Raw genomic sequence first — 237,099 nt, 5'->3', positions numbered from 1 at the left:
TTCAAGCACAAACTGAACGTAGTTCATCGTTGTCCAGTTGCGTTGATGATGCTTGGTGGCCACGCTAGAAGTGTGCCTGTACTTTCGTTAGGCCTGATGAAACGGTGTTTGAATTTATAGATTATGTTAAAGACTCGCGGATTTCACAATCACGGTGAAAGAAAGCCTGATTCAAGCAAGTGCCCTGATTTTATCTAAAGAATGCCCTGGTAAGCGATACGTTTTCAAAGCGGCAGGTTAGGTAGCGCATTAGTATGCGATCTATGGTTGTTAAAGCGTATTCGAACGACGGTTCAATTTGGCCAATATACTGTTTTTGGAAGACGGCGCACTCGAGCATGTATATAACGTTAGAGCTATCGCAATCAAAGGAGCCGCGCACTTTACGGAAGTTTTAAGACGTAATAAGACTTCCTGGGTGTTTGCTATGTACTGATACACCTTGCAACGTGGTTGTGCAAGTGCACAACCAGAATTTGTGGGCATTTATTTTGACGATGTTAACGTGTCGCGGAGATTCTGTCGCACCGCCGGTAAACCACGCGAGGTGGTTCAGGAAAGATATTTTCCAAATGTTCACTTTGGGTAAGCATGTTGCGGTGGCGTTTCAGTGTAGAAAGAGCCTTTGACTGATGCCGATAAGTCAATACGAGATTAGTATCATACGTCGTTCAGGTAAAACGGTTTCCGCTAAGAATGTCGGCTCTATTCCATTGGTCTGTCTGCCTCGGTCTATACCGTCCTTTATGAGAGCGCTTTAGTGGCTCGCAAGTAGACAGTAGTCTTGCGGTCGGAACACAATGGCTTAAATGGATGAGCCTGACTGTAAGTTATAACCGTCTTGCAATGTCGCGCAGGCTGCTCTGAAATGTAGAAGCTGGTTTCTGTCAGTAGCTTGCGGTATAGTTTTGTGACAAATTCTTCTTCGGAAATTCAGAAATACCGACACAACTTGACAACAAGGAAAAAAGCGCGCTTCAACAGCTATCCAATAATCCTGACATTGTTATTAAACCTGCGCGATACGGGAAGCAATCATTGTCCTTATACGAAGGATACATAGCGGAGCTACTCGACAACTCTCGGATGACAGTTCTTTTATAGAGCCCTCTCGACCGACCCAACAGATAACTTTAAGTCCTTTTGCAAGATAAGCTCATGACACTATCAAGGAGAAAAAACTAGAGGAAAAAACTGTCCGGTCACTTATACCGCTCAGTCCTGTGGCCGGCAGATTGTCATGCTCCCGAAGATTCACAAGCAAGGTAATCTGGGCCGAACGATTCATCTCCGGGGGTGCGGAAGAAATTTTTCTCGGTTTTCGGTTTTAGTTTCGTTCCGCGCAAAAAGATCCGTTCCGTTTCTGTTCCGGAACGGAAAAAAAAAATGTTTCCGCAACGGTTCGTGAGCGTTTTTTTTTTTGTATGCAAAGATTGAAGTTACGTAATAATAACATTTGATTTGTGATGGTTACTTGCCTTCCTCTTTAAGAAAGTGGGAACAGAGGTAAAACACTTCTTCAGAGGTGTGGAAGAAACTGTACCACGAATTCCTACCAACTAGCACAGACTAGTACACCCTTCAAAGGCGTAGTATTTATTTTCTCGCGAAGTCAGTATGATTTTTTTAGCGGGATGAATGCTTTGTGTCAAGGAAGTGAGCACGATCTCAGAAGCAGCACGTCATTAAGTGTACTCTCGACGTGTGAGACACGCTGTTCTAATAAAAAAATTCGGCAGATCCCACGCACTGTGGGAATCGATTGTAATGCGAAGCAGCCAGCAAAGAGCTGCATACTCGCCAAAGAAATCATTCATGCCATGGCATCTAGTCCACCATATATCGCATGTTGCCATGCACGCATGCATGCACAATCTAGTGTACACCATGCCAATGAAACGCAATATCTGGTATTTGTCAGCAGACAATGAATTCCTGTTGTCTGCTGTCTCCGTCTGCCCTTCAAGCCCAATGAGGCTTGGGAGGCCAATTTCGTATACATTGTTACTGTGCCAAATCTTAATAAAGTATTATTTTACAAAATGCGTGACCTGTCGTTTATGTTCATCACGCACTCGTGTCATGCCATACCATTTGGTATATATCACGTTAACAAAATGGCCGGAAGCGCACCATGACAGTGGCAGCAAATCATACCATACATGACATGCATAACATGATTCGCATGTTTAAGACCTCTCATTTATGTTCGTCATACAGTCCACATCGCGCAATACCAATTTGGTATTGCGCGATTTGGTATTGCGCGATGAATTTTGGTAGCGCGAAATGGCCGCGAGTGCACCATGAGTAGAGCATGTAAATCATGCCATACATGACAATCATATTATGGTTTTCTCATGTTACCACCTGTCACTAAACGTTTCATCATAGTCACATCGCACAATACCAGTTTTGGTGTATATCAAGCTATCGAAACGGCCGCAAATGCACCATGAGCGTGGCATGTAGTCATGACATACATGGAATGCATGTCATAGTTTTCATGTTACCACCTGTTATTCATGTTCTTCATACAGTCCATTGCGCAATCCCAATTTTGGTGCATATCAATCTAGCGAAGCGGCCACGAGTGCGCCATGATCATGGCATGTAAATCATGTCGTACACTTTCATGCATATCATGATTATCATGTTACCACCGTTCATTACGTCGTCATACGTGGCGTCGCGCAATACCAATTTTTGGTGTATACCAAGCTAGCGAAACGCCGGGAATGCACCATGAGCGCGGCATGTAAATCATGACATCACAACCTGCATGTCATGATTCCATGTTACCACCTCTCATTTACGTTCGTCATGCAGTCGCGTCGCGCAATACCAATTTTGGTGTGTCAAGCAAGCGAACGGCACGAGTGCGTCATGAGCATGACATGTAAGTCATGTCGTGCATGTCATGCATGTCATGATTTTTTATTTACCACGTCTCATTGTTCGTCATACAGTCGCTTCGCGCCAATACCAATTTTTGGTGTACGTCAAGCTAGCGAAGCGGCCGCGAATGCATCATGAGCGTGGCAATTAAACATGACATACAGACATGCATGTCATGGTTGTCATCTTACCAACTGTTATTCATGTTCTTCATAGTCAGATCACGCAATACCATATTGGTGTATGTCAATCTACTAAAACGGCCGCTAGCGGATCATGAGCATGGCATGTAAATCAGGTCGTACATGACTTGCATGTCATGATTTTCATGTTACCACGTCTCACTTACTTGTCCATACAGTCGTGTCCGCGCAATACCAATTTTTGGTGTATATCATGCAAGCGAAACGGACGCGAATGCACCACAGCGTGGCATGTAAATCATGACATACATGTCATGGATGTCATGGTTTTCATGCTACCACCTGTTTTCATGTTCTTCATGAGTCACCTCGCACATACCAATTTTAGTGTATATCAATCTAGCGAAACCGCCGCGAGTGCGCCATGAGCGGGCATGTAAATCACGTCATACCATCATGACATATCATGATTTTTCATGTTACACGTGTCAGTTATGTTCGACATACAGAAATGTCACGTTTATACCAGTTTTCGTATGTATCCCTTCATTTAACGCCCCGCGACCCCCCCGAGACCACGTCATGTAAATCATGCTGCACATGACATGCGCGTCATGATTTGCATGTTAGGACCTGTCATTATGTTCGTCATGAACTCTTGTCACGCCGTATTAATTTTGTATATTGAAATAACGGAACGGCCGCAAGGCCCAAAGGCCGTGGAATGTAAATCATGCTGTTCATGACATGGTGTCACGATTTTCATGATATGACCGGTCATTTATGTTCGTGATAAGGCCATGTTATGACATACCAATTTTGGTATACATCCGATTAACGAAACGGCCAGGGAGCCCAAAGGCCGTGGAATGTAAATCATGCTATTCATGACATGCGTGTCATGATTTTCATTATATGACCTGTCATTTATGTTCGTAATAAGGCTATGTTATGACACACCAATTTTGGTATACATCCGATTAACGAAACGGCCAGGAGAGCACAAGTCGTAGGCGGATAGATAGATAGATAGATAATAGATAGATAGAATAGATAGAATAGATGAGAGATAGATAGATAGATAGATAGATAGATAGATAGATAGATAGATACGCTCAAAGTCGCAGAAGCTCGCTAAGAAATGCTTCGCATTTAAAATCGCTAGGCCTGCGCGGAAGCCGCAGCACAGTCATAGCGAAGGCTGGAAGAGCAGCCTTTCTAGAGCCCGTTGTATAACTCCTCTCTTGGGCAACTAATACAAGTACATATGCAAGTACCCGCTACGCAATAAATCGCCGTAATTTTTCTGAAGCAGCGAAGCAGTCCACTATGGCATTTTTCGTGATTCTTCGGGAAGCGTGGCAGCCGCTACACATCTAAGGCGTTAAGTGCGCTTTTGTGTTGTGGCTGATGACGATGAAGAATTATGGCTGAGCCTTTTGTAGCGGTTTGGAAGCATTCAGCGACCGACTCATTGGGCAATCGCATTGTGTGATGCCAGGTTGTTATTTTACACTTCTGCCACGCTATATTACATATGTTAACGCGATACCTTGCCCGACATGACGCCTGTATAATAGTTTTGCGAAGGAGTTACAAGCCTAGCGTGGCACTGTGGTGGAATACTCGACTGCCACGCAGAGGGCGCGTGTTAAAATCCCATCCGATCACAGAAATTTGTTTCTCATTTCATTTTAAATTCGGAGCATTTCTCAGCGAACCCAAGGCAGTTTGAGCGTTTCTATCTATCTACTCTATCTATCTATCTATCATCTAATCTATCTATCATCTATCTATCTATCTATCTATCTATCTATCTATCTATCTATCTATCTATCTATCTATCTATCCGCCGCCTACGTCTGGCTGTTCTCGATCGTGATCGACTCCTTAGCTTGTTGTAGACCAAAATTGGCATGGGAGAGTAGGAGGGTTTGGCGAATATGACTGTCCGTCATGACATGAGTAAGGTGAAAATCCTGTCGCGTACGTCGTCAAACTCCTCCCTCCAGACACGTTTGTCACATACCCGTATACCACGGGCAACGGTAAGCGGGTATGCGCCCAAGGTGACTGACAGTTTATTATATCTTCCAGGAACGAAGAAAAAAGTGGTACGCGCTAATACTGTACCCTGATATATGCATAATTGCTCACGTTGCATGACCTCAGTTGTTCCGGATTGCCAAGTTTTCCTCGCGAACCGAACAACGATTAAAAAAATTTCAGTTTCACTCCGGAACGAAATAATACAAACGTTTCGGTTACGTTTTCGTTCTGGTCAAGAATATCGTTTATTTCGTTTTTTCGTTTTTGGTTTTCGTTCCGATCCGACACACTGATCTCCGTATAAACACTATAACCGAAAACTTGTCTGTTACGTTGACTCCGTTATTGAACATATTCCCGAGGCATTCCCATCATTTGTCAAGGACACTAATATAATGTTCTGCAAACTTAACATAACCGCAACAGCAGAGCGACAAAGACAAAGTAAAGAGACCGTGAATGCGTCCAGGTGAACAGTGGTACGCGCTAATACTGCACCCTGAGATATGCATAATTGCTCACGTTGCATGACCTCAGTCGTTTCGGATTGCCAAGTTTTCTCGCGAACCGAACAACGATTAAAAAATTTCCAAACCGCTACAAAGGGCTCAGCCATAATTCTTCATCGTTATCAGCCACAACACAAAGCGCACTTAACGCCTTGTGCAGCGGCTGCCGTGATTCCCCGAAGAATGACGAAAAATGTCATAGTGACTGCTTCGCTACTTCAGAAAATTCGGCAGATCCCACGCACCGTGGGAATCTATGTTATGCGAAGCATGCGCGGGATGGTGACTGTGGCAAACGCTACGGAATGGCGCTAGAGAAATGTGGAAGTGGCATACGCACACTCATATGTTGAAGAGTCGCATATGAATTATATAACCAGTTGTTTACAGTTGCGTAACGATGCCAACAGCAACATGGGTGTTACCATCACCAGACGCGGTAAGCTGATATGTAGTGCTTATATTCTTCAATACTTGATAGCGCGAATCCGAACAGCACAAAGAAGAAACACAAATCCACAGGACAGGCGTTTCTCGCAACTAAGCTTCAGTCAGCAAAGTTCCCCTGGATACACACAGCCGAGAGGCACACGCAGGCGCACTGCACGTACGTTACAGTCACAGTTGCATTTGTTACAGTTGCGTTACAGTTGTTATGCTTATACTTATCTGTTTGACGGGAACGCATGCACGTTTCACGAACCCATGTGTATGTGTACATGGGTTCTTGATAGTTCTTGAACAAGGTCCTCATCACCGTGATGAGTGAGCACCAGCAGCTGGACCGGACTTGTTGATCGGATACGTTCGTGATCGCGGCTACGAGGGCTCCAAGTGTAGTGAAGTGCGAGGTATAGCACAGCTGGTGGAAATCCTGGATGCCTCTTACGATGAAATGATCTATGACGCCTCCCGTCTTGCACGTGGCAGCGAGGTCTTTGATGCCCGTCCACATTCATGCGTCGTTTCACGCAGTATAAAGACCAGGCGTTGTTGGGTCTTGATAAATCAATGTTCAGTCGCCGGTTAATGTGAGAGGCCTGGTTCTCTCGGCAGAAATATTGTAGGAAGCATTGACCCCGTTTTTGCGTAATCCCGTGGTCCAAGTGCGGACCACTTGAACGAGTGCATGGTAGTGAGCGTCTGTAGGGATGTTCTGTCTTAGCTTCCTCACTTTTCTTAGGTCCGCCACGGTAGTGTAGCGGTTACGGTTGCTCGGCTGCTGACCCGAGGTCGCGGGGTTCGATCCCGGCCGCGGCGGTCGATATTGATGGATGCAAAATGCTAGATGCCGTGTACTGTGCGATCTCGATGCACGTTAAAGAAACCAGATAGTCAAAATTCAAGCCCCAACAATTATTATTAAAACGCGAAGCATTCTTAGCGAACCTCTGGCACTTTGAGCGTTTCTATCTACGTATCTATCTACTATCTATCTATCTATCTATCTAGCCGCCAGGGGCGTAGCCAGGGGGGGGGGGGGGGCTTATGGGGCTTCAGCCCCCCCGAAATTTTTCGTGCTCTCATACACCACCAACCAGCGGCGTCACCCGGGTGGTGGGATTTATTGGGCTTCAGCTGATTATATTATTTAATTATTTATCTTTTTATGACCTCCCAAATGTTAGCAGAAGCAAGTTTGATATCGGGCTCTACACAGATGGCTCAAAAGTGGATGATGACACAAAAACATCAACTGCTAGCTTCTCCTTGGATTCCTCCGCCATGCTATATGTTTAAGTCTATGAACGATTTTAAGCAGAAACGAATGTTTACGTGGCTTGGCTGGACAGGTACCGATGGCTTAGCTTCTCAGCGCTTCAAGAGGTGCGTTTTGCCGAGTGTGTGTCCTTTTGCAGAAGTGAGATTGGCAAGGGCCAACATGCGCGCACTAAGGCCCTCGTATCCAATCCATTTCAAAAGTGGAAGCACGCCCTCGAAGTCTTCGGTGCACATGAAGTCACTAAATATCACACTGACGCTCATCTGGTAGCCGATAGTTTTCTTCAAACCTTCTCAGGATGTGTGCCCAGTGTTGTTGATCAGCTGGACCATGGCAGGCAAATTCAAATAAAGAGATCCGAAGAAGTTACAGCCTATTGTGAGACAGTTCTCTTTTGCGGGTGGCAAGGTGTGGCTCTCCGTGGACATAGAGACAGTGGTCCCATGGATTCAAGCAAGCCCTCCTCTACAAATACAGGCAACTTCAAAGAGCTGCTTCGCATGCGCGCGGATTGTGGCGACACAGATAAAAAAAGCATTTGGAAGTTGCCCAAATAAGGCCTCATATTTTAGTTTATATGTACAAACCACATTATAGAACTCTGCTGCAATCATCAAGGAAAGCCTAGTCGCAAAAGTAAACGCTGCAGGCTGCTTCTCCGTACTTGCTGATGAAACGACGGATGTTGCGGGTATCGAGCAGCTTACTGTTTGTGCAAGGTACCTTAATAAGGATGCGAACGGAATCGAAGAAGTGTTCTTAGGCTTTGTGCCAATTCACGACCAAATGCCGGGCCCTGGCCGACACCATCATAAGGCTCCTTATAGAAATGGGAATTAACATGCAGCATCTCCGTGGTCAAGGCTACGGTGGTGCAAGTTCGATGGCCGACAAAACGAATGGTGTTCAAGCTGCTGTCCGTGAGAAATATCCAGCCGCACTCTATGTATTCACTGCGCGTGTCACTCCCTTTATCTATTGTGTGTGCAGCATGCTCCATCACAGACATTCGAAACTGTTTTGGGACTCTGAAGGCGACGTCAGCCTTTTTCCGTAAATCTTCTAGCCGCTCACACGTTTTGCGAAAAGTGATAAGTTTGAGCTGTCCTGAGCCTACAAGGCAGCGCCTTTTGGGACTATGCGAAACGCGCTGGGCCGAGAAGCACGATGCAGTGCTTTCATTTGTGAGCCTCTTTGAGCCGTTGATCGCAGCACTAGAGGAGACTAAGTTTAACGGAAATGGCGAAAGTCCAGTGCAGGCAAACAGTCTAATGTTGGCACTCTTTTCACCAGCGTTCCTTGTAAGCCTGCATGTGACGGAACACGTGTTAGCACTGACTTTGCCTGTCAAATAAGCTGCAGACGAGGAGTATCGACATGAGCGCTGCCATTGACGACATAGAAGTGATACAGCAGACAATTGAAAGTGACCGCAAGAACACGAATGTTTCTTTCTCAAAAATATTTGCACAAATGCAGGCATTGGCAGAAAAACTGAATGTGGAGATCACCAGCCGTCGAGCCGGTGTCCGGAAGCAAAACCTTGGGAGCAATGCATTCGAAAGTGCGGAAGAATATTTTCGCAGAACCCTGTTCATTCCGTTCATGAACCACGTACTAGCCCAGTTAAACCAACGGTTCGAACAGCACAGGACACTTCTAAAGGACTTTTCATTAATTGTATCATCCGCAATACCACCAATGCAAGATGATCGGGAGAAAGGAGCAGAAAATCTCCTGACCGTTTTTGCGCATGACGTCGAAACGAGGGCTGGTTTTGGAGAACTGCGACTATGGTGGACAAAGTGGGCGAACAAAGCAGCAAACCAGAGCCCCGGTACAGGAACCGATGCCCTCTCTCATTGCGACAGCAGGTTCTGTGCGAATGTGTACAAGCTACTCCGGATTCTAGTCACCCTTCCAGTGACCACTGCCAGCGCAGAGGGAACGTTTTCAAGCATGAGGTTACTTAAGAACTACTTACGCTCCACGATGTCTGAGGAACGCATGGTTGGCCAGGCACTTCTGTACGCCCACAGAAATGTCGACATCAGCGTGTCGGAAGTCATTGACCGCTTCGCTAAGCTTCCTCGCCGGGTCAACGTTGTCCTTTGATACCGAGCAGGACAAAAATCAGCGCAAACGAAAGGAAAAGACACTACTGTTCAGAGTTCAGGTCAATGAGCCCGTAATTCTGACGCAATATTATTGTTCACCACCTTTTAAAGCCGTGAGGATTTTGTACCTTTTAGCAGTTAACACTGTGACCTAATATAAACATAAGAATACGGGCATCAGGTGGACATTACCAGCCAATCGACAGCTTCACCTTGTTCACTGAGAGGTCGGCATACGCGGCGTTACCAAACAAATTCAACTATTGAGAAGCCGTACTAACAGCATTGTTTGTTACTTTCATTTGTCGTTTTTGTTCTTCATTGCTTTTTGAACTAGAAGCGGCAACCTTCCTTTAAATTGAGTGCACAATAGTGGTTCGCACTTTTAAAACAGTTTTGAAGTAGTTTCTTTCGTTATTTCTGCGCTCTTCCTTTATAGTTCTGTTTACATGGTGCGTCCGAGACAGCAGCTTGGCCCAAGGACATATCAGTTGGCCATTATGTATAGTGATCATTGCTTAGTTCCGTTTATTGATTGCATATTTAAATGTACATTTGTGAAGTTTTGCGTAAGCATACTGCGCACTGTTTCCGGTGACTTATATTTTGCCCGTATTCGAGGTGTACTTTCCCATTCTTGCTTTTCCCTGGCCGCATCATTTGTGCAAAAAGATTAACATTTTGCGTAAACAATCTGCATTAAAATCCTGGTTATTTCGTGGACTTCATTTTTTTGTTATCGGCACCTCTTCAGTTCAAAGCTGATGCAGTTCCGAAGTTTACGTGATATTTGCCGTACCTGTTACACACACACACAAACACAAATATTGAAAAGATTGAAGACAGTTATTCCTGGAAAGATTTTGCGGGCATGCCAACATAATATTTTTACGAAAAGCACATTTCTTACTCGTTCTTAACAGAGGGCAGCATTCAAGAAGTGATTTGCAGCATCTAATACAAATTGTCACTGGTAATACATATTAATGGTAGTACCAGTGACAATGTATGTACATGGTAATACATGTACATACCCACGCCGCTTTTGGAAAATTATGAAACCGGACGACAAAACCACAGTCTCTCTTTGTGACACTTCTGGATCCCCCGTTGCCGACTGCGACGTTCCATCCGTCAACTCTGCATTTTGTTCAGTCTTTACTAACGAACCTAACAACGAACTTCCTGATTTTCCGCATTTTGCTTTTCCGCCAATGCCAAAGATTACATTCAATTCAGAGGGAATTGTAAAAGTTATTAACCAATTAAAGAACTCTTCGTCATGCGGTATAGATGGCATAAACGCCAAAATTCTGAAAATACTAAACATGTATGTAGTTCCATATTGTCAATCATTTTTCAGCAGTCACCCGACACAGGTGAAGTCCCATTAGACTGGAGAGTTGGGAAGGTCTTTCCGTTCTTCAAGAAAGGTGACCGCTCATTTGCACGTTACTACCGACCAATCTCGCTCACTAGTGTTTGTTCAAAGATCATGGAACACGTCATCTTTTCTCATGTTGCTACATTTTTATCATCCGTAAACTTCTTTCACCCAAACCAACATGGCTTTCGTAAAGATCACTCATGCGAGACCCAACTAACATTATTCCTGCACGACATTCACCTTCATATGGACCGTAACATCCCAATTGACACACTGTTCTTAGATTTTGAAAAAGCCTTCGATATACCCCACTCCCGTCTCCTTCAAAAAACCTCGCGTCTAAACCTTCATCGGCATGTTTTTAACTGGATTAAAGCATTCCTAACAAACCGTAAACAATTCGTGCATGTTAATGATCACTCCTCCGACCTCTCGCATGTCTTGTCCAGCGTGCCCCAGGGTATCGTCCTAGGGCCTCTTTTATTCCTAATATACATTAACGATATTCCGCTTTCCGTTGAATCTAACATCCGTCTTTTTGCTGATGATTGTGTCCTCTACCGCCCTATAAATAACCCCACCGATGTCTCCTCTATATACAGCATGACCTCTCACGCATTCAGCAGTGGTGTACCACCTGGTTGATGTCCCTTAATGCGAAAAAAACATTACTAATTTCTTTCCATCGTCGCCGAAACCACACGCCGGCTACTTACACAATCAACAACTGTCATATAGCTGCTACTGACTCGATTAAATACCTGCGTGTCCATCTTTCGAGTAACCTATCTTGGGGCGACCATATAAATCACATAATTCACTCCGATAACCGCGCTCTCGGGTACACACGCCGTAACATTTCCATGACACCACCTTCCGTTAAACTACTCGCTTATAACACCATTGTCAGACCAAAACTTGAGTATGCAGCTGCTGTCTTTGACCCCCACCAAACTAATCATATCGAAATACTTGAGTCAGTACAGAACCGAGCAACCAGATTCATTGTTTCAGATTATTCCCGCTACTCGAGCGTCTCCGCCCTCAAATCCCAGTTAAATCTTTCTACCCTCGCTCTTCGTCGTCGTATTGCACGTCTCTGCCTTTTTCACAGATTCTTTTATTCAACCCCGCGTGACAACCACCTCATCCAGCCGGTCCATCGAGGTCATCGCACAAGTCATCCAAATGCTGTGATTCCGCCATGTGCCCACACCACCTCATTTCAGCAGCCCTTCTTTTTGCGCACCACCCGAGACTGGAATGACCTTCCGAACGAAGCAGCAGTCATCCGCGATTTTGCGCGCTTCAAAAATGCCATCCAGGAAGCAGACTCAACCACATCCTAACATACACCTTCATCGATACCGCCATTTTATGACGCCCACCCCTCATGTAAAGTCCCATATGGGACCTTTGAGGATATAATAAATAAATAATAATAAATAAATAAATAAATAAATAAATAAATAAAGAACAAATAAATAAATAAATAAATAAATAAATAAATGAATGTTATTCATATACTTAGTCGTTCTAAAAATTCAATGAGGAGGTCGCGCTGCAACGTGAGCCCCCCCCGAACAAAATTCCTGGCTACGCCACTGCTAGCCGCCTACGTCTGGGTGTTCTCGTGATCGCCTCCTTAACTTGGTGTAGACCAAAATTAGCATGGGAGGGTAAGAGGACTTGACGAATATGACTGTGTGGTCATGATATGAATAACGTGAAAATCCTGTCGCGTGCGTTGTCAAACCCTTTCCTCCAGACACGTGTGGCACATACCCGTTTACCACGGGCCGCGGTGTACAGGTATGCGCCACATGTGATTGACAGTTTATATCTACTCAGGAACGGCGACAACAGACACTGGTAATTTAAATGCGAAGGCGATAAGAAAAAGCGACATCGGCAGCGTTTACGAATGGAAAGAATAAAAATCAGGATCCAAGCAGGAATCGAACCCAAGTATTCTGCGTGGCGATCAGGTATTCTACTACAAAGCCACGCCAGGTCTACAAACTGGTTTGGAAAAACAGCCTATGCAGGCGTAATGTCGGTGCAACGTCAGTTGTGGTTGTGGTGCTGGGTATCTAATTTTACAAGAAAGCAATAAACACTACATATGTTGTCTATACAATAGAGGCGTCATATCAGATTAACGTCCGTAATTCCAGTGTTGGCTCCGCTTTTATAGCAGTCTAATAGGCATTACATTTGTATTCCTATCATTCAGCAAGCTATATTGAAGCATTGTTCGATCCCGGAGGAATACATCAACGATAGTTAGGTATGATATTCCCATCATCGCAGCGTAGAGTGCGCTTAGTCCGCCAGAACGACGCAGTGTCCTGTTCGTTTCTTACGAGGCTGGGCGATGGCATCATGCTGACCGAGGATGATGACAGATTGATTGACATCCGCTTTGTAGACTACACTACGTAGGTCACATACGTACAGGTAGTCTACGAATACGACAAGCGCCATCCACTGATGTTGGTCTACGTAGCCCTATCCAGGCCTACCAGTCTCAACGGCCTAAACCTCACCAATGCGGTGGGTGACTTCAGATTCCGACATGTCGCCGGCTCTATAGCCAGACAATTTGTGGACGAAATGACCGAAGCATCCACGATTTCTAACAGCTGTACCATAACTCATACTTCACTACACATGGACCCCTTGCCACTGCGATCGCAACCGGATCCGATAACCGATAACAAGTCATGACCAGCGTCTAGTGCTCACTGATCACTGTGATGATGACCTTGTTCAAGAACTGTTAGGAACCCCTTCCACACATGCACACGGGTTCGTGAAACGTGCGTGCTTTCTCCACGATAACGGACAAGTATAAGCACTACATATCAGCTTACCGCTTCTGGTGTTGCTAATACCCACGTTGCCGTTGACAGCGTTACCCAACTGTAAACAACTGGTTTATAACACATATGCGGCTCTTCAACATATGTGCGTGCGTATAAAATTTATACAAATCTCTGGCATCATTTCGTAACGTTTCGTTCAGTAAAAAATTACGCCACAGTCATCTTCCCGCCGCATGCTTCGCATACCATTGACTCCGACGGTACGTGGGATCTGCCGAATTTTTATTATCACTTTGCTTGCGTGTAAATGTGTGTGTTCGCGTTCACTGTGCTGGTTGAGACTATGCATCACCTGTGGCACATACCCGCATAACATAAACTCTGGTATGCGGGTATGTGCCACGCGTGACTGAGAGAAAGGGTTTCATGACGTACGCGAGAGGTAGTTTGCGTTATTCATGTCATGACCAGTGAATTGTGTTCCCCATACACTGATCCCCTGTTATGCCAATTTTGGTATATTAGATGTTGTGGAGACGACCAGGACAGCGCTCAGACGTAGGTGGCTAGATAGATAGATAGATAGATAGATAGATAGATAGATAGATAGATAGATAGATAGATAGATAGATAGATAGATAGATAGATAGATAGATAGATAGATAGATAGATAGAAAACGCCCAAAGTGCCTGAGGTTCGCTAAGAAATGCTTCGCATTTAAAAAATTGCGGTGATTTATTGCGTAGTGGGTACCTTGTATATGTACTTGTATTAGTTGCCCCAAGAGATACAGCGGGCTCTAGAAAATCTGCTCTTCCAGCTTTCGCTATGACTGTGCTGCGTCTTCCGCGCAGGCCTAGTCATTTTTTTTATCAGAACAGCGGTCTCACACGTAATTTTTTACAGCATATTTTAAGCGCACTGTACGCAAAGCAAAAGATGACTATGATATTAACAAATTTAATTACCTTTTTAAGTCAAAAATCAACAAGGCGCTTTTTAGATTTTTACGCTCTAGAAAAATGATACCACCATCAGCAAATATTGATTCTAAAATTCTCTCTCCTCGCGAACTCTCTGAATTATTAGAAAATATCGCTAAAGGATTAGAAGATAGGTTCATGTCCATTATACTTATGCACTTTGTGAATCCAATGGCAGGTGAGGAATTCAGTGAGGTTACATTAGCAGAACTGGCGGATGTAGTGAGGCATTTACCTCCTGCAGCACTAGGGCCGGATGGGGTGTCCGCTACAATAATAAAAGTGTTGTACGAAATTTCCCCTCATGAAATCCGTAACATGGTTAATTATTCGTTGAAAAATTCTTGGATACCTGCAGACTGGAAGCTTTCCAAAATAATTCCGATACTGAAAAACAGGGAGTTGGGTTTGAGCGTGACAATATAAGGCCAATTTCTCTCACGTCTAACCTGACCAAATTGATAGAAAGAGTTTTGAATGCATGAATAATAAAATATATTGATGAGAACTCAATTCTAAACCCGAGTCAAATTGGCTTGCGATCTGGGTGCTCCATATGGTGTGCGCACATGGACTTGGAGAGTCGCATACAGCTGGCTCGGCGCCGACGAGAATATTGTGCGCTAATGACCGTAGATTTAGCGAAGGCGTACGATAAGGTGGAGCATAAAATTCTAATACAACAGATGATACATTACCAATTTCCAACCTACATAACGGCATGAGTTGCAGAGTTTTTAAGCGAAAGAAAATTTTATTGCTTCCAAGGGGGTTGTTCTAACAGATATAAGCAGAAACGCGGTGTTCCACAAGGGGCAGTGCTATCGCCTGTTTTGTTCAATATTTTCATGAGCTCCATTCCAACCCATCGCGATATTCAGTTATATATGTATGCGGACGACATTGCATGCTTCGCAACCAATAGTGATCTGCACTCTCTTTACCAGACGTTACAAAATTATATAAATATGTTAGAAGCATGGCTTCAAGATATTCTTATGTCGTTAAACGTCAACAAAACGCACTTCTCGCGTTTTCGTTTAGGGACCCGGTCAACATCTCACTAATGTATGGTCAAGAAATCATTCCCCAAGTTGATTCCCTTAAATACTTAGGCATCATATAACGGAACATTAAATTGGAGGAATCACATTGAACAAGTTGGCTCTAAGGCAACACGCGCCATGGGGTGGCTGCGTAAGCTTGCAAACAGGAAAATAGGGTTGCGAAGAAATACATTGATAATGATTTATAAAATGTATGTGCGGCCTATTATGGAATTCGGGTGTGTATTATTTTCTGGAAGCGCTAATTATAAAATGAGACCCTTAATACTACTAGAAAGGGAAGCTTTGCGCTTGTGCCTTGGCCTTCCCAAGTTGTGGCAAATAATGTGTTGTATATTGAAGCGCGAATACCATCTTTGATGAACAGATTCAAAGTCCTTACAGTTCAAACATTTTTAAACATATATAATTCGCCTCAGAATCAGTTATTTTACGTTTTTATGAAAGATCCAAGCCTATTTTTTTGAAAAACAGTGGTCGCGCTTACACACCCCAAAATTATATTCGTTCAGGCGCTGCTAGAACCATTGAAAGTTCAAATTAAACATATTGGCTCAACACGTACAAGTCACTCAAAACTTGACGTAGATTTTGATAATATTTTTCCTCCGAATGCGAAAGATATGCTATTACGGTATTTAAATGATCAGTTGCAAGATTACACTGCGCACCTGACAATTAACAATATAATTGCGACTGATGCATCCGTATCAAACGAAAAGCCTGGCGTAGGCAACTTCTCTACTTCGCTTGACTGGTCTTTCTCTGTTCGACTTCCAGATTACACACCTGTCTTCATTGCAGAATTATTTGATATTGTTCTGGCTCTACGAAAGCTTCCTTCAAACGAATCAGAAACAGTTATAGTTCCAGATGCTCTTTCAGTATGTTCGGCGCTCTCTTCGGCGACAAACTTACCGCTCATTAACATGTTTCATCATTTAGTACCGGCAAACTTGCTAAAACTTCAGCTGGTATAGGTACCAGGCCACTGCGGAATATTTAAATGAGATGGCGGACACATTAGCCGCAATATCTGTAAGGGGACCCCTTACACCGATTATACCCGATACTACTTACGCGACAGCAATAAGATTGCGAAATGCGTGTCTGCTTAATGAAATAGGCAAATTTTCATGGGATCAATTCAGCGACTTCGCACATCTAAGATTTTGCTGGAATAAGCAGTGGTGTGTATCACGGCAAGTAGAAGTTATTTTCACCAGACTACGCTGCAGGATTCCGAAGTTGAATTATTGCTTACACAAAGCTGGCTCAGCGCGTCTCCGTTATATCAGTTTTGCGGTGAAATAGAGACAATAGAGCATTTATTTTTATTCTGTCACCGGTATTCTAATCAGCGAAAAAGATGCCTCGTCGCTCCCCTTCAAAAGTTAGGATTACAAATCAATGTTCCGCAAATTTTATCATTTGGTGGAGCCACAGGGAGGTCCACTCTGCAGTGTTTGATTACATACAGGAAACAAAAAGATTAACATGCTAGTTTATTGGCTTATTTTCAGTACTAATTCTAACCGTTGTTACATCCGTCAAACATCACACCTGATAGTCTGACTGTGTGCTCTGCAGAATTTTCAAGTACTAGCTATGTTTTTCTGTTATCTCTTTTAGTCTAAAATTACAACGTTTATATGTAGCCTCGTATTTATTTACCTCAAAATCCTGCCGCCCGGTTCTTGGCCCATGGTGGGTAAGCGCCACTAGTAAGAGGCCATCATCATCAGGAGACATACTTGAGTGAACTTGAAAATTGGCTAGATTTTTTACAATTGAGTCTGAATTCTAAAGTGTGCTATTCGTATTTTCCCTGTTAATGACCCTGTGCACATATCTATTAATTACAAGCTGCAGGATATTCCACAAGTGGATTCATTAAAATACCTTGGAGTTATATCACGAACATCTAAATTGGCACCCTCATATTGAATGTGTCGCGACAAAAGGAGCACGTGCAATGGGGCTTTTGCGCAGGTTGAGCAGCCGTAGATCTGGTAGGAGAAGGAACGCACTCTTGATGGTATACAAAATATACGTCCGACCGGTTTTAGAATTCGGCTGTGTTCTTTTCTCCGGTGCGCCAGCATACAAGCTTCGGCTACTAGTTTTATTAGAGCGAGAGGCTTTACGGCTGTGCTTAGGCCTTCCAAAATACGTTGCAACTGCTGTTTTATATCTGGAAGCGCGAACGCCTCCCCTTTTATGCCGTTTTAACCTTCTTACGGTACAAACTTTCTTAAGGTTGTACGATTCCCCTTCTCACCACACACAAATAGTTTTCATATCCGATCCCGACTTATTTTTCTCCGAGCATTGGCGCAGATTCCGCAAACCGCGAATTATATTTGTTCAGACGCTACTTAATTCAATAAATGTGCAAATTAGTGATGGGCTTCCTATGACTATGCAACATAACTCTCCAGTAATTGTCTACCACGATATTTTTCCGAACCACGCGAAATTACTACCTTATGGTATTTTAAATGGGCTGTTACAAGAGCACCTAAGTACTCTACCAACGAATGTTGTTATTGCAACGGACGCATCGCAACCAGAGGAAAGAGCTGGCATAGGGATATTTTGCCCCGAAGTCGACTGGTCTTTTTCATTACGGTTGCCTGATTTTCTTCCTGTTTTTCTAGGCGAATTTATGGCAATAATATTAGCTTTACGCAAGTTAAGTATTTCAGTTAGAGTAGTTGCAATTCTCATCGACTCTTTATCTGTATGCTCTTCTCTTTCCGCATCTGGTGAAACGCCCATACTAAAGCTCTTTGAGGTACTAGTTCCCGCTCATCTTCAATATTCATTTAATATGGGTTCCGGGACAGAAAGGTTTGTTCTTAAATGAAATGGCTGATTCTTTAGCAAATGCGTCGCTTTTGGCACCGATTATTCGTGTTTTCCCGCTAACAGCTTACATCACGATGGCAAGATTTCGCTCACTAACGTACAGAAAAAGTTTCTCAGACTCAGCATTGACTGCTTCTGCACAGTATAAGCACCTCTCATTTTCCTGGCGCAGCGATTTATCCACGTCAAAAATAATGGAAGTAGTCATGACGAAATTTCGTTGCCGCGTTAGGTTCCTCAATTTTTACTTACATACAGCAGGTTTAGCGATTTCCCCACTGTGCCTCTTCTGCAATCAGGAGGAAACAATCGGCCATTTCTTTTATACTGTCGCCGGTTCACGACATTGAGAAAAAGAATCATAGAACCACCTCTTAGAAAGTGGGGCCTGGAAGTATCAGAGCCGGTTATACTTTCTTTTGGGGCCACCACTCTGGGATACAGCCAGAGGGATGTTTTCTTCGCCATTGAGGAATTCATTCGACAGTATAAAAGAATTTCTATCTAAATTCTGCCTGAGTTAAATATTTCATTACCAATTATTGAAACATCAATTCATTATATTAGTTAATAGTACCTTCTACGAACGGCACCCTCAAGATAATATTAGCAAAATTCACTCTCTACTCGGCCAATCCCCTGCATTGGGTATGAGCCATGCACAGAGGACAACAACATCATAGCATCAATAAACTACCGAAGGCGCACTGCTTTCGTGGACGTTTACATTTGGCGCAGCCGAGTAAAGAACAAGATGTGGGTGACGTTCAACGTGGTACAGCGAGACGGCCAGCCTATCGTGACGGGCTACAAGCTCGACGCAGAAGACTTCGTGTCTGCACCAGAGGAGGCAACAACTCCGGCTCTACTGCGGACTATCGCTCCCAAGGCCAATGTGGCACTGGGCGACATCATCGCTAAAGGTACCACGACTATTAACATGGATCTCGAGGAGCTAATCACCTGACTAAGCAAGATCTCCGTAATACCCTATGCCTCAACGCAAATGCATTTTTCTTCAACACAGACATTGTCAGACGCGATGTTGCAACTTTTCGAATTGCAAAGTCAGCAAGCCCAGCGCCAAGAAGCTCTTTTAAGTACACTCGCAGCATGCTGTAAAGTCGCAGCCCAAGTTAGAGCATGTTGTAGAGCATGTTGTTGCAAGTTACATTAACACATTTTTATCAGAAAATAATTTTGTCGCCTAATCAACATGGTTTCCGAAAAATTGTCTACGGTAACACAGCTTGTGTCTACAGTGCATGAATTCGCACGGGTTCTAGATATATCTGGGCAGACTGATGTGTTCTTTTTAGATTTTAGCAAAGCCTTTGATAAGATGCCTCATGGAAACTTTTGTTTAAACTCGAAAATATTGGGCTACCTTCGGGTATCGTTAAATGGATTCATATGTACTTAAATAACAGAACTCATTTTTGAGATCAGGGGTTGTTCTTTTCCTTCGCTAAATGTTTTCTTCTGGTGTGCCACAAGGTAGTGTGTTAGGCCCCTTGTTATTCTTAATTTTTGTTAATGATTTAGTTGATGTCGTACATAAGGACATATCCGTCCAATTATTCGCGGATGATTGTGTTGTTTTTAAAGAAATATGTTGTGTAAATGACCACATATTACTTCAACAGTCTCTTACAAGTATAGACGAGTGGCGTCAAAACTGGGGCATGGAACTTAATAGTGACAAAACAGTTCTCTTGAGAATAACAAGAAAACGAACTCCAGCCTTTATACTTATTTTCTCCGCAATAACCCACTCAAAGACGTAGAAAAATACAAATATCTAGGAGTCACTTTGACAAAGTCACTTACGTGGTCAGACCACAGTACAAGCATATGCACGGCTGCACATAGGAAACTGTGGTTTCTTAAGAGGAAACTTAAATCCTCCACGAAGGAGACCAGATTATTGGCATATAACACCTGCATTCGATCAAACTTGAATATGCCTCGGTTGTTTGGGACCCTCAATGTAAAAAAGATATTGCCTTGATTGAAAAAGTTCAACGGAAGGCTGTCAGATTTATTTAGCAAATATAAAAGATATGATTCACCAACACAACTTATGCAACTGAACGACATCCAAACACTGGAAACTCGCAGGAAAATTAATCGGTTAACGTTCCTACACAAAATTCTTTCCGGTAAAGTTACAACAATCTGCCCAACTGTGTGAAACCTCTATCTTCTAGAAAAACAAGACATAAGCATAAATATTCATTGGCGCCAGTTTTTGCCCGTACCACTGCTTTTAAAAATAGTTTTTTCCCTAGGACTATGCTGACTGGAACACTTTGCCAATAAGTGCTTTTCAGTCCGAAGATATTGAAAAACATCTTGAAACTTTTTTGTTTAGTTCTGAATGATGTATCCATATGGTGTGTATTCGAAGTGCCCGAGTAATGTAGTTAGTTGACTTCTGCTGCGCGTGAGTGTTCTGATCACTGTTTATGTGCCGTAACACTGTTGTGCAAGGGCACTATAAGTTGTCTAATTAAGTGCTGTGACATTGTACTTTTTTGTTGTTGTTGCCCCTCCTGCTTGGGCCTAAGTATAGGCCTGCAGAACTGTAAATAAATAAATAAATAAATAAATAAATAAAGTAGAGCCAGAAGTATTTGACGGCATCTCTTCTAGTGTTCACACATGGCTTGACCACTACGAATCGCGTGCGAAAAAAATTCTTGGTGCTCGGACTTGGACCGCGTGTTCCATTTGTCGAAATATTTAGCTGGGAATCCAAGGAAATTGTTCGATATCCGTATCGTAAAGCACAAAGAACAACCCTGGTGTGCATGGAAAGACAGCTTTCGTTCTGCTTTTCAAGGCAATGCGCTCGAGTTGTGGGATGACTCGCTTACATATAGACAGAAAGAAGGGAAATTTTCTGAACATGTCTTTGAAAAGTGTCGCCTACTTCAACTCGCCGAGCCTAAACTTCCGGAGTCGGCCAATATACCGCTTGTAATGCTTAGAATGACGAGAGAATGCCGACAGCAGACACAAATCATGTCACCGCGCGCTCTAGAAGACCTTCTTTGTATGATAAAGAATGTTATTGTCACAGGTACCTGTGTAAAAACGAGGGTCACATCGCGCGAAGCAGCCGAACTTAAGGGTACACGGCTACAGGACAAAGCATGCTGCGAATTTATACGCACTAATTGTTTTAGCGCCCTACCTTCAAGAACCGCGAGACACTTCAGGGACTGCGACAGCAGGGAGGCCAAAGAACTCAAACCCAACCGAGTAATGAAATAGAGACTGTATTTATTACAAAGACACACATTCTGTATGCTACTATGCTTGTCAATAATCAAGAAGTGCCAGTATTATTGATACTGGAGCATCTGTAAGTATGATAAATGAAATAATTGTGTGTCACCATGATATCATCACGGGAAAGTCCATTCAGGTGCACGGATACGACGGCACACGCAGGGATTTCTCCAGATGGACAAATGCTAAACTTCAGTTCAGCAGCCAGGAGGTCACAGTCAAATGTTTGGTGCTATCCGGAGTTGACTTTGACTTTGTCCTCTCTCGGCCATATGAAGCGCCTAAAGATGAACATACTGTGGGACAATGTAATAACAACGGATGAAGGCAAAGGACGAACTATGCGATAAAACCCATGAATAATGTTGTCACCAAGACAAGTAGAATAGCCATGTGCCCTGATGACATTGCAGCAGCTCCAGTCAGACTAATATGCGTTGGAACATATCCACCACCGACAACAGCAATTGAGGTACCATTTGAGCTGAACGATGCAACATAGTCCGGAGAAAGCCTTACGCCTTGAGTCATGAAAAAAAAGTTTGGCTGAAACAAGAACTCCAAGGTATGCTCGACTCCGGCATCATCAGGCCGTCTACATCCGCATTCGCGTCATCAATTACTACTGTACCCAGGGAAGATGGTTCCCTTCGACTACGCACGGATTATCGACTGATCAACAGACAGACTGAATTGTTCCCTTTCCCAATGCCCCGTATAGATGAAATCATCGATATAACTGGCGGATGTCAATGGTTTTCCAGAACTGATTTGTGCAAGGGATACTGCCAAGTACCACTAAAAGAAGAAAAAAAATTACAGCATTTGTCAAACCATTTGATATCTACGAGTATAACCGTCTCCCGTTCGGATGGAAGAACTCAGGGGCATGGTTTGAAAAGCTGATAAATAATGTCCTGAAAGATTACATAGGCACGTTCTGCAACGTGTATGTCGATGACATTATTGTTTACTCGAGGACGAAGGAGGCCCACAGTCAGCACTTATCTGATGTACTGGAGGCCTTGAGCCGAGCAAGACTCAAGATAAACGTGAAGAAAAGTGAATTTTTTTGTGAAACTGTGGTGTTCCTCGGTAGAGTTTTCAATGGGAAAACGAAAAGCACAAAAGAAGAAGTGTGCAGAGAATTTCAAGCCTCGTCAAGCCATATGATCTGCATTCCTTGCGAGTTTTCCTGGGTCTGGCGGGTCATTTCAGGATATTTATCAAGAATTACGCAACGAAAACGAGGTGCTTAACCGCACTGATACAAAAAGAAGTTCCGTTTATATGGACCGAAGAGTGTGAACGGTGCTACTTGGAACTTGTGAAGATTATTTCGTCTGACCCTGTGCTGACATTACCGGATTTTTCACTACCCTTCGAACTATGTACGGATGCTTCTCACTACGGAACTGGAGCCGTACTCTATCAACACGACGTGCAGAAGCCCACTGGAAGGCAACAGCAAGTAATTGGATTTTTTACTCACACATTTTCAAAGACAGAAGTTAACTATACAACTACTGAAAAGGAGGCACTTGCTGTTGTGATGGCCTTAAGATACTTCAAGAGTTACCTAGAAGGCCGGAATTTCACGCTTTTCACTGATAATCAAGTTCTTACGCACCTCCTTAAGCTGGCGCAGCCTAAAGGAAGGCTGGCTCGGTGGATAAGTGAAATCCAGCAGTATAGTTTCGAAGTTTCGCATCGCCCAGGACTCAAACATCGAGAAGCTGATGCGCTTTCCACATTGCACATGCCAAGGGAAGCCAACTGCGAGAGCGTAAACATGGCAATGCTTTGGGAAGGCACACAGGATTTACCATTTAAGAGTGGTCGCATACACGTACCTGAAACAAGTGTGCCGTTAATTCTTAGACTGTACCATAATAGCCCGGAATCAGGTGGTCATGATGGTTTTTCGAGGACATACCGGAAGCTTACGCAAAGATTCACGTGGAAAAACATGAAAGCGGATGTTGCACGCTACATCAAAATATGCCACGAATGTCAGGTGCACAAAGCCAAGTTCAAGCAAAGAGGGAATCAAATGGCCATGCAAACATACGCAGACGTTCCATTCAAAGTGTTGCCCCTCGACTTCGCCGAGATAAAAAAGAAGGACGAGGGCATCATAAAAACGCAATCTTTCTTATAGCAGTGGATGGATGTATTGAGCTTCTTGAAAGAGGCATCTTCAAAAACGTGAAGGTTGTAGTGGCTGACAACGGACCAGCTTTCCGAAGTGACAAGCTCCGAGTTTGGGCACAAAAAAAAGGTGTTGAGCTTCGTTTCCCTGCTCCTTATCACCCCGAAGCCATTTCTCTTGCTGAAAGGGTAATTTGTGACCTGAAGACATTCATCGCACTCTATCCACAATTTAAGAGAGGTTCGAAATGCTCACTCGAGGCAGCAGTCTCACTTCATAATCGCTCTTACACAGCTGGAATAGGATGCAGTCCACATTTTGCGGCTTTGGGAACAAGCGCATGGCTTGCGGCTGATAAAGAACTGGACATCGTTGGTAAAGTGTCACTCCGAGAAAGACCATTGTCAGCACAACATCGAAAGAAGTACCGGTGTAACATGAAGAAAAACATGGCAAAGATGCCGAATATTACTCCTGGAGACAATTCTGGTGCCAGGCCTGCATGCAAAATTTCCGTTCATCGCCCTTTCAGTTGTGCTCAAACGCAAAACAACAGAAATATTGAAGACTGGTACTACCAAGGCTTGAGAGGAAAACGGAAGAGGCTTCGACAGGAAATGTTTTCCCGTACCATCCCGGAGGATGAAGACAGACGTTGGGAGGATATAATGTTCTGCAAACGTAACATAACCGCAACAGCAGAGCGACAATGACAATGTGAAGAGACCGTGAATGCGCCAGGAGAAGAGAAGAGATGGCGATGATGTAGCATCAATAAACTACTGAAGGCGCACTGCTTTCGTGGACTTTTACAACTAATGATTTCCTTCAACATATTAATTCTCACCATTCCGCAAAGTGTAATATTTGTAAAACAGGACGTCGCCTCACTTTATACTAACATACCTGATGCCGACGGAATTGCCGCAGTGCTTAAGGCGTATGGGGTCCGCCGCGGTGGTATAGCGGTTAGGGTGCTCGGCTGCTGACCCAAGGTCGCGGGTTCGATCCCGGCCGCGACGGTCGCATTTCGATGGGGCGAAATGGTAGAGGCCCGTGTGCTTAGATTTAGGTGCACGTTAAAGACACAGACGGTCGAAATTTCCGGAGCCCTCCACTACGGCGTCTCTCATAATCATATCGTGTTTTGGGACGTTAAACCCCAGATATTATTAAGGCGTATGGGTATTCTTGTTACAAGAGACCTATCGATAAAGAAGCCCTGCAATCGCTATTAAAGCTTATCGTTGAACTCAATAACTTTGAATTTAGTAATGGTCATTACGTTCGGATCAGCGGCACGTTAATGGGAACTCGAATAGGCCCTACTTATGCCAACGTTTTCATGGCATTCTAGAGAATGATTTTCTGTCTAGCACTGACTTGCAGCCTTTGTTTGATAGACGGTTTATACATGATATTTCTTGATTTCGACGTATGGAGAGCAGACCCTTTTAGAGTTTATAGAAGATTTAATCATTTTCATCCCTCAGTGAAGTTTTCGCACAGTTTTCGACTATTCGGTTAACTTTCTGGATGTCACTGCCATGCTTTCCGAAGAAAAATTGGTCACAAAACTATACCACAAGCCTACTGACAGAAACCAGCTTCTACATTTCCAGAGCAGCCATGTGCGACATTACAAGACGGTTATAACTTACAGTCAGGCTCATCCATTTAAGCCATTGTGTTCCGACCGCAAAGACTACGTGTCTACTTGCGAGCCACTTAAAAGCGCTCTCATAAAAGGACGGTATAGACCGAGCAGACAGACCAATGGATAGAGCCGACATTCTTAGCGGAAACCGTTTACCTGAACGACGTACTGATACTAATCTCGTATTGACTTACTCGGCATCAGTGTCAAAGGCTCTTTCTACACTGAACGCCACCGCAACATGCTTACCCAAAGTGAACATTTGGAAAATATCTTTCCTGAACCACCTCGCGTGGTTTACCGGCGGTGCAAGAATCTCCGCGACACGTTAACATCGTCAAATTAAATGAGCCCACAATATCTGGTTGTGCACCTTGCAACAAACCACGTTGCAAGGTGTGTCTACATATGCAAACCACCCAGGAAGTCATTATTACGTCTTAAAACTTCACCCGTAAAGTGCGCGGCTCCTTTGATTGCGATAGCTCTAACGTTATATACTGCTCGAGTGCGCCGTCTGCCAAAACAGTATATTGGCCAAATTGAACCGTCGTTCCGAATACGCTTTAACAACCATAGATCGCATACTAATGCGCTACCTAACCTGCCGCTTTGAAAACGTATTCGCTTACCAGGGCATTCTTTAGACAAATCAGGGCCACTATGCTTGAATCAGGCTTCATTCTCACCGTGATCGTGAAATCCGCGAGTCTTAACTAATCTATAAATTCAACACCGTTTCATCAGGTCTAAACGAAAGTACAGGCACACTTGCTAGCGTGGCCACCAGCATCATCAACTTAATTGGGACAATCCAGAACTACGTTCAGTTTTGTGCTTGAACCCACAGCCCGTTGCGTCATCGGTTAAGCTTGTTGGATACTGCCTCTAATGCCTCTTTGATTGTGTGTAATGATGTATCGTTGTGTTACAGTTAGTTGCGCTGATTAATCACCCCTGTTACCGTAGGTATGGATGCAAGATTGTATTTCACTGCGCATGCGCCAATAAAAAGCCTAGACTACTCATCTTATTCCCAATAACTGAGCGTACAATCTGGCTGCACCGTCACGCGGCGCTGTGATACTGTCATGTTAGCATTGGAATTGTCGACATCGTGTTCGTACATAGTTATTGTGTGCGCGAAAAAGTGATTTCTGTACTTTTTTCTTTTTTCCACATGATATCTAACTGTACCGTCATGAGCACTGCACGCATGAATTGTGTAATCGATGATATACGTCGTCATGCTATACTATCGCATGTATATCTTATTCATAGTCCTTAGACTCATTGACATGTATTTGTTACTTTGACAAAGGCTGGTCCACCAGCCGAAGCGTCAGTTATATACCGCAAAAAAAAATCAACGTGCGTCGTACTCTCTTGTTCCTTATTATACCGGGCCCAGCGTGACCCCCTTGCTGCAATGGTTATACATATATATCTCTATATATACATCTCTATGAATGTCTGAAATATATCCATTGTGGGAAATTTGAGCACACGGCGCGAAGACACAAGGAATGAAGTTCACGAGGACCAGCGCAGACTAACAGCAAACCCGCTCTTACCTCGCTCCCTCTCCCTCCCCTTCACCCGCACTTCCCTTTATCACCCCCTTCGTATACTTACTATACAAGGCTTCGTTATGCCCTGCTTGCGCGCCTGGGTAGCCTTGAGTGGTTAGGATGCTCGCCTTGGGATCGTGAGTACGCGGGTTCGAATCCCGCCTCGTGAAGAAATTTTTCTCCCTGACTTTCTCTCTTTCTTTCTGTCTGTGCTCTTTCTTTCACCCATGAGAGTTATTTCAGCCCACGCTGGACAATCAGCGCACGTGTTCTGGAGCGAAGGAGAATATGTCGAAGAGATAATGAAGAGTTCACGACGATGGCCATTTCTGTTCACCCGTCACGGAACAATGCTTGGCTGAAATAGCTCCGCTGTTACAAACAATTTTATTGCTAGTATTGTTACTACATGCAAGTATGCGGGCAAAATTGAACTCAATCAATTCTTTTTGGCGAGCTGGTTCATTTTGGAATAAGGAAGCACCAGCACAAACACCAGTGCAATCTGCAGCTCCTACTTGCATTTGCAGGGTCTGGCGTTATTTGAAAGCGTGTTCTTTTGAAATCTCCTCCCTCTCGTGTTGCAGAGAGATTGAAAAAAAAAAAACTTTCTTGTGGCAACGTGTGGCTATCTCTTCCGCACTTTCTAAACAAGTCTATTTGCCAAGGAAAAAAGACAGGTGTGAGTTACTGTTGTGCGGTGAAAGTTTTTCAAAGGGAAGCGGGAAAGACGAAAAGTGCGTGTTTAAAGCACAGAGGAATGGCTTAATTTGTGTATTAAGGCTAAACTGACCTTAGGCATCCTGGCAAAGCTCGCATGGCCTTAAGAGGCTGAGCTCACGTTGATAGCAATAATTTAGCCTCGCTGCCATGTGTGTGTGTGAAGAAAAGTGCGGTGTCAAACCGTTCCAGTTCGTAGCCGAGGCACTATTACTCAACACCAATAAATTCATGAAGATTAAATATAATACTTGCGACATTTTTTACGTACAAGCAAAAACATGCCGAAACGCCGTTATCACCAAGTATAACGCTGAAATTTTGTCTCACTTTGTCCTTTTGTCAATTTTGTTTAGGAGAGCTAGATACTGCTTTTTGGGTAAACACTATTAAGATCCGAGTAGGAAAACTAAAACTTGAGTGCATGACCGAGGTAATGGTTTCAGAAAATTCGGAAATGCCCAAGAAAGCGAGGAGCCCGAAGACAGGGAAAGAGACTGCATGAAAAGTGCATGACAGGGTGGCTAAAGCATCACACACAAATCACGATTTCAGGACGCTTCAGTTTCGCACGACTGATCGGGTCTGCGGGCTTTGCTTCTCGCTGGACACCTCATCCGTGCCGCGGAAACGTCTTTAAACTCCTCCAGGGCGGCGGCACACTACACAATATTTCACGCACACTACGCGTCTGTAAGGCAGTACGCGCAGCTTCTTGCTTTCTTGATGCTCATTAAGTATGCCTCAAGGTTTTGCAATGGCCGGGCCAACTACTCGTTGCGCAGTTCACATTCAGCCACGCAATTTTACATGTGTTAAACTTGTACTACATCACGCCTTTCGAAGTAGCTTGATCTACTCGCGTGGCTTTGTGGTACAACACGCAGAAGCCCTGCGTTCCATTGCATTATTTATGTATTTCTTTGCATCGATCTCGATTTTTCGCTCACAACCAACGCCGCCGACAGCGGAATTTCTGTGACACAAGCTCAGCTCATTAACGCTATCGCGTTTTAGGGTCCCAACAACACAAGCCATCTGCGACAACGAACAGCACCAAAGTGCATTTTAGCCGTCTTGCTTTAAGGCGCAATCTTGCAATTATTCAAGACATTATAGTGACGCGAGAGCCGGGGTGGTGTTATAGGCCATGCTTTTAGGACCACACATTTTTAAAACATTTTACGCAGAAATAATGGGGTTCAGCATGGCTTTTATATGTGTGATGTCCCTAGGGTTTCGTCGGGAAATCAAGCCCATTTTCGCGACTCAATACGTAAAGCGGTTAAAAATTGAGCCCCCTTCAAGCTCCTCCTGCAGAGCCAAGTGCGCCCTACGCACCAGCCCTAGATCCACCCCTGCTCGAGTGAATGGGACATAGGCAAGGAATCGATGAGCACAAGCGTCATTTCTCGAATGGGCCTCGAAATCGACCAAGTGGCGCTGGCTTCTGCGGACACAGTATTCAGTTTCTGCTGCAAGCTCTCTAATAGGAATCGGAAGTCGTCATTTGCGACCACTGGATTTAATGAGTGGAGACACATGCAGTCGATTTTTACAAGAATGAAAGTCAACAAATCATGCCATGTCACATAAAGCTTGTACAGAGGCAGATCTCAGAGCGAGGCATAGCGAGTGCATTAGCAAAGAACACAACTGACCACGAAGTAAAGATGGGGGTCGACGAATCACGGTGACATGGAATAAAAGAGGCGGGTAGAAAGAGTAAGAAGACTTGAAGTGCATTCTTGTTTCAGCATTACTCCTTAGGAGATGGGGGCCCCGGATAGGTCGCAGCCTTTTGTTTCACCGACCAGCCATCCCAACACGCTACCCCAGAAAGAAACACTAATACTTGGCCGGTCCGCGCGATGACCATCCCGTCCGTACACGCTGATTATTTGCTGCTTACACGAGCGTTTCTCGGCACTACATTAATGTCACCGCTGTCGCGGAAGACAGATCCAGCAGGGTCACGGCCGCCTATTCTGAGATGAGCTAAGCGTCTTTCATTCCTTGTCGCAGAAGAGCGGGGTCGAATCACGGGATGCAATCATGGTAAGCCTTTTCTATACGTGCCAGCACCACCATATGATACGCCGTAGCGGAGGGCTCTGGCTTAATTTGGACCAGCTGAGGTTTTTTTAGCGTGCACCTATATCGAAGCGCACAGCCCTCTAGCATTCTCACCTCCATGGAAAATTCGACCTTCGGGTCAGCAACCGAGCACCGTAACCATCGAGGCGGCGGCGAGACAGAACGAAATTCACGACTGCAGCATAGGCACGCGTACCACGAGTAGGCGAAACTACTGTTTGTGGCAGCCCCATTCCTAGCTGCACAATCGAAAGAAGCAATCCCTGCGGTCCTTCGAAGAGCGAGCGGCAGAGAGAGTGGGCCGCAGTCAAAGGTCCCGCGCTGAGCTGGCTTCGCTGAAGCGAAAGGTGGCGCCACGGTGCCACGACGCGGTCGCAGCCGAGCCGCGCGTGCCTTTCTTCCTCCCGTGGAGAACGGCCCTTTTCGTACGCCCATTCCCGAGGCTGCCCTTCCTTCGCAGTGAATGCGCTCCTCAAACCGTTTGGACCCCGACGCGAGGAGAGCCTCCGACGAAGCCTCTTCGTGCGAGCGACTCGCGTTCCTCATTTCCACTGGATCCATCGTCGCACCGTCGAGAAATGGTAAGCTGCGGCAACGTTGCTTTTGTAGTGCAACACTTTCTCGTGACGTCATGAGTATTTTCCCACTTTTGCTACCCTACTGCTTTCTCATTTTCTTGCTCTCATGTCTCTGACGAGCTAATGTAACGGTTTATTCAATATATATGTATATTTTTTTTTGTTTCGCGCAAAGGTAACTACAGTAAGAGGTGTTTGGGATTCTTTTCCTGGCTTTCGGGAAAGCGTGGTATTGAATGCACAAGTTGCACAATGGGGAAGCGGCGTATGATTCTTTCTTGGCGAAAACGGCCGTAAATAGCGATCATATTACACCGGTGCCATTCGTCGTGTAAGCCACCAATCCCGACAGTTCATGCGGCTTACCTGCACGAATGCAATCAGTGGAAGTAAGCCGAATGGTGATGAAATTCTGTCTTTTTCAGTGTGTGGAAATGATGCAAACTAACCGGTCGATTCAGGCACGTACTTTTTAAGAAATGTTATTACCGAGGGCGAACGTTCCATGCCAGCGGGCTGTCGGCCACTTTCAACTCCGTGCAGTTCAAACTTATAAAAGAGCAGTGAACAGTTTTTTATGGCGCGAACTAATTTGCATTGCTCCACCAGCGTGGCTTTATATCCCATTGAGCTCTCTCTTTCCTCACACACTGGCGCCCTCACGACGACAAAAATCCTCATCATCTGGGACAACGATTGTGGTGAGCATAATTGAATGGGTGGACAGACAGGGCTTAAGCATGTCACTGCTGTCGCATCATGTGACACAATTGGAGATATCGGCTTAATTTAACACCCAGGGTTTCTTTGACGTCTATCATGTGCCACGATGACGTACTTAACCGAGCATAGTTACTTCATTTCTAACAAACATGTTTCCAGCGTGGCCGTTCGTATGGTACACAATTATACGATTTAGGTCCCGACCTCCATCATGCTGTTCATGCATCCACAGTAATTGATGCTGTACTCATCGATTTGCTAAAAGATTTGATAGGGTCCTCCACAGTCGTCTATCAATAAAGCTAGACTGCCTTAGCATAGCCCGAAATGTTACGAACTGGATAACTAATTTTGTGTAAGCACTATCAATTTGTTACTGCAAATGATTGTTCATCTTCATTAATTGAAGTTAAATTCGGGGGTACCACAAGCATAGGCATGCGCAGGGGGGCGGCCGCCCTACCTAGTTACCTTATAGGAGGAGGGGGGGGGGCAAGGTCTGCCGCATTCATTGACTTAATAGGGAGGGTGGGCGCTGCGATGAGCCTTCGCACCCCACTGAAGGGGAACCCTGCGCACGCCTATGAGCACAAGGGTCAGTAATCGGAGGTATACTGTCTCTCATCTACATAAAAGACATTACTGACAACCTCACATCTACTACTCGCTTATTTGCCGACGACTGTATGATTTATGGTCATATTACTAACCGCAACGACAGCGCGGCTTTACAAAAAGACCTTAACAGCATTTCCACTTGTTCAATATCGATGGCATATGAAGACTAACGCTTCTAAAACAATAACTTTTACGACTCTACCAAAAGCCCGCAGAATTGTGAGGCGATTAACGCAGTGCCAATTGAACACGTTTTTTCACTAAGTACTTAGGGGTGCCCCTTTCTGCCGCCCTGACATGGAATGCCCACATTGACGCAGTAACATATAAGTACCTTAAACACTTGTGTTCATCAGACAGCGCTTACACAAGCTAATAGGAAGACAAAACTTACAGCATACGCCTGTCTGGCTCGCTCTAAATAGCATATGCCTCATTCATTTGGAACACACATCAAATATACTTAATTAATAAACTGGAGTCCATCCATAATAAAGCGGCCCTATTTATAACAGGAAATCGCTTACGTCAATCTAGCATCACTACTATCAAAGCATCAGTAAACGAGTCAATTACTAGGAAAAAAAGAAGACTGGGGGCACAATTATCTTACTTTCACAAGCTTTATCATAATCGTCAGTCGTTTGCTACATCTTACATTCAGCCTGCCCATCGCATTTTCTCATGCCTAGATCACCCCTTCAAAGTGTAGTTCTGTAACTCGCCACTGTTTTGTGCCATCCGTCATTGGAATAATCTACCACACGAGCTGTGTCCGTAATAAAGCGCGAAGCGTTTGTAGAAATGTTAAATCGTTCACTCAATATCGCTGTGTTTTAATCCGTATGTCTGCATTTTTGTAATACCATACGCGAGTGTTAATTTATTATCTGCTTCAACAACTGTACCACTGTAACCACCCCTATGTAATGCCCGTCAAGGGTCTTTAGGGTACGTGAATACATTAAACAGGTGGTCTTAATATTCGGCGCCTATGTAAGTGCTGCCGCTAATCGAGCCCGCGCCGTCGTGTTTAGCAGCACAGCGTATAACAGCAAACTCAGCACGATTGTTTGCACAAGGAAAGACATCAGATTTACCTCTGGGAGTTTAGTTAAAGGAATGGTTCGACCGAGACCACATGTTCGAAGTGAAACTTGGTGGTTGAGAAATAACTTATTAGTTAGTACCACGAAAACGTGATTATGTCTAGTCGGGTGCTGCACCGTTCTCCACACTCAGCATTTCTGTCAGCTTATTTTCGGCAAGTGAGTTGCTCTGGCGACGATACAAAAAAAAGAAAAACGATAGTTGAGTCACTGTCCGTGTAGCCACTAGACAAACTTCTCAACTCCCATAGCTTATCGGCAGGGAAGAACGTTTTTTCTTTAGGGCCTGCTGTAACACACCGTATCAATCCTTCCTCCTCAGAGAGATTTGTTCGCATTTCCTTCACATGCCAACCAGACTTTTGGGCTTGCTTGCACGGCACGTCCAATGAGGCGCTGAAAAGACAAAAAAAGACGCACGTCCTGTCATCTTCCTTTGTCCCTGTCTTTTCAGTGCCTGACTGGATGGACCAACCAGACGCTTTTCGTGCTTGTACAAACTATTTGGGGATAGGTTTTCGTGCCGCCATATTGGGCTGTTAACCTTGCCGTTTTGTATCTTTAAAAACTAAACGCGCAGTCCTAGACGCATACGCACAAAAAGGTTGAGTTGGTGCATTCGACGTTTCGTGACCTTATTAATTCACGCCTCGGCATACAAAAATAAGAAAACATTCGTTTAACAGCCCAAGATGGCGCCGCCCTCTGCCTTATGAAAAATCGTCTACACCCGCGCTCTCCCTTCCTTGGCCAATCCTTCGTAATGTGTATTGTGACATAAATGATATGCCTAATCGGTAAAGGGGGTGCCATACGTCTTTTGTTTCTTTTTAAGAAAAGACTGATTTGACCGACTGCCTGATTTTCCATTTCTGCATGTAATCTTATACATGAGCTTATTTTTGTAGCCTGTCTGACAATCGCATTTCTTCGCAAGAGCTCACAATAATGACAAGTCATGCCACCTTCATCTAAGACTGAGCTCGATGTAAGGTACGCGCTCGCAGCATGGACAGTTTTTCGCTTTGTTGGTCAACTTGTTAACGCTTCGAAGATTTCACAAATCACCATCTTGTCCACAGCACAACACTAGAACGCTGATTCGTTAACACAAAGCTACGAAGGACCAGCGCTTGGGAAGGTTAGACTTCGTACGCAAAGAGCGAGTTCCAATTGCGTCTGGGTGAATGAGACCTTCCTGAGTATTGTTGATGGAAGGGAGGAAAGCCGATAGGTCAAGGAAGGGGAGGCCACTCCGACGAGTTCGGCGCATCAGCGTCTCGTCCTGTGCACCCACAGAGACATCGCACGGCTGATGGTTGGCGCCTTGATTGAGAAAGCCGTTGGGAACGAATGAGACCCTCTAGACTTCTCTGCGAACACACGGCACGGCCAAAGAGTGGAGGTGAACGCTCCAACTTGGAATCGCTGACTTCGGCTCCGATCTGCCGCCGTAATGACGGAGGAGCACTCTGTCCCCGGACTGTGGCACGAGGGAATGCGACGAGATGTGCGTTTAACTTAGTATCTGGTCCATGCGTTAGAGACACCATTAGGCTCAGGTGGTTCCTGCTATATTTTGTGTTCCAGGGAATTCAGCGCTGTTCTGTTGAAACCTACCACTATATCATGCCCATGTTCAATCCTATCGACAAGAACAGACGGAAATCTGTGTGCGCATACATTCACTATGGTCATCAACATCCTATTCTATATCCCTGCAGGAGAAGGCTTCTCCTGAACATTTCCAACTTCATGTGAAAAGTACTACATTTTATGGCTGCGAACTTGATAATTGTATCACCAAACCCCTAGGCTGCGTTTGCCATCCCTTCATACCTACAATATGCGTCTAATGTAGCGTGGAGAATGCGGTGGAAGGCATTGGGCAAAAAAGGCGGACGTCTAACGTTTGCAAAAGGGTGTAACAGTGGCCTAGTTCATTAGGTTTCATATTTAAAGCAGCGCAAAAGACGGAAGCACAAGACAAAGAAAGCCACAGGCCTGTTTGTCTTCCGTCTTTGCGCTGGTTTAAACATGTGCATTGTTTGTACGTTCGATTGGATTATGTAGGCTTTAAAGATGCCCATAACATTTGACATAAATTGGTAAAGCGGGATTCTTCATATATTTAAAAAGTCAACGTGATGATTTAGAGCGCTTATCGGTAGAACTATCTCTAGTTCGGTAGTGGCTCAACTATCGATAGGATCGATAGTACTGTCGATAGTTCTGCATCACTAGACTGTTAGACGCCATGCGCTGACGCGTTGTAACGCGTACGTGGTTAGGGCTTAATCGGCGACAGAGAGGGATTGCCATGGCTAGACCAGCGCGCCGCCTCGTCTGTTTTGGGCAGTCCAGTGTTCGGTGTTCACACTGTGGTTGTCTCTGCGCACGCTCACCTTCTCGCATGGTTTTCGTGCAGTGAGGGTGCAAGGTTAGACGTGTCACGTGACTGTCGCTCCGGCGCAGCCTGCCGTTAGTTTGCCATGAACCTTGGCAGGCCCGTAGCCCGGGGGGGGGGGGGGGGGGGGGCTAGGGGCCCGCCCCCTTCCCCGAAATTATCTTACCAAAAATAAATAAGAAAAATATGTGTTTTTCTCAAAAAGTCAAGGTTTTCTGCACGTGGGTCCCCCGAAAAAATTCCTGGCTAGGCCTGCACCTTGGACATATTTCGCGCTGTCGACGCAGGACGCAGGGTTGCCGTTAGCGTGGCCGGGTGATAGCGTTCACTAGCGGCGTTGGTCCTGTGTTGGATATCGGACCAGGGCGAATTTTTCGGCAACTAAGAGGTTTTCTTTCTGACAAATTCTTATGGATTTCCTTGCGGCTTCGTGCTAAAAACGGCGGGTTGTCAATATTCCTTTCCTAACCCTTCCGCCACCTTGCGGGATCCCGCAGAACTGACTTGCAATGATGTGTCCATGTGTCGAGTTGTCGATGACTTCGCCCTCGCGCTGCCAGTTACTGGTTTCCTGGTTAGCTCAATTAGTAGACTGACCGCCCCGGAAAAGCGTTCGTCCCGGGTTTGATCCCCGGACCAGGAGGAATTTTTCGGCAACTTAGAGGCTTTCTCTTTGAGAAATCCCAATCGATTTCCTTGTGGATTAGTGCTACAAACCGCTGGTTGTCAATATTCCTTTCTTAGCTTTCACTGTAGACAAATGCACAACTGCAATGCCCGGGCGCCTTGTGGCTTCATCGTGGAAGTACTGTACGCAGCCCCTCGCGCCAGACTCGAAGACGTCATGGCTGTCTTAGGTACATATGGGCCTAAATACGCAAACACCTACGAGCTATGCCTTGTCTTAGGAGACTTCAATGTGAACTCAAAGATCGAGCTGCGTCTTCTGCAGAATAAGAAAGAACGTTTCGAGTTCACATTAGCCTCAAACCTTGACGTCCCGGAGGGCGCACGTGCGCTGACGGAGCAACCGCGACAAAACGCGCTCGGTACGCGAGTGTCCGCGGCGATCTGATGTTGACCTTGAAAGCGCGTTCGGAAGCGCTCGCAGCCCTGCAAATACGCAAATGTGACATGGCTGTTACCAGCACTGGCTTGACTGACGGATGACGATACACGTCACGTGAAACATTTTAGTTCTTATTTACTTTTGCATGCATGTAACAATAAAAAAGGTAACAGAAGGATGTTTTGTAAGTATTCTGATGAACTATCAGTAATTTTGTACGAAACGATGTCTTGCACGTATGAGGAAGCGCGCGCTCGCGTGCGCGCAGTGTCTGGATGGAAACCGCCATAACTCGCCGGACACGCCCGGGTTGCGCGCGCTGACGCGCTCCCGTGCGCGTTTGGGAGCGTACGTACGGTTCGGCCTTAACACTTGGTCTTCCAGCGAGCACCGCTTCATTTCTCAATGCATGTAGCCAACATTACCATCACTGCAAACTATTTCACGGACAATGAGACAGTCTTCGTCAGCAGTCAAGAAACACAAAGAGACATACCATCAGATTGGCAATAAAGCCTTACTTTAATGAAACACAGTGTGCATGGTCTTTGTGAAACCAAACTAACAATAACAATAATTGTTGGATTTTTACGTCCCAAAACTACGATATTGCCGCGTGTATGTGCCAGTTGTGACAGAAACGATGCAGCGCGAGCGTTCTTGGCGCAGCGCGGGGACGAAGAAGAGGTTGCAGTTCTTTCTCTGATTGATAAAGCGTGTTTGTTTGTCGTTCTCCGTGTCCTCGTCGATCACACATCGTTACACTGGTGAAGGTGCTGGGTAAGCTTCATGCTTGGCACTCCGTCGCGGAGCCGACAATCGTGCCCGGAATCGCCACCACGCGTCGAAACACCGTTCCACCGATTCAGTCGCTGTCTGCTAGGCCTGGCGCCCGAGCCCAACCCCGTGCCAGAAAGTTCGAGCAATCGCTTGCCTCCTTCAATCACTATGGCCACTGCAGCTCCATCTCACGTGACACTGCAGAATCCTATGATTGCTGAGTGCTTTCATGTGAAGCCAATGAAGACGCCCAAGATTGGCTGGACCAGTTCGAACGCTGTGCGAAATGCAACCAATGGGCCACCCCAGAATCCAAGCTTTCGAATGTCTACTTCTACTTGAAGGACAACGCTCAGACGTGGTATATCAACCGGGAAAGAAGCTTGGCTACGTGGGACGACTTCCGCACCCAGCTGCTTGACACATTTACCAGTGTCGACAGAAGGGAGAATGCACAACGTCTCCTGGAATCCCGCATCCAATAACCAAACGAAAGCGTTGCTATGTTCGCCGAAGACATGGCCCGTCTTTTCCGTAGGGCAGACCTAGAAATGCCGGAAGAGGAAGTTACGGTATCTCATGCGAGAAGTGAAGGAGCAACTGTTTGCTGGGCTTGTGAGAAATCCACCGACAACAATAGCTGAATTCACTAAAGAAGCCACAGCTATCAAACTGGCCCTACAGCAAACGTACCGCCTGCATGACATGATCAACTCTGTAGCGAGTACTTCTATTATGACTGTGAGCAACGGGAGCCTCTGCGTGAAGTGATCCGGGGATTCTGCGAGGAGCTTCGGCAGCTCGGTTTAATTCCACCAACAGAACCGACGCCGGCATTGTCTTTTGTCGCTGATGTTGTCCGGGATGAGGTCCGTCACGCTCTTTCTTCGCCCGGCTATTGTGATATGCCACGGCATCTTACTTACGCTGATGCTGTCCGACGCCCAGTCATCGCACCTTCGACGCCGCCGGCTCCAACGCCTAGATTACCACCAACCCTCGCACAGCCGATCTCATCGCCGGCGACTCTTTGTCAAGCTTTGTCAACGCACGCAAACGCCTCCCGTTCTCTCGCACTTCGATGAAGACGCGCCGGCGATATTGCACACAGACGCTAGTAATGTGGGTCTTGGAGCAGTCCTCGTACAATGGCAGGACAACAGTGAAAGGTGGTCGCTTATGCCTGTAGGACGCTGTCCCGAGCAGAAGACAATTACGCTACGACCGAGAAAGAATGCCTCGTCATGGTATGGGCAGTTCTGAAATTCCGTCCATATTTGTGCGGTCGCTCGTTCACCGTTCTCAGCGATCACCATTCACTATGTTGGTTAATTAATTTGAAAGATCCTCCTGCCGTCTCGCACGATGGAGCCTTCGGCTCCAAAAGTTCGACTTCACTGTTGCCTACAAATCGGGGAAAACGACACGCCAATGCCGACTGTCTTTCTCGGTCTCGTGTTGAGACAGCAGCCCAAGACGACGACGACACGGCCTTTTTGGGCGCCGTTGACGCTGTCGCTTTTTCACAACAGCAGCGGGACGACGCTGAACTGCTACCGCTAATTCATTACCATAGCGTGCCGAAATTATTCGCAAGGGGGCTGGCGTCGTACTGCTTGCACAATGACGTGCTTTACAATAGGAATTTCTCACCTACCGGCAGCAGCTACTTACTCGTCGTTCCCTCGTCGCTTCGACGTGAGGTCCTACACGGCTGCCACAACGAACCGACCGCTGGTCACTTGGGCTACACCGGACGTTGGCGAGGATTAGGCAGAACTATTACTGACCGAGACTTGCCGCGGTCGTAAAAACTTACGTGCACACGTCTCGATTGCCAGTGTCGCAAACCGCCATCCATCAAGCCAGCCGGTCTGCTGCAGCCTGCCCAAGTGCCGACAACACCATTTGCACAAATCGGCATGGATTTCCTGGGCCCCTTCCCAACGTCTGCTACCGGAAATAGGTGGATAATCGTCGCCACATATTACCTCACCCGATACGCGAGACGGGCGCTCTGCGACGGGCAACATCAAGCAACATCAGCTTGAGCGGCGGGATTTTTCATCGAAGCCATCGTTTTAAGGCTCGGTGCTCCCGCTGTAGTTATCACCGACAGAGGTACTGCGTTCATAGCCGAGCTTTTGGACACCGTTTTTCGACTAAATGATACCGCTCGCAGGAAAACAACGGCGTATCATCCCCAGAGCAACGGGTTTGACTGAGCGTCTCAATAGGACCCTGGCTGACATGATAAGCATGCACGTAGATGAGAACTGCACAAGAACTGGGACGACATTCTACCCTACGTCATATTCGCGTACAACACGGCTCGTCAGGAGACCACTCGGAAGACACCCTTCAGTCTCGTTTACGGCCGTGAAGTTACGACAACATTAGACGCAATGCTCCCTCACGAAAATGATGGCAATGAGACGTAGGCTGGAGATTTGCACACCGAGCAGAAGCTAGACAACTTGCCCTGTTCCGAATCACCGAACAAGGCTATGACGCCAGACAGTACAATCTCCGACACAGACCCGTCACATACAGCATGGGCGACAAAGTGTGGGTCTGGACACCATTCTTCGGCGTGGGCTCTCCGAAGAACTATTGCGAAGATACTTCGGACCTTACGCAGTTCTGCGACGCATCAGTGAGGTCAACTACGAGGTTGTTCCGGACGGCTCTCAGTGTTCAAAGTGCCGAAAACATTCGCCAGAAATTGTTCACGTGCTTCGGATGAAGCCATACTTGCAGTGACTAGCTGCGCAGTTCTTTTTAGGGGCGTAGCTCCTCTTAGTCTAACCTTGTCACGTCTCCGTTGTCCGGCGTAAACGATATCCCGTATGATGCAATAAATGGCGCTGTCTCATAGAAGTGCATACAAACTCCAGTTCAGGGACGATATTCTAGATGGCGCTGTACAATCTGTGTCGTCATCACCATTTCTCGTCTCATTTCCTAGATGGCGTTGGTCCAATAGAATTGTGTGCAATATGGCGCTTGTGTGAATCGACACTAGATGGCGCTGGAAGTGCCGCTGCTCTCAGATTGGCTGCTGCGCGGGCTGCGCGGGGATGCGCGGGGAGCGAGCGCCTCTCTCATTCTCCTGGATCGTCGCCGTACGTGTCGGATCGTTGGCGGAGCATAGACGATGCGCAGCGGCGGGCGCTCGCTTGGCGGCAGCCAGGCGGATCCCGTGACGGTGCGCGCCAAGGACGCCGCTGCGAAACGGGCTCAACGAGAAGCGAATCCCGAGACCATGATTGCTTCAGGAGCTGCGCCCAAGCTCGTCATCATTCATCCTTGGATATGCTGTAATTTTTTACTTTGCTTTCTGAACGTTTAACATCGGGGCGATGTTTATCTTTAAAGGGGAATAATGCCGCGCGTATGTACTAGTGGTGACGGCAACGAAGCAGCGCGAGTGTTCTTGGCCCAGCGCGGGGACGAAGAGGTTGCAGTTCTTTCTCTGATTGATAAAGCGTGTTTGTTTCTCGTTCTCCGTGTCATTGTCGATTCCACATCGTTACAATATGATAATGAGGGACACCGTAGAGGAGGGCTCCGGAAATTTGGACCACCTGGTGTTCTTTAACGTACGCCTAAATCTAAGTACACGGGCCTCAAGCATTTCGCCTCCACCGAAATTCGGCCGTCACCGCCGCAATTCGATCTCGCGAAATCGTACCTTTCGCTCGTGATAACTTGGTTTAGAATAATTAAACCTCAGCCACTTTTTTCAAAGCAAATCAAGGCTCCTCTGTGCACATTCATGTGAAGCAGCTCCACTTCAATTGATGGCGCAAATGTTAAGACAGGAACGTAGAAGACACGTAAGACACGGCCAAGCGCACATTCGCAACTAAATTTTATTCTTTCGAAAGCTTAGCTTAAGAACCCTCAAGCATGCGCACAACATCACAAAAGCAAAATCAATCTCTCATACCACCGCTTGATCAAACCTATCCACCCAAAAACTATACTCATTTTGATAGTGTGTCAGCGTTCCCTCTATAACTCCCTCTATAAGAGATGAGTGTTTGTCCCGCAGTCGGGTTAAAAATAGAGAAAAGAGAGAGCGCTTACGTGCCTTTATGTTGGGGCGCCATGCGATACGGGAAAGCCGTTCAGAGGAAGTTCTCAGCGATAATGGCCGCTCGTATCCTTCTGCTTTCTAGCGCCGCTGAAGACGCATGCAAATGTCGCTTTCGTGGCGCCGGCAGGGTTCGGCGACGACTCGTGATGGGCACGTCGACTGCGCGCCTGAAAAAAAAGTTTGAAGGGATGTTTGATGCGCGGGCAGCACTTCCCGACACAACATTTTCCGGCGTTTGTGCATACAGTCCAGAGAACTCGTGACGCTTTAATTTTCCGTTAAGCAGGCTGTATATCACACTGACATTTTACTTGCAGATATCTGGTATTATTAAAGGCATGCGTAGCCCGCGAAAAATACACATGGGTATTACACTGGCTTGAGTCAGCCATCAGAAAACGCTGGCATTTCGCAGAACGCAACTCTGAACTCGCAGCTCCAATGTCGTTAAGGAAAGAGCCGGACGTGCTGTGCGAGTTCCCTGCGGTTTGCTGTGTGGTTCATTTAATGAGGTGCTTTCGAAACACGGTGCGCATGCGCACTCGCTACCATGCAGCGCTAAATGTAGTACCGTTTGTAAAGTACCTCTATTGAACACAGGCATCGAAATAACACTTGTAGGAGAAAGCGGAGGCCTATCACATCGAAAACACAAAGATAAGTGTTTTAGCCACCCCTCGTTGCTCTGCTGGCAAAAGAATTGTCGCTGATATCAGCACGTTAAGGCGTGTGCTCATAGGATGCTGTGTGTGCGTTTCATGTTTTGGTGTTTTTATACTGTTCGAGCAGAACAGTGGGCTGTTAAATATGTGTGTATTCCGAAAAATAATCAGTAGTTAGATCGCGCCTGTCTTCGTAAGTATCTTCTTGTCTCTGTGTGTTTGCGCGAGTAAGTGAAGAATCAATTTGTTCCAACTAGGCCGAATTGCAGTTTTGCAAAATTCAGTACGAAGGTAAAGAAAAATAGAAACACACAATTGGCATTCTAAAAAGACAGGGCGTGCAAACACGGACACAAGAAGGAAGTCAGGAACCACAAACGCCCACTAACAACTGAAGAGACGCACAAAGGCGGAAAAGAAAGAAGGCAGGAAAACTTATCTGCGCATACCCGTGCAACAGACGAACCTATCAATCCGGCACGCGTGGCGGTCTACGTGGAAGGTAACTGTTAAGGCTGTAAAGGCGTTTTTGACGGCTGGATTGACGGCAATGCACAACAGTCACGACGGAGCGCCGACTCTCACGAGCACGAGGGACGTGCTCTCCGAGGAGTGGCGAAGAGGGCGACCCACTAGAAGGCGCTCGAGAGGACGGCCCATTACAGCGTTCCAATGCTTCTCTACAATTACCCAGGGTACGAAAGGGATCCGTCTGGCGACCTAGCAGCTGGTCACTATGAGCGGGTCATGGTAGGGCTTGAGGCGCTCCACGTTGACAATGTCGCGCCCTCGAGGGCGCATGTCCGAAGATGGGTCGATGGGTTCAATCAGGTAGTTGACCGGGGATGTGTGTTCGACGACACGGTAGGGGCCTTCGTATTTGGGCAGCAGTTTGGAAGAGAGGCCAGTTGCAGTGGTGGGGACCGAGAGTCATACGAGCGCTCCAGGTAGGAACGTGGGTGCAGAAGTGTGGTCTCACCGCGAATGCTCTTCTGCCGCTCTTGGTCATGCGTAGTAAAGGTCTTGGCAAGCTCGCAACACTCCTCAGCCAGTCTGGCTGTGGCAGAAAGAGCGCACACTCAGATCGATCCGGCTTGTATGGAAGGATTGTGTCGATTGTGTGTGACGGGTGCCTGCCGTACAATAAGAAAAATGGTGAGAAACCAGTGGTGCTTTGAGGGCGGCATTGTAGGCGTAGTGATGAAAGGCAGAATGGAATCCCAATTTGTGTGATCGGCGGTGACGTACTTCGAGAGCATGTCGCCGAGCGTGCGGTTAAAGCGTTCGTGAGCCCATTCGTCTGCGGTTGGTAAGCAGTAGTTTTGCGGTGAACAACGTTGCACTCTTTGAGGATGGCTTCGACGACTTCCGACAGGAAGACACGGCATCGATCGCTGAGCAGCTCCTGGGTGGACCGTGGCGCAGCATGAACCGGCGGAGCAGGAAGGAGCTACATCGCGCGCTGTAGCCGCTGGGAGGGCGGCAGTTTCGGCGTATGCGTAAGGTGGTCTACAGCGACGATGGCCCCGTGGTTACCAGCCGACGTCAGAGGGTGGCCCATACAAATCGATGCCAACGCGCCCAAACGGCCGGTTAGGGCAAAGTAAAGGTTGCAGACCTGCTGGTCACTGGTGCGTTGAAGTTTTGCGGCGCTGACAATCGATGCAGGAGCGAACGAACTTCTGCACGTAGCGGTACATGCCTCGCCAAAAGTACCGTTGGCGAATGCGGTGGTATGTTTTCGATACCCCAAAGTGCGCACACTGCGGATCAGCGTGGAACGATTCGCATATTTCAGAACGCAGACTGCGGGGTATTACTAGTAGCCACTGGCGGCCATCGGCGTTGTAATTGCGTCGGTGAAGGAGGTCGTCGCGAATGGCAAAATGGTGGGCTTGACGACGCAACGCGCGAGTGGATGGTGTTGCCGATGGATCAGTGAGCAAGTCTATCAGTGAAGCGATCCATTGATCCTTGCACTGTTTCGGTAGCGATAGTGTGAATGTCGACGGAAGAAACGGCATTGTGAGACATTGAGCTGTGGGTATTGTCGTCAGCAAGGGGGAGCGCGAGAGTGCGTCGGCGTCAGCATGCTGGCGTCAGTTGCGGTACAGCACGCGGATATTGTAGTCCTGTAGGCGAAGTGCCCAGCGGGCGAGGCGGCCTTATGGATCCTTCAATGATGACAACCAGCAGAGTGCATGGGGTCTGTGATGACATCACATGGGCGACCGTACAAATAAGGTCGGAACTTCGTAAGGGCCCAGGTGATCGCCAGGCATTCCTTTTCGGTGACGGTGTAATAGGTCTCGGCTTTGGTAAGCGTACGACTTGCATATGCCATGACGCCCCGCCACGGTGGTCTAGTGGTTATGGCGCTCGGCTGCTGACCCGAAGGTTGCGGGATCGAATCCCGGCCGCGGCGGCTGCATTTTCGGTGGAGGCGAAAATGTCTGAGGCCCGTGTACTTAGATTTAGGTGCACGTTAAAGAACCCCAGGTGGTCAAAATTTCCGGAGTCCTCCACTACGGCGTCTCTCATAATCATATCTTGGTTTTGGGACGTTAAACCCCACATATTATTATTATTATTGCATATGCCATGACATATTTAGGGAACCCTGGTTTGCGCTGCGCAAGGACAGTGCCAAGGCCAGCACCGCTGGTGTCTGTGTGTACCTCTGTAGGGGCCGTAGGGTCGTAGTGGCGTAGTATGGGAGCGACGTCAACAAACAACGGAGCATCGCGAAAGCGTCGTCGCACTCTGACGACCATGAATTGAGGAATTGAGGGGCCCGTTACTTCCGAGGAGCTTCGTCAGCGGCGATATGATAGTCGCGAAGTTTCGATTGAAGTGCCGAAAGTAGGAACACAGTCCTACGAAACTGCGCAGTTCTTTGACGGACGTAGGTTTGGGGAACTCGGTCACGGCACGAAGCTTGGCTGGATCGGGGAGAATACCGTCCTTGGACACGACGTAACCGAGTATTGTCAGCTGCCGTGCTGCAAATGGGCACTTCTTTAGATTCAGTTGCAGACCGGCGTCGCTCAAACGCGTCAAACATGCCGCAGGCTTGAAGATGCGTGGAGAAACCCGGAGCGAAAACAACGACGTCGTCGAGGTAGCACAAGCATGTGCCATTTCAGGTTGCGCAGAACGGTATCCATCACGCGCTCAAAGGTGGCGGGCGCATTGCACAGCACAAACGGCATGACGTTGAATTCGTACAAGCCGTCGGGCGTGACAAAGGCGGTCTTCAGTCGAGCGTCATCAGCCACTGGTACTTGCCAGTACCCTGAGCGCAAATCGAGAGATGAAAAGAATTCTGCTCCTTGCAGGCTGTCAATCGCGTCGTCCATTCGCGGTAGTGGATACACGTCCTTACGAGTGATCTTGTTGAGTCGTCGGTAGTCCACACAGAACCGCACAGAACCGTCCTTCTTCGCAACAAGACGACAGGAGACGCCCAGGGGCTGTTAGAAGGTCGAATAACATCGCGTCGAAGCATGTCGTCAACTTTCTCGTGATTACACGGCGTTCTGTGGGAGATACGCGATATGGACGTTGCCGCAGTGGCGGCTGGGCGCCAGTGTCGATGCGATGCGTAACGGCGGACGTGCGGCCGAGAGAAGTTTGAGCGACATCGAAAGAAGAGCGAAATTCGTCCAACAGGCCCAGAAGCTGGGAACGCTGGACCGGTGTAAGGTCCTCAGCAATGGAGGAACGAAATACATCAGCGGGTGATCAACCAGACGTCGAAACAGCGCCGAGCGTACTGGAACTGTGGCAGTGCATTTCATCTGGTTCGTCTATAACTTATGCGTCTTCGAGGGGTTCCACGCTGCCGGACATTCCCCTCGCATCAACATAACACTGTACGAGTGACTTGCACGGTCGCGAAAGGCACCAGCATGCCTTTCCTTGTGCAAACACGGTCAGATGGCGAGAGAAGTGCAACGGTGTCGGAGAGACTGGCGCAGTACAATGACACCGCCGTCGACGAGTTTGCAGGCACCTTGGTATCGTCTTTGACAAGTACCTTGCCCGCAGCCGATGGACTGTCTGCCGGCGCCAAATCAGAGAATGGTGAGAGCTCTATTTCGGCTGGTGCGCAATGAATGACGGCGTCGTGGCGGGAGAGAAAATATCATCCTAGGATGACGTCGTGAGACCAGGTAGGAATTATGATCAATTCGACGGCGTACAGATCATCTGAATAATGACGCGGGCTGTGCACACCGCTGTAGGATGAATACTTTGGGCGCTGGCTGTACGGAGGGAGAGCCCGGAAAGTGGCGTCGTCACTTTTCGCAGTAATCGGCTAAACTTGGCGTCCATAACGGATACGGCCGCTCCAGTGTCGATAAGGACAGATGCGCGAACACCGTCCACAAACACGTCTATCACGTTCGAGGGGCTTCGCTGAGGGCTTTCGCAGTTCGACAGCGTCGCAGCCCTTGCCTCCTGGACTGCGACGACTAGTTTTCCTGGTCGCGTGAGACCGGACGTGGCCGCATCGGCGACAGCGAGCGACGTCGTGGGGACGGTGAACGGCGGGTAGATGGTGCGGGGCGAGACGTCAGTGACATAGGCGGCGCTTGGTCATAATAAGGGCGGCTTGATGAGCTGGTGAGGGTTGATGCGACCCGAGGCGGCTGCACGCGATTGCAGTAGCGTGCGACGTGACCGGCGGAACCGCACGCAAAGCAAATGTGGCGGTTGTCGGAAGTGCGCCAGCGATTCCCCTGCCTGCTGAGCTCGTTCACGTAAACGCTGTTCGGCTTGCAGCTTACGAACGGCAGGGCGACCAAACACGTCGACGATGGCGGTCTTCAAATCGGACCACGTAGGGGAATCGGATGCATGGTTGTTGTACCACATGCCTGCCACACCCGCGAGGTAGAAAACCAAGTGGACTGTCTGCCGGCGCCAAATCAGAGAATGGTGAGAGCTCTATTTCGGCTGGTGCGCAATGAATGACGGCGTCGTGGCGGGAGAGAAATATCATCCTAGGATGACGTCGTGAGACCAGGTAGGAATTATGATCAATTCGACGGCGTACAGATCATCCTGAATAATGACGCGGGCTGTGCACACCGCTGTAGGATGAATACTTTGGGCGCTGGCTGTACGGAGGGAGAGCCCGGAAAGTGGCGTCGTCACTTTTCGCAGTAATCGGCTAAACTTGGCGTCCATAACGGATACGGCCGCTCCAGTGTCGATAAGGACAGATGCGCGAACACCGTCCACAAACACGTCTATCACGTTCGAGGGGCTTCGCTGAGGGCTTTCGCAGTTCGACAGCGTCGCAGCCCTTGCCTCCTGGACTGCGACGACTAGTTTTCCTGGTCGCGTGAGACCGGACGTGGCCGCATCGGCGACAGCGAGCGACGTCGTGGGGACGGTGAACGGCGGGTAGATGGTGCGGGGCGAGACGTCAGTGACATAGGCGGCGCTTGGTCATAATAAGGGCGGCTTGATGAGCTGGTGAGGGTTGATGCGACCCGAGGCGGCTGCACGCGATTGCAGTAGCGTGCGACGTGACCGGCGCAACCGCACGCAAAGCAAATGTGGCGGTTGTCGGAAGTGCGCCAGCGATTCCCCTGCCTGCTGAGCTCGTTCACGTAAACGCTGTTCGGCTTGCAGCTTACGAACGGCAGGGCGACCAAACACGTCGACGATGGCGGTCTTCAAATCAGACCACGTAGGGGAATCGGATGCATGGTTGTTGTACCACATGCCTGCCACACCCGCGAGGTAGAAAACCAAGTTGCTCAGCTTGCCTGCTTCGTCCCATTTATTGGGAACACTCACCCGTTCGTAAATCGCGAGCCAGTCCTCCACGTCGGGGCCATCCGCGCCGGTGAAGACAGGAGGGTCGCGGATACGGGGGACACCGGGACAAGCGGTCAAGGCAGGAGGCGCGTTTGCTGAGCGGCGTCTTGCGGCATAGCAGATGACACGGTACGGGATCGGAGCTTCAGGGACATCGAATGGAGACCGAAGTTGTGGTGACGGTACAGCACTCTCCACCACTTTGTAAAGGCGTTTATTGACGGCTGGATTGACGGCGACGATGCACAACAGTCACGACGGAGCGCAGACTCTCACGAGCACGAGCACGAGGGACGTGCTCTCCGAGGAGAGGCGAAGAGGGCGGCGACCCACTAGAAGGCACTCGAGAGGACGGCCCATTACAGCGTTCGAATGCTTCTCTACAAGGCATTTGATTTCATCTTTATGCAAGTTAATCGACCGTTGGCTCACGCATGCACTACCGGTATTCTCGATATGCCACGCTTCAATCATCAGGCGCGTTTCTTCATTTCTATGCCGGTACAACACTGCTCATTCATCGAATTTTGGCGTGCACTTACAATCTGCCCTACGTAGAAGCGGCCGCAGCTGAAAGGGACCTTATGCACCACACTCGTACGGCAATCAGTGAATATCGGTCCGCTTCTTGTCTTTTACTCGCTCATTCTTCCTCTGCACAGCGGCAAATCTTACCTAGCTTATTGGCTGCCGTGAAAACAACATTAACGCCGTATCTACTTCCTACCTTCTTTAGCCTGTGAGATACGCAATGAATGTACGGTATACCTACGACACGTTTCTTCCTGTCCCTTTTTGCAACCATGCTCGGACTTAACACAATGGATTTCTTTAAACGTTCAGCGACAGTGGCCACTGCATCACGAGGATACCCTACATCTAAAAGAAGCGTAACGTGTGCGTTAAAGCTATCACTCATTTTGTGCTCACACGACTTTGTGAGGGCTGACTTAAGGCAAGACATGGCGATGCCGTTTCTTTACAACCTTCGAATGCTTCGACTTAAAATTTACAGCGGTTTCCAAGATCTTGGAGAATACTGCCAGCACACGTGGTTCTTCTGGAACGTTAAGGAAAGGTCTAGAAATTGCATGTATTCCATTATTCTGAGGCACCTCTTTAGTAAAGCTCAGCCCTCCTCCATTATTTCAAATTTTTCGCTCACTGAAGTTACCACCGTTTCAAAGTCCTCACCACTACAAAAAAACTAATCGTCCACATAACAAAAACCTTAATAACCGAATTACCTAAGGCGCCGTCCAAAAGTTTGCCAATCTTGCTAAGGTATAAATCACTAAGAACCGGTCCAACCAGCGCGCCCTGTTTCAACCGGTGAACCGGTGCAACAGCGCGCGCAGAAGAACAGGGCCCAAGGAAGAGTAGACGACACGAGCGAAGAAGCGGTCGTGTCGTGTCCATACTCTTCCTTGGTCCCTGTTCTTTTGCATCTGCCATCTATGAATACTGCAAGATAGTTTTTTGCTCGCGCTGCGCCCTGCGTGTCTTTGAAAATACATATATTTAGGAGATTTGCTGAAAATAAAAACTACTTGAAAGTCTGGCGTCCTGTCCTGTCGTCTCCTTCTTTTTCCTTACTACTTTACTTTGGCCAACACATATTTCGTTATGCTGTGCACCAGTTGCCTAACGTAATACTGTCCTTCAACATCTTCAGCGTACTGGGACCGAAGAGCACTATTTCGTGGGTGGAATGACCCACAAACAGATAAGAGGGTAACTCGCGTGCGGTAGTGGATCTGCAAGGGTCGTGATCTCGGTTTCGAGATGGTGAAGGCAGCCATAAAACCACACAGCAAGAACAAGCACGCAAAAAGGGCCGTACGTTTGAGCACTTTGTTCTTTTTTACGGTTGGTCGAAACGCACTTAGTATTGAAAGAACACTGCTGACTATAGACGGCAGAAGTTCGGAGGAAAACGGAAGCTTGAAGGATGAAAAATTTGTCAGCACGACTGTTCTCAGGAGCCGACGTTTTGACGAGTGGACTTGAAGGCTGCAACTCTTTATTGCAGCCTCGAAGAAGGCTGCAAGAGAACGTTGCAGCCTTGAAGAAGACAAGTCGAAACTTGGGCTCCAGCGGCAGCCCGTGTCGACGAACTTTCATTCCTGCTGACTATGGGCCATTGCAAAAAAAGATGAAGAAATAATGAAGATGCTACTGCTTCCATATGTTACTTCAATTATATCCAAAAAAACGGCAAGAAGGGAAGATGGAAGCTTGCGATGAAAAAATTCGTAAACGGGGGGTGGGTGCTCGAGCCGATGTTTCGACAAGTGGACTTGTCTTATCAAGGCTGGAAATGATTACCTTAGATCTCGTGTGTATATGCTTCGTGCCCTCTCCACCACAAGGGAGGGAGGGCAACTGCCAGAGTGGGGGTGGGGACAAGCGTGGTAGTATAGTAATCTGGCCTATAGAAAAATATAAAAACGAAGCTATCAGACGACTCAGCAACAACACGCACTATCGAAAATTAGCCTCGTACCCGACTCAAGAATACAGTATTAGCATACAACATACGAGCACGGATTTTCTGGCCAGGGAATTAATCACACACTCTGAGCGCCGGTTTCTGATGTCTAAAAACAAGCAAGCAGGCCGCTTCTACCTTCCGAAGATTCATAAGGTGTCCATAGATGAACTGCTTATCGCGCAAATCCGGGCAGGCCTATTATAGTATCTAACAACAATACACCTATTGAGTCGCTATCAACATTTCTAAATCGACACTTATCTAAAATACCATCTAACCTACCTTCTTTCGTTCAACATACACCTCATTTCCTTCGAATAATAGATTCTATTAACGAAAACACAAACACTCTCGGATCAGGCCATTCTGGTAACATTAGATGTCTGCTCCTTGTATACGAATATACCTATCACTGAAGGGATTGAAGCGGTTTCAAAATCAACCATAGAAAGCAAGCGAACAAACATGCTGAAGTTTACCTATAGTTACTGAAATTAGTCCTAACGCTAAATTATTTTGAATTTGATTCGTCCTACTACCTGCAAAGTTTCGGCACTAGTATGGGAACCCCTTCTGCGCCAACATACGCCAACATTTGTATGGGATAGTTAGAATCAGGGCTGTTGGAATCATGTCCAGTGAAGCCTTCTACCTATCTCCGTTACATAGACGACATATTTGTCATATGGGAACATGGCGTAAGTACACTACACGCATTCATTGACCCTGTAACAAGTTTCACTCTATTATTAAATTTACCATGCACCATTCTTCCAGTGAAATTAACTTCCTAGACACGACAGTATCTATTGAAGCAGGTTAATTAAAAAAGACGCTTTACAGAACGCCAACAGACAGCCAGCAATACCTAGATTGCACTAGTCAGCACCCGCGACACTGCAAACAAGGGATATTTGTAGGACAGGCGAGGCGTATAAGAAGGATCTGTAGCGACGACGGCGACTACGTTCACCACTTAAGCAACCTAAAGGAAACGTTACTTGAAAGAAATCACCCGCAAGATGCTCTAAACAAGGTCTACAACGAAGCATGTCAACTATATAGGAAATCATCACTAGCTCAAAGGGCCCCCGTAGCGCAGCCCAACCAGCCGCCAACATTTACAACCAAATCTCAAATGCGCTACCAAACATAAATAATCTCCTCCTTAAGTATTACCCAATACTGACAAGCAACGAGCGCCTTAGAAAGCGTTTCCCGGAGTACCAAAGGTCGTGTATCGCCGCAATAAGAATTTTAAGGGCATGTTAGTGCATGAAAAAGTAAACCCTCATTCTACGGCCCACATAACACCTTGTTCTCGTCCAAGATGTAAGACTTGTAAGCACCTTCAAGGTGACGTTATAGTTGAAAGTACCGGAAGTGATTACGTCCATCATATAAAATCTAGTTTTATCTGCACTAGTTGAAACGTTATCTACATGATCGAATCTTCATAATGTCAAAAACGGTAGATTGGCGAAACGGGACAACCTGTTAATGTTATATTAAATGGGTATAGCGCGGACACGGCGAAGAAGTTACCCAAAGCAGTGGCACAGCATTTTAATGTAGCAGGTCATAACTTCGACGATCTCAAACTTTACATACTTCAGCCAAACTTCTGGTCCCCAAGAGCAGTCATGGGCACGTTACCAGTAAAAGTAACAGTGTTAAGTTACAGTTACTTAAGCCAAAAAAACTAACTCTGTTACAGTTACAGTTACAGAGTTCCCAAAAGTAACCTTGTCATGAGTAAAGGGGCACGGGGCGCGCGCCGGACAGCGCAAGGCGTCGATGGTGTGCGGGGAATGGAAAAATACCCGATGGTGTGCACCCCCGCCACGTCGACGCAAGCCATTGGCCGGAGGAAGGCGCGTGCCACGCGACCCGAACTGAGGTGCGGAACCCCAGAGGATCAAGCAGTCATTGTTCGGTGGGGTCGTCGAGGAGCAAGGTGTGGCAAGTCAGCGTCGCACCCGCGACGAGAGAACTAGGGCCTCGTTCTGGGGCAGCGGCACGAGAGGCTCGGGAGGGTAGCCGTCGACCTTGGCGTCACCCAAGTGAGGCTCCCGAGCTTGCAGCAGCCTCATTCAGCAGTCAGCAGTTCGCAGGGCACCTACGGCACTACCACAGCTCGACGAGACGGCAACCCGCCGACAATCACCTGGAGAGCCACGTCGGCAGTTTGACCCAGTGGCACCAAGAGGATAGGCCGAGGGTTAGGCCTAACCGGACGAGACGACGTTCTCGAACGAAGACCGACGGGTCAGCGACGAGGACGACTAGCGAGGCGGCAGCTTCGACGACGGCGACTCCCAGACGTCGAGGAGTAGCATCGACGGGACTCAGCGTCGACTTTGGCGCGGAAGCGAGGCGACGGACTCACGCGAAGTAAGAACGTTCCATTCGCATCGCTAGACCAAGACGCCATAGTTGCCACTTTCGGGCCACTCAGGCCGAGCTTAGTTAGAAGTGTTTGGTGTATTCATTTGTACCGCGGGGCATTTTTGAATATGTGACTTCTAATTATCTAGCGTGTTAATTTTGTCGTTTGCAGTGTTGTGGTTTATAAAGGGGGTTTGCAGTGACGCCACGGTCTCCCGCCTCGCTCACTCTCCCAATTCCATTCCTCGTTGCAAGCGCTCCCGAGATACGTGACACAATAAGTGGCGAGCCTGTGCCAGGATCAGAAGATTCCAGGATTTTTCCAGCGTTTGGGCCCAGTCACGTATCGTCGGGGGTTGCAAGGATGGATTGGGAGAAATTGGCGGCCGTGGCCAGAGACTGCGACATGGATAAGGAGGAGATGATGAGGTTTTTCGAGAACGCTCAGAAAGAGCGCGAAAGGGAGTACGAGCGTGAGGAGCAGCGCGCGCAGAAAGAGCATGAACGCGAGAAGGAAATCCTAGAACTGAAGTTGAAGTTAGCAGAGATGAACGCTTGTCCGCGCAGCGACCCTAGTAGCGCGAGTACCCCCGCGACGGCGTTGGACAACTCGAGTACTCCCAGGCCTAGACAAATTTGCCCGCGTAAGCTGATGGCGCCCTTCGATGAGCGAAGGGACGACCTCGATGCATACTTGCATCGATTCGAGAGAATCGCAGTAGGGCAGGGCTGGGAGAAAGTGAGTGGGCAAACGCCTTGAGTCTGTGTCTAGTGGGAGAGGCGTTGATTGTGTTTGGCCGCATGCCAGCACACGAGTCTCTGGACTACGACATCGTAAAAAAGACTTTATTGGAGAGGTTCCGGCTAACTGCCGAGGGTTTTCGCGAAAAGTTCCGAACGTGTAAGCCCGAAGATGCAGAAACTGGCAAGCAGTTTGCGTGTCGGCTGGCCAATTATTTTGATCGTTGGGTGGAACTGTCTGAGACAGAGAAAACGTATGAAGGGGTCCGTGACAGAATGGTTGGCGAACAGTTCTTAAACCGGTGCAGTGATAAATTAGCTGTATTTTTGAAAGAAAGGAACTTGCACACGGTGGAGGAGATGGCCAAGCAGGCTGATCAGTTCATGGAGGCACAAGGGATAAGGAATTTGGAAAAAGACAAGGACAACAGTAAGGAAGAAGGGAGCAACAGTGAGGCCCCAATGGGTAAACAAAGGGCAGCAGCGGTGTTTCTTGTGCGACAGAATTGGGCACATAGCCATGAACTGCCGCACAAGCACTAGTCGACAAGAATCCCATGTGATATGCCAATTGTGCCAGAAAAGGGGCACAAAGCGAACGAGTGCAGGAATAGACCGTTAGAGAATACTGCATGTGCAGTAAGGTCAGAAGAGAAGGAAGAGGTAGTCAGTGCTGTGATAGATAGGTCGGAAGGGGTTAATATGCCAGTGGTGGAAGGGAAAGTAAACGGCAAAAGGGCAACGGTATTGAGGGACTCAGGAGCAGATACGGTGTTAGTGAGGAGAAGCTTGGTGAATGAACGAGATTTCACGGGGAGAGTAGAACAGTGGTTTTTGCAGATGGGTCCAAGGTGAGACTACCAGAGGCCAATATACGGCTGGAGACCCTTACTTCGTAGGAAAATTACGGCAAAGTGTATGGAGGATCCAATTTATGACGTGATCTTAGGAAATAGGCCAGGGGTACGAAGGGTGGACGACCCAGCGCAGCAAGGTGGTTATGTCAGGCCAAGAAAGCAGTACAGGAGAAAAGAGAAGGCAAACAAAAGCCCTGAAAGCTCAGAAGCTAGAGCGAAAATGTGGGTGGCGAAGGACAACGCGAGAGTAGATCGAGAATTTGGACAGGTAGGGGTAACCTCAGAGTTCTCGAAAGAACAAAGGTGTGACAGAACCCTGAGGCACGCGAGAGATAGGGTTGGCCGTAAACGTACAAGAGGGGTTGAGAGGAGTGTTTTACGAAGCGATCAATGATTTGATTTTCCGGAGGTTCTGGAAAAGTGGAACACTCGTCACACAATTGATGGTGCCAACATGTTTAGGCAGGCTATCTTAGAATATGCTACGCGAGTGGGTTCAGAGATGCAAAGAATCTGCGAAGAGAAGTGACGAGAGAGGCATTTTGGCCAGGGATATATCGAGATGTGAAGCAATTTGTGAAAAGTCGCCAATGAAGCTATGGTTGTGTCATTGTGAAGTGTGGTACCTTGATATGGATTATAGGGTTTTCGACAATGAACATGTGGTGGGTAGAACAAGGATAGTGGTGTTGTGAAGTGCAGACAAATTGTGAGTGAAAGCGTGCGACGATGTGTGGTGAAGGGAAGGTGAGCCTAAGCCAAGCAAGGAAAAAGCACGCATCACAAGCTAGGGACACCATCAGAAGAGCAGAGGGCCGTAACCCCAAGGAGGAGGATGAAAGCAGTTTTTTTACGAAAAAAAACTCTTCAAAAGGGGCCCAATGTCATGAGTAAAGGGGCACGGGGCGCGCGCGGACAGCGCAAGGCGTCGATGGTGTGCGGGGAATGGAAAAATCCCGATGGTGTGCACACCCGCCACGTCGACGCAAGCCATGGGGAGGAAGGCGCGTGCCACGCGACCCGACTGAGGTGCGGAACCAGAGGATCAAGCAGTCATTGTTCGGTGGGGTCGTCGAGGAGCAAGTGTGGCAAGTCAGCGTCGCACCCGCGACGAGAGAACTAGGGCCTCGTTCTGGGGGCAGCGGCACGAGAGGCTCGGGAGGGTAGCCGTCGACCTTGGCGTCACCCAAGTGAGGCTCCCCGAGCTTGCAGCAGCCTCATTCAGCAGTTCGCAGGGCACCTACGGCACTACCACAGCTCGACGAGACGGCAACCCGCCGACAATCACCTGGAGAGCCACGTCGCAGTTTGACCCAGTGGCACCAAGAGGATAGGCCGAGGGTTAGGCCTAACCGGACGAGACGACGTTCTCGAACGAAGACCGACGGTCAGCGACGAGGACGACTAGCGAGGCGGCAGCTTCGACGACGGCGACTCCCAGACGTCGAGGAGTAGCATCGACGGGATCAGCGTCGACTTTGGCGCGGAAGCGAGGCGACGGACTCACGCGAAGTAAGAACGTCCATTCGCATCGCTAGACCAAGACGCCATAGTTGCCACTTTCGGGCCACTCAGGCCGAGCTTAGTGAAGTGTTGGTGTATTCTTTGTACCGCGGGGCATTTTTGAATATGTGACTTCTAATTATCTAGCGTGTTAATTTTGTCGTTTGCAGTGTTGTGGTTTATAAAGGGGGTTTGCAGTGACGCCACGGTCTCCGCCTCGCTCTCTCCCAATTCCTTCCTCGTTGCAAGCGCTCCCGAGATACGTGACAAACCTGTTACAGTTACTGTGAAAAAGTAACGCCGCTATTTTTTGTTATTTTATAAAATAAGTAAAGATCACAAACGAAATGATAGAATTTATTAATAAAAACATACGAAGGAATGCGGGTTGTCAAATTTGCACATGCTAAAAACCAGGACGAAGGAAACCTAAAAAAGGTCCCAACACAAGCAATCGTTGTGTACGCCTTATTTTGTCGCATCTGTAAACGTCCTAGGAAACTAGAAGTGGAAACGTGGTTGAAGCACTGAAATGACGGCAGTATCCTAGGGCATCTATTAACGATACCCAGAAGTGCATGCGAAGAGGAAACGGGGAGTGCGTCACCAGTGAAGATAACGTCCATTGTGCCTATTCCTATGTTCAAGGTATGAAGAAGGGAATTTTTGAGGGCTCGCTTGCTTGGTGGTTTAAAGCACAACCCATTACAAAGGGCTGATCCATAATCTTCATCGGATTAGTCGTCACGTCAACAAAGTGCACATAATGCCTTACAGACGTGTAGCTGGTGCCTCGCTTCTCCGCAGGATGACAAACATTGGCATAGTAGGTGCTTCCCAACTTCGCAAAAACTGTGATTTATGGCGTATTGGGTACCTTGCTAGTGTACCTGTATTAGTAGCCCAAGAGAGCTTACAACGGGCTCTAGAAACGCCGCTCTTCCAGCTTTCGCTGTGACTGTGCTGCGGTTTCAGCGCAGGCCTGGCGTTTTTTTTTTTGTTAAGGCCATGTTCAAGGAGTATCAGACAGTGTTCGGAGAGCTTTGCGTCCGCTCGGCATACAAACCGTTTTTAAGCCCCGTTATACCTTGGGACATGCGTTCGCGAAACCCAGAGACCGCGCACCCGCGGACGATCAGAGTGGGGTCATGTACAAGTACGATTCGGGGATTCCGAGGCGACTTAAATCTGCGGAACGGGCAGGAAAGAATCATTGAGGCTTAAAGAGCACAAAAGGGACGTTGCTAAAGCAACCCATGCAACGCGTTCTTAGACTGGGCTTGTTGAACCCTGCTGGCAACAGGGCATGGCCTTGACCTAAACGATGGGACGACGCTGGCTCGTGAACGAAGGTGGGGGGAGAAAAGTGCTGGAACTGTCGTTCGTTCGCCGCGACGCTTCGGCCTTCAACAACCTGAGATGCCAACTGCATAGGATACGAAACGTCTTCATTGTTATTAATGTTGTGTTAAGTCGGAGTGAAAAGTTTACAATCAGTTCCAAAGAGGTTTTAGAAACTGTTGCGCTAGTTCACGGTGTTTCTGGCTCCCAGCCGTTCAGCTCGCTGCTGCTTTCCAGCCGCCGTCAAACGTGATTAGCTCGGAGCCTCAGATGAATGAGACCATAAACTGGCGTCCTATCGCTCCACCGGTACACCGCAAACAGGGCTGGAAGTCAAGGGACAAACAGGATATATATGCCGAAAGAAAAAAAAAACGGCGATATTTTTGTTTGTCTGGGTTTCTATATGTTACGTAGCCACATTCAAAGTCGACGGAACCAAAAACTTTATTTCCAAAAAAACGCTCCCAGGGCTGCAAAGCAATATTTGAAGGTGCCGGCGGGGCGTCCTGTTTTGCTCACTGCAATATTTTCGGATTTCACGGCCGAATTCAACGCCAACTATAAATTCTGTGTCGAAAATATGTTCTGCTTGTTTTAATACGCATTACTGTGAATTACGTCCGTGCGTTATGTATGCCGTCCTTAAAGGAAAACAATTAAAAATGGCAACACAGCATAAATCAAAAAACGTTTTCTGCGTTTGATTCGCCTTGCGCCTTTTCCTATTTCATCCAGAAGCTTCAAAACAGTGACAAAGATAGAAAAGAGTCTGTGCAAACGTTTTCGCAATGGATGGTTTTCCTACGGGCAGCGCAAAAAAAGAAAAATATAGTTGAAAAGCGAGTTTTTTTTTTTTTTTTCAGAAATGCTCATTTTCAAAAAAAAATTTAAGAAAGATCCGGTCTCAATTATGATAAAGATTTTTTATCAAAGAGCGCTTATGTCAGCGGAAAACAGGTTTTAATATCATATGTCCTTTTTCCTTTGTTCACGAGAATAACGGGCCAAAATGACCTTTGCTGTGTGGGTTCCCTTGAGTGCGATTGATGGTTGTTATCAGCTTGTATTGTGCGTAAATCTACAGTTTTATTTATTCTGCTGCAGCAAAACTTTGGTTTCCTGTCTTGTCGTCAAGAAAAATGTATTGTGAGATATTATTTGTGTATTGCGTGTGCGGGGATGGGCTGCTGCCGCTCTCTAATGGGCTAACGTGTACACAGTTTGCAGCCTATAACCTGAACTACCCCGCATTATTCGCTATCAGGAGTACGCGGGACACCGCGAGCACAGGTTTAGGTGATAGCCAAAACTCTCCTTGCGCACCAAAAAAGCATCTGTATGAAGCGACAGGTCAACTTAATCTGTCACTAAATGTCACAATCAGCAGGCGCGCTGTTAGGAGGTGCTTTCTCACTGCCTGCTTGCTTCCCTTCCATTGCGTGCATTGTACGCTCACCATCTCCCCATTCTACGCACACTGTGCTTAAACAACATTCGTAAAAAAGTTATCTCAGTCATTTCCAAGCCGTTTATTTCGCTTCCCGCGATCACATGTTTTCGGCATCGCAGATAACGTCTTCCTGCATCATCTCGACCTTTGCCTCAACGTTTCAGCAGCTAGAAAACGTGCGGTACGGCATGATTAAGTCATAAGTGGCAACACCTCCTAGACAGCTTTCAAGCCTGCGCGTCACGTGATGTGACGTCGACGACGTCACATCGCGCCGGCCTACCTCGGCTGCGAGCGCTTGCCGCGCGCGCGCTCCTCACGTGAACTACTGCCTCTGACCGCTCGGACGAGATCGCCAGGTCACATGATTTATCAGGGTAACGAGAAATAATGAATATCATGAATGGATAAATATATTTATTATCGCAAGCAGACGCCGTCTGCATAAGTATCACAGTGCACACTGTTCTCGGCCCAGATAGACGGCGGCCAGCAAAAGATATTTCACTTAATACTGAAGATGTGCCAAAAGTACAGAATGCAGATGTTGCCATAAAAACTGCGCAGCATAAACGGGTGAACGAATGGCAGAGAAACAAGTTATTGCACTTATTAGAGGCACATAGTACATCATATCACAGATAACTATCTGTTCTTTTGTCAAAGCAGGCACAGTTTGGATCTCAATAAAATGAAAGAAAACAAAATATAACACATTGTTGCACCAAAAACATTCCGAAACTTTGGAACATGAACAGCATACTCCCATTTAAATTGTAGGTTAGAGGAATATATTGCATTCATTTATCACAGTAATAGTAACACACAAGATATCATATTGTGAATTCAAGCACTTTTCAAAACGTCGCAATACATAAACACACTGGTGACTGAAGTGTGAACCATAGCACGATAAATAAGTCACACAAAGAAACTAATTGTACTCCTGCTACAGGTGCAAGCATGTCCTAGAAAACAAAAGTCACACAAAAATCCCAAACACAAATCACATTGCACACCAATATATCTCTAAGAAAGTGCACAAGAAAAGCATACATAGCGCGAGGTACCAAACATGGTCCCTCCAACTAGCAGGCACTGAGACAGCTCAGTGAGCAAATGAGCACAACACGTTGACATGCCAAGAACACGTAAAAACAGATTTTAAATCTATGTACTGTCATTTAATACGAAACAATCCGAAACAAGGCTCGTTGCACAACAGACAGAAGTATGACAAGGAAATCAAGTCGGAACTGTGAAATAAACTGACCTCAGTGCAGTTTCACACGAATAAATGTGGAGAACGCTTCACCTGGAAAAATTACTTTTCCAGAAAGATTTGGGCCTTTCTGTTTTTTGCCTTCTGTTCCTTCCCAATGCGTAAGAGATCGTTCCTCTGCTTGCACAAGTTGTTAAGCATGATGTTTGTTGCGCAGTTTGCTACTAGCGTGACGAGGAAATCATAGGCGTGTCCATTTTCACACGTATTTATGTCCTCAAGCCTCGGCAGACATTGCAGTGTCCATTGCCGAACGACATTCTTTTGGTTCGGGCCATGGAGAAGCTGGGTGAAGTTACTTTGCGTCATAAGCTTTCTAACTACAACCTCCGTGTACGTAACTATTGTAATCACAAGGGCGATGGAAATCTGAGGCCACCTCGATCCAGTTGCGTGATTAAAGAATGGGTGTCCTCTTCTGTTTCGGCCTCATTTATGGTAATGACAAAGTGCCCTTGGCATTTTGTACTTGAGAACTTTCATCGCCGTCTGTGCGCAATACCCGCAAACATAACCAATTATTGGCATTTGAGCTCTGAGCTCGTCGAGGTCAGCATCGCTGACGTGAACAGTAAAAGAGCTACCTGCATCACTGGCACGGTCTATTTCTTCAATGCCTCTGAGGGCATCGCTGCTCATCCTTGGAAGGGGATTTTGGAGGCGAATCCTGCCCTCTGTTTCGCAAAGCTGACGAACAGATATGTGGTACTGCCCGCCAGCCATCTGCCTGTATTATCCGAAACGACTCTCAAGGAGATCCGCTTGGACTTTGCCTAGTAGGATGTACTTGAAGTGAAGCTCACTAGTGCAGTACTTTACCAATGCCAAAAGGGATTGAGCAGAGAGCCGCAGGGCACTCAATGTCTCCTGGGTATGTACTCCAGTGTCGTGCCTATAAAATTCCCACACGTCGAGCCATGTGATAAAAGCATTCAGAAAGCTTGCCTTTGGGTCATCTGTCTGGTTTGACATGGGCTCTTCATAGACATTACGGTGATGGAACCTTTACTAGGTGTCTTTACATTGACAATACTCCACCAGCGAAGAATGATTTTGATGAAGTCTGCTGTCGCTGCCGCATGTTGAAAATCGACTTCGCCAGTGCGAGCAGTCAGGGCTTCGGCTACGTGTGGATTAAAAACCTGCAGCACGTCCTGCCGTTCCAAGTTGCTGGGATTAGAGCTGATGTCAAGCCATACTCAGACTTTAGAAAAAGATGACTCCTCTTTATGCAAATCTCTCAAATGCTTAAATGAGGCCGTCATTTTGCATTCGGGACGAACATCATTGTTCGAAAGCTCAAAGCGTGGGTAGAAAAAGCAAGTTCCATAATTTTTTTGGTTGAGCCAGTTATTCCTTATGCATTTAAACAGATGCACAGCATCTACCACGTAAAATAATGGTCGAGCTGGGTCGGCCGGATGCGGGTAAACATGGCTAAGCTTTGGTTTTGGCAGAAACATCTTCATTGCCTTCCTGTTGAGCGAGTTATTGTCGCAGACAACGGCTATGACCCTGTATCCAATCTTTCTAAGCGCAAGATAACCTTCTTCAGCATGGCATGACGGTCATCACCCTGTAAGGTTTTAACCGGAATAATGTGCGCCACCTCCTTGAACGAGCTCAGTAGACTTTGTATCATAAATACATGCACCGACGTGGCTACTTCATTCGAATTGACTGCTGGACCACATATGTTCCCACCGTTGTAATCTAAACAAGGCTTGATATGAATCTCGTGAAGCATCAGCGTCACGTGTTCATGTGGCTGCAGATGTTTGAATCTCTGGGAAGCATACTGAAGGAAAGTGGCATCAGATGAATCGATTTGTGGGCACATTTGAATAGACGAGCACACATTTCTAATAGGCTTGGATGCGGCAAGGTTAGTACACTCGTTCTTCTTAGAAACTTGTACGCATGTGGTGATACTGTATGCAAGATGCATGCAACACCATTACATGTGCTCTGTACTGAATACGCTTTGCAGAAAGCAATAGCAGCTGCTCCTTCATGAACTTTACCACCTCTTTCTTGTCTTCAGTAATGCTACCTTCCAATTTGTCGAGAAGGTATTGTATTGCAAGCGACTGGTGACGACAACTGCAGCGCTCCTCAGACAGCATGCAAAGGTTGTTCAAAATTTCCAACAAGGAACTTACTTTCTGAGCTGAGTCAGGAACAACAGCGCTACCAAGGTTCTTGATTTGTGATCCTTGACAGCAGGCAATGACTTCGAGGTTTTCAACCACTGTCAATGACGCATTCAACCAAGGTTCACGATAGTCGATGATGTTGAAAAACATCGAGCACTCTTCTTTATGAATCACAGTCCACTTTGGCGACACTGAGACTACTTGCAGGCGAGCCTTTAGTTGTTCGAGGGACGAAAAACGGTCTCTTTCCTGTTCCGCTTCGTATGACGCCAGTGATTCTTCAACAGCATGGGCGAGTTGGGAAGCTTCTTTTCGGCTCCTCTTGGCATCAGGTGTTTCTCTCGTGTTGTGGTCTGATACTGAAAGGTAGGACGGGCAGCCGGGAAATACCGTTGGCACAGATCCAGGACGTAACCGCGGTACTGGCAGTGCGACTTCGATAACTCTTCCTGTCCTTGGATCCGTGTACGATGTCGTCCGCTCGATGCATGGAGCGTCGAAATGATCCGCGCACACCTGCACAAACGAACAAACGTTGATGAACATCTGAGAAGACACTTTTTAAAAGAACTAAGTGCGCTCCCACGGACGACCCCCAGGCGACTATGTGTGAAGAAAGAGTCGCCGGCCATCCTTGCTACGAACGTGATTTTGTGGCCGATTCTCATCGACTCTGTGTCAGCGCTTAGCAAGGAACAGCCGCTACACGGTCCCATATTTCATATCATATTGCTTCTACCTGTACAATCAGCGAGGATCTGGACAAGAACATCACAAATCCTTACCTTAGTGCACGACGTGGCACGAAATCCTTCCTAGCATGGCGCGTAGCCACTTGTTGAGAGCGTCGCCGTCTTTAGGGAAGGAAAACACTTCTATCCTCTTTCCCGTCCTGTAGTTTCCGGTACATCCCGGCACAGAACACTTATTAGGCATTGTCCTATCACTAGAACATCACGCACGGAAATGAAATTGCAGCAAACAACAGCGGTAAACGACAAACGTGACTGAACCGACCCGTGCTGCGCTCGCTGCCGCTGCGGCTTCCCCGAGTGTCGGCCGGCCGGAAATGACGTCAGATCGCAGGGCGCAGGCCTGAAAAGCTGTCTAGGAGGTGTTGTAAGTGGCCGAAGCTGCCCAATTTATGATGTTTTTCTCGGCGTTTACTAAAGTGCTTTACCACGCCGAGAACAGCACAGTGGTGCCCAAAAAAATTAATTATCGCAGCACAAAGCGTTTAGACAACCTTTGTCATAATATGTAAAACCGTGGGCACTTCTGTAAACTTATTCATGACAGCAGCGCTAAAGTGAGAGAATGTGTGCGGCGCTGTTGAGTATAAACGCTTCCACTTTGTCTAGCTGTTCACTACACGTGATGCGCGCGGCGCATGGCTCGGTCAGGGTATTCTGTGCCGATTATTTACACGTTCACGAAAAGAAGATTGCTCAGAAAAATCGCCAGGCCTGCGCGGAAAGCGCAGCACAGTCACAGCGAAAGCTGAAAGAGCGGCATTTCTAGAGCCCGTTATAAACTCTCTTGTGGGTTCTAATACAATAACACTAGCAACGTACCCACTACGCCCAAATCATAATATTTGTGAAGGTGGGAAGCACCCACCACGACATTATTCGTCATTCTGCGAAGAAGCGAGGTTCCCTTTGTAAGGCATTATGTGCACTTTGTTGATGCGACGCTCGATGACGATGAAGAATTATGGCTTAGTCCTTTGTAATGGGTTGGAAGCTTTAAACGACCCATTAGTTACATAATTCGCATTGTGTGACGCCCGTTCCTTATTTAACTCTCCCACCACGCTTTATAACGTATATTAACTTTAGAAAGAGAGAGTGAGACAATTAACTTTATTGAGACCCTCAGGAAATGGATCATGGGAGCCTTATTGGCTTCCTTGGCAATCATATAGAAGTGCACTTGCGAGGAACCCACTACGCTATAAATAATCACAATTTTCGTGAAGTAGGGAAGCAGCCACTATGAATTTTTCGTAATTCTGCGGAGAACCGTGTAACCCGCTAAGCACCTCTAGGGCATTATGTGCACTTTGTTGACACAGGCAGTACCCGCTATCAGCACTCCGCGCCACCCACCTGAACTGCAGTTTTTCAAGAGCAATATCACGGCATGAAAACATTCTACCATTAAGGTTTTCTTCCCCGAGATTTCCTGGAACACCTCCATGGGTCTTGCCTAAACCGCCTGTTAGCCTTGTGATTCCTGCGATTACGAAGAAGTCCCTAGTTTCACCAATTGGCCTCAAACAACTGACCCTACATCACATTTATACAGTGTACGGCGGCATACGCGTGCACGTGTACACCGATGTACTTCTGCTATGTACTTCTGCTGCAGCCTTTGTCATCCCGCAAATGGTTATAGCTCGACCGTACAAAATAGACCACAAGACCACATCAACTGCCGCAGAGCTTGTTACTATCCGGGAGGCAATAAGATTCATTTCTGGAGAGCAACCTCGTACATGGACGACATTCTGCGATGCAAAACCCACTTTGCAAACCATTATTTGCGTCATGAGACAAGGTCCATACTATATTTTAGCCATAGAAATTATGGAGCTTCTTCACGTTGCTTCAACAAATGGCCACCTCATCACCTTCCAATGGATTCCTGCCCACTGCGGCATAATGGAAACGAAGACGCAGACGCCGAAGCTAAAGGAGCATTGACCAGTGGCCCTCAAGTGCGCATTGTGTTTTCACGGCCAGACACGAACGCCCTGCTTCGGTACGTAATGCGTAACCTCACACTTGAGCACTGGACCAAACCGGAGTGACGACACCGGCGATTACACAAATGGGACCCCGAAATGATGTTCTGTATGCCTCGTAAATTAAAACGACACAACAAGTATGATTCACCGGATTCGTCTTGGTGTGGCCTTCACAAGACGTTATGCACATATCATCGGCTGCAGTGACACCGGTCCCAACTGTGATCACCGTCAAGTGCCGGAAACACTTCAGCATATATTTTGTACCTGCCCAGCATACGCGCGCGAACGACAGAAACTGATTTCCTCAACTGAAGGAGTGCATAATAGGCAATTAAATAATGAGGTTGTGTTGGGCCCTTGGCCTGACGCCAACAGCACAACTGTGGTCATAAGAGCGGACGCAGCTTTCCTACAAGCCACTGGACTGGATGCGCGGCTATAGTACTGCGCCACCTAGACGGGACTGTACTCTCAGCAAACGACCGCTTAAAACAACGCATATAAGGCGGAAAGTAGGTCAAATTTTCGACGCTTATAAATGGCTCTCTAAGCGGCCTACTTATACGGCTCTCTTATGCGGCCCTTCTTCATGCGGCCTCTGGCTAAGCGGCTTTTTCTTATGCGGCCTAAGTTTATGCGGCTCTTATCCGAGGCCATCTCGTTGCCAGAAGGCCGTTTAAAAGTGACCGCTTAAAGTAACGCATACCGTCGATTTGGTTAAGCGGTATTTCAGGTCAAAATCTGTCCGGCTTATATACGGTTCAATATGCGGTCGAAATATATGTGGTACTTTTCGCAAATTTTAGAAAAAAAGAAATTCTTCTATATTGTAGTTGGTCGTGGAGTGTTCCTCTTTATTTTCTTTTGTTCTTTTCAGCCTTCCAACTCATGAATATGCATTTACACATCACAAGAACACTGCACAGAGTCAGTAAACCATGTATCAACACACACACTCCACCACGGAGATTTGAACCCAGGCCAACCGCGTGACAAGCAGACACTGTAACCACTACGCCACCGCACCACACGATCTGGGTGGACTTACGCGGCTTTATATATGCACTTCACGTTATCTTGGACGATTTTATGATCGGTTACAACGCTATAATTTTGCATATGTGAGATGCATCGTTCGCGTATATATGCGCGTGTATACGTGTACACGACCTTAAGCGAACCCTCGCGGGCAGTCACAGTCAGTTTGTGTGTGGAATTATGTTTCTCGTCCGACGGCTTGCGCATCCTGCACGAAGACAGAGGTGAACCATGAACGACGCGTTTCCGAGTGCATATCCATTTGCCGGCATCATACAGCAGCCAAACGTGCCCTGACGTGCAACCAGCCGCCAAAGAAAAGTATTCTGCGATGTTTGACGCAGTACAGGCGGTGGAAGTCAGCTGATCTCATCTCCACTCGGCGAAGTAGTCTCCCACGTCCTTCGCGGGCATCGCGTTGATGTCGGTGCCGTTTATACGGACAGTATTGTGCAGAGGTTCATCTCAGGGAATCGGATTAAAACACATAATCGCTTATTCGCGCAACATATGGGTTTGGTGTAGTGCAGCGCGTACGGGGCGACGGACCAGCTTTCAGAACGGGCGCGCTCATTTCTCCCCGAGTATAGTATAGACGATAAGTAAACTTGTTGTTGAGTCGAAAGAACAACGAGCCTTCGCAGAAAAAGAATGCAGTCACCCGAGCTCGAGGCTGACGGCGCCGACGAGCGATGCCGTGGAATTGTCATGCTGGGGAGGATGGCGGGTCTGAGGTTGTTCGTTCTCGTGGTTCGTTCGTTGTTGACAGTTGGAAGTGATGCTCCCCTTGGCTTCCACAAACGATGAAACGTAGTGCATGACTGGCGCGGAAAGAGCCACGCATGAATCGCTTGCATCACCCGTTATAACATTGTTTCCTGCCAAGCGTCGCATCAAAAGAAGCTAGCAATGCTTGAAATCGAATGAAAGTCACAATATGATCCAGCTTTCAAGGATAAAACCATGCTATTTCTTCAAAAGTCAGAAGTGGCCTGAAGGATTCAAAAGTGAACAATTATACTGAATAATGCAAAGATTAACGTGAAAAATTCTAATATTTAATGGGTGCTGTTAAATCTAAATAACAACCCCAAATTAAATATGCGCTTGTTTTGCACCTTGAAGGTTCATGAACGTTAAGCTCTACAACATGTCTCAGTTGACCGCATATCAGGGCCGAAGAGCGATCTGGTGGAGGCCCTGTGTTGGGGAACATGACAGGTTGAAGGTTGTTTTCGTATTCCACCCGTTGTCGACGAGTGAAAGTGATTACTTCCTTGGCTACGAGATGTGATCTGAGCGACAGGGGCCAGTATTACTTCACTCCACGTGATCCACTCGAGTATGCTTTGAGCTTAACGACGCTTTAATGTATAAACTAGCAAAATGCTAAAAGTGGCTAAACTAGGGCAGTAATCTTGACTTCTAGGAATAAATAATCCCCTGTCTTAAAAATGTGCCGTCAGTAGCATCCTGCTTGATTCGGATCACGGGACGCGACATGTAAACGTATAATACTAAATAGTCCATATAGAGGAACAATTCTTATACTCAATACGTGTCATAATTGCAAGCAACAGCTGCAAATAAAAAGCACGCTTTCACACAAATAGCACACCCATAAATGTTGAGCTTTACGTGTCCCAGTCAACCTCCCTTATGTTCCATAACAGGGGCGTAGCCAGAAATTTTTTTCGGGGGGAGGAGGGTTCAACCATACTTTATGTATGTTCGTGCATGTGTTTGTATGCGTGCGTGTATATATACGCAAGCAAATTTGAAAATTTTTTGTGTGGGGGGGGGAGGGGGTTGAACCCCTCCATCACCCGAAAAATCACCCTGGCTAAGCCCCTGCTCCATACCATGTAGCTTTGCGTGCACTTTTATTTAAATATCAACTGTCATGCAACATCCTTAGCTTTGGCTAGTACAGCAGCTAATACAAACTGTGCTTGAGAATTCAAGATTTATTGCCAGTACCAACACCAGGTCTACACAAAAACATTCTGTAGTAGTTCAAGTGCAAGTGTTGCTGCTTTTTTTTTTTCAGATTTAGCAGCTCATATAGCGGTGGCTCACAAAAGCATGCAGACATACACATGTCTAATGTGCAGCTGTTATTCTTTGATACGAAGAACTGCACGAAATAAACTGACACAAGGAGACGCATGGACAAGCGTCTTCCTTGTGCCAGTTAATTTCGCGCAGTTCTTTGTAGTCATGGTTTACCAACTTGCCCAGCGATCAATTCTATATTATCCTTTACATGCAGCCCCCTTCCGTGGCACTTACCACGGCACAACATCTGTCGGACATAAAGGGTATTCGCATAATGTACTAGATTTGTCCTTCACTAAATGTTGAGACCTGAATTGTATTTGTTCTTTTTCTGGCACCATTTCAAAACATGGCCTTTCCCTTGCAGTGTTGAGACATTTCTTTACAATAAGTTAGTCAGGCATTGAGTCCAAATCCATCACAGTGCCAGACTGGTACTTAATTATGTATGCATGGGTCCCTTATTTCCATGATCTTCTGTTCCCTTAGTGTAGGGTAGCAAACCGGATGCTACAATTCTGGTTAACCTCCCTGCCTTTCTCTCGTTTTATTATCTCTCTCTCTCTCTCCAAGCCCTTCCCTTTACCCATTACTGTAGAACTGTGGCATTTAGGTGTTTCATCTCGCACCGCTAATTGTTGTTACATTTTGTGCCATTTCTTCGAGTACCCATGTCAGTATTTAGTGCATTAATTGAATGAAGGAACATGTTATGCTGCTGCGCAGTTGCACACTGAGCAGAACAATGAGATGCAAAGCCATGAGAGAAAAAATAGAGAATATTGTCACGGTACAACGCAAACACAAGACAGTGAGAAGTTCTACAAGAGTAGGAGGACAGCTTGTTGACACAAAAAAAAATAGCAGGCACAAACATGTCTAACTAGACTGAAACTTGGGCTAGTTGGTTGTCCTTCATGATGAATCGGCAGCACAACCATACACGGACAGAGGAAAGGTACACGAAACACAGCACTGTGTTGTGTACCTTCTTTCCTATGTCCGTGTGTGGCTGCACTACCGATTCACCATGAATGACAAACATGATGTCTTCGGCAAAATCCCGAAGACCCACTAGATGTTGATGTTCACTGATGTCCCCATTGTCTTTCTCGCCTGCAGAGCTTACGCGTCAATACATATACAATAGGATGCATCATAAGGGTTCTTCACCTATATGCTCTATTGTTGGAGTAATAGGGCATTGTGTCAACTAAATAATCAATGTAATAATAAAATCACCCTAAAATATATGCCATATTCCTTATTGCTCAATTCTCAACCTCCACGTATTCCACTTCAGCACCTGTGAACATAATGGCCCCCCAAAGGATCTCGGCAGTACTTTCTCTGGAGTGGTTTTCAAAGCTGTTATTGGATCAGATTAAGCTAACTGAATCTCATGAACTTATCCTTTCAAAACAAATAAGGGGGCAGTCCACTTGTTATTTTCTAGCAACGTACTTAGCAATTTGGCCTTGAATGTGTGCACTTTCCTTGCAGTTGTGTCCCAAAAGCAGTCAGTGGCCTATCGGCTATCAGTAAAAATTTTCTTTATGAACAGTCTTACAAGTTCAGTAATGCAGCATTGTAATGGATCTATCATTCTGACATATAGTTTATGCATTCAAAACTCTTCAGTTGAAATTCCTAACCAGTTTCTCCATCAGTAATGACCACAATTGCTATGCGACTCTCGGTACCATCATCTGCATGCATGGATTGATGCATTCTGCAATGCTTTAATCATGCATCTTATCACTGGCACTGTGATCTCACAAGTCACCTGTGTCCTTCTCTAGACAGTAACAGCTATAAATATTTTGCATAACTTAACTAGTTTTTTTTTTTTCAAACAGCATGACTTACCTCTATTTGCACAGTCAGTAAGCCTGAACACACAGTGCACACTTTTGTAGTTTGACATTTTATTTTCAATTACAAACAAAACTGAGCAACAATGTATACACCAATATAGCGTTTGTAAACTAATAAGTGAATCTTACACTTTTACAGAAACAAGGTAAAAAAAAACTGCGAAAGAGGTGATCAAATAATTGAACAGAACGATTGTTGTTTTTCTATGCTTTAGGGGTTTCAGGCCTTCTCATCTGACTAGAATTGATAATGACCTAGCTTGAGTTTCAGCACGCCTATACGTAGAAAAAACTCTACTTTATTGCAGAGTGCAGGTCAATACATACATAGAAAATTGCACCACATAAATGGCAGGAGCTACCTAAATGCCTTCAATTATAATAACTATACTTAAACACAATAAGATAACACAGAATTGACTAGAGTAAGAAAGAAGTATTGAAAGCAGGGGCGTAGCCAAGGGGGGGGGGGCTCGGGGGGTTCAACCCCCCCCCCCGAAATCTTTCAATTTTGATTGCATATATAGGCACGCACACATACATACACACGCACGAACATATATAAAGTATGGTTGAACCCCCCCCCCCCCCCCCCCCGAAAAAAATTTCTGGCTATGCCCCTGATTGAAAGTAAGTGGGCCTTGATCGACGTCATACATGTAGCCTTGGAAACAGACGAAGGGCTTGAGGTGTGCTTCCTGCCTGTTTCTGGCACTTAATTTGCAATATATGAGTAGAACACACTGTGAAAAAAATTCTGTTCTATATCATGAGCTGTGTAGTGCACGTAGGTACTATGATTTATCACAAATGTATGACTAAACTAGATACCCTCTATATTAATAGGCCTGAAGTTTGAGGACGCAGCTTTTCTGTAGGTAGTGCTAATAAAATTTCAAAGCATGGGCATCAGCTATGCATGAACGACAAGTGATATGCTAATATAATGCCCTAATAAATAGGACTTTTTATAGTACATGCATCAGAAATAATATGATGACTGTATATGTTATACTTCGAGGAAAACTACAAAATGAACAATGAATATGTATATATGAACACACACATACACACACACACACATACAGTTATTGCACATGATGTCTGCCACAGATTCCAATGCTAGTGTACCTGCTACTCAGGTATCCTCAAGAGAAAGAGCATTGAAAAGTGCATGGACATAAAACGAACTTAAATGTCTCTAAAGTTTGTGAAAATTCAGCTAGCCAGCAGCCTTATCTACCCAGCCTAACAATGTAACAAAAAACACACAAACGAAATAAAGCTGCACAAAAAAGAACATCAGTTAGGCGTTGTCCTTGAGCTTGTCGAGAATCTTCAGCAGTTTACTGCTTGCCCAGCAACGTGGAAAACTCTCTTCCTTGTGGAGCAAACTTTGAATTAGTCCCAATGTTTGGGCGAAAGCAGACGGGTAGGTAACATCCTTTATGTAAGGTACGGTCAAACACAAGAAAAGTGCCTTCTCAAGCGTGCAGTCATCTTTGAGGGTAACACGCTCGTCCTCAGCACAAAAAATAAGCTTTGTTGCCGAGCTCGAAACAATCATGGGCCCTGGCAACCCATGGACATCTGCAAGATACTGGAAAAAAGTAATAAAAAGTAATATATGTTTTATGTTCTGCACAGCACATCTTTATACAAAAAGCTAACAATTCAGAGGTAGTGAATGGATGAATGCCAGCACTAAATATTGCAAGCTTTAGATGCAAAACCGTGCATAAATTGACATTGTTATGGGCGTGGTTTATGCCACAGTAAATAAATAAGTTTCAGCCACCCCGATACGCAGCTATAGGTGCCACTGCTTGAAATTTTGCTAATGCATTCAAAGCAGCCACAAGTACAATGTCAGATCTCACAAGTGTATAAGCAAGCGTTTCTTTGTGTTTCGCACGCAATGTTCATATCATATATCTGTTCCATGAAAATTGGTAAAAACAGCAGCCAAATGAGTGTACTGAGACCATAAGTTATGGAAAGCAGAGCCTTGGCTTGCTTCAATAGTAGGCTGAAGCCACCTCTCAGTGGTGACATATCATAGGTGGTGACAGATGGCATGTGTGTTGGGCATGTCCTTTTGCACTAAACTTGAGTGCTGTAGTGTCACGCTCACAGGGCAAACCTTGAAATACCTGGTTTCTGTTTCTGTTGGGAAATGGAAGAACCACAGGACAATCAAAAAGGCCCGAATGGATTGCCTACATTGACTTACATGATTGCTTATGTGTGTAAGCCTTTGTGCATACAGATGTACTTGAACTACCTTAAACTATTTTAAACAAAGAAATTGACTGGACGCTATTTAATGGCAGAAAAGGAACTCTGCTACAAACAAGGTGGACATAGCGACAGAGTCCACATTGAAAATACTAAGGGCCATGTCCTCACTAGGATACATAGCAGTTCCCAATCATCATGTAAGGTGGCTACGCATGTAAGGTGGCTACACATAGGCTAATATAAATATTCTTTGCAGCACCAAGGAAACAAACTTCAATCTACATGGATGTTCTAATACTGAATTTTGACATATAATCTTTCGTTGAGTGCATGATACAAATTACATTCAAAGTCAATGTCAGAGTACTTTAGCACACTCAAAGGGCCCACTTTGTGTACACAGATGCATGCAGTGAATGGTGCTGTTGTATATAGACTAATATCACAACTTTGCAGGTCCTTTCGGCTGTCAATGCACACATCTGAGAGTGGTGCAACCACCTGCTTATTGAATATTGTCTTTTTTTCATTGAAATTAAAGCTCTTTTGCAGAAACACATTCTTGTATTCTAAAGTATTTTGTGTTTGCATACAGCATAATTGGGCGTAAAATTACCCTGAATATCTCCTTTCAACGTGGTCTTGACAAACATATGTATTTGTCGTCTGGTCAGACATAGAATAGCTTTTTTTTTTAATTTAATATGCTGCGCCGAAAATCGCTGCATAATTGTGACAAAATTGTCGTGCGAAAGAAAATTCTTCAATGGAATGAGCTAGCTATAGACTTAATTGTAATTTATCAACTCTCCACCAGAAACAAATATCTAAGTTATATCTGTTGCAGTACCTAAACGCAGATTGCGACCTTCATGCATTTCGAAGAAAAGGTCCGAGCAAGAGGCTCCTTCCGATGCGCCTTTCACAGATCTATAGAGGCTCGTTAGGAGCGGTGCTTTGTTTCTAACAGCACAACACAAGATTGGGAGCATCGAAATAAACTCACCCAGTCGTGCATGGTTCACGGGGCAGTGCCCGCAGTATAGGAGCACCAGACAACTTGATGTGGCACGCCTGGTTCCCCTGGCTGGCGGCTGTACGCGAGCAATCTGATGCACTCACACTCACATCGCACTGACACAATTTGCACTCACACGTGCCGTCATAACTGCACGCTCCTCTCTGAATGCCTTTGACGTCGGTCGAGGTGTACATCCCACGCAGCAGGGCCTGATCGGCACTGCCGAAACGTTGAAGCACGCCAAGACGATCGCGGGACCGAATTCTCAACGAAAACAGAGAGACCACGCAAGGAGCGGGCGCAAAAGAGACGGACACCGCTCGACGCGCATGGGAGAGAGAACTGTAGGGGGGATAAGTCAGCAGCGTGAGCAGGGAGAGAACGCGATCAAAGGTGAAAACTTCTTTCGCACGTTGAGTTTGTTGACGTCGCGGGCGTTGCTTGCGTGATAATTTTGCGTATTCTCGAGTAAACAGAAACAAAGGCACGTCTACAATACGAACTTGTATACTTAAAACAAAAACGGTGCGAGGCGAACGAAGCAGCAGAGGCGACTGACGTAACTCGGCACGGCCGCTGCATTTCCAACGCACGTGCTTCGCACGAAATCAGATACGATTGCCATGGTCAGGGAATCTTGAGTTCACCGGCCAGATCCGGCGCCAACACAGGAAACACTATACGACGTCAACGTGGACTTCGAGCCTTGAGCACGCTCGCTCGGCGCTCTCTCGCTTCTCGCCGCGGCGCCGATCTCAATTTCCCGCATAAAACACGGGCCCTGTATAAGCGTTGCGTCCGCTCGAGAAATTTTCGCGTCAATAAACCCCGGGCTCCATATAAGCGTTGCGTCCGCTCGCGGCCGCATATAGCGGGCCCAGCCCGTCACCGCAGAATTTGTCACGCTTAATGGTGATTGAAGGGCCGCTTATATGGAGTACCTTGTGGTGGAATAAAAATGGGCCGCTTATGTGCCGGACGTTATGCGGGACTTGAATAAGAGTGTAGCGCTGCAATCGCACGCCGGCAGCAGCTCGTGCGTGCGCAGACGCTTCAAGGGTGTAGAGTTGAACCGCGTCGTCTGCTACGCAGCGCGCGTGCCGCATTGTAGGCCAGCGCACGGATATCATTGTTAATGCGGGAACTGGGCCGTTACTGTGCACTATTCTTTTCATAAAAATCTGCGCCGGAAGTTGGGACACAAAGAAACAAGGAACGACGAACTCGCGCGTGCTTTCTTTCGTCGTGTCCCGTCTCGCTGCGCAGTTTTTTCAGATGTTCCCGTAGCAGCTTGCCCAACTTTCAACGCTTGTCTGCACTAAATGTTGTGTAACGCCACCCTCTCAGCCTTTACTCGTGATAATGGGCCACTAGAAACAGTATTTGACAGCATACCTTGCTTGCTCTATCAAAACATCGTTGTACTGTGTGCGTTCACGAATGTTTCTTCAGTGTGTGCTGCCGCAGTAATCTTGGATGAGGAAGACACGATAATGAGCATGCACCGTGCGTGGTCTTTATTTAACTTTAAATAAAACAAAGCACTCAGTGGTGACTGCCAAGCAGCTGAGCGGGCTTAACACAACGAAAGAAATGGGAATGAATTCAGGAATTATTTAGGTTAGAACACCCGCCTGAATATGCTTATTCTCGACGATACATCGCTCATCGAGTCACTGTACGCTTAACTGCCGTCCATAATGAGCGCCGTCATCACTGCCGCTGGTGACATGACAAGGTACTAAGTTGGATGCGTCACTGGCGCCTTTCGGAGCCGCTCCTCACCTAAAACATTCCTAAATTTGTTCCCATTTGTTTTATTGTGTTAAGCCGGCGCAGCAGCACGACTCTTACTGCTGAGTGCTTTTTTTATTTAAAGTCAAATAAAGACAACGCACATTGCGTGCTAATTGTCGTGTCTTCTTCATCGCAGCGTACTGCGGTGCACACACAGTGAAGAAATATTCATGAACGCACACAGGCACCACGGCGTTTCGAGATAGCAAACAAGGAATGCTGTCAAGTTCTACTTGTAGCGCCCCATTATCAGAAATACAGGCTGACAGGTTGGCACAACATTTAGTGCAGATTATCGGCCCATTTCCTGCACTAACAATGATATCCGCGCACTGGCCAGCAATGGGGCAAGCAAGAGCCGCCGTAGCAGATGACGCGGTTCAAAACTACACTCCTGAATCATCTGCGCACGCGCGAGCTGCTGACGGCGCCTAGTTGCAGCACTGGCCGATTCACGATGCCACGCGCTCCGAGATTTCCCCTAAGTGTGAAATAGCCTGTACGTGTGACTGCATGCATATATATATATAGCAAGGTATATGTATAGCAAAAGCATCCCTTCAGGCGCACGGGTGGGCACGCACTTAAAGGGGCCCTGCGACATTTTTGCGACTGCCTTATTTAGCACCGCAAATGCGTGTAGTTATGAATGCCGAGACGAACGCAAGAAGAATTATGCAAATTGGTGCACGAAAAGTGAAGTTATTAGTCCTCAAAGTTCAAAACTCAAGCAGACGACGACGAGAAACGTTTTTTTCGGATTTCACTCTCCCGCTGACGTCAAAGACCGGTTCCAATCACCGCGCGCGTCTTATAAAGACATACCGGAAATGTCACCTCATGGTGGCCTTCACACAGTACATTGCTACACCTCTTTTTGACGGCCTTGTTACCATGCTTGCGACAAACCACGTCCGTCAGCTAGCAGACGCTCCCATCACGGCTCCCATGATTTGTCGTGTAGTGCACAAAATGAGTTTGGAAGACCTAACAGACCTCGAGCGCGAGTTCTTGCGACGCAGCGATTGCTTGCATGTCGTGCACGCCATTGCAAATTGAAAGTGCGTCGCTGAGCCCCGCGCAACGCGAGGATGGCTCCATGGGCCCAGACGAAACACTAACGCCCGATGACGCGGAAGGCGTCGGCCGGTAAGCGTTTAGAATTTTTTTTTTTCGTTGACAGCATCGTGCCGAACTGAGCGTTGCGTGTTTCGCAGGTGTCGGTGTGGCCGGTGTCGCTCGATGCCGCAAAAGACAAAAGGCGGAAGAGTATCGTTTGATTACCATTCCACAACGCACCTAGCGTCGTGTTCGTTGTTTTGAAAATATATCAGTTAGAAACAGGAATCATTTGTTTCTGAGAAAGCATAAAAATGGGTTTTGCTCCCCTTAGACCTCCGTAGTATGGCCTAGCTACCACCATATGAATATTGCACGTCACGTGTCGCGTCAAGCCAATCAAAAACGAACGGTCTTTGTCGTCACTGTCACATGACATCATGTCACTTCCTGTAACAGAAATAGCCGATGTGTGTCGCCATAGTGCGAAATCAAGGTAGTTTATCCCGTGAATTAAAATTATAACCGCTTCGATTTCGGCGTTGCCACTTGCGCAACAATATCGGTCCATTCCACAGTGCCAGAAGAACCGATGAAAAAGACATGCTCAAATTGTGTCGCAGGGCCCCTTTAACGAATTTCAACGCGCTTCTACAAGATAACACGCTGAAAAAAAGACACATGCGCTGTGCGTTTACATCTGGCGTCCGTGGCCATATTCTCCTTTCATCCCAATGTGTATGGATCTCCCCTTTTAGCGCGGTAATCACGTTCTTACCTTTGTCAATTGTTCACTTTTAACGCGATAGCGTTAGAGAGCTCGTGCCGCAGAGATTCCGGTGTCGGCGTCGGCACCGTTGGTTGTGAGCGAAAAATCGTCCGTGACCAAAAAATCGAGAAAGAAGCAAATAAAACAAACAATAAAAATCTTCGGTCCCATTGCGGATCGAACCCGTTCCGTTTGCATGGCAAGCAGGTGTCCTACCACAAAGCCACGATGTTACTTGCGGCTGCTTCGGAAAACAACACTACATAAATGCCATGTAGTGGAAGGGGTCTCGACGCATTTTGTACGGCAGACGTCACGACGAAAACGAGCTCATTCGGCGATTTGTAGGCGCAAAGGCGAGGCCATCAAATTACGTCGAAAAAGGCCGGGATAGTGCAGCCAGTGCAGCCACAGAATACTTATACTACCATTTACAGAAGGGAAACTGTACCTTTGACAGTGCAACGGAAATAAGGGTAGCGGTGGCGTTGTGAACTAAAGTATCCGACCAAGGGATGGCGCTGCGAAAACTATCATCATCATTGCGTTGAGGCAATATGGCTGCCGCATTGCTGGCGGGTGCGGGTGGTCGCGGTGCGCGCCCGCTGGTTCTGGGCGTTTATTCACTCCTGTCCGGGGGTTGTATTCGCGCGCGCGGCAGCCTATCGTTACTACTAATATTTCCGTTACGTCGCCAGGTGACCGAAAGGCCTCAACTGGCAAAAAACACGCCAAGCAAGTAAGCTTACATTGTTTATTGGCAATCGTGAATGTAGCAGTATACATGTAAACAAGCAGCACTGTCAGTTACAGAGTTGAACAATACATACAAGAAATAGAAATATCCATCTGCTTAATAAAATTGCCAGCTGAAACTGAGCAACTCTATGTCTCTTGGCTCGTTCAGCATACCTCTTATAGTACGCAGAACGAAGCGTCAGACGATACTATTTACGATGGGTGACCCTTGCACAGTACTTGCGTACAGTGCTGCCCGTCCTCTTTCTCACTTACACATGCGCGTTTGACGATTTGAGCGGTAATAAACAAACAGCATCAAAGCTCGCAAAAGATGCAGTGCCAGTAAGATTAGCCTCAGCCCGACGTACTATTTTGACAACACATTGGCGAGACCCACTCGGCGCTGGAAAAAAAAAAAAGTGGAACCACACTGTTGTGCTAGCTATTCCTGTACATAACGTGCCCTCGTTATTGTGCTCAATATCCTTGTGTTCGTGCCTGCGCGCCGATCTTTTTACGATGAATTCCGACCATTTAGCTCAACTTTCAGTTCAGCTAAGCTCGTGTGTTCTGGGAAAATACCATTTACGGTATCACGTTGAAAAGGAAACTTGGTTCATGTTTCAAAAGAGGTTGCAGTGACAAACACTTCAGTTGAGTAACTGTTGGCGAATAAGGAAAGCCTTAGCCTGAATCCAACATTTCAGCAAGTGAACATTCCTGTAAAGGTTGTCATGGAAGACAAGTTTCGAGAAGTGAGCTACCCTTGCTCGCCCACTGTTTATCAACTGACGTATCTGATAGCGGATGCCTGCGCGTGTTCCTGAAAGCACTCATTTATAAATAAAAAAGAATGATGTACCAGTGGACAGCACCGACAATAGACTGCACATGATGTGTGCGCGCACAATAGAGACATTTGGAACAGTAGTATACTAGACAGCTAGGAAGTGCTGGAAGTAATAGTAGCAATGTTGGAAAAATGGGCAGTGAGTAATCATTTCTGTCAAATGTGTATAATTAGCTTCTTTGTTTAATTGCTATGTTTCGCACTGAAAAATAAATTAGTCCATTTTTTCTGGTGCCAATGGTGCATAGTCGTGAAAGACACTGCTTAAACGATGGACGATTGCAGAAGCTGAATTTACATTTTCATTCTTCACTACCTCCTAACTGTCTGCCTCACTCTTAACACGGGTGTCACACAAAACTAATAAGGCGGCAATAGGGGCTAGATGGCATGTCTTCATGCTTGTGATGCGCTGCAGGTAGACACGGACCAGAAAAAACGAGAACACAGGGTGATGCGCAACACCTTGTGCTGTTCTCGTTTTTTCTGGTCCGTGTCTACCTGCAGCGCATCACAAGCATGAACACAAAACCAGCCTTTTTTGAATATATAGCTCACGCCAATATCAAAGAAATAGCAGTTATTACACATTCAAATCTTCAACATGCACAAACACTGGCCAACTCTATTGAACTCTGATTGTATCTATTGAGTGCACTCATTTATTTTTCTGTTAAAAATAAACATACTTTTAAAAACTCCGTGTCATGTGTCAGGTCTGTTATCTAGAACAAATATTATTTGCTACTTGTCTGTGGTTCCACTTCACATACAAAACAAATTGCTTGCACAAATGCAACGGTGCTGTACCCTCTTTTCTGGATGCGTCTGTTTACATATCATCCCATTAATGTATTGGCGAAGTTCATTGAATAAAACTAAAGACTAAATTTTCAAATGCTTTACAAATTCAACAGCCTGTTTCATAGAACACTGCCCAAAATGTCCTTATGCACATTCTTCTATTCTCCTACTCCCATCATCAAACGTTATTTATTCCAGAGTAGCGACCCGGAAACTATTCTCCAGGTGACCACTACACGAAATGCCTTGTTTAATGAAGGCACGAGTGTTTGCACACAGTTTTCTATTTTAGAACCTTCACAATGTCTCTCCCTACAAGCAATCGGTGCACGTACATAACTCTTTGTTTCAGCACTACTGTAGCTTTCCCTGCCATTGCTTTCCAACAGCCTCCACAATTGCAGCAAACTATATTCACTGGGAAGAACAAGTGCTGCTAAATGTACACTACTACTGGCCCACTTGCTACCAAGTTACATGTGATACTCTATGCAAAGTTTCACACGTAGATTAAAGTACAGTATGTGCACCCCATCACATGCACTATCCAAGAAATTTGAAGCCAGCACATTTCCTCTAAACTGAGTAATTCATGAAGCAAGAAGCAATAATTTGTGGACCCAATTTCGTACTGCTTCAACATGCCGTACACTATCACTGCTTTTCAGTATAAGGCTTGCATTTGTCCGCCTGGTAAACTTTGGTGGTGGATAGGCGACTCTTGAGCTTCTTACGACTTGGTGTGGGTAGCTTGGAAACCAATGATCTCTCTTTTGTCCAGTTTCCTGAGAAGAAAAAAATTGAGTCATGAGAAAAAGCAAGAAAGAAATGATGAAAGAAAAAAAATTGGTTCAATAAGTAAAGTGTCCACAACCATACCTTGTGAGGATTTGGGACGACAAACTTACTTTCTGTAGTGGAACATCCTCTGCTGACTTGAGGTAGGTTCAGAGATAAAGCATCCGAGCGGGTGCTGATATGAGCAGTTTCTTGGAGGCTGTGGTTGGGTTGGAAGAGGAAAAAATAATGATTACTGTGGTAGAAGCGTGAGTGGACTTGTGATTCATGTCTGAGAAGAATGTATATGAGAGCACTGCATGAGAAAAATAGTGTGCACATAACATTGCTTTGTTGTGAATTTGTTTTAGTGGTGACCTTCAGTGGACCGTGTCTGACCAAGCCTCAATTAGAGGATACTAAGTTAGTTAATTTCCCAACTCTATAAACTACATGGTATGTGCAAATGTAATATGTATGATTGTAAACTTACGAAAATGTATAAATGCATATACATACTATAAGTTCACTTGGCTCTACCATGCATTGGACTTGTGAGCATTTATCTCAGAAGACTAATTTGTGCAGAAATAGGTAAAACTTATGCTGTGATCTGTGTTACAAAGTTTAGCAGTAAAGATATTTTTTGCAAAAGTGAGAACGAAGTAAATAATCTTAGAAAATGTCATTGTAATCCACAAGCGGTGCATCCGATCAGCTGGACGAGTCGTAAAACCTTTTGAAATGACAAAAACCGTAGCGCATGCAAAAAAAAAAAAGCTATGTTCAAATGCAAAGCAGTGCATTTTCACTCACCGGTGCGCACAAGGTAGTCTCCAAGCTCCTTGCTGGCATTGAATTTTCACGCTGGCAGCCGGTGAAGCGCCGCAGCTGACGTGATTCACAGGCTTTAGACACGTTCGCTTTGTGGCAGCAGCATGTAAAATTTGGCGCACAAACTCGCATTGCTATATCAAAACTGATTTAAAACGGAGCTGCGTAACGCCGATCAAAGAAAACGACCGCGGTACAATTTGAATGTATAACCGACCGAAGCGCAATCGATGCCAATGGGCTGCTGCTTTTCGAGCGTCAATGTAATCTCAATACTTGTCCTCAAACAATCAAGCTCTTGTATTAACTCTAGAAGTAACACAAAAACTGGTCCCTACTAGCTGGATGCAAAATGACACGGTAACTAAGATTTTAACAATCTTCTGATACATTCTGAAATAAAATTTTTGGCTGCGTTGAGCGCCCCTAACACGGAAAATGCGAACTAACTTATCCGACCGCTAAAAGAGGAGTTAGTAGCTCCACTCTCCGCGCATATCGATGGAACTCGCCGCGGTTGATTTTTTCGCCCTCTGCGGCGATCACTGGAACTTGAGACTTTCCGGGGCCTGGTGCAGCCATCGCCGCTAAAAACACACACGAACTTTCAAACAGCTCTAAAAATGGACAACTATGTCCATCTAGCGGAAAACATATCAAGCCAACGCCGGTTTTCCAAAGGAGGCGTTAATCAAGGATAGAGTGACCTAGAATAGGGGGAGTGTCCAAAGCGCCGGCTCCCGCGTGGGCCTTTTGCCGTGAACTCCCGCGCCGCGCCGCTGCTGCGCCGGACCCGTGGGCTTTCCGCGCTCGTGAAGCGCGCGGAAAGCGAGGGGCGTCTGCTACGCGCTGTAGTTTCTTGCGCCGCGTTTCCACACAGGGCACATGAAGTCTACTTAACTTTTATAATGTGGTGCGGAATGGAGCTTACCCATCTTTAGGCGTTGTGTTAGTGCTGGGGCAACAACCGAATGCAAAAATCATGTGTCAAGCGGCATCAGCGTGGCCTAGTTCCGCTCACAGAGTTCGAGAACGTTGGTGCGTTGTAAAAACGCGCAAAACGGACACGCACACGCAAAGAACGAAAACAAAAAACCTTATTCGCACGAGTAATCGGGCAATAGCATCAGACATGCTCGAATTAAGAGTAATAAAAAAAAGTAAATTGCACGCGCAGTCAGCTGAAATACTTGCGCGCAGTGACCGCTTCACACTACGAGCTTTTTACTCATGGTCGCCACTGGTTTGCTAGCCATACGCACACCGCTTTATTCGACAATTCATTATCCTCCACTAGCTCTTTATTATGGACGGAGCACACCGGGTAGAAGCAAGGGAAAAAAAAAGGAAAAAAAAGAGTAGAGACGGCCATATACGACCGCAATTCTGTTGGCTTATTTTTGGTTCTGAGCTAGCGTGCAACAAGGCTCACCGTGCGCAAACATTTGAAAGAAAAGCAATGCCAGGTAAACTAACTTTATTCCACAAGATTTTGCATAAAAGGCGTAATATAGAAAATGCTTTACAAATAACTAGATATCATGCAACAGGCGGTAATATATATATATATATATATATATATATATATATATATATATATATATATATATATATATATATATATATATATATATATATATATATATATAAAAGAAAACTAGTCACAGTGAAAAACATAACATTTATTCTGAGCTTTCGGCCGGGGACCGGCCTTTATAAAGGCCGGGGACCGGCCAGACGCTCAGACTAAATGTTATGTTTTCACTGTGACTAGTTTTCTTTCATATAATTAAACCAATAGCCAGGAACATTCTTTCGAAACCATATATATATATATATATATATATATATATCATCATCATCATCAGCCTGTCTACGCCCACTGCAGGGCAAAGGCCTCTCCCATGTTCCGCCAATCAACCCGGTCCTGTGCTTTCTGCTGCCACGTAATACCTGCAAACTTCTTAATCTCATCTACCCACCTAATTTTCTGTCTCCCCTATATATATATATATATATATATATATATATATATATATATATATATATATATATATTATCGCTCGTTGCATTGGATCGCTGACGTCAGTATGAAACGTTCGCGCGAGATGCGTGCATTGCTTCAAGTCTTCACCATACGAAATGAGAACAGTTTCAAACAACTTATTCTCAACGTCAGATGTTTTCACGGTTCTCGGAGGTTAGCGTTCGCCCGTTTCAGAGACTTTACAAAAAGATGTGGACGAGTAGTTACATAAACTACAATCGTTTCCGTGGCAGTTGAGTGCGCGCCAACAGGGCACCCGACCCCAATTTCCCGCTCTGATGACCTCAATATAGCGTCCACCACAATTTCGTGCTGAAGCTCCGGAGTACTTAAATAGCGAGTCTGCATGGTCCTCTCTTGAATAAATATAAAGAGATGACCAGACGGGTAAAGCAAGCCTCTTTTGTCCCGCAGACGCGTGCAATCAGATGCTCTGAACTGAGAATCACGTTTGTTTTCGGGCGATCGCTTGTAACGTGAAGTGAGGCATACACTATGATGCACTGTTGTCGTTTCATTTACTTTGATTTGTCTTGTTTTTTTAAGGTAGAGCCTTAGATGCCTCATCAAACACGAAAATTGACCGTCGGCGTCCCGCGTAGCCAACACGAGTAATGCACAATATCATCACGCGATGACGTCGACAGAACTTGTGACGTTACTATGACGTCATTCAACGTGACATCATATGATGACGCCATCACATGACACGGTCGCTTTGCATTGTCTCCGTGATCGGGGGCCGGCAATGTACACAGAGGCAATGTAAAAGCAGGTGAGGTGCAGAAAGCTTGTATTGCCTTCGATCCTGTCGGCAGTCCGAAAGCCCGTTATGTACAGAAGAAAGCTTTCAGAGAGGGGCGAGGGAGGATCAATGCATCGACTGACGAAAAAGATGGCTTTAGTTTTCGAGTCATCTCAGGCGAATGCATGTTTTTTTTTTTTTTTCATGTAATTTTTTCGCATACATTTTACCTATGCGGTCAGTTCTTCAAAATGTATGGGTAAGTCTAAAATGTTTACATCGATACAGGTGACCACCACGTTTTTTTATAACCTGACGGAAACAAATCGTCAGACCACACATCGTCAGAATTATTTCTGGTTACAGAAAGCGGGTTTGCGCGCCACACACCATATCATTATTGTTAGTCGTTACGCGAATGGCAAGCATGTCAAGTTAATGATGCCATGACCTATCGGTCGTGTTGGGCGTACGTACATTCGTGCCCCTCCATGCTAATTTTCGTGTATACAACGTGAACGAGACGCGAGTAATTTTTTACTTTTGGTACAGCGGCCACGCCGACTGACACATTCGGCTTCGCATGAAATGGCTTGAAACAGCAGAGCGCCGTAGGCAGCCTTGTAAAACAAATCGAATGCACGAAATAAAAGATAGGATATGAAGGGTGCAAACGTGTTAGCATGCATGAGCTAGTTACTATACGTGCATTATGTGCTACGTTCTCCTGGTTATCTCCAGTTTATTCTTTCCTGCAGCAAGTTTTCGTTCGTCATTCCACACGAAAGTTAAGCGACTTTTCTCACTTTGAAGTGCGCGCAGGATGCGTTCCTCAAACAGCCGCGGAAGTGTGGACCAATGCGGTGACAAACCAGCTGAAAGGATATATACAAAATCCCCGTTTCACAACACACAAACTAACAAACGCGTTTTCTGTGTGATGAGTCGCTGCTGTTTTATTTTGCAGTGACGCAGTATTAAATATTGCCCAAATTTCCGCAATTTCAGCTAATAGCGGCCAAACTATCACGCGCGTAGCAGAAGCTCGCCGCTTTGACGCGGCTTCCGCCGCGGAGAGAGCCCACGGGTCCGGCACGGCAGCGCCGCGGCGCGGAAGTTCACCGCAAAAGGCCCTCGCTCCTCCCATGTATTCGCGCGGCGCTTTGGACACTCCCCCTATTCTAGGTCACTCTAATCAAGGAAACAGCAAACGCTAGATATTGTGCTGCCATCTGTGAGGCATTGTGAGAAATATTTCTCGACTCTTTATGGCCTCCGAGATGGCGGGCGCGCGGCGTGTATCTTGGAGGCCATGCGACTCTTGCTTTAGATCAAAAACCTGTACCATTCGCGCGCGCGCGCGCGTGTGTGTTTCTGTGTGCGTGTGTGTAACAATACACATTAATAAGTATGCCCTTAATGGTTGAAGTGCGCACTAGGGGCCGGATTTCGCTATCGCGTTCAACTCTTAAAGGCGAAGCTTAAGGGTCCCCCAATTTTCTTTTTCTTTTTCTTTTTCCCCCCCGAATTGCACACGTAGCCCTGTTTCTTTCGCCCTCTCTATTTGCTATTTATTTCTTGTTTGTGTTCTCACCCCGCCGCTTGTCAAGTTCTAACAAACTGTAACACTGTGTGTGTCAGTATGTATGTCTCTTCCTCTCTCTCTCTCTGCTCTTTTTTTTGCTGTTGTTCTGGCCCCTCCCCTTGTCCCGTTCCAACGAATCGCGATGGTGTGTGCAAATGTGTATGTATTACGGGAATCTGTACTTAAACCCAAACGCAGTGTAATAATGTCATCTTAGATAAAGGCCGGTCCCCGGCCGAAAGCTCAGAATGAATGTTATGTTTTTCGCTGTGACTTCCTCTTATATATATATATATATATATATATATATATATATATATATATATATATATATATATATATATATATATATATATATATATATGTATAATATATATATATATATATATATATATATATATATATCGAAATCGAAAATGGGCTAAATTTCACGGGTACGCAAAGGACACCCAAGTACCTTTCACCTTTCAAACATTTGTAATCAAAATGAAGCAATTCCTGACTGTAACGTGAACTCAAAAATGCACTTTCGAAAGAAAAAATGAGCCAAATCCAGCACCTGTTCAAATCAAACTGAGCCACGTTCTTTAAACCAGCGCTGCGTCAACAATCGTGAGAAAAACAGGCAACGTGGCCGTATCCAATCTGTTTCATTTGTGTGCTAGTTGCTTTGCTGCCGTGCTTTCGTTCCACAATTGCTTTTTCTTGTACAAGTTGGCACTTACTGAAGGACATGATGTTCTAGAGCAAAACTCAATTATAAAAAGTGAGAGGCCGACTTTCCTGCTTCTTTCTGCCTCTTAGTGTTTCTTTTCGAGTTTTGCGCGACAGTGTCACGTTCTTCATTGGCTCCAAGACGGTATATTTGAAATGGAAGACAACGGAAATCAAGTTATTGGGTACCGGTCTATTCCTTAAAGAAGTGATCCTAAACGGCGCGGCACAAAAATAGCTAAGAAGAAGAAAAAGAAGAGCTGAAGCATTTTTGGAGGCCTTCAATAGATGCCAGGAACAAGAAAGCGCTGTAGACAGTACAGGACAGTGCGCCTGTTGCCAGGAAGGACAACTCGCTCTTCAAGTCTAGTCATCGCCATTACACCCGTACAACAAAGGACGGCACCGACGAAGGCACAAGATGGAGTTAATCTTGTCGCAAAAAAAATTGCTATATCGTTCATTCGCTGCCATTTAGACTATACTTTTGCGTAGCCAATTCAAGCCCGAATTAAATGTTACAATCTACGAAAGCCAAATCCAAATTTTACTCCTGAATACCGACGATAGGGGCCTATGTAGATTTTAGCCGCAATAAAGGTTTGAAGTATTTTGGTGACAGGAGCACACCAGCAAAACTGCTGGTGCAGGCCCGACCATATTGTCAGTATCAAACAACTGCGTAAGTGGGCTTAGCTATTTTGGAAAAAAAAAAAGAAAGAAAACGCCGCATGTATTCCGATCACTAACATCTCGTATTATTCGAGATGTTCGGGATGATCTCGAGTATACTTCGGGGAGTTAGTCTGCGTGCTTCGTCATCAAGTACAGTTTTTATTCGAAATTTTACATCGCGGGATCTAATCTCGGCCGGGGCGGTCGCATTTCGATGGAGGCTAAATGCTAGAGGTCCGTGTGCTAGAAGATTTGGATGCAGAATAAAGAAGCCCACGTGGTCGAAATTTCTGGTGTCCTCCACTACGACGTCTTTCACAATCAAATCGTGATTTTGGGACGTAAAACCCCAACAATTATTATTATTTATTCGGCGTATTTTTGCTCTAAGTTAATTTGGTCGATTTAATTTAATGCCGCCTTGCATACACCTTCTACGGCCCGATGCTTCGCCCATCTTCCTTTAGTGGGTGAGCGCAACGAAAGAAAGGTGCATCGTCATTGTCACCATCATTACACTCATCATCGTCAACGTGAGGCTGCTGTCGTTGAGAACGAAGCAGTGCGCAAGGTAATGAAATTTCTTTCTTTGTTTTGAATGCGGAGTATAAGCGTCTTCAGCCATCTGTTTATTCTCGGTACAGTGCAGGAGGCTAGTGAAGGGGCTTTCACGTGTGACGCGACTAGACGCAGCAACGACGGTGACGAGCAATCTGTCAGAGCTTATTTGAGGAAGTTTGAGTGCAGTAGGGTGGCCGCAGACTCTTTCTCATTTCTCATAGGGTTGTGATCGTATAAGATACGTTTGTAAAAAATATCACGCGACAACGTTGCATACGTTCGGCGACTGTCCGTTGTGCAGTTTATGCAGATTTGTTATTCCTTTAGCGAAACTACGCCGCTTTCTACGCTGTGATCATAAAGGTACCTGAGTAATGAACGCCGTGTACAGTAACGGTTTGTGAAGTTTGATTTGGGCAGGACAAGCTGCATTTATGTGCCTTCCTTAAGCGCGTGCCATCAGGAGCAACTTTTAGGGTCTATTGCAGTCCATTTTATATGCGTCAGATGATATCAAATGCCTCTCTTTATCAGTGGTTGGTAGTTCAGAGTACCTTTTTTCAGATATTTGCGAAACTCCGCTAAACTTGCTGCTGCTGAAAGGCACCATGCTGACCATTTCTGCGCGCTTAAAACGCTTGCTACTGCGCGCATACGTCATAAATCACGTGAGTGAACTAAGAATGCGTGTAGCGCACCACCGATATTCAAGCGCTGCAGTCGACACGTACTGATTAGGGAATTCGTGAAAGTTAAGAGTGCAGAAACAGCGCACGACGTGTGATCCGACGTTAAATACCGTATACCAGAATTGTCATCGCTTGTAGGGGGCAGCCATCTTTGGCCAGAGGGTGCGGCTCAGCTAGAACGAATGACCACGATAGTGTCTGGCGCATGTTTGCCGCCAGCGTTCGGTCACCACAAGCAAGCCCGCGGCTTTTGTGCTGGCCGCACCGACAGTAACTGGGGCGAAAGTTTTGTATGCCCATTCTGCACGTGGGTGACAGAGTAAAATGGTCGTGCCTATATAAACGGATGAAGATTACGACGTCTGTTTGAACCTGCGGAGTCAATCATGGTTAAAAGAAGTGGACAACAAAGAGCCGGTGAAATAAAAGGAAAGATTAGCTTGCCTTAGTTTAGTGATCCGCGTTATTTTCTCGCATCAATGCTTCAGTGGAATGAGAGATGCCTCAAGTCACGCTTCTCTTATTTTTGGTCAGTGTGTTTATGTAAATCGGTTCCCGGCGCTGCTCGCCTGCCAACCAAATGTGCCAAAAGGTGTCAGATTACCAAGATAAGAAGCTTTAGCTTGAGCCACCTGCGACGATAGCAGCACAGTCCTCGTTTATGTTCGCAAGGAGCTCACCTGCAAGGTCCAGTTCGTGTCACCTCAAGACGATAACCAGTACGCGTACCTTTTAGTGCAGAGAAATAAAAGAACTGCGTTCCATTTCCTTCGCAAGCTATACTGAACGAACCACATAGAGTGTGAAAGGCTCGTCAATCGTTTGGCAGCAACCCCCTGCCACTGGATAATCACGGGCGATTGTGATGATTCTGATGAACGAGACGATGGACGCTTCTTTGTATACGTGTGCCTGCGCAAGGTGCTGATTCCCACCTTTCTTCCCTCCAGGGTCCGTTTCCTTTTTCTTCCTTCCAAGGCGCAGTGTAACCAAACAGGCAATGATATGCCGTGTGTTTTACGTTTAATAGTTGCAATGACATATTTAAGGAATCGCGGAAGCGACGAAATTAAGAAATTTGCAGGCATAAAACGCATTAAGCTCGCGAAGGAGAGGGTGGGTTGGAGATCATTCGCAGAGGCCTTCGCCCTAGCAGTGTGCATAAGACAGTCTAATGATGATGAGTGATTGTATAGGGCAGTTACAGGGCCCCGTATGGATTATCTGGAGGTGTGTAAATTTCGCGCATTATAAATAGCGATCTCTAAGAACGTACTTATTATTATGTACTTATCCGCGCGAGGGACATGCACCTATGTCCCTAGCGCGATTATAATTGCCCTCGTCTTGTCTCTATCTCTTTTTGTCTCTGTGCTCGTGTTTTTTAGGCTATATGTATTAGTAATCAACGCGCACCAACTAGCCCAACACAAAATTTTACTTTTTAATGCCCCCACGCCAAAGCGCCCTGTGTGGTGCATAGACCAAGCTCAAGAGCGGCTGCTGAAAGGTCAAGCAAAAGAGCAATAAGCGGCGCGCGGTTATCTGCAGTAAATATACTGCGGATACTTTGAAGCATGGCTTGCATTTCCTGTTAGGCAGTGACCCTATAGTCTTCTCTTTTCAATGTGGTTTTACAGCGAAGGCTGTTATGAGATCACAACAACGGCCATTTTTGGCGCCGTAGTTGTCCGCCGTCGCCGTCGCCGCCGGTGTCCGTGACCGCTATCGTGCAAATATAAAAAAAAACGAAATAAGAAAAAAAATATTCAGGATGGAACGGGGTTCGCACCTGGGTCCTCCGCGTGGTAGCCCAGTATTCTACCTCAGAGCCACGCCGATGCTTGACACTGCTTTGGAAAAAGACCCTATACAGGCTTCATGTCGGGAAGGAAGCACATTAACATGTGTAATATAGCTTGTTAAAATGGCTGATTGGGCGAGTTGGTGATTCATGATACTTAGAAATACGAGCGCGTAACTTAATCAGGGACTTAGGAATACAAGGACTAAATATCATGTAATACAGCATGGTAGAAGAGTAAAATAACAACCCGGCGTCACACAACGCGAATTCTGTAACTATATAGGCGTCACACAATGCGAATTGCGCAACGAGTGGGTTGTTGAATGCTTCCAACCCATTACAAAGGGCTCTGCCATAATTCTTCATCGTAATCAGGCACAGCATCAACAAAGTGCGCATAATGCCTTACAGGTGTTTAGTGGGTACCACAGTTCTCCGCAGAATGACGAAAAAAGGCACAGTGGCTGTTTCCCTACTTCACAAAAAATATGATTTATAGCGTAGTGAGTTCCTCGCAAGTTCACTTCTATTGGTTGCCACGGAAGCCCATAAGGCTCCCATGATCCATTTCCTCAGGGTCTCAGTAAAGTTCTTTCCCTCTATCACTTTCTCATGTTAACGTATGTTATATAGCATGGTGGGAGAGTGGAATAACGACCGGGCGTCACATAATGCGAATTACGTAACTAGTGCGTCGTTTAAAGCTTCCAACCCATTACAAAGGATTCAGACAATTCTTCATCGTGATCAGCCGTCGCATCAACGAAGTGCACATAATGCCTTACAGATGTGTAGCCGGTACCTCGCTTCTCCGCAGAATGACCAATAATGGCGTAGTGGGTGCTTCCCAATTTCACAAAAACTATGATTTATGGCGCAGTGGGTACCTTGCTAGTGTACTTGTATTTGTAGCCCCAAGAGGCCCTATAAATGCCGCTCTTCCAGATTTCGCTGAGACTGTGCTGCGCTTTCCGCGTAGGCCTGGCGTTTTTTTTTTTTTTTTTTCTGAATCGAGTCTAATTGGCGTTATTGTCGGTGCAGCGTATTTAACACGTCGTTACGAGTCGACTTTGAACTGATGGACGATTGTACGACGTATCTGTCCCAGGGGGGCATAGCAGGCGGACTTGAATAAATCGAGCCAGATAAGGGAGCCAGAAGGCCCCTCCATCTCTTTAGCCCAGAGGCAGATGAAATATAGAGAAAGGCAAGTTCTTCTAAGCCTGGTTGGTGCAAGTTCTTTAGGCAGAGTCCACTCGAGATGCGACAACGGTTGTTATTCGAGATGCCACAACTGGTAACGTATGTGTATGTTTTGTAATGTTACAGAAGAAATTTTTGTTATGAATTATGGCATCAAGCGTGTGCTCAACAGATGAATATTTTATAATACCTTTTAATATTAGTTGCTTGCTCACAAACACCGACCAGTGTGTTGTTCACTAAAAGGCCCTGGAGTGAGCGAGTGAATGAAAAAATATATTTTAAGGCCAACGAAAACGATTTTCTGTCGTGCAGCTTTTCATGTATTTGTTTCATAGCTGCACACATATGGGAACGTAGTCTACAGTAGAGCCGACTAATCCCAACACGTGGTATTGGGACAATGGGCCCTCGCCGTATATTATACTAAAATATTCATTATATCATAAAGCTTCTCTCGAGCGTGTGACGTTTTATCATTCGATTCTAATGGTCTCATAGAAAAAGCTCTGGCACAGTTGTATATTGAAAGTGCCCTTTTTTTTAGAGTTGGGATTGATGAATAAACAATTACGAATTTGTGCGCATTAGATTCGGGGACCTCTGGTTCATAAACATTTGTCCACTTGCACTCAGGAGCTACCCATAAATCGATCCGTCTCGTCGTTCCTAGTCATCAGTGTAAGCATTGCAAGAATGAAATGAAATGTGGGTGGCAGATGCTCTTTATATTTGCATATTCATTCCCTACGCTTCGTTTTAATTGTGCACATAAAATGTGATTTAAATGGTAATTGATAGGCAGAATAGCTTCATCTGCATGGTTACAAACGTTGTGTTACAATATCGTTTAACTCGCATTCATATGTGTACAACAGAACAACTGTCTTAGATGCAGATGCAATGCCCTCTACAAATTTGCTATCACGAAACGGATAAAACGTCTTGTTTAAACGCACTATATCACTGACGGTGAACAAAACCTCTACAAATTAATGTCCAGCAGTTATTTTCCAGCGCAATTAAGAAAGTCATATAATTTTTTTTTAATTCATAAAAGATTTATTCCGAGAGCCATATGCAAGAGGTTAAAGATCAGCTGCAAGAGAACGCAATAGGACAGCACTTGCTTCTGCCGAAGAGCAATGGTATATTCACAGTGCTCTCTTAACGACAAAAAAAAAGACAAAAAAAAAACACGTTTGAACCCCCTCAGGCCGTACTGCTATATTGAACAATTCCCTACGACAGAGGCTACTGATTATGTCGTTTTCAGTCACAGTGCCTCTTTTGTCACTGTAAACTCAAAATTCCACCTCGTTGCACGCACCATGCAGAGTGCGCAAAAATGTCTTGAAGTACATCCGTTGCTTATGGGGCTGAATGCCAAATAAGACGACGTCTATGTTGCCTTTACTCTATAGAGAAGAATGCCAAAGTTGTGAAACCTGATGATGGCCCAAAATAGGCATTCTTTTCATTTTTAATGCAGGTATTCATGCTGCACCATAACCTTGCTACGACGCATTGGGACCAATTTGCTAGATTTCGGCTTCGCGACATCCCTCTGGCTCTCGCCTGCCCTTGCCTCGTGCCGCTCTACACTGCCGCTTTTCCTCTTTCGGTGTTTTCTTCCTTCCTCTCATTTAAGTGCTTTTCCGGCCTGGTAGAAAGTTGAATTGGCCAACACCTGTCACGGAACGAAACACTGTATTTCTGATCATCAGCGTGCCGCCATGGATTTTCGAGCTTCTCCTTGTCGCTAGCCATGGTGAGAAGCTTTTCTCTTGTTCTCCTTCACGTAATACGGTATTAGAAGAAGAACCCAGCAAACACACTAGGCCACTGTCTCCGTCTTCGTTCCGTGCAAATAAAGAGAAACTGCTTGATTAGAGCCGCCAAGCCCGGATGCCGGTCGACTTTTGGCGAACACAGAAAAACACTGGATTTTCGGGGCCAGTGCTTTTGCGTCTGCGAAAACATCGTGTCCCTCCTACGTATGTCTCGATAAACCGGTGGGTAACTGGCAAGAAAGAATGTCGTCTTCTCTGCCGCTTCGCCAGGAAAGTTGTCAATTTGTGCCGCATCAATGCAGAGCTTTGCAGTAGCTTCAAATTTTCTTGTCAGGGACAGCAGCACCGTCTTGGTCGCTTGTCATTTTTTTTGCGTCCTCCGGAACGAACTTACGTTTTACAGTGCCACAGATGGAAAGACAACCTCAGATTTCTTTCCGACGGCCTTGCGCAACTGAAGAAGTGCTAACCGTCATGAACAAGTTAAAAAATACAGGAGGAGCTGGTTGAGACCATGTACATTCAATACATATTTAGTCGGTGAAATGCGTTGCGGTTGAAGCTATCTGCCATATAGTCAACCTTATTTTTACCGCAGGAATATTTCCTAACCAACTGAAAATATCTTACGTAATTTACGTAAAGAAGGGCGATCCCACATTGGTAGAGAATTATAGTATACCGGTTTCTAAACTCCTGTTTTTCAGCAATATAGTGGGAAGTTGATTGAAATTCGTATGTCTAGCTACTTCTGTAAATTTTATATGCTGTCTGCATCACAGTTTCGGTTCCACGCGTTTCTAAAAGAACACACTGTTGTTAGCTTTATTAACTGGATTAGAATACAGTTGGACAGGTGTTTAATAGCAGGTTCCCCATCCCTTCCCCCTGTACAGGGTAGCATACCGGTTATGCCAAACTGGTTAACATCCCCGTATTTCCTCTCTCCCGTTTTCCTTCCTTCAGTGTTGATTGATTTAAAAAAAAAGCATTTGACAAAATCAGCTACCAAATTTTTATTTTCTAAGCTAGAGAGATATGGCATTACTGGCCCGTTTTTAGTACTTAAAAATTATCTTTCAAACACGTATCAAAGTCTCAACATTATTGCCACTTTTTCCCAACATGGGCGCTTTACCAAGGAATGAATTCTCGGTCCGCTCTAATTCTTGACATGTTAACGCGGTAGCGTTAAAGAGCGCGTTTCGCAGAAATTGCGGCGTCGGCGGCGGCGGCGTCTGTAGTTGTGAGCGAAAAGTCGGCGGTTTTTTTTTAGCAAAAAAATCGAGGTGGATACAAATAAAAAAATAATCATAAATATTCTGTTTGAGTGGGACCGGAGATTCGAACCTGCGACCCCTTGCTCTGTGGCGCGATGCGTTTAGCCGCCCGGCCACCACGCACACATCCTCTCGCATACTGACGGCGAGCTATTTATATACACTATTTAGCGTTGGTGGTACGCAGATCTCTGAGGTTCTTCAGCGGCTTGACTATCACCCGCGAAATGGCGCAAAGGGCCCACGGGCGCGCTTTTAAACGACATCGCCCCGCCGTCTGCCCGTGTTTCGTCGCGCTGCATGCATAGATATTGGAGCCGGAGGGCGTCCGCACTTAGCGTTCCTTGCGGCACGGTTTAGGTCTCCACCGAGAAGCGAAGCCAGGCTAGCTGTTGGGGAGGTGATACGAACGTGGTCCGATTACGCTATCGCGCTCTACTCTTGAAAGTAAAGCTTAAGGGTCCTCCAAGTTATTTCATGATCTACTGGGTAGATCATGAAATAACTTGGAGTTACTGGGAGTAACTTATATAATTTCAATCGTCGACGATACGACGATTGTAGCTTCTACCACACACCCAATTCAACTTTAGGTAAATAAACTACACTGTCCGATTCTGATAGGAGGCCAACCAACAGTTCTTAATTGTGGGCCTCCTTCAGAAAATGTTGCACCTTCATTTATGCGATTGGGTGAATAAAGCCCTTGCATACCCGGCATACCTATATGCTAAGGGGCTAAGGTGACTCGTCCCCTTATCCTGTAGCAAAGTGCGCAGCAGGAGGAACACAAAGAAGGAATAAAAAGGAGACTGCTGCGCAGTTTGCTAGTAGATAAGCCCGTACCAACTCGCCCAGATGCTTGGCCCCTTATATTTATTCACCTAAGCTTTAAAAGAATCTTCCTCTTATATCTGTGTCGTAAAGTTTGGTACAACCACTTTCGCTGCTTCCAAGTTGCAAACTGATTAAACAGGTGTTTAGAGGGAGAGAGAGAGAAAGAAATCTTTTTAATGAAAAGCCGGAGATGTTAGCCTGCATGGCTATTCGCCTGACATGCTACTCCAGGTGCTGGGAGATGGTGTGCTGGGAGGCAACGGAGCGTTAAACGCATCGGTGTCACTTCCCGCTGTTGCGTAAGCTCACTATGCCGGCCTTCAATGGACAGCTGCATGTGGTTAAATTCACTCTAGCGGAGTTCGTATTTCTCTTTTACTCAGGCCTATACTCGCTAGTAAAGCATTCAAATAAGCACGGGCTGAGATTATTATGTTGTCTAGCTGTTCCGTGGCGAACCACGCGCCCATGTAGGTTGTACTAACCGCTGGGCGCGTTTCTGTGAAGAGAAAACACGAGCAAAAATAGACATCTGAAAAACACAACTTCAAAAACTTTTTTTCTTCCTTAAAGCAAAAAGTAATTTGATAAAACTTTCTCAGTCAGTAGACAACTAATGTTGCTAGTAAATGCGCTATTTAGCATAATTTCACTAGGAGCACCTCAATGTTAAATTTACGACTAAACATGTGCGAAAATGAACTTTCATGCGAATTTGTCGCCAGCTCTACACACCATTTCACGTCATATACGTCTCAAACTATTTTTGGGCTACAGTAAAACTTCCTGGCAATCAGTGAAATCAAAATATTACAATTCACTGAATGCCGCCTTTCTATGAAAAAATGCCCAATATGGGTCATATTGTCAATATTTAAGGCCGCATGAAAAACCCACGAAGGCGTAAACGTTCGTGAAACTTATTTTAAGTGAGAAGCCTACGATCGTTATGTAGGGAAAAATTTGTCCTAGCCTAATATATGAAGAAGACATTTTTTGAAAACGCATTTTCCGAGTCATAGTTTCGAGCTTTCCGAAAAACTTCACATAGGCTTTGCGGCACTGAAAAATTTTTTTTGCCAAAAATATTTTGGCGGAAGGCTTCTGGCTTTGAATAGATAGTCCTCGATTTTTTTCATTCAAATCGCAGATGGTCGAGCGCCAAGGCTGGGACAGTTGGGGTGGAATGACCCATATATACAGTGATAACCACATAACACAGACAACCATACACACACGCGCGCGTAGACTACACTGTTTACAAAGTTTGGTTCAGGCTCGTGGCCCGCAACAAAGTCAACAGCGCTTTCGTGACGCGTAACGCACAGGTGCTGCTTTGCCATGGGCCCACAATATGTCGCAGTTCTAGACACGAGTCCCGTTTAAGGTGGAAGGCCGCCTTCAGAGACCGTCTCTCTGATGCGTATCGCCTGCATTCGCACAGAACATATTTTAGGCCTTCTGGGACGTTACACTGAACGCACAATGATGAGTCCAACGGCTTAATTTTGCTCTTAAAGTAGTTAGGATAGACGACGTTTAACCTGATGCGGTGCAAGCATGTTTCCTCTTATCTCTTAAGGTCTCACGCCATATCGAAATCACACGATGGATCAATTTTGTAAAGAGGCCCATACTAGTGACTAGCATCTGTCCAGAGGGATCGCTGGAAGCGCCAGGCGTGTGCTGATACGAGTGTCGCCGCGTCTTTTCTGGATAAAGGTATCTCGACCATTTCTTACGAGGCGTCGTGTCCAGCTTGGCAGCGTCATCAGCCTAGACATTGCCTTGTATTCCGCAGTGACCACTGTAGAACAATGCGGTGATTCAGTTCGCAGGCTTTCTTGCATAGGCGTTTCATGTCCATTACGAGTTGTTCATGCGTGTTTGGGGACTTCGGAGACTGAAGACTCAGCTGCCAAGCCTACGATGTAATTAAAAGCAATCCGTAGAGCAGACAGTTCAGTGGCTGTAGATGAAGTACGGTGACCGAGAGGGGCAGAGATGGTGACATCGGCAGACGGAATCCAGACACCAATGGCAGATGATGTAGGCGTAACGGAACCGTCAGTGTAAACATGACTGTGAGCCTTGTAGCTGTTTTCCACGTGCTGTAGAGTGAAATGTTAGTGCCGGTCCGGGTGTACGTCTCTTGTTCTTGAACCCAGGCACGAAAGTGACAATTGACCACGAAGTAATTTTTTCACGAGGGCTTCGTGGGCATTGATGCGCTTTGATAATGCAACGGGAGCAAGCTCCACACCACAGGATCGCTGTCTGAAGCAAGCGGATGACCCGGCACTCTGGTAACAGCGCAAGTGGACTCGAAGAAACTCTTGCTGCAGACGCACTGGAGTTGATAGGCGTCTGCTTTAGGCAAGGGTTCCGATACTGGGAGGTGTTTTAGATAAACGTGTTGACTCACGTACGGCAATAAGTTCTACGTACTAGCCAATGTTTATAATTCATATACATCGATAAGCACGCACCTTTTAATATAAGTTTTCAGATATGACGCAGCAGATGGGTCCAACTATCCAAATAATGAAAAGCAGAAAAAAATATCTGTTTAGCGTTCTGCGCTCAATCCTACCCATCACCAGAATTTTAGCAGCTGGGAGCAAACCCACTGGTTGCACTCAAGCAAACTAAGGGGTACTGATGTGCCTTTTCTTCGGAATATGAATATAAGATTTTAATATCTGTGTGTTAAAAGTGAAAAAAACTGCTGCATGACAAGGCGAATGGACTGGTTAAGGCTAGTTCTTGATGTTTAACTGGACGTTTTCCGGAAGAGTTATAGCGGCACTTGCATTGTACATCTCCGTTTCCAACCTTGTGCGATTGAACACGATATATCGCGCTAGATACCTAATCCGTTCATCATAATTTGTTTGACTTGATATATGAAACATTATGATTTTTGTGTTGCTGTTGTTTTTTTTTTCATGTAAACGTATAAAAACATCACAAAGGAAAAAAAAAGATGTGGGCTAGCAAATGTCTCCTAAAAGGGACAAAGAAAAACATTTCATGAAAAAACCGAAGCCAACGCTGCATTTTTTTTTAAAATGGAAAGCCCGTTATGTATGTTAAAACCAATAGGCCTTTATGCAGATTCTGCTCATTATGGCACATCATTATTATATCCGCTTTGTTTACCAGCGTTCAGACGTCGCCCCTGAATTACCTTCCCTTGAGCCTTATTGTCATCAGCTAGCGGCTGCGATTCATGTTTGTCGACGCGACCATCATTGCCGTTGCTCCGTAATTTGTGAATAAATATAGCAGTCCTTCCAGCATGCAAGAACCGTGCCTGCCACGCTCTGTGCGCCTAGCGAAAAGCACGAAGGCGTACAAAAACAGCCCCGCTCTGTTTTGAGGAGCTCGGACTCGATTCAAAAGTTTTGGCAATCTGTGCCGTCCGTACCGTAGTCATTCTGTTCAAAGTAAAGCGCGCCTTTTCACCTATCTGGCCAGAAGGTCAGACTTAGGGAATTGGCGGCACGGCAATATTTAAGTACCTTGGAAGAAACATTGTCCAATCTACCGCGGGGGAGTCTGCAGCCGACAGTCATTTTTGAGCAACGCTTATATACATATAGTCGGGCTCGTTGGTCGTTCATAGTAAAGGGTAAGCATCGGAGGAATCAAAGTGGGGCGCGGAATTTCGAGTGAGATTGTTTCGTCTCTGAATTCGTCTTCATATTCCTGTGCTTTTCCACAATTGTGATATTATAAACCCGATACGTGCACGCTTAATGAATGAGTCAAAAGAAAGCTGTAGTTGTAGCCCTTCATTACAGCCGATTCTACTAACGTTCATTTGATTTCTTTAAATAATAAAGGCGAGTTAATCTTTAAATTTACAGGCTTTCTTCCGCAAAAAGCGTTGTCTGCATGCGATGTTTACCAAGAACAACAAGATTAGGTTTTCTGAACAAGTGGCGAACGGCGGCCTAATTAGTACACGTCTCAAAGAAGGCATTAACAGAGCAAATACAGGACGAAGATAAGCGCCCGTCCTCGTGTTTTCTTTTCTTTGTCCCGTGTTTGCGCTGTTATCCGTGTTTGTCCCTTGTTCGCGTGTTTGCACTTAGGATGTGGAATATGATGTCTTGCTAAACTGTCGCATGCTGTCATTAGTTTGTACCCTTGATACGCATATGTTGCATAATGTGATGATCATCTCTATGTATATATATGAGTGTGTGTTGAATAAAAATTTCTGTTGGTAGTCAGCGCTCGCGTCGTCGGTTCTTTCCTTCTTCTTTTGTCTTCGTGTGTGTGCGCTGTTTTATGATGATGCGCGTGTCAATTCATTCTATTAGATTTTCGTACGTTTTAAGGCACTGTTTCTCTGAGATGTGTGTACCAATTTTATTTTCTCTGACTGCATTCGTAAAGACCACTGTGCCCTTACTTTTGGAAGGGCTTAAAAAAGCGACGTCTTGCGAGCTATTCTAGTCAAACCTATAGCATTGTAAGCATCCGAGAACAACCACAGCTGTGTTTATAAGCACACTCACCAAGCGTATGTCTTTATTTTTTAAAAGCACACACTTAGTGTAACGCCACCTGCAGAGTTTAAGATGGCGGTTTATGAACCCAAGTCCACACATAGGACAGTGCTGTAAATGGGAAAATAGCTGCCAGAAGCGCCTTTCATCCAGTGCAGAGCACAAGTTTCACGTGTAATGCTGACGTTAACATGCCTGTCCAGGGCAATATCCTGACTTTTGCACGAAGCCGTCATCAAAGCAACAGTAAAGGCAAGTAATGGTTCAGGTTTCAGTGATATAGCAATGCTTGAGAACGCCTAAAACGTTAATATTATCGACAACAACGCTTTGGTAATCGAGAAATTAAGGCAAACGTAGGACGCGACCTGTGACTCCAGTGCGGCATTCTAGTGCTATGATAGTCAGGTAACGTTGAAACTCTTTACTGTCAATGTGTCCTTAGTACTGAACCACTCACATTACCAAGATTACCTAGTCCGTATGTTGGAAGCCGTGCAAAATAGGGCAGCGAGATTCATCTCTGGCAACTACGACTATCATTCAAGCATTACCTTAATAAAACAAGAACTTGAATTTCAGTAACTGGAAGAACGCCGCGTCATTGCTGTTTTATGTTTGTTTCACAGGTACATTTATAGTAATAAATTTCATTCTTTGCCACTTCATTCTCCTGTGCGCACATCCCGACGCATTCACAACCACGTGTCAGTTATGTTCGTCATGCAGAAATGTCTCGTCATACCAGTTTTCGTATGTATCCCTTCATTTAAACGGCCGTGAGCGCCCCGAGACCATGTCATGTAAATCATGCTGCACATGACATGCGCGTCATGATTTGCATGTTAGGACCTGTCATTATGTTCGTCATGAACTCTTGTCACGCCGTACCAATTTTGGTATATATGAAATTAACGGAACGGCCGCAAGAGCCCAAAGGCCGTGGAATGTAAATCATGCTGTTCATGACATGCAAGTCATGATTTTCATGATATGACCTGTGATTTATGTTCGTGATAAGGCCATGTTATGACACACCGATTTTGGTATAGATCCGATTAACGGAACGGCCAGGGAGCCCAAAGGCCGTGGAATGTAAATCATGCTGTTCATGGCATGCGTGTCATGATTTTCATGATATGACCTGTCATTTATGTTCGTAATAAGGCCATGTTATGACACACCAATTTTGGTTTACATCCGATTAACGAAACGGCCAGGAGAGCACAAAGTCGTAGGCGGATGGATAGATAGATAGATAGATAGATAGATAGATAGATAGATAGATAGATAGATAGATAGATAGATAGATAGATAGATAGATAGATAGATAGATAGATAGATAGATACGCTCAAAGTCGCAGAAGTTCGCTAAGAAATGCTTCGCATTTAAAAAAAGTTTTTAAGGGCTCGTGACAATGACGTGGGCGGTCGGAACGTTTCATTTTCGCCCGATCCTGCGCCGCGCACTCGCTTTTAAGTGGTTTCGTTATCGCGTAGAGCGGCGCTGATTTTGCTCGCTCGCGAAACTCGCTCTAAGTGCACGTAAAGAGCAAATGCCGCGTGCATAGGATGCTGTCCTCTCGCTTTTCGGCTGCACATTTGCATTTTACGTGACTGTCTCCTCTCGGGCAGTAAAGGGCGGCGACGGCGCATGCAACGTCACAACTCCTCACGCATGGGCTGGTGATTTGGATTGTGTTAGCGGTATGCGGACCTTTGAAACGCAGTTCTCGCTGAGCATTCTCTTGGCAACACGAAACAAATGTTGTGGGGTTTCTGGAATGATATTTTAGCAGTACACGGCGACTTACGATTTTTCTTTAGTGCCCACATAAATGAACAGAAAACTGTTTTCACAATCTGTAAAGCTGGTGCAGCTGTGCTTTTTTTTTACTTATTCGTTGCGTTCAGATGTCTCCTAATGTTATGGGTGGGATTGAGTTACAAATCCGTCTGGATGAAAGATAACGTAACCTTGTATGAAGTACACTACACATAGTAGAACAGTTACAGGGCATCATGAAACGGGACAAAAAATTGCTTTTTAAATCACTTTAAATATTCTTGAGCCGCCGCTCTGCTTTCGAACCGCAATTAGTATATCTACCCAAAAGAGCGGCTAGAACGTAAAATAAAAGCTAAATATGTTAGACCCACACCTTGAGGCATAACTTAGAAATGAAGAGCAAACTATGTAGCTTGGAAACCAGGTGCCTAGATAGTCCATGCATATGCATATAGAATACTTACTGCCCGCTTAAACGAAGACTAAATTCATGATTCATGTTTTAGCGGCAACCGACGTTCATGCACTTTTTATTTTTTGCGGGGGCTGGGGTAAAAATTAATGGCGCTGGGGCACGAAGGGCAGAAGGCGTGAGCACACAATTGCATTACCCTGCGCTACACTACAATGGAAGGTTATACACCAACGGAGGCACCGACAAATCTCGTGTCATTGCATTTTCTTCTCTTTGCGCGAGAGCCACATTCAAATAATGCGGTACAGCGCCACACTGCAACACACATTCAGTCACAGCAGCGCCTCGTAAATGGGCACCACTAGGGTCACAAAACAGTATCGCGACCACCAAGGACAGGAGTTATCCTTGTATGCATGTGTCTTGCATTGATAATGACGACTATATGCCTCGCAGTGAGTAAGTGAATGAGCGTTTCAACAAATTTCGTCAAACGCAACTTCAATTGCAAGCGTGTCCGCGAGCAATCGCAATGCCCAATCTGCATCTAAGGCTTACACTCTTTAAAAAAAAAAGGTAAAAAGGTAGTAACTGCAGCATTTACGCGTTTACTACGTTTCACTAAGGTTCTCTCCTTTAGAAATATAGCGAGAGGTACGTTACGACTGAGCGTGTCAGGGTTAGTAGAGGTTACCACTTCCGTGCGTGACAGGTTAGTAAACGAATTACCACTACTACCAGCCGCAATATGTTATGCTATAATCGTGAAAGTGCTCTGAAAAATTTTGCCATGGTATCATTTTCTTAATCATGTTGGAATAGAAGTTTTGTGCTAGGTCATGGCACACGTATTGAAAGTAAATAATAATAATATCTGGGGTTTAACGTCCCAAAACCACGATATGATTATGAGAGACGCCGTAGTGGAGGGCTCCGGAAATTTCGACCACCTGGGGTTCTTTAACGTGCACCTAAATCTAAGTACACGGGCCTCAAACATTTTCGCCTCCATCGAAAATGCAGCCGCCGCGGCCGGGATTCGATCCCGCGACCTTCGGGTCAGCAGCCGAGTGCCATAACCACTAGACCACCGTGGCGGGGCGTATTGAAAGTAGTGAGGTAAAAACGTCAAATATGTAATTACCTACCCTGGTAAATGCACACCACGATGCCATCCTCAGAAAGGAGTGTATACATAGGGACACGAACAGATCGAGACACATACAGGCACGCACAGGATATTAAGGTTTCTAAGCGAAACAGGAACCATAGGATTATATATATATATATATATATATATATATATATATATATATATATATATATATATATATATATATATATATATATATATATATATATATATATAAGCTATATATACACACACACCAAATTTTGCGCGCCACTGAAACAATGCGAGTCTGAGGCAATATATGATTTCACGTAGCACGCAGGTACGTCTGCAGTTTAGCTGTGTGGCTTTCGTGCTGTGTCAGATGTCGGAATTCGCTGCGAATAAGTCAATTCAATCACCTCGCCTGGGCAGAAACCTCAAATATGTGGTATTCAGCGTGAAGATAAAGTGCTTCCTTCGGCAAAATGTTCCTGCCAAGTAACAGGTGTATATTTAACGTCGTAGCGTAAAAAAAAAGTAAGTAAAATTACCTTCAGTGTTTTTTCTTCTGTACACTCACGAAACTCGCAAGCATATTTCTTGCGTTGCCCTGACTCGCTGAGTTCTTTATGCGCTAAGATTTTGGAAGGCGTTTGTTTACAATGCATTGCGGTGCCCCTGTTCAGTCAGCATAATCAGCGGCTGCGGATTTGCATAGCGAAATATCTGATGTTTTCTTTTCCATGCATTACAAAGTTAGTGAATTTCGTTTTATCTCGGTTTAATGCTCTCATTTCCTGAGAAAAAAAAGCGAAACCGTGTGAAAAATTTTGTATTCAACCAGCCTTCGTTATTTACGATCAAACGTGGAGTCCACGCCGGATTATAATGAGGCTTCCTTGTCGCTTTCTTGCGCTTATTCGACAATGTATACGATATGTTTAAAAACAAAAGCAAACAAAAAGGTTTGCTGCTCATGCCTCTTCCATCCTTTGTTGTTTTGTGAAGCACTCCTGATACAGCACATTTCGCTGCGGGCATTCTTTTTAGTGTATCTTGTTTCTAGTTGCCTCTATCTTTCACTTTTGTTGAAGATTGCAAACGAACACGGGAGTCCTCAAAATTGGATGATTTCTCTCGACTTGGCAAGAAAACGGGACTAATCCGCGTTTTGACTACCAGACGATGTGCGCGCTTATTTACTTCCCCCTTATAGATAAGCAAAAAAAAAATCATCCGTCCACACCACACCATCCTTCGGCCGCCACAGTTAATCGTATAATTGTCTCAATAACTGGGGATGTTGATGGTCATCTGACACACCCTGCGCATTTCTCATGTAAGCACTGGCCTACTTTATGAAGAATCTGCGGCGTGAAGATTGTACACTTGCTGTTATCAGAAGTTCTCACACGCTTTGAGTGCAATTCCGTTGGTAATGTAGTGTTTTAGCAACGAATCATGAACTTCAACGAGCAATATTAGCTTAATACTCAAATCTGCGTGAGGATATCTAATACCCACGTCGGAAACGCTCAAAATAACTCCTAGCATGCGCCATTGCAATGTAGAAATAGATATATAGACTCACAAAAGCTCTTCTGTGCCTGTAGTAATAGCGACAATTACTAATAATTGTAGTAATTAATGACTAAAGATAATTTACTTATTTGTTACTAAAAGAACATCGGTGTCAATGGTAACTAAGTGCAGCAAAATATCTTTAAATGCACGACATTTGCCACATACGTTACTGAAATACAGTAAAACCGCGGTGATACGAATCTTGCGGGGTTACCAAAAATATTCGTATCATCCGAAATTTGTATCACCAGAAAACATGGGAAATTAGTATGCGACAAATTGGCATACGTTTTGATTTAGTGTTTCTCAGGGCCGCAGCGACGTCATGAACGCCTCTCAATGATTGCCAGTAAAGGTTTTAGACGTCAAAGATCATACTAGTACTCGTAGATATACGGTGCATGCGCGCGTGTGTAATTAATGAACCAGATGTGTTGTGCCCCGTGACAGCTAGTAGCCCCTTCCTAATCTTACCACGCTTTTTTGCATGACACTAGAGTACTGCGGCGAAAGTGGCTTAAGGAGCCCTTTGCACACGATAGATAGAGGCCAAGCTCCTTCGCCAAGACCGTCCGCTTCGTCTCTTGGGGTATTCGTCCACCTTTCATGGAACTTCATAATGGACCCAAGTTTCAGTCTTGATTTATAAAACGTGTGATTGCGGGGACATGACTTGCATCGACGTGGCAGGCACGTGTTAACACAGTAGAAAGACGCTGCTGCCTCGAGCACAGAAGCACGCGTCAACGCGTCGGAAAAAAAAAAAAAGCGCGACGTCAACGTCATCTGTAATCTAAACGCGAAGGCGCATAAAGGCCTCCAAGGCTCGCGCGCACTATCTCGGAGGCAATGACGCACCGCTGATGGTCGCGCAGAGCACATGCCCGCGCCCGCGCCAGACTGCCGCGTCTTCTGCGACAGCGCGGGCCGCACCTGTTCGTACCTGTGCGCTAACGTACGTTTGTATCAAACGTCGCGGGGTGCAAATCGGTTCGCAACAACCGAACTCCAATACATTGCAGGCTAATGGGACTTGGCCGGGACCAGACAAAATTTCGTATCATCCCGAAATTCGTACGAGCCGTGATCGTATCACCGAGGTTTTACTGTATAAGCAACACAACTTCGGTTGAACAAGGTCTTCAGTACCCGCAGTGGATGATGGCGAGTGATTTCCCTGGGATGTTATTAGGGCGAAAGCCTTACCAGCCTCATCAAACGCGAATTTGACCATCGGCGTCCCGCGGCGCAAGTGTTGGAAAAAAAAAAAATCACCGTCACGTGATGACGCCACAGATCGCCAAAATTGGTGACGTCACTGTGACGTCATGTGACGTAGTCACATGATGACGTCATCACATGACATCGTAGCTTGGTCAAAGGTTCGCCGATCACGGAGGCAGGGCAAAACCAGGTGAGGTGCCTCCGATCCTGGAGGCTGTGCAAAAACCACATTAGGTGCAGAAAGCTTTCAAGGCGTGGCGGGACAGGATCAATACATCGACAAAGAAGAAAAAGAAGATGGCTTTCGCCTTCGATTCGTCGTAGGTGAATGCATAAGGGACCCTGTGAATCTTTTAGCGTGAAATGGTAATAATTAAAAAAAAAGAAACGAGTCATGTCTGTGTTGCATAGAGCAACAGAAACTGCGGACTTATAAGAGCGTCACACGTAGTAAGATTCCACAACAGAACCTTAATGAAAAGCAACAGATAATGAAGCCGATGAAGGTATAGGGGACGTTAATTGTACTGTTTTAAGTGTACCGTCGTAATTATGATATGGATGTGAAGAAAGCGAAGTGGACGAAAAGACAACTTGTCACCGGCAGGGACCGAACCCGCTACCTTCGGATAATGCACCCGATGCTCTACCGATTGAGCGACTGCGGCGGTCGTCCCCTCTTCCACTTTATCGGGTATTTATGTGCATGCAAACCTGGGAGTGTTAGTCAGCGCCGCTCGTAGCGATGACGGCGAGTGTGAAACACTCTTTTTCACATTTATATCGTAATTACTACAATACAATTACAACACTACAATTAACGTCTCGTTTACCTTCCTTGTCTTCATTATCTATTGGTTTTTGTTAAGGTTGTATCAACAAAGAAACGAACCCTCGAAATTGCCTTGATTCTTTCATGCAGTAGAACTTGCAAAAGTGTCGAAATCCTATCTTGTGCGAGCTGATTCCATCTTATTATTGCGAACTTCTTGCTTTCATCACCCCGTCTAACTGTCCTCGGCTGTGTTTCCCATCCCTTCGTATCCATTCTGTTGCTTTAACTGACCATTGGTATTCTGTCCTTCGTGACCTGCTTCTGTCCACTTATTTTATTAATCGCAACATAGATATCAGCGACCCCTGTTTGTTCTGTGATCCATTCTGCTGTCTTCCAACCTGTTAGTTACGCCTAAGATATTACTTCTATCGCCCTCATCGCGGATTATTTCGTGAAATGAAACAGAAGGTGACCGAGAAAATATGGTACCATTCAGCTTCAAGAATACGCAGCCTCTTTTATACAGTTTGACAAAGGGCCGAATGAGCTTGCGGCTGCTGACAAAAATATAACATGGCGCTAAAAACTGAACGAATAACAATGAATAAAAAACACTTGAATCAAGGCATGTATCCGCTGAATATTAAATTCCAAATAAATTCACGTAAAAGAGTATCAGAAAAGGTGATGTGATGAAGAGGGAATGCTACGGCATGGTGCTTAAAACAGATATAGGAAATGAATAACGACGGAATGTAACGAAAAAGCAGTATCTGCATAAAGGTAGAGCACTAAAAATGTATAAAGAAGAAGAAAAATCGGATCTACTTAGTGGCGGCAATATTTTTTTGTGTTGATCGTATAAAAGTTAAGGCAGCTTCGCCCTATAGTGGTGCCAAGCCTGAAGGAAGTGCGGAGCTGGGCAGCCTTCTTTGTTTCTCTTCGGTTTTCTCTTTCTTTCCTCCTCTCTTTCTTTTTCTCTCATCTCTCTGTTTTTTCTATGTATTTTTTTTGTCTCTGTTTGTGTCTATTTCTTTCTTTCTCTCTTTATGTAGTTCATTCTATTCCTTGCTTTTTCTATCTGCCTTTCTCTTGCCTTTCTTTCTCTCTCTTTTTTTTATTTTCTCTTTCTGTTGTCTTTTCTCTCTGCTTCTCTATTTCTCTTTCTTTCCATGATATTCTATGCTTTACTCTTTCCCCTCTTCCTCAACCTCACGTCTCGACTCCTCATCCTAACCCCCCCCCCCCTTGCTACACTGTACTATACAAGACTATGCTATGCTCTGCTCGCGTCCCTCGATAGCCGAGTGGTTACGTCGGTCGCTATCGGATCGCGGGTACGCGGGTTCCAATCCCGCCTCGCCAATAAATGTTTTCGCCGAGAATCTCTCTTTCTTTTTGTTTCTATATCTCCATCTCTTTCTTTCTCTCTCTTTGTACTGGTTCTCTCGCCCATCAGAGTTGTTGCATCTCACGCCGGACAAATCGGCCCACGTGTTCTGGGAGCGCAGCAGAAGATGAAGAAGAGGGACGAAGAGGAAGAAGAGGACGAAAAGAGCGCGTGTAGGTTCATGATGATGACAGCTTTTTGTTCTCTCTGTGCGGACTGACGGTCGGCTTAAACAGCTCCGGTGTTAAAAAATATAAATGAAGCAAGTTGTCGGGGACGCAGTCGCGGCATTTAGGCGAAGTCCATGCTGCACAACAATTCGAGATCGTGTTGTGCAACAGAAAGTGGTTAGTGCAGAAATATCTGGCAAAAATAAACTGAACTGCTTGTTTCGAAATGCGTACAATGGAGTATTTTAAAAAGCGACTTCTCTAAGACTCCTATTGGATGGCGAACTATGTTCAAACGCCGTTCAATCAAATACATCACAAAGTACATAATTTAGTTTCGCAGAAACCTATAGAAGCAGTTATGTTGTAAATAATCCAGAACCAAAACATACTTTTTGTTTTTAATTTTCATTGGAACAAACCGTTCTTTACCTTTAGTGAGGAGCCCTCTGTAGTTCCTGAATTCATAGCTCAGGCAAGAGCGCCCAGAAAATTATGAATGAGTTCTCTACACTCACACACCAACTAATATGCCACACGTCTGTACGTTTGGCATCGCCCGTACGATTTTTAAAGTAACATTTACGAGACAGAGAAAGTCGGCTTCGCTATATGTTTTGAGTGCATATCTCTATAAACGAACATGTTTATGAGTTTTGCGCTCTTAGATCTTCTGGAAAGGACAATGATGATAACGAACTTCAAATAGTTTTAACAACTTGTTCTGTTCTGTATACACTTCAGCTCTGCATCGCAACTCCAGGTGCTTCGCTTGCGTGCAGGGTTTGCTCTGAATTTTCTTATTTACTACCGCATCATTTATTTAAAAAACGCATAAAATATTGATTATCCATTATAAATAACATTCATTTATTGAACGTCTCTTATTATGGTGTATGAAAAAGACAGCTTGATGTATCCCGCCGATGTTGCGCTTGCTCGTAATACAAGCCCTAATGTGCAAGGGGCACACCTCGCCATCAGAGCGGATGTTGTTATTCGGGAATTCAGGAATGCACTTCGCGTTGCGGTCGCGGCGCTATCTCGGGTACGCTGCCATTGCTATGTAGACGCTTAGCCACGCGGATTTGTGCTCGCGCCAGGGCCGCCTCAGAACTTCGTTTGCCCAGCGCTACACCGTCACATGGACATGGAAATGGAATCTCGGCGAATGAACTTCCTGCGCGAACCACAGACGCCTCCTTCATTCCGACCACCCGTCGCGTTTGCTTATTTATTTTTTTTCGTCCTTAGCCTTTCTGACGCCTTTGTCGCACTTATATAGCTAGCCGCAATGCTACTCAGGCGACCACAGACGCAGCATGGCGCTCCTGTTGGCCATCTGAGGGAAGTAATATCTCTGTGGCAGCGTCCGGGTCCTAGGCGAGCGGCTTTTTTTACTTAAATGTTGTTACGACTCACGTAGCGATCAGGAGCAGCTTGGCGGCCTTGGGGGACAGCCGGATGGTGCCTTGTGCTCCATTTGCAGACACAACGGGAGCCGCCCGTTCCTTAACAATGTATCTGATGCGAGAAGTCTACGTTCTGGTCATCCAGAAGCTGTCGACTTAAAATGACAGACACACGGGCTCCATTGTTCACTCTAGAATCACGGTGATTAGTTCATAGCCAGCACGAGAGCGATTGTTTTCACGCCGAAGTTATACAACCTCATAAAAGTAGGATTGTGGGACAACCACAGTCTACGGACTAATGTCACAAACTGCAGCCGTATGGCACCGTATGATGACATATGCAAGGGTGGATCCAGAGGTGTGGCGTGGGGGTCCTGACATCCCACCCCGTGATCGTGGGAGTCGATGCCCCATAGTCAGCTTTAGGTGCCGCACTTTCTATAAGCTGGGATGGAAGTGTTGCTCCACACAATCTTTGTATTGTCTTTTATCGACGCTTCCCTTCCCACCTGCATGGTCCCGTCACGGTGTACTGCTTATGATCTTTTAAATGCGACTGGCAGCCGCATTCACTGCAATGCAATGGCAATTCGCTATTTCTCGTTTCTTTGCAGAATGCAGTTGAATGTTCGCGCATGCGATAAGTGACACACCATCCCGTTTGACCGACACAGAAACGTCCAAATGAAAGAGGAATCTTCTAAATGACATTAGAACAACGCTTTATAAAATGCGTCCTATGCTCCTTTTGTCAGGCTTTCCTGGTCTCGATCACCCGATTAACCTTCTTTTTTTTCTGCACAGGCTACCTAGCTCGTTTGGGGCATTAAACAACAGCATTACGCCAGCCTTCCTGGCGAGCTTTTTTTTTTTTTTGAATTGTGTGACACCTTGTGTACGTAAGGCATTACCGTGACTTTGCGCTCTGCCTGTTTTTCAGTTTGAGGAGCTGCTGAATTCATGTTGGTATCTTTTTGTCTTTTTTTTTTTTTGCAAAAGTGGTTGAGCAGCAGAAGAACTTCAGTTTGGCCTAGTTGGTGCTTACTGTTTGACATCGTGACCGCACACGAAAGACCAAGACAGTGGGAGGTACGACAACACTGTTTATTCTTTCAGGCCGCATACAGTATGTATGCGGCCTGAAAGAATAAACACGTGGTTATTAGCGCAGTGGTCTGTATTCTTTCCTTTCGTCCCAACTTATGGCGCTGTTCACTGCATATATTCATGAACCAACCAACCCAAATGCGTACCCTTTTGCTTGAGGGGAGCTGGGGCTTCGTCTCTTTGATCGAGTGGCCTGTTTTATTTGGAGTGTGGTACCTGATAACGTTCATTTGGTGCATTTAAGTATCACGGAAGTAGGCGACCAGTCCTGCGTAGCCGTGTCGCCCCGTGCTCGTTCCGCTGTGTCTAATAACTTTTGGGCACTTTGTATATGTAAGGAGTGAAGTGTGAACTAGTCACTTATGATTCATCAACAACACCCTTTTATGCTTATACATACTTCCGAGTTCCAGGTAAGGTCACACAGTTGTGAATTTTTTTTTTCAGACCAGTCATACACATACCACTTACACCTCACAGCGTGCAAGCAATCTTGCTTCTCGACGACCCTTAACGGCATAATGTCGACTCGTAAGTAACCCTACGCAGTGTAACGGTATCTGCCGCTCAATACGCATTGTTAGACCAACGGGCTCATTGTGGCAGCAAACGCCACCAGGGAATCTTATCCTTTGTAATGTAAATTTATGGAGTCATTAAAGAAATTCCATCACCCACGTAGTTTTATGCACGCACGTCCTCGATTCTGTCAGACACAGAGCTCTCAGCAAAGACTCCTATAAAACACAAGCGAAAATTTCCTTGAATTTTATAGGCCGCTCGTAAAAGAACAACATATATATATATAGCTGCTTAATTTAGCTGTGGCATCGTGAAATTACTTTGACAAAGTAATATTCATCGGTTTAAGGTCCCTTGGTAAGGCACAAATGTGAAACCAAAGAAAAATAAAAACATGACTCATTACCTCCGTTCCTGAAGTTGCAAGAAGAAAAGTCGAATGGAACCATCACTTTTTCTTACGTGGTTCTTACGAACATGTCACCTTGGCAAAGGGCCTCTGCCCTTGGGATGCGCTACGTCTTAACTTCCTTCGAACGAGGTCCTGAATGAAGGGATTAAGCGGTGCGACGAAGTGGCTGGTGGATACCAGGCGCGATTGTCGCGGAAGGCACGACTAGCTGGGTGGAGATTAACTTCGCAAACTAAGCTGGCAGACTTTTGTCAGCTTCAGGCGCACCTCTGCCTCGGGCAGCTGCAACTCGCGAAGCGTTAGGGCTCAGTCTTCTTCGAATGGGTGGCCGTGCTACTTGTTTCTTTCTTTCAGGGAGGCTGTTGCAACCAAATGTCACGTATTATGAGGCTCGTGTCGCGGTTATTGCTAAAGGAAAATCTTTGTGGCACAGCTGAACCTCAGCAGTTAGATGTAAGCTGGATAATGACGTACTATAAATGAGCGTCTTGGTACAAGCTAAATCTGTCATGCGTTGGCATAATTCAGAGGAGCAAGTAACACCGAAGCCTTACATATCAGGGTCATAAAATGCAGTTGCGTCCGAGGCCTCAGAGTCGGGGAACACTTCTGCATGCTCCGCTTGATGGCGCATCGCAAAGCGTTAGCGTAGGGAGCCTTCATGTGCGCGCCTCCGTACCTCACATCCGTCTATACGTGTCTGTGTTTCAGTGTTGGCGGTAACGCGTTACTTTTTTTTTTGTAATTTAGTAACGCAGTCGTTACCTTTTGGGAACTGTAAAGGGTAAAGCACTTACGTTAACATTTTTTGGTAACGACAGGTGTCTCGTTACTAGTTTTACTTTTTATTCCAATTGTCCCGGGAGTTTTTCACAAAACTTCGTCTCGTATGGGCCACATTGCCAGAGCCATTCTTTTGTCGAAGCGGCGTACTACTATCGGCCTGCCAAGCGATGACAATAATAGTATCATCATGATGCGTCCGTCGACAGCCTATTTACCGTATAGGTGTGGACGTATTCACTAAGAAGCGAGGGAGGATGTCCGACGTCAGCTCTGAAATAGAGCTATTGCTTAAATTCTGTGAGCTGTAATTGTCAGAAAGTCGTACCTGGAATACTATAGCGGTGTTTACGATTTTGTTTTCAAAATAAAATTTGCTTGTATCTGCAAGTGTTCGTACACATTTCTGGTTGTTGAATTCCTGAGCGAGCGAGGCTGACCTTGAACGCCTTCACATAAGCACTCGCAATTTTTGCGTCAATCATATGGTTTAAAGGGCCAAAAATTATTTATCTTGGAAATGTTTTTTTCCGGAACTATGCAACTTAAGCATTATTTTATTGGTACAAAACCTGCGCATGTGTTTTGCTAGTAGACGTATGCCGTCAGAATTACTGCAAAATTTTTGAAATATCAGTTATATTTCCTTTCCGGACAGCGTTGATGATGAAATCTCATTTTCTGATTAATGTAACTTTGAGAAATGGCTTTACCGTGTCCTACAAAGTTATAAGCCGTCACATGCAACCCTACAGTTAACTTTAGGTCACTGTAATATTGCTACTGAAAGGCACACTTGTGTAAAGTATTCTCGTTATATATCAGTATTTCAACTAAAATCCTTGTTTGGGCTAGAAGTTTTGTGTGAAATATAAATGCGAGCTTTATTAAATTGTTATTCTGGATTCCCGTAGCGAATACAAACTCATTAAAATTTGTGAAATAGAGTAACGGCAGAAGTACTGTGCGTTACCTTTTTTTTTTTAACGGTAACGCGCTACCTTGTTTTTTGTAGGTTACATAGGGCGGTAACGCGTTCCTTTTTTGTTAGCGCAACGAGTAACGTATTTAGTTAATTTTTTTGGCAACGCCTACTACACTGCATGGTGTGTTTCCATCGCATATGAATGATGGCCTAATTTTAATATTCATCATTATCGGCCTATTTTATGTCCACTGCTGGATGAAAGCCTCTCCCAATTAAGGCCTCTCCTAAATTTTAATATTACAAGCTCTGAAAAAACACCGCAGTAAATGTCTTCTCAAGCGGTCTTCCAGCATATGCACTTGGACGGGCTCATTATGTTGTAGCGTATTACTGCACCTAGCCAGCTCTGAAAAAAACTGCACTAAAAGGTGCACCAATGTAGTTACTTACCTTTGCATCCAAGGTACCAGTCATTCTTGCCTGAAGCGACTTTTAAAGACGATAGTCTTTCTTGGGGAACTTAAACGCAGAAATTTTGGTCTGTCTTTCTGTCTGTCTTTCTGTTTGTCGGCACGTCCCTCGATTCAGCCACTCGGCCAAAGTTGAACCACTTGCCCAAGGGCCAGCCGTCTTGAACTGGTACGGCTGTTCATACTTGTGAACGTTGTCGATCAAAAAGTAAATATCATGCATATCTGAGGTGCAACATCACTAGGTAAGTATTAGGTGGCGTGTTCCTTTAATAGAAAATGCATACATACGTAATTTTAGGGACCCTAGTTTCTTAAGCTGCGCTGAAAATGCATAAGAATGGAAGCTTGAGCGAGTTGGTATGCGTTCATCCTTGTTGAAAATGCGACTGCGCTGAAATTTGCCTTCCTCCGTGCCCTTCGCACGAGCTCATTGTTGTGTTTCGGTTTCGGTTCTGTATTGCACTGTACGAATGCCATGGGTTGGTGTTGAAAAACTTTAGTTTTGAGAAGGCCAAGAAGATGAAAAAAAATATTTAAAAAATGAAAAAGCAGCGTTGTGGGCGGCCTTCAGGCTGCCGGTTGTGGGCGCCGCTCTGGCGTTCCTGTTTTACCCAGGCGACGTGTAAATAAAAGAGTGTGTGGAGAGTACTCGTTGAGTGCGGACGTTTCTCTGCAAAGGTCTTCGCCTGCTGCTGCGCCGGGACTACCAGCACGCAACAGAGCACTCATGTTTCCCGACGTATTGCCAGATGGCGTCCATATCTCACACAGCGCGTCTTCTATCGTCTTTACACGACATTTGCAGCGAAGCACGCAGATACGCGGCCAATTTTTTTTTTGTTTTTTAAAACAGCTACGAACCGGTAAGAAATAATGGTTATCCAGAAGTTAAAAAAAAGAACGAAATTCTAAACATAGTTTCATTCTGATGTTACCATTTTGAGGAGAATAAATATTGATTATAAGTTACCGCACCGCTTTGTTTTCAAATTCATCTATTTTCAGACTTGCCCTAATTGTTTGCCTTCAGCCAAAGTAAAAGGAGGTCTACGTCTATGTAAATTTTTTTTTTATTCAATGTGTTTAATGAGAGGTTGGTGCCTATACATGGCTCCGGCTACGCCTCTTCCCTTACTTATTAATTTGCGTCACGAACTTATAAATAAAAGTAGAGTATTGTAAAACTCACTCACGGCAATGTCCTTTTAAAAGGAATGTTCTCACGTCATGCATAACGTCCACGTGTCGACAACAATGTTCACACACAAGACACACAAAAAACGTTCACACTTTGCCGAAGAGTTCATCTCACAGTCATTTGTATAATGCGATCACAGAACAGTCACTGGGCCTTTGCCCGCACTTTGTAATCTTGATAACGTCATTTTCTAACTAATGTTTGCGGCGATTTTTCATGGAATGTCTTCCGTTAATTCCATTGTTACACTAATATTGTACTGTACATTAGCGCATTAAGTCATACGACACATTTCTTTCCATTGAGATGTTGATTTGTCCTACTTATGGCGTCTGAAGAGTGTAGGTTCTTGATAAAGTTTGGCATAATGGGGGTAGAAACATATTGTACAAAATGAGCGATTATTTAGGTACATTTTATTCTATCTTCCAGGTATGGTACATATATACAGTAAGAAAAGCGCCGACGTCAGCCACAACCTCCATTTAACACTCACTGTGAAGAGGATTAACTGCCGAGGTACTGGTGTCTCCCTGTGTTAAAAAAGTGAAACGATTAGAAACTGCACGAAACTTTTCCAGCACAAACATATCACTCCCTGTAATGACATAAAAAAATAACACCGATGTTCACCACACTAGTTTGCCTTCAGGGTTGCAAAGACCTCACTTTGCATTGACATTTCCGACCATTCTCAACTATTTTCAGGAAGTGCACTACGCCGTCATTAACGACACGTTAAACCGGATCTCTTATTGCAACGACGTCATTCTCTTGTAACAGACAGGCTTCAAAGTGAATTAAAGAACACAAACTACGATTGTGGTCAAGTTTTCACCTTGCATAGAAAATATTCACTGAGAACTCACTTCATCGAGTTGCAGCCCGTACATTGGGTTGTTGATTGTCACAGGCTCTGTTTCCTCCCTAGAAAGACGGTTTAAATGAAGGTATCATTAATAGGACACAAGTAACACAGTCTTCACGCTGAATAAGGAAAAGCTTTTGCCACAGCATTGATCAAAAACACTGGCAAAATCCGAACATGTCTATCGTAAACGTAGACCCCGGGTCTGAGTTCGGCGTCGCTTCGCCCTTCGAATTCATGCTACGATAAGACCGCGACGGTTCGGAAACCGACGAGGCTTTGTTATACGCATGCTTAAGGCGAAGTGAAAGCATGCAGACTGAATGCGGCGTAGAAAGGCAGATATTTAGCCCTGATGTCGTATAAATGTGTGGACGTAGAGATATTGTACTTAAGGTGTAGTTTCTATTTGATCGTGAAATAAATCTTTGCAATAATGAAGAAATTCGTTAACGTGGTGCAGTTATTTCCATGAAAACAAAAAGGCATGAAATTTAAGCACAGAATTAAGGCGCATTTCGCGGTTGTAGGTACATGCACCGCTGAAAGTTATCTTCATATAGAACAGTCTGATTAATAAAAAAAAAAGATTTAGATGACCCTTTGTTTTTGTGATGCCGCTTAGTTGTTCAAAGGTCGTCAACAAAATTATCTCAAAACCTATCTGGATAATATGTAATTCCTCAAAAACAAGCTTTCCGCTAAAATGCACGAAACCATCAATTTATTTTTAAAAATAAATACACAGTTGGCATGATGTTATCAAACCAAAACGTGTAAAACGACTCAAAGAGCAGCGCATGTGCATATTCAGCATAAACTGCCACAAGCTTAAATTTGTACGTGTGTTCAAGAAAATTTTAAAGATTTCAAGATCTTACGTGCCTAAAGTGTGATCAGATTATGAGGACACCTCAATGGGGGACTCCGTATTTATGCTGACAGCCAGGGTATCTTACCGCGTACTTAAATCTAAGTACACGAGTGTTCCTGTATTCTGCCCATCCACAGAAATGCCGCCGCGGTTGCTTGGTACCAACCCACGACTTAGTTTTCAGCAGCGCTGCGCTACAGCCACTAAGCCACCATGGCGTGCACGAGTGTTCAAGAAGGAGCAAAATGAACTGCATACAGTTCAAATGCAGGGTCGTTAGTACACTTGTGACATAGTCGACCACTTTCATAATAAAGAACAGAACACAACTTGAAAGGAGATCATACCGCATGAAGTGGGTGCCATGCAGGTAAATTTTGCGTGGTCATGTTCTTTCGTTAACATTTGCTGAACAAGTAATTTAAATGATAAGAGACACTTTGAGTTGTAGCGCAGAGGTCAGTATCCTCCAATACAAGCTACATACCTTCTGAGATATAAGCTCGAACTGTTTTTTTTTTCAACTGAATAATACTGAGCGGCCATTTGTGTATAAAAAAGAACGTGAAACGTTATGCGTACGGTCAAGACATCTCGCATCCTTATATTAACATAGAACTTTTTTTTAAGCCGCAAGTACAGCCGAACAATCTTTTAGCAGAGGCGCAAAGGACTGAGCCATAACTAAAAGATGGATAAACAAAAAATAACTTCAACGTCAACCGCCATTTCTTTTTGAGAGCATGAAAACAGTAAGAGCCTTTTACTTGCCAACCATTTCACGATGAAGACAGGAGTTTGTACGGCATTTAATCTGCAGCCTAAGGAATTCTACATCCCGCTTTTTAATGGAGACATACATATGTTTAATGGCTGCGAATTTTCAACGTACATATAAAAAAATTTTGGCACCAAACTGGGAGCATTGAAACTCCACAGCGTGATTATGGCCGTATGACGTCATATGGAGTAAATCCTATTCACCCTCCTTAGGGTATATAATGCAAGACTTTTCAGCCTGAAGGAGTCATTTGCCATAACTTGGGCGCGTGGTCGATAAGGTACATGCAAACCTGAGCACTAATCGCTTCCAAAACATTTCTAAAGAGAGTTGTGAACGATTTTTTTATGCGACTAACCTAGTTGAGACTCTTCTTCTCCAGAAAGTGACGGCCACGATGACAAAAGCAACCACAGAAATAACGATAAGAGGCGCCCCGTAGGACCACCCGGCGACTGGAAAAAAGAAATATGACAGAGAAAATCAGCACAGAAACCCATATATCGTTACAGACATTAGCCTGAAAACACATTTAGTTCTTGTCAGACAGAAATACGGCGTGCACTGAGACATGTGGAGAGTTTAATTTCATTTTTCGACTGGCTTTGCAACGGTGATGATGACCAACCATTTTTTTTACTTATGAATAAGTTCGTTGAAATTCCCCTATTACTTATTATGATTATTCTTTCTTTTTTTTTTTGCATTCCGAAACATCACTGTTAGAGACGCCGTAATAGCGGACTTCGAGATAAGTACAGCTAGCTTTGCTCCCACTGCTTAGCAGACGATCGTTTTTTATTGTTCCCGCCACCGCAGTGCGGCTTCCATAGCCGAGATTCTAAAGTCACTGGAACGGGAAAAGTACCGCGACCGTCGTGCGCGCCGCCATATTTGGTCCAGCGCGGCCGAAGCTGTGGCGGTGTGGTGTTGGTTTCACGTGGAGTAACGCATGTTTTACGCATTGCGTGCGCTTTTGCAGCCCCGAATGAAGCATACCGTTGTTCTCTGACTGATTAGGAAAGAAATAGCGGCAATTTTCGCTTGCCTACATGCGCACGCACGCGTACTAACCCGATAAAGAAATCCGAACTGCGCGGCATTTACGCGGTCGGCTGTCTGCATTTATTAAATGCGAAGCATTTCTTCGCAAATTTCTGTGACTTTGTACGTATCTATCTATCTATCTATCTATCTATCTATCTATCTATCTATCTATCTATCTATCTATCTATCTATCTATCTATCTATCTATCTATCTATCTATCTATCTATCTATCTATCTATCTATCTATCTATCTATCTATCTATCTATCTATCTATCTATCTATCTATCTATCTATCTATCTATCTATCTATCTATCTATCTATCCGCCCCCGACTTTGTGCTGTCCTGGCCGCTTCGTTAGTGGGAAGTTCACCAAATTTGGTATGGCATATAACATAACTGTATGACGAATTTAAATTACGGTGATAACATGAAAATAATGACATGCATGCCATGTACGGCATGATTTACATGCCACGCTCATGGTGCGCTCGCGGCCGTTTCGATAGCTTGATACACAACTAAATTGGTATGGCGTGACAAGAGTGTATGACGAACATAAGTGACTGGTTATAATGTGCAAATCATGACAGACATGCCATGTAAAACATGATTTACATGACATGGTTTCGGGGCGCTCGCCGTCGTTTAATGAAATGCATATATACCAAAATTTTTATGACGAGCTATTTCTGTATGAGGAACGTTAGTGATAGGTGTTAACATGAAAATCATGACTTCCATGTCATATGTACGGCATGACTTACTTGCCACGCTCATGCTGCGATGGCGGGTGGTTCGCTAGCTTGAAATGCACCCAAATTGGTATAGCGTGAGGTGCTGTATGACGAACATGAATGACAAGTGGTAACGTGAAAATCATGACGGTATTTATGTTGGTCATACAGTCACGTCACGCAATACCGATTTTGGTGCATATCAAACAAGCGAACCGGCCGCGAGAGCATCATGAGCCTGGCATGTAAATGATGCCTTACATGACATGCTTGCCATTATTTTCATGTTACCACCTGTTAACGTTCGCATTACAGTCACGTCACGCAATACCGATTGTGGTGCATATCAAGCAAGCGAACCGGCCGTGAGAGCATCATGAGCGTGGCATGTAAACCATGCCTTACATGAAATGCGTACCATTATTTTCATGTTACCGCACGGTATTTATGTTGGCCATACAGTCACGTCACGCAATACCAATTTTGGTGCATAACAGGTGGTGCACCACCTGTTATTTACGTTCGCATTACAGTCACGTCACGCAATACCGATTTTGATGCATATCAAGCCAGCGAACCGGCCGCGAGAGCATCATGAGCATGGCATGTAAGTACAGTTACGCCTTACATACAATACAGTCACAGTGCAGTCATGCCTTACATGACATGCATACCATTATTTTCATGTTCATTATTTTCATGTTACCGCAGGCAGGCACGTAGCCAGGATTTTTTTTCGGGGGGGGGGGGGGGGGGGGCCAAGGCCTAATTGTTCGAAAGAAAGTATTTCCATGGCAAAAATAAAACAAAAGTTGCCCGGGAATATAGAAGGCCGGACGAATTTTTGGGGGGGGGCCCGGGCCCCCCGGGCCCCCCCCTTGCCTACGTGCCTGACCGCAGGGTATTTATGTTCGTCATACAGTCACGTCACGCAATACCGATTTTGGTGCATATCAAGCAAGCGAACCGGCCGCGAGAGCATCAGCCATTATTTTCATGCTACCACCTGTTATTTGTGAGAACTAACAGACAATAATGCCAAGGAAAGTATAGGGGATGTTTTTAGTAATAAATGTAAGGTAATTGTGAAGAAAGAAAAGTGGACGAAAAGATAGCTTGCCGCGGGCAGGGACCGAACCTGCGACCTTCGAATAACGCGTCCGATGCTCTACCAACTGAGCTACCGCGGCGGCCATCCCCCCGTCCACTTTATGGTGTATATGTGTACATTTAAACGTGGGAGCGTCAGTCAGCGCCGCCAGTAGCCATGACGGCGAGTGTGGAACACTCTTTGTCTGCCTTGTTGGCGTCACGTAGCACGTGAACTTATTACGAGCTGGCAGCTGACCAATAATCCCTCGCATACTACCTGAAAGCACCAAGTCTGCCAGAACGAGACCCTCGCTATGAATGAAGGAAAGAAGTGTTAATTTCAAGGGCTCGTTTTCTTTGTTATACACAATATTAATGAGAACTAACAGACAATAATGCCAAGGAAAGTATAGGGGATGTTTTTAGTAATAAATGTAAGGTAATTGTGAAGAAAGAAAAGTGGACGAAAAGATAGCTTGCCGCGGGCAGGGACCGAACCTGCGACCTTCGAATAACGCGTCCGATGCTCTACCAACTGAGCTACCGCGGCGGCCATCCCCCCGTCCACTTTATGGTGTATATGTGTACATTTAAACGTGGGAGCGTCAGTCAGCGCCGCCAGTAGCCATGACGGCGAGTGTGGAACACTCTTTGTCTGCCTTGTTGGCGTCACGTAGCACGTGAACTTATTACGAGCTGGCAGCTGACCAATAATCCCTCGCATACTACCTGAAAGCACCAAGTCTGCCAGAACGAGACCCTCGCTATGAATGAAGGAAAGAAGTGTTAATTTCAAGGGCTCGTTTTCTTTGTTATACACAATATTAATGAGAACTAACAGACAATAATGCCAAGGAAAGTATAGGGGATGTTTTTAGTAATAAATGTAAGGTAATTGTGAAGAAAGAAAAGTGGACGAAAAGATAGCTTGCCGCGGGCAGGGACCGAACCTGCGACCTTCGAATAACGCGTCCGATGCTCTACCAGTGAAGTCTCAATGAAGTCTCAAAACGATACGGGATGTCGTAATGTTCCTGCACGCTTTCCTGACCCTATAAAAACAATCGCCATCCAAAGCGCCGTGTTCGTCATACAGTCACGTCAGGCAGTACCAATCTGTAGCAGTCAGCTTTCATGGCGCGCTGATCATTATATGTGAGCCCAAAGGCGTCAATTTTACGCCAAACATAATAAAATGTTATTGTGCATAAACCTCCTGCGACAACCAGGCGAAAAAAGCTGCACTAGTGCGGGGTAGGCGCAAACATTCGCGAATTCTCAATGAAGTGCTTACCTCACAATGCGGGTATCAGTCGTGGGAACAAATTTTTCCCGCCAAATTCTGTGCAGCCACATAGCCCGTCGTTTGGCATCCTTCTTCCCGCTGGGAATGGCAAAGCGGGCCTTACCCGGGCGTTCTTCGATGCCTCGATAGGCTTTCAATGAAGTCTCAAAACGATACGGGATGTCGTAATGTTCCTGCACGCTTTCCTGACCCTATAAAAACAATCGCCATCCAAAGCGCTGTGCGTCTGCGGCCGGGAGACACGAGCGAGGTGAGCGAGCTGGACCATTTATGTGGCGAAGCCGCCGAAAGGGCGCGGCGGCGAAGAGAAAAGGAACGCGGTACTTTTCCCGTTACAGTGACTTTAAGAATCAAACCTGCGGCTTCACACTTTGTAGCGCTAAACCGTGGTGCCGGAGCCATAACGTAGCCCTACAAGAATGTGATTTTTTTTTTTTTGAGCCGGTACTGTTATAACCTATTATTGAGATGACTACATATACTTCTAAAAAATTCCACAAATAAATTGTATCTGTGAATATGCGAAATAGCGTGATATGGAGTAACTGGGAAGGGCAAGCTTGAAAAGCCGACTATAATAGAATTCTCGCTCGGGAACACTAAAAATTCAAATGAAATGACAGCCTAAGTCGTCATTTTGATGGCGCCTGCTGTAGATAGGTAATTCAATTTCTGTGGCATTGCGCGCCAAAATGACCGCATGATTATGAAAATTGGCCGCGTATCTGCGTACTACGCTGTAGATGTCGTCGTTTTTTTTTCCGCCGGCCGTTTATGCGCCGTTTCAGCACAGCCTAAAAAACACTAGCATTTTCAGCCCAACCTAAGAAACACTATATTCTTTAGAATTACGTATCTATGTATTTTCTGTAAAGGAACACAGCACATAATACTTACGTATTGATGTTGCGCCTCAGATATGCGTAATATTTGCTTTTTGATCGACAATGTTCACAAGTATGAACGCAGCTACCAGTTCAAGATGGCTGGGCGTTCAGCAAGTGCTTAAACTTAGGCCGGGTGTCTAAATCATGTGACAGACAGACAGACAGACAGACAGACAGACAGACAGACCGAAATTTCTGCGTTTAAGTTCCCCAAGAAAGACTATCAGACTATCGTCTTTAAAACACGCAGTAGCGGAGGGCTCCGGAAATTTCGGCCACCTGGGGTTCTGTAACGCTACATAGAGGTAAATAGTGCTACGTTTCATATCTGATCATTAGAAACCGAAGCCATTTTAGCTACCAACCAATAATTGTGCTGTACATTTTATCACTAGCAACGAACTGAGATGAATTAGATAATTTGGTGCGCGTGTATGTTCAGGACCCTTCCACCAAGTGTTCCAACTGTTTTGGAAAAAGTTAGAAATTCCCAGTAAGCGTCGCTGGTCCCCAGGAGGAGCGTACCGTGAGTCTGTTCCAGTGGAGACGGAGGTCCCACGGTGAGCACCCGATCGCAACGGTTTCCCCCAAAGATGTCTAGGCAGGCGCACTGCGGAGCACCTGTCCCTCGTGCCAGCTTGCAGCTGCCACCGTTGCGACAAAAGTAATCGGGGCAGGCTGCCAAAAGCAAACGGGAACGTAATGCATTAGTATCCGCTCCTAAAAGCATGGCTTTTAATAGCATAAAATAATGTGCGCCTAGTACACCAAGCACACCTGTACAGCTCCTGCACTTCTAGAGTGAAATGAGTGATTCAGATGTGTCGACTTCAAAGATACCGACCATAGCATAGAGATTCATCTGATCCATCGCTGCAGTCGGCTCGGCCGTCGCACAGCTTGGATTGGTGCAGACAAGACGAAGGGTCCCGGCAATAGTAGTAGCCTTCAGGGCAAGTGTCTTTGCCATCTGCGTAAATGTAATTCATGCAAAAAACATTTATTCCTGAAATTATAGCAATGCGGAGAAGGCGTGCATCGTGAGAACAGCCACTGGATGTGAAATCTTTTCACTTCTTGCGCAAGCTCCTTTTTACGCGCCAGATACAGGACACGATGAAAGTTCTTCGACGCAATATTATTGTGCAAGCGGGTACTTCGACGTTAAATCTGAGCATTCGTACAATATTAATATGGGCATTTCTTCGCAAGCAGTTCTTTCAGTGCACCGCTCTGCTTGAGCTCCCTAAGCGCAAGAAAGGCTGCTCGACTCCCGAAGCACAGTAGAGAGCCACTCCGTGGTATCCTGCCGCTAGGAATGAACGCAAAAGAGCAGCAATGAGCAGTTCCCTGTATGAGTCTCTTGGGAACCGCAGACAAACTGCGCACTTCTTTTTGTGCTGTATGAGGGAGCATCGTGGTGTGCTACGTGCGCTAACAGAAATAGCAGAATGGAAGTAGCAACGCTGTGAACCTCTGATGCCCTAAGCGTTATGTGCACCCCTTTGCCCTTCACAGACAACCTCATTTATCTTGAGAAGAGAAAAAAAATACACGCGCTTACATGACCTAAGGAACAACATTTACGACAGTCTGTATCGCGAAGTGTTCGTCTCAAACTGTACGTGCTTGCTCGCGATAAAGTTTGTGTTGCCTATTGCAATGTGAATGATACTTGCCGCACTCTTTTATCCGTGCGCTGAAAGAGTGAAGGTCTTTATCGACAGTGTGTGCTGAGATTGAACGACCCTCACGAGCTTAAGTAAAACACTCAATTTCAGTATCGCTGATTTTACCGCAGAATTTGAGGCGCAAAACGCACGAAACAATCAGCGGGGACATTTCAAACAAGAATCTTATTGGATCTGTCAACAATGCCGTAAGTGCTTCTCATTGTAAACGAGTGAGCGCATCCAACATATATTCGAAAATGTAACACAATCGTAACGTCTCTGTTAGCGTACCGGTTTATTGAAATCAAGTGCTCAAGCATTCTTAAATGGACAGCGTGCTAGGCTTAAATTAACCAGAAAGCAAGCGCGGATAAAACTGTTGACAGCGCACACTGTTGCCAGCGCTGTTGACACTCGACAACACTTTTGAAAGCGCTAACATGAAGCTGGCTGACAATTGGGCATGTTGGTTCATGATCCAATGTGTTTAATGGCGCAAACAGTACAGGGACTAAAAGAAGACGACGACACACAGAGAGCAAACTAGTTTGCGCTCTGTGTGTCGTCGTCTTACTTTTGTCCCTGTGCTGTTTGCGTCATTCAACACTTCGAAGCTGGCGTTCTCGGATAGTCGCTATCAGTCAAATAAGGCGATAAAGCAGCCGGCACACAGTAAATGAATGACGTTTCCTACTGTAAACTTTGCGACTTGTTCCAGTGAAATGGTTGGAGAGAAGTGTGCGGGTTTACCTGTTTCGGACCAAGGAGGTCGCATGAAAGGATGAAATTCGTCCTGATATATTGTTAGCGCATGTCTGATTACGCTTACGCACGCATGGCACGAGTACAAAAAAAAAAAAAAGTCACAGTTTCGCCGCAAGGCCGAAGCAATGAATGCGATAGCAAGGAACTAATGCTATACGAAGTGAGGCTCGCCAATGGATACGCTCAGTTTGAACAGCGCTTCTGTTCCAAGGCGGCCGCCTTGCAACAGGCGGCCGAAGCAGCGAAGGAAACTAGCGTGCTTCAAGTGTCGAGCTGTGACACTTGATAGTTCGCGCTCATCTTCTGTTTGTTCGTTTAGCGGCGTCCCTGAGCTCGAGTGACATTCGTACGCGCCGTAACATGAGCGCGGACATCACGGTGAAAGCGTGAAACATTCCTCTACCCCTCGCCACGAGAAAACCGCGCGAGCAGACAGCGGAAGGGCAAGCTTCTCCCATGCGCAAATATAAGAAACGAGCGAGCTCGCCGACGACTTTTAAATGCGTCCGTCGGGCTCCTAGCGCCACCTCGCTGGTATTGAAGAAACGCTTATTATCGCCTGCTGTCTCTGAGTCCGTCCAGCGCTAAATGGTGTGTATATAACGCTCGCCGTTAGCTACGTGGAGGATCTGCGTTTCGTGGCGTAGTGGATAGCGCCGCTCGCTGCGGAGCAGGAGGTCCCTGGTTCGATTCCGCGCTTCGGAAGCATTTTTCTGAGTTATTTTTCTGCGGGGACTTTATAGATATATACATACTTATACATATACGGTGCATGACGGCGGCAACGGCGACGGCAAAATCCAGCCGAGACTGTCCATATAATTGCTATCGCAATAAAAGAACAAACAGGATTCACGCACCACACTGCCTTTCGTCCTCCGCGTTGGGGCAGTCAGGCACGCCATCGCACAGGAGCAGACGAGGAATACAAGAACCGTTGCTGCTACCACAGCTGAATTCGCCGGGAGCGGTGCAAAGCGAGCTTGGCGTTGTGGACACTGACCAGGAACCCGGGGAGATTGGGCGACCAGTTGCTTTCCCTCTAACTGCGAGACAAACGCAAAAGCCTTCCTTTGGCGCATATATGTATACTGCTCGTACGGACAGCTGCCAAGCGACCACCGCAAGCCATCGCCACTAATGAGGCCAGCAAAACTAAGAATGCAGATTTCACTGATCTTTACAGTGTCATTCCACATTGATCGACACATTCCTATCCGAAATTTGTAATGATATTACGTTCCACCCACACTAAAGTCATGTTCTTCGCATCGCAAGTGGCGAAAGTATGGTCTTCGGCCCTCAGTTTCATGCGGTTCTGTTGCTTAATAGTTGCACACGTATGGTAAGTTAGGCTACACTTGAGCCGGCTATCCCGATACATAGTTTAAAAAGTTTCCGCTGCTCATTTTCCCATAAATACACGTCCACATTTCACAAACAAACAACACACTAAGTCTGCAAAAACTATCAAGAAAAAAAAACACAAACAAAGCACGATAAGCTTCCCGCGAACGCTATTTGCAGTTTTGTGTCATGTATAGGGTAAAGTTACGAGTAATTCTGTATCGTGGATATTACCTGTTGTTCCTCCTGATTCGCATGTCATTCCTGTAAGTAAAAAACAATAGTAGCACTTAGTACATACGCCAAAATGTGGCACTTCTCGTTCTTCTTCGTCATGCACGTATGTACCGCTAGTCAAATAAATCATTGCCTTTGCTCGTTTAAAACATGTGCCAAGCTATAGCTGTCTCAATTTCGCAGTCGTCAAATGCGGCCTAAAGTGAATGAACAATTATTTATCAAATTCCCTAGTTCGCTGTTTGCATACTTCGATTGTTCGTGGAAATAATGTTCATCCGAACAGGGCGAATCGCGCTAATGGTTTCGTGCTATCATTCAAAAGTCTCTTCAAAGGAAATAATTGAGAAAACGAGCATATTTTCGTAGTACACTGAGTGCAATCTACAGCTTCTTATACATACTGAACGTGACTTTTGGCTCAAATTGTACTGATTCTATTTATTGTGTATACGAACCACAGTCGGTTTCATCACTGCCGTCTTCGCAGTCGTTCTCGCAATCACAGATGAAACTTCGAGGGAGGCACATTCTTCTGTCCACGCACAAAAACTCCTCTCGGGTGCATAGTGACCGGTGTTTCTTGGTATGAGCAGTTCCTGAAAATTTGAGCACGCTGGTATTCGAAGCACAGACGCCGTTTACGATTGGAATTCGCTCCGCACGTTCGAATATTATACTGCGGCTGCTGTATGTAATTACACATAGCATGAAAGCTAGACTTGGTAATTCAGTTCTGCAGAATCCCGCATTGTTGGGAAAGGGTTATGAAAGTAATTCTTCTTCTTCTTCTTCTTCTTCTCATTATTATTATTATTATTATTATTATTATTATTATTATTAATATTATTATTATTATTATTATTATTATTATTATTATTATTATTATTATTATTATTATTATTATTATTATTATTATTATTATTATTATTATTATTATTATTTGCGCAGCTATCATAATTTACTCTTTCCTTCGGAGCACTTGCACTTTCATTCCTACAATGCTGGGCGCAGGATGGGTCATCAGAGCTAAAAAATGACAAAGTCGGCGTCAGTAATCCCTTAACTTGATTGAACAAACGAACTCGGATGACAGACCTTCCAAAAAACTTCAAATGCGTTTATGCTCGAGTGAGCTCTTCAGCTCATGAGTATTACATAGGTGAGAAAATGCTTACAAGGCAGGTAGACTAAACCACAATGAAACGAGCCGTTATGGAAAATAGAAAAAGCGCAGCCAAGAAGCGATGGCGCAAGGTGTAAAGTTCCTTGGGACGTCAACGGCACACAACAAGCTTCTTCCTTAGTAATCAGTGCCCATCATTCAGTGCTACCAGGTTGCACGGATACGCGGCTTGCTTTTTTTTTTTTTACCCGTCGGGACAGCATTCTGCTTCCTTTTTCCTTTCTTCGCGTATTTGCGCTTAAACAAACCCCTTTAAATATGCATTTCCCAATAAACAGAGAAAAGTGTGAATGCATTATCTTAAATGCGACAGGATCTCAAGAGAGCACAAGCACTGACCTCCTTCCAGGCATGAAGGCGTAAAGGTCACTTCGTCGATTGCGATATCAGTGAGCGCGTCGCCTCCGCGCTGGGCAAGGAAGGCGACCGTGAAAGGCTCCGGGTGACCGACCACCACGTGCGCGTATGCCCACAGGGATCCCTGGGGTCCCAGCTCTTGCCACATGGGCAGTCTCGAGCCCGCACCCTCTGTCTCCACCTACGAAAGCGTCCAAAGACAGCCTGCAGTTAATGATACCCGCTAACGTCGCTCACGTCATGCAAAAACGTCTATGCCCCACCAAGAAAATGTATTTCCTATTTTTACGCACAATTGTGGCAGGAGCAAGATGCCGAGAAGCGAGGGAAATAAAGAATTCCCAGAAAGAGCTTTGGAGCCTACACCAGAAATATCTCACTGATAAACTGAAGCAAATACAAAGATTAGCGGTTGGTTCGCCTTTTCACATTATTCAACAAGGAGCAGCGCTACCCACTTAATTATGAAAGCTTATCTACCGACACTAGGCCATCGCAGAATCATATCGAGGTTAAAATTTGTGCGTCAGCTCTATCATGGCCGAATTTAGATTACATCGCTCTGCGCTGTCTCACCAGACACTCCCTTCAAACGGGTCACAGTAAAAGGCTGAGACAATCCGTAAACCACATAAACTCACATAGGTGCTCGTTATTTCCAGCCGCCACCGACAATTGGAATAAAGTACCTGAGAGTGCTGTTTCCTCTACTTCAGTAGACTCATTTGTTAACATTGTTGGAAGCATCAACATTGGTATGTAATGTGTTCGGAATGCAACGTGGTGTGATTTGCATTTTTGTAGTTTTTAAACTCATTTTCTTTTTCTCAGTGACCTTGTGTTCTGATATGCCACTCATGTATATGACCTTCTTTTTTTCATTAAACCACTCCTGCTTGGGCCCACATGTGACCTGCAGTTTGTATAAATAAAAATAAAAACTGCGAATACGTACAGTTGCATATCATTCTTCCAGTCAGCAGGGAGTATATAGCGGCTTAGTAGACTTTCAAAATAAAACTTTCTTGGCCTACGGTTGCAGTTCAGGTGTATGTAGGTTAGTTTCTCACAGAGAGGTTATATACGTAGTACTTATAGTTGTCACAAATCGGCAACGTAGTGTCAGTCAGCGAACGCCTTTGTTCTACGTAATCAAACAAGAAATCATGGCATAATACTTCACATACAATGTCGGCTCATACGCACACTTAAAGACCACATAGCGATTGGTTTTAGAGCGCTTAATATTGAAGTTTTTTGCAATCGCGTTATACTTATGAAGCCCAAACCTTGTGTCACTGGGTATACACCTATTCTTGGCCAACGCCCAACAATGCATAATGGATACAGTAGCATTAAATGTATTTCGATATGTTCCGTACAGTTCTGCGTATGCACCTCTCTTTATTCATATATATCTCACTTGCACTCGCCTACTCAGATGTTGGCGGATGACCAATAACCGCATAAACTTAAGTATTGAGTGGCAATCATCTTGCCACCTTCGTGGTCCATAAATATAAAGATTTCATTAGATTACAAGTTGTATTGCGTGCAAAAAAAAAGGCACAATCGTACGCATCACATTTTGTTGTGCAGCGCTTAATGATCTACGTTATTACAATGTCACTTCGCATCAATTCCAGCCGGTACGTTGTACCTAAATAATTTAATTGTGATCTCGCAGCGTTAGCTCGGTAAGTCCAGATCTTTATATTTTATACAGCAGTGCCTCCAAGGTATATGTAAACTGGTAGCGTAACTTCCACAGAAGCCCATGTATCAAGTAGTTGGCGGCTCGTTGCCACCATCACCATCTACGCATCGCGGGGACAACTAACAGCAAGCAAAATATCAATAAAAGAAATATGACGTCACAACCTGAAGCGGTAGCGACGTCGCGCATTTGCACTACATGGCGCGAAGTTGAATTTTGTTTTAATTGCTGACCTTTTACATGCTTTTGATAACTACGCGATTTTGTTGCGTCTTTATGGCTCGCAACTTGCGTGTGCGAGAGAAAAGGAAGATCAACAAAAAAGATTGGGGAAGCAAGCTTGTTTTATCAGCCAAATAGAGTACTTGCAATATACACCAAAATACTTTGCAGATTAGGAAATTATGATACAACGGCTCACGATCACAATAGCACAATACTTCGAAAACTCACGTTACCCAATCGAGAAAAACCACTGGAACGAGACAGCAGCCTTCCAAGTATCACTTTGGCAACCTTAGAGTACGTACAGCGTTTCTTCGCTTAGCGTGCCGCATTCACCGTCACGAAAGGCGAGTGCACGCCGGCCGTGCGCCAGCGAAAGCAGTCTGCTGTCAGGAGCGGTTATCTACACATTCTGTGAGCTAGTTCAGCTTCTCTGAAGTGTCACGCCAGTAAATAACACATAACCAAATAAATAACCTACGGAAGATACGCACGAAACCACCGCGCAAAAGTGAGCGATGTCTCGTTGACCCGACAATGCGCCGAACTAAACAAAAGTCCACATCCCACATTGCAAACTGCCTGCATACGCCCCCCATTTATGGCGCTCGACCAAACAAAAATGAGGCAACCAACTATTTACCCAAGTTTCAGATAAGCCGTAAAGTGAGTTTCTAGTTTACTTTGGCATATATAAAATTGGGAGTTTTCGAAAAAAAATTCCATTGAGATTTTGGTTTTCGTTATTTCTCCCCTCCTCACCTAGTCGCGCTTCAATCGTACGGCGGGCGTTGATGCCCGTGGCAATGGGTTTTCGACCACTTTTCGTTCCAAGTTTCGCGACCGATATAATTTGACCCTGGTGCCTCTTAATGCGAAATTTGATGCACACATGAAAAACGTAGCCGTGTGTTCAAATCGTGGTGCCGCTTATTACATGATAACCATATGGCTCCTGCTCTAGGCAGGCAGAAGCAACACTTTCTGCTCTTTTTCCGCCGCACTAAAGCTACATTAGGGTGTGTGCATGTATGTGTGTGCACGCGCCCGCCGTTGAACAAAACATTAGCGTACTACCATGTTTCAGCATCCAAAAGAAGGCAGCACGTATTAAGACTATCCGGAGCTATGTTTTGAATATTGTGATGAAGACTGGAACCCCGGCCGAAACGCTAGGACCTAGAGCAAAAAGTGCTTATCTTGAACTTACCCTGAGAAACTGCATAGATGGTGAACCTTTCATGAAATACCAGAATCTGAGGTGGCATCTGTTTTGACTTGCTGGGAACTGAGGTGTGCGGGCAACTGCAACCGACCCCAGTGGCAGCTCGGTGCTGTTGGCTAGCAGGAAATAGGCTGTGAAGAAAGAAATATTAACAACACGACTGATTCTCATGTACTGCATTACTCAATGAGAACGTTCTCGTACAAGCCAGCACGGGAATTGAAATTACTTACGAAAATTAAGATTAGGAGAACTGATGCTGTTACATCTCTTGTGATTAGCGCTTCAGCGCCGTTACTGTGAACTTTTTGTATCCTCCTTGCTTACTTAATTTATGGTGCTTTAACAACAGCGCAGAAGGAAACCAACTCGCCCAGTCTGCCATCCTACTTCAGTTTACTTAATTTAACTAAGATGCACTTAATGCCACGTGTAACCTGAAAATGTGCGCTGAGGAGCATGTCTTTGGGGAAGGGGGTGCCTTACATCAAACATCATGCGTCATAGGGATCGCGTGCTTTGCAACGCCATCATAAAAAAAATGTTACATATCTATATCCATCTGCTTACTTCCTGGTGTTCCACGATGTGAGCTAGGAGGGCCTGTGTCCTCAGAATGGGATTCCTTAGCTCGTTTCCACGATGGTTGACCAGCAATGATGTCGACTGTCCAGTTACAGGCCGCTACCCAGTCTTCTTCGTCGAAATTACAGTCACCAATACCATGGACTGCAAATGCCATGGAGGACTCAACAGTGCATCATAGAAACAGCTGTGTGCAAAATGCCTAACATAAATGGTTCACGCACTCGTCTTGAATGCACTGCGTCATTGACGGCTTGTATACTTACCGCAGTCTCGCTCATCGCTGCCGTCTGAGCAGTCTCTTTTCCCGTCACAGCGCTCGAACTGGAAGACACACTGAGTTAGGTCGGCGCACATCCATTCACCTTCTGCACAGCTGCTGGCATGATGGTCTGCGCAAACATGGAAATATATGTAAGCAATTGTATGAATAAAAAAATGTGGCATAGAGAATATCAGAAAATCAATTACATTGAATGAAACTAACAAAAAAACATGACTGATCCCTCCATCATAGGAATCGGTACAACACGAATGTGAAAGGCGTCTTCACAGAAGCAGTTGATTGTTTTTTTTTGTACATTGATCTATGAGAGCGTGTACAATATCTATTGATGTTTGGCAGCTATATCACCGTTTGACGAGGATGTACGTATGCGTTGACGCCTAATGGCACATCTCCATCGCGACGACTAACGCCCCTGTCCATTATGTACCCGTTGTGGTAGATGAAGTTGTTAACATATGCTTGAACACAGCCTATCGTGAATCCCGCGCAAAGTTGGCATCAAGAAGAATCTAATAAGCACTAGTACTCGACATTCACTTCTTCAAGGCGTCGTTAATTGAGGAGAGGCACGGCACGGTGTGCACTACCGAGTGATAGTGTTTATGATAACCTAGGCCTGTGCTCATGCATACACTACCAAAGTGCGCTTCAGCAACACGGGAAGCAGAGATTCGTAGCTTGAGCCGCGAACGCGCGAAGGCGTTCCACGTCCCGCTGGCCTCTGTCTCGCTCCACGAAGGCACGACATTCGCCCGTCGAGATCGTTGCCTTTCTGTGGCGCTTATTGCAGTAGTTTTATTAGTCGGTGATATCACACTCGAAGCAGTAGGCGGCAGAGAAACACCGTTGGTGCATGTGGAAGCTACACAACTCCGACAACGAGCCGTCACACGCCAACACGAAGCGAAAGGCAAAAAACGTAACTGTGTCTAGGGTTGCTCCTCGATGCTAGTGCGGCCAGCGTTCCTCGCTTGCATCCAGACGCTCTGACCATACGGCATCCAAGACTGCGCGCCGGTAGGCCCGCAGTCTTGGATGCCGTGGTCGGAACTCGGAACTTCTTGAAATATTGGCGTCGGAACTTTTTCTTCTAGTTTTTTCTTTCTCATCCGTGAGTGTGCTTTTTCCCAACGTCATATCCGTGACGGAAATACGTCAGTGAAACCTTGGTGGACCTCGGCGTAAAACACTTTCGTGTTAAAAAGAACTGGAAAGGCAATGTATAACAGTACAAAACAAAAACCGAACAGAAGCAGTGCCCGTGACCTTTGTAAAATATTCGTGTTTGTCGTTTTTTTTCTAGTTCAATGCATATGCTTCAGAAGACCTAGTCTCCAGTTGCAGCGCTATTTCACATTATCCGTTGCAATTGCGTACAAGGCTATAGTGCTCGGTATATTGCATTAGAAATACTTATGTACGACATAAACGACGTTTCTCGGTTATTGAGTGCAAGTACGACCGTATTTAACCTTCAAAGCTTAATGCCTGCAGTATCAGGAAGCAGTACATGTGAAGCGGTGTATTGCGCAACAGTCGACAGCAACCTTAGCGGCAAAGCATCAGCGCTTTATTCGTTCACTTAGGCTTTATTCGCTAACGGCCTCTGCACGCTTGCATGACCAGATCATGTGTCTGCCGCCTTCGTCGAAAGAAGTCGTACACTGAACTCCCTACCTGGTCTGCATTTCTGGTAGAGGATGTCGTCAAGGCGGAGACTTGAAGGACCACTTGTGCCCCACACAGCCTCCACGATGACACCAAACTCAATCCGTCGGCCGAGATTTGTCGTAATGGGCGTCCAACGTTTCTGGGCCATGGCATTCTCGGCTAACGAAAAAACCTTCTCTACCTGTGGTAAATATGGAAAGATAACTGAATTGTGAAGAATGTTAATGAAAAAAAAACTCAAAGCACATCAGGTGTGTCACACCATTCGCGATGCGGAGTCCCAGCTCTATTTCACAAATGTGGTTATTTACACCATATTTAAAGTGTACCAGGCTACCTCTGGCTTGCATTCAAGTCTATTCTGTCATTAGTCATACACCCAATTAATATACTGACAAATAATATTGATATCACCGGAAGATCTAACAGGCAATATACTTGAACAGCGTAAACATGTTCAGCGCTTTAACGACACGCTGAAGGTACTATGACAATCCAAGCTACACGAGTAGAGCCATTTAAACAAACGTCCGAGCATTTTTTGAGCTTCATCTGGGGAGACTGCATTTTCTTCGCCTATAACCTAACATTCCCAGAGAATGTGCTTAAGAGATGCGTGAGTCCAGCCGCATAATTTGCAGTTATCGTCTGAATCGATGTCTGGATATATCCTCCTGAGATGAACGGGGTTGAGGAATGTCTGGGTTTGTAACTGCCTCCAATCTACCGATTGGGCCCTGTCGAGTTTGGAGCTTGGGGGTGGATAAATACGCCTGGTTTTTTAATAAAATGTTGTAATGTCACAATATCTGGTCATTCTATCCCTCTCTACTTTGTACTCACGGTTTATTAGAACTTGAAACAACACTACATTCAAATAACAGGAGCAAAAAAAAAAAGCCTCGTGGACGTTATGAAAGAAGAAGAATTTGCAATTTTATCGCTACTGGTACGTTTTGCAGTGGCGTAATAACATTTATAGAACCCAGTGGACCTGGTACATGCCTCATCGTGATAGCAATGAAGTTCAATAACGGAGAAAACCAACCAGCCTTCTTCTTTTGGCCTTCCTTTTCCAAAAGTTCTAGAAAGGCCGAAGCGTGATTGCTCTTGCCAATTAGAACAACAATAAACGTACCTGGTATGCTTCTTGAAATGTTCCTGATAGGCATCATAAAATACGCCTCATATATTTCATGTAACACAAGTACTTTATGTACTACGCGTGTAAGAAAAAACTTTAGGCGACTTTAATGTTCCATTTAAGTGTCTTCATTTGCGCAAGCCCCGACCGTTTGGTTCACATCCCTGGCTCATGCCCGCATATAAAGGGCAGGTGTTATCGTTAATCGTGACGCAACTGTGGAGCATGTCAGGTTGTTGCTGTTATGACCTACCGGTCACGTTAGCCATATGCATTCGTACCCTTCCGTGCCAATTATATTTTTTTCTGCGTGTCTTTTTCTTTTTTCTTCTTTTTTAACAACATCAATTCGTTGGTGAATCTAAGTTGCTGCGAAGGAGGAGGAGGAGGAAGAGAAAGAGGAAGGAAAGGCAGGAAGGTTAACCAGACGCGTGTCCGGTTTGCTATCCTACGCTGGGGAAAGGAGATTAAGGGATGAAATGATAGGCAGATAGAAAGAAGTGAGCATACAAGGAATTCGCGCGAGCCTAAAGAACACTGCTGCGTTGCATAGTGCTGGACGCTGGATCTCGGCCGTAACTCGTTCCATTGTAGATTGTCGAGTCAAGGTGCCTACTGAAGGCTTTCAAGTACTGGACACAGAACATCCAGTCCAGCTTGTTGTTCGTCGGCAAGCTGGAATCACCATACGCTCAGTCCGTGCTAAAGGTGCTGCGAAAGTGCCACAATATCGCTAGGCGCTAGCGCCATAAAATAGACGTGAAAGGTGCTCCTACTCTGCGAATGTTTGTTTTGAATAGTCGAAACAGCGAATGCTACGATCAAAATCAGCAAATGAGCGAACCTGATAACTCGTTCAGCGGAACGGCAGTTCCTCCCTCATCCAACCTGTCCTAACTTTATGCGAAGCCCTGAAACATTGTATAAATTTTATTAACTGTTGGCCAGATCGATGACGACTACTTGTGACAGGGGCGACGACGGCACGATACCGGTCGTAGTGACGACAAAATTTGTTCGTTTAAATCTAAGACAACAAAATACATCACTCGAAAAGGAGCGCGGAGAATCAATGCCACTCTGAAATCCGCAATGCGAATGGCTGCTGCATCGCACATCAGCTTTGTTGGGTGAATGTATTCCAGCGGTGCTCCGTCGAGCCCCTATCCGACATTTAAATGCGGACAACTGTCACATCGAACACAGCCTTCGCGAAGGAGGCTTCGTGGTGCGTACAACGTTCTCATCGTTCGCCACGCTGCGGCGCCCTAAATACGCGCGCAAACGCCACTGCTCCCGTGGTATGCGTCGCACAAGCTACCAAGCGTGAAAGCTGAGCGAGAGTTCAGTGGGACGAAGCGCCATGCTGACAGCGCGTTCGGCTGCCGACCGTGCACTGTCGCAGGTTCATGAATGCATGAATGAGTTCGATCTGCAGTGGCAGTGGTGGGCGAAGTTTTTTTCTTCTCCGTTTCGTGAGGGTGAAGTTGAGGATAGGGAATTTGTAAACGGAATAGTTGGCCTGACAGCGGTGGCTAAACAGAGGCGTAGGAAGGGTAGACGAAAGGACGAACGCAGAAAGACCCTAGAAAAAAGAGGCTAATTTAGCCCGATCAAACACAACTCTATGCTGAGCAAAGCAAAAGGAGCGGAGCAGCGCCCGTCCAGTCCTTTTTCTTCGTCCGTGCTCCAGTTTGCGCTCCTTTTCTATACTCAGTGTGCCGCAAAAAGCTGACCTACAAGTACTGACAACCCCATACCTTTGGTGCAACCTTGGCTTGCTTCACGTAAACGTTGAGGAAGGACATATTTGTCTTGTCGGCAGAATAGAGCCAGAAGGAGAAACTGCACTCGGGTCCCGATTCTCTCAAAATTTTGGAATGGAGTTGCGCTCGTGCACCCGGCGAATCTTTCTGGAGGCTGATGTCTGGGCTCACATAATGACCTACAGATGCGAGAGAAAGTCAGACAGAAAGTGCGTGAATATTAATGTCCGGTAAGACAAAAAACGGCAGACTATAGCAACAGCGTGGTTGGAGTAAAACCGTCGGGAGTTGAGCAACACTCTAGCGCAATACACGCGACTTGCTACGCATAATAAGACAAAAAGCTCTGCCAATCTGCCAACCTCATCATTACAGCTTGCAACAGCAAACAGCAGATAAAGTGCACTGCGCAATTAAGCATTGTAATGTAAACTTATCGAAAGATTCGTTTCAATAAATTTGAGACAAAAGCGATGTTCCCACTGTTCCTAGATAGTTAACGCATGTTCAAATTTGTTTAGAGAAACAATAATAATGTTGATTTCATTTTAATGTAGCAAAAAACGCCAATTCGACAGCTTTCTGAGTTTAAAAGATCATTTGGCATTGTTATGATCATGAAAATGCAAGGGAATACAATGCAGAAGTGGAATGCGAAGCCGAACTGAACCCTACATCATGGCGTAACGTAACGTAAGGTATCAAGAATTTTTCGTATATCTCCATAACCGCGGTAAAGCATAGCAGGGGTACAGACAATTATTCCAATATTGATATCGCTATTTCGAAAGAAAAGAAAGCTCATATCAACACAACGGCCCACATATCGCATCGGTGCTCTAGCCGTTTATGATCCAAACAAAACAGAAGTTCAGAGAAAGATGAAGGTTTGAAGCGATGAAAAACAGATGAAAATGGAAGATGGCTGGGGCCAACGTTTCGACAGGAGGACTTGTCTTCGTCAGGGCGACGTCGACGAAGGTAAGTCCTTTTTTCGAAACGTTGGAGCTAGTGGTATTCCCTGTTCAACAGGTGTTTATGATGCTGTCTATAACAAAACTCGCAGAACCCTCATCGCGTTTAACAAGGACTACGCGCTCCTCAACTCGATCAAGGTAACCGAGGAATTGAACAGCTAGTCGCTTACCCTCAGTAGTTCCTAAGGTGTGATCGCCAGTGTCCCCGTGAGCTCTGTGCCACTTCTTCTTTTCTGACAACGAGCTGAACCAGCCGCAAAGGTCTTTCTCGAAGTTGCAGCTCGCTCCTGCAAAAAAAAATAACATACTTATTTTCTGTGTTTAGGTTACCGTGACATTTAGGAGCATGTCATGATGACGCACTAATATTACTTTAAATGTTACTGTACTTTTCCTCTGCCGCTCGTTAAAAAGCAATCAACAAATTTGCTAACATCACGTTCCCTTTCGTAAATGGAGTTTTATAAGATAAAAAGAGAAATATGCACTACGCTAGAAAGCGTGAAATATATATACAGGATTCGCAAGCAAGTGCAAGAAAAAAATACGAGACAATAAACGCAGCTGATAAACCAATGAGCACTACTTATTTGTCAAGCTTTTTTTTTTTTTTCATTATACCGGGTGTTTCAAGAAATGTGTCCAACATCCTCAAAAATCAGGAAAAAGCGATATTTGCTCGCTGCCTTCACAATTGCTTTTTCCGTAGCGGGAGGTATCTTAAGATGGTTAAAGACAGCCTTTGGGACTGTAATTAAGTAAGTTAAATTAATTACCTTTTCAATTAGGCGATTAGGGCGGATATGTCAAATTCGAGAATTGAAGTTCTTCATGCGAAGAACTCACCGCAGCTTTGAGATACAGAAAGAGCGGCCTCTACTAATTATTGTGGCGTAATGAAATTCAACCAACTTCAATGGCGAAACCAAAACCGAAGCACCGATGAGCGCAACAAGCCGACGACCAGAATGACGTCTTTGTTCAAGACAACAATTACAGAGGTGTAGTTCTTCGCGTTTTTTAACGTATGTGCGCCATGCGTGCTATAATTGCAAGCGTAGCCCGCACACCCACACAACGAAGTCGGTTGATAGTTGATATAACGACTCTCACTCATTACTGACGCCTCAGAAGAATATGGCAGTTGCGCCCATCCGCGTTTCGGTTTCGGTTTCGCCGCTGACTGTAGCTGAAATTCATTGCTTCGCAAATATTACCAGAGGCCGCTTTTTCGAAATCTCAAAGCGGCAATGGGCTGTTCGTATGATTGGCTTCAATTCTCCCATTTCACATATACCGTCTAACTCCACTAATTGAAAGGTTAATTCACTTAAATTTCTTTAATACTGCCCCAAATGATGTCTTTACCCTTCTCAAGATCCCTGCGGCTACAGCAAAAGTAATTTTGAAGGCCTCCAACAAATATCGCATTTCCCTGTTTTTTGAGATTTTCGGACACATTTCTTGAAACACCCTGTATAAAAATACTGCTCCCAACAGGAAAACACCTGCACAACTGAGTTCACTGCCAGAGATAGGTGGGCCCACGAGTGTCACGAATGAAATAGGGAATGAAGTTTCGCCTATGGTCAAAGCCAAGGCAGATTTCAGAGAAATTTCGAAGTTGGATTTGCCAGAACCATTTAGTAAGGTCTCATGTTCTCGCGGGAACAAGTCCCGGCCGCGGCGGCTGCATTTTCGACGGAGGCGAAAATGTTTGAGGCCCGTGTACTTAGATTTAGGTGCACGTTAACGAACCCCAGGTGATGGAAATTTCCGAAGCCCTCCACTACGGCGTCTCTCATAATCATATCGTGGTTTTGGGACGTTAAACCCCAGATATTATTAAGGTCTCATGTTTAAATAGAAAGATTTAAAAAACGTTTAAAACTGAATGTTCAATATAAAAATAAGAATTATCCGTCATACCTCTGCTTGTATAAGTACTATATACGCCCGCTTATTTAATCTAAGTTAGCTTGCTCCTAAAATATAAGTGTTCTAAATCTGTCACAGCTGTATTCACTCATAAGTTTTTGTAGTTGTACCTAATGTGATGGAATAATGTTGAGCTTTTTTACCTGAAGTGGAGAGCAAACTCTCTGTGAGCACGGCAACCTGAACAAGCGCGCAATTAACACTCGATGAACGCAGAAGCTAAGAAAAGAGAATTAATTCATATCGGTATGAACTAAAGTTAGAGTAACAGTGTTGGCGCTTGTTTTTGCTCTTGCGCCGTGAAAACATCTTACATATGCTTTTTATTCTGTCGCTGTGGGTTTTTTTCCCTGCCATAAAATCTGATACACTGATGAGTTTGTGGACGCTTGCATAAGCGATTCATCTGTTTCTCTGTGGAAATGGTGAGAAGGTAGTTAGAAACTGTGTGCAATTTCTAGCCTCATGTCCTTAATTTTGGATTACCTCAGTTTCATTGTATCTAGCACATTCAGTGAAACGTGGGATGTGATCCTTTTTTTCGAATCAGTATATTGAAATCATAGTGAAATAATTTCCTGATTTTAGTCCGCACGTGACATCTTGCCCTTTTCCAGTGTCCTGATCGATAAGCTAGTGTTTTGTTTTATAGCGTAATGTTACCAACCCTACGTACCCAGCTTTTCATTTCTCTAAGTATAGTGATCACACAATTGAAGCTACATTAAGTACGGCGGAAATCTTCGTTGATGGCCGACGGAATGCTCGGAACATGCAAGAGTGCTGGGGTGAATTACGTTTAAATTAAATGCGTATGCATTTCTATGCCGACTCAAAATTTTCTTGGCGGCCCCGGGTTTCGAAACTATAGAGCCCCACGCTCAGCAGGCAAGTGTCTTACCCAAACGGTTTCACGCCTGCAGAATGTGAATATATCTGAACCATATGTGAGTTCATATACCGGCGATTTAAAAAAAAAAACGTAAATGGAGAACGCTTTCTATGCAGGCTTTGTTGAAATACTTCGTAGTAGTGAAATAAAAGCACACCGTGGGACAAGATGTAAAGCCAACATGGAAGATTGTGCTGTCAGGGAAATTCCTACTTCGCGAGAAGTTAATGCCAAACATGCGTTTCGATGACCGCGGGATCGACCTTGCGTTGGGCCGTTCCAGGTGCTGACGAACGGTACAGTCAAGAAGACAGACGCCGTGCCGAAGCCGCCCGACAACGACGTTTTATTAAAGGCCGCGACCATAGACTTTCCTGCGATAAAACTCTTACGCCTCCGTTTAGGCTTAACCATTCGCCGGGACTTAGACACCTGCCAAAGGAAATTCCGCGTGGATTTCATTCGTAAGATCCTCGCCTCGAACTATACGGAATCGTACAGTAGCAGAGTTTTCACATACCGCAGTCATTTTCGTCGGTGGCATCCTTGCAGTCTGCGATAAAGTTGCATCGCTGCGAAGGCAAGTAGCAGCCCCCGTCGTTGCAAGGGAGACGCTCCGGGCCACATTCCCTGCTTGGGCTTGTTTGATTTGCAGGGACCTTTCCAGGCAGTTCATCTGTTGAATTAAACAGGGAAATAATTTACTGTTTTCTCTTCATATTTATTATTGACGTGAAAGTCAATATACATTTAGTAGACCGCTTATGGCGTAAGTACAACATTTTATTTCCCGGTTTGTTTTAGGGAGGAGAGTTTAGCGATAGCATAGTTCAGAATTTGCAGGAAGGTGCACAGACTGCATGCATGCTGGAGCCTGTGCTCAAAAGAAGAACTGGGTATATCTAACGTCTTCCAGTTGTCTAGTTGCTGCAACAGTGTGTTTACTTCTCTCTTTTTTTTCACAAATACCATTCTCTCCTATTTATTTTTCTGCGTTTTTTTACTGATCACTGAGTACATTTTTCAGTTATACTTGATTTCGGTTGCCTGTGGCACGGCGGCTTGTGGCAAAAAGAGACCGCGCTTCTGCGCTACTTCGCAAATTACATTTTCCGAACCTGGGAACAGAACCGAGATTCCTAAAAGCAAGTATGGAACGTACGTTCCGCTCTTCGACAACCGTCGGTCATGGTGATGTCGTCTAAGGCGACCCCTTTCTGTGTTACGTTGCTGCTGTACACGGCTTCTATAACAACCTGAAATGAAAAAAAAAGCAACGTTGAAGCAATTTTATTTACGCACTTTCTCACGTTTCGTATACTTCGTTCGTGTTCTGAAACTATCTAACGAGATCGAGCACGGTAGAGAAAAGAACGCTACGACCACCAAAACGACAGATCTGGGATTACACCGAGAAAACTTTTCCAGTGTGACGTGCTATGGCTTGCCGATACTGATCAGGACGGTAGCGACTGAAGAAGAAACGCTAAATTTGCTAAGGAATCAGTGTACGTCGGCCTAGCTTAAGACAAAGCTTTAGTGCTCGAGAGCTATTATCGAAATGCACCGATACGGAGAAATTGTTCTGGGCAACCAATGCGCCAACTATAATGAGATTCGGTGCGTTGCAAATAAAATACACGAGTCTGGTAACTGCAGTAACTCCATTTTAAGGTTACGTCGTAATTACTTTAATAATTTTTTGTAAACTTGCAAAGTTTTGAGAAACTATAGCATGAAATCTGACACATCAATAAATTTAAACTGACCCAGTAAAACCTATAGAGCAAACAAAACTTATGTAATATACACCACTTGAACTGGGTCTGGTAGCTTCATTTCGAAGCTAAGCAGGGCAATGACGACAGATGACACACAGGACACTGACTACCGACCAATTTTTGTTGCGTCACAGTACATACTGGCAGTACAATCAGCACAAAGAAATTAACTGTAGTATAGATAGGAAGTTGGGTAACTTTATGGCAACTAATTTTGAAGTCGCAACGCACACAGAAGGGAAGGACACAGACGAGTTAACAAACAGGCGTTATAACTTGCCTGCGTTCTTCTCTCTTGCGCACGCTGCGATTTCAACATGAATAGGAAGAAAAACAAACAATCGTGGAGGTACGATATCCCCGTTAAGTCGGCGATGTCATATAATGGATAGCCACATGATCTCAGTGCGGTGTAGCAATATATCGAAGGCACACGTGTCGACATAATTTACACCACTTTTTTAATTAGCGTAGGCTTCGACATTCCAGAGTTCGCGTTGTTCAGGTCCTTTACTTTAAGCTATGCGTTCGTGAAGCCATGGGTTTTCAGTTACATTTTTTTCTTTCTTTTGGTACTTTCCTGTGAGTGTTGCTACATCGGGCAAAAAAAAAACCGATCTTATTAATGAGATATTTTCGATTAGCAGCCATCCAGTGGAACGCTTTAAAAAATGGAACTCTGTACACGTGCGTTATGAGTACGCGCTTTCACGAAAACAGGCTACACAGCGCAAACGCGAAAATTTTGTCATCTATAAAAGTGGGTATGAGTGCACATGTGCCAGCATTCGCTACACCCAAGTTAAGTCATGAACCTATTCAACACATGAAATTACGTTGTTAATAGTGATATCATACGTTCTTGTGTTTCCTTTCCCTTTAACTTATTGCGCTGGCAGCAAACAGCGTATTTCAAGAGTTAATATTAGTAATATTCAAATGTAGTCTTTTAAAATGTCATGCTAAAAGGATTGTGTCATTGGTGAAGACCAAGCAGTAGTGGATGATACATAATAAGTAGTTCCTAAATACAGGAACTTCTAATGATCTTTTACGCTAATAAGTTTAGCGGGCTCACCGTAATTAGGAAATTGAAGTGACATCTCGTGTAAAAGCCATATCGGCTTGGAGATGTGGAAGAATGCGTTTATACCCACAGAACTGTAACATGACGAACAGAGCACGCGAAACTGATACCGTGCGGCAAAATGGCCCCGCCCCTGGCGGCGACGCTGCTGCTTTCGTCCCCCATCGCCGGGCAGTCAGCGATCGGCGTCCCCATCATTGCCACGCCATGGTCACGCGAAAATCAGAGCGGTGCACCCTCCTGCCCCTCCCTCCCACCTTTTAAAGGCGATAGTCTTTTTTGGGATACTTAAAACGGAGAAATTTTGGTCTGTCTTTCTGTCTATCTGTTTGTCGGCACATCACTCGATTCAGCCACTCGGCCAAAGTTGAACCACTTGCCCAAGGGCCAGGCATCTTGAACGTCTCACTAGGTTCATACTTGTGTACATTGTCGATCAAAAAGCAAACATTACGCATATCTGAGGCACAACATCACTAGGTAAATATTAGGTGGTGTGTTCCTTTAATAGAAAATGCATACATACGTAATTCTAAAGACCCTAGTTTCTTAAGCTGCGCTGAAAATGCGACTGCGTGTTAAACTTGACTTCCTCCGTGCCCTCTTTACGAGCCCATTCTTGTGTTTCGGTTTCGGTTCTGTATTACACTGTACGAATGCCGTGGGGCGCCGCTCTGGCATTCCTGTTTTAGACAGGCGACGTGTAAATAAAAGAGTGTGTGGAGAGTACTCGTTGAGTGCGGACGTTTCTTCTGCTTCAGCGCTTCGCGCCAAACCGCGTGTTCGGGCTGGCTGGCGTCCCCGCCGGTCTTCGCCTGCTGCTGCGCCGGGACTACCAGTCCGCAACACAGCACTCATGTTCCCGACGTATTGTCAGATGGCGTCCATATCTCACGCAGCGCCTCTTCTATCGTCTTTAGACGACATTTGCAGCGAAGCACGCAGATACGCGGCCAATTTTTTTTTTTTACTTCTTTCGTTACTGTGCACTGCATCATGGTAGACATCGCCCTCGCCAATATAAGCGTGTTTAGTCGCACTTAATACTAGCTCAATGGAAGGCGACACCGAACCACCATACTTGAAGAGGTTCCTGTTCTTGAAGGGGAAAATATGACGCTATCTTCGGCAGTACATAAGAGAGCGCAGCTCAACGGTTTACCCTCGCATGCTTTCCATGCGATTTAAGTGAAACACGACTGCGACAGGAACGAAAACAGCGAAAGTTTGCCTGGCGAGGTACCCATAATTGTTATCACAATAAAATTAGTCGTTAATCAGCCCCATGTTTGTGTGACCATGCTATCTATAGCGTAGTTGCCTTGAATTCTCCGCTCTCAAGTATGTGAGTGGAACTTCTGCCAATCGTTGTAAGCACTGTAATATATCAACGCAGGCTGTAAATTCTAATATCAAATTTGTCTCCTTGAGATGCTCTATAATAGATACACTTTAAAAAACCACAACACGGGGCTTTGGCGGTGGAATTAAAGGCTAGTAAATTCCGTGCTTCGTTATCCTGCTTTCTTTTCAAGCGTACAAATTTTCTTTCTGCAATTTAACTCAGTGGCCTCACACAAAAGCCTGCTTCCTTGAGTTGCTACAATTTAACATTTTACTCTGAAATGCAACAAAATGTATTCAAATTGGTCCAGCTGTTGTCAGCATTTTACAATTTGCTCGAATTTCCCGTTTCAGTCTTTTACGTTTAAGCATTCTGCGTTTAACATATACACGAATAGGGAAATTACAGTTCGCCTCGAGCTAAAGCTTCCGCCTAAGCAACAGACCCAGGAATATTCCGTATTTTAACGTATAGGGTGACTCAGGTGAGCAATGTTAAAGATTACATACCCGGAATGCTTCATCGTGGGTTCCGAGATCAACGTCCGTGCGTTCCCAGATATCTTCTCCTGTCACTGGCAGTGTTAACACATGCGTGTTTCCACCGGTTTCCAGGCTTGTCTGGCGGTACACGTCCAGTGCGACACCTCGTTCGGGCAGGTTATACCAGAACCGCACCTTCAACGCAAAAAGAGTAATATCAGCGATGTTTTTACAGTATTCAAACTGTTAGGCTGCTATGGGCCTAATATCAGAGCAACTGATGTCATATACAGAAATGTAACAAACGCTGAATTTACGAAAAGCCGTCCAGGCGCAAATCAAGACGCCATCGCTGCACTTGAGTAAACGACATTTCTGTTTTTTTTTTTGTTTTTTGTTTCTTTGTTTGTTACCATAAAAAATAAACACGTATATATAAGACCGCGCTAGGCCCTCTATATGACTAGAGTTAGCGTTAGTTGAGCTACCTGGACTTGTTTTGTAACCAATATACTTGATCCATGACCACACACCACTAGAGAAAAGTTATGCTTTTGCATTCCTTCTGAATTATTTCGTGAAAAGAAACGTAATCATTCGAATTTCATTTGTAGACTCTTGCGATTTAGTGCTTGCTTTAAGGATAACTACAATATGACACTCCTGTGTAGGTGTATAATAGTCTTTTTAATCCACAGCAGGTGTGAATTTGTTATGGTTGGCTGTCTTTTTTTTTTCCCCCTTTTGATGGTGACTATAAGTCTACATAAAGACGCGTTTTTATGTTTTCTTTTTTCTCTAGTGTTTCTGGGACACTGGGACTGTGTAGTGTGCGTGCCTGTTTTAAGGTGAAACAGATGACCTTAATTTCGTGGAATAAGCGGCGGTTCTTGTGTAGTCTACCCTCCCGTTCATCAGCAGTTATTACGCGAACAACAATTAGCACTTGTTATTTATCATTTCGTACTTTCTTTGCAACGTGCGTGTGTCTTAGTGTGTTAAACCGATTGTAACTGATGACATGTTATGGAGTTTGCGGAGTTATGTTGTCGGTGCAATGCCAATCAATGTCGATGTTATACAGGTGGCCGCATATGTTGACTTATATCAACTGTCTCAAACACACGGCCCGCGAAACTTTCACCTGCGGCCCGCGGCCCGCACATGACTGTCTTCGCCCCACGCTTTTTTTTTTTTTAATTTTCCTAATAAGTGTGTTCGTGAGCTGCACAGGCATGACTGGTCTGGAGCATTGTTTTCGTGAGGCACCCAATGCGGTCACCAATTGTTGAAACATAACCGTAAAATAAAACTACATTTCAGAATCGGCGTCCAGATTTTAGTCATTTTGGAGATCGGTATCGACATGTTGTTGGAACCCAATCTTCGCGCCAAATCTCTCTCAGAAATGACCCGTATATGATATATGGGGAAGGTTTTCTTTCAAATGGCAGCGTTCGCTGACAATTTGTACACCCCCCCCCTCACCAACCCACTCCCCCGCTCCTAGCTTCTTCACTGCCCCGGCCCTTGCGGTACTAAATTGCGTGACTGCGGCCCACTGGCTGAGGTGAGATTGAGGCCCCTGAAGTATATTGATGTTAATTGAAATTTGGTAGTGTGGTTTAAAAATCCGATATTTAGCGATGGGTGAAGGTCGTTATCTCCCGGAAGTTTCTTAGTCCGCATTTAAATGTAGTACACGGTCTTTTTTTTTTGCGTTTTTATTGCTCTTTTCTATTTCACTCCTATCAAACCTCAATCGTTTCGGCCGGAAATCAAATCAGCGGCCTCTTTTTCAGCCTCACGATGACACAGCCGCTGAGCCACCGCGGCGAAAGGCTCACATCGAGTTAGAATTACGACTTATGAAGTCGCTAAAACTACTCTCACGAAAAAATACAGTAAATCACAACAAAAAGCAAATAACATCTTTATTTTCCTTTGCCCAGCGTTAAATAAACACTGAAAAGATTGGTACGCAATCTTAATAATTTAACGAGAAATGTCGCACTAAGATGTTCAGAGTGCGCTTAAGTTATTCTTCGGGTGAAGTGTGCCAGGTGTTCGCCATTACGTAGTATGCCATTTCCAAGCGCGAAAACCTCACAAACAATCAGAAAAAACGACGTCTTGCATTGTTTGTCTTGTCTATTTTGTTATACTTTTCTTTTTGCCAACTAAAACAGTACTGCGGGGGGCAGTGGTTTAATAAGTTGCGTCTCGCTCAAGAAAGTCATGGTTATCCATGTCAAGCATAGATACTACAGGACGCCACAGGTCAGAAACCAATTAAAATGCAATATGCTTACGTGACAGGGGAGCTTGGGGTTTGTGCTGATGACGTAAGATGCCAAGCGCGCGTGACTGGCCTCCTCCAGTGGTTGTTCCCAAGGATTATATACAGCAATATAGGCACCTGTGAAGCGGAAATTCGTGAGATAGTTCGATTGCTTCAGTAGATTAAAAAATCGGCCTTGCAGTACCCAACTGAGGTTCAATATGTTTCAATATAAAGTCAGTTGTATATTAATGACAATTCCATCCACATTATAGCGTGGTATTTCAAAGTCAAAAGCTGCTTCCGGGATGTAAAGCAGGATATGATGAAGGGCTGCGGATAAATTTTGGCCACTCGACATTACGTAATGCGCGCTGTATTCTCTCCATACTGTTTTCACTGTGCAAGGTGACGCCGACGAGACAGATGATTGAGCATCAGGCTTTGTTCTATTAGCAGGAGATTCTGACGCTGAGAAACCGGTACCGGTAGTAATTTTTTCTTCGACAAAATGATCGCCCGCGTATACCTTAAAGAAGTTCCTAACGTTGCGCAACGACATAAATTTCGATACTAATGGAGCATGAATAAGAGGTAAGTGATAATAAGCGACATGGTCACAGCGTTTCGCAGCAAGGAATAATGATGGCTCGTCCACACGCGCATCAATTTGTCTTAATTTATGCAAGTGACACGACTCGGCTTGTTCTATGTAGAAACTCGTTCCCTGTTGCTTCCATTACGCAGCTGGCTGGTGACGGTGGCATAGGTGTGTTCGGTTCAGTGATCATCACTTGACAGTAAAGAAAAGAAAATATTTCTAACAAAACAGGCACTTTCACTAACGAGCCCCTAAAACACTCCGAGTTGAAAGAAGAGAGAATGGTTTCTTTCTCGCCTTCACTGCCCTTCCTACAGGCGATATCACTTTCTCGCCACTTATTTCTTCGTAAAGCACGTGTACAATGTCAGCACTAAGCGTTGAGCCTACCAGGATTTCGCGCTTGTCGGCTACACGCTGTTACCTCCATTTGCGCACTCGGAAACGGACAAGACGAAGTGAAATCAGTTGGTCGCGCACGATAGTCATGCGACACAAGGAAGAACGGGTGGGCCACTGCATGGAAAAGCAGGGAAGGAGACAGCTAATATTCCTCCGTATATGGGCTGATCGACAGTTTGTACCTCAATTACGTCACGTGAATCACCCTTCTGGCGTCATGAGGTGCCCCGAAAAGACGAGAAGCGCCAGGAGAGAATAACGCGCTCGATTTTTTTTTTTTACATTTTTAGAGGCTGTCTGGGGCCCTTTAAAGTACTGCATGTTTTATGTATGGAGGTTGTACCCAAAGGTCTCCTTCGTAACCGGCAAACGCCACAACGGCCACATGAGTCCTTATGTTGTGACATAGACCCAGGCCTATCGCAAGAATGGATGCGAGGCCTGTGCTTTGAACGGAAGGATCATATCTTCCCTTAAGCCACCCTGATATATTTTCCTGATATATCTTTCCTTAAGCTACACTGATATATTGCTTAGAGTTCGACGAAAAACATGGTTCGAAAAACAGTGCCCGAGCAGCAACCGAAGAGGAAAGAAAAAGTTCTTTGAAATAGATTCGAAATGCTTGGCGTCTTTACCGATGATTTCGCTTCATATAGTGCTTAATAGCTCGAAGGAGCGAACTGAGCAAGTACATCAGGCGCACGATTTCGAGCGCTTGATGTGTAATTCTGGTCGGTCCTTGTCTACAGTGCCATTCGAATACCAAATGGCCTCAATTATTAGTTCAACCTCGTGCAGTAGCTCAATTATTCTGAGCCGTAAATGAGCGTGATTTCATGAAGCATTCTTTCTTCATTAAACTGAGGACCTAATTGCCCGATCAGTGGAGAGATCCTTCAATTGTATAGTGTATATTTCATTCTCCCTCTTTCTCTCTCTTTCTCTGTTCTCACGTAGTGCTTTTATTCTTTTCTATATTTTTATGAAAGAAAAAGGGAAGGGGGGTCTTATACCTTTGATAAAGAAAAGAAAAATCATCAAATCTCCCAAAAACCGCTATGCTCGTGAATTATACATACACAGCAATAAAAAAATATCTTCGCAGAAATTCGCAGAAATTGGACCGCTAAAAACGTTTGAACTGGATACAAATTCTTTTGTTTGAGTATTTCATCATTGTTCCCAGCAATACTTTGCCTACGTTATCAGAGGAATCGTCTGGTCATCGGTAATGGGTGATAAGACAATCCTGTCACCAAAAATATAGAAATAAATTGTGAGCCATTGGTCTCTGTGAAGGCGCATGACCAGCGAAACTGTTTAGCGCACAACACAGAAGTTACGTGGCGAAAGCATATTTGGTATCAAATGCCATGTTGTTCAAACCATTGTGCAAAATGCATCGCGTCACGTAGGCTATAACCCGCCATCGAGATTATGAGTAGGCTTCACTGCAGAATACGTTGTGGGAAAGCCAGCTTACAAAAATCAAGCTAACACCGATCCCCCTAATTCACTTCTAAACGCAGGTCCACTGCTAGGAAGACCTTTTTGCATGGGAAATGTAAGCCGTCTTATATCAAAATGCGACGGCTCTCTGGCCTTTTTTTATTATTTTATTAATTATTTGGTCTTGCTCCGATGCGCGCGCGTGTCCTAGCCAAGCGCGGACGCGGAAGCTGCTAGTTTGATTTCATCGTGCTCCAGCGTGGACGGGTACAAGCATCTCAGGGAGCCCGAGGAGACCCCTTTTTACTTGCGGACGTCACGAAACCTATCATCTTAGCCACGTAGAGCATCGCTGTAATAAAAGGAATCATGGTTGTAACGGTTATACACGAGCACCGGAAACCAAGACGATGCCCATGCCTTTCCGCTCCTACTTCACGACCAATTTTCATACGTTTACATGGTTATCAACTATAAGCATTTTTTCCACTTCTCGAAGTAAAACACGGCGCGACTTTTGATTTATGGACAGTTACCCCGTTTCAGTAAGGAACACCTCAAGATTCCTGAGCTGCACTTCGTTGTCAGATGCCTACAGCGTTTGAGGACGGCGCTGTACTGAAGAACCGTTTTTCAAGCAGCTTCTAATCGTAGAAACATCAAAGGAGCGTCGTGTAAGCACACGGACTACTTCACTTGAATGGGAGCGCCGTTCTTCGGTTTAAGCATGAGTAGAAAAAAAAAAATAAAAGTATCAACGTTAACCAGATGAGTAATGGGGCTTGCCGGCATACGCAGGCAGATGTTAAAGATGAAATGTTAACTGTAAAAAGAAGGCAACCGCAGTAACGTTTTGCAAAAGCCCTTAACCTAACCTGGCGTCTTTAAGAAATAAATCGAGGCTTTTAAATTTTCGTAGACATGTTTCGATGCAAGAAACAAAGAAACCTTTACGTTTATAGTCGTCTATAAACAGCCGCCTAAAAAGGGCAAATGAGAGCATTATAATAGTACCTGTTTCGACAAGCTGGGTAAATGTAACCTTCGAAGATTTCTCCTTTAATTTAAGAAATAAAAAATAAACCTAATGTAGAAGCGTGGTACATTACATGTAGAAGCATGGTGGTACAAGTACATCATTAAGGCAATGTATTTGAGAGCCCTTTCAAGACGCACACGGAAGTCAGCATGACGGTGAATAAGGAGGCCAGACCCTCAGCTGTGGTTATCAGTAGCAACCTCAATAAAATGGCCCTCAGTCATGCCAACGCGAGACAGAAAGGCACTTGAGAACGCCGCAGGGAACCAAACACGGAACAGGAGCATTGCTTCATGTTTGAAAGAAAGCGTGACAACCTACACGGGACGTAACACGCAGCTTTGATTACTGCCATGGCGAGCCTGAAAAATCTTGAAAGCTACAGGCAGTAATTCATTAAGTCGATTTAGCATAAGCGTATTAAACTGAATTCATGTGCTAGCGTGAGTAGATTGAATATATATCGGGCGCTAACATGAGTAGAATGGATGAGTTCTACTCATGTTAATTCGCATGTCTATTAATGATGCAACATCTTACAGAAAGGTCAAGGGCCGTATTACAAAGCTTCACATTTGTAAGTATTCTCACGAGTGGCTGAGCACTTCTTCTACAGACAATTCAATCGTTATCTTTTTTTTAATACAGCCCCGTCATATTCGCTTTTTCGATGGGGCAGGGGTGAATGCATGCAGTTTCATAAATAAGTTGGTCATGACAGCGACAACGTATACGAAGCTAGAATCCATCGGACGGCTGCCCTATTGTCACGGAACACGGTCGATGCATTTAGAAATTTTCGAGTGATGGATTAGAGCGCAGAGCAGCAGTCAATAATGTAACGTGGGCTAACTTGAACTTCTCAACTTATGTACGCCTGCTCCCAGAGCCATAAATAGCTGTTCATTACAGGAGTTTCACAAAAGCAGGGCATTCTTCATAGTTAAGAGTTGCCTAGCGATTGCTAACGAGCGGAGAAAATTGGCTAGCTATAGAAATTTTACCTCTTGTTTCTCTACCTTTGTACCGCTCACTCTTGTCACATTTCCTTATGCTGACTGGATATAACCGTTATTTATGACTCGTTGATATTAATCGTTGATGTTAACAGTTGACATTAAACGAAATAAGCGGACCTGGGCCGGCCATGTATTGTGTAGGACGGACAACCGGTGGTCACTCAGAGCAACGGAGCGCATACCAAGTGAAGGGAAAAAAAGCCTAGGACGGCAACGAGTTTGACGGCGCGACGAAATTAAGAAGTTTGCAGGGATAAAGTGGAATCAGCTCGCTCACGATGGGGCAAATTGGAGAGGTCTTCGTCCTGCAGTGAAATATGGTGGTGGTGCCGATGATGATGATCATGCCAAGAAAAAAAATTGATGCATGTGTAACTACTGACAGAAATGCAGTAGACGGATATCAATATCATTTGATGCGCCATAGCACGGAGTTGTTTAAAAAACATTCGCTCCAACAAAAGCGTCTCCCAAACCTTGGCCGCTTGATGTGGAGTGGTCGGTCAAGGGCAGGTAGCTCTCCGCCTCGCGAGCAATCCTTCTTGACCACAAGAGGCGGGCCTCTGGAGTCGCGTCGTTTGTCCAATCTTCACAGTGAACATCCTCAAAGGAACACCTACTCCTGATTGAGGAACACGCCACGCTTGTCTCGTCACTACCGTCCTCACAATCCCATGTTTGGTCGCAGAGCTGGCTTCTTTCTATGCACCAGCTGTCCTTGATGCATCTGCAACCAGAACGAAGATGTAAAGTTAAGTGAACCTTCATTTTATTCCCGATTTACAACAAAATGAATGTTGAGGTTTTCAGAGAGAATCAAAACTGGTGGTCTACTTAACAGCATTCAAGGTCTTGGTTCCTGCCTACGCCTTTCTATTTTAGTTTTTTTTTTTTAATGCCACGCATTTCTTAGCGAACTTCTGCGACTTTGAGCGTATCTATCTATCTATCTATCTATCTATCTATCTATCTATCTATCTATCTATCTATCTATCTATCTATCTATCTATCTATCTATCTATCTATCTATCTATCTATCTATCTATCTATCTATCTATCTATCTATCTAGCCGCGTACGACTTTGTGCTCTCCTGGCCGTTTCGTTAATAGGATTTACACCAAAATTGGTATGGCGAAACATGACTTTATGACGAACATAAATGACAGGTCATAACATGAAAATCATGATATCCTTGTCATGAACGACATGATTTACATGCCACTGTTTTGGTGCTCTTGCGGCCGTTTCGTTAGTTTGCTATATACCAAAAATGGTATGGCGTGACAAGAGTGTATGACGAACATAAGTGACAGGTCCTAACGTGCAAATCATGACACGCATGTCATGCACAGCATGACTTACGTGCCACGCTCATGGTACGCTGGCGGCCCTTTCACTGGCCTGATGTTCACCAAGATAGGTATCTCGCGACGTAACTGTGTGACGAACATAAATAACAGGAATTAACATGAATATCATGACATTCATGTCATGTACATCATGACTTACGTGCCACGCTCATGGTACGCTGGCGGCCGTTTCACTAGCCTGATGTACACCAAAATAGGTATCTCGCGACGTAACTGTGTGACGAACATAAATAACAGGAATTAACATGAATATCATGACATTCATGTCATGTACATCATGACTTACTGCCACGCTCATGGTGCGCTGGCGGCCGTTTCACTAGCTTGATATACACCAAAATTGGTATCTCGCGACGTGACTGTGTGACGAACACAAATAACAGGAGTTAACAAGAAAATCATGACACGCATGTCATGTACAGCATGGTTTACATGATACGCTCATGGTGCGCTCGCGGCCGTTTCGCTATCTTGATATACACCAAAATTGGTATCTCGCGACGTGACTGTGTGACGAACACAAATAACAGCAGTTAACAAGAAAATCATGACACGCATGTCATACACAGCATGACCTACGTGCCACGCTCATGGTGCGCTGGCGGCCGTTTCGCTAGCTTGATATAGACCAAAGTTGGTATTGCGTGACGTCTGTGTGGCGAACATAAATAACACGTGGTAACACGAAAATCATGACATGCATGTCATATAGGTGTGATTTAGACGCCACGCTCATGGTGCACTCGCGGGCATTTTGTTAACTGGATATTTACCTAACTTGGTATGGCATGACAGGAGTGCCGAACATAAATAGCAGGTCACGCATCCTATATATGTAGCAGAATATATGTTTCATTACCATGGCATATACCAGATTGTACACACATGCATGTATGACAATCTCGCGATATATGGCGAACTAGATGTCACGACATGAATGACTTCATTAGCCTCAATGACAAACAAGACGATGTATGCACCTCTTTGCTGGCTGCTTCGCATTACATCGATTCCCACACTGCGTGGGATCTGCCGATTTTTACTTCTAGCTTCTGTTAACCCCCTTTGGTCCGAATACACCTTCTAAAACTAACTGTTTAAATATGTTCACATATTGGTGACCTATATGTCAAGAATGTGAAAAGCACATTTTATTTATATACAACGGTTAGGGGTCGAAGCATCAAGAGACTGTCACATTCTCATGTACGTAGATAAAGTGAGTCTCCTAATGTTGCTTACAGTAAACACCACCTTCATATATTTAACCGCAGAGAATAATGACTGGCTTGCAGCATCGAGCTTGCATGTTGGCACTGCATACATTATTTTTATGTCAACTTGCGCTATTCTAAACGCACTTTACGGGTGGTCTTCTTCGCTTGCGACTACACGGCACTCTACATCAAATTAGTGTAAATTTTTATTAGAGTTCACTTTAAGAACGTCATTTTTCTATAGCGTTTCGCACGCATTGGGACTTTTATCTGAGTTGAACGTTTTACTTAACGGTTTGCCGATAGTTAGGCGAATAATTTGCAAATTCACTAAGTACCCAGCGATCGAAGAGGTTAAACAGCATTTAATTCATCAGTCTACTCGAATTACAGCTCCTCCATTAGGAGTCATTATTTTTTGTACATCACTTGTTTACTGCGGTCTCTGATTTTGTTAAAGTAGCGTAATCCCGTCCTCAGCAATCACGCTACTCTAAAGGCCCAACAAATATCTTAGCCAGCACTGATAAAGAGCGTTTTAGTTCTGTTATGGTGTTCATTTCTAACTGAGTGCAGTGTCTATTCCATTATCGTGTGAAGGAACAGGAGCTGTGCAGAATTAAGGTTTTGTTAAGCGGCCCTGGTTTCCGGAAACCCCACTCAGTGCACTTTACAGACAACGAAAAAAAAAAGAAATGAGCAACAATGAAGACGACGGTGATACAGCTTTCTAGCGAGATTATTTCAATCACCTGAACTTATCTTCGGGACAAGCAGAGCCTCGTTCTGTTGGCGGCTCACAGCTTACAAAGTTAAGGTCGTCGAGAGCTTGAACAAGTCGCTGGCTACTGCCCCTCCAAGCCCGCCACGCAAGGTGAGCGCCTCGAATGATTCCAACTGGTATCTTCACTTGCATCCACTCCTTCAGGCGCGTCCCTGTGTCAAGAGGTGTCACAGTGCTTAAAAATCAATTCGATCGCATAACTTTTTGAGCTGCTTCTGAGTCTGTCCTTAGGAGCTGTTTTGCGTGTGTGTGTGTGTGTGTGTGTGTGTGTGTGTGTGTGTGTGTGGTGTGTGTGTGTGTGTGTGTGTGTGTGTGTGTGTGTGTGTGTGTGTGTGTGTGTGTGTGTGTGTGTGTGTGTGTGTGTGTGTGTGTGTGTGTGTGTGTGTGTGTGTGTGTGTGTGTGTGTGTGTGTGTGTGTGTGTGTGTGTGTGTGTGTGTGTGTGTGTGTGTGTGTGTGTGTGTGGTGTGTGTGTGTGTGTGTGTGTGTGTGTGTGTGTGTGTGTGTGTGTGTGTGTGTGTGTGTGTGTGACCGACGAACATATTGTGTGAAGGCCGGAGAAAACAAAGGTCTGAATGTGACACTGAGAGTTGATGAGCATTTATAATAAGCACTAAACAACCATGAATAATTAATTGAGACAGCTTTAACAACAGTCTGTCTCTGCCACGTGTATTAACAAAATGAACTTCTTGGTAAAAATTGTATATCCGCTAAAATACGACGTTACCTTGCTCGATGTTATGACAGTCCGAAGAAGGGCAGAGGGGAATGAACACATGAAATTTTGAAATTTTGCTGTATATTTCTTTTAGTATCCCCTACACAGTCAATATTATGTCTTACACGGACTTTTTTCTACATTACTACACCAACGGTACGTGGCAGTGTGCTCACGGAATGCGGTCCACAGTGGCCTCTCGTGGACGCCATGGCCAGATGCGTAGAGTAGCAGCTGCAAGGGGCAGCCGTCGGAGCAGTAGTACCATGCCTGGAGCCGGCAGGAGCCCGCCGTGCGCGACAGTGGCCGTGGGGAGTACAACAGGCTGGCGTCTGTCATTCCGCCGTACGCTGAATTAGCCAGAGCGTACCAACCCTGCTGTGTTCCTTCCGAATGATCGATTCTAGGCCGCATAGCGATGTTTGCCTGGCGGTGGAAACCATGAAACATCGTAAGCGTTAGCATTATTTCAGCCGGTGAAGCCAGCTGTCATTCATTGCACACAATACAAAGAAAGAAAACCTACAGGTCCTTTAAGTATATCCTGCCACCTAGCTTCCCTTCTTTATTTGCTTCCTTTCTTTTTCTTTTTTTTTTTTTGAGAGCAGGAGATCTGGTATCACTCTTGCTACTGCTGTTGCGTGCGAACGTTCCCAACTGTTTGCTGCTGTGTGATTTCATGGCTACAATTAACGTCTGAAGTATGCTGTCAGAAAGGAAAGTAATTACGACATAAACACTTACGAAGTGCTTCGAGTGGCGCTGACTAACACTCCTAGGTTTAAATGCACATATATACCCCATAAAGTGGACGGGAGGATGACCGCCGCCGTAGCTCAGTAGTAGAGCATCGGACGCGTTATTCGAAGGTCGCAGGTTCAATCCCTGCCGGCGGAAAGTTATGTTTTCGTCCACTTTACTTTCTTCACACTTTATCCTAATTACAACGAATAACACCCCCTATACTTTCTTTGACATTACTGTCTGTTAGTTCTCATTAATATTGTGTCTAACTAAGAAACGAGCCCTTAAAGGTAATCGTCTTTCTTACGAAGTGCTAGATATCCCTGAATAAGCCTTTCAAGAACATTTATTTCGTCACCCAGGGCACCATAAATTGTTATTAATCTGGAGGAAACTCAGTAGCGGTATTAACTGAAAAGTTATGCGGCTTTTTTTTTACTTAATAAATAGGAATGCAGTCGTGGGTGTAAATGGCCCGTATTCGTAGGCAAGCACGCCATTCGAGCTAGACGAAATATAATGTTCATGAAACATAGACGGCCCGCTGTACAGCGATTTCTCATATTAATAATTGGTGTAAGCAATTAAGCTAATTGACCGAAAGAATCAAATCGACTGTGATAATTAACAATAAGCCACAGGGCACTACGTATACACCAACCGAACGTTTCTTAACCTGCGTTAAGTGTCGTTATAGCGTACACAGTATTGAACGTATCCTGTGCGCAGGGGATTCTACTGAGTTATTGCATGCCGCAAAAGCCAACTAATAAGGAAACTGGAGGCGACCCATGAAATACGAGTTCCCTCACCTTGTCAGATTTATCGTTGGCCTGAATGGCTTTCCACGTGAATTCGTTTTCGAACGAATAGGTAGTGAACCGTCGAGTTTCAAGAGCAGGAATCACGAGCGAGGCATTGTTTACCACTGTCCACCCGCAGAGACTAGCCTTCTCGAAGTCACAGCTCGGTTGCACTGAAACAGTTGGAACAGTCGTGAGGACGGCGTTTTCCCGCCGCATAAATGTAGCGTCATATTTGCAGCACAAATTTCACCTACGGTGTGATGTTAAAAAACATGACTCTGGAGATCAAATGCAAAAAAAATGCAATATACAGGGACAAGTGCAAATGCACAACACCTCTGGAGATAAGTTTCAACTGCGCTATATATCTGTCTCTGCCAAAATTGGTTAACGTTGCTCCTCTCTTCGAGGCGAGCGATCGCACTAACCCTTGTAACTACAGGTCAAGGTACGTGCTCAGATATCATTAACATCATTTCCGAAAAAAATTCTAGCCCGACGGTGCTACAAATTTATTGGTAAGTACCAGCTTATGTACCCACAGCAACATGGGTTTCGTCCGAATCATGCTACTTCGTCAGGAGTGTTAGCGTTAACTCGGATATTTAATGATCCTTTTCAAAACAATATGCTTGTTGAAGTTATTTTCTTGGACCTAAAACAATTAAGCTTTCGATACAGATGGCCACACTATACTTCATAAACTAAAACGTTATGGTTTCCGCGGTATCTTATCCAATCTTCTCCGCAGATATACCATCACGAACGAGTACAAGTAGCCACTATGAACAATATTACATCATCACCCATGAATGCGCGCACCTAAGGATGAGTCCTTGGGCCACATTTATTTTCATCATATTAAGACTTTTGTTTATTGAAATAGAAACTAAATGAAGGAGTTGTTGGGCACCAAGCAATGGTGACGGTACCCCTTTCACATAGTTGTTAGGATAAAAAAATAAGAAAACAATATTCATATATATATATATATATATATATATATATATATATATATATATATATATATATATATATATATATATATATATATATATATATATATATATATATATATATATATATATATATATATACATATATATATATATAGTCCTAGAAGCTCAAAATCAAAAACTCTCGTTTCAACAGGCCACACATACCGTCGCGGTGCAGTCTTTCAATATAGTCCGCTCAGTAATCATCACAAATATTGGTGTCTTCAAAAAAGCGTTGGAGCACTTTCATTGCTTAGCGGTTCACCCTAGTCGGCCATGGGCCTCGTATTTTCGCCAACGAAAACGGTCACTCTGAGTCCAGCGTGTGGAGTTCCTGTTCGAGTCGCTGTCTATGTGTGTCGTGGTTGGGACAGTCGAGCAACAGATGATGCACATCCTCGTCGTCGTGGCCGCACGAACATGTTGACGATGATGCACGCCGAATCCGATATAAGAAGTGCTTTGTGTAAACAGTTCCGATTTGTAGGCGATGAATGTGTGTGTCGATAAGTCTTGAGAGCTGAGGGTCTAATTGGAACTCGAGGTTAGGGTCAACAGCGTACAAGATCGATTCCGTTGTGCTTTCTGAGAACCAGGTGGACAAGCATAATTCATGCTTTGCTCTTCGTGAAATTCGGCGTATGTTGCATTGGGATATAGGAATGAGACGGGTTTGTATGTAATGATGAGCGGCTTTCGCCAACTCATCTGCCATTTCATTCCTTGATTCCCCAGTAGACTGGGAACCCACTGACTTCCGTGATCACCTGACTTCGTAGCTTCTGAAAGCTCTTTTAAGATCGCGTATACTATAGTTATATCTATTTTTCCTGAAGTGGCATTTTCCACACACGCAAGAGCCACCAGAGAATCCGTGATTACGACCCACCTTCTGAGGCGTCGCTGACAGTTTAATAAAGATGATGGCTAGCAAAATGGCTACAAGCTCCGATGTTATTGAAGAGGAAAAATGACCCAGCCGACACGCATTTTCTTCATATCACTCCTTAATGATAAATGCTGATGTCGCAGTCTCTTTGTTGAGGGAGCCATCAGTGTACACGTGAGTGTAGCCTTGCTACCTGTCAAACAGGTGATGCGAGGCCAACTGCAGTGCGGCAACGACTAGTACATCATGTTAACTGCGAAGTCCTTCTATTGACGTTTCAATAGTTGGTAGCTCTAGCAACCAGGGCGGTAAGTTTATGTCCGGTGGTCAATGTGTCGATGCAGGAAGCCGTGAACTGTACTGTTGGTATACACGATGCATTTACGTTCCGGGACGGTTCTCAATTTGTGATGAGTGGATGTGAAGCGTGTTGCGTGACTAGGCGAAAGAGGTGCCGATAGGTCTCCACATTTCAAATCACATTAAAGTTCGGTTCTCGTGCCTCTGCTAAGTCAGGAAACCCTATGCTGCCCGTGGAACCCCCAGACATACGCTCAGGTTTCGTGCTTGTAGCAGCTGAAGTCGCTGTAGAGACGTCTGAGATATGTTATGGAGAATTGGCGCGGAGTAGGCAATCTTCTGTCGGATAAGAGCGCAATGGACGTGGAGTAGTGACGCCGATGTTCCGCCCCATTTTCTTCCCGCTATGCGACGAAGAACATTTATGGTACTGTTCACTTGGTTTTCGAGATCGGCTATATGTTGACTCCATCTGAGTTGGCTGTCTAAAGTAACACCAAGGAAGCGATGCCTTCGTGCGATTTCGATTCTCTGGCCGTCCACAAAAAGTTTCAAGTTTTTCACTTTCTTTCTCGTGAACGGTAGAACTACAGATTTGGCGTGATCTTTTCCCTTCTATTAGTTTCGAGTTATCATGTACACCGACGACGATATCATTATGGTAACAGCGGACATTTGTGACTTAGAAACTAAAGTAAACGAAGAATTGAAAAAAAAAAAGCTTGTAAATGGGTTAAAACGAACAAACTTATAATTAACGTTCAAAAGACCAAGTATGTTATATTTCGAGCACGATGCGAAATCTTGTCTCCTAAATTGCTAGGGCTAGTAATAACCGATATCCCATCAGGTGAAGTTAGCTCGTTTCATCATATAAGCTTCATATTCGATAGTGACCTTCAGTGGCAAAACAAAACAAGCACAGTTTGCACAAAGCTCGCATCGGGATGATATGCGTACTCTCAGAAGCGCCAGTGTTTGTGTCTTCCCTTCGTCCTTGTCTTTTCGCGCCCACATCCAAAAACTCAGAAGCACGCCATCGTATCGATACTAACATTCTGCGGATTTTCAATCACACACACACACACACACACACACACACAAAGCAGAATATCAAGGAAACTACACGACATATACTCTAAGTTCTAACAGCACCTTTAAGGCTATATATAACCCTTCTATATAGTATCACACGCTGTACCGTTGAGCAGCCGTGAACTCAAGACATATAACCGATGCTTTAGACCCAGGCTCATCGACCTTACTACTTGTATATACGTGTGACATGACGAAGCAGAAAGCTATTTTTGAAACATAATCAAGAAAAGTGTAGTTCGCCTAAATTTTCCATAAGACTGACTCAATTGCAGCATAACATACTGTGGACAGTAGAGCTAGTAACGTTTACCGAACCCGCCACGTACGCAAATAGTGACCTTTACTGGCCCTAGCTGACACGCTGACTAGTGATCACAACGTTTACTACCTTTAATATATTTTCTATAATGGTAAAACGCCCGCGGCACGCAGCAAAGTACTACTTTTAATATATTTCTATAATGGTAAAACGCCTGCGGCACGTAGTAAAGTTGATATGGGGGGTCGCTGCAGTTACCAACTTTTTACTACTTTTTTTTTACTTTTTTTAGACTGCATGAGGTGTCGTAGAAGTTTAAAATGAATGTCGGAGCTCAAACGCTAACTTGAGAACACTAGCTCGCAGACTATTAGAAAAACGGTGAATATCACGACGTATAAATTGACCTGTCTATGCTAAAATATGACTTTAGCTTGTCGGTTGGCTTCCCGTTCTCAATACTAACAAAAAGAGCGGTCTCGTCCTCACGCACACAGGGTGTTCTCCATCATTCAAGCCATCGCATATAGGAGCCCCCGGAACTACACGTGTTCCGAGCTTACTTGCTTGTATTTATAAATTAGAAAATGTGAATAAAAATGAAAATTAAGAACGCTTTACTAAGGCTATGTTGGAAAAGAATGCAGCCTCAAGCAACCAATGAAAGACTATCCGCGTGCTTCAACGCAGCATATAATGTTTAGGCAAGCTATAGGCAGCTCAAACGAGACTTGTATGTAACGGAACATATGTAATTATGCTTGCAATAAATTACATTTAGGTAGTTCTGTAGCTCATTACATTTTTTACTGTGTACTGTTCACTGTAAGGCAATTACCTTTTTTAACAAAGTTATATGTAAGAAGCTAAGTCACCTCATTCACAAGACAAGCTGAGGGCGCTTCTCTGAGAACTTGAGTTTGGCAGCAACAAAAGAACATCTATAGTCGTACCACGCAATAGCTTCGTAGATGTGCATGTTCAGACCTGTGAAGGCGGGTGCTCTGTATTTGTGTCCCAATGATAACGTTTCACGAGATACTCGCCGACATACCCAACCGACGCAGATATGTGGCTCGCTTGGTAGGCACTTCGGGCTTCTACTGCCAGGAGCTCTACTACCGGAAATATTTCAGACCTTTCATAGCCTGAACGGGAATGCCTTCTCCGAGACAAAGCAATAATGAAGCGCTTCGCTTCATAGAGAACCCGTATGCGAGCACTGGGTGGTCCCTTTGATGTGCGCAAGACGTTCGTGTGTTACACACGGCCGTTCCCTCCACAACGCATAAGCGCGAATTTTTAATGTCGCTGCCAATTTCCTCCCAAGGAAACTAGAGATGATGGCCAACGAAAAAATTTAAAAGCAATTGTTGACAAAGAGAGACAACGTATTAATGGCCGCAAAGGGCTTACTGAAGGAGCCCGACCATCTCATCCTATTTATTGTATTTTTGCAATGTTAATACACACTGAGTAAAGTAAATGTAATCGTTTACATTTTAGTAATTGCTCATTGTGCATTGGAGTAATTGTTCATTGTATTCGATTACGTCCTAGCCTAGAATGAGGTAAATGGCACTTGCATGTATTAACTGTTGGGACATAAGAACTTTGTTCTGAGTACTGAACATTAAAACTTCAGTCAACAGTGTTAATGTTAAATAGACTTCTAGGCATTATATAGCAAAACTCTCTCCGTACAGATTTTTCGACGCATGTAAGTCGTTACGTCAACACAACGCGTACGAAACCGTTTCTCTATTTTAGGGACCATATTGTCGAAAAAAACTGCATACGCTAGAAAGGTTCCCAGAAGCACCACTATTAGCGAAAGCTCCCAGTGAAAGGCAAATGGTTCTCAGAAACAAAAAATTCACCGACGATTACGATAGTGCCTAATGCGAATTCTGAGCGCAGCTTCGTGTTGGGGAAAGGCCATCTGTGTTTGAAGTTTTGGCTTTCCGCAAGGTATCGACTACGCCATAAAGCAGAATTTTTGTGGAGTAGGACAGCACCCACTACGCCATTATTCGTCTTTCTGTGGATGAGCGAGGTACCCGCTACACATCTGTAAGGTGTTATGTGCACTTTGTTGATGCTGCGTGTGGCTGATGACGATGAAGACTTATGGCTGAGCACTTTGCAGTGGGTGGGAAGCATTAAACCACACACTCGTTGCTCAATTATCATTGTGTGATGACTGGTTGTTATCTTACTCTTCTGTCACGCTATATTACATAGGTTAACGCGATTCCTTGCCCGACATGATGCCTGTAGAGGGTCTTTTTGCAAATGAGCTTCACGCAGCAGCGTGGCTCTCTGGTAGAATACGCGACTGCCACGCAGAAGGCCCGCGTTCAAATCCCATTCAATCCTCAAATTTTTTTTCTCTCATTTTATTTTTTCATGTCTGTTGGTTACTTTTTCATGTGCATCGTTTACACCACCGGCGGCAACGGCGACGCCGCTCAACGCGGGAACGGGCGCGTAATAACTATCAATTTAGCCCCAGATTATCTAACTACTCCTGTCCTGGGTCGCTATTGCTGAAACTTCTTGAAAGAGTGTTTCTTCATGGACAAACAAACCAGTACGACCCCCATGATGGCAGTCGTTGCGGTGAGACGATAACCGTAGCTACACATGACCAATTTTGTCAGGAAAGTTCTCATTGCGGGCTCTGGGCTCGCGCCCTAAAGCTTCTTACGCTTGAACTGTCCTTAAGGGCAGATTGCAGCTAATAGTGAGATCAGGCACATTATTAAAGACTGTCTGGTCAAAGAAAACAAAAGCAATGTAAAATATTGTTGTGGATTCGGCTAATCTTTTATTCATACGCTACATAACTCCTTTTCCATGTTGCGAGTCTGTGCAAACCGAAAGAAATCTCATTACCTCAAAAGTGACGGTTGACAATATTGTGCCCTTGTCAACATAGTTAAATATGGATTTACTCGTTATTACGCTGTTTAAAATTGTTTTGGCACTACTGTAACCTCGACTATGTAGGAAACTTAAGAGAGAATTCCCAAGTGACTTATGATCCGCTGTGACAACATCTTAGCGAACTTTTATGTTATGCGTGGACATTTCATTTGTGTGAATGCTTGTGTTCTGTAAACTTTTGTGTAGTGGACACATTTTTGTATTGAAGAGCTGGAACAGACTGCGTAAGTGCTCTACTACGTGCCTTTGTATAGTTTTATGTTTGCAACTATTATGCAAGAGTAGAGGAGTAGCCGGCGCCACGCATTGGCACCAACCTCTCCTTATACACATTAAATAAAAAAAGGCCTGTAGAGGCTTTTTAACAAATATGCCACTGGTTCGAGAGTATGATCGCACTGCTGGTATTACACCTGTGCTCTAGACGAAAAGTTTTCAGGGACACAGTCACACCTTCAAGGGACCTAGAAACGGATTTGACGATTTTTTTTAAAGGCATTGAGCCGGTAAAGCAAGTCCTAGGAATCATTTGAAGACCGACTTAAGCTCTCTGAGTCAACTGTGTAATTTATTACAAGAATTTAAACATGTGAATCCCTAAAAGACGGAAGCTAAAAGACGGAAGCAAAGACTCAGAAAGGCACTCCTGCGGAGTATGTGTACACTGTGCAGAAATATCGTTCTCGTTCTATGGCTGAAGACCATGGAACGACACCTTCGGTGTATCGCTCTTATCTAATGCATTGTTTCGTGACTAAAAGACCCTTCCCCTTTTGTTCGTAACAATATAGCTGGGCCTGAATTCACGGAAACCAAGTACACTGCAGCCGTTCGAAAGATAATGTTCTAGCCAATCCCGCTGGTAAATGTATTAGCGAAGGCGGATGACGAATGGAAAAGAGCACTTACGAACGCCAAGGTTCCTGAAGCTAGATTAGAGTGCACAAAATATGTCGTAAATGTTGTTTACCATTGGCCGACTCCCCGCGGCAACCATAGATTAACATCCTGATTGCCTGGTATTTTCTCTTGAATGTAAAGGCCTTGTAGGTAAACAAATCTAGATGCTTATGCAGACAAAACCATAATTATGCGTGTTACAGACTGAAAATCGCACGTACCACAATTTCTTTCGTCGCTACCGTCACTGCAGTCTTTTCGGAAGTCGCAGACGCGGTCGTAAGGCAGGCATAATCCGTCGGAGAGGCAGGAGAACTCTCGCTGGTCACAGTGTCCCCATGCCGGAGTGGCAGTCGTAGACGCGCCAGAACCGCTCGAATCGTCTGGGAGACTCCTCGTAGTAAACCTTGAAGATATTGATTGAAGACGTAGTATAAGATCATAAACGGTAAATTTGACGTTCAGTTCGCCAGAAAACTAAGCATGAGCCAAGGGCTAAGAATGAAGCGTTTCAATCGTAGCGCCTATTGTATTCTATACTTCTGAGCTGTCAACAATACAGGCCAGGAGATGAAACTCTCGCATTTTCGACAGTTCCAAATAGTTCACAGCCCATCGACTGAAGAAATCCTCTTCACATTGACGACAATGGTTGAGCCTTCGCGCCTTTAACATGGCAAAAATGTCTCGTCGACAGAACTCAGATGTACCGAAGAACACGCAACGACGAGTAACACCAAAATTACATTGTGAGTTTTTTCTGTGTTTGGGTTGTTTAAAAAAAAAAAAGACAGCTGGCAAACCGTGCTATATATGAATGTCGATGCTGTCTTCGAGGCAAGTCAGAAATTAAATTGCCGGCGTGCGCCTGATGCGGCTGTCTATACTCTTTTAAGGTGGGGTGAGACTTTGAAAGTGAGTTTCCAAATTCGGCTGTACAGCAGTGGTAATAAAAGCTATGGGTATAAAATTTGCAAGATATTTTAAAGGTGGATGCAGGTTGCATTGGCGCTCAAAATTAGTTTCAAATTGTGTTTAGTGTTTTTTTTTATTTTTGTTTTTTATTTTTTCTATATATGTACTTCTTGTTTCGATCGGCTATCTGCAGAGCATTGCGATTGTGCACTGAGGAAGCTATTAACGTTTTACAGATGTCCAACTAAAACTGTGAGCGTACAACAAAAACTAGATTTGTTATGGTTGTTATCTAATGTTGGCGCAACCACTGTTTGTTTAATCTTACTGCAAATATTTATTGCGCTGCACATTTATATATTCTGTCTATGTTTTCGCTATGCGTAATGCATTGTTGTAAAATGTGTTAAAGCCGTACGAAAAAGTTGTGTTCTATATATGTAACATAATCGGACACGTATAAATACATATTTACATATCGTGCGAACACGGTGAAATTTATAAAGGCGCCTGGTTTCACTACTTTATAGGTGAGCTGCACGCTTTGCCTTAGACAATAGTAATTTACACTAAATTATTTTTATATGCACTCAGCACACTTTAAGCTTCAGCTTTAATGAATGGAGTAATAATAGTACAAGGAGCTAACAATATGCAGCAGCCACGCCAGATATATCACGTTATGACATCTATAACATGACACCTTATTAACTTTAATCTATGCCTTTTCCCTGCAAATTTTGTTATATTACTTGCTTTCGTGCAGAAGCCAAGTGAAGTAAGAAAATATAAAGAGAACGCACCTGCAGTCTTTGCTGAAGCTTATGTCATCAAGAGCTATGACGTCTTTTGGTCCTTTTCCAGAACGCACGACAAACACAAGCTGTCTGTCTTTTTGTTCAGTCATGTCAACATGGTGTCGCTCCCAAAAGTCTCCACTTGGACCCTCCTGTCGCCAGATTTCCTTTTGCGAATTGCTGCTGTTCTTGAAATAACGTAAATAGAGGCTCAACAAGTTTACCTGTAGACCGAACATATATGAGTGGAAAGACATGTGACATGTGCCGGGTTGTACGGTAAGAGACGAAAGTGTAGCTATCTTGTTGAAACCGTGATAGGCCCCACCAAACTCTACGTAGGCTCCAGACATGTTGAACGTGGTATGATCGAAAAGCGGTCCCGTGTCGTGATTCTTTCGTGACGGTGACCTTCCTCGTACAAACTGAAGTGAGCGTTCGCTATCTGCTCCGTTTGGGTTTCCATATGCAAAAACACCAGTATTTTCATCCTCAAACGTCACTCTTTGGTTTTTACATCCTTTTTCATCGCTTCCATCACCGCAGTCGTCGTAAAGGTCACACGTATGTTCGCTAGCGATGCAGAATCGTCGCGATTTGCACTTGAATGCGCCTTCCTTTGAGCAGGGTACGCCAGAGAACTCGTCATTTTTAGGGTAGCCACAATCCACAAAATGTATTTCGTCCAAAGCAAAATGCAGCCCACCGCCGCTGGATGGTGAGTCAATTTCAAAAGCGAGACGAAAGCGGCCGCTTCGACGCCCAACCCCAATCGACTCGAAAACCCAAGATTTAGCCAATTGTTTCGATGTGCGCTCCCACAGTAAAATGTCTTCGAAACCATCAGCCACAACTAGTAGTCGCACGTGCATGACGGAAATCGTGAGCCAGTGGTAGAAAGATACCTTACAGTCGGGAGTAGACTGTTGGAAAGTTGGGGAGAGCATTCTTATTGGTTCGTCTAATCTATCACCGTCATGAGCCATATAGAACAAGAGATAACTACCGGAAGAGGTATTTCTTGTTACGTCCAAATCAGGGCTGTTTTCTATGCGCTCTCTTGCTTCCATAGCTGTAAGAGAACGCCAACTAACTCTCTCTGGCAAATTTGGACTGCTCCAACCGCACTCCCCTTGCTCAAAGGTGCATGAGGAAGGACATTTTGCTTCATCACTGCCAAATGGACAATCTCTCTTGAAATCACAAAAGAGTTCTTTCAAGACACAGCTGTTCTCTTTACATGTGAATTCAGTTTCGTTGTTGCACGTATTACCTGGTGAGACTGTCGGCACGATAGAAGACTGGGAGATCAAACAGTCTGGTGTAAATGATACATCATCAATTGCAATGCTACCTTCGGACCATCCATTAAGAATGACTTGAAAGTCATTTGGACAAGACAGAGCTACATCCACATTTTGCCACCCGTCAGTGGTATCGTTTCCATGGAGTTCTTTGAGTTTGTGAAGCTCATTCGACTGCAAGTCTAGCAGGTTGGTCTCCAGTATGGCGTTCCCGGAAGCGACATACCAATAACGAAGACTGCATTTTCGCGTCGTTGTCCTTTCGAAATGAACGCTTTTCAAGCTGGCACGGCTTTTGTCGAGGTTGTCTTTTTCGAGAAATAAGAAATGCCCGGAAGAATTCCCAAATGTGTGATCGAATGTTGGCCCGTCGTAATCCGGCAGGCTCTTGCTGCTAATAACGTGCCAACGTGGATGGCCTTGAGTGAGTTCTTCTGTCCAACCGCACATTCCATTCTCGAAGTTGCACCTTTCTGGAAAACTGCTGCAGTTCAACTCGTCTGAGCCATCTGGACAGTCTGGATTCCAGTCACAAAGCTGGGATTTTTTAAAGCAAACACCGTGAGGTTCGTCGCAAGAAAGCTCGCCTTTAGATTCGCAGTCGCTTCCAACAGGAGACTGGCCACACTGAAGTAAACTGATTTCGTCAATAGCAATTCTGGTTTGTGGAGCGGATGGTGTGGCCTCAAGCTTTAACGACCATCCCCTGCGCACGAGAAGGCCAATTTCCACAGAAACCTTTTTCCACTTGTCAATTTCGGGTGATCGCAGTGCCATCAGAACTGTTTCTGACAATAAATTTGCTTCTATGATACTTAACTTCAGAATATCTGTGCCTGGTACAAAGTTACTAACGTAATAAAACATTTCTAAGTAGCACGAGTCACTGGAAGTGCCATGTGGAACTGATTTCATGACAGCCCTGTCAGAAACGACTCCATCCCCCGTGGTTACACTCATGAAGAATCCTTTGCCTGAAACGTCTGAACTTGGAGTGACACCACTGCGCCCAGTTTCAAGCCTTTTCCACGAGTACCTGCCAAAGCTTACATCTTGCCAGCCGCAGGTGCCATTGTCGAAGTTGCAGGTTGCGCAGTTCTCCTCGTCAGCACCACCTTTACAGTCATCCATAAAATCACAGACCCGCGTTGCAGAAATGCACGTTTTGTCTGGGCAAGTGAATTCTTCAAGGCCGCATAAACCAAGCGGTGATTCTGTCGTCGCTTGTACTGCAAATATAGGCAGGGAGCTTAGCGATGAAACGACGCAGCCGTCTGTGAAGGAAATGTCGTCAATAGCCCAGGCTCCATTCAGGTCGGCACCTGTGGTTGCCTCAATCAAAACTTGCATGGGGCCATCGAATCCCTTGAGAGAAATTATTTTGCGTTCGTAGTATTGCCCAAATACATTAGACGTTTTCCAAACAATGTGCTTTTCTCCGAGAAGATCAAAACGAACGTACACTGCCAAGCTTCCAGCGCTGAGGCTGTACAGACTGTAACCCAAGTGGGTGAATCTTGTTTGGTACGTGTAGTAAAAACGTAAGGAGCATTCAGCATCTTTTGCCGCACCTATAATTGGACTAGAAAATATTCCCTTTTGTAGTGATTGATCTGCAAACGAGAATCGCAAAAAGTTTCCATAGACTGAGTTCGTCGTGTGATCTCTGAGGTCGTCGTTACTGAATGTTCTTCCATCTCCTTTGTTTACTCGTCTTCCCCAAGCTGCACTTTCGACTTTCCAATCACAAACACCGTCTTCAAAATCACAGCGAGCAGGGAATGACGTGCAATTTGCCCTGGGACTCAAGCGTTCGTCGCTCAGATCACCGCAATCATCGTTGAAGTCACATACGGTGTCCTTTGGGATACAGTTTCCGTTGGCGCAGCTAAAGAAACCCAGTGGGCACTCTTCTGCTGCTGCTTCCCGCGTGCTCTTCTTCCTGTTGCATTGTGAAAACTTGAGATCGTCTATTGAAAATGTCTTGTCAAAGAACTCGAAGTTTCCCAGGAACTTCACTGAAAATCGCTCCGAGACTCTTCCTATTCGCGCAGTAGCGTATTTCCATTTTTTCCGCTCGAGAGTTCCATTGTGTCCACTCATCAGAAGCACTGTCGTGTCTTTCAGCCTGAGCTTTGAAGCGAAACCGTACGTCACCTTTATAATTGCGCGTTCTGTTGTAAGAGTAGAGTAGTACCAAAATCCAAGCGTGCAGGTGGGAGACGCGTCAATGAGGTTTGGACTAGCGATAACAGCGGAGCGCTCCTTATCGTACGCCGGTATAATTCTGAAGCGGAGAAAGCTACCGTCTTCTGTCTCAGTCGTGTGGTCTTGCTTTGGTTCTGCCAAGCTGTTATTCCTCGCCTGTTCAAGTGACCACTGGGCTCCCTTACCACTCATTTCCCAGTAACACGTGTCTTTGGATTCGAAGCTGCACTCAGTACCGCAGCGCTTTTCATCTTCGCCATCAGCACAGTCATTGTCAAAGTTGCATATTCTGTCACGCGTCAGGTGCTTTGTCTCGTTGTCACAGCTAAATTCAGGATGATTCGTGTCTTCTAAAGACTTGCAGGGCCCACTAACAATAATGAAATCGTCTAGAGCCAAGAGGGAAGAGCGGAAAGCAGGAAAAGTGACACTGAAGCCGATGCGGCATTCTTCTGCACCTTTTGAAATGTTCGTTTGAGCTTTCACCCATCTGTCATTTACATCAGCAGTGGCCGAATATTCAATAACATTGTCTCCCGATTCTGTCCTAAGAAAAAGGTTCAGCATGTGAGGCACAGTTCCAACGTGGTAAGACCAAAAACTGAAGCACATGTCGTCGCATTTTGTCAGAAGGGGAGAAACCAGAGTCGATGGAAGGTCGCTGGTGTTGTTGTCGTTCTTAATTGCCACGTAAGTGCCGAACGACTCGCCGAATGTGTGGTCCCCATCTGGCCCAAACTGCGAAGAGTGAACAGAAAAAATAAAACGTAATACACGTCGCAACAGGAAGCCATCCTATTGCTTCCTAAAAATAGTCATGTCATGTCTGATTCTTCAGGATTCTTAAAGCACTCACCATGTGAGAGCGACCTGTGAATCTGTTCCACAAAGCTGATCCAGAAGATACTGGCTCGTTTTCCCAAAGGCAGAAGTCTGTTTCGAAATCGCAAGAGCCCAGGTTTGAGCAGCGACTAAGAATCTGCAGTGGAATGTAGAAAGAAAAAAAAATAATAATGTTTTCAATTCACCATCGCCGCGTATCACTGATCATTCTTGCATGAAGCAAGGAAATGAGGAGGAATATGAACATCTCCGTAAAAGCTACAGCGCCAGAAAGCGTTGTTGCATTATTATTTGCATCAGTATTTATGTCTATAGCTGGAGTGGCAAGTGGAACTGTGTATGATCGCTACATTAGAATAACGTCACGCCAAATGGCATACACATCATCGACATATAAAAAACGTTTTTCATAAAAATATTCAATATCGTGGCACTCATTTATCCAATATTCAAGTCAAGACTTTCACCGACTTTATACTCAAGTGTTCTGAAAGCGCTAATGTTAACAGCTAGCGCATAATTGTGGCTTAAAGTCGCCTTCACGACGCTTTACTTACTACAGGAAGTCGCACAGGTTTCACAGCAATGTTATAAAAACTCTTCCGTGCGCAATCGGAAACAGCAGCAAAACGATAGAACACCATTACTTTTTCATACCTCTTCATCCTTCGACCTCTCTTGTGAGAAACCTCTTTACTACATGTACATTGTATGGGCTCCGGCTTATGAAGCCTCGTGTGTGTCTCGTGTACTATTGCGTTTATGCAAGTTCTACTTAGTGTTGCATGTTGTTTTTGTCATTGGCCTGTAACGTCTTGTGTCGCGTTTCTACTCGTATAAGGAATACGCGCAGATGCGAAACTACCTTTGGCGATTTCATGTTTAATGGAGTCATACCACTGCTACGCAACACACATGAATATCGGATGGTTTCCACAAATACTAAGTAACATTTAACAAAAGTCATTTTGAAAGGGAAGAGACCTCACGTGGAGAGATGCCGTCAGCGGTGACGGCCATGTGGGGGTGGGCGATATATGTCAATGATTTCTAATTAGCAATGCTTTGTTAATTGATTGTTAAGAAGTTAAGCGGTCTCACTGTATTCTCGAAAATATTATAAGCCCTATGTAAAAACACTGTCAGTTTCTTTTCGTTAAAAAGAACATGCTGAGTGCTTTGGTAATTCCATACTTGAAACTACAGCGCGAAAGAACAAAGACGAAGAAGAAAAAACATGGCTTATCCCTCCATCATAGGAATCGGTATAACACGAAAGTGAAACGTGTCTTCACAGAAGTAGTGCTTATTGTGTAGTGATATATGAGAGCTTGTACACTGTGTATTCGTGTTTGGCAGCTATAGCACCGTTTGACGTGGATGCACTCATGCTGACGCCTAGTGGCATGTCTCTATCGCGACGACTAACGCCGATGATCATGATTAAACCGTTGTGGTAGCTGAAGTTGTGAACATATTTAGATGCGAAGCATCTTATAGCGGAGTTCAAACCGGTGGTTGTGGTGGTGGCGTGCGGCGTGACCACCCTTACTACGCATGCGCGTACCCTCTCCACCTACCCTCTCCCCTTTCTCCCTCTCCATTCGCCCTCTCCACTTTCCTCTCCCTCCCTCTCTCCCCTACTCCTCTCCCCTCCCCCTATCCACTCTTCCTCTGAAACGTGGGCTAGACATGACGAAATTCTCTCCTGCGCAACGCCGCGATGAGCGCCAGCGCATGCGCGTCCCCTTCCCCTCTCTTTCCTCTCCTATGCTGCCCCCCTCTCGCACGCCTGTCGACCGCGTTCCCCGCTTGCCCTGTGAGAATTAACGGCCAGGCTAGAGGGAAGACAAGACACACGTGGCGTTCCTCTTCGCGTTCCACGACGCGAGGTCGATAGCATGCCCAACGAACGCCAACTGAACGCGATCGTGCAAGTGCTCCGGCTTTGCATCACCTCATGGTCCCTTTTAGAAGGAAATGGTGTAATTTTTTGGACACAGCGAATCGTGAATCCCGCGTAAAGATGACACCAGCAAGCTCATAATCAACACGGGTACCCGATATGCACTTCTTCAAAACGTCGCCAATTAAGGAGAGAAATGACACGGTGTACGCTTTCAAGTAATGGGTGACAGACGCCTGTGCTCATGCATACACTACCACACTGCTTCAGCAACACGGAAGGCAGAGGTTCGTAGCTTGAGCCGCAAACGCGTGCGTCCTGCTGGCCTCTGTCTCGCTCCACCAAGGCACGACATTCACGCGTCGAAATCGTGTCCTTTCTGCAACGCGTATTGCAGCAGTTTTGTTAGTCGGTGCTCTCGCAATCGAAGTATTCGGTGGCGGAGAAATCCTGTTGGTGCATGTGAAAGGTGCACTACTCCGATGAGCCGGCGCACGCTAGCACGAAGCGAAAGGCAAAGAACGTAACTGCGTCTAGGGTGCCTCGGCGACGCCAGCACGGCCCGTGTCCCTCGCTGGTATCGTGACGCTTTAACCATGACCTGCGACACCAAGCGCAATCTCGGAGTAAGCGCTAGTAAGTGTCGATCGTGACGCACTACTTCTTTGCACCTCTCACACACGGCGACACCGCTCTGCTCCGCCCCGCCTACCTACAGCAACAACAGAGAGCACCATGTGAGAGAGAATGTGGGAAAGATATAACGCGCCAAGGTAGCTTAGTCGGTTGAGCGTCGGGCGCTTACCGTCGCGGTCGCAAGGTCGTGGGTTCGATTCGCAGCGGCGGAACTTTTTCTTTGTTTTTGTTTCTTTCTCACCCATTGGCGTCCATTTTATCAACGTCATATCCGTAACGGAAGTACTTGGTGGACCCCGGCATAAAACACTTTCGTGTTAAAAAAAATTGAGACATGACGGAAAAGCGATCATCTCTGAATCTCTGAACAGAGAATTTTTAGTGATAGCCCATGTATAAATACTCGTAAAAAGTGCACTTGGCAAGAACTGTGCACGAAATCATTATTTGCTTAACATAAGTGGCAAGGTCATCTATTTCCCAGGGATAATGGGCTCGCTAATCTTGTTAGCGTAAAGAGCGAATTACCAGACTTCTCTCTCCTTCGTTAATTAGGGAATAATTACAATATTTCATTCGTAACCACGTGGTTTTATCGCGTAATTGCTATTTTTAAATACTACTAAAACTCTGTACAGTTCGACATTTCTCGCCTAGCGCCTAAGGCACTGGTGTTTTAAGTTTTTCTTCTTCTACGTTAACGAAAGGCCTTCTATCTATGCTAGTCATGCAAGGCAAACTTCAAATCGTTTCCAACTAACGAGAAAAGAAACGAGCACATTGCTTGCTTACTTGGATATCATCCACAGCAGCTACTCCTCCCTTTGAATCCAATGTAACTTGCAGGTAATACTCAAATGGCATTGTTGGAATGAATTTTAGGTTGACCTGAGCTGAATGCCAGACGCCACTTCCGAGCAGCTGACTCTCCTTAAATGTGGCTTCGGGTCTTAGTGCGCCATCTTGGCTGGTGCCCAGTGATAGCTTGTGTCCACCGCTTAACTGGTACCAAAATCTGGTACACCCGCTGCTCCTAGCTTCTTGTGTTCCGCTGAACGTTGTCACTGTTGTACCTGTACAGAAGTGACGAGATAAGTCAGCACAAGGCTCAGGGTATTTGTTGAATTACAAGCTTAGCATTAGCACCACGACAATCACGATCGTATAGATGACTACATCGAAGAACATGCATGTTCATATCGACAAAAGGAAACATCGATAATTATCCTTAAGACTATGTTTTTACTTCATGTCCTAGATTTATAGCATCCATTTTGTCAACATATTTTGCTCGGATAAAAATCAAGACATTCATGTGAGAGTGCGTGGATAGCATGCAAAGATTCTTTGCGTAACTATTGCTACGCACATATTAAGGAAGGAGCAGGCGCAGCGAAGTCTCAGCTGAAATGAAGGAAAGCCGGACAAGGAAGGCAAAACAGCTAGCGGGATGGATTTCAAAGAAAGGAGTGGTGATGGCGAAGAAAAAGAAAACAAGAGCATTCCACCTCCAGAAGAGAAAGGACGACGAATCGCTCGTTCGACGACATCCGGGAAAGCATAAGCAATGAGGGAGGAATATGAAGAAAGGCCGCTCCCAAAGGCCACGACATTATGGAAGGAACTCCGAGAAGGAACGGTTTCATGGTAATCAAAGAAACAATATAGCCGGCGACGTTGGGCACTAGAACAGGCTCTTCGCATTTGCTTTAAACACCGCTCATTTGCCAGCCCTGCGCATTTGTGAGGCGCTAAACGGCTGAAAGGCTGGCGTGGTCATTTAACGGCAGCGATAAAATTGAGCCCTAACGCAGCGTACGTGCCAGTCGTTCACACGACGTCCGGTAATAAAGTATTCTATGCATACTGAGGCGCATTCCAAATGCTCGGAGAACATTTCGAAGGCAAAAGTCTCGGAGCAGTTTAAAGAGCTATAACACATTAACAACGAAAGCGAAACTTTCCTGGCCCCCTCTCTCTATTTTGCTGTCTTCTATATGTGGGTCGATCATGGAGATGGTTGAAACCGAGATGATACAAAACTACGCACAAAGCGCACCAGTTCCTCAGATAGTGCGAGCCGAAGCGGCCCGGAGAAACCAGGACTATATATATACGCCTAGCCCCGAGGCAAGCTACGACACGAAGTGGAGCTGAAACACATATTTTTTTACTGTAAGACTCACAAGAAGCTTCGAATTGAGCAAGAAGGCACGGGTCAGGAAGCTCTGGCTCGTAAACGTGGCAAAAAAGAAAAAAGAACGCCTTGGAATGAAGAATACCAAGCGGATCAGCTTCGATATGCCGCTAATTATAAACAATTTAACAGTAGCGTTTCCGACCAAATGTAAACGCGTTACGTATACGTAAAAGAATGTGTTATCCCCACTGCGCATGCTCCGTACATGTGTTCCTACGGCTTACGTACGCTATGTTAACGCATTTTATTTGGCCAGCTTAACCTACGTAATAATTGCATACGCTAAGAAATAACGTTCTCCGACATGGCAGCAGCGACGATTCCCGCTTCAGCCCGAATTTTCGTGGACGGAGCCGCTCTCGGTATCGCTGACTGCCAGTTAATGTTGTAATTAACTTTCGCATCCTCGAAATTCAACTAAAGCGTTAGCTGCGAAGGCATAGCATGTACAGTTTCTGAGAACGCTTGGCGATTCCCGCGTGCGCAGATCTAAAGCTAGACGCACCGACATAGAAACGGCAGGATGGTTGCTAATCGAGTGTCTTGGCTTGGACAAGTTTCGCACAAGGCACCCTCCGGTGCCCTGTAGTTTAACATCTTCATTAAGTGCGCGTTCCTCTACGTTAAATGACGGTCGCGTTAGAATGTCTAGTAGCGCCATGTTCAGAGTTCGCGCTTAACATATACACAAGGCACCAAATATATGATGACATAGCCGAGGAATACGTTACGTGATATGAGACAATATATGTGATGAGACAGCAGAGGAAGATGACTTTTTTTTTCGATTAGAACATGCAAAACTTGATCTCGTGCTATCTGTACTTGAAAATCTTCCCTAAACAAAAGCCACGTACCTAGAAAACAACTAAGAAAGCTTCGCTTAGTCCGGTTCTTACATGCAGTGCGCGGGATCCGCATAAGTTTCTCTTTGGCTACAGCCTAGAAGTGTCAGCCTTTTTTTTTCTTTGTACTTAACGTGAAAAACTTCGTAAGTCTGCTGCTAATTTACCACATGCATCAGTGAGTGTGCGCAGTATCGGCTTATCAGGCTAACAGATTGATCTGGCTCGATGGCGGGGCAAAACTACGTTTCACTCGATCAAACGCTCAATGAAATTAAATTCTTGTGATTTACAAGCCAGAACCTTGGCATGATTATAAGACATGCGGTTCAAAATAACGGCGGCCTTCCAGTGTCGAGATTCTTTTAAAGTTTATTCCGTGACGTATAATACTTAATGATATGTATAACAATATGTAATAATAACGATGTATAATACTATAATAAGTATGTACAAAAATGTGACAAGCTGCGGAAGTATGCGCATGCATAATGTTTTCGGGCAATCTGATTGCTCGCTAATTTACGCAACCGATAAATACGGCAAATGCCAAAAGATGGAAACATACGCCCAGACGCAGTGTCAGACCTCAATATACTTCATATACGGTTTTATTTCCTGCCAGAGATTACTTTCAAGTAAACTTAACAACATGAAAGTACAACTGGAGGCAACGGAATCGGAGGGATGAAGCTCGGTGCTTTCTTTCTTGAATTTTGACCAATAGTTTGTTATGTTCTAGCAACTATCCCCAGCCAGCACCCTGAATTACGTACTTTCAATCTGTAGCAATAAACGCAAGATAAACATAAGTTCACGAGTGGCTTTTCACCAAGCTATTTTAGGACGTTAAATGGTATCTGTCAATAATTACGTCAGCTTAGATTTTTCTACTCAAAGCACAAATTCACATATGTAAGACATGCATTTACTGAATTAAAACGAGCGTGCACAGTTTATACATACCACAGATGAATCTGGAAAAGGGGTGGGGGGAAGGGAAGGGAAGGGGGAGGTGGCATAGAGGACTAATACGTTCTGTGCGAGGAATGCGACACTGCGAGCCATGTCAGTACATAACATAGTGTCCTGGTGCATAATTTAAGCATAAGCGCATCGTACGTTAAACTTCATGACTGTTCGCGCCGCGAAGAACTGAAGTTAGGACAAGTACATGACACACACATGGTGATGCCCTTCATGTTGTGTGTATATGTTATCTGCTTGTCGTTACGTCAGTTCATGGCTGCGCGAACAGACCTGAAGTCATACCAACTGTAGCCCCCATAGCAGCTGTACGCTAAGCTGTTTTATCTGAAGTTGCCGCTCCATCTTCAGTCTGCAGACATGCCGAGATAAATGGCAGAGCCACATTTTCTGGTGGAAAATTCGCATGTGGTCGGCCTACAGAAAACACCACAGTGCAGGGCTGTGGATTAATTATGACCACCTTCAATTCTTTAACGTGTACTAAATATTCAAAACACAGGTTTTCGCATTTCGACCACGTGAGAATACGGCCTCCGCAGGCGTGAAGCGAAACCGCGACGCAGTGGCCAGCCGCAGAATACCACAGCCACTCATTCAGCGCGGCGGGTAGTGCACTTTAGTGCTACATAGAATCGTCCTGTCTGAAGAAACAGAACCTAATTCCTGCACTATCAAGCCCATACAAAGACAGCAGTTGAAGTGGGGAGAAAGAAAGAACATTTCTTATAGAAGAGGCAGAGAGAATTGCAAAATGGGGACAAAGCAAGCTGTCAGATTTGCTGGTGCATGTACAACTCTCTAGCGAGGAGTTTCTTGCAAGTGAAATGTTTTTTTTTTTTTCAACCGATTTGCGACTTCGGTTACCCTCTATTACTAAAGTTTGTCACTTACAGGTTTCTCTAAGGTTTCATTGTTCTGGTTTGTATCAGAAAGCCCATTTATCGTATTGTTTTCACAAGCTGATTCAAGGAATAATAAATTTCCTCGGTGTTCCCTCTGTTTCAATGTTCGCTTTATCATTGCTCTAAGTAGTGTCCTTGTACGATAATGGAGCAGCCCACTTTATTTAAAAACATGTTGCAGTCGTTAGGCGTACTCGGAGTCGACTGGTTTACTCTTACAATAGTACGTTCACTTGTGCTTCCAACTTTCGCCAGCATGTAACGTCCATAAGAGCTCGACGTTGCCACGTCTGCATCTGGTCCTCCTAAGGTCACACCTTCAGAGCCAGTTGTTCTTGTGCAAATAATACTGGAGCTTTTTGCGCCGCTGAAGCCAACCACAAGCATCGCTCTCAAAAGTGCAAGTCACTGCCTCTTCGCATGGCTGGAGGCTAAACTCCACATCGTCTGAAGCAATACGCGAGCAACCACATACATTTGCTGTTGTTTTGAACGCCCCTATAACAACCTGGTACCGAAGTAGATTATGCAGTGTGACATGACCTCTTATTCGATCATTAACAATGTTGTTTAAAAAGGTGCACTGTGACCAGCGATCATTTCTTGCTTAGAATACCGAAGAGTTTGTGTTGTATTGTAAAACAAAACGATATTTCTACACACAAATACGTCTGCACCTACAGGCTTCCTTTTCGAGGTTGTGGTACAGCAGGGTATATTTTGCATTGCAGTTGAATAGTATCAATCTCTACCGAAGGCCCACTTGGCAGAAAATATCAGCATGCAAAATAAATAACGGCGTTGTTTACTTGTCGAAGTGCAAGATAATTATCAATGTCCATTCTCACCTATTTCTGCCCCTTGTTTTGACGTATTCACGGCGAGAACGTGCCCGCTTCCAAAGCCAAACGTGTGGTCCTGGCCGCCTATTGCGTCCTCAGCCTTAAGTCTCTCCCACTGAAGCTGTGCACGGCCATTCCTGGCGCGCCAGCCACAGTCGTCCGCTTCGAAGTCGCACAGTGGCGGCGTTGGACATTGACCGACGTTCACTGCAATGTCGTCAAGAGCTGTATACCCGCCTTGCGTCTTTGAGGCTTCAAAGCTCAGGAACACAGCACTGTCACCGTCGAAACGCACGTATGCGTAGTTCCATTGGGGACCTTTCGAAGCAACGTTAGTCCATGCGACACGTGAGGCCTGCGTTACCGCATCTATTTCTCGAAGGGTCAACGGTGCAACAGTTTCTCCGAACGCGAAGAAAAAGAACTTCAGGCACGCGCCTTGAGCGCCTACGTGAAGCGGAAATTCGCTCTCTAGAACGGCATTTTCTGACAGTTGTTCAAGGGTTGCAGTAGACGCGAAGTCCACGTAGGCGAAGCTCCCGTAAACCGAATGTGTCGTATGGTCGGTTTCTGGCAGTAAAGGTTGAATATTACCGTGACCGTTGCCAATCTTACGCAACCACACACTAGTACCGCTTGCAGCACCATTCCTCCATGCGCAGTCGTTTTGTTCGAAGTCACACTCAAGTGGGTGAGGAGGGTAGCGAGGGGAAAGTTTTCGCGGCCTTGCGCCTTCTTTACAGCTTCCGTGAAATAATTCCACCTCATCTATGGCGATTCCTGATATAGTAGACTGGTTAGCTTTCTTGTTAGACTGTGCAATTATTTGAAAGCTCCTCTGGTCTTCTTCGCCTGCGAACAGAAAAAAAAATGTTTCACCTTTTTAGACGCCGCAACTGTATACTTTCGGTAAGGACAAAGTGTGGGACCGGGCTAGTTGGTATTCCATTATTAAACTGCTCAGCGCAACAAGTATAGACATATTACACACTGAATTGACGAGGACCAGTGCCGGTCCTCGTCAATTCTGTGTGTACTGTGTCTACTTTTTGCGCTGAGCAGCTTAATAATGGTGAGGACAAGTTTGAAGAGCAAAAGAGAACAGTGTGACGATTCATGAAGTCGAAATAGCAACTAAGGCAGCAATCTGGACTGCATACTAAAAACTGCTTGACGATGCAGTCAAGGTGACTTCAAAAGGTTGAAAATCACAAAAAGTCAACCGATGGTAAGGTAATGTAATATAATGAATATTAAAAGCAAAGGAGGGAGGGGAGGGAGGAGGGAGCAAAGGAGGGAGGGAGCATGAAATTGAGCGATCTGATTATTAGGCAAACCATAGCAGGGGACCCCGAATAAATTTTGAACATTTGAAGTTCTTAAATGCGCAACGTGCTTTTGGCATGTCACCCCCATCGAAATGCGGCCACCGCGGCCGGAATCAAAGCCTCGAGCTCAGCGTCGTTCCGTGAGCGCGACTAAGGCATACCGCGGCCGGGGTGGTAAAATAGACAGTTCGCGATTACGTAAAGGCTAGACGCGATTAGAAAAGTTTGCGACAGCAACTATTCCATGAAGTGGACATGATCAGATCGTGCCGATGATAACTACTGCGATTATCTTGAATACTGTGAAACGGAAGAAGTGCGATTTTCAGAGGTCCGTCCGCGACATAAAAATCGCACCTACTTCAACTCTAATTATTAGCTGCCACATAGATACCATCGTTACAGCTGGCTCAGACACACAATAACACAATCGTTCATTCAATTTAGATTATCGGCTTTGTAACGAACAATTCCGTTAAAATTTACTAAAACAAAATAATCATCGCTGCATTAGCGTACCTGTCAGCACCATGACCTCTTCTTTGGTCCAAGTCAGTCCATCAGTCAAGTTCAACAGCAGCTCAGTGTTCGTAGCGCCATCTTTTGCACTCTTGATAAGGAGATAAGAGTCTCTGGTATCACGAGAAATGTACCACAGGGAAAAGCAGTAACTGCTTTGTCGCTCAACATCCGCATAGTCAGACAACAAAATAATTTCAGTACGTTCACTTGTGCTTCCAACCTTCGCCAGCATGTAACGTCCATAAGAGCTCGACGTTGTCACGTCTGCATCTGGTCCTCCTAAGGTCACACCTTCAGAGCCAGTTGTTCTTGTCCAAGTAATACTGGAGCTTTTTGTGTCGCTGAGCCAACCACAAGCATCGTTCTCGAAACTGCAAGTCACTGTCTCTTCGCATGGCTCGAGGCTAAACTCCACGTCGTCTAAAGCCATATGCGAGTAACCACTTACATTTGCTGTCGTTTTGAACGCCTCTATGACAACCTGGTATCGAAGCAGATTATGCAGCGTGACATGACCTCGACGCCAAGCACCCATTTGATCACCGGAACGGCTCCACACAGGTTTCAAGGCATCAATGCTAGACGACCCGTTTAGCCGCTGGTAAACTGAAAGCGTTCCAACATTATCACCAGCCATGTTGAACCAGTACCGAAGGCAACGGTAACGTGACTTCTCCAGGATCGGTGAATACAACGAGGCTCTGTCTCCTTGACGCTTAGCAACAAATAAAGCGTAGTGACCGTAAGCCGTACCCAGAGTGTGGTCATGGCTTGGACCCGCAGCAGTGTCCGTCGCCGCCGAAATTTGTTTCCAGCCATCGCCGAGCCCTTGTTTCTCAAGCTTCCAGTTACAAAAGTCTGTTTCAAAGTCACAGAAATATACTCGACGGCACGGACCTTCTGACAATACGACATCGTCGATCGCAACGAATGCTCCTTTCATCACTTTCTTGGCAATAACAGCGGAAATTTCAAATGTGTATTCTTCTTGAAAAGAAACCGGGAGTTCTCCGAAATTCCACCCGAACCTGTCAGCACCTTCCCTACTAAATCTTAATGTTGCATTTAGTATGGATTTCGCTTCTATAACCAAGCTGAGGCCATTGCCACTGTTCATAGAGTACCAAAATGTAAGGCAGCTCCCGTTGTTTCCCGATGGCTGGGATTCAGCGCTTTCAAGCGATGCTATACCCGCTGTCAATGTACCTTGTGAATAAAGTATGGCGTAGCCACCACGACCACTTGTGTGGTCGGCAGTAGGGCCTATGCCATCGTAACTGTTTCTTGGAAACACAACCTTCCATGCGTGATTTGCATTCCTAGTGTTTTGCCAATGGCAGAAACTGTTGTTATTAGGTATGCTGTCAAATGAGCAATCTATCAATACAGAGCTAGGACGGCAGTTTGAAAAAGATATGTCATCAATTGCAATGTTGGGCATTTTGTTAAACTTTGTAACGCTAGCGCGGAATGAAATCTTTGCATCTCTTGTTTCTCGCCGTGGAACCGTCAGTACAGTGTGAGCCCAACCGATGGAAGGAGGAACTTTAGCAAGAATCACACTCGTATTCTGGGGCAAGACATGACGCACGGTAAGATTAGCAGCAGTCAGGTTGTCATTGTAGAAGTACCAAAAGCTCATTGAGCAGCGAGATGAAGAAGGCGGAAGCTCTGGGCTAAGCAGCACAGCCGCGCGGGAAGAGCTTCTTTGCGTCTTTAAAGCCATCAAATGACCATCTCCCCTAAGCGTAGAGTGGTCAGCCTCAGGTTCAACTAGATCCTTGGCTTGCATAATTTGCCAAACGTTAGCCCCTCTGCTTACATCAATCCATCCACAAGTGCCGTTCTCAAAATTACATGGTCCACACATTTCCTCGTCAGAGCCATCCACGCAGTCTTGCTCGAAGTCGCAAACCTGCTGGTCTGGGATGCACCCACCGTCCCTACACTCAAACTGAGACGATCTGCATTTGGGCATAGGTGGTGGAGGCGGATTAGGAAGCGCGCCATTGTACAACAAGCAGCCGGGGCTTAGAGAAATGTCATCTATTGCTATGTCAGATGCGTAGCCAACACCTAATGATCCCTCGATAACAAAGCAGAACGGTTTGCCACTATAGAGAACAGCGGAAGCTCTAATCCAGCTTTGGCCTCTTGGCCCCTCTACTTCGTAGAGACTCTCCCACTGTGACTTTTCTGTGTAGTTTTGATACTGCGCAAAAAGAACAATGCCACCAACATCCTCACCGTGAGCAAAGTAGTGAAATGTCACTGAGCAGCCGTCATGGTTCGCAACATAATTAGGACTTCTGTAAAGAGCCGTACCGCTAAAATGGCCTCGTTCCGTAGCTTTAAGTAATAGCACGCGCCCAGCACCGAGACCACCCATCGTGTGATCGGCGTGTGGCCCTGTGTTTCGGTCAAATTTTAGATACGGCACAGTGTGGATCTTCCATGCAGGAAGAGCCTGTGACTTGGCATCTGTTCTGACGATCCGCCAGACACAGGGATCGGCTCCTGGCTCGTATGTGCAGGCTGTGTAATTCTGGCAAATATCATAGGCTTCATCCGAGCCATCGCCGCAGTCGTCGACATAATCACACACTTGGCTTCTTGTGATGCAAACGTTGTTTTCAGGGCACATAAAGTCATGCGATCCATTGCAACTCCCATGAGAAGGGGCTGGTAAAGCACAGTTTTCAAAGCTAATGGCGTCGAGAGCAGCAAATGCCACCGACGATGTCATCCAGGAACCAGCCTCAAAGGACAGGGTGAATTCTGATTGGCTGCGCCCAATTGTAGCCTGACCTTCCGCCCACACGTTTCCTCCTGCTTTTTCTAGTAGCCATAGTGTGACATCGCGGTCAAGAATGTACTTATGCACGGCTAGCTGAGCAGAACGTCCTGAGGTAAAGTACCAGAAGAGCAGGGTGCAGTCTTTTCCAGATCGCTTTAGCCGGTATGTATTATTAGGACTGTGTAGAAGGTGTCCTGACTCGGTAAGATGCCCGCGCCCGGCAGTGTAAACATAACCACCATGCGCATCCCCCTTACTTTGATCCTTTCGCGGCAGCGGTGAGTTGGTCTCAGTGCCCATGGCTATCGTCCAGTTCCAACCAGCGGAATCGTGCTCACTAAACCAACCACAAGTGTCAACATCAAAGTCACACTGTCCACACAGCTGTTCGTCATCGCCGTTTATCGGGCAGTCCTGTTTGAAATCGCACACTTGAGAAGCGTTCACTATAGTAATGCCGTCGTGGCAGTGGAACTGTGTTTCCAGGCTTTCATGACAAGCACCATGGCTGATAATGACGTCATCTATGGCGATGTGTCCTCCTTGGGACCCACCAGTTTTTCCAGCAATGAGCACTCTAAATTCCATAGAAGAGCTACTAACAAGGTCGATTGTAACCTTCTTTTGTTGCCATCGCTTCCCTTGTCTTCCCGTGACCACTATAACGGGTTCCCGTTTTTCTTTTCCGTACTCGTTGACGTAGACAACGATCACGCGTATTGTCCTGGTGCTAGGGCCAATGTCTGTACCGTCCATATAGAGCCAGAGAGAAAAGCAATAAGGGCTGCCTCCAATCCAGCGTTGAGATTTCAGTATGCCTGTGTAAGTTTCCTCGGCGTTTTTGGTTCTGCCATCCAAGTATACGTACGTTCCTGAAAAAAAAAGAACAGTAACGAAAATCGTTAGCCTGAGTCAAAGCAAGCCGACGTTAATGTAAGAAACGCAAGTAAAATGAATACGTTCACTCATTCGTAGAAAACCGATGACGTAGGAAACATAAGTGCTCAAAAGACGAATAAGGAAGGAGACGCATATAGGAGCGCTAGTTAAATTCGATTCAGTTAAATTTTACGAAAGCACGATGTAAAGATAATACCGTCTGACACTGAAGAAACACTGAAAATAAGAAGTTGCTTCTTAGAACTTCGGAGTTCTATATTTGAGGGCGCATATAAAAAAAGTTGGGCGAGTTGGTGTTGGTTCATGATGTGTTCTCCTTGGCACCCACCAGTTTTTCCAGCAATGAGCACTCTAAATTCCATAGAAGAGCTACTAACAAGGTCTATTGTAACTTACTAACACATAAGATGGTACAAATATAGTCACGGTTCTCCCCAGCTACTTTGTTAGCAATCTTAGAATATTCCCAGACGAGCTTGGTCAAAGCGTAAGTGAGAGGTATGTTCGACTACGATTGTCTGTTCTTTAATTAATTAGTTGGTCTTACTTGCTGAAGTTATAAAACAAACACTGCTGCTTTCAACAACCCGTTAGTGCCTGGAACTTACCTTCACGAGTTCCCAGAGTGTGGTCGGCCCGAGGACCGGAAGACGCATTCGGGGTGGAACCTCGATTTCGGACCCACATTCTTTGCACGTCGGAGTCAGCGTTTTCCCATCCGCACATGTCAGGCCCCTCGAAATCACAGTACCCTATCTCGGGACATTGTCCTTCCCTAAGCGAGATGTCGTCGAGCCCCACTGCTACCGAACCGCCCTGCTCCACCTCGGCCGTCAAGAGCACCTGCAAGCACACAGGCACAGAGGTCGTAAAGCTAAGGGTAACGAACCAACTTGTCATATTTCGGAACTTATCTGTTACTCTGCAAGTAGATTGAACTTTCGGAAGCGTCGTCATTGCTTTTTCACGCGCAGGGTAACAGATCGGGTGTCAGAAATGTAATTATATCCTAAGAAGCAACAATTTCACAACGAATAGGCTTGCATGAAGAAATACTTGTATACTAAGCACACAGCGGAATGCGAAGGAAAAAGCCTTATTAAATTATGATAAACCGAAGGGTCAATCCGTGGGCTCTGGGTGGAGTCCTTAGTCCTGAGCCCTTTGAGCCGCGGCCTCTCAGTGGGATCTCCTGACGAGATCTAGCTGGTAACAGGGGACGGTAGTTGACACTAAACGGTGATGCAATAATTCTAAACAATAGCGCGGCCGTAAGGATAGAAGGAGATGTAAAAAGAGCGAAAGCAGGAAGGGATGTTAAACAGAAAAGCATCTAATTGGATAACATACGCAGCGGAAGGAAAAAGAGGAACGGAAATAAGAAAGCGAGGAAAGCGGTGAACGTGTGCTCGAGCGCACGTGGCACCAGGTATTCAAAGGCGCGTGTAGAAGCCAGCCGTTTCCAAAAATCTCACAAGTGCTCTCGCTGCCTTTTGGGCCGATGATCCTAGGGAATGGTAGTAAACCGTTGAGTTCAGTAAATCACCAATGCTCATTTGCTCATCTTCAACACGTACTTCGAAGTACATCCTGCGCTGCTTAAGCAAAGGTGTATTCAATTGCGGCGCACACAGCCGCACAAATACATGGTTGGTCTGTTTTTCACCCGATAACTTCGAAAACGATACCGTGTTAACATTATGACTGCCAATCTGCCAGATAATTAAAATATTTCAATCGATAAAACTAATTATCTTAATGATCAGTTTTCACAGCAGCAATGTACGTACATAAAATTAATCTGATAATCAACAACCAGTAATGTTTCGTGCTCTGTTACATAATTATCTTTTCCTTAATTATAGAGTTCCGGGTGCCCGTGTTAATTGCAGAGTTAAAGTCAGTCGAACCAGAATGACTTCGTAAATTTCTCCGCCATCATTTCTAGAACCATGATGACAGACCACTCCCCAAATGCGTGCCCTTTAGAGCTGGTGTTGTACTTTTGTCGTCCGACGTGTCCCTTCAGTGAACCACGAGCGTTTTTCTCCTTTATTGACATATATGAATATTATATGTATGGGCAAGTTGGACTAGTGTCACGCGCACAACTCAGAGCCGTAGGCTGCCAGTTGCGCTATATACCGAACTGCTGAGGCGTTGCTGCAAACAAGACAAGCAGGTTCTTCATTCCACGCGAGCGCAGCGCCATCTCATTCTTGACAGCGCAAACAGCATTGTGCAACGACTGACTGATCTAGCAGATGGCGCAACCTCTCTTGTGAGCGTAGAAGATGTACTACATACTGTACATTCGCTGGTTCTTTCGCTGATTTTCATTTATCTAATGCCACTCATCATTCCCTTCTTCCATTTAATCCTTCCCCCACCGCATCCTATCTCAGGCTAACAGCCCAGCTTTTTTGTAAACATATTGCGTTCCTCTCGTCTATTCATGCGTGCAATTCGCCAAACTTGTGCCTAATGTTGCGCCTCATTCTTTGTAGCAAATGTTCTTTCCTTCGCATTGTTCGCTTAACGGTAACGTCTTAACGCAATGATGTCTGTGCAAGTAGGTTTTCCTCGAACGCGTGTAGAAAGGGAAGGCATAGTAAGGCGACAACATAAATTACAGTCAACCATACAGCCTTCCGCTCTACTACAGCCTGCACAAGACGATAGTGTAAAGGTATGCGGTTTTCCACAATAAAACATCGCTCTACGTCCTTTCCGGTTTGCATTTTTAAATGCGAAGCATTTCTTAGCGAACCTCTGACAATTTGGGCGTTTCTATCTACGTATCTATTTATCTATCTATCTATCTAGCCGCCTACGTCTGGGTGCTCTCATGATCGCCTCTTTAACTTGGTGTAGACCAAAATTTGCATGGGAGGGTAAGAGGACTTGACGAATATGACTGCCGGGTCATGACATGAAGAACGTTAAAATCTTGTCGCGTACGTCGTCAAACCCTTTCCACTAGACACATGTGGCACATACCCGTTTACCACGGGCCGCGGTGTACGGGTATGCGCCACAGGTGATTCACAGTTTATATCTACCCAGGAACGGCGAGAACAGACATTGTTAACCTAAACGCTAGAGCGTTAAGGAAAAACAACATAGGCAGCGTTGACTCAACGAATGGAAAGAATGAAAATTAGGATCCCAGCAGGAATCGAACCCAAGCATTCTGTGTGGCAATCAGGTATTCTACCACTGAGCCACGCCAGGTCTATACATTGGTTTAAAAAAACAGCCTACGCAGGCGTAATAGCGGTGCAACGTCAATTGTGGTTGTGGTGGTGGCTATCTAATTTTACAAGAAAGTAATGAACACTACATGATACTCCTACGATGTCTACTCCTACGATACAGGCGTCTTATCAGATTAACGTCTGTAGTTCCAGTGTTGGCTCCGCTTTTATAGCAGTCTAACAAACAATACGTTTGTATTCTATGATTCAGCAAGCTATTTTGAAGGATTGCTCGATCCCGGAGGAATACATTAACGAAGGTTACAAATGATATCCACATCACCGCACCGTAAAGTGCGCTTAGTCCGCCAGAACGACGCAGTGTACTCTTCATTTCTTACGAGGCTGGGCGATGGCCTCATGCTGACCGAGGATGATGCCAGATTGATTGACAGCCGCTTTGTAGACTAGGCTACGTAGGCCACATACGCCCAGGTGGTCTGCAAATACGACAAAAACCATCCACTAATGTTGGTCTACGTAGCACTATCCAGGTCTACCAGCCTCGGCGGCCTATACCTCACCAACGCGGGGGGTGGCTTCAGGTTCCGGCATGTCGCCGGCTCTGTCGACAGACAATTTGTCGACGAAATGACCGAGGTATCCACGAATTCCGACAGTTCTACTATACCACATATTTCACGACACATGGACCCCTCGTCACCACGACCACGACCGGATCCTATAACAAGTCATGACCAGCTGCTGGTGCTCACTGATCACGTTGATGACGTCCTTGTTCAAGAACTGTCAAGAACTTCTTGCACACATGCACACGTGTTCGTGAAACGTGCGTGCGTTCTCGGGACACGTATAAGCACTACATATCAGCTTACCGCTTCTGGTGTTGGTAATACCCACGTTGCCATTGGCAGCGTTAGCCAACCGTAAACAACTGGTTATATAACACATATGCGGCTCTTCAACATATATAAGTGTGCGTATAAAATTTATACAAATCTTCAGCGTCATTTTGTAACGTGTCGCTCAGTAAAAAAAGTTACGGCACAGTCGCCTACCCGCCGCGTGCTTCGCATAACATCGACTCCCACGGTACGTGGGATCTGCCGAATTTTTTCTCTGGTTGTTTATTTGTTGTTGCTTTTTTTTTCGCATGGGTTTCTCTTTTCTCGCCCTATGTTTTCTGTTCCGGAGGCACAGAAAACATAGGGCCTGAGCACTCTCAAAGCAGCTTATAGTTGAGGCAGTTTGTACAGGGCCACCTATTGGCTCAATTAATGTAGAAATCGAATGATGAATAATGAAATATTTTTATGTTACGAAGGACAATACAACATGGCGCATACGATGTCATTCCTGCAGCCTCCTACTCTCGCTGCTCTCCTATGAGACTGCCACTTTAGGGAGCCAATCAGAGATAATCGCACTATTCCGTGCACGAAAGAAAACATGGTTAAGATAGAGCGAGACGCCACAGGACGCTAAACTACTACAACAAACCAATACACGTGGCGGTGCGCGTAATTCACATTACTCATTGCATATCTGTTCATTCATTTCATCCGGTAACCGACGCCTCATCAGTCCTCACATAAAAAGTGCGCGAAGAAGGTAAGGGGAAAGGGGATCTGGCACTTTGTTTTGCTTGTGACGCGGGGGTGCTATCACCGCCTGTAAAGTCATTTTCGCTTCATGGCGCACGCGCCTCCAGCGGATTAGTCGTAGTTTGCTTAAACGCCGCCGAGAGAGAGGTGGCGCTGTGCTCGCGCGGTGGCGCCAGTAGCGCTACCTGGCGGGAGCGAGGTTAGACCGGCGCACTGGGAGCAGCACAGCGAGGCTCTTTTTGGGGCTCGGAGTAGTCGGCAACGGAAGACTCTCGGGGAAGTCCGTGGGTGCGATACCGTGGCTCGGGCTCACGGATCCCTCGTGGTGCGTCGGACATCGGCAACACCACATTCGCGTTACATAGTATGTGTTATGTTGTTTTGTGCATGTTATGTTCTCTGTGTGTGGTATTGGTATTATTTTTGGATTATTTGTCTTGTTACCAATTATTTATTATCTTCGGGTGCCGAGCTCGCCGTTGTAAAAGCTATTAATAAATGTCCACGTGTTCGTTTCACAACGGCGTCTACTGTGGCTGTGTGTCCTAAGAGCGAGTCTTTTAGACCCCACAGTGATTGTCTCTTTCACAATGTCTTCCTTCTCTTCACGCAAGCACCTTTCTGTGATTGTCTGTTCGCTACCGGGATGCAACAACAATTAACTTGTACGTTTACGTTCCTTGTAGTGCGAAAGAACGATCTGTACTTCCATCTTACTGAATGTACTCACCTCGTGCCATGAGGCCGACTCCACAGTGGCGCTTCCATATCGCCAGCCGGTTGAGGGGACTCCGAACAGCATGTCCTGCAAGGAAGACGCCGTGCTTCCCGGTGCTCGTACCGAAACGTTCAGATGTCCCACACCGGTGCCATCCATGAAATACCACAGAGTGAGGCACCGCGCCTTCGTCGGCGGCTGCTCAGGAAGCACCAAGCTGGCGACGTAAGGAGGGTTTTGTTTCTGCTTCTGTTCGCTGAGGTGCAGGAGTAGGAAGTGGCCTCCTGCAATCGTCGCAGACTCAGCATGTGAAAGTAGAAGTAGAAATAAAGGGGCCTTATAGTTTAAATGCTGGAAGTATATTCCAATCCGTCTGTTAACCTTATTATGGCTTGAAGAGGAACGAAGTAATTTGAGATATTTAATTCATTTACTGAATATGTGAAGTTCATCTCAAACTTCCTTCTTTTTTTTTTTGCCGCATGCAGGTGCTTCTGTTCTTCGTTTCTTTTTTTCATTTGTTCAAGTCTTTTTACATCGAATGGCAGTTGATTCATCTTTGGCGCATATTTCTTTTTAATTTGTGCGGTTGGCAAAATCGCCATTTAGCACTGATTACTTTAATTTTTATCTCATTCCTCTACATCTGTTAAAGGGGTACTGGCACGAACATTTCGAGTTGTCGTTTTTTCGCGTCAAATGAAAGGCCAATTCCTCAAGAGCCTAGAAATGCACTGCTATGCGTGAGTGCACCCTGAAAAAGTAATTAGAGTATGCTTTTAGAAGGTAGTTTCGGTTCCTACTAAACCCTGACGTCACAACACGGTATGAGCTTCTCGTCACGTGCTCGCGCAAGGTATCGTGACGTTTCCTCGGCCGCTCCGCACCGTGACTCCGTTGGTGACGCACAAGCGGCCATTTTGAAAGTTTTGGTACCCCACGTCGTCAGAACAAGCCAGACTGCTGCGTGGAGTCACCAGAATTATTACTGTAGTCTGACGTCAACCTAGCTTCGATGTCGGTAGGTTCGCCATGGGAAAATTGACTTAAATATCAAAAGAAGATATCTTATCAGCATTTGCTGAGCTTTACACTCGCTCAGAGCCGTCTCTGTATGCACGAGATTTGTACGGCAGTGTTAACTCACCTTCGAAAAAATGGTGTCAGAACCCCTTAAAGGCCAACTCCGGCGATTTTTCGAGGTCTATGGATCTCAATAAAATTCGCTGAGTACGTTCCTTTTCACGTTCCCGTTATATATGCCAAATTACAAGCTGGAGACATACGCAGATTCATTGCGAATGAATTTTATTGATTGCCCCGACTCTCCCCACCTCGCTTCCCAAAATTATTGGCAACATTGGGTGCGTGACGTCATTTTTGTTAAGCGGAAGTGACGGAACCGAGGGGCTAGAGCGTCTGCTATCCGCAAGGCAACAATCGCGAGTGTTTGGCGAGCGCTTCGTTGGCTGGGCGTGTGAATTTCAGTTCCTTGTGGTAATGCGTGCGATGGGTGGCAAGTGGTGTCGCGTTGTGGGCTGCACACAATTCCCCGTTGGCAGTCACGATACACTCGCACCTAACGATTACCCTGCGTCTCTATATTAGAGTGTTTTAGCTAGCAATGCCGGTTTACCGCACGGAAAGTACGGTAATACCGTACCGGCTAAAGAATCTACATGCGTGAACACCACGGAAACACTTCCCGTAGCATATACAGGGTGCACCGTGACCGGGCCTATATCGGTATACGGTGAGCTGCGCATCGTGCGAAACAACGTAACCTAATGGTGCGAAAGGTGGCTCATACTTGGCTTACATTAAATTCCTTCGGCCGTACCAACGCGATGTTGAACGCCGCTATTGCCAAACTTATGCACTCTTCCCATAGCAATATTAAGAAGCTTTAGTTAGTCCGCGAACTTCTCAGCGATAGCATTTTACCCAATCACGGCCGCACAGACTTGAGCTCCCTGAACAGGTGGTGCCATCTGGCGGTGGAATGTGCAACCAGGCAAGCAAAGAGCTGAACAGGTGTGTTCCACTTCATCGAAGAGGAATGACCATTACAGTTGGCCTCCAAATGCGTCGGAATCACAGCTGTCATTTTCCGACAGCTCAGCTTGTGCACGTGACACGGTCAGTCACACACAAGATTTTCGACGGAGTCACCTTTCAAATGAGCGTCTGCTCTTCGCCGCTTTCGCAGCTTTCATACTACGCGCTGGCGGGACCGGCATGCCTTGCATGATTTCCGGTTTTGTAACCACTTATACGTCACGCGAAGACAGTATGCTCGGTTGGGTTTCGGTTTCGGTGTTGCGCTTTTTTGCTTATTTAAAATTATTCTCCAATTTGCCGAGTGTTTCTGCTATCGGACCCGTGACAGGAGCGTCTCAGGAATATAAAAGCACCATTACTTTGACATGGCCAAAAAATCGCCGGAGTTGGCCTTTAAGTGCGCGTCTAAAAAAACGTGCGACGGAATACGGCCTTCCACGTTTTTCTTTCTTTTTTTTCTCAGAAACCTGAAAGCTAATTCATTCCGATGAAATGTTTTCACATACTCTTCGTATAATTAAAGCGAGCAGCAGTCTAAGGATACTTCTCGAACTTTCCAGAATGTTCCTATATTTTGTTTATAACCGTTTTCCGACCAGCTCGCTGGGTCGCAGATGGTTTTTTTTCTTGTGATGGGAGCTATTAAACACGCGTGATATATACAAACCATCGTCTCCGAAAAATGTGTGTATGTGTGTGTGTGTGTGCGTGCGTGCGTGCGTGCGTGTGTGTGTGTGTGTGTGTGTGTGTGTGTGTGTGTGTGTGTGTGTGTGTGTGTGTGTGTGTGTGTGTGTGTGCGTGCGTGCGTGCGTGCGTGCGTGCGTGCGTGCGTGCGTGCGTCTGTTTTCTCCTATACTGCTGCGAAAAAATGGGTATTCTGTTTACTTTAGTATTCGTTGTGCCGCCAGTCCCTGCAAAGAAAACGGATTACAGTGTGCCGAGACTGCATCGGAGTCTTCGTTCGAGTACGCACCGTAAGAACCTCCGAACGTGTGATCGCTGTACTGCTTGTTTCCCCTTGCCATTCGCCACTGCCCTCCTCCTGTGCTGTCCACTTTGAAGCCGCAGAAACCGTCACCTTCGAAGTCGCACAGGGAGCCAGCTGCAGGAGTCCATGAAGAGAGCGTAGCACTTTTTGAGCAATCTCTAAACATGACATCCAGAAAGATTGTGCGCATGTATATCATAGCTGGAAAGCTGAAAGACTGGAACTAAGTAGGAATTATGATGCAACACTACGACATCGTCGTGACCTCATGCAGACAGACATGGCAATTATTTATTACGTACACTCATAGAGGAACACCGCGCCAGACTTTCGTTGGTGTATTATTTTTCTCTTTTCATTCAGACTTTGAACCCATAAATAACAGGTTCGCGATAAGTTCAAAATATATCCGCGTTGTGTCTGAGGGCAAAAGTGTTTCAGGAAGTTTACATCTTTATACAGCAAGCCGTGAGCGAAAATTAGGCAGAAGATATCTCGAAAATTAACTTCATTTCAGTACCCAATAGAGTGCTGCGGACGCAACAGCCACCGCCATAATGCACCCAGTTCAGCACTACACTGATGTATGGGCCGCCGATTATGCATCTCTGTCAAAGGCATTCCTTTTCACGTTTCTCCAGTTGATGCAGCTGCGCATTGCTCGCTTCAACACAGGTATCGACTGGCTGTGACGAGTGGATGATTACAGACGAATTGAGCTGAGCAATACCAATCAGGGATGTACAGCCGCATTGGTGCCACCCTTATCTTTGCTCATTCCTTTCTTCCTTGTCAAAAATGCGCGCATAACCTTGAAAGCGATACGTTGTGTTTTCTTACAAATAAATCACATCGATTCAATAATTCATCTCTTGGGTATAGGTCGTATTCGTTTCGTTTTGATTATTTCGCCTATTTGAGGCACTAATGTAATGTATTGTTACCCCTAAGTAGTATCTTGCATGGTCCAGTTTATCACGCTACCGTCTCCTATACGCGAACTATGCGCGTCTCCTATGCGCATCTCCAATAGTCGAAGCTTATGTTTACCAGCCACGCTTGCTATCCTTTCACGTTCCTTCAGTTTCCTTAGTTTAAACTTCACCAACCTGGGTGTGTGCACGTCCCACTTGGAGCAACACGCATTTGGTCAAGGGCGATTTCTGCCAGGGCAAGCTCCTCCTGCTGTTGCTGCACGTGCACGGCCAGGCGTTTTCCAGCGGCGTCGACACTCGGCACGATGAACGAGCCTCTCCGCCAAGTACGGTCGAATCCACGCTGCTGAAGCCAGCTCGTTCGGTCGATGCTACTTGAGGTTGCTGCTCGCGCGTGATGAAGGGGTGCTTTTCTTTTAAATTTATCGCTTTTTTACAGAAAGCTTGTGGGACCAGACTCTTTCAATGTCAAAATTAGGTGGGTGTATAGTTCTGAATCTAGGATCGCGCCATCCTCTCAATATTTACGCTTCTGCAGTCGATATATATCAACTCGATAAACCTGTCGAAGCACAACTGAACCCTAAAAAACCGACTCAAGGCATTCAATCAAACATGCTCTGAATATATCCAGCGCATTTTCTGAAACACCGGTTGAATTAGTGGCATCTTCAAGAATACTGTGAGATTTATAATCATTCCCCTTGTGTCCATGATGATGTGCACTCTCATCGACACAATTGAGAAGTCTCAATTATTTCTGTCCTATAATTAAAGTAAACTTCTCCCGGCAATGTAATGGTTGATTTCTCATATTTGGCTTGTTTCAACTGTGTTGTGGCGTGCGCGTGCCTCCTTGTTTGAAGAGGCTGCCATACGCAATGTGAGTGCTGCTAAGTTAAGGCATTTAACGACTTCTCTCTCGTGTACTGAAGCAACACACTTGTTCACTCCTAATATGGCCTCGGCCACAAGATATTAACAGCCAAATCGGGTATAAGATCAAGAAGTAGTATACGTCCCACTCACTATTCGTTAAACCCATGAGCAACTTCGCCGGAGCCAGGCTGTAGAAGAAGTACCAGAACTCGACACAATAATCTTGGCTCGAAGACTGTAGTGGTGCACTGACGAGAAAATTGTTGGGTGACAACGACTTCGGCGAGTAGTAAGCGTACTTTCCTGAAAAAAAATGTGCAACACAGTCATTACATGTTTTGCGAAAACAAGGCCTGAGAAGTCCTTCATGGCACCTAACGTCAAGGGTAACGGATTGAGCTTCGCATTCAGATGTTACTGAATCCGAAGATATTACGGATTCAGATATTACTGAGTAGAGCAGCGGAAAACAAGATAGGGTGGACTAAGACGAGGGCAAGCGTTTGTCCTCCTCTTTCTAGTGCTATCATTTTGATTCAGGCTGCGCCATTTAGCTCTAACGTCAAAGATTTGCTGTCGTTATAACAGCTCGGAGTGCCGTAATGGTGTAAATCCGCATCAAGGCTTTAACCGAATAACACAAGTACTACAACAACAATGACTGCACAGTTGTCCTAGACCTGTTAATTACAAAGTTAATTTGCTTTGTTATAAGTGCCAATTACTCTTAAGAGTGATTGCCCTTACACAAAGGCTAAAGAGTACAAGTGCATTCCCGAAACAAGTGCAAGTTGCATCTAAAGAGATTCACACCTGAGTTTGTCTTCGTGATTGGAATACGAAGAAAGCATTATTGCGGAGGAGCGGAATAATGTTGCAAAATAATGCTGCAGTGGCTCGATGAAACTGTTTTGAAAAAGTAAACAGAATTACACCATTTCCCGCTAAAGGGGACCATGAGGCGATGCGAAGCCTGAGCACTTGCACGATCGCGTTCCGTTGGCGTTCTTTGGGCATGCTACCGACCTCGCGTCGTGGAACACGAAGAGGAACGCTACGCGCCAGGGGCGTAGCCAAGGGGGGGTTGGGGGGGGTTCAAACCCCCCCGAAATTTTTCAGTTTTGCTTGCGTATATAGGCACGCACACATACAAACGCACGCACGAACATACATAAAGTATGCTTGAACCCCCCCCCCCGAAAAAAATTTCTGGCTACGCCCCTGCTACGCGCGTCTTGTCTTCCTTATAACCTGGCCGTTAATTATCACAGGGCGAGCGGGGAACGCGGTCGGCAGGCGTGCCAGAGGGGGGCAGCGTAGGAGAGGAGAGAGAGGGGGAGGGGACGCGCATGCGCTGGTGCTCATCGCGGCGTTGCGCAGGAGAGAATTTCGGCATGTCTAGCCCGCGTTTCAGAGAGTGGAAAGGGGGAGGGGAAGTGGAGAGGGGAGGAGAGAGGAAAAGTGGAGAGGGGAAGGGGAGAGGGGGAGGGGAGCGGAGAGGGTATGCGCATGCGCAGTAAGGGTGGTCACGCCGCACACCACCACCACCACCACCGGATTGAACTCCGCCGTAAGATACTTCACATCTAAAATGTAAACTTAGTACCTTCAGGCGAACGGAGCTTCGAATCCACGTGTGGGCCGTCGCCTTTCAGTATAGCTGTTCGACCAGACCGGATGAGCCACGTGTCGTCCGATTGGTTCCACGAACACAAATCCATGTCGAAGTCGCAATCCCACGTGGTCGAGTTGCGGAATTCTGCAAAAAATCAAAGTGACGGATCTTGAACGTGCGCGCACTTAACGGGCCGATCGGCTGTAAAGCAAATATAGCCCGCAACTGCACTTTACGAAAAAAAAAACTGTGTGGTTTAAACCGCTGGCAATGCTAATAACAACTAGATGAATACAAACTTCTAGCACTTTTTACAGGCAACCAATAAGCTTTTGAAAGTTTTCCGCGCCTCAGAGCACATGTCATTTAAGTGTATTGCAATCCGATGATGCCAGCTCACTTGAAGCGTCACGCCGTGGAATACTTTCGGCGCACTCGCCGTCGAACACTTCGATGTCGTCAATGGCTATGTCGGATGCGTCATCACTTCCCGGGTAACCGAAGATCCGGATCTGCGTTTAAAGAATACATTTCAAGGTCACATTTAATTCAGATTTCCAAATGAACAATCTATATGTTCGATGTCATTTCCCTAGAGCGCCATCGAACAGTGCAGAGCGTGCTGCGTAGGTCGCCCTGTGAGATGGCCCCGCTTCAGTTCTTGCCGCTTGTGCACTGCGGTCCTCCCGCACTTACAGGAAACAATCAATCAGTATTTAAAGTCAGAATTACTCCGACATTTTCTCGTCTTAATTAGTACCTTATATAGACATATATTACTGAAACACTAAATTTTAATCTACACACCTCACACGTGAATTCGGCCCATTTCAGCGCTTACGTGCTAACTGGTTGCTTCCACTAAAAGTGGACGATAATACAAGTTGAGAGAAAGAGTCAGCTATAGTGCCTGTACCCTATTTCTTCAAGTATTTGTGCGCTTCAATTGCCACCAAAACAATCAGCGAAGTTAGTCCAGTCATAGGCCGCAGTATTTAGGTCCCGTACGGAAAGTGAGTACCAGAGACCATAGAAACTGGATTGAACGGAAGGAAAGTAATCAATAGAATACACATACGTACCGATAAATAGGCAAAAATTATAATAAGATTGTTTACAAAGTCTGATTAACGTTTGCATCGCGCAGTGATGATAGAAGGGCTTTTGTAGCGTGCGAAAACAAGCAAAACACGACCACAATCCGAAGACGGGTCGCAGCTGTGGGTACGTGTAAGTCTTGAAACCACGGAAACCAGCGCTACAGACAAGACATAAAGCATCTCAGTCCAACTAACTTAGCGCTATATTGTACTCCCGTTTGCAAAAGAATGTGGGCCTCAAGGTCGTCGAAATGAACGAAATTTATTTATGTAATTCGGGCGCACAAAATCAATCTGGCCAGTGTGCTGGGAAGTTCGAAATGCGAAGTTCTTTTTTTAATAATTGCGGTGGTTTCTACGTGTCAAAACCGCTGCATGGTTATTAGGCACGCCGTAGTGGGAGACTCCGGATGAATTTAGTCCACCTGGGGTCCTTCAACGTATACTCAACTCTAAGCACACGGGCGTTCTTAGCATTTCACCCCTATCGAAATGCGGCCACCATGGCCGGGAATCGAACCAGCACCCTTGAGCTTAGCGGCACATCTTACGAGCTAAGCTACCACAGCGGATCAATGCGAAGTTAGGAGCGCAGTTCTACCTTGGAAGTCATATCGCAGATGGAGAAGAAAAACGGCTTTATTGCAGAACCCCTGCACCATTTATTTTGGTTCAGGGGCGTGCATCTATTTTTTTTTCTTAGACTGTATGCACGAGGACAGTCAGAATCATGGCAAGATGGAGTACATAATTATGTTCCTGCAATTGAAATTATCGTCTGGCTGTAGGTTGAATCGTTGTGTTCGATGCGAATACATGCTTCTCAAGTTCGTAACGGAGAAGTAAAGTGTGAACTCACATTGTACGTCACAGGCAAGCCACTTTGAACACTTCGGAAAAGTTGCCATCCTGCGGATCTTTTTTTGGCCAACACTGGAACGTGTCGAAACGGTTTTCCATGCCACGCATACTGCACCGAAAGGTCTGCTTGGCCGCCTGTTCGGGATGGAAGATGAAAAAAAAAAAAAAAAACAGATGTTATATCCTTAATGAGAACGCACAATAAAGTGAGCAAGTGAATTCAGCTCGTCGCAAGTTGTCCACACTGGTGATGAATTTATAATAACACGTACCCTCTGGATCCACGTAGTAGTAAAACTGGAGGCAGCTCTTTGGTGAGAAGTGGAGTAGCTCACTTTCAAGGACGCCCACGCGGTTCTTTCTGGCAGATTCGGCATCCAGCAATAGAAAATAACCTGCGCACAAAGAAAAATTTTTTCATATTAGGCAAGTGTAAAGAACTGGAATCATTGAACGACTATGCATGAGCGAGAATTTAACGACGTGGACCGTGGTAAAATGTTATAAATAGTTAGCAGCACTTATTCTGACGGCGATAGAGATGAATACGTTAGTTCGACCGCCCTCATCTTTCTTACCTTTCTTAGTTCTTGGGTTTAGGTCAACTATAGCCCAAGAACTAGAATTCTGAATCTGAGTTTACTGGACAGCTGCATTAGGCTTAAAATTATGCACTTAAGTGAGGCGCGCATTCACACCTTCACCACTGGGTCACGTTCCAAGTGTACTACAGCGTTGAATGAAGTACGACTTGTTCAGCTCAGTTACCTACGCATCATCAAATAAGTTTCCCAGGGACAATCTACAAACAGGAAAGGGCCTTTTCCAGAAAACAAAACAAATAAGGCAGGCGTACACATTGAGCTAACTAAGCCGACGAACGGAAAGATTTATGCATATAAACAAGGAATATCCGGCATATTCTTCCATGCTGTGTCAGCGCGCGAACTTGGAGTGTCCATTTAATGTATTTTCTTGGTGATTCGCTGTACTTTTACCAATCTTTTGAAGAAACTACCTCATCACTTCATGACGAAAATCCTCTGTTCTCTCATTTGTGTGGCGGAATAATTTCCCTAGTCTTCAGGCCACTTTTTGTGTATCTAGTAGTATCTTTTTTATTTTTTCTTGTAATACAAGAAAAAGGAACAGAGGCAAAAGGCATTTTATACGCCTGACAAGGGCCTCTGTACCCGAAGTTCGCAACACATGCACAATAGAAAAAAAGAAGTTTTGACACATCATAAAAAACCACATGAGCGCTAACAAAGAAGTACTGCAATCAACACAACCAACACATGACACGCTTAAGACACTGCAGATACGCAAGTCTTACACAGATAAATAAATAAATAAATAAATAAATAAATAAATAAATAAATAAATAAATAAATAAATAAATAAAACAAGAACAGAAAATTCGATGCATCGTGTAACCACATGAACAATAATAATAATAGAAAAAGACATTATCTGTTAGAAAAGGAACCGTGACTCACTTTCCGTACACAAGCAAAAAAAAAAAATTCATACCACGATGACACTACAAGTTTTGAGCAATATTGTCTGTAGAACATATCCTACAATGTCGCTCCGAAAAGCCCGCAAGCTTTATACGCGACTTTTGTAGACCAATGGCCTATAGGTAGACCTAGATATATTTTCAAGAAATATGTGAAACCCTCTTTGAAACCTTCCGGTAAAGGTTCCATCAGTCAAGGCCCTCCGGGGTGCGGGGGTTTTAGCTAAGATGGTAGCCTTCTTCGCGCTTCTTGGCCCTGTGAACACAGGAGTCATTTCACTTAATATCCACTTTATGAATCAAATAACGCGGAACCAGAATTGTAGAATGTTAACTTGTATTCATATAGGGCTAAGCAAGTCATTTTCGCTCGACAGAAAAAAACTTGATAGCGATAGTAAAGTAACAAACGTTGTTTCAATCGTGCACGGTCAAAAAACAAATTTGAGTAAGAACAGCGAGCAGTCGCTGCCACCACGCTATAGTTTGATGTGTACGGCCGTTTCGCGCTGGCGCTCGCTGCGCCATTTCAATTGCGCCCCGAGATGCACACGCTTCTTCTCTAGCTCCGACATACGGCCGTGCAGGATCAATAATGACCTCCAACGACGTATGCGCGGGAAGAGTGTCGATCGCATCTAGCCACCATTCTTCTCGTGTCGCCTTCGCAGACTTGCCCTCTTTTCAGTTCAGTCGCCTGTGTGCCACCGGTTAAGCAGTTGAGATGCTAGGTATTTTAATATTGGTCGAAACAAACTAACAAAAATGATCAAACAAAAAGGTCATAATAACGAGCAGCACGCATGCCACAAATACGCTCAAGCATTCATCGTTCATGTTAGTCTTAAGCGACCATAAGAAACCAGTGCTAGCCATGCGTTACGACAACCTAAGAATACCGTTAAGATACACGATGACGGCTCCGATCGGTATGACGCGGAAATGGTACGATCTCTTGAACGGCGCCACACGTGCGCTCGGATGAAAGCTTGATAACACCAGGCGCATACGCCCGAGTTCTCTCCGTAGCATGCGCGTCGAGGAAACGCATACACTCATGTGTTGTATAGCACTCCGGTGCCCAGACAGATCAAGCACCGAATACGTCTCACATGATGAGCCGTGAATTTTCGGTCGCAAAATCCAAGCATGTCCTTATATAAAAGGAGAGGTTTCACTGTCTGTTGTCTACACGGACTGGGACATCTCAAGAAACGCAACAGCGCTTATGTAGCTTTGCACTACATGCAGACGAGGACACGAGGCTATGCTTACATGTGTATACTGATAGCTTTGATACCAAAGAAACTTCGGCAGCAGCATTTCTCATTCCAGAGCTGCATAAGGACTATGCGCGTCGGCTAGGCATCTTTCGTTTACAACAACTTCGGAGGTCGTAGCCATTTTACTAACAACCAGCTTCATTAAATTATCAAAAGGGAGAGTGTATTTGGACCTCAACAGCTCGGTGGAATGTGATCTGAGCATAAGCGCCAAGTACGACGTCGTTGGTAAAGCGGCACCTCCCTGCAGACCCCGGCGCTGGCAGTAGCGACGTTGGCAGAATAGTGAGAACCACGAAGCTGCACGGCGTATGTTAATGCCCCCTCCTACTGACATAGACCAAGCACTGACACTGGCAAAATATCGATACTTATGCAACGCCAAACGAAACCTTGCCTTTCATTCAAGCTGTACGGCGGTGATATGATGTCATTCGTGACGTTTCTGCTCAGGTCACGTGACTCCAAGATGTCGAGCTCCGAATACCCTCCGTCATCAAAGATGGCGAGAAACTCGGTCCTCATTAAGGATTCCTTCGTGGCCCTTACGTGTATTGAAAATGTCGCAGCAGGACGCAGATGTAAATACAAAATAACTTTCTCAAGCTACAGGACTAAAACATCATGTGGTATTCTGATAGGTTTCAAGTCGCTCCCGAATCAAAGGAAAATAAACGTGTTGCCAGAAGCTGCTGATGTTTATTTAGAAACTCGCCTCATTCCCATGTCACAATTCGACATACGCCGCATCTTACGAAGACTAAAAGGAGAACTCTGTGTGTCAAACTGGCTAACAGAGAGCCCAAAAGAAGTAATCTTAGACGCAGTTGACCTCCACCTTGAATACCAACTGGACCTCCAGCACCCACGACGCATCGACAACCTCGTACATTGTCTCCGAGTCCGAAATTCTTACACAAAGCAGTTATTATTCAGAATTAAGCGCATGTGATCTACAGCATGTTCGTGCGAAAACGAGGATGTGTATCACATATTGCTCCACTATCCTAGGCACATCACACACATACAGTGACTAGAACAGGAGCTCCGTTTTACTGGAAGCGAATCTTCACACTTGCAAAAGTATTAGGCACGTGGCCCCCAAAATGTCCATCATAAAGCAATGAAAGCCCGTCAGCGTTTCTATGAATACAGTGGTATTTTCGATTGGTATTGACTGGACTATATCGCGAGTGTACATCGCATTTGTGTGCGCTAGATAATCGGGGGCTCTGTTAGAACTAGCTACAACTTTTGAACTTGAACTCAATAAATGGAAGAATTATAGTTCTTTCATATATTTACGAATAACCTAGTGAAAAGGCGTTGCCGTCGCCAGAAAAAGGCAACAACTCATTCGTTTAATTCTATTTCAATAAAAAAGGTGCCAATTGGCACTCTTCGATAAAATAATTAACCATTGACTAGTTTCCTTGAAACAGTTAAGAGGGCGAACTGCTTTTATTCGCACGATGTGAAGTCACACGTATGACGCACTCAAGTTTAATGTCTGTCACATAATCAACTTTTGTAAGCAGCTCGTAGTGCTTCTTGAAAAATGAAGTCATATTAGAAAATGCCACGAATGAAGTTCAATAAGGCATCGATACATAATCAGGCAATAATGAAAGTGGCTGCATATAAACTGCCGCCGTAGGTAATAGTTTTTCGCTAAAGCTGAGCAGCGCGATGGATCCGCGGCGTAATCTGAGAAGTACTTGCTCAACGCCTACAGACAGGTATTCATGAGACGGAATGCATGGTCGCATACCATGTCTTGAGCCCACAGTGTGGTCGGCCGTGGGGCCACTGCGGTCTGGTGTTGGGCCCGACCACCGCTCCCACGTGAGGTTCTTAGGACCGCCAACGTTCCTCCAGTTGCAAAGGTCGTCCTCGAAGCTGCAGCTGCCCGGTCTAGGGCACTCCCAACCTGACAGGAGCAAGTCATCGACGGCCAGCGCGCTCTCGTTTCCCGATGGGCTCTTGCCTTCCAACTCGAGCCGCTGGGACAGCGCATGCACAGGGAGCAATACATCAGGATGAATATAGAGATGATAACGTGGTTTTTCACATTGAGGGCGGCCATAGTGAGGGTCAGGACAAGAATGAAACTTTCTTTTTTTAATGCGTAAACTCAGCGAAAATTCCACAATTTTCAGATTAGCCGTCATGAGTGTTTCGGGCGTTCGCATATAAACAGGAATGTAGCCGGTCCGGAGATATTCGTCCTCTGATTTTTTCCCATGAAATACTCGCGGCGTTCTGTATATTTTATCACGTCTTAGTGAATATGGCTTTCTAAGAAACTGATTTGAACCACTACTGACTACATCAACGAAAATAAAACTTCTAGAGGATGTTGTCATTACATATCTTTTTAGGCATAGTAATTTACTTAGTCGGAACTATTATGACACTATTTTTATATATTTTTATATATTCTGAGCTTTTGAACATGCGCTCAGACGGCAGTCAATGGGGGCATCCAAAAAGTTGAGCATTTGGAGCACCTTGAGGAGATTTAGAATAAAAGTCACCCGTTTATTATTTTTAATGAAATACGAAAACTTGTAAAGCCACACCGGTAAACAGCATAGGTGTAACGCTTGGGGATGTTGTACAAACCCCCCAGTCGAAACATGTACTGCTAACACACACACACACACACACACACACACACACAGATATATATATATATATATATATATATATATATATATATATATATATATATATATATATATATATATATATATATATATATATATATATATATATAATGCACGCATGTGCAGACACAGACGCACACACATGTGGCTCGTTGGCACACCATTCCCCCTCCATCCATCCACTCTCGATATAATATTTTCGTTACATCCATGGACAACAGCCTCCAGCCTGCATGTTTAGAGAAAAATTCTCGCCATTGAAATGCACACCCTGCTTCTCACAATGGCAGGGTGTACATTTGCATAGCCCGTGTTCCTCTTTTCTCACCATGGATGACGTATCGTTGACAGCTATGTTCACTGATCCGGATAACCACTGTCTCGGAAGTCGGTCTTCTCCGTTGATGGTCCATACGAGCTCTCGAGATTCCTCTGGGGTGGCTACGTGCTTATATACGCTGAGAGTCATTTCGCGTTGCCCCGTGAAGAAGTGCCAGAAGCGGAAGCACCTCCGCTCCACCAAACTCAAGTCGTGCTGTGCGCTGACCAGGCGGCCACTCGGCCCGTCAAGCCTAGCGAAGTAGCCTACGAAAAAAAAAAAAAAAAAAGTTTAGTCTTTTCTCGAATTTCAGATTGTCCGGGATATTGAGACTTCTCAAATGCGTCGTGAATGCCCCCTTGTTTATGAAGAAGATTTTTTTTCTTTGCCCTGTTCATGTTGTCACATCTAGCTACTTCATTTTGCGCTGTATTTGTTTCGAGTAAAAAAAATGCAATCGGGATGGAGTTAAACGCACGAAACACACCTTAAGTTGCTCTATTTTACCTCGCGTGAACCGCTTATCCACACACTTTGTTGAGTAGAAATGGAGTCAGAGGCAAAGAGGAAAATTTCTGCCGATAGTTTTGCAAAGTATAGTTAAGGCGTTCGCTCTGGTAACACGTAAGTGTCATATCTCGCAGTCGAGCTCGTAATGCTCACCTGTACTTGTGCCAGTAGTGTGATCATTTGCAACGACCTTGAAGTTATGACCCGTGTCCACCACCCAGCCATTCAATACCCAGTCACATGGCCCTTCTTCAAAGTTGCAGGTAACTATGTCGAAAGAAACATTACAGAAAAACGTTATGATGTAAATGAATATATTAAATGTATATGTAAAAATGTATAACACTGTCTCCGGTTAATTTTAACGCAAAAAGAAGCCGACGAACCGACAGAAAGGAAACCATTGGGGGACGGGGAAAAGGAAAATGAATGTTAACTTTAAAAGTGGTTTAAATAAAATATGCGCGACTTAAAGTTAAGTAATCACCCAAAGGTACAAACGATCATGCTGCAAATAATTTGTTTTGTTAATAATTTGTTGGGGTTTAACGTTCGAAAACCACGATATGATTATGAGTGACGCCGTAGTGGAGGGCTACTGAAATTTCTACCACACCTGGGGTCTTTTAAACGTGCACCTAAATCTAAGTACACGGTCCTCGAGCATTTTCGCCTCCATCGAAAATGCAGCCGCCGCGGCCGGGATTCGATCCCGCGACCTTCGGGTCAGCAGTCGAGTGCCATGACCACTAGACCAACGTGGCGGGTCCTTGTTTTGGATTTTAATATATTGTTTACGCTGAGATGACGGCAATATAATGTTTGTTATTTGTTGGCGAGAATGAAAAAAAAAAAGATAGCAGCTCTAATTTATCAGGCCAAGATAAAACCCTAATATTACCGCTAATAGCACTGACATATTTGCCTTTCAGTTCTATGCAATAACGTGCGGCTATAACAAAGCGCTTCCATCTATTTTCCACAACCAGAAAGATATGTGCAGAGGCTATCAACTGCATTCACTGACAAAATAAACATTAATGAAAAGAAATGTTCTGATGTACTTACGGGTTGGTGGACATGGCAGCTCGTCAAATGCAATGTCATCAACACCAATAAAACTTGGGCTGTAAGCCGGAAGCTCACCTTCAAGCACAAGCTATGGAGGTAAGAAAATTACCAATTATGTTTAGGACCGCCGTTTTATATAGTGCGTCACTTCTTCCTCAATAAAAACGGCACTAAAACACTGCTCATATGTGGGCAGTGTTTGTTGCTACATAATCCACTCTCGCACTAACGATAAAGGCGAGACCATGGCGAAAATCTTATTAAAAGTATTGATGTGCTTTATTAGAAATCTAGCATAATAGTATATGTTAGTTTTAAGATGGTAGGCCACACTCACAAAAAAAATAATAAAAAGTCAGGACTGAAATAACATTTTTTTCTCACAGTAAGCATGTTTTATTTAACTTACCCAACTATACAAAGTGTCAAAAATTATTTCATTTTTTGCGAGTACTTTTTGTCATAAAATGTCCTAAAAGTGCCAGTCACGCCAGCAATGATAACTAATGAACTGCTCAATTGAGTAAAGCTGTGGCATTTAGGCAACGAAGTGTCGGAGCTATGCCATGAACTAGAATAAATGTAATCACACAAACATTTCGGAAGCGATATTTAAAAGACTGCGTGAAGTTAAAAAATTGCCAGAATTTGTTTTCAAATTGAGCTGTCAACTCAAGAATATTGCGTCAATTTCGTTTATCCTAGTTGATTGCATCGATCTATGTTTTCGGAGTGCGCAAAATTTCATTTCAAAATACGCATCTAAAGGAACGTTATCATTGTTTGCGTAACATAAGGCGGAGCAAAATCTGGTTTTGAGAAAAACAACAAACATTCTTCGAGGACCGCGCGATCCCCTAGTGGCTGGTTATAGAAATTTTAAGATAATTACAAGTGTACAACTAACTAAAAAAACGTCTCCTAATGTTACAGTGAACACGGAATAAAAAAGTGCATTTAATCGCGCTTATATCCCGAAAAAAACTTATTTTTGGAACCAATGCAATGTGGTTTCGGCTTCGCAATTCAGTGGAGCGGGTTGGAGAACACACTGTCACTCCCAAACTACTCATGGTAGAGAGATCTTTTGCAACAGATATTTTAACATTTGCGCACAGTTAAAAAGCAAAAAAGAATAAAATTGGTATTGTGCACAAAACTTCACTTTTGATTGTGGCTTACCACCTTAAGCCGCAATCGTATTCTAATCCAGTAAAAAACGTACAAGGCTTCTCAATTTTACTAGTATTACACAAGTATATTTCAATGAGGAATTCGCAAAACATATCTCTCGTAAACCACATTCATACCTGAAACGAGGCATCTGTGATGTTAACGTTTATAGTTGCTTCAATCCAGCTGCTTCCTTGGTGCCCAATCCTAGTCCATAGATTTGAGCCAGTACCAGACGCATTGTATATCCGCAGGGTCAGTCGACTTTCGCTGTCCCCTTTCATGTGGTACCACATGTGAAAGCAGCGACCAGTCGGGCTGGTCGCGTTCAATTTTGCGGAAACCATGTGCGCCACGACACTCTTATCTTGCATGTTTTCCACGGCTAGGTACATCCCTGAGAAAAAAAAAAGGATATGAATATAAGCATTATACTGAAAAAAGTTTCTACTGAGAAGACTCACCACTAGTAAAATAGTGCCAGCGTTGAAAGAACTGCAAGAAGCGACAGCTCGATCTTTCAGTGAACAGGAAAAGATTAATATGCTTCGAACACGTCCCTATTATCACACAAAAATCACTTTCAAGAGTAGTCTTGGAACCTATTCCTGTATTACTATATGGTGTGTGCGTGCACACAATCGATTTATTCTTCTAGCATTTCTAGTGCATCTCTTTTATTTTCCTGCGGTTCTTCTGGTAAAGAGAACGGCGATCTTGGTAAAAGAAGTCGCGCCCTGCCTGAATTCAAACCTAGAAGATAAAAAACGACCGGAACACTGAATGAATTCACGGGTATATCGGATGAAAAATATTGCCGCATTGCCTCGGCGCAATCACAACTTGGGAAGGAAGGAATACGGAAAGGAGAAGGCAGGGAGGTTAACCAGACAGCAGTCCGGTTGGCTACCCTACGCCGGGGGAAAGGGAAGGGGAGTGGAAAGATGGGAGAGACAGAGAGAGAGAGGGGGAGCGAAAAAAAAAAGGAAATGATCAATAAATGCATTGACACGTATGTAGCGGTGGCACTGTAAAAATAGTCACAAGCGCTCACAAGCGTTCACACAGGCCCGTAGTCCTTAAAAAGCACAAAAGTGCTTTAACTGCCTTGTGGGCCGACGAGCGATGGGGATGGTGCTCCAGAAGCATCTGCACGGAGAGCGGCCGATTGTCCAATCGTCGCATCGCATCAGAAAGAGTTCGTCTTTCGGAGGCAAATCGAGGGCAGCGGCATAGCAGATGATCAATGTCTTCCTCAGTACTGCAGACCTCGCATGCCGCACTGTCGGTGATTCCAATTAATGTTGTGTATTCCTTCGTGAAGGCAACTCCCAACCAAAGCCGACAAAGAAGTGAAGCTTCACGTCGACGAAGTCCGGATGGAGGTCAGTGTTCCAGCGTAGGGTTTATTTGGTGGAGTCTCGTACGTCGTATACTTGGCATGTTCCATTCCGCCAAACAGAGACTACGTGCCAGGTGACGAAGCTGCCTCGCAGCGTCTGTCCTGGAAAGAGGAATCGGAACGGTAGTCTCTTCTTGATGGGATGTGCGAGCAGTGTTGTCTGCGGAAACATTGCCACTGATCCCGCAATGACCAGGTAGCCACTGAAAGTCAACCTCATGGCCTTTTTCTTTGACGCGGTGATGAATCTTGAGAGTTTCGTACGTAAGCTGTTCATGGCATCCGCGTCGGAGAGGTGACCGCAGGCACTGTAACGCCGGTTTCGAGTCGGAGAAAACAGCCCATTTGCTCGGTTTCTCCGAATCGATGTACTCTAGGGCACAACGCAGAGCCGTAAATTCTGTCGGCGTAGATGTAGTTACATGGGATATTTTGAGTCGTAGGGTTATTTCTCGTGCTGGTATCACCACCGCACCGCCGGAACTGGACGCCGTGGTCGACCCATCGGTGTAGATGTGTACGTGGTTACTGTAGGTTTCGTGCAAGAAAAGTAGGCTGAATTGTTTTAGTGCTGGGATGGATAAAGCTGATTTCTTCTGCAGCCCTGGAATTGTTAAGCGTACTTGTGGAAGGTACATGCACCACGGAGGAAACACCGGCTTCTCCGCAGGCGCATACCCTGATGTGAACGATGCGCGATGGGCGTAGACAGTTGCACTAAATGTCGTACGGGGCCTTTCCGCAGCGAGGCTTGCCAGGTGGTGGGAAGGATTCCTGGCATATTGCCTGAGGTAAGTGCGCATGGTCTCAATGGTGATGTGCGTCGTGATCGAGTAGTCCTAGCAATGGCAATGGTTTCAGCCGTTGAAGTGCTGCGTGGTAAACCAAGGCATATCCTAAGAGCCTGAGCTTGAATGCCTTGTATCGTACGAAGGTTAGTTTTGCAGGTATTGGCTATTGCAGGTAGGCTGTATCGCAGGAACCCAATAAATAATACCCGGTACAGCTGTAACATAGAATGTATGGATACTCCCCAAGTTTTTCCTGCGAGGAACCTGAACAAGTGACAGATAGCGTTCAGCCGCTTTTTCACATAGTTTACGTGAGGAGTCCACGACAGGTCTCTGTCGGTTATGACACCCAAGAATCTGTGACTCCTGCTGGATGACACACATTGGCCGTTAATTGATAAGCCGTAAGCGAACATTGGCTTTCTGGTGAATGCCACGACTGCACACTTTTCACTTGCGATTTCGAGTCCTTGATTACGCAGGTAGCGAGATGTCACTATAGCTGCCTTCTGAAGTCGAGCGCGAAGTTGAAGCCGCGTCACAGCTGACGTCCATATACAGATGTCGTCAGCATAAATGGAAAGTCCTACGCTGCTTGGCTGGTTGTCAACTAGTTTAATGAGCGTCAGGATGAACAAGATCGGGCTTAGCACTCCTCCTTGAGGGACTCCTCGGCTGCCATAATAATCGGGTGTCGGTCCATTCTCTGTCTGCACGTGAAATGATCGCTTTTGCAAGTAGCTGTGCACCCACATATAGATCTTGCCACCAAGTCCTACTGCTTCTAACGCACTTAGGATGGCTTCGTGGGTGACATTGTCGTAAGCCCCTTTAATGTCTAGAAACAGAGCAGCAGATAATCGTTTGCAGGCCTTCTGGTGTTGGACGTATGTCACCAAGTCAACCACATCGTCTATTGACGAGCGACCGCGTCTAAACCCGGCCATAGCATCTAGGTAGATACCGTAGTATTCTAAGTACCATTCTAGACGCGTCAGGATCATCCTTTCCATTACCTTTCCCACACAACTAGCTAGCGCAATCGGGCGGTAGGAGGTAATGTCCAAGTGATGCTGAGGGGAGTAGTGTATGCGCCTGCTTCATGCAGTCAACTGCACAAGTTTTATCCGCTGTATTTGCTTTCGTTCCAAGAAAAAAAAAGGAAACTCTCACCATGTCCTGTAGTGTGGTCAGGCGAGGCAAAGGGCGGCTTGCCAGAAAGAATCTCCCATTCACCGGAGTCCGCGATATTCTCTTGGTACCAGCCGCACCCGTTCTTTGTTTCAAAAGTGCAGTTCACAGCTGAAAAGGTTATTCAAGAGGGCAATTATGAGAAATCGCACCGTAGCTGGAATAGCATACTAGGAACGCCGCAAGTTAGTTCTAGCGCAGCAGTCAAATTTCACTATGTACACCGAGAATACGAGGACTTTCACTATTCCGTTTATTTTATTACGTTTATAGGATGTTTGACAGAACAAATTCGCATGAATCAGGTAATTAACTTTTTGCCATTTTGTTCTAAATTTGTTGAGGACATCAGCTGATTTACGAAACCTCAACATATGCTGAAGTGAAACTAGCACTCCTTCTCCTCAGAAAAACGTGACAGGTGGTGAAATGGGATGTTTATAATAAACTTTGTCATAACGCCTTGCTTTGTCCCTGCTTTTTATGTGACACGTTCAAGCTAACGCCACGCACTGGAAAATGGCTGTCTAGATATATATATATATATCAGTTTGTTAACCGTGTCGGACTGATTCCTAGGCCGCATAACGCAACCTCATAAGATCTATCTGCATGCTTTGCATGTTTTACTTCAAATACTTTCTCGAAACGCAATTACTGCCATAACATTTTAAAAGGAATCATGTGAAACTTAAACACATGGAGACGGAGAAGTCGTTTTTTCTCAGACTCCACGGCGCTAGTTTATAGACGTTCGACGGTGTTTTATAGTTTCATATTTAATTTTTTATGTTATTGTTGTGTCATTGTTTTCGTGCTTGTTTTTCATATATGTTATTTTCGGATGGCCGGCCCTTCTTGCGGCCTAAATTGTTTTTGCCCTCAAGAAGGGTCGGTTTCGCGGGTGAAATTGGTCAGATTTCATCACTTTGCTAGAACTGCCAGATACCGCTTTTAGAAATCTCAAGGCGGCAATCGGCTCTTCGCAGGAAGGGTTCCAATTCTTCGATTTGACACTACCGCCTGTCTCCGCTAATTAAAAAGGTAATTTATTCAAGTTATTTAATTACTACTGTAATTGATGTCTCTAGACATCGTAAAATGCCTGCCGCTACAGACAAAGTAATTAAGAAAGCAGCCTGCAAATATTCCCTTTCCCTTACTTTTGAGAAACTTCGGACACATCTTTTTAAACACCACGTATAGCCAATCGCTGAGCATCTGCCACAGCGAATTTTCACAGGTGTAAATGCCCAGTTGAACACTTCGGGACCCAAGTCACCAATTCAAATATATCCACTGGTACATGCCTAGTTATTTCCACATAGTTATCCAAGTTGTGTATTCGTAGATATACCAAATGACGAACACCCACTAAGCCTTTTTTTTTGTATACTCGGCAAGACAACAGCAGCCAGAACCCGCAAAGCTCGAGAAAGTGGCGACGAAGACTTTGCTTAAAATAAATCCTACAAAATAGCATGCATAAGACCACTCACATTCTTCCGTTGTATCCTCAGGGTGACAGTGGTGGTACTCAATGTCGTCGATGCTGGCGTTCTCAGCAGCAGAAAAGTAGAACTGCGTCAGTAGAGATTACGCCATGGACAAGCGCGTGGAACATTTGTCAATCGGCTTATCTCGAAGTCAATTCTGCCTTGTCCATTCATACACGGATTGCTACACACCGATTGAAGTCAACAATACCTCGGTTACTTAATTTTTTATGTTGTGCCGCAAAAAACAAAATGATATCTAAAAATATCATTCGCGCTGGCTATTCAGTCTAAATGAGGAACATTTCCTTGCTTTGAAAGCTTTCTTAGCACATTTTCTCGAGATACAAACGCATTTTTGCTTTTTAAAATAAATTCCTTGAAAGATTTTGAGTTGGACTAATCAACAAAGAGCACTCCGCTTTGAAGTTAACCTTCCTAAATATTATATTTCTTTACATCAATATTACTGCACGTCATTATGTCCTAAACCGAACACATTTTTATTTAATAATTCAAGCAAAAGTCTCCCAAAGCAGGCATTTTTACGACTGTCAGGTAAATATCAGGTCGCATTTCTACTTTATAAAACAGGGGCAACATTACAGTGCGGCATAGTTGCCAAAAATAATATGCAACAATATCTCTAAAGTGCTGTAAAGCATGCCTCTTTTTGATGTAGTTTTAGTCATAATTCAGTCGTGAATGAAATTCCCAAGCAGTTGGTTTAGGATATACTTCTAGGGGCAGTACATACGAGTACTTTTGAATCTTATTTTTCTGTCCTTACGTCTTACCCACGGCAGGGCACAAAAATATTTTGGTTAATCCAACTCTGCAGCTCATCTCTCTCGCTGTCATAACCTTGACCTTGTACCTTTACACCAATCAGATGCCCGTGCCTCTGGCGTATTGCCTGCTGCAAATTCCACAATGTTGACAGCAATGTCCATACAACGATTCAAAACAAAGCTTCATATCAACCATTTAGAAAGCCTGTTCATACACTGTACAACATGGATGTCCAAACCACTTCAGTAAATGCTACTGCGCCCACTGCCGCATACAGCGACAGTCGCAACGACACGGTGCTGCTTCTCACATTGACCTGGCAGTTCCTACGTACTTTTTGTTTGGTTCAACGGAACAAGGAACTCGTTTCATCATTTGGACACCACTCACACATATGAGCATTGGTGTTCCCCTTTCCTACCATCCCTCAAATAAATGTATAGTAGGCACGCTGAGTTTTTTCGATGATGTTCTGAAGTTTTCCCAATATATTGAACACTTTCCAGAGAAAATAAACGTGAGAGTGGTTTAAGCCACTCAAAATACAAAGAAATATTGCACGCCTTTCTTCGCATTGCCGCCGCGAATAAACACGCATTTCTATTCGTAAAAAGGGATGACTCGGCAGCCTATTTATTTGGTTATGGGACTGAAAAGGTCGAAATAACATGGCCTTGTGAATCAGCACAAGATTAAGCTTATGGAGGCAACTGTTCTCGAAAAACATCTACACTCGACTAAGCTGCAGTTTCTGTGAGAAAAAAATCAGCATGCTGCTCGAGCGTCTCAGCCTTACTATATCTAAACGTACACTGGTAGAGTGGTGAAAATAGTACCGCTTACGGCCACGCAACACCGCTACGAGCGCATGCACTTCAGCCGACTGCACCATAGACAGGTCCTTGCCTTTTCCTTGTTTCACCTCATTTAAGAGAGCTTATGCACTATCACCTGAGGTCCGCGTTACTTTACATCTTCCTCGTATAGCATTCATGATCAGCCATGCTTCAAGCATGCGTTGCCTCGCTTGTCTCGTTCTTTGAGCAATAGCGAAAGGAGTAGATTAGAAGAAGAGCAATAACCTGAATTGAGGTAGTTCATCACATACAGAATTGACGGCGCCCGTGTTGTTGAGAGTGCTTCGTCCCCGTCTTAGCACCATCAATTCTTACGCTAGGAGAAAAGAACGCTTCTGCGAGACCGGACTCCCGCTTCCAGCAAGGAAGTAAGGAAAGCGAGTTGACAGGCTTACTCTTGCGCCGGGACGTCGGTTTCCGACGTTCACTGCCTGCATCTTCCAAGTAACTTGCTCCGTGTCGTCCCAAACACGCAGCACCCTCCTTTTGATGGTCCCTCTCTTGTCTTTATCTCTCAGTGTTTCCACAACGTCAACAGAAAGGTGTGCTGAAAATTCTGAAAACGAGCGTAGTATAGATGTTAAGTGATTTGGGGGCTTTGCATGTCAAAATCACGATCTAGTCATAAGGCCCTCCATAACTAGGGATTCTGGAATTCATATGTACTACCTTGGATTCCTGGATGTTCAATTAAGCTTAAGCACCCCAGCATTTTTGCACTTTTCCCAGTGCAAAATGCGGCCACTGCGCCCAGCCTGTATTAAACCAAAGACCTCAAATTCAGCAGTGCAACGCCATAGCCTGCAAGCTACAGCGTCAAAGATTTCATACGTTTTGAATGCACGTATCTCTTTTTCACTATGTATTTTTTCTTCAATAATACAATGTGATTGCCTGCTCGTGCAACCATGCTCTGCGCTTCAGCAACGGTTTACCGTATACCGTCCATCGGCGAAAATGCCCTTGAAAGGAAGTGGCTCTCATTGTCACGAATGTAGCAGAACTAGTGCATCGCAAGTCTTTTATCGTAAAGCATTTTTTTAATTACTGCTCATTCTATATTCAAATATTCAGGAATTATTTGTTTGACAAAATGACAGCACATATACTCTACTAATAGTAATCATCTTACAACGTCAGCCCTACCGGAGTTAATAAATGTGCGAAAATATTGTGGTCCCAATGAAGGACAAGAAAAGTTACTTTAAAAACATTACTTTCTGGCATACGCCTTTAAAACACGCTAGTCATTAAAATAGGTAAATGAAGTGAGGCCGTATCTTCATACTTTCAACAAATACATGTCTATGTAAACCCGTACGTGTATTACTCCTTGTGCAGTAAATCTGCAAACAAGTATTTCTGAAGTAAACGCAATTATTGAATTATTATTAATGCGCATGTGCACAGCTACAACAAGCGTCCAGAAAATTTTGGGTATCCGCACAGTTGTAGTAACACTTACTCTGTCTAGGCAGAAAGGTGTAGAAACTGAGTCTGCATGAATGGCCCATCGCCCCCAGCTGAGGAGTCATCAAGGCTGTGTTGCGACCCCTGGGAACAGCTGCACCACAATCACTTGTTACGTCATGATACGTGCGTGAAACAGCCATATTAAACATAAGGTCTATAACGTCCACATCAAAATGTCTTGATGGCCATCTTTAATCTTACAGAAAATGCTAAAAATCGTGATTTACTTCAGACATGATAGTGGGATCATGTGGGTTTGTTGAATATGACAAATATGGGATATAGGATTTTCTTCTTGTCACAAAACAACAAACCATTCGCACTCTCATGAGGGTTTGATGAAACCGTTCTAATTCATCCTTGCTTCCTTGTTTGGTCTCACGATCTCCATAGTTATAACTGTATTGTAGCTGCCCATTAAAGTACGAGACAAGGAGCACCAAAATGGTGGCTCAAGTGTACACCACAGCTGTCGCATGGGCTGATTCAGAAGTGACATGAGACAAAGTGGCACTGTTTCCTGCTCCAGCGGCATAGCAACGGTGGAGATCCGATTATTTGCGATAATCGACAATACAATGAATAATAACGTTAGTTTTCAGTAATTAACTTTTTTTAATGAATGAATTCGGGAGACGCGTTATGCCTGCAAGGCTGCAGCCAAGTAAATGCGAGCCTTGTACCAGTTTTAGAAATAAGTTTACCCAAACCCGCACGTTGTTATGTAATGCCAGCCACTTGCAGGGGGAAAACACTGCAAGGAAAGCTCAACTGGAACACCAGTGCACTTCACGGCACGTTTTCAGTCTGCATTTCTTAAAAGTGGCAATAGGCATAAAGTTTCTAGGAAAATGGTGATGCTTTGAGCATTTGTTTAACTCAATTCTGCGATCAAAAAGCGCCGACTAACGTTATTATTTAACGAGGTTACTAAAATTATAATCGAATCGGAGGTTATTGTGCAAATTCTAATGTTGGTTCCTGTTTTTAAGCATAGCCAGCAAGAAAACGCTTTTTCTCGAATCTGCCATCTTCAGTAATAAGTGATCGTCAGACATGTGCGACATCTGAAAAGGTATATCGTTTATCTCGCTTTACACTTTGCATTCCAGGGAAAAAGAAAAGAGGCACGTATGCGACACGACAGACTTTATTGTGGGAAGCTCAAAGCGAGCTCGATAATTCATGCTCGATACTTCCACACCTATCATGCTCGATCTTCCACACCTAAAGAAATAACGATTCACTTTCGTTACTACTGGCGTTGCAAGACTTCTCACCGGCATCTGTCCTGAGGAAAGCAGCGTAGAAGCCGCGCTCGTTGTGGCTGCTGTCTTCGCGAGGCAGCAAAGGAAAACGTGCTTGGTTGTTGGAAACCAGGACGGTGGATAGGCGGGTCCAACGGGGCTGGGTCTGCGCGCGTGCGGCCTGTAGACCGCACATGTCCACCGAGAAGTCGCAGGCGCCTGTGTGGGTGAAAAGTAAGAGTTTAGTGCCGTTTCATAATGCTTATCGTGAGGTGCTCACCTCTTTAGCAATATTAAATCAGACGTTTAGTTGTCACCGCCTTCTCCTCTTAATGCAGATGGTGTTTTTGCAACCGTGCCATTGAACGCCTGATGTTGCCAACAATTCAAATACAACCAGCTATATGGCCGTGCACGCGTGTTTATTATTGTTGCACCGTTTTTCACATTTTGTACAATTCACTCCAAACGATTTATCTTCGTTCTTGTGCAATATTTTCCAGATGCTAAACCGATGTGTACGTACTATTCTATAAACATTTCTTAAAACAATTTATACGACAGCATATGCGTTCACAAGATTAAACTACGAACTCAAAATTTATCTCCAATTTCTAAAGAACAGGTTATATGAAAATTAGCTAAATTGTAAGGACTCTATATATGTGGCTGAACATATCGGTTGCTTGTGTCCAGGGTCAGAGCTTACAGCAGCGCGTATAACTGTTGACTCAACTCTTAACGCTCGTGAATTTTACAGCGATTTGTGAGCAGCTATGACCTACCGTCGATTGCCCACTCCTCAGCTTTTTTTTTTTCATTTTCTTAGAAAAAAAGCTCGTTTTACTTCTTTCGGGATCTTTTGGGTTCGTCGTCATTTCTTTAATACATATATTTATGAATTTACATGCTAAATGTCAAGAAAGGGCCATATTGTGAACGTAGCATATTGATCGTTAATGTAAGCCCTGATGCGCTAATGTAGCCCGCCTCCATTCTGCGCAATTATAATAAAATTCCCGCGTGACTAAAGCGCGCCAAACTCCTTATTCCTCCTCCTTAGTTAGAGTGCAGTTAGTCTGCCTAATTTTGTTTAAGTTCATGGGACACGACTAGAGATTGAATAAAAAAAAAGAGTCAAGATGGATATTCGCATGGATATCCTTACTGACTGGACTGTTTAGAACTCGGTCATGCTTCGCCAAGCGTATTAAATAAGTCAAACTACCTGCAGCAGAGGAGTTGGTCCTAACCTCTTCCAACATTTTTTTTAGCCTAAAGGCCTAGCGTTCTTTATGAAATGGGAAACCGATTTCCAATCACTATCCAACCAATTACGAGCAAAGTAAGCGTCACTAGTATGCGCAAGGTTTAAAGTTGTGGCAATGACTGACCGCAGTGGCTTTCGTCCGAACCGTCAGGACACTGTTTGAGGAAGTCGCACAGTTGGTTTGCCGGGATGCAGTGGGCGACGGATAGGCAGCTGAACTCATTACGTGAGCAGTTTGATGGTGCGGTAGTGGTGGTTTCAGTTGAACTCTTGGGCAGCGGACCTGAGGCAGTCACACAATGCTCAGGTCTAACAGGCGGTCGAGACTGTATCATGACTAACTGATTAGTAAACGTAGCAAAAATTATCCTATAGTGTTAATAAGAACAAAATAAAAAACTGATTTTACTTTATAAATAAACAAGCTTTCACAAAAAGCATCATTCAACATTACGCTGTCGAACAGATACGCCGACAGCGTTTCTTCTGATGGCTCAAACAGCTTTTCGCGGGTTTCGAGTTGTGGACAAGAATGCCCAACGCAATTCTTGTGAATGTGACATAACTATAGAACATATTTTTTTTAATCGCCCATCCTTCAAATGTCATGTTCTGCACGCTAGCCTTATCTGCTTACGGCGTACTGTCCTCGCAAGTAACTAAAGATCTTTGGATGTTTGTTGAAGGACTTTCGTGCACATAAGACCGCTTTGCTGCACTTGCGGTTAGACACTGTAAAGGGACCAAGAGTCCCACTGCCGTCTTTGTCTATGGGACATTTGTTTGTATGTTATTATCTCATCTTGTAACATTTTTTTCAGATGAACTTCAAGATCCTGATTCTGAAAGCACTAATGCACTTCTTCAAGTCAATTGAATGTTACAAGTGCTTGTATATACACGAGTGAATATACATCTGAGGACGTGCCTATATTCTCTATTTTACGTTTATTGTCCCCTTCCTTACGTGTGGGATAACCTACCGAGCGCGACCACTGTTAACCTTCGTGCCCTTTCTCATCAATGTATTTCTATTTTTATTTGCGTAGATGCAGTATTTACATTTGACAGTTCTTTAACAAAGTATTATTGCAGTCGTTTCATTATGGAAAACGCATTTGCTCATTGTGCACGCTGAAAGGCATGTTGAATAAACATTTAATATTGCAAAGTTCGGGTCCACTTTACACAAAAACACTTAGGTTCATTGTCTCTAAAGAAAGTCGGCAATTCTTTTTCTAGTGATGCAGTGCCCATTTCTCTGTATTGCCTGGCTGCTTGTTCTAAACCCGCACACCTATAGGGGTAAACAACAAACACAAGAAAAGCAATGGTGATAAATATTCAGGATTCTGTGCCGGTGTTTTAGAAATGCAAGTTTTATGCCCCAATTACCAAATTCGTTTACAACATAATGCGATACTGAAGCAATGTGAGCTCTGTCGTTCTCATTTTTCTACAACCTTCAGTACTGAGAAGAAAGGCGCAATTAGCACGTATAGCTTCACCGCAAAAAAAAAGGCAAACCACAGTCATTCAGAGATTCTATATAGACAAACTCAGCGGTAATATAAGGTATACCTGAAGCAGCATGACAGCTGTCAAGAAAAGTGACGTCATCGATCGCTATGTAACCTGGGGTGTTCCTCCCCCCTTCAGTGCTGCCTTCGATGGACACCTACACAAAAGTAGAAGAAAAAGAAAACTAAATGGAAACACAGGAACCGGAAAAAGTAAGACTTGCTTAAGACTCAGAGCACACATTGTTATACTCTTGCGACATGCAAAGGGTGTAGTACGTGCATGCGTGAGTACCGCATTAAAACAACGTTGCGCAAGGCTAACTTCACCGCAGTGAGAGTTAATGCGCGGAGAAGCCCGTTTCTGCAACCCACTGCACTCACGTACTTCCTTCTTTTTTTTCTTTCTTTCCTTCTTAGTTTTGATATGGCTGCATTGATTTTTGTTACGCGAATTTATTCTTAAAGCATCAGCTAAGTACAAGTACTTTCAGCTAACTATGAGTGAATAGAGCGTCTCGCGACGTAACGCGCGACCCGCAGGCTGCACGTTGAACGCTGACAGTGACCGCGGCATGGCCCACTTGCGAAATGAAAGGAGCATATACAGAGTACACGTACTCTATGCGCCGGAACTCATATAAATGAGGATGTGCTTAGCGTATTACGCGTCCCTTGAATCATAGTGCAGCCATTCGATAAGTGTAGTTTCTACTTTCATATTTGCTCTTCCCGGGCACGTCAATAGTCAGAATAAGGGCTTTGATCAACGTTAGGCCAGTTATTGGCAACACCGGGATACTTTTAAAAAGGTGAAAGTTATTTTACATGGATCCTTCATACTTGTTAAGTTGATCAGAGATTTCGGCCTTCGATTTGTGAATCTTCCGTGTTGACTTGAGCCAGCGTACGATATGTATGCGAGAGGAGGAAGTTCCTAAAAATTTCGCTCACTGTAGCGCCAGAGGGAATTTTTTTTTCTTTAGGAAGTCCTAGAAATTCTAGGTTGTTATCAGTAAGGCAACACGAAGCATAGTGTAACACGAAATCAGCAGCAGCATATTATTTGAGAAAACAGTCTGTGAAAGTAATAGACAAGTCACACAAGCAGAAGGGCAACGTGAACATTTTCAGTGAACATTAATAATAATAATAATAATAATAATAATAATAATAATAATAATAATAATAATAATAATAATAATAATAATAATAATAATATCTGGGGTTTAACGTCCCAAAATCAGTGAACATTAAGAGCATTCATTAAGAGCATTACAATTAAAAATGACCACAACCAATCGAACAAACATCAGTTGTTACCTCAAAATTTGAATCTTCGTGGAATGGCACAAATGCCTCAGTGAAGTGGCTGAAGTCAGTAGGGCGGTCACTTTTCCACACTTCCTTAAATTCACCATCTGCAGTGCTCCGAGTCTTGACACTGAGCATGGCATTGGCCGGGCCTCTTATCGTGTAGTAAAAACGCATCTGTAGATAATCAGAAACACTTATAAAAATGTGTTTAAACGCTCCTTTCAGAAACAAAATGAGGCAAGTACGAGACAATGGAAAACGCGTGAAAATGTTCCAATGCGGAAAAAAATGCTGTGTTGCCTATTAGTACAAGATTGAACATTCTAAATCTCTTATACAGTGGAAAAGTAAGTTCGCCTCACTAAGGGGGCCACGACACCATACTTTAGCACAGAAACTGTATTGATCTCATTGAACATCCTGTAGATGCCGTGTAGATGCCGTGTAGATGCCGTGTAGATGCCGTGTAGATCGTGTAGATACCGTCATCATCAGTGACTGCGGAACTCGCAGCGATTGATGTCGCCCTTAAGTACGTGCAAGAAGGACTGCCTACATCGAAAGTCGTCATCCTTACAGACTCTCGTGGTGCCCTTAGCAGACTCACCGGAAAAGAGGCCGACAGCCCTATTCTATGCAGTATCGTAGAATCAGCCCACAAAATTCTCTCACGCGGGATGTCCCTAGCTGCCCAGTGGATACCTTCACACGTGGGCATTGCTGGAAATGAAGAGGCTGATCGCCTCGCTTCATCTTGTAATCATGATGACTGTGACTGCCCGGAAATTTCGTCTATGATGGACAACGCTCGTCTGCTTATACGCCGCTACCTCCTAAAGCAGCACCCAGACCAGCGTGTCGCGAACGGATCGTTTCCTCCCCGTGTTCGTGGTCGTGGCTTGCCTCGTCGTTCCAGAGCACTGTTATATAAACTAAGAGTCGGTTCAGTATTGGTGCGCGAACGCTTATTCCGTCAAGGACGTGTGAACAGTCCGTTGTGTGCAGCTTGTGGCTCATGTGAAACACTTGAGCATCTTATAATACACTGTCCCGCGTTTGCTACGCAGCGGGCTTTGCTGATTAAGGAATATAAATTCCTCGGACTTAAATGCGCGACCATCGACGATTACCTCTTTCCGAGAGGTTGTGTATCTCGACGCGACCAGGCCCATCGAGCTATGCTGACCTTTATGGACCAAACAGATCTGGCCACCCGTCTATAAGCGTTCCTTTTTTGTGTGTGTGTGTGTGTGTGTTTACCTATTTTTGTCCAAGTTTTCGTCATTTTTTTTCTTCCCTTTCCTATCTCCTTTCCTCTTTTTCTCCTCCTAACTTCCTTTCCTCTGTCTCTTCCCTCCTCCGAAAAAGCAGGCAGGCGTTGTGCCCCTTTTGGTGGCAGTTGCCAGCTTGCTCGCTCCCTCTTTTCTCTGTGTCCTTGTGCTTGTATGTATACAAATCAAATAAATAAATAATAAATGTAGATGCAAAAAACGATTTTGAAATTAACAGCCATATTTTCCCTTTAGATGCTTTTATTATTTCGTTTCTCGATTCTGGAAACTTCTGAATTGGATTAACCTGATTAAGCTCTTTATTACAATGTACAAGTACAATATTCTCTTTGACTATGTCGACTCACGGCCCTTCGAGTACATTCTGAAGTCCTTTTCGCAGATCGTACGCTCCTTATCGCAATATAAAACTCCAATATGTCTGTCTGCAATATGATGGCCCTTCAGAGTCAATTATCAAATACTTTTGTCCGAGTTGTCTCACTATTACGATCCTCCTTAGTAAGCATCGACGGCTACGTTTCAGAAGAAACGTATTGCGGAGGATGCAGGTTCTTATCGACAAGGTAGCAAAAGCTAAAAAGTTTGACCAAATCAGGTAGCCAGTTGACTGCTTGTTCTTACCACACAAAGCGTAGTGGCATTCAGTTGAGGGCCCAGAAGTGATGCGACGACAGCCTTCGCTTTCGACTTCAAGTACACGAAAGAGCCTGTTAGAAGACAGCAGAAAAATGCAATTTTTTAGAAAGCATGAGGCAAATTTGTTAGTAAGCTTGAATATTGTCTGTTAGTGCGGAATAATATTGTCGTTGTCCTAGATTAAATAATTTACAAAAGTGTGACACAGATCTGTTATTATACTATATTTCGGTAGGTACAAAACTTGCTCCCATTATTAGTTTTAAATGCGAGCTCTAAAAACGTACGAAATCATGATATTGGATTTTATTGCGATAGCAATTATATGGACAGTCTCGGCTGGAAAATGTCCGTCCCCGTCGCCGTCATGCACCGTATATGTATAAGTATGTATATATATATATATATATATATATAAAAGCCCCAAAGAAAAATTCAGAAAAATGCTTCCGAAGCCCGGAATCGAACCAGGGACCTCTTGCTCCGCAGCGAGTGGCGCTAGCCACTACGCCACGGAACGCAGGTCCTCCGCATAGCTAACGGCGAGCGTTATATACACACCCTTTGCCGCTGGACGGACTCAGAGATGGCCGGCGCTCATAAGCGTTTCTTCATTACCAGCGAGATGGCGCTAGGAGCGCGACGAGCGCATTTAAAAGTCGTCGGCGAGCTCGCTCGCTTCTTCTTATATTTGCGCAAGGAGAACCTTGGCCTTCCGCTGTCTGCTCGCGCGGTTTTCTCGTCGTGAGGGCAAGAGGGATGTTTCAAGCTTTAACCGTGATGTCCGCGCTCATGTTACGGAGCGCCGCTAAACGACGCCGCTAAACGAACAAACAGAAGATGAGCGCGAACTATCACTTGAAGCACGCTAGTTTCCTTCGCTGCTTCGGCCGCCTTTGTAACAGGAGCGCTGTTCAAACTGAGAGTATCCATTGGCGAGCCTTACTTCGTATAGCATTAGTTTCTTGCTATCGCATTCATTGCTTCGCCCTTGCGGCGAAACTGTGATTTTTTTTAATGATCACATAAATTTCCGGGCTTGGTATTTTTATACAAGTATATTCATATGTGTATTGAACGTCCGCTTTTGCTTTACTAATCTTATTTGCTGGAAGGATATTTCAGTGTAATCGTGTGCTTAATTTGACTTTCGTAATAGGAATCCCAGAGTTTCATTGCAATGTTTATTTAACACTATTACTAACAAAAACTAAGCTGATATATTCATTGCAAACCACCAGCGCACAATCACGACGAAAATAGAAAGGAAGAACACACCACAGCGTTGTGGTGTGTTGTTCTCCCTTCTCCACGTGGTAATTGTGCGCTGGTGGTTTGCAATGCTGCGCCATCAAGCCCAAGTTTTCAATATTCTTATATATTCGTGCATGATAACCCTGTTTTAAAGTGTGCTATCAAATTACTCATTAAGTTATTCACATTTTGTTCTTCATCTGGTCTTGTGTCTATCTTTTTTTTTTATTATGCACAACATGAGAAATTTGGTTGCAGTTTTGAGCACATTAATAAAGATTTCTTAGAAATTCCACAATAAACTTATCTATGCCTAGTTTGTTCCTGTCTCTCATTGCATCACCCTAGTCGCTCTCCCGTGCCATTGTGAATTTTGTCATCACGATTGTTGTTCGTAATCCTAAGATACATAGCACATCACCACATATTTCATAAGCTGTCCATAGAAAGCTATCTTTTATGGTGACCGTTCAAAATACCGTCGGTAGCTGAGAGGTATAGGCGGTAGTCGGTGTCTCTAGATTGCGCAGAGGCAAAAGAAAAGTAACACTAAGGCGTTCACAAATACTCTATGACGTGTCGTTATTTTTTAATGTAACGTTTTATCATACTACTGTGGGGAAATCGCACGACGTGCAGATGATGTAACGTTACCATCTTTTCCTCCACTTGTGTGGTCTCGCGTTGGTCCGCGAGTCAAGTACTGGAAAGGTTTTACTCTTGTCCAACCACCGCCTTGGCTTGCCTCCAGGGGAGTCCAGTCGCAGAATGACGAATCGAAGTTGCACCTAAATTTGTAGTCATCTGAAAAGCAAGCGGGACAAGGACACATATCGCGTAGGTATTTTAAAGTGCAATCTCTTGGGACCAGCCACCTGTTGCACGATCTACACGAAGACAGCAAATATGTGCCCAACGCTATACTTGTGAACTGAACATAACATACGCACAATTTACTAAAGTAATGCCTAGAAATACACGAGCAATAACTTTAAAATAAGAATGTTGTCAAATAAGCTACATTACCAGCACGTTGTCACATCCAAAAAACCGGACACTGTGTTCCATAATGTGAAAACAGCCGCTTGGGAAAATTTAATTCAGTCATAACAAAGTCGAACAATTTTTATGATCTTAGTTGTATATGCTACATTTTTTTTGTACAGAAGCAGCGCCATAAGTAATTCCGGTTATTTCAATAATAATAAATGCCTCTTCCCTTTGAAACCTGTTTTCTCTGGAGCACCAGCAAGTACGTACACAGGCAGTCTTGCTGGTCATACAATTAAGAATTCGGTTACTCGTCATAGTAAACTTGCCATCGTAACTTTCTTGCCATATAATTTTCCTGTTTTCTTTATTTGTAGATGGTATCTAAAAAGTCTCACATGCGCAAACCAGAAGAAGAAAAAACTCAGAGAAAAGAAAAAAAAAAGCCGTCGCAGAAACGCAGAGAAGGAATACGCAGCACTTTCTAAAAAGAGATAAAGAAAAAGAAATGTGTAAAGAAATATTTAAAGTTGGGTGAAATGCTGCAAAAAGTTGCGTGGTATTTCCGTAGTATCTGAAGTCATATTCACATTGTGTGAAACAATTCAGTAATAAAATGTCTATGCAAAAAGAAGACACGACGGTTTCATGACTCTACCGAATATGAGTGCGCTGCTAAGTTGGAGACACAGAAACACGAAGCGGACGCGAACTGTGAGCGGATCTGCTCGGTGTTTACGTGTCAGCAGGCACGTAGCCAGGATTTTTTTTCGGGGGGGGGCCCAAAGCCTAAATGTTCGAAAGAAAGTCTTTCCACGGCAAAAAGAAAAAGAAGTTGCCCAGGCACATAGAAGGCTGGACAAATTTCGGGGGGGGCCCGGGCCCCCCGGGCCCCCCCTTGCCTACGTGCCTGCGTGTCAGTGTCCCTGTGTGTGCCCATCTTAGCAGCGCACTGATACACCGCGTACAGTGATGTCATACCGACAAGCTCCCATGGCGTATACTATGATCATTTTCATAGTATACGCCATAATTATGAAGAAGACAAAAGATTTTCATCACCCGCCCCTGTTGCTTGAGTGGTAGAAGCTGCGACTTCGTAACTCCGGTCTCTGTGTCCGTACGGGCGCGCGCAGAAGTTCCTTCATGGCAAAAGTACGTTAGAGTTTGAGAGAAATTTCGAGCAGCGAGTAGCTATGGTGCAGGAGCTAATGGACGGAGAGGCGGCAACGGCGCAGTGCGCTGGGAGTGAGAAAGGCAAAAGAGGCGCGAAGTGAGAAGGGGGCGCGGAGGCTGTAAGCCGGCGCCGAGCTTTTCACTACCAGTGTAGGACGCCGTCACGCGATAGGAGGTCACTAGCCGTCTGCGCAGAGGAAGTTCCCGGGCCCTTCGCCTAGATTGGACGTTAATTATATCTGCTGCCAGACTAATGAGTATTGAACAGTAGGGCATTATAGCAGTTTAGAATTTCTTTACCTAATCATATCGGTTGAATTTAGCTACTATCTTTGTAACGGGTGTAAATACATTGCGTAAAACGACGACGACATAAAAGAGAATGCTCTCTACGCAGCTCTAACAACATGGAGGGTTTATGGCAAAGTCAGCCACAATAAATATGAAACAACCTTGCACGTGACATATAATGAGTTCCAAGTACATGATCCTTTTATTCACTGCCAAGATAACTGAGTTCAGTATTACTTAGAGCTAACATTGAGGTGCTTATGCAAGCTTTGGATTTTTTTTTCTTTTTTTGTTAATAGCATATCTGCCTTGGCGATGAGCGTCCTATCACTTGACACTCTATGGAGGTCTGGAGAGCTTCCGCAGGCGCTGCATTAAAGGGCTGCGTTACTTAGCTTTGATCAATACTCAGTTATCTTGACAGTGCCTAAAAGGATCATGCGATCGCGACTTCCTATATGTTTCATCTTTTCACAGTTTTATTTTCAGACATTCTCTCTCACACACAAGTGTAGGGATTCTGTCCTATTTATTATTACTGTCTTCGCAATAAACTCTCCAAGTTGTTAGTCAGAGCTAACTACGCACTGCGCATTTTCTTTTCATATGTCGTCGTTTCTTTATGCTGTTCTTATCCCTGCTACACAGCTTAGTGACTGCTGACCCGCTGATCACGGGATCGAATCCGGCCGCGGCGGCAGCACTTTCGATGGAGGCGAGAATGCTTGAGGCCCGTCTGCTTAGATTTAGGTGCACGTTAAAGAACCCCAGGTGGTCAAAATTTCTGGAGCCTTCTACTACGGCGTCTCTCATAATCATATTGTGGTTTTGGGACGTTAAACCCCAACAATTATAATTAATATATTGCAGCTTAGTCAGTTAGTTCATCAACGCACACTTTTGCGATACTGTCCTTGGTGCGATATTAATTTATAAACATACGTATAAGGTAGGAACCAACATGCTTAAGATTATAAATATAAATTTTTGCTTCAACGTATAAAAACCCGGGTATTGCATACAAAGCTAATGAACATGCCGCCTCTGATACGGGGAAAATGCAAACAAGTAAGGTTGTGTGCCTAGAGCGCAATAAAGCTCACCGCAACCATCTTCATCGCTTAAGTCACCGCAGTGGTCAATGTAGTCGCAGCGATGTTCCATTACCACCGCAACCTTGTTCTTGCAGGTGAACATTCCTGGATTTGGTTGTGGCATCGGCACTGAAAAAAAGGAAGCGTATGAATGTTTACGTTTATTGAAACCCGTATTACCCCAGCATAACAGGTTAGCGTCTGTAATGTTATGTATGATTGTACGCAGAGTCCACTAGTCGTAGCAAGTAATTACTCAGACTTTTTGATTAACGACGACGTCGTAGTGTTGGGCTTGATGGAAAAATTGTAAAACCTTTTACACCCATGACCAGTGTGTTGGAACGGAACGAAAGCCAAAAACGAAAAAGGAAAAACGAAAAAAAAGCGATATTTTTGACCGGAACGAAAACGTAACCGAAACGTTATCTACTGTTTCGTTCCGGAGTGAAACCGAAATTTTTTAAATCGTTTTTCGGTTCAAGAGAAAACTTCGCAATCCGGGACAACTGAGGTTATGCAACGTGAATAATTATGCATATCTCAGGGTACAGTATTAGAGCGTACCCCAGGCAGAAATTCCAAAGCAAAGATATGTTGAAATTGTGCGTAAGACGAAAGCAGTGGCAACCAGAGATGTTGATATTAACGCAAGTGGACGTTCTTGTGCCTGTCACGCAGGCCAGTGTGGGGAGGGCATTGTCGGCGCTGAAGTGTGTTACAGAGAAAGCTGTTATGAGATCTCAACAGCCGATTTTGGCGCCATAGTTGTCTGCCGCCGCCGGTGTCCGTAACCGCTATCGTGTGAAACAAGAAAAAAATTCGGCAGATCCCACGTTTTGTGGGAATCGGTTTCATGCGAAGCAATCAGTGAGTAGTTGTCTACGTTGCATTCTTTCTTGGCTTTGATCCAAGCGTTACGAGGTAGATCGACGTGTTTTTGTAAGTGTAGTAGCTGTGCGCACATTGTGGGCTCACGAGGCACGTCAACTACACTGGCGTTTAAAGGGTAACTTAAGGAGCACAGACGTGAGTATTATCGAAGCGAAGGGTACTTTACGGTACGATGATGTGAATATCATACGTAACTTTCGTCAGCGTATGACTCCAGGGTCGAGCAACGCTTGAATATAGTTTGCTGAATCATAGGAATGCAAATGTAATGTTTATTAGACTTCTATGAAAGCGGAGCCAACACTGTAACCGCAATTGACGTCAACCCAGCATGACGTCTGTATCATAGGAGAACATATGTAATGTTTAATGCTTTTTTTATAAAATTGGATAGCCAGCACTGCAATCAGAATTGAGGCTGCTCCGACATTACGTCTGCATAGGGTCTTTTTCCAAAGTAGTTTCAAGACGTGGCGTGGCTCTGTGGTAAAATACCTGACTGCCACTCAGAATGCTTGAGTTCGATTCCTGCTGGGATCCTGATTTTTCTTCTTGGCATTCGTCGGGTCAACACTGCTGATGTCGGTTTTCGGTTTTTCTTAATGCTCTCGCATTTAAATTACCAATTTCTGTTGTCGCTGTTCCTGGAAAGATATAAACTGTCAATCACCTGTGGCGCGTACCCGCTTACCGTTGCCCTCAGCATACGGGTATGCATCACACGCGTCTGGAGGAAAGGGTTTGACGACGTACGCGACAGGATTTTCACCTTATTCATGTCATGACCAGACAGTCATATTCGCCAAACCCTCTTACCCTTCCATGCCAATTTCGGTCTACACCAAACTAAGGAGGTGATCACGATTGAGAGCAGCCAGACGTAGGCGGATAGATAGATAGATAGATAGATAGATAGATAGATAGATAGATAGATAGATAGATAGATAGATAGATAGATAGATAGATAGATAGATAGATAGATAGATAGATATATACGCTCAAACAGCCTTGGGTTCGCTAAGAAATGCCTCGCATTTACATGAAATGAGAAACAAATTTCTAGGATCGGATGGGATTTTAACCCGCGCCCTCTGCGTGGCAGTCGAGTATTCCACCACAGTGCCACGCTGGTGCTTGTCACTCCTTCGCAAAAATACTCTACACAGGCGTCATGTCGGGCAAGGAATCGTGTTAACATTTGTAATCTAGCGTGGCAGAAGACTAAATAACAACCTGGCGTAACACGATGCGAATTGCGCAACGAGTCGGTCGTTGGATGCTTCCAACCCGTTACAAAGGGCTCAGCCATAATTCTTCATCGTCATCAGCCACGGCACAAAGTGCACATAATGCTTTACACATGTGTAGCGGGTACCACGATTCTCCGAAGAAGGACGAAAAATGGCACAGTGGGTGCTTCGCTACTTCAAAAAAATTACGGTGATTTATGGCGTAGTGGGTACCTTTCATGCGCACTTGTATTAGTTGCCCCAAGAGAGTCTACAACAGGCTCTAGAAAGACCGCTCTTCCAGATTTCGCTGTGACTGTGCTGCGTGTTCCGCGCAGGCCTGGCGATTTTTTTTATCAGAACAGCGGTCTCGATAATCAGAAGGTACACTCAATGACGGGCTGCTTCTGAGATCGTGCTCACTCCCTTGACACAAAGCATTGAGCCCGCTAAAAAATCCTAATTGACATTCGATAAAATAAATACTATGACTTTGAAGGGTATACTGGTTTGTGCTAGTTGGTAGGAATTCGTGGTACAGTTACTTCCGCTCCTCTGAAGAGCGTGGGAAGAACGTGTTTTACCGCTGTCCCACTTTCTTAAGAGGAGGGCAAGTAACTGCATCAGAAATCAAATCTTTTTATGATTACCTTAACTTCTAATTTTTGCATACCAAAAAAAAAAAAAACGTTACGAACCGTTACGGAACTTTTTTTTTTTCGTCCCGGAACAGAAACGGAACGGAGCTTTTTGCGGTGGAACGAAACTAAAACGAAAACAAAAAACATTTCGTTCCGACACCCTGCCCATGACGGTGAAATTCCCTTCAAAACTTCCTTTACGCACCCTGGTTTGACCTGTCTTATAGTGTGCGCTACTTTGACTTCGAATGTTCGAAGCGCTCACAATTCCAACTGGTGCCCCTTGAATTTCTGGTTATAAATGCAGGTTGACTAACTCTTACTATACGACTTGAGAGGTGGGCTGCAACTCGCAAAGACAATGAGACAAGCTGTGCTATTTCTCATCTGTTGGCGGTCATGTGTGCACTTTTCTATTATGTGCTGTTAACGTGAATACGGTGTTATAAATTGACGAGAATCAGCTTCGATTGTGACGGTGACATTACAATAGAATGCTAATAGAAGCCCGTCTTATTCATTTCGTTTGTTTCGTAAAATATTCATTCAAAGTATTTATGGGTTTCTGGCTCCTGCATGGAATTATTTCTGCGTGGAAGTATTTTTCACTTTTTTAATTACACCCTTCAAAAATAATTAAAAATTTCTTTAGCTATCGTTAAAGAAACCACAAGTGAAAGCCTATGCTATCACGTTTGATGCACTGTTAATTTCCATTTGATTCACCTTTCATTATAATATTTAACATGTGATTCACATTTAACTCACCTTAGTTCACCTCTGATTTCTATTAGTTCACCTTAATTACACGTTTGATTCACCTCATGAACTTAATAATCACTTATAATCACTTGACACACACTTGCTACTTTAATTCACTTTAATTCACACCTGATTCACCTTTATATAACTTTAATTCTCACTTATGTAATCAGCGTATGGGCCCGAGGTGACTTTTGTTGCCATTCCTGTTGATAACGCCGACGACAGATTTATTTACTCACGAGCCATGTGAGGCTTTCACCTAAATATCAAGTTCCTAAAGGTGTAATGCTGCGAATTAAGACCACAAGACGGGTGCTTCTCCAAGCTAAACACCCCTTTCTAGGGGTGTATAGGTGTGATTTTTAGACAAATGAAAACCTCCTTATAGGTGTAAACAGGTTAACAGCGAACGCTGAAACGGAGGGTTGTGAACATTACGCAACACGGGCCGAATTTACAAAGCCGTTCGTTCATAAATTGTTCGCCATTATCAGGCTACATTCGCGCATTGGTTGACGTGTGCTCTCAGGAACAGTTTTAAGTCCTTATGCAAGAGTTCATGCCCAGGACCGAATGCAAAGGTAACTCAAGGCCTAAAACCCAATGTCCAATAAGTCTAAAAATAAAGATTCCCTTTGCTCCGTAATGTTGGCAACAATGGCAGAAGGATGCGTTTGTCATCGAAATCTGCAGCACATCTCTTGTAATGAGAAATTTCGCCTTGGTTGCCTATGAGAACTCTACCAGCAGAACTGAAAAAAAAAGGGAAAAAGGAGGTGACAAACCTGTCTGTCTCCCCTTTGTACCTTTTTTTTTATCTCTAGAGGTCGGATTCCTATTAGTTATGCCCAAAGTACGTGGGATCTGTATTTTTTTTTGCTTCTTGCAGTAGTTCATTCAGTAGACAGTATTTGTCTGATAGACCTGGGAAGCCTAGCGACGTCTATATAGCATTCGTAAGGCCGCAACAATGCCTCTAATATTTGTTTTTGTTTCCGTTATCACCCACATATGCCTGCATTGCAGCTTTTTTTCTACTTGCTTAAATTTTGGGGCTTTACACGCCAGAACTACTATATGATTATGCAACATGCCGTAGTGGGAGGTTCCGGGTTAATTTTGACTATAACAAAACGAAAACTTGGGCCAGTTGGTTGTACTTCATATTTACCGGCAGCGCAACCACACACACGGACAGAGAAAAGAAGCGAAACGGAACACAGCGCTGACACTCACAACTAAACTTTTTATTGCAGAAACAACACTTATATGATCAACCCCCCTACGTTCCCCGCATGCGCAAACTGAGAGAACGCATAGAGCTCGCGTACAGGTAAAAGCAAAAAGCGAGGCGAGCCCAACAACAATATACATCAAAGTTACACGTGCTGGTCCAAAAATTCAAACTCATAGTCAAATAACATATTAATATTAATTTTGACTACACGAGGTTCTTTACCTTCCACCTAAAGCTACGTACACAAGGGTTTTCTTTCGCTGAAGTTTTCTGGGGAGTTCCTTTGTCTGAAATCACACGTAATGAAACAAATGATGCGATGTACCCGAAGAATACAAGTGATTTCAAATACCTGGCATGCCACAGCTTTGGAAAGATATGTCGTCGATGGCAGTGTAGCTGTCGTCACTTGGAGAGTCATAGCCTCGCAGGAGTATCTGTCGGTTATGCGCAAAAGGGAGTTTATGGTTTACTAAAGCAGCACTTCGGACATGTCAAAAGGTTAGAAAGATTTGAGCGGCCAATATTTCGCTACCTTTCAGCCACTTACGCGGGGCTTGGACGGATTGCACAGAGAACAAATTTTGATGAGCTTACATTACTGCAATAGCAAAAACCGAGGCAATTAAGAAGCGGGGACAACGCAGGCGTTGTCAACTGGCTTTTCACTTGATTTGGTTGAATTTAGTTATCACAGAATTCATTTACACCCGGTGTTTTGCATGGAGTTATTCACGTGTACATTAATCGTTCAGTTGGAAGATAGCGCAGTCACGGAAGGAGAATGAGAAGATACTGAAATCAAGAATAGTATTACTATTACTGCGAATGTTCTTGCGATCGAAAAACCAGCCAGTAACCATTGAACCTGCTTGCACCCGCCTCCTGCATAGCTGACGACAACATTTCGAATAAAAGGGTGAGCAAATTTTAAATACTTTTTACGCGAGATTGTAAGTTCCCTGTGGTATTCAGTGCAGTAATATTTCCCTCGCATGTTCAGAGGAGCCTCGTTTACACGGGAAAGGTTCCTTACTATGTTCATATTTTCAGGGCCACTACTTCGTGTCGCTTTCATCATCATCATCATCAACCTGTTGTCGCTTTAGCTTTCACTAAACATGTGCCGGCCAGCAATGACACTGGTAGCAAGTGATTCGCTGTTGGTATAACCTTGCGCCACAAGAAAACACCATGTATAAGAATAAGCTCAGTTTTCCACTTTTGAATTACAACATCTTACCTTAGCGTGTGCAGCAGCGCACGGAGACATGACACAAAATAAAGAAATGATCCAACAGGACCACATTCGCAACCAGTTTATTTCGAAAAAAAAAACAAAGCATGGTTAATATACATACACACCAGCGTGCCACGTGTAACAATGACTTACATTGACACGAAGCTATAGAACCTTCTACGGTGATCTTCCAAAAATGAAACTTCACAATCTTTAAGTACAACTGATGGTTGGCTGATACAGTTCTCTTTTCGTTTATTGGTATTGAATGCTTTTTATGATTTCTCTGATCAGCTGATCTTTATGATTGGAAAATATTTCTGTTTCACTAAAAAGCGGCATGCAACCATATTTTGAGCAATGCCCTTTAATGTGCGAATGAATATTGTTTGTTAGTGACCTTCTGCGTTGCAAAAGTCGTGTGCTAAGTTGCTAACATACAGGCCCGTTTGGCCAATGTACGTATTTCCACATGACAGAGGCAAAGCGTATACAACGGCAATTCTACATTCTATAAATCTAGAAGCATGCTTAAACGCGCACCCAAACCGACTACACTTGGCCGATATTTTCCGACCCACCTGGCACACAATTTCGCTAGTTTATTCCCAAGTGTGGAAGAGCAACGTGAACGGTTCTAGCTTCGCATCAGTGAAAGTCACTGTTACCGCGGTATGTATGTATATGAACCCTGTTTTTGTTTTTTCGGAATAAACTAGTTGCTAGTGGGATCCTATTGAATCGTTCCTTTCTTTTGTCTGTTGTCTCCGTGCGCTGCTTCACACATTAAGATGAACTGTCACCAACTCGCAAAACCTCAACTTTACTATCCGCTTTCATCCTGCCATATCGAAGAATGCATAAGCAGTACCAGAAACTTAATCACATGTAACTGTTGCTTTCGGGTAAGTTTCAGTGATGAGAGACACGTTTTCCTTGCACCTTACAAAAACAACTAAACGAAAGTTTTAAACAGCATTCTCAGATTTCTTATCTTCAATATAGACAACTGGTTTATCTCACGAACTCAAGATGTAGGACAACGAGAGTCGCATAGTGGGCTTGTTGGTTGATCATTAGAAGCAACTGGTTGCAGCGCGAACTCGACGCAAGGACAAAAGAAGGCACGAAGAAGACACACGCTCAGCGCTACTAGCATCAAGACACACACGTAGTCTTCTTTGTGCCTTCTTTGTTCCTGTTGTCCTCGTGTCGAGTCCGCGCTGCAACCAGTTGTTTCTGAAGATGTAGGAAGCATTGAAAGAAGGTATGTACTTTGTTTTACCTGCACTGAAGAGCGGTAGCGTCCCAGCAGAAACTGGCCTTCGTTCCATTCCCCTTGTCTTAGGTTTTCAGCAAGTTCCCAAGAATCCCAGGCCACGATTTGAAACCCGTTAACGTGCAGCTCCATGAGGAACTGGTGTGTATCATCTGAACAACCGGAAAACAGAACATTTTAACGTGCGCGTGTATGTATATATATATATATATATATATATATATATATATATATATATATATATATATATATATATATATATATATATATATATATATATATATATATATATATATATAGCAAGAGAAAGAGAGAGGGGGGAAGGAGGATGGAGAGAGAGGGGGAAAAACTAGGCAATAGTTTTATCTTTCAACATAATTATCTAGAACAATTATAAAGTAAAATGTGTACTGTTTCGCTTCCTCACTGACAAAGAAATCCCAGAGCTGTAACTATAGAAAAACTGCCGCTTGTTCAGCTAGGTGTAACAAAACAAATAATAAACAAAACTGGCGTGAAAAATTTCCTGTCTGCGTTCGCTTCTCAGAATAGCGGGTGTTATTGAACGCTGTCATTGACAGAGAATCCCGCGACTGGAGCAGTGCCACTCTTCGTACATGCTTGACATACACGAGACACCACGTTGCAAAACTTACTTGGAGCCTGGTAGTTGAACCAGAATTTGACAACGCACAGGTGGCCCGTGTTGTGCAGTGTTGGACTCGACGCCTCAGCCACGACCATATTTCCTTGCATTGGCTTTCGCGCTCGCAGGAGGAAATAGTGACCTGCAACACATTGTTCTCTAACTTCAATGCGCACAATTTATCGCGCTGTATAAGAGCTGTAAAACAACATAAACGTAACATTTGCTAAACGTAGCCGTTATTCTGCTTTCAGTCGCGCAATAGTAATCCGGCCGCCGTCTATGCACTCACCGCGCCGTGAATTTGTGCTGTGGTCTCTCCTCGGTCCCAGAGCAGCCGCAGCGATCTGCCTCTGCCAGGAGAAATCATCGTAGCGGAGCAAGTTTTGTCCGTCCACTGACCAACCGCAAGTGCTGTTTTCGAAAGAGCACGAACCACAGTCTCTTTCGTCGGAGCCGTCCGCACAGTCCGCGATGAAGTTGCACCGCGCTTGGGAAGGGATTTTCTTTCCAGACTTGGCACACACAAACGGCGGCGTGACTGGTGCAGCTGTCGATGAATTCAGCATCGTTATTTCAGCACTCGTTAGTTCTGTTATCCAGGTTAAGCCTCTGAGAGCGCTCTTCGCTACCCGGCCTGGCGCCGGGAGCTATGCTATATTTCTTACTGGAAAATAGTTGCTAGCGGAAATAGTTGCTAGTTGAGTAGGAAACACTTATTCTTTATCTTAGAGTCATCTAATTATCACTTTTGTTTGCATCTTCTCACTTTAATGATTTTCATCACCAGGAGCGTCTACGAAAACCTTTTTGCAAAACAATAACTACTTCACGCGTTTATACTCATGCATCCTGGGTTTCTTTATCTCCGTTAAGCGGACCTTTCTCTCTACCAGTCACTGTGTCTCCCTTGATGAGCTCGCTGTTGCCTATACCTCTACGACAAATCCTGACTTCTTGGCAAGAGAATGTATATAATTTTGTATTAGCACTTAAGATATGTCTGTTGTTGGCTCTCAATTTTAAAAACAAAAAAAAATCGGGAGATCCCACGTACTTTGGGGATCATTGTAATGCGAAGCATGCGGCGGGAAGGTGACTGTGGCATAATTGTTTACATTGAGTGAGACGTTACAAAATGACGCTAAGGATAGGCGCAAATGGTATACGCACACACATATCTTGAAGAGTCGCACGTGTGTTATATAACCATTTGTTTACAGTTGCGTAACGATGCCAAAAGCAACATAAGTTTACCAACACTAGACGCGGCAAGCCGATAGGTAGTGCTTATACTTGTCCGTTATGATGGAGAACGCAAGCATGTTTCACGGGCCCGTGCGCATGTGCGGAAGGGGTCCTTGACAGTTCTTACGTAGATGGCGGCGAGCGATCGCAATGTCTTTGTTATTGTGATTGATGTGCGCAACGCAGACCTCGCCGATTCCGCTGCTTGTCTGTGTGCTCGGTGTCTGGCGGCCGGCGAAGTGGGATGCGGCCTACGTTGAAGTTGCGCATCGCCGTGTTCTATATGTACACGGGCCTCAAGCATTCCACCTCCACCAAAATGCGGCGGCCACGGCCGGGATTCAATCCTGCGACCTTCGGGTCAGGAGTCGAACACCATAACCACTAGACCACCATGGCGGGTCAGTAGTAACTAATGTAGGGCCTATAGTTGTAAAGCGTATTTAATACAAGAGGAGTGCAAATTAACAAAATTAACGCAAGGAGATATGTATATACCATGTCAAAATCCAAGGAGAGTACACGCCGTATTTTCGCAATAAGGACGATACTACATGTATGAGGTAGCTGTATTGGGTGACGTAGCTTACAGTCCGTAATCCGTGTTCTGTATAATCGGTGTCCAATATGTTACATTGATTTTGCACGATGCTTACGCTCAGTGATGCAGGGGTATTTCAGAAGCTTCAAGTCGTCGATAGCCGCGAAG

The 237,099-nt window shown here is 44.9% G+C and overlaps 4 protein-coding genes across 4 annotated transcripts in view; 1 reads left to right on the top strand and 3 right to left on the bottom strand.

Annotated features, from left to right (window-relative positions):
- Positions 1–19,543, top strand: part of LOC119381360 (uncharacterized) — a 50,221-nt gene extending 30,678 nt beyond the window's left edge. The window contains exon 4 of the mRNA XM_037649221.2: positions 19,242–19,543. Coding sequence (XP_037505149.1) covers positions 19,242–19,543 — 302 coding nt within the window. The remainder of the gene's footprint in view (positions 1–19,241) is intronic.
- A 95,420-nt stretch (positions 19,544–114,963) lies between these two features.
- Positions 114,964–205,000, bottom strand: LOC119381347 (MAM and LDL-receptor class A domain-containing protein 2). Its single transcript, XM_049412408.1, has 41 exons — positions 204,988–205,000; positions 204,375–204,631; positions 203,149–203,380; positions 198,845–198,967; positions 198,571–198,707; positions 197,012–197,123; positions 196,603–196,755; positions 195,147–195,299; positions 194,292–194,501; positions 193,168–193,296; positions 190,146–190,417; positions 185,202–185,436; positions 180,894–184,565; positions 179,053–179,898; positions 174,060–174,340; positions 170,739–170,861; positions 166,377–170,620; positions 164,880–165,064; positions 157,272–157,435; positions 155,892–156,141; positions 154,965–155,148; positions 152,100–152,350; positions 147,142–147,248; positions 144,857–145,024; positions 141,297–141,390; positions 140,655–140,810; positions 137,475–137,591; positions 136,322–136,506; positions 133,424–133,598; positions 131,724–131,849; positions 131,443–131,601; positions 130,858–131,003; positions 127,688–127,886; positions 126,621–126,761; positions 126,160–126,189; positions 125,439–125,624; positions 122,985–123,110; positions 122,666–122,818; positions 117,429–117,525; positions 115,417–115,474; positions 114,964–115,080 (listed from the first exon to the last, which is right to left on the bottom strand). The coding sequence occupies exons 1-41, from the start codon at positions 204,998–205,000 to the stop codon at positions 115,033–115,035; spliced, it is 14,697 nt and encodes a 4,898-aa protein (XP_049268365.1). The 3' UTR covers positions 114,964–115,032.
- A 4,958-nt stretch (positions 205,001–209,958) lies between these two features.
- LOC125757158 (apical endosomal glycoprotein-like) lies at positions 209,959–217,973 on the bottom strand. The gene is made up of 8 exons (XM_049412404.1): positions 217,763–217,973; positions 216,402–216,587; positions 215,114–215,212; positions 214,044–214,195; positions 212,003–212,084; positions 210,486–210,614; positions 210,066–210,150; positions 209,959–210,022 (listed from the first exon to the last, which is right to left on the bottom strand). The coding sequence occupies exons 1-8, from the start codon at positions 217,971–217,973 to the stop codon at positions 209,959–209,961; spliced, it is 1,008 nt and encodes a 335-aa protein (XP_049268361.1).
- A 6,297-nt stretch (positions 217,974–224,270) lies between these two features.
- On the bottom strand, positions 224,271–235,272 carry LOC125757156 (MAM and LDL-receptor class A domain-containing protein 1-like). Its single transcript, XM_049412401.1, has 5 exons — positions 235,153–235,272; positions 234,503–234,648; positions 232,330–232,414; positions 227,221–227,340; positions 224,271–224,464 (listed from the first exon to the last, which is right to left on the bottom strand). The coding sequence occupies exons 1-5, from the start codon at positions 235,250–235,252 to the stop codon at positions 224,271–224,273; spliced, it is 645 nt and encodes a 214-aa protein (XP_049268358.1). The 5' UTR covers positions 235,253–235,272.
- Between the last annotated feature and the right edge of the window lie 1,827 nt (positions 235,273–237,099).

Source organism: Rhipicephalus sanguineus, chromosome 1 (assembly GCF_013339695.2).
Source record: "Rhipicephalus sanguineus isolate Rsan-2018 chromosome 1, BIME_Rsan_1.4, whole genome shotgun sequence".
In the NCBI taxonomy this organism is placed as follows: Eukaryota; Metazoa; Arthropoda; class Arachnida; order Ixodida; family Ixodidae; genus Rhipicephalus; species Rhipicephalus sanguineus.
Note: the sequence above shows the minus strand (reverse complement) of the source record. Positions and strands in the feature narration are given on the sequence as shown.

Coding starts and splice junctions, on each gene's coding strand:
- LOC125757158 (XM_049412404.1), bottom strand. CDS start 217,973: ATGATACAGTCTCGACCGCCTGTTAGACCTGAGCATTGTGTGACTGCC. Junction 210,615..212,002: donor TGAGGATACAACGGAAGAAT/GTGAGTGGTCTT, acceptor TAACCTTTTCAG/CTGTGAACTGCACTTTTGAA. Junction 210,151..210,485: donor TGACCACACTACAGGACATG/GTGAGAGTTTCC, acceptor CTCTGTTTCTAG/ACATTAAAGGGGCTTACGAC.
- LOC119381347 (XM_049412408.1), bottom strand. Junction 198,708..198,844: donor CTACTACGTGGATCCAGAGG/GTACGTGTTATT, acceptor CATCCCGAACAG/GCGGCCAAGCAGACCTTTCG. Junction 122,819..122,984: donor AGATGAATCTCTATGCTATG/GTCGGTATCTTT, acceptor TGCTTTTGGCAG/CCTGCCCCGATTACTTTTGT.
- LOC125757156 (XM_049412401.1), bottom strand. CDS start 235,252: ATGCAAGGAAATATGGTCGTGGCTGAGGCGTCGAGTCCAACACTGCAC. Junction 232,415..234,502: donor GCTACCGCTCTTCAGTGCAG/GTAAAACAAAGT, acceptor CATAACCGACAG/ATACTCCTGCGAGGCTATGA. Junction 227,341..232,329: donor CCAAAGCTGTGGCATGCCAG/GTATTTGAAATC, acceptor CCTTTTTTTCAG/TGCCGATGCCACAACCAAAT.